The 276,166-nt window shown below is 55.6% G+C and overlaps 8 protein-coding genes across 24 annotated transcripts; 3 read left to right on the top strand and 5 right to left on the bottom strand.

Annotated features, from left to right (window-relative positions):
• Window positions 1-36,423: 36,423 nt before the first annotated feature.
• LOC142052012 (erythroblast NAD(P)(+)--arginine ADP-ribosyltransferase-like) lies at window positions 36,424-38,651 on the bottom strand. Its single transcript, XM_075081866.1, has 5 exons — window positions 38,486-38,651; window positions 37,432-37,746; window positions 37,017-37,312; window positions 36,592-36,628; window positions 36,424-36,506 (listed from the first exon to the last, which is right to left on the bottom strand). Exons 1-5 carry the CDS (start codon window positions 38,649-38,651, stop codon window positions 36,424-36,426), a joined length of 897 nt encoding a protein of 298 aa, XP_074937967.1.
• A 3,732-nt stretch (window positions 38,652-42,383) lies between these two features.
• CHRNA10 (cholinergic receptor nicotinic alpha 10 subunit) lies at window positions 42,384-44,993 on the bottom strand. The gene is made up of 5 exons (XM_075081883.1): window positions 44,933-44,993; window positions 44,483-44,628; window positions 43,938-44,092; window positions 43,024-43,556; window positions 42,384-42,868 (listed from the first exon to the last, which is right to left on the bottom strand). The coding sequence occupies exons 1-5, from the start codon at window positions 44,991-44,993 to the stop codon at window positions 42,384-42,386; spliced, it is 1,380 nt and encodes a 459-aa protein (XP_074937984.1).
• A 2,124-nt stretch (window positions 44,994-47,117) lies between these two features.
• On the bottom strand, window positions 47,118-87,791 carry NUP98 (nucleoporin 98 and 96 precursor). Of its 3 annotated transcripts, none has more exons than XM_075100458.1 (33): window positions 87,651-87,791; window positions 83,688-83,791; window positions 82,799-82,900; window positions 82,413-82,592; window positions 81,577-81,716; window positions 80,387-80,494; window positions 79,570-79,753; window positions 77,786-77,949; window positions 76,887-77,024; window positions 76,151-76,289; window positions 74,335-74,427; window positions 73,835-73,975; window positions 71,210-71,343; window positions 69,434-69,621; window positions 68,116-68,232; window positions 66,764-67,068; window positions 65,515-65,628; window positions 64,667-64,805; window positions 64,204-64,381; window positions 63,712-63,876; window positions 59,382-59,558; window positions 58,451-58,604; window positions 56,790-57,210; window positions 55,740-55,969; window positions 55,159-55,428; window positions 54,401-54,558; window positions 54,031-54,174; window positions 52,360-52,502; window positions 51,582-51,803; window positions 50,441-50,682; window positions 49,803-49,957; window positions 49,224-49,335; window positions 47,118-48,643 (listed from the first exon to the last, which is right to left on the bottom strand). In XM_075100458.1, exons 2-33 carry the CDS (start codon window positions 83,758-83,760, stop codon window positions 48,426-48,428), a joined length of 5,448 nt encoding a protein of 1,815 aa, XP_074956559.1. In that variant the 5' UTR covers window positions 83,761-83,791; window positions 87,651-87,791; the 3' UTR covers window positions 47,118-48,425. The 3 variants fall into 3 exon arrangements, with proteins under 3 accessions (XP_074956559.1, XP_074956734.1, XP_074956643.1); XM_075100633.1 differs by having other exon boundaries at window positions 76,202-76,289; XM_075100542.1 differs by lacking the exon at window positions 87,651-87,791 and adding an exon at window positions 86,517-86,625.
• Window positions 87,792-88,062: 271 nt separating this feature from the next.
• PGAP2 (post-GPI attachment to proteins 2) lies at window positions 88,063-107,233 on the top strand. 6 transcript variants are annotated; one of them, XM_075101040.1, is made up of 6 exons: window positions 88,063-88,203; window positions 90,558-90,732; window positions 92,449-92,701; window positions 95,870-95,976; window positions 105,013-105,121; window positions 105,397-107,233. In XM_075101040.1, exons 2-6 carry the CDS (start codon window positions 90,568-90,570, stop codon window positions 105,525-105,527), a joined length of 765 nt encoding a protein of 254 aa, XP_074957141.1. In that variant the 5' UTR covers window positions 88,063-88,203; window positions 90,558-90,567; the 3' UTR covers window positions 105,528-107,233. The 6 variants fall into 6 exon arrangements, with proteins under 6 accessions (XP_074957141.1, XP_074957068.1, XP_074956851.1 ...); XM_075100967.1 differs by having other exon boundaries at window positions 88,094-88,203; window positions 95,870-95,964; XM_075100750.1 differs by lacking the exon at window positions 88,063-88,203 and adding an exon at window positions 88,392-88,482.
• Window positions 107,234-109,542: 2,309 nt separating this feature from the next.
• On the bottom strand, window positions 109,543-119,702 carry RHOG (ras homolog family member G). 3 transcript variants are annotated; one of them, XM_075100331.1, is made up of 2 exons: window positions 119,573-119,702; window positions 109,543-110,913 (listed from the first exon to the last, which is right to left on the bottom strand). In XM_075100331.1, the coding sequence occupies exon 2, from the start codon at window positions 110,872-110,874 to the stop codon at window positions 110,299-110,301; it is 576 nt and encodes a 191-aa protein (XP_074956432.1). In that variant the 5' UTR covers window positions 110,875-110,913; window positions 119,573-119,702; the 3' UTR covers window positions 109,543-110,298. The 3 variants fall into 3 exon arrangements, with proteins under 3 accessions (XP_074956432.1, XP_074956342.1, XP_074956247.1); XM_075100241.1 differs by lacking the exon at window positions 119,573-119,702 and adding an exon at window positions 117,645-117,665; XM_075100146.1 differs by lacking the exon at window positions 119,573-119,702 and adding an exon at window positions 111,796-113,684.
• A 2,283-nt stretch (window positions 119,703-121,985) lies between these two features.
• STIM1 (stromal interaction molecule 1) lies at window positions 121,986-222,779 on the top strand. Of its 8 annotated transcripts, none has more exons than XM_075099746.1 (13): window positions 121,986-122,226; window positions 159,635-159,768; window positions 171,236-171,350; window positions 175,749-175,860; window positions 177,044-177,159; window positions 195,202-195,379; window positions 200,716-200,893; window positions 205,168-205,335; window positions 206,467-206,567; window positions 206,969-207,204; window positions 209,142-209,222; window positions 212,111-212,177; window positions 214,967-215,145. In XM_075099746.1, the coding sequence occupies exons 1-13, from the start codon at window positions 122,118-122,120 to the stop codon at window positions 215,040-215,042; spliced, it is 1,671 nt and encodes a 556-aa protein (XP_074955847.1). In that variant the 5' UTR covers window positions 121,986-122,117; the 3' UTR covers window positions 215,043-215,145. The 8 variants fall into 8 exon arrangements, with proteins under 8 accessions (XP_074955847.1, XP_074955923.1, XP_074956013.1 ...); XM_075099822.1 differs by lacking the exon at window positions 214,967-215,145 and adding an exon at window positions 213,904-214,014; XM_075099487.1 differs by lacking the exon at window positions 214,967-215,145 and adding an exon at window positions 221,786-222,779 and having other exon boundaries at window positions 121,987-122,226; window positions 159,638-159,768.
• Window positions 222,780-225,304: 2,525 nt separating this feature from the next.
• Window positions 225,305-239,165, bottom strand: LOC142052010 (sodium-dependent proline transporter-like). Its single transcript, XM_075081865.1, has 15 exons — window positions 238,991-239,165; window positions 234,272-234,479; window positions 229,974-230,105; window positions 229,576-229,724; window positions 229,312-229,361; window positions 228,953-229,091; window positions 228,737-228,871; window positions 228,519-228,622; window positions 228,229-228,353; window positions 227,975-228,087; window positions 227,487-227,621; window positions 227,204-227,285; window positions 226,848-226,966; window positions 226,408-226,581; window positions 225,305-226,155 (listed from the first exon to the last, which is right to left on the bottom strand). The coding sequence occupies exons 1-15, from the start codon at window positions 239,054-239,056 to the stop codon at window positions 226,012-226,014; spliced, it is 1,875 nt and encodes a 624-aa protein (XP_074937966.1). The 5' UTR covers window positions 239,057-239,165; the 3' UTR covers window positions 225,305-226,011.
• A 4,555-nt stretch (window positions 239,166-243,720) lies between these two features.
• On the top strand, window positions 243,721-264,513 carry RRM1 (ribonucleotide reductase catalytic subunit M1). The gene is made up of 19 exons (XM_075099258.1): window positions 243,721-244,057; window positions 245,328-245,416; window positions 248,634-248,811; window positions 249,283-249,383; window positions 250,025-250,084; window positions 251,391-251,430; window positions 252,325-252,487; window positions 253,072-253,213; window positions 253,857-253,940; window positions 254,582-254,743; window positions 255,325-255,404; window positions 255,876-256,077; window positions 257,143-257,292; window positions 258,887-259,108; window positions 259,521-259,597; window positions 260,444-260,579; window positions 261,849-261,944; window positions 262,712-262,900; window positions 263,226-264,513. The coding sequence occupies exons 1-19, from the start codon at window positions 244,039-244,041 to the stop codon at window positions 263,412-263,414; spliced, it is 2,379 nt and encodes a 792-aa protein (XP_074955359.1). The 5' UTR covers window positions 243,721-244,038; the 3' UTR covers window positions 263,415-264,513.
• The last annotated feature ends 11,653 nt before the right edge of the window (window positions 264,514-276,166 follow it).

Here is a 276,166-nt window from a genome sequence, read left to right as displayed (position 1 = left end):
TCATGGTTGAGCCAAGGGGGCCTCTGGCTCAGCTTACTTCCCTTTCCTTTATAGGGGATAAACTGGTTTTGTGCTTCCAATAGAGAGTTCTTGAAGAACTCCCAGCACTCACTAGCTCCTTTGTCTTCCATGGAAGTGTCCCACGGGATCTGTCCCAGCTGAGCCCTGAGTGAACTAAAGTTTGCTCTTCTAAAATCCAGAACCCTTGTCTTAGAGCTGACCTTCAGCACACTCAGCAGGATCCCAAACTCCACAGTATTGTGGTCGCTGCAGCCAAGGCTGTCACTAACCGAGATATTACAAAGCAGGTTTTCTAGGTTTGTGAATAGCAAGCCCGGCAGCGCCTCCTTCCTGGTTGGCACTTCTGACATTTGTATCAGGAAACAGCCCTCTATGCATTCCAGGAACTTGGTGGATGACGTGCGAGCTGCTGTATTGCTCTTCCAGCAGATGTCTGGGTAGTTGAAGTCCCCCATTCGGGACCAGGTTCTGTTGGCCGGAAGCTTGCTTTAGTGCCCCAGGCACCTCTTCATCGGCATTGTCATCATGGTTAGAAGGTCGGTAGCAGATGCCCACCCTGAGGTCCTGCTTGGAGACGACCCCTCTGACCTCAACCGAGATGCATTCAATGGAGCAGTCGCACTCACCATAGTTGACTTCGATACATTTGAGGTTTTCTTTAAGGTAGAGCATGACTCCTCCACCTCTTCTACCCAGCCTGTCCTTACAAAAGAGCCTATAACCATCCATTGCGATCTCCCAGTCCTTTGAGTTGTCCCACCGTGTGTTTCAGTTAGTCCTATGATGTCATAACCTTCTGAGTGGGCACGGAGCTGCAGATCCTCCTGTTTGTTTCCTAGACTGTGTGCATTCGTGTAGATACACTTGAGGTGATTACTCTTCTGTCTCGCATCTTGGGAGACAGTGAAGGGAAATTTGTCTCTGCACTGGTTGGCCTGACTTACCCCCCCATTGGACATGCTGCTATGAGCATTTCTGCAACAGATCCTCCCCCCCAAGTCCTTCAGTTTAAAGCCCACCTCACCAAGTTAGCCAGCCTACTGCTGGAGATTCCCTTACCCCTGTTAGTCAGGTGGATTCCATCCCTCCCTTGCATGTTGTCGTCATTGAAGAACACCCCATTGCCACAAAAGCCAAACCCCCGCACGGTGGCACCAGCCACGTAGCCAGGAGTTGATATACATTATGCGCCTGTTTCTGGCTGCTCCCTTCCCTCGAACTGGCAAAATGGAAGAGAAGATCACTTGGGCGCCAATGTTTTTCACTTGCTCCCCCAGGGCCCGAAAGTATTCCTTGATTTTAACCACGTAACGGCTCTTGGTGTCATTCATGCCTACATGAAATAGTAGCAGTGGACAGTAGTCCATTCTCTTGAGGAGTTGTGGCACCCTCTCGGCCAAATCTAGAACCTTGGCTCCTGGGAGGCAGCACACCTCTTGTGACTCCCTGTTTGGGTCGGCAGGTGGGTGCCTCAGTACCCTTCAACTGAGAATCACCCACCACGAGCATGTGTTGTTTCTTTTTATGATGTCCACTCTATGTTGCTGGTACAGTTTCCCCTTGCAGGGGACTTTGCAGACCTTGCTCATGGGTGTTCTCAGTCCTTAAGGCTTCCTATCTGTTTCTGATTGTGATGGTGGAGGGTGCAGGCTGATGTGGAATCCTGCTTCTGAGAGTCACCAGGGCCCATGGTGCCTCATTCTCGGTGGTGTCTGCCACAGGAATAAGGTCAAGTGCTTCTGGGTAAGGATGAGGGGGAAGGCCAAGAAGGCAGTGTCACGATCCACTGTTGGGTTGAACAGTTTGGCAACGGTTCAACCCCCTTGCTTTCCAACCGACCTCAGATAATTCTGGGAGGTTGGGAGCCGGGCAGGACTCTCTTGTCCTTGTCTCCTTCTATGGTAAGGTGACCCGCTTCGCGGATGGGGGGGAAGGCTGTGGACGTTGTCTACTTTGACTTTAGTAAGGCCTTTGACACTGTCTCCCACAGCATTCTCCTGGAGAAGTTGGCCACTCACGGCTTGGACAAGTGCACTCTGTGCTGGGTTAAAAACTGCCTGGCTGGCCGAGACCAGAGAGTGGTGGTGAATGAGGTAAATCCAGTTGGCGGCCTACATGAGTGGTGTTCCCCAGGGCTCAGTGTTGGGGTCAGTCCTGTTCAATATCTTCTCTGATGATCTGGACGAGGGGGTCGAGGGCACCCTCAGTGACTTTGCAGATGACACCAAGCTGGGCAGGAGTGTCGATCTGCTCGAGGGCAGGAAGGCTCTGCAGAGGGACCTGGACAGGCTGGATCATGGGCCGAGGCCAGTTGTGTGAGGTTTAACAAGGCCAAGTGCCAGGTCCTGCCCTTGGGTCGCACCAACCCCAGGCAACGCCCCAGGCCTGGGGCAGAGGGGCTGGGAAGTGCCCGGCGGAGAAGGCCCTGGGGGTGCTGGCTGACAGCCGGCTGGGCATGAGCCAGCAGTGCCCAGGTGGCCAAGGAGGCCACCAGCCCCCGGGCTTGTGTCAGCCCTGGTGTGGCCAGCAGGAGCCGGGCAGGGATGGGGCCCCTGTGCTCGGCCCTGGGGAGGCCCCACCTCGAATGCTGGGCTCAGGTTTGGGCCCCTCGGGACAAGAAGGGCCTTGAGGGGCTGGAGCGTGTCCAGAGAAGGGCAGCGGGGCTGGGGCAGGGTCTGGAGCACAAGTGTGCTGGGGGGCGGCTGAGGGGGCTGGGGGGGTTTAGCCTGGAGAAGGGGGGGCTGAGGGGAGCCCTTCTCGCTCTCTGCAGCTGGCTGAGAGGGGCTGGAGTGAGGGGGGGGGGCTGGTCTCTGCTCCCAAGTCACCAGTGACAGGGCGAGAGGGAACGGCCTCAAGCTGCGTCAGGGGAGGGTTAGGTTGGGTGTGAGGGAAAATGCCTTCCCTGCCAGAGCGGTCAGGCCCTGGCACAGGCCGCCCAGGATGGTGGGGGAGTTGCCATCCCTGGGGATATTTAAAAGAAGGGCAGATGTGGTGCTGGAGGATCTGGTTCAGTGGTGGACTTGGCAGTGATAGGTTAGCAGTTGGACTTGATGATCTTAAGGATCTTTTCCAACCTTAACGATTCCATGATTCTATGAAGAGGGGTCAGCAGAAACACTGCATCCGCTTCTGCAGGCCACCGTGATGGCAGCGCTGGTCCCCCAACAGCAATGGGTGCGCCTGCTACTGCAGGTCCTAGCAGTGCGGGGCCCAGAACCCCCATGGGCAGCCACCCCATCTGAAATGTTAAAATTTAAATGTTTTCTTTATTCCTGGTACTGTGGTTCATTCACCAATCCCACGGCTGGGGGTGCAAGACACATCCTGTAAAGGAGCCCCACAGGGGGCAAAATCCCAAGGGTTGTGGACCCCCAAAAGCCAGCAGGAGCCAAAGACCCAGCAGGGAGCAGAGAAGCCTGGGGCAGAGGAAATGTAGCATCTATCTGAGACAGCAATTGTGCCCCCATGTTCTCCTCCATGGGGGGTCCTGCTGCCTCCCCTGTGGCCCCCACAGGTGGGCTGGCCATGGCCCAGGGGAGACTAACAAAAATCAGTGACTAACAACAAATACTCTGATGAGTGGTTACTTCTTCAACCCTTAGGAAAAAACCACTGACCAAGTCTAAGACTAAGACTGGGCTTAGCCACGCCTAACTCCTCTTGGAGGAGTTTAGAAAGCAAAGGGGTCCTGTGTGAACCTCGTGACTCAACGGTAGGGTCTCCCCCCAGCCACTCCTCAGACTCTTACTATTATCACAACACTGGGGTCACGCAGCCGGGGGCTGGGCCGAGCAGGGAGGGACCCGCGCCGGGTTCGGGCACCATCTGGGCTCAGCATCCAGGGGATCTTCTGCGACTTCAAAGCTCTGGCCCCTGCTGCTCTTGGCTGGAGGGCCAGCGGTGGCGGGCCTTCTCCTCCTCCTCTTCCTCCTTGTCCCCCCCGGGAAGGCCCCCCAGGGTCCCTCGTCCTGCAGAGTGTGGGCTTCCACCAGCTGTCACCCCTGATCTGCAGGGGGACGTCCCGGCCCCTCCTTAGCCCCTCGCATCTGCCCACACCAGCCGAGGAAGGGTGCGGGGGGCAGCAGGTGTGGCAGATGATGCTCTGCCAGCCCATGCTGTCACAAAGGGGTCTCTGCCTGCCCACGCTGTCACAAAGGGGGCTCTGCCCACCTGCCGGACTATAAAAGGGGGGGGGGGGGGTGGGGCCCCGCCGGAGCAGGCAGCAGGCAGTGGGCACCGCAGTCTGGCATCGTCTCGGCAGACTGCAGCCTCAGCCTCTGCCACACCGGCAGTGTTGGGGTTCTGTCCCTGGGGCCCCAGGAGGTCACTGGGGATCTGCATCGCAGGCTTGTGCTGGTGACTCGCAGAGTCACGACTGCACCGGAGCCGGTGCCATGGGGCGCTCCAACGGCCCCATCCCGGCTGAGCTGCTCCCGATCCTGATGCTGGTGCTGCAGCTCAGCACGGTCTCGGCATTGCTGTGGGCCAAGCGGCAATGGGTAGGTGACCGCTGCGCTGTGCCGTGCCGTGGGGTGGGGTGGGGTGGGGCGGCCTGTTGTGACCTCATGTGGCACGGAGAGGCATGGGGGGCTGCAGCGTGGGGCCGGGAGCTGCTCCCATCTCACCCAGCTTCTGCGTATCCTGCAGAGATCCTGGAAGAATTCGATGCGCCGGAGGAGCGCGGCAAGAGCCCAGCCGCAGGAAGAGAGCGGTGAGCGGCCCCGGCACCGAGCGCCCTGCAAACGGCCGACACCCCACGGCAGCCCTGACCCGCGGCTGTGCCGGGGACTGCCGGCCACTCACTCCATCTCCTCCCTCGGCAGGTGCTTCTTGGGAACATGGCGGAGTGGAGAATCCCACATTGACCCCAGAGATGTGGTGAGTGCTGGGGGAGACCCTCAGACCCTGACCCACACCCCCACCCCATGCCCTGCCCCTGCCCGTGCTGGGGAGCCCTGCTCGCCGGCCGAGGAGGGGGTGATGCCCGTGGGTCCTGCGGGAGGGGCCGGGCTGCAGCAGGGTCTCTTCCCTCTCCTCCTCTGCAGGGCGAGAGCGGACGCCTGGAGCAGGGAGCGCCTGTCCCCGTGTGCCCCGCTGGCCTCCATGGACTCCCTGGGCTCCCTGGCCTCCCACTCGTGGGGCAGCTCCATTTCCATGGGCTCCCTCTACTCCTTCCCGGAGCCCTGGCCCGGTGCGATGGCGGAGCTGGCAGCGCCCACCCGCTCAAGATTCCCCTGGTCTCCGAAGGCTGTCAAGGGGCCGGTGAGGGAGCCGGGGCCAGCCCCTCGCCAGGAGCCTCCAGTGGAGGTGCCAGCGGTGACCGAGCAAGAGCAGGCTCCCAAGGACAGTGGGGACAGGGCACAGAGTGACGTGGAGCCGCCCCCCAGCAGCCCCCCAGCCACGGCCCCGCTCAGTGAAGAGCTTGTCCTGGAGCTCATCCGAGCCATCCGGGACACCACGGCAGCGACCGAGCAGCGCTGTGAGCTGCTGCGGGAAGTACTGACCCAGTGGCAAGGGATGGCGGAGGACAGCAGGGGGTCCTGCGGTGGGACCCCTCCCGGGGAGCCCTGCCAGCCCCACGCCAGCATGGAGGTGCAAGACCAGCTGGGGCTTCTGGAGGCCAGAGCGTGGCCCCAGTGCGCTGGGGAGGAGCTGCCGGGGGTGGACGTGGACACGGACACGAACAACGCTGTGGATGGGGACACGGACAAGGCCGAGAGGAGCAGCCCCATGGAGCTGGGAAGGAGCAGCCCCACAGAGTCAGGCACGAGCAGCCGTGTGGGGCTGGGCAGCAGGACCACGGGAGAAGTGAAGAGGAGCAGCTCCATGGAGATGGACAGTGGCATCTGCACGGGACTCAAAAGGACCCACTCTATGGAGCAGGAAAGGAGCAGCCCCACAGGGTCGGGCATGAGCAGCCCCACGGGGCTGGGCAGCAGGACCACGGGAGAAGTGAAGAGCAGCAGCTCCATGACACTGGGCAGACACAGCCCCAAGGCTCTGGGCAGGAGCACGGTGGAACTGGACAGGAGTAGCCCCAAGGGGCTGCATGTTGCCGGCTCCACGGGGCCAGGAAGGAGAAGCTCCATGGGGCTGCGCAGAAGGAGCCACAGGGAGCCAGAAAGAGTGGGCCCAGTGGAATGGAGGGGGAGCAGCTCCATGCGGCCAGGCAGGAGCAGCTCCACAGGCCTGGACAGGAGCACCCCCACTGCTCAGGACAGGAGCCCCCCTGCGGAGCCCAGTCCCTGGCGGCAATGGGTGCCCACAGGCAGGGCGCACGGTCAAGCTTCCCCACGGCTGTGCCCGGTAGCGCAGTGCCTTCGGGAGGGCTGTACCCGGCTCTGGCGCTCCCTGAAGGCCTGGTGGAGACGCCACTTCGAGCCCCATTACACCCGCATCCGCAAGCCCTCGTGGTGGCAGAGCTGGTACTCCAGCAGCAGCGACAGCACCGACTAATGAGGGTCCGAGCAGTGCGGGGCCCGGAACCCCCCGGGGGCCGCCACCCCATCTGAAATATTAAAAATTAAATGTTTCCGCTACTCCTGGTGCTGTGGTTCATTCACCAATCCTGCAGCTGCGGGTGCGAGATGCATGCTGCAAGGGAGCCCCCCCACAGGGGCAAAATCCCCGGAATGCAGACCCCCCAGAAGCCAGCAGGAGCCCCAAAGCCCCAGCAGGGAGCAGAGAAGCCTGAGGCAGAGGGGACACGGTGTGTATCCGAGTCAGCCACTTCGCTCCCACGTTCTCCTCCATGGGGGGTCCTGCTGCCTCCCCCGGGGCCCCCTCAGGTGGGCTGGCGTGGCCAGGGATGGGGGGCACAGCTGACCGTGCCTGGCCCAGGGGACGCTGCAGCCCAACTGGCATCGCTCTGCCTGCTCAGATGGGGGGGCTTTTCCAACGCAGCCGTTGGTCAGGCCCTGCCTGGGCATCGCCTGGCTCCGCTGCTGGCGCCGGCCACTCGGGCTCCTCATGGGCTTTGGTGCTTTAGTTCCCATCACTAATGAAACTCTCTTTGTCTCAAGCCAAGAGGTTCCTTTATCACTCGCATTTGCCCTCCCGATTCTGCCCCCATCCCGCGGCGGGGTCGAGCGGCTGACAGGGGCTGGGCTGCTGCCCGGGGTCACGCAGCCGGGGGCTGGGCCGAGCAGGGAGGGACCCGCGCCGGGTTCGGGCACCATCTGGGCTCAGCATCCAGGGGATCTTCTGCGACTTCAAAGCTCTGGCCACTGCTGCTCTTGGCTGGAGGGCCAGCGGTGGCGGGCCTTCTCCTCCTCCTCTTCCTCCTTGTCCCCCCCGGGAAGGCCCCCCAGGGTCCCTCGTCCTGTAGAGTGTGGGCTTCCACCAGCTGTCACCCCTGATCTGCAGGGGGACGTCCTGGCCCCTCCTGAGCCCCTCGCATCTGCCCACACCAGCCGAGGAAGGGTGCGGGGGGCAGCAGGTGTGGCAGATGATGCTCTGCCAGCCCATGCTGTCACAAAGGGGTCTCTGCCTGCCCACGCTGTCACAAAGGGGTCTCTGCCTGCCCACGCTGTCACAAAGGGGGCTCTGCCCACCTGCCGGACTATAAAAGGGGGGGGGTGGGGCCCCGCCGGAGCAGGCAGCAGGCGGTGGGCACCGCAGTCTGGCATCGTCTCGGCAGACTGCAGCCTCAGCCTCTGCCACACCGGCAGTGTTGGGGTTCTGTCCCTGGGGCCCCAGGAGGTCACTGGGGATCTGCATCGCAGGCTTGTGCTGGTGACTCGCAGAGTCACGACTGCACCGGAGCCGGTGCCATGGGGCGCTCCAACGGCCCCATCCCGGCTGAGCTGCTCCCGATCCTGATGCTGGTGCTGCAGCTCAGCACGGTCTCGGCATTGCTGTGGGCCAAGCGGCAATGGGTAGGTGACCGCTGCGCTGTGCCGTGCCGTGGGGTGGGGTGGGGTGGGGCGGCCTGTTGTGACCTCATGTGGCACGGAGAGGCATGGGGGGCTGCAGCGTGGGGCCGGGAGCTGCTCCCATCTCACCCAGCTTCTGCGTATCCTGCAGAGATCCTGGAAGAATTCGATGCGCCGGAGGAGCGCGGCAAGAGCCCAGCCGCAGGAAGAGAGCGGTGAGCGGCCCCGGCACCGAGCGCCCTGCAAACGGCCGACACCCCACGGCAGCCCTGACCCGTGGCTGTGCCGGGGGCTGCCGGCCACTCACTCCATCTCCTCCCTCGGCAGGTGCTTCTTGGGAACATGGCGGAGTGGAGAATCCCACATTGACCCCAGAGATGTGGTGAGTGCTGGGGGAGACCCTCAGACCCTGACCCACACCCCCACCCCATGCCCTGCCCCTGCCCGTGCTGGGGAGCCCTGCTCGCCGGCCGAGGAGGGGGTGATGCCCGTGGGTCCTGCGGGAGGGGCCGGGCTGCAGCAGGGTCTCTTCCCTCTCCTCCTCTGCAGGGCGAGAGCGGACGCCTGGAGCAGGGAGCGCCTGTCCCCGTGTGCCCCGCTGGCCTCCATGGACTCCCTGGGCTCCCTGGCCTCCCACTCGTGGGGCAGCTCCATTTCCATGGGCTCCCTCTACTCCTTCCCGGAGCCCTGGCCCGGTGCGATGGCGGAGCTGGCAGCGCCCACCCGCTCAAGATTCCCCTGGTCTCCGAAGGCTGTCAAGGGGCCGGTGAGGGAGCCGGGGCCAGCCCCTCGCCAGGAGCCTCCAGTGGAGGTGCCAGCGGTGACCGAGCAAGAGCAGGCTCCCAAGGACAGTGGGGACAGGGCACAGAGTGACGTGGAGCCGCCCCCCAGCAGCCCCCCAGCCACGGCCCCACTCAGTGAAGAGCTTGTCCTGGAGCTCATCCGAGCCATCCGGGACACCACGGCAGCGACCGAGCAGCGCTGTGAGCTGCTGCGGGAAGTACTGACCCAGTGGCAAGGGATGGCGGAGGACAGCAGGGGGTCCTGCGGTGGGACCCCTCCCGGGGAGCCCTGCCAGCCCCACGCCAGCATGGAGGTGCAAGACCAGCTGGGGCTTCTGGAGGCCAGAGCGTGGCCCCAGTGCGCTGGGGAGGAGCTGCCGGGGGTGGACGTGGACACGGACACGAACAACGCTGTGGATGGGGACACGGACAAGGCCGAGAGGAGCAGCCCCATGGAGCTGGGAAGGAGCAGCCCCACAGAGTCGGGCACGAGCAGCCGTGTGGGGCTGGGCAGCAGGACCACGGGAGAAGTGAAGAGGAGCAGCTCCATGGAGATGGACAGTGGCATCTGCACGGGACTCAAAAGGACCCACTCTATGGAGCAGGAAAGGAGCAGCCCCACAGAGTCGGGCATGAGCAGCCCCACGGGGCTGGGCAGCAGGACCACGGGAGAAGTGAAGAGCAGCAGCTCCATGACACTGGGCAGACACAGCCCCAAGGCTCTGGGCAGGAGCACGGTGGAACTGGACAGGAGTAGCCCCAAGGGGCTGCATGTTGCCGGCTCCACGGGGCCAGGAAGGAGAAGCTCCATGGGGCTGCGCAGAAGGAGCCACAGGGAGCCAGAAAGAGTGGGCCCAGTGGAATGGAGGGGGAGCAGCTCCATGCGGCCAGGCAGGAGCAGCTCCACAGGCCTGGACAGGAGCACCCCCACTGCTCAGGACAGGAGCCCCCCTGCGGAGCCCAGTCCCTGGCGGCAATGGGTGCCCACAGGCAGGGCGCACGGTCAAGCTTCCCCACGGCTGTGCCCGGTAGCGCGGTGCCTTCGGGAGGGCTGTACCCGGCTCTGGCGCTCCCTGAAGGCCTGGTGGAGACGCCACTTCGAGCCCCATTACACCCGCATCCGCAAGCCCTCGTGGTGGCAGAGCTGGTACTCCAGCAGCAGCGACAGCACCGACTAATGAGGGTCCGAGCAGTGCGGGGCCCGGAACCCCCCGGGGGCCGCCACCCCATCTGAAATATTAAAAATTAAATGTTTCCGCTACTCCTGGTGCTGTGGTTCATTCACCAATCCTGCAGCTGCGGGTGCGAGATGCATGCTGCAAGGGAGCCCCCCCACAGGGGCAAAATCCCCGGAATGCAGACCCCCCAGAAGCCAGCAGGAGCCCCAAAGCCCCAGCAGGGAGCAGAGAAGCCTGAGGCAGAGGGGACACGGTGTGTATCCGAGTCAGCCACTTCGCTCCCACGTTCTCCTCCATGGGGGGTCCTGCTGCCTCCCCCGGGGCCCCCTCAGGTGGGCTGGCGTGGCCAGGGATGGGGGGCACAGCTGACCGCGCCTGGCCCAGGGGACGCTGCAGCCCAACTGGCATCGCTCTGCCTGCTCAGATGGGGGGGCTTTTCCAACGCAGCCGTTGGTCAGGCCCTGCCTGGGCATCGCCTGGCTCCGCTGCTGGCGCCGGCCACTCGGGCTCCTCATGGGCTTTGGTGCTTTAGTTCCCATCACTAATGAAACTCTCTTTGTCTCAAGCCAAGAGGTTCCTTTATCACTCGCATTTGCCCTCCCGATTCTGCCCCCATCCCGCGGCGGGGTCGAGCGGCTGACAGGGGCTGGGCTGCTGCCCGGGGTCACGCAGCCGGGGGCTGGGCCGAGCAGGGAGGGACCCGCGCCGGGTTCGGGCACCATCTGGGCTCAGCATCCAGGGGATCTTCTGCGACTTCAAAGCTCTGGCCACTGCTGCTCTTGGCTGGAGGGCCAGCGGTGGCGGGCCTTCTCCTCCTCCTCTTCCTCCTTGTCCCCCCCGGGAAGGCCCCCCAGGGTCCCTCGTCCTGTAGAGTGTGGGCTTCCACCAGCTGTCACCCCTGATCTGCAGGGGGACGTCCTGGCCCCTCCTGAGCCCCTCGCATCTGCCCACACCAGCCGAGGAAGGGTGCGGGGGGCAGCAGGTGTGGCAGATGATGCTCTGCCAGCCCATGCTGTCACAAAGGGGTCTCTGCCTGCCCACGCTGTCACAAAGGGGGCTCTGCCCACCTGCCGGACTATAAAAGGGGGGGGGTGGGGCCCCGCCGGAGCAGGCAGCAGGCGGTGGGCACCGCAGTCTGGCATCGTCTCGGCAGACTGCAGCCTCAGCCTCTGCCACACCGGCAGTGTTGGGGTTCTGTCCCTGGGGCCCCAGGAGGTCACTGGGGATCTGCATCGCAGGCTTGTGCTGGTGACTCGCAGAGTCACGACTGCACCGGAGCCGGTGCCATGGGGCGCTCCAACGGCCCCATCCCGGCTGAGCTGCTCCCGATCCTGATGCTGGTGCTGCAGCTCAGCACGGTCTCGGCATTGCTGTGGGCCAAGCGGCAATGGGTAGGTGACCGCTGCGCTGTGCCGTGCCGTGGGGTGGGGTGGGGTGGGGCGGCCTGTTGTGACCTCATGTGGCACGGAGAGGCATGGGGGGCTGCAGCGTGGGGCCGGGAGCTGCTCCCATCTCACCCAGCTTCTGCGTATCCTGCAGAGATCCTGGAAGAATTCGATGCGCCGGAGGAGCGCGGCAAGAGCCCAGCCGCAGGAAGAGAGCGGTGAGCGGCCCCGGCACCGAGCGCCCTGCAAACGGCCGACACCCCACGGCAGCCCTGACCCGTGGCTGTGCCGGGGGCTGCCGGCCACTCACTCCATCTCCTCCCTCGGCAGGTGCTTCTTGGGAACATGGCGGAGTGGAGAATCCCACATTGACCCCAGAGATGTGGTGAGTGCTGGGGGAGACCCTCAGACCCTGACCCACACCCCCACCCCATGCCCTGCCCCTGCCCGTGCTGGGGAACCCTGCTCGCCGGCCGAGGAGGGGGTGATGCCCGTGGGTCCTGCGGGAGGGGCCGGGCTGCAGCAGGGTCTCTTCCCTCTCCTCCTCTGCAGGGCGAGAGCGGACGCCTGGAGCAGGGAGCGCCTGTCCCCGTGTGCCCCGCTGGCCTCCATGGACTCCCTGGGCTCCCTGGCCTCCCACTCGTGGGGCAGCTCCATTTCCATGGGCTCCCTCTACTCCTTCCCGGAGCCCTGGCCCGGTGCGATGGCGGAGCTGGCAGCGCCCACCCGCTCAAGATTCCCCTGGTCTCCGAAGGCTGTCAAGGGGCCGGTGAGGGAGCCGGGGCCAGCCCCTCGCCAGGAGCCTCCAGTGGAGGTGCCAGCGGTGACCGAGCAAGAGCAGGCTCCCAAGGACAGTGGGGACAGGGCACAGAGTGACGTGGAGCCGCCCCCCAGCAGCCCCCCAGCCACGGCCCCACTCAGTGAAGAGCTTGTCCTGGAGCTCATCCGAGCCATCCGGGACACCACGGCAGCGACCGAGCAGCGCTGTGAGCTGCTGCGGGAAGTACTGACCCAGCGGCAAGGGATGGCGGAGGACAGCAGGGGGTCCTGCGGTGGGACCCCTCCCGGGGAGCCCTGCCAGCCCCACGCCAGCATGGAGGTGCAAGACCAGCTGGGGCTTCTGGAGGCCAGAGCGTGGCCCCAGTGCGCTGGGGAGGAGCTGCCGGGGGTGGACGTGGACACGGACACGAACAACGCTGTGGATGGGGACACGGACAAGGCCGAGAGGAGCAGCCCCATGGAGCTGGGAAGGAGCAGCCCCACAGAGTCGGGCACGAGCAGCCGTGTGGGGCTGGGCAGCAGGACCACGGGAGAAGTGAAGAGGAGCAGCTCCATGGAGATGGACAGTGGCATCTGCACGGGACTCAAAAGGACCCACTCTATGGAGCAGGAAAGGAGCAGCCCCACAGAGTCGGGCATGAGCAGCCCCACGGGGCTGGGCAGCAGGACCACGGGAGAAGTGAAGAGCAGCAGCTCCATGACACTGGGCAGACACAGCCCCAAGGCTCTGGGCAGGAGCACGGTGGAACTGGACAGGAGTAGCCCCAAGGGGCTGCATGTTGCCGGCTCCACGGGGCCAGGAAGGAGAAGCTCCATGGGGCTGCGCAGAAGGAGCCACAGGGAGCCAGAAAGAGTGGGCCCAGTGGAATGGAGGGGGAGCAGCTCCATGCGGCCAGGCAGGAGCAGCTCCACAGGCCTGGACAGGAGCACCCCCACTGCTCAGGACAGGAGCCCCCCTGCGGAGCCCAGTCCCTGGCGGCAATGGGTGCCCACAGGCAGGGCGCACGGCCAAGCTTCCCCACGGCTGTGCCCGGTAGCGCGGTGCCTTCGGGAGGGCTGTACCCGGCTCTGGCGCTCCCTGAAGGCCTGGTGGAGACGCCACTTCGAGCCCCATTACACCCGCATCCGCAAGCCCTCGTGGTGGCAGAGCTGGTACTCCAGCAGCAGCGACAGCACCGACTAATGAGGGTCCGAGCAGTGCGGGGCCCGGAACCCCCCGGGGGCCGCCACCCCATCTGAAATATTAAAAATTAAATGTTTCCGCTACTCCTGGTGCTGTGGTTCATTCACCAATCCTGCAGCTGCGGGTGCGAGATGCATGCTGCAAGGGAGCCCCCCCACAGGGGCAAAATCCCCGGAATGCAGACCCCCCAGAAGCCAGCAGGAGCCCCAAAGCCCCAGCAGGGAGCAGAGAAGCCTGAGGCAGAGGGGACACGGTGTGTATCCGAGTCAGCCACTTCGCTCCCACGTTCTCCTCCATGGGGGGTCCTGCTGCCTCCCCCGGGGCCCCCTCAGGTGGGCTGGCGTGGCCAGGGATGGGGGGCACAGCTGACCGCGCCTGGCCCAGGGGACGCTGCAGCCCAACTGGCATCGCTCTGCCTGCTCAGATGGGGGGGCTTTTCCAACGCAGCCGTTGGTCAGGCCCTGCCTGGGCATCGCCTGGCTCCGCTGCTGGCGCCGGCCACTCGGGCTCCTCATGGGCTTTGGTGCTTTAGTTCCCATCACTAATGAAACTCTCTTTGTCTCAAGCCAAGAGGTTCCTTTATCACTCGCATTTGCCCTCCCGATTCTGCCCCCATCCCGCGGCGGGGTCGAGCGGCTGACAGGGGCTGGGCTGCTGCCCGGGGTCACGCAGCCGGGGGCTGGGCCGAGCAGGGAGGGACCCGCGCCGGGTTCAGGCACCATCTGGGCTCAGCATCCAGGGGATCTTCTGCGACTTCAAAGCTCTGGCCACTGCTGCTCTTGGCTGGAGGGCAGCACTCTGGGCACCCACCCCATCTGAAATGTTAGAAATTAGATTTGCTATATTTCTCGTGCTCTGGTTCATACATTAATCCCGCAGCTGAGGGTGTGGCCCTCTCAGTCATCTGTGTGTATTAGGGTCGTGCTGCAGATCCTGCCCCAGCCCCGCTGCCCTTCTCTGGACATGCTCCAGCCCCTCAAGGCCCTTCTTGTCCCGAGGGGCCCAAACCTGAGCCCAGCATTCGAGGTGGGGCCTCCCCAGGGCCGAGCACAGGGGCCCCATCCCTGCCCGGCTCCTGCTGGCCACACCAGTGCTGACACAAGCCCGGGGGCTGGTGGCCTCCTTGGCCACCTGGGCACTGCTGGCTCATGCCCAGCCGGCTGTCAGCCAGCACCCCCAGGGCCTTCTCCGCCGGGCACTTCCCAGCCCCTCTGCCCCAGGCCTGGGGCGTTGCCTGGGGTTGGTGTGACCCGAGGGCAGGACCCGGCACTGGGCCTTGTTAAACCTCACACAACTGGCCTCGGCCCATGATCCAGCCTGTCCAGGTCCCTCTGCAGAGCCTTCCTGCCCTCGAGCAGATCGACACTCCTGCCCAGCTTGGTGTCATCTGCAAAGTCACTGAGGGTGCCCTCGACCCCCTCGTCCAGATCATCAGAGAAGATATTGAACAGGACTGACCCCAACACTGAGCCCTGGGGAACACCACTCGTGACCGGCGGCCAACTGGATGTGACTCCATTCACCACCACTCTCTCGGCTCAGCCACCAGCCAGTTTTTAACCAGCAAAGAGTACACCCATCCAAGCCATGAGCCACCAGCTTCTCTGGGAGGATGCTGTGGGAGACAGTGTCAGAGGCTTTGCTGAAGCCCAGGTGAACAACATCCACAGCCTTTCCCTCACCCACTAGGTGGGTCACCTGGTCATAGGAGATCAGGCTGGTTAGGCAGGACCTGCCTTTCATGAAGCCATGCTGGCTGGGCCTGATCCCCTGGCTGTCCTGCACCTCCCTAGTGAGCTCACTCAAGATGAGCTGCTCCATGACCTTCCCCGGTACTGAGGTCAGGCTGACAGGTCTGTAGTTCCCCAGATCCTCCTTCTGGCCCTTCTTGTAGATGGGTGTCACATCCGCAAGCCTCCAGGCATCTGGGACCTCCCCTGTTAACCAGAGCTGCTGATAAATGATGGACAGGCTTGGCGAGCTCCTCTGCCAGCTCCCTCAGTACTCCTGGGTGGGTCCCATCTGGCCTCATCGACTTGTGAGTGTCCAGGTGGAGCAGCAGGTTGTAAACTGCTTCCTCCTGGATTATGGGGGGTTTGTTCTGCTCCTCGTCCCTGCCTTCCAGCTCCGGGGGCTGAATACCTTGGGGATACTGGTCTGGCATTTAAAGACTGAATCAAAGAATGTATTTAGTACCTCAGACTTTTCCTCATCCTCTGCATCCAATAAAGGATGGAGATTCTCTTTGGTTCTCTTTTTGTTGTTAATAGATTTGTAAAAACATTTTTTGTTACCCCTTACAGCAGTGGTCAGGTGGAGCTCTACTGGGCTTTTGCCTTTCTCATTTTCTCTCTGCAAGACCTTACGAGGCCTCTGTACTCTTCGGGAGTTGCCTGACCCTTCTTCCAAAAGCGGTAGACTCTCCTTTTTTCCCTGAATGCCAGCAAAAGCTCTCTGTTCAGCCAGGGCGGTCAGCTTCCCTGTCGGTTCGTCTTGCAGCACTTGGGGACACCTGCTCCGGCACCTGCAAGACTTTCTTCTTGAAGAATGCCCAGCCTTCCTGGACCCCTTTGCCCTTCAGTACCACCTCCCAAGGGACTCTCCCAACCAATGCCCTCAATAGGCCAAAGCCTGCCCTCAGGAAGCCCATGGTAGTGGTTCTGCTGACCGCCCTTCTTACTTCACCAAGGATTGAGGACTCAATCAGATCATGGTCACTAAGCCCAAGACGGCCTCCAACCACCGCATCTCCCACCAGTCCTTCTCTGTGTGCAGACAGCAGGGCAAGCAAGGCACCTCCACTGGTAGGCTCACTGACCACCTGTGTCAGGAAGGTCTCTTGCACATACTCCAGGAACCTCCTGGGCTGTTTCTTCTCTGCTGTGTTGTATTTCAAGACATCTGGTAACTTGAAGTCCCCCACTAGAACAAGGGCAACCGATTGTGATATTTCCGCCAGCTGCTTGTAGAACACTTCATCTACCTCTTCATCCTAGTTGGGTGGTCTATAACAGACTCCCAGCAGCATGGCTGCCTTCTGGCCCTTCCCACTCATCCTTACCCAGAAGCACTCGACCTTATCATCACAATCGCTAAGCTCTATGCAACTGAAGCACTCCCTAACATACAGAGCCACCCAACTACCTCTCCTTCCTTGCCTATCCCTTCTGAAGAGCTAATAGCCACCCATTGCAGCACTGCGGTCGTAAGAGTCATCCCACCATGTCTCTGTGATGGCAACTAAGTCATCACTATCCTGCTGCCCAATGGCTTCCAGCTCCTCCTGTTTGTTGCCCATGCTGCATGCATTGGTGTAGATGCACTTGAGCTGGGCTATCGGTTTCACCCCCAACCCTGGCATGCCACCTCTAGGCTCCTCTCTGGTAGGCCTGGTTGTATCCTCTTCCCCCTTTGAACCTAGTTTAAAGCCCTCTTGATGAGCCCCACCAACTCATGAGCAAGAATTGTTCTCCCCCTTTGAGACAGCTGAACTCCATCTGCCGCCAGCAGGCCCGGTGCCATGTAAACCTCGCCATGATCAGAAAAACCAAAATTCTACCGATGGCACCAGCCTCTGAGCCACGTGTTAATCAGATTAGTTTTCCTGTTCCTGTCAGTATTATTCTTCCCTGCCACTGATGGGATTGAGGAAAACAGTACCTGCGCCCCCAATCCTTCAGCTAGTTGCCCCAGCGCCCTGAAGTCCCTTTTGATTTCTCTTCAGCTTCTCTCTGCAACCTCATCACTGCCCACCTGCATAACCAGTACTGGGTAATAATCTGAGGGCCGAACCAGACCAGGGAGCTTCCTAGTAACATCTCTAATCCTGGTCCCAGGGAGGCAGCAGACTTCCCTGTGGGATGGGTCTGGTCAGCATGCTGGGCCCTCTGTCCCCCTCAGAAGGAAATCATCTACAACAATTACCCTCCTTTTCTTCTTAACATGGGCAGCCATAATGCACGGGGCTGACTGACTCTCCCTAGGAACCCCCAGGACGGACCTTCACCTACATCCTCATTTGCCTGGCCCTCAAGTTCCAGAGCCCCATATCTGTTGTGCAGGGGCAGCTGGGAAGGTGAGGGAGGCCAGGAGGGGATTCGCCTGCCGCCCCGAGCAGGGACCTGTTTCCATTCCTGATTTTTCCCTCCTGATGCTTGGTGGCAGGATGGAAGGGGATTCTCTGCTTCCTGTGGAGCTTCTTGTGGAGCCTTAGCCCCAGGGATGGTAGAGTGCGGCTCCACCAATCTATCTCCCTCTCACACTCCCTGATGCTCCTTAACCTTTCCACTTCTTCCTTCAGCTCTGCCACCAGGCTGACCAGATCACGCCCCTGGTCACACTGCAAGCAGCTGCTGTCTCTGCTGCCCTCTGATGCGAATGCCAGGTTCAGGCACTGCCTTCAGCCAGACCCTGACAGCTGTGTGTTTGTGCGGGGGCTCCATCTGAGTCGCCACATTCCTTCTGGCAGCGGTTCTCAGGCGAGTGGAGACCATGGCCGGGGGCCTCTCCTGGGCGGGCGATGACCACTACCTCAGTGACTTGTCAGAGCCCTTAGAGCCGGGAAGGGGACTGCGCCCCGCCCGCTCGAACCGCCGCGCTGCGGCCTACTCGCTCGCGCTCTCTGCGGGCCGTGCGGGGGCGTTTTCCCGCCTTCGCTCCTGTCCCCGCCCACGCTGAGGCAGAGCTGCCTCACCTCAGGCGTTCCCGCCTTCCCGCTCTGAGGGGAGGTTGCGCTACCCTCGCTCTCCTGCGCTTTTGTTTTTGCCTTCGCGCTTTTTGCTGCGGTTTTGCCGCTTTCGGAAGGATCCTCCGGCGCGACCCTCCGCTCCGGAACCCTTCGTCTCAGTACACTGGGTTTTAAACTGCCACCTTCACTCTTGTCCCCACCCACGCTGAGGCAGAGCTGCCTCACCTCAGCCTTGGCACCGTGACTGCCTCCCTGGGGAGCCTGTGTCAGGTCTCCACCACCCTCTGGGGGAAGAGCCTTCTCCTAATGCCCAGCCTAACCCTCCCCGGCACATCTCCCTGCCATTCCCTCGGGGCCTGGCGTTGGTCACCAGAGAGCAGAGACCAGCCCTGCCCCTCCCACTCCCCTTGGGAGGGAGCTGCAGAGCGCCATGGGGCTGCCCTCGGCCTCCTCTGCTCCAGCTGAACAAACCAAGGGGCTTCAGCCGCTCCTCGTACCATTTCCCTTCTAAACCCTTCCCCAGCTCCGTGGCCTCCTCTGGACACTCTCCAGTAGCTTTATACCCTCCATGTCCTGCGGCGCCCAACGCTGCCCACAGCACTCGGGGTGAGGCCGCCCCAGCGCGGAGCAGAGCGGGACAATCCCCCCCCTCGCCCGGCTGCGATGCAGGGCTCGATGCCCCCCAGGGCACGGCTGGCCCTCTGGGCTGCCAGGGCACGCTGTTCCACCTGCCGTCGGCCAGAGCCCCCCAGGTCCCTCTGCAGAGCTGCTCCCCAGCCCCTCGTGCCCCCGTCTGTCTGTATCCCCAGGGCTGCCATGCCCCAGGGGCAAAACCTGGCACTTGCGCTTGTTAAACTCCATACGGTTGGTGGTTGCCCAGCTCTCCAGCCTGCCCAGATCCCTCTGCAGGGCCTCCCTGCCCTTGAGAGTGTCAACAGCTCCTCCCAATTTTGTGCCATCCGGAAAGTTAATTAATATTCCTTCCAGTCCCGTGTCCAAGTCATTTACAAACAGATTAAAGAGTGCTGGCCCCAAGATGGATCCCTGTGGAACCCCACTAGTGACTGGCTGCCAGCCCGATGTAACCCCCATTTACTATGACCCTTTGAGCCCGACCCATCAGCCAATTGCTCACCTGCTGCGTTATGTGTTTATCCAGCTGCGTGCTGGACATTTTGTCCAGGAGGAGACTGTGAGAGACAGTATCAAAAGCTTTACTGAAATCCAAAAAGGTCACATTGACTGGCTTCCCTTGGCCAGCTGAGTGGGTGACCTTGTCATAGAAGGAAATCAAGTTTGTTAAACAGGACTTTCCCATCGTGAACCCGTGCTGGCTGGGACCAATGACTGTTGTCTCTTAGTGCTTTTCAATAACTCCCAGAATAATCTCCATAATTTTGCCAAGCACAGCAGTGAGACTGACGGCCCTGGAGTTACCAGGCTCATCCCAGTTGCCCTTCTTGAAGACTGGGACAACATTTGCCAGCTTCCCGTCAACTGGGACCTCTCCAGATTCCCAAGAGCGCTGAAAAGTCATTGAGAGAGGTCTTGCTATGACATCAGCCAGTTCTTTAAGTACCCTTGGATGAATCCCATCAGACTCCATCAATTTACAGGGATCCAGCTGGAGGAGCAAGTCCTGCACAAGTTCAGGGTTGGTTAGTTTATCATTCCCACAGTCATGGTTCTCTAGCCCAGGGCTCTGGGGCTCCCTGAGCCCACCATTGTGTTGAAGACCGAGGCGAAGAAAGCATTAAATGTTTCCCTTGTCTATGGCCCTGCTTGTGAGGTGACCGTTCTCATCAAGAAATGGGCCAATGTTATTTCTGGCCTGCCTTTTGCCATTAATGTATTTAAAAAAGCCATTCTTATCGTCCCTCAGAGTACTGGCCACCTTCAACTCTAAGAGAGCTTTGGCCGCACGTGTTTTCTCCCTGCAGTGGAGAACAGCATCCCTAGAGTCCTCCCATGTTGCCTGACATTGCTTCAACTGGACATATAGTTTCTTTGTTCTCCTATTTCTAGAAGATCCTTGCTTAGCCAAGCAGCCTTCTGCCTTGCCTGCTTGACTCCATACACTTAGGGATTGCCTGCTCCTGTGCTTTTAGGAGGTGGTCATTAAAAAGCAACCAGTGCTGATGGACCCCAGCACCTTCAAAAGATTTTCCCCAGGGGACCTTACTAAGTAGTTGCCAGAGTGACCTGAAGTCTGCTCGCCTCATGTCCAGAGCTGAGGTCTCCGTCACATCCTGAGCAAGATGTGCCAGGGCTTGGGCAGCCTCACAAAGTCAAGTGTTCCCCAATGTGCACAGGACTCCTACTGTCTGGCTCCCTGCGGCTCCTTCTGTGCAGCCCCATGGAGCTTCTCCTTCCTGGCCCCATGCAGCTGCCAACATGCAGCCCCTTGGGGCTACTCCTGTCCAGTTCCACCGTGCTCCTGCCCAGAGCCTTGGGGCTGTGTCTGCCCAGTGTCATGGAGGCAGCAGGACCCCCCATGGAGGAGAACGTGGGAGTGAAGTGGCTGACTCGGATACACACCGTGTCCCCTCTGCCCCAGGCTTCTCTGCTCCCTGCTGGGGCTCTGGGCTCCTGCTGGCTTCTGGGGGGTCTGCATTCCGGGGATTTTGCCCCTGTGGGGGGGCTCCCTTGCAGCATGCATCTCGCACCCGCAGCTGCAGGATTGGTGAATGAACCACAGCACCAGGAGTAGCGGAAACATTTAATTTTTAATATTTCAGATGGGGTGGCAGCCCCCGGGGGGTTCTGGGCCCCGCACTGCTCGGACCCTCATTAGTCGGTGCTGTCGCTGCTGCTGGAGTACCAGCTCTGCCACCACGAGGGCTTGCGGATGCGGGTGTAATGGGGCTCGAAGTGGCGTCTCCACCAGGCCTTCAGGGAGCGCCAGAGCCGGGTACAGCCCTCCCGAAGGCACCGCGCTACCGGGCACAGCCGTGGGGAAGCTTGACCGTGCGCCCTGCCTGTGGGCACCCATTGCCGCCAGGGACTGGGCTCCGCAGGGGGGCTCCTGTCCTGAGCAGTGGGGGTGCTCCTGTCCAGGCCTGTGGAGCTGCTCCTGCCTGGCCGCATGGAGCTGCTCCCCTTCCATTCCACTGGGCTCACTCTTTCTGGCTCCCTGTGGCTCCTTCTGCGCAGCCCCATGGAGCTTCTCCTTCCTGGCCCCGTGGAGCCGGCAACATGCAGCCCCTTGGGGCTACTCCTGTCCAGTTCCACCGTGCTCCTGCCCAGAGCCTTGGGGCTGTGTCTGCCCAGTGTCATGGAGCTGCTGCTCTTCACTTCTCCCGTGGTCCTGCTGCCCAGCCCCGTGGGGCTGCTCATGCCCGACCCTGTGGGGCTGCTCCTTTCCTGCTCCATAGAGTGGGTCCTTTTGAGTCCCGTGCAGATGCCACTGTCCATCTCCATGGAGCTGCTCCTCTTCACTTCTCCCGTGGTCCTGCTGCCCAGCCCCACACGGCTGCTCGTGCCCGACTCTGTGGGGCTGCTCCTTCCCAGCTCCATGGGGCTGCTCCTCTCGGCCTTGTCCGTGTCCCCATCCACAGCGTTGTTCGTGTCCGTGTCCACGTCCACCCCCGGCAGCTCCTCCCCAGCGCACTGGGGCCACGCTCTGGCCTCCAGAAGCCCCAGCTGGTCTTGCACCTCCATGCTGGCGTGGGGCTGGCAGGGCTCCCCGGGAGGGGTCCCACCGCAGGACCCCCTGCTGTCCTCCGCCATCCCTTGCCACTGGGTCAGTACTTCCCGCAGCAGCTCACAGCGCTGCTCGGTCGCTGCCGTGGTGTCCCGGATGGCTCGGATGAGCTCCAGGACAAGCTCTTCACTGAGCGGGGCCGTGGCTGGGGGGCTGCTGGGGGGCGGCTCCACGTCACTCTGTGCCCTGTCCCCACTGTCCTTGGGAGCCTGCTCTTGCTCGGTCACCGCTGGCACCTCCACTGGAGGCTCCTGGCAAGGGGCTGGCCCCGGCTCCCTCACCGGCCCCTTGACAGCCTTCGGAGACCAGGGGAATCTTGAGCGGGTGGGCGCTGCCAGCTCCGCCATCGCACCGGGCCAGGGCTCCGGGAAGGAGTAGAGGGAGCCCATGGAAATGGAGCTGCCCCACGAGTGGGAGGCCAGGGAGCCCAGGGAGTCCATGGAGGCCAGCGGGGCACACGGGGACAGGCGCTCCCTGCTCCAGGCGTCCGCTCTCGCCCTGCAGAGGAGGAGAGGGAAGAGACCCTGCTGCAGCCCGGCCCCTCCCGCAGGACCCACGGGCATCACCCCCTCCTCGGCCGGCGAGCAGGGCTCCCCAGCACGGGCAGGGGCAGGGCATGGGGTGGGGGTGTGGGTCAGGGTCTGAGGGTCTCCCCCAGCACTCACCACATCTCTGGGGTCAATGTGGGATTCTCCACTCCGCCATGTTCCCAAGAAGCACCTGCCGAGGGAGGAGATGGAGTGAGTGGCCGGCAGCCCCCGGCACAGCCACGGGTCAGGGCTGCCGTGGGGTGTCGGCCGTTTGCAGGGCGCTCGGTGCCGGGGCCGCTCACCGCTCTCTTCCTGCGGCTGGGCTCTTGCCGCGCTCCTCCGGCGCATCGAATTCTTCCAGGATCTCTGCAGGATACGCAGAAGCTGGGTGAGATGGGAGCAGCTCCCGGCCCCACGCTGCAGCCCCCCATGCCTCTCCGTGCCACATGAGGTCACAACAGGCCGCCCCACCCCACCCCACCCCACGGCACGGCACAGCGCAGCGGTCACCTACCCATTGCCGCTTGGCCCACAGCAATGCCGAGACCGTGCTGAGCTGCAGCACCAGCATCAGGATCGGGAGCAGCTCAGCCGGGATGGGGCCGTTGGAGCGCCCCATGGCACCGGCTCCGGTGCAGTCGTGACTCTGCGAGTCACCAGCACAAGCCTGCGATGCAGATCCCCAGTGACCTCCTGGGGCCCCAGGGACAGAACCCCAACACTGCCGGTGTGGCAGAGGCTGAGGCTGCAGTCTGCCGAGACGATGCCAGACTGCGGTGCCCACTGCCTGCTGCCTGCTCCGGCGGGGCCCCACCCCCCCCCCCCTTTTATAGTCCGGCAGGTGGGCAGAGCCCCCTTTGTGACAGCGTGGGCAGGCAGAGACCCCTTTGTGACAGCATGGGCTGGCAGAGCATCATCTGCCACACCTGCTGCCCCCCGCACCCTTCCTCGGCTGGTGTGGGCAGATGCGAGGGGCTCAGGAGGGGCCGGGACGTCCCCCTGCAGATCAGGGGTGACAGCTGGTGGAAGCCCACACTCTGCAGGACGAGGGACCCTGGGGGGCCTTCCCGGGGGGTACAAGGAGGAAGAGGAGGAGGAGAAGGCCCGCCACCGCTGGCCCTCCAGCCAAGAGCAGCAGTGGCCAGAGCTTTGAAGTCGCAGAAGATCCCCTGGATGCTGAGCCCAGATGGTGCCCGAACCCGGCGCGGGTCCCTCCCTGCTCGGCCCAGCCCCCGGCTGCGTGACCCCAGTGTTGTGATAATAGTAAGAGTCTGAGGAGTGGCTGGGGGGAGACCCTACCGTTGAGTCACGAGGTTCACACAGGACCCCTTTGCTTTCTAAACTCCTCCAAGAGGAGTTAGGCGTGGCTAAGCCCAGTCTTAGTCTTAGACTTGGTCAGTGGTTTTTTCCTAAGGGTTGAAGAAGTAGTTGTTGTTAGTCACTAATCTGGCAGATGCGCAGGCCAGTTGTGGTCAATGAGACCCATTAAGTCTAGATTAATGAATAGTGCAATTCATTAATGCAACAAATACACAGGTTCTTTGTATTACTGGTGATAAATCTGATGGTTATAAAACACACATAAATAGCAAAGATACGCATAACACTGCTAGGCTATAAGTGTGCTAAACAAATATGAGGCGACTCTGCATTGGAGATTTACAGGATGACTCCAATGCCTTAGAGATTTACGTGAAACAAACATGAAGAAGTGACTCAGGGTGGTACACAATGGCATCTTCCCCAACACCCTCTTTCTCTTTACAAATTTTATACTAATTTTTACCTTTCAGGTGGACTTGACTGACTATAGTCATACACACCGTTATTATGATTGGTGAAATATTTCATCGCTTTGCTTTTAAAGGTGTAGACTAGAAAAATTCAAAGTGCGTGCCCTGTAAGGGGCGCTCACACCTTACAGACAGGTATGTTTTGGGATGTAGGTGTGTTTTGGCCCCGGGGGAGGGAGTAGGAAGCCCATGGAGGAGAACCTGGGGGTGCCATTGTAACCAGGGTGATGAAGTTAACCAAACACGGGTGCTGCTCTATCATCCAACTGAACATTAAGTCTGGGGACAAACAGTGTATTCTTTAATCATTAATGCAATAGATAATGTGTTTCTGTCAGAATCCCTCTCCTATCAGACTCAAAGCCTAATTTTTAGATCCCAAAACCCTCACTCCCAGTGCTCGGGCTCCAAACCTCTGTTTTAAGGATTAAAGTACAGCCTCACGTTTAGGCAGCAATGGTTCAGGGTATAAATGGTTGGGAGTTACTAATACAGTCTAGTGTAGCTCAACTAAGGCTGGGACCCAGAGCCGAAACTTAGCCAGGATAAGGAGGCAGCCGAAACAAGAACAGCCTGCACGATGACTAAAGCTTGTTGCTTTAGGGAGTCAGAGAGGCCTCGAGATTCGAAGTACCTAAACAAAGTCACGGTGACGTTTGGCCTTAAGAAAAGCAGCCGTACAGAGCCACAAAGGTGAGGAACTGCAGAGCACAGACTAAACCAGAACAGAGCAGCCCTCGCGGGCAGCACGGGCATCATCTCAGAAGCGAGTTTGCGGGAACACAAGGGTTAACTAGCGGACACAGGGAGGAAGAGTATGTCCTTCATCCAGAGCCCCCTGAGGAGCACCCGGAGACACCAATAGACATGCACAAATAACATCTGAATATGTATATATTTTATCAGAAAGCTAATGAATATGTCTATGAAGCGTGTACTTAACGGGCACAAAGACATCTGAGAGGTGCACGGTAGGAGGAGCGATCCCCTGTGCATCCGGCGCCGCAAATAAAGAATGCCTGCCTTCTAACACTACATTGGTGTTACGGGGTTTATTCCTGGTTTTGGTGACACCATGGCTGCCTCATCTGACACTGACTCCTTCCAGGAGCTCTGCGGGGCCCTCAGGAGCTGGGTGGGACAGGGGCAGCTCCCGGCCCCACGCCGCTGTCACGGAGCTACGCTAGAACTAACCCAGACCAAGGACAAGCTGGAACATCCAAAAGCACACCAAAACCCCATGAGAAACAGGGGCCAACTGCAACCAGTCCACCCTCCGCTGACATTTCACACGTGACAGGCTCGAGCTGTCGGTCGGGGTATTGTCACTCCACGTTTCCAGCCAAGGACGATGGCCCACAGCGCGCCCCCCGTCCCTCCCCAAGGGGAGCTCTCTCCCTCTCCCGGGGACCCCGAAGGTACAGGCGCTCGCGGGGGTCCGAGGGCTCCCTCGAGGGTGTTTCCAGGAGGAATCGCTCACCCAAAGGAAGGCGAGGGCTCTCAGTCCCGGGGAGGTTCCTCAGGCGCCGGCCCAGCCCCGGGCAGAGGCTGCCAGCGCAGCCCCCGCTCCGAGGGGGGCTCTGGCGGCGCCCCCCCCCCCGTTGATCCCTCGGGCCGGACCTGGGCTGCGCCATCCCTGGCCATGATCCAGAAGCCCCTCTGAGCCCCGGTGCCGCCCTGGCTGCGGAGCCTGCGTGGGCCGAGCGGGGCCGCCTCTCCCCGCCCTCCCAGGGCTGGACGTGCCCGGGGCCCGGCGGAGCTCGGAGGGCGCGCAGGCGGGGCGCCGAAAGCCGGCCGAAAGCCCCACTATGCGGGGGGCGCGGGGGGCGTCCCTGCCCCAGCCGCAGCCCGGGCTGCAGCCGCCCTGCACCAGAGCCGGGCCCGGCCCTCCCGCAGCACCGTCCGGCCCGGCCCGGCCCGGCCCGAGGAGCCGGTACCGTGCGGCCTCGGGGGCTGCTCCCGCCCGGCTCCCTGGGGCTGCTCCTCTCGGCCTTGTCCGTGTCCCCATCCACAGCGTTGTTCGTGTCCGTGTCCACGTCCACCCCTGGCAGCTCCTCCCCAGCGCACTGGGGCCATGCTCTGGCCTCCAGCAGCCCCGGCTGGTGTCGCACCTCCATGCTGGCGTGGGGCTGGCAGGGCTCCCCGGGAGGGGTCCCACCGCAGGACCCCCGATCTGCCTAAGAAAATGGAACTTTTGGAACTGCCTGCTAAAGACCCAACAATGAACGATGTGAGCCCGGCAAAACAGTTGTGGGCCAGAGGTGGAAAATGAGAGCTAGGGAAGCACTTGGCTAACGAGTCTCTCCTTGAGGAGAGCTGAGAGGCTGATCAAAGCAAACATCCCACCTCAGAAGCCGCTGAGAACGGGGTGATAAAGTGTGTAGTCAGGGAGAGCAACTAACTGGGGCGTAGATAAGAACTAAACCAAAGTGCCCAGTGGGGGAACTATCCTCGTGATAATGCTAAAATTCAGGCCCATAGGCCAGGAACCGCCCCCCTCTAGTAGGTCTCTCAGCCTGTGAGCATGTGTGGTAAATTCAAGTGAGCTGTACCGTTACATCCAAGCGAGAAGAAAATCAACCGATTATTGGCTGGGTGTGTGAATGTTAGCTGTGGTTGGCACATTTCACTGTACAAATGCCTTGTAGTTTCTCGGCGTGGGGTGCTAGCTTTGTGGGCTACCACCCAGCACCCATCTTTACACAAAAATGACTTGAAAAAAATGCCTCCGCTCTGTGTGTTTTTTGGTGTTTTGCACACCAGGCAAACGAACCCGCTTTTTGGGATGACACTGGGAGACCTGAGGGGGTCCCGAGTGGGTGGGCACTGGCGGCTCCGCCACTGCACTGGGCCAGGGACTAGGGGGTGGCATGCCAGGGTTGGGGGTGAAACCGATAGCCCAGCTCAAGTGCATCTACACCAATGCATGCAGCATGGGCAACAAACAGGAGGAGCTGGAAGCCACTGTGCGGCGGGATAGCTACAACTTAGTTGCCATCACAGAGACATGGTGGGATGACTCTTACGACCGCAGTGCTGCAATGGGTGGCTATTAGCTCTTCAGAAGGGATAGGTGAGGAAGGAGCGGTGGTTGGGTGGCTCTATATGTTAGGGAGTGCTTCGATTGTGTAGAGTTTAGCGATTGTGATGATAATCACAGAATCCCAGAATGCCAGGTTGGAAGGGACCTCAGGGATCATCTAGTCCAACCTTTCTGGGCAGAGCACAGCCTAGACAAGATGGCCCAGCACCCTGTCCATACGACTCTTAAGGTGTCCAACATGGCCAACCCCTTCCCTGGGGAGATTATTCCAGTGGTGACTGTCCTCACTGTGAAAAATATCCCTTTCGTATCCAACCGGAATCTCCCCAAGAGCAACTTGTGTCCATCCCCCCTTGTCCTCTCCATGGCACTCTGTGTAAAAAGGGAGTCTCCATCTTCTTTGTAGCTGCCCCTAAGTACTGGTACATGGTGATGAGATCCCCTCTGAGCCTCCTTTTCTCAAGGCTGAACAAACCCAGCTCTCCCAGCCTGTCCTCGTATGGCAGCTTCCCAGTCCTTTGATCATCCTGGTGGCCCTTCTCTGGACCCCTTCTAGCCTGTCCACATCCTTCTTGTATAGCGGGGACCAGAACTGTACACAGCACTCCAGGTGTGGCCTGACCAGCGCTGAGTAGAGCGGGATGATGACTTCTTTCTCTCTGCTGGCGATGCCCTTTTTGATGCAGCCCAGCATCCACAGCAGCCACTATTGGCTCATGTTGAGCTTCCCCCCACCAGAACCCCCAGGTCCCTTCCCACAGAGCTGCTCTCCAGCCAGGTGGATCCCAGTCTGTGCTGCACTCCCGGATTGTATTTTCCCAGGTGCATGATCTTACACTTGTCCTTGTTGAACTTCATAAGGTTCTTGCTGGCCCACTCCTCCAGCCTATCCAGATCTCCCTGCAGAGCAGCTCTCCCTTCTGGAGTGTCTACTTCCCTGCTCAGTTTGGTGTCATCAGCAAACTTCATCGGACTATACCTGATCCCATTATACAGATCACTTATGAAGATGTTGAACAACATTGGGCCCGATATTGATCCCTGGGGGATCCCACTTCTGAGAGGTCACCACTTTGAGAAAGAGCTCTTTACCACCACCCTTTGGGTGCAGCCTGTCAGCCAGTTCCCCACCCACTGCACAGGCTACTTGTCTAGGCCATAACGCATCAATTTCTCCAGGAGGAGGCTGTGGGGGACCTTCTCAAAGGCCTTGGAGATGTCCAGGTAGACAATGTCCACTGCCCGCCCCATGTCAACCAGGCAGGTCAATTTGTCATAGAAGGCCACCAGGTTAGTCAAGCACGATCTGCCTTTAGTGAAGCCATGTTGGCTTTTCCCAATCACGTGCTGCAATTGACTTGTGATGGCCCCCAGGAGGATTCGTTCCATAACTTTCCCAGGGATTGAAGTAAGGCTGATGGGCCTATAGTTACCCAGATGCTCCCTCGAGCCCTTCTTGCAGATAGGGGTAACGTTCGCCTTCCTCCAGTCCTCAGGGACATCCCCCGTTCTCCATGATTTCTCAAAGATTATGGAGAGTGGCCTTGCAATGACATCAGCCAGCTCTCTCAACACCCTTGGGTGGATGGCGTCAGGGCCCTTCGATTTGTAGGGGTCAAGCTCCTGTAATAATTCATGTGCTGACTCTTCCTTCACTGATGGTGGGTCAGTGTTTGGATCAACCGGGAATTTCATTCCCAAAGCCTGGGACCTGATAATGTTGGTAAAGACAGAGGTGAAGAAAGCATTGAGGACCTCTGCCTTTTCAGCATCGTTGGTGATTGAGTCTGCTTTTCTGTTTAACAGTGGGCCTGTGTTTGTTTACCTTCTGTTTCTGCTTGTGGTTGACATACCTGAAGGAACCTTTCTTGTTGTTTTTGACATCTACAGCCAGTTTCAATTTGAGCTGGGCTTTTGCTTTTCTAACTGCATCTCTGCACCCTCTGGCAATGCCCTTGTAGTTCTCGATGGATAATCCTCCACTTCTCCGTCTCTGGTGTGCTTCCCTTTTGGATTTGAGTAGACCCAGGAGGTCATGGTTGAGCCAAGGGGGCCTCTGGCTCAGCTTACTTCCCTTTCCTTTATAGGGGATAAACTGGTTTTGTGCTTCCAATAGAGAGTTCTTGAAGAACTCCCAGCACTCACTAGCTCCTTTGTCTTCCATGGAAGTGTCCCACGGGATCTGTCCCAGCTGAGCCCTGAGTGAACTAAAGTTTGCTCTTCTAAAATCCAGAACCCTTGTCTTAGAGCTGACCTTCAGCACACTCAGCAGGATCCCAAACTCCACAGTATTGTGGTCGCTGCAGCCAAGGCTGTCACTAACCGAGATATTACAAAGCAGGTTTTCTAGGTTTGTGAATAGCAAGCCCGGCAGCGCCTCCTTCCTGGTTGGCACTTCTGACATTTGTATCAGGAAACAGCCCTCTATGCATTCCAGGAACTTGGTGGATGACGTGCGAGCTGCTGTATTGCTCTTCCAGCAGATGTCTGGGTAGTTGAAGTCCCCCATTCGGGACCAGGTTCTGTTGGCCGGAAGCTTGCTTTAGTGCCCCAGGCACCTCTTCATCGGCATTGTCATCATGGTTAGAAGGTCGGTAGCAGATGCCCACCCTGAGGTCCTGCTTGGAGACGACCCCTCTGACCTCAACCGAGATGCATTCAATGGAGCAGTCGCACTCACCATAGTTGACTTCGATACATTTGAGGTTTTCTTTAAGGTAGAGCATGACTCCTCCACCTCTTCTACCCAGCCTGTCCTTACAAAAGAGCCTATAACCATCCATTGCGATCTCCCAGTCCTTTGAGTTGTCCCACCGTGTGTTTCAGTTAGTCCTATGATGTCATAACCTTCTGAGTGGGCACGGAGCTGCAGATCCTCCTGTTTGTTTCCTAGACTGTGTGCATTCGTGTAGATACACTTGAGGTGATTACTCTTCTGTCTCGCATCTTGGGAGACAGTGAAGGGAAATTTGTCTCTGCACTGGTTGGCCTGACTTACCCCCCCATTGGACATGCTGCTATGAGCATTTCTGCAACAGATCCTCCCCCCCAAGTCCTTCAGTTTAAAGCCCACCTCACCAAGTTAGCCAGCCTACTGCTGGAGATTCCCTTACCCCTGTTAGTCAGGTGGATTCCATCCCTCCCTTGCATGTTGTCGTCATTGAAGAACACCCCATTGCCACAAAAGCCAAACCCCCGCACGGTGGCACCAGCCACGTAGCCAGGAGTTGATATACATTATGCGCCTGTTTCTGGCTGCTCCCTTCCCTCGAACTGGCAAAATGGAAGAGAAGATCACTTGGGCGCCAATGTTTTTCACTTGCTCCCCCAGGGCCCGAAAGTATTCCTTGATTTTAACCACGTAACGGCTCTTGGTGTCATTCATGCCTACATGAAATAGTAGCAGTGGACAGTAGTCCATTCTCTTGAGGAGTTGTGGCACCCTCTCGGCCAAATCTAGAACCTTGGCTCCTGGGAGGCAGCACACCTCTTGTGACTCCCTGTTTGGGTCGGCAGGTGGGTGCCTCAGTACCCTTCAACTGAGAATCACCCACCACGAGCATGTGTTGTTTCTTTTTATGATGTCCACTCTATGTTGCTGGTACAGTTTCCCCTTGCAGGGGACTTTGCAGACCTTGCTCATGGGTGTTCTCAGTCCTTAAGGCTTCCTATCTGTTTCTGATTGTGATGGTGGAGGGTGCAGGCTGATGTGGAATCCTGCTTCTGAGAGTCACCAGGGCCCATGGTGCCTCATTCTCGGTGGTGTCTGCCACAGGAATAAGGTCAAGTGCTTCTGGGTAAGGATGAGGGGGAAGGCCAAGAAGGCAGTGTCACGATCCACTGTTGGGTTGAACAGTTTGGCAACGGTTCAACCCCCTTGCTTTCCAACCGACCTCAGATAATTCTGGGAGGTTGGGAGCCGGGCAGGACTCTCTTGTCCTTGTCTCCTTCTATGGTAAGGTGACCCACTTCGCGGATGGGGGGGAAGGCTGTGGACGTTGTCTACTTTGACTTTAGTAAGGCCTTTGACACTGTCTCCCACAGCATTCTCCTGGAGAAGTTGGCCACTCACGGCTTGGACAAGTGCACTCTGTGCTGGGTTAAAAACTGCCTGGCTGGCCGAGACCAGAGAGTGGTGGTGAATGAGGTAAATCCAGTTGGCGGCCTACATGAGTGGTGTTCCCCAGGGCTCAGTGTTGGGGTCAGTCCTGTTCAATATCTTCTCTGATGATCTGGACGAGGGGGTCGAGGGCACCCTCAGTGACTTTGCAGATGACACCAAGCTGGGCAGGAGTGTCGATCTGCTCGAGGGCAGGAAGGCTCTGCAGAGGGACCTGGACAGGCTGGATCATGGGCCGAGGCCAGTTGTGTGAGGTTTAACAAGGCCAAGTGCCAGGTCCTGCCCTTGGGTCGCACCAACCCCAGGCAACGCCCCAGGCCTGGGGCAGAGGGGCTGGGAAGTGCCCGGCGGAGAAGGCCCTGGGGGTGCTGGCTGACAGCCGGCTGGGCATGAGCCAGCAGTGCCCAGGTGGCCAAGGAGGCCACCAGCCCCCGGGCTTGTGTCAGCCCTGGTGTGGCCAGCAGGAGCCGGGCAGGGATGGGGCCCCTGTGCTCGGCCCTGGGGAGGCCCCACCTCGAATGCTGGGCTCAGGTTTGGGCCCCTCGGGACAAGAAGGGCCTTGAGGGGCTGGAGCGTGTCCAGAGAAGGGCAGCGGGGCTGGGGCAGGGTCTGGAGCACAAGTGTGCTGGGGGGCGGCTGAGGGGGCTGGGGGGGTTTAGCCTGGAGAAGGGGGGGCTGAGGGGAGCCCTTCTCGCTCTCTGCAGCTGGCTGAGAGGGGCTGGAGTGAGGGGGGGGGGCTGGTCTCTGCTCCCAAGTCACCAGTGACAGGGCGAGAGGGAACGGCCTCAAGCTGCGTCAGGGGAGGGTTAGGTTGGGTGTGAGGGAAAATGCCTTCCCTGCCAGAGCGGTCAGGCCCTGGCACAGGCCGCCCAGGATGGTGGGGGAGTTGCCATCCCTGGGGATATTTAAAAGAAGGGCAGACGTGGTGCTGGAGGATCTGGTTCAGTGGTGGACTTGGCAGTGATAGGTTAGCAGTTGGACTTGATGATCTTAAGGATCTTTTCCAACCTTAACGATTCTATGATTCTATGAAGAGGGGTCAGCAGAAACACTGCATCCGCTTCTGCAGGCCACCGTGATGGCAGCGCTGGTCCCCCAACAGCAATGGGTGCGCCTGCTACTGCAGGTCCTAGCAGTGCGGGGCCCAGAACCCCCATGGGCAGCCACCCCATCTGAAATGTTAAAATTTAAATGTTTTCTTTATTCCTGGTACTGTGGTTCATTCACCAATCCCACGGCTGGGGGTGCAAGACACATCCTGTAAAGGAGCCCCACAGGGGGCAAAATCCCAAGGGTTGTGGACCCCCAAAAGCCAGCAGGAGCCAAAGACCCAGCAGGGAGCAGAGAAGCCTGGGGCAGAGGAAATGTAGCATCTATCTGAGACAGCAATTGTGCCCCCATGTTCTCCTCCATGGGGGGTCCTGCTGCCTCCCCTGTGGCCCCCACAGGTGGGCTGGCCATGGCCCAGGGGAGACTAACAAAAATCAGTGACTAACAACAAATACTCTGATGAGTGGTTACTTCTTCAACCCTTAGGAAAAAACCACTGACCAAGTCTAAGACTAAGACTGGGCTTAGCCACGCCTAACTCCTCTTGGAGGAGTTTAGAAAGCAAAGGGGTCCTGTGTGAACCTCGTGACTCAACGGTAGGGTCTCCCCCCAGCCACTCCTCAGACTCTTACTATTATCACAACACTGGGGTCACGCAGCCGGGGGCTGGGCCGAGCAGGGAGGGACCCGCGCCGGGTTCGGGCACCATCTGGGCTCAGCATCCAGGGGATCTTCTGCGACTTCAAAGCTCTGGCCCCTGCTGCTCTTGGCTGGAGGGCCAGCGGTGGCGGGCCTTCTCCTCCTCCTCTTCCTCCTTGTCCCCCCCGGGAAGGCCCCCCAGGGTCCCTCGTCCTGCAGAGTGTGGGCTTCCACCAGCTGTCACCCCTGATCTGCAGGGGGACGTCCCGGCCCCTCCTGAGCCCCTCGCATCTGCCCACACCAGCCGAGGAAGGGTGCGGGGGGCAGCAGGTGTGGCAGATGATGCTCTGCCAGCCCATGCTGTCACAAAGGGGTCTCTGCCTGCCCACGCTGTCACAAAGGGGGCTCTGCCCACCTGCCGGACTATAAAAGGGGGGGGGGGGGTGGGGCCCCGCCGGAGCAGGCAGCAGGCAGTGGGCACCGCAGTCTGGCATCGTCTCGGCAGACTGCAGCCTCAGCCTCTGCCACACCGGCAGTGTTGGGGTTCTGTCCCTGGGGCCCCAGGAGGTCACTGGGGATCTGCATCGCAGGCTTGTGCTGGTGACTCGCAGAGTCACGACTGCACCGGAGCCGGTGCCATGGGGTGCTCCAACGGCCCCATCCCGGCTGAGCTGCTCCCGATCCTGATGCTGGTGCTGCAGCTCAGCACGGTCTCGGCATTGCTGTGGGCCAAGCGGCAATGGGTAGGTGACCGCTGCGCTGTGCCGTGCCGTGGGGTGGGGTGGGGTGGGGCGGCCTGTTGTGACCTCATGTGGCACGGAGAGGCATGGGGGGCTGCAGCGTGGGGCCGGGAGCTGCTCCCATCTCACCCAGCTTCTGCGTATCCTGCAGAGATCCTGGAAGAATTCGATGCGCCGGAGGAGCGCGGCAAGAGCCCAGCCGCAGGAAGAGAGCGGTGAGCGGCCCCGGCACCGAGCGCCCTGCAAACGGCCGACACCCCACGGCAGCCCTGACCCGCGGCTGTGCCGGGGACTGCCGGCCACTCACTCCATCTCCTCCCTCGGCAGGTGCTTCTTGGGAACATGGCGGAGTGGAGAATCCCACATTGACCCCAGAGATGTGGTGAGTGCTGGGGGAGACCCTCAGACCCTGACCCACACCCCCACCCCATGCCCTGCCCCTGCCCGTGCTGGGGAGCCCTGCTCGCCGGCCGAGGAGGGGGTGATGCCCGTGGGTCCTGCGGGAGGGGCCGGGCTGCAGCAGGGTCTCTTCCCTCTCCTCCTCTGCAGGGCGAGAGCGGACGCCTGGAGCAGGGAGCGCCTGTCCCCGTGTGCCCCGCTGGCCTCCATGGACTCCCTGGGCTCCCTGGCCTCCCACTCGTGGGGCAGCTCCATTTCCATGGGCTCCCTCTACTCCTTCCCGGAGCCCTGGCCCGGTGCGATGGCGGAGCTGGCAGCGCCCACCCGCTCAAGATTCCCCTGGTCTCCGAAGGCTGTCAAGGGGCCGGTGAGGGAGCCGGGGCCAGCCCCTCGCCAGGAGCCTCCAGTGGAGGTGCCAGCGGTGACCGAGCAAGAGCAGGCTCCCAAGGACAGTGGGGACAGGGCACAGAGTGACGTGGAGCCGCCCCCCAGCAGCCCCCCAGCCACGGCCCCGCTCAGTGAAGAGCTTGTCCTGGAGCTCATCCGAGCCGTCCGGGACACCACGGCAGCGACCGAGCAGCGCTGTGAGCTGCTGCGGGAAGTACTGACCCAGTGGCAAGGGATGGCGGAGGACAGCAGGGGGTCCTGCGGTGGGACCCCTCCCGGGGAGCCCTGCCAGCCCCACGCCAGCATGGAGGTGCAAGACCAGCTGGGGCTTCTGGAGGCCAGAGCGTGGCCCCAGTGCGCTGGGGAGGAGCTGCCGGGGGTGGACGTGGACACGGGCACGAACAACGCTGTGGATGGGGACACGGACAAGGCCGAGAGGAGCAGCCCCATGGAGCTGGGAAGGAGCAGCCCCACAGAGTCAGGCACGAGCAGCCGTGTGGGGCTGGGCAGCAGGACCACGGGAGAAGTGAAGAGGAGCAGCTCCATGGAGATGGACAGTGGCATCTGCACGGGACTCAAAAGGACCCACTCTATGGAGCAGGAAAGGAGCAGCCCCACAGGGTCGGGCATGAGCAGCCCCACGGGGCTGGGCAGCAGGACCACGGGAGAAGTGAAGAGCAGCAGCTCCATGACACTGGGCAGACACAGCCCCAAGGCTCTGGGCAGGAGCACGGTGGAACTGGACAGGAGTAGCCCCAAGGGGCTGCATGTTGCCGGCTCCACGGGGCCAGGAAGGAGAAGCTCCATGGGGCTGCGCAGAAGGAGCCACAGGGAGCCAGAAAGAGTGGGCCCAGTGGAATGGAGGGGGAGCAGCTCCATGCGGCCAGGCAGGAGCAGCTCCACAGGCCTGGACAGGAGCACCCCCACTGCTCAGGACAGGAGCCCCCCTGCGGAGCCCAGTCCCTGGCGGCAATGGGTGCCCACAGGCAGGGCGCACGGTCAAGCTTCCCCACGGCTGTGCCCGGTAGCGCAGTGCCTTCGGGGAGGGCTGTACCCGGCTCTGGCGCTCCCTGAAGGCCTGGTGGAGACGCCACTTCGAGCCCCATTACACCCGCATCCGCAAGCCCTCGTGGTGGCAGAGCTGGTACTCCAGCAGCAGCGACAGCACCGACTAATGAGGGTCCGAGCAGTGCGGGGCCCGGAACCCCCCGGGGGCCGCCACCCCATCTGAAATATTAAAAATTAAATGTTTCCGCTACTCCTGGTGCTGTGGTTCATTCACCAATCCTGCAGCTGCGGGTGCGAGATGCATGCTGCAAGGGAGCCCCCCCACAGGGGCAAAATCCCCGGAATGCAGACCCCCCAGAAGCCAGCAGGAGCCCAGAGCCCCAGCAGGGAGCAGAGAAGCCTGAGGCAGAGGGGATGCGGTGTCTAAAATGGGGTGGCCATGGCACCCCCGTGTGAAGCTGGTGAAGAGTTTTGTCGTGGTTTAATCCTGGCCTGCACGTGAGCACTACACAGCCGCCCACTACCACAGGGTAGGGTAACAGTGAGAAAGAATATCTTGGGTTGAGATAAAAACAGTTTAATAATAAAAGGACAATTTAAAAAATTTTGGAAGGGAATAAAACTGAGAAGAAAATAATCGCTAAGAAATAAAAGTGATGCGAAAGAAAACAACTGCTCACCACCAACCTCCCAACCACTCCATGCCCACCAGTCCCCAGCACCGTCCACCCCCCACCCCACCAACTGCCCCCCAATTTTATTGCTGAACACAATGTGATATGGTCTGCTAGATCCCTTAGGTCAGTTGGGGTCAGCTGTCCCAGCACTGTCCCCTCCCAACTCCAACTGACTGCCACGCTCAGCTGCCTCCAAAAGCCCCGGCTGCGGCTCATCCAGACTCCACTGGTGTCCCGGGGCTGCCGGCACGGCCCGGGGCCGGTGGCACCGTGGCAGGGCGAGCTGGGCACAGGCGGCCGCCACGCGGGGCCCTGCAGCGGGGCCGTGCCCATGGCCCCAGCCCCTCCTGCTGCCCCGTCCTATCCCGCCATCTCCATCAAGCTGCTGGCTCCCATTCCCGACCCCTTCTTGCCGGCGTGCAGTGGCAGCAGTGGCGTCGCAGCTCAGGGGGCCCCGGCGGCCGCCAGGGCCGTGGCTGCCAGGAGGAGCCCCCAGAGGTGTGGGTGGTCCCCAGGGATGCTCCAGCCTGGGGGTGCTGGAGAGGGGGAGAGTCAGGGAAAGCGGGGGGCCCAGGGGGACCCTGACTGGGGTGGTCCTCCCAGGCAGATCACCTGCGTTGAAGGCACAGGGCCAGCTCTTGAATCTCGTCTTTGGTGGTGGTGGGTTGGCGGTTGGACTTGATGATCTTAGAGGCCTTTTCCAATCTTAATGATTTAATGATTCTCTGCCAAAGAAACCAACTCTGTCTGCTCCTCGTCTGACCCAACCATGCCGTGCCATGGTGTGCGAAGCTGTGCTGCGCCATGCCACGCCGTGCTGTGCTGTGCCACGCCGTGCCATGCTGCCAAGGGTCCCCATTGCAAACCCCAGGGCAGAGCAGCTGAGAGACCCCCAGGGATGCACACCCAAAGGCAGGCTCCCCCCGTTGCCCTCCCCGCGATCAAGAACCCCCTTTCCCGGCAGAGCTGGTGGGATGGGGTCACCCCGGCCCCAGCCCCTGCACCCCACCAGTGGGGAGGGACCGTCCCGCAGGGACCCCGCCTTTCACCAACTCGCAGTTGTAGGTGCTGAGCACGTCCTGGGAGCGGAGGTGGATGAGGGCTCTGTCCCCATCATGGGCGACGTCGGTGACCTCGAAGTGCTCGAAGGGTGGGATGAGGACCTCCTCCTCCTCGGGGAAGAAGGAGAAGTCCCTGATGGGGACGCCGTAGCAGGTCTCAACCGAGAAGAAGGTGTCCCGGCCAAAGGGGAGTGTGCTCTCGTTCCGGAGGGAGGCGGAGGTGAAGTGGCCGAAGCAGATGGTCTGGTTGTGCCGGGCGGCGAAGCCGATACCTCAGACATCCCGGCAGACAGGCAGTGGCAGCTGTTGGGCCCCCAGGCTTTCAACGCAGCCTTGTACGATGCTGGGCGCTCCCACGGGGAATACTCGGGTGCCTTCCACTTCAAGGCACTGCGTTTCCTCCTGAGTGACACCCTGCAGGACGCCCGGTCCCATGGCTGCATCCAGGCGTACACCCAGCAGGGTCCCCTGCACCAGGCGACCGCCTGCTCTGGCCACAGCACCAGCATCCGGGGGATGCAGCTCTGCCGGCTCCTCCGTTCGGTGGCAGCCTGGGTCCAGGCCTCAGCATAGACGCTGTTGTTGGCAAAATTGGTGCAGTTGATCTCCAGCACCTCCTCCTCCATCATGTGGCTGCAGCCCCGGTACTGGTCGTCGAAGGAGTTGGGGGCCATGTCCAGTGCCAGCTCCTTGAGAGGGTCGAGGTCTCACCGGCGCCACGATCCACTGACAATCCCACACTCTGCAGGACGAGGGACCCTGGGGGGCCTTCCCGGGGGGACAAGGAGGAGGAGGAGGAGGAGAAGGCCCGCCACCGCTGGCCCTCCAGCCAAGAGCAGCAGTGGCCAGAGCTTTGAAGTCGCAGAAGATCCCCTGGATGCTGAGCCCAGATGGTGCCCGAACCCGGCGCGGGTCCCTCCCTGCTCGGCCCAGCCCCCGGCTGCGTGACCCCGGGCAGCAGCCCAGCCCCTGTCAGCCGCTCGACCCCGCCGCGGGATGGGGGCAGAATCGGGAGGGCAAATGCGAGTGATGAAGGAACCTCTTGGCTTGAGACAAAGAGAGTTTCATTAGTGATGGGAACTAAAGCACCAAAGCCCATGAGGAGCCCGAGTGGCCGGCGCCAGCAGCGGAGCCAGGCGATGCCCAGGCAGGGCCTGACCAACGGCTGCGTTGGAAAAGCCCCCCCATCTGAGCGGGCAGAGCGATGCCAGTTGGGCTGCAGCGTCCCCTGGGCCAGGCGCGGTCAGCTGTGCCCCCCATCCCTGGCCACGCCAGCCCACCTGAGGGGGCCCCGGGGGAGGCAGCAGGACCCCCCATGGAGGAGAACGTGGGAGCGAAGTGGCTGACTCGGATACACACCGTGTCCCCTCTGCCCCAGGCTTCTCTGCTCCCTGCTGGGGCTCAGGGCTTCACTTCTCCCGTGGTCCTGCTGCCCAGCCCCACACGGCTGCTCGTGCCCGACTCTGTGGGGCTGCTCCTCTCGGCCTTGTCCGTGTCCCCATCCACAGCGTTGTTCGTGTCCGTGTCCACGTCCACCCCCGGCAGCTCCTCCCCAGCGCACTGGGGCCATGCTCTGGCCTCCAGCAGCCCCGGCTGGTGTCGCACCTCCATGCTGGCGTGGGGCTGGCAGGGCTCCCCGGGAGGGGTCCCACCGCAGGACCCCCGATCTGCCTAAGAAAATGGAACTTTTGGAACTGCCTGCTAAAGACCCAACAATGAACGATGTGAGCCCGGCAAAACAGTTGTGGGCCAGAGGTGGAAAATGAGAGCTAGGGAAGCACTTGGCTAACGAGTCTCTCCTTGAGGAGAGCTGAGAGGCTGATCAAAGCAAACATCCCACCTCAGAAGCCGCTGAGAACGGGGTGATAAAGTGTGTAGTCAGGGAGAGCAACTAACTGGGGCGTAGATAAGAACTAAACCAAAGTGCCCAGTGGGGGAACTATCCTCGTGATAATGCTAAAATTCAGGCCCATAGGCCAGGAACCGCCCCCCTCTAGTAGGTCTCTCAGCCTGTGAGCATGTGTGGTAAATTCAAGTGAGCTGTACCGTTACATCCAAGCGAGAAGAAAATCAACCGATTATTGGCTGGGTGTGTGAATGTTAGCTGTGGTTGGCACATTTCACTGTACAAATGCCTTGTAGTTTCTCGGCGTGGGGTGCTAGCTTTGTGGGCTACCACCCAGCACCCATCTTTACACAAAAATGACTTGAAAAAAATGCCTCCGCTCTGTGTGTTTTTTGGTGTTTTGCACACCAGGCAAACGAACCCGCTTTTTGGGATGACACTGGGAGACCTCCGGCGCATCGAATTCTTCCAGGATCTCTGCAGGATACGCAGAAGCTGGGTGAGATGGGAGCAGCTCCCGGCCCCACGCTGCAGCCCCCCATGCCTCTCCGTGCCACATGAGGTCACATCAGGCCGCCCCACCCCACCCCACCCCACGGCACGGCACAGCGCAGCGGTCACCTACCCATTGCCGCTTGGCCCACAGCAATGCCGAGACCGTGCTGAGCTGCAGCACCAGCGTCAGGATCGGGAGCAGCTCAGCCGGGATGGGGCCGTTGGAGCGCTCGAGTCAAAGGGCCTGTGACCTGCGGATGACTCCCCGTGGGAGCAGGGCACCCCAAAGCGCCTGTGGCTGTGGATGAGCCCATGCCGGAGCTGGTATATCTCTAAGTGTCTGTGGCCTGGGTTATCTCTGTGCCGCAGCAGGTGCACCTCTGAAAGCCCTGTGGCCCAAGGGCAAGCCTGTGCTGCAGCAGGTGCACCTTGAAGCATCAGTGGCTCTGCATGAAGTCATGCTGGAGCACCTCAAAGCGTGTGGCTGTGGATAAGCCCTCAACACATCAGGTACACCCCTGGAGGGACTGTGGCACATAGATAAGCCTCTACTTGGAGCAGGTACAACCCTAAGGGGCTGCAGTCGGTGGATAAATCCAAGCCAGAGCAGGGGCAAGGGGAGGATTTCATTGCAATGTTAAAACCTACAACCTGGGCCAAAGGGGCCAGGGGTGGATATTTTAATGGTTCTACCTTTAAACTGTTGTAACCTGTGATTTGAGTTGCGTGTTGTAGGCGTTACTACAGCAGGAGCCACCTGACCCAACGGAGAACGAGCCTTTCAAGCAGCAGCGACCCGCCCTGAGCTGGCTTTGGTGCCCAGTAACTGCACGCAACACCCCACCTCTCCTGCCCTGAGTGAGCACTGGAACAGACGGAGCCCAACGTCGCGGGCTGAATGAACTCCGTGGGCATTTGTGGACATTTTACAGTGCTGGTCCATAGATTAAGGGAATGATATCGGCGTATTATATGAAAGGCTGGGAAGGGGGTGGTGGTTGGTGAGGCTGTATTGGATGGTGTGGGACCTGAGCATGACATAAATGATATGGAGTAAGGGGTGGAGAACATGCTGGCTTTGGCTGGAGCTAATTAAGTGGCTAGTGTTAATTTTCTCCATAGTAACTAGTATGGAGCTGTGTTTGGATTTGTGCTGGAAACAGTGCTGATAACCCAGGGGTGTTTCTGTTCCTGCTGAGCAGGGCTTACAGAGCACCAAGGCCTTTCCTGCCCCTCACCCCACCCCAGCAGCGAGGGGTGGAGGGGCACAAGGAGCTGGGAGGGGACACAGCCGGGACAGTGACCGAAACTGACCCCAGGGATATTCCAGAACATATGACGTCACGCTCAGTATATAAACTGGGGGAAAAAGAAGGAATATTCACCTTCCCAAGATATTTGTCTTCTCAAGTCACCGTTAAGTGTGATGGAGCCCGGCTTCCCTGGGGATGGCTGAACACCCGCCTGCCCAGGGGAAGGAGGGAATGAATTCCTTGTTTTGCTTCCCTTGCAAGCGCAGCTTTTGCTTTACCGATTAAACTAGCTTTATCTCAACCCATGAGTTTCCTCACTTTTGCTCTTTTGATTCTCTCCCCCTTCCCGCCGGCAGGGAGTGAGCGAGTGGCTGCGTGGTGCTGAGCTGCCGGCTGGGTTAAACCACGACAGGGTCCTCCACGCAGCGGCCAGGGAGTGGGGAGGGAAGGGGGCCGGGGGCGCGGTGGCACCGGTGCTGCTCAGGGTGGGAGCGAGTGCCGTACCCGGCCGCTTTGGTGGGTTCCTGCACTGCTGTGATGAGGTTTTTGGGATTTCACTTCTGCTCAGCAATGAGGCCGGGGGCCCGTTGGCGGGCTGCCTCCCCCAGTGCCACCCAGTTGCTGCCTTGGCTCCGTGGTTCCACCTGCTTTGGCTCTGAACCTCAAAGCGTGCCGTGCTGAGCCGTGCCGTGCCCTGCCATGCTGACACGGGGCTCCCTGGGGAGGGACAGTGCTGTGGGGGTCCCCACCGTGGGATGGTGGCTGCTGGGCTGGGCTGTGTGGCCACTGATGGACCCGGAGACCGACCTGCCCTGCTGGGGGTGGGCAGCAGCTCCAGAGCCCCTGCCAGGCCCTGCACCCCTTCCCGCAAGGAGCCCTGCGAGTTCATCATCGAAGGCGTCGAGGGCCAGATCCCTCCATCCCTTCAGGCACCATCCTCGATCCAGCAAGTACCCAGAGGGGAAGGGACAGGGGCTTTCCTGATCCCTCGGGACCCTCATCAGGGCTGCCAGATGCTGGAGGGGCATCCTGGGGGCTGCATCGGACCTGGCTTCTGGCTGGGCAGGGCGGCAGATGCTGCAGGGTTTCATGGGCGGTTTTGGGGTGATGCGAGACCCTCGAGGTGCACCGATAAGTGGGGGCTGGGAGGGCTGGGGGAGCAGGGCCAGCGGTGCCCACACAGCGGAATGCGTGGGTGCCTGTATACATCTGTACATCTATAGACATGCGCACAGGGAAGGGCTCTGCCCAGCCCTCCCTCCTCTGCGGCGCTCGAGATGGGGCTGCAAGGACTGGGCATGGCCCCACAGAGAGAAGGGTCCCCGAGGGCCCCTCACCTCTTTGCTGCCCACCCCGTGCACACACCTCCCCCCCCCCGCGCTGGCTGATGCCGGTGCTGCAGCTCCGCCCCCCCACCGGGCAGTGAGGCCCCAGGACCCCCTCCCAGTCCCCAGGCAGGAGAGGGACGACACACGCTCCAGGTTTTATTTCCAGTCTGTTGGATTTCTTGGGTGCAGGAGGCAATGGGGATGCATGGACACAGACCCTGGTGCAGCCACCCAGGGGGCTGGGACCTCTCAGCCCTGCGGCCAGGGTGGGTGTCCCACTGCTATTCTCCAGTGCTGCAGCTTCTTGGGGGAGCGGGGGGTGCTCAGGATGAGCCCCCTTCATGGGACACCCGCAGCCACCACCATCCCTGGGGGGGGTCATGGGCAGGGGGTGCATCAGGGTGGTGGGTCCGTGGGGCCATTAGGCAGCTTTGCCCAGGACTAGCATGCTCATGAGGAAAACCATGAGGAAGAAGACCCACATAAAGAAGCGGTCCATCACCTTGGCCACCTTCTTCCACTCTCCGGTCCAGCGCTGGGCAGCTCGGTGGCGGCGGAAGCAGCCGGCGATGTAGCCAACGTTCCTCAGCAGGCCATTGTGGTGGCACAGGCAGCGGTCCCGCGGGCAGCCCCCCGCCTCACCACCCGCCTCCCCTTCCCCAAGGCTCTCCCCGACCACACCAGCATCCCCACTGCCCACCCGCCTGCCCGGCGCCCGCTGGGGGCTCTTGCAGCTCTCGCCCACCTCGTAGACGCAGCAGAGCCGGGCCATGTGGTGGAGGATGAGCCGCCTGGCCCAGGGGGGCACCGGCCGGGCCCCCGGGCCGCAGTGGTGGACATTCATGATGAAGATGGTCAGCGCAGTGGAGGCCGTGATCATGGTCATGGTGGCAATGTAGTACTTCCCTACGTGGGCAATGGGTGGTGACGCCATGGTGGAAGGGGGTAGACATCTTCACCCCCATCCCCGCGCCGCAGCCCCCCTGGCGTAGGTGCTGCCCATCACCCTGGCACAGACACCCTGGTCCCACGGGAGGGTTCTGGGTGCCACTGAGGCTCACCGATGAGCGGGACACTCTCCGAGGGCGGCATGCTCTCCGCCACCAGCAGCTGGAAGACGGTGAGGGCGAGTAACACCGTCACCCCCAGCGAGACCTTCTCCCCTGAGTCGGCTGGCAGGTAGAAGCCGAGGGGCGCCAGGAAGGAGACCATGATGCAGGGCAGGAGCAGGTTGAAGATGTAGAAGGAGGCGCGGCGGCGCAAGAGCAAGGTGTAGGTGACATCAGGGTAGGGCTCGGAGCAGCAGCCATAGGTTACGACATTCCTCGTGGCCGGCATGCCCAGCACCTCCCACTCCACGTTCTCCACGAAGTCTGTCAGGTCCCCGGTGTCCAGCTGGTTGCGGAGGTCGATCTGGTTCCCGTTGTAGGTCCAGGAGCCAAAGGTGAGGCGGCACCGCTGCCCGTCGAAGGGGAAGTAGGAGACGTCCACCTTGCAGGAGCTCTTGGTGATGGCGGGCGAGTCCCACATGATGTGCCCATCGGAGCGCAGCACCACGTTGGTCTCCATCGAGCCGCCGAAGCGGTCGTCGGCGCTGGAGGAGGGACAGCTGTGGGGCTGGGATGGCCCCGAGCCTCATGCAGGGCGAGGGTCTGAGGGGCCAGGGCCAAGCGCCTGCCCCTAACGCTGTGTCCCCTCCCCATGTCACCCTGCTGCCCCAAAAAGGGGGCTCTGTGCCCTCGGCTGCCCCTGCGGTGGCACGTCCCCACTGGCAGGTCAATGCCAGGCACACCTAGCTGCTGCCAGCCCCCCCTCCACCCCCCTTGTCACTCAGTTGGGGTGACCCTCTCCCACGCCAGGACCGCCCTGCTTGTGCAGCCACGAGGTTGGCAGTACCCCATGCAGCCCCCTCAGCCCCAGCCTGAGCCCCCCCGGGCTCCGGGAGCAGCGTGGCGGGGGGCTGAGCACAACCCACTTGTTGTAGAGGATGATGTCCGGCCGCCAGACGTAGCTGCTGGGGACGCGGATGCTGTCGATGCCGTCGTAGGCGTCCTTGTCCCAGGTGAGGTGGGCATCCAGCCAGGCCTGGCGGACCCACAGGTAGGAGGTGAGGACCTGGTTCCTCTCGTCCTGCCAAGGGGAGAGGGTGGGTGCGGGGGACGGACCCCAGCGCCATCCGCTGCCCCCCTCAGCCCCCAGCTCGCCGGTGTCTGCAAGGGTGCCAAGGGGCTGGGCTGCCTTCAAGGGGGTTGTGCTGGTTTTGGGAGGTTGGAGGTCTGAGCTGTCTCCAAGTGGTCTGAGCTCATTGGGGGAGGGGGCAGTTGTGTCTGCCGAGCTGTCTTCAAGTGGTCTGAGCTGACTTGGGGCAGCTGGGCTGGTTTTGAGGGCCTGGGCTGGTTTAAGGGATGAGCACCAGCTCTGGGGGAGAGCAGAGCCTGGCTAAGTGGTGGCCAGGGGTGTGAGGAGGACGGTCTCGTTCGGGCTGGGCTGCTGGCACCGGTGCCATGGCCGGCCACTCACCATGTCGATGATCTGGGAGAGGGTGACCTGGAGGGTGACATTGAGCGCCCAGTCCGTGTCCTCCACGGGGCGCAGGGCGCTGGAGTAGTTGGCAAAGAGGTCGTGGAGCAGCTTGTAAGCAAACCTGCCCTGCGAGCCCCGGCAGCCTGCGGGGACCCAGACCTGGGCTGGAGGGGCCTCGGCGGCGAGTGCTGGGGGTGCAGCCAGACCCCTCCCCAGGGACCGCCAGGACCTGGCATGGGGACCTACTGGCAGCTGAGCGGGGTGGGGGAGCCTGCCGGGACCCCCAACTCCACCCCCCCACCAGCACCCCGTCCCACTGACCCCATTCCCCACCTGGGGATGCCCAATGTGTAGGGGTGCCATTGCTCGCAGGGTCTGGGGGACTCTCTCCCCCCACTCAGGGCCGGGTGGGGGTCAGCATCCCTCCCCACCCCCTCCACCGCTTACCTGGGGCCAGGAGGCAGCCGGCGAGGCAGAGGGCGAGCAGCGGGCGAGCTCCGGGCTCCATCCTGCCACGCTCCCGCCCCGCGCAGGTCCCGGGGGACACGGGGGGGCCGTGCCACCTGCGAGCGCTGGGGTGACGTCAGGGCTGGGACAGGGCGGGGGGGCACAGCTACCTGGGGAGCAAGTCTGTGCAGCAAGCCCTGTGGTGGGGGACAACAGAAAGCGACGACCGGCTGGGACCTGGCAGGGGACTGGGATGGGGTTTGGGTGCAGCTGAGCCCCTTTGGGCCAGGTTTGGGTGCTGAGCCCCCGCCAGCAGTGACACGCTGCCCAAGCCTGGGGAAGGCTCTGCCTGCCAGCAGTCACGCACACCCTGAACCGTCGCTCCCACGAGACCCTCCCGGTGACGCCGGTGGTGGACAATCTCTTCTCTGCCTGCTCCAGGCAGCTCAGGACCAGGACCATGGTGACAAAGACCATGCAGAGGGCTGGAGCTGGCAGGGACGAGGTTGATCCTCACTGTGTTGCCTGGCACTGGGCGCACCCGCCTGGCCTCAGCTTTGCTCCTGGCTGGCAGCTTCGTGCACTGGGAACTGCCCCCTCAAGGCACCTCTGACCCTGGGGGCTGCAGGGAGGGGGGGGCCCTCCCCACAATCCCAGCCCAGAACAAGCTGGAAAAGGAAACCCTGGGGCTGAAAGGGAGACGTTGCCTCGCCTGTGGCCGGGTCCCAGCCAGGTACGGGGCCTGAAGCCCACTGAGGCCATGGCAGTGGACAGTGGGAAGAGCTGAGGGCAGATGTTGCAGACCCTTCGGTGGAGGGACTGCCGTGCACGGCAAGGGACATCCCGTGCCTCCACTTCTCTGGTCTCGGGAAAAGAGTGAGGAAGGGGAAAAGGAAGATTATTCCCAGTTGGTAAGAACAAAATCCGGGAGGCTAAGGGACATGACCCAGGACACAAAGCAGCAAGTGGCAGAGAGGTCCCTGCCGCAGGGGTGCCGGAGCATCTTCCAGCCGACGACTGCTCCCCCGGCACCTCCCTGGCACCTTTCCCACGCTGAGCCCCGGCAGCAGATGCCAAGCAGTGCTGATCGGTTTTAAGGCTGGAGGTTTTATTTCCAGGCAGTGAATTATTCATTCCCGGCCTGACATCCCGGCGGTGCTGCTCCTCTGCCCGGGGCAGCAGCTGGGTTTGCAATTACGATAATGGAAGGAGGCGAGGCTGGGCTGGCCTGGCTCCCTGCACGGCGCGGCGCAGCCGGTGTCACGTTTAGCGTGGGGTGATGCCGGCACGGCAGGACAGCTGCCCCGCGTGGGCGAGGAGGCGCAAATCGCCGCTGCTTTTATTGCGTTTCGTGCTGGCACTGGGGAGCGGGTCCCCCCAGCCCCGTCTCCAGAAGAGGCCACCAACCCTTCCCCACTTTTCAGCCTCAAACAAGCCCATTCTGTGCTGTGTGGAAAAGCACTTCCTGGGGTACCATAAAGCTGTAACCTGGCTCATACCTCGCCGCTTTCCAGAAATCCCCCTTCCAAGGACAGACGCTTCCCTGCCGCGCACCCTCCCTGCTCTCACAGCCTCCTGCTCCGCGCCTCCGCACACGGGACCCGGGAGGACGAGCTCCATCCTCCCGCTGGGGACCGAGCTGGGAAGCTCCGAGCTCACCAGCCTGGAGCTCCCCACACCCTCCTCGAAGACAGGGGTGACGTATTCCCACTTTCTTCCAAGGCTCTGAGGGAACCTCCCGACCACCACGACCTTTCGAAGGTACAAGTGCCCTTGTGGCGACACGGGCGTTACGGGTGCACCCGGCCAGGCCCCAGCGACCTCGGTTGCTAGTTTATTGAAGTGCTCTGCAGCCTCACCTCAACCCAGGCAAGTCTTCCCTGCTCTGACCCTTCCCACTGGTCGCAGGGACCTGAGGCTGATGAAGGCCAGTCTTCCAGTGAAGACCAAGGTGAAGATGACACCCAGTACCTTCTCCACATCCTTCGTGACCAGGTCCCTGTTCCCGTTCCACGGCGACTCCTCTTCCCCCGTCCGTGCTGATGTACCTGTGAAAGCTGCCCCCGTCCCCCTTCACAGCCCCAGCTCAGGGGGACGGCGGCTTCCCCCGGCCACCCCGGGCCCCGTGCCACCCCCTCGACGAGCCCGGGGACACGCAGCGACAAAGCAAAGCAAACAGCGTGAATACTATAAACATTTTATTTATTGTTTTCAAAAAGACAGGAAAATAATCTAGATCCTTTATTTATAATTATTACTTTTTTTTAATAAAAACCTTTACATAACCCTCATGCATAACGACCTTCAAGGAGCCAGCGCGCAGCAGCGCCAGGCAGGCTGGAAGCCGCTGCGAGCGGGGGCTGGCTGGCTGGGGCAGGAGGCCCCGTGCCGTAACCCTGAGCTCAGAGCACAGCGGGAGAGAGTTTTTTTTCTTTTCTTTTTTTTTTCCTTCTTCCAAAAATAGTCAGTTTCTAAACACAGTAAGAGTAAAGACTGCACACACCAGAGCATGGCAGCAGGGGCAGCTGCTCGCTTGCAGGACGTTCTTACGCTGGACGGGGGCTCTGCTCCACGTACCGGGGGGGCGGCGACGGGGCCAGGTGCAGCCGGGGGGCTGCCGGGGCAGGTGGGCGCTCGGCGGCGCGGTCGCGTGTCCGGGGCAGCCTGGCTGTGCCGCTCCTCTGGCAGCGGGCGAGCGCCGGGGGCAGTTTGGCTTTTCCCCCTGGCCAGCGGAGCCGCGGAACGTGGCAACCCTCAGGACAAGCTCCTGTGTCTTACCGCGTGCGGGACGGAGGAGGTGTTGTCCGGAGGCCTGCGCTGCCCAGAGCCTGCCGTAAAGGCACGCGCACGGGTGTCACCTCCCCTTCTCCCGAGCCAGGGAAGCAGCTTGCTTTGCTTTTGGATATGGAGGATGGAGAAATGAGAGAAACGAGAGAAACACGTTCACAGGTCTCCCAATTAGCAAGAGGATGCAGGAAAAGACCCTTCTGAACTTAGTTTCTTCTCCCCTCGCCCCCCACAGAGCAAACTTTTAACACAAAGCCCCACTTAAATCTCATCCGTGGTCAGTTCAGGGGCCAAAGGTTCATAGGTTTACAAGCACAGTCCCAAAAAGCAGGACCCTGCCACAGAAAACTGTCCCAGAACTTGCTTCGCCATTCTCTGCACTGCAACAGGAGTGAAAAGGATCTGCCAGGAGACAAAGCCCACACCGTGCCCCCTGAACAGGTAGAGTCTCACCTGCAGACAGGTTCGGCAAGAGGCGCTTTATTAATTCTAGGAAAATGCTGTGTGGTTTGAGGGTGCCGGCCAGCAAGGTTCAACGAGTCGCAACGCTCCCCCAGGTTACAAAAATTCCTGCGTCTGCCCACATACTAAAGCTGTTTTACACCTCTATGGAAAAACCTGCGTGGCTAGAGAGGTTGTTCGCCCTCAGAGCAAGGGTAAGGGTCAAATGGTCCATTCCACTGTCCACGGTGGAAGGGATTCTCCCTCAGTGAGTCACTAGCGTCAGCTCCCGTAGGTAGGACTGGGTGAGGCTGCGGAGCTCCTCCAAGGCATAGTCCTCCGGCATGGGCAGCCGGCCGATGTGGGGAGCGAGCAGGCGCAGCGGGACGCGCTGCACGTCGGGCGCCGAGTCCGAGATGGGCTCCGGGGCGTGCTGCAGGCTCAGGACCACCCGCAGCAGGTTCGCAATGCGCTTGGCCATATCTGGAAAGAAGAGCAGGGAGAGGGGTGTTTCCGCATGCTCGGCGGCACGGGAGCACCTCGGCGCTCACCCTGCGGAGGGGGGACCTGAACAGCGATTCAGCAGGAAATTTGGGAGCAACGGCAGTTGGCTGGGTCGGTGGAGCCCTGCCCCAGCGTGACCTGGCCTTTTCCCAGCTCCAGCAGTGAATCTCCTCTCTCCACAGACTTCCTCCATGAGTATAATACAAAATCGGCCTTATCCTTTAGGCCAGACTGTTTCCTGCAAGCATGCTCATGCTTTATTTGGCGCTGTAAAACTAAGGATGGACAAGACACTTCACAGCTTATCCAGAGACAGCTCTAAGAGACCAGGCACCGGACGCCCCATCAACCAGGCAACAAAACTGCCTGAAATGACAAGCGATAGCTGCAGGTACGGCAGCTACGGGAGCAACGCGCGGCTCACCTCACCAGCCACAGCCGCCCTCCTCAGCCCATGCAAAGGGACAGGCACGGCAGCCCAGGCGACAGCCAGTATTAGCTGGGCTTGGCTCTAAAACTGGCTTTCCCAAGGGGCTGCTGGAGACCGACGTCACTGTACCTGACTGAGCCAGGCGGTCCTTCGCGTTGTGGCACTGGATCTGCTCTATCCTGTTGCACAGCGACGTCACTTTGGTATGCAACCGCTCCAGCTCGTACGCGGAACAATCCAGCTGGAAGCAAACAAGAGCGACAACCTGCGGGTCACGCAAAGCCTTTCAGCAGAATCGCTCACGGCCTGCCCGAGTTTGCTCTAGGCCAAATCTATCCAACGGGAGACAATCTACACTAAAACCTGTTTGAAGTTAACACCTGAAGTAGTGGAAAGGGGAAGCCTGGAACTAAGTTAGAGGGGACTGACATGCAGGCTCCCCACTTATTGCTCGTTTTATCCCTTCTCTTTCACTTGTCTCGCTGTCACACTACACAGAGTGTGCTTGCAGGGCAGAACCCACCTCTTATTTTGACAGTGTCTACCGAATCTCTCCGTGTTTTCAGAGATGCGCCATATTCTCTTTGCTAGTGTCCACCAAAGGGGAACACTAACAGCGCTGAACAGCGAGTAACAGGTTGTTCTAAAAGTGAGACTATGAGCTGCCAAACTGTAGGAAAAACAACTTCACTCCTGTGTGTTTGTTACCTGCTGAATCCTATCGAGCATCTCAATAACACGGATGTAATCTAGGTAGACCAGCCCTGCCATCTCCCAGTCCTGGATGAGCGCACTGCGCTCCGGAGGGGCAAGATCTTCCAGGAATCCTTTCAGGTACTTGTAGTTTTCATTAATAATAGCATCTAAAGAGAACAACATTGTTAGTAACAGAGCAAAAGGGTTTCTTAAACTCATGAACTAAAGCAGCAACTAATGAACTGTCCTCTCAGGCAGTTTTGTAATTCCTTGACACCATCGGCCATGGCCAGGAACGCTTACTTGATTGATGACCTACAAAAGGCAAGTCTAAGGCCATCCCATTTCCAAGAGCAGGGACACCCATGGGATGGGGGCTCTGGGAATGCTACCGCTGCCCGTGCTCCCTGAGGCGCCTCCGGCACAGGAGGGCGGATGGGCAGAAGGTTAAGCCCTGCCCTTCTCACGTGTCTGCAAGTGAAGAATCATCACGCCAGGTTATCAAGCGAGTGCTATGCTGAGACAGCCGGCCACTCTCTAGAAACACAGCCCTACCCGTTCATATTGCTGACCACCCAATGACTTCTGCTCCCGCTCATCTGTGTGCTCTTCAGAAGACAGAATGAAAGAAGCTCGGAGAGCAGGCTCACCTGAGGCCAAGTGCCTGACAACCAGCTTGTGACACTGGTTCCAGTGCCCAGCCTTAAACAAGAAGAGGGCTTCTTTATGCTTGTCGCCCTCCATCCTCGCTCGAACTGCCTTCGCTTCGTGAATCCACTCCGCGGGGACACAGAGCCTCTGCGTCAGAAAAGTCTCCTTAGCCCAAGACTCCGGTGTCTCGGAGAGAACGCAGTGCCGACCGAGGAGCTCCCGCACTGCCTTCTCCCGTATGCTGGGGGAAGAGAGGACAAGGCGTTACTCCAACAAGCAATCCCTCAGGTCGCTCCGTCAGAAGACACGCTTCAATGCGAGCAGTCAGGGCTGAATGAGGCAGCAGTGAACCGCACTACGCTGCTGGCGACGGCAGAGCCACGGGCGGACACATGGCAAAAGCCTCGCTGGGCCTTGAGCAGTTTTACTGTACAGCATTACGAAGAGCTCCAAAATCAGCTGAATTCCTTCAGTACAGGCTAGCCACTACGAAAGGAGCCATTGCCAGTGTTTTGCTTAAAAACACTTAAGTATGACCCAGGCCCCTAAAAGCAACGTATGGGCTCTATTTGAAGTTATCAGTTGGAAAAAAATTCTACTGCCGCGTCTGTACACATTAACCGCAAGAGATAAACTTGTAAATAATCCGCCCTTTCTGGAAGGGTAAGACAATTTTTTTAAGTACATATTTCACAACAGAAGCAGAACATGTGATTCCCGAGCTTTCCCTTCCAACACACTTGCTTCTGTTCAGCTCCAATGGGAACAGCTGCAATATTTCCCACTAATGATGTTTTCAGGGCAAGTTATTGAACACAGTACGCTTGCTGAGCCACAGACAAGACGCACAGCCCCAGGATATCACAATGACTGCGAGATCTGCTTCTGTAGCACAGTTCAGGAGTTACAGTCGTTACAATACAATACTATTTATCACCTAGCAAGACATTTAACTGAGCAGAATTACTCATGCCACTTCGTAATCCCGGCACACAACCTTTACAAGTGGCATGAAGTGCTCCAGCTGCGCAGTTGCAGCTTAACGTGACAGAAGCCATGACGATCACAGCACACACGGCAGGTCTGTCAAACAGACAACATGGTATTTTCAAGGCAAAAAAAACCTGAACTTCTACTCACTGCCTATCAGGCTCATGCAGCAGTATAAAAACAGCCCACTCCCAAAGCCCTTCGCTTTCAAGCTGGGCAGCGTAGCTGGCATTCAGCACTCCTTGGCCCTGCTTGAATAGATGGGTGTAGTTCAGGGCTCTGAGCACTTCCCAGAGGTGCCAACTGAGACGATAGTCCAGAGGGTCAGATGTTACGCTCCGGGGGTCCAGGAGCTGGTCAAGATCATAGTGCCTGTAAGGGAAACAGTATTTGCAATGTGTATAGCTAACTGTGTCCACACAAAGACAGAAATTGGTGCTACTTATGTTCCTTCCCTTCTCCCACCTCCAATTATTCCATATATGTGATTTACATGGGTGTGCGGTTCTGGTTTTATTTTAAAAAAGTAAAAAGAAAAAACAAGATAGGAGCAACTGTTAAAATCCTTTGGCTCTTCTTCTGAGCCTGCATTTGGACTGTCACCACCTTTTCTTTTGTATGTGCTCCTCCCGCAGATTTGTTAGTGCCTTCAAAAAAGGCAACTATGGTGAAGCACGATTATGGTGCTCTTCAGACACAGAAATCACACAAGAAAAAAACCCCAAACCGTGCTCCAAAGCTTAAGTTCCATCATTTTCACCAGCAGTGACAGTGCCACCACATTCTGTGAGGATGCACATGCAAGGCAGATTTTTGACTACTGGAAGTGGTTCAGTAAACACTGAAGCTGATTTCATACCCCTGGTTTGGGAATTCAAGAAGTCACTGACTGATCCAGGTTTTTCTGAACAGTTTCTGAACTGTTTACCTGTCACTGTAGAGCTTTAACAAATGGAAGCAGACATCTCTCAGAGGTCTTCCTGCATTATCGTCGTCTTCAATTATACAACCAGAATCTTCTAGGTAGGGAGGCAGAGGACAGCAGGCGTATTTTTCACACTCTGGTGTGTTCTAAAGAAATGGTTTTATCAGTAAGTTTAAAGACAGTACTCTCGACAGAACCGCACTCTGAATTCCACACAGCTCAGCAAGCTCACGAGCACGCTTTCTGCTCCAAAGCAGACGGTGCACCCTGCGGCACCTGCAGTTAACACTTACACAGCAACTACGTACTCACATGATGCTAAAAAGGAAAAACCTAAACCCAGAATGCTTTGGCAGGCTTAATTTCACCTCATACTGAGCTCTTAAAAGCCATGGTGTGGAGGGATAGCAGCTCTTACACACACACACAACTTGTATTATTCCTGAATGACTTTTATAGCTGGAAAAACCACATACGACTTGATGGAATGAAAGACGGGGCACCCCTGCAAGCGTCCTCCCCCTCCGTAGCTAAGCAGAGACCAGTCAGCTGCGCGAGCGGCACGGAACGCACTGGGTCAACAAGAACCATTTCACAGGGCTCTGAACTGCAAGAGGACTGTTGTCTCTCATACCATCTCACCAGTCCCGGTCACCAAAATCCTCTTGACATTTTCGCTGCTGGTAAGAACACTAGATCTGGGTTTGGGAGCACATTCCACCTCCTGCTGCTTTCCAGTTATTAGCCCTCCCACGTGAAGGTTGGAAATGAGCTGTATCCACTTCTCCACATCATGGGGCTGCGGTGAGACCACCCCCACATTCTAACCTAGCAGCATTATCTTAAGTTCAAGTCATGACAAAATTGGTATTTTGAAGCGATGAACGCATTACACTGACATACTATGGACTAAGGTAACACGAGGTGCCCCTGCAGCATTAAGCATGCGTCGACTGGAAGTTACTAGACTTGATGCCGTGCTTGGGCGATCGTTAGGCGTACAGATCAAGGGCTGAACTATCTTTAGTTAAATGATTAAACACTTTTTCTAACGAACCCTTTGTCTTTCTGTACACAGAGGCCGACAGCTCTACATCAACAAACAAGGCTCTGCATAATGCACGCAGCCACGCACTGCCTGCGGGACAGCTTCCACGTTTGCTGGAGAACCAGCGAGTGTAACAAAGAGGGCGTATGGTTCGGCACAGGCTATTTTAGAAGTCAGGCAGCTGACTATTAATCATCACGTTGGGAAGACTGACTGGCTACCTAGCTCAAACAGCCTTCCTGCTGCTGGCCAATATCCACCTTCCTAGTTTTGTCTAGCTGTCAAACACCTGGAAACGCTCAGCGGGAGATGTGCTGCAAGTCAGTCACTACCAGCATAACCCTGAAGGGCAGGTCCTAAGCTTCCCCAGTCACAAGAATTACCAGCAGATTCAACCCCAGTGCTTTATTCCCATTCCAGTGGGGGAAGGAACATTCCTATCAAAGTGAACTGCAGCAAAAACTCATCATTAAAGCTGGTGAAGGAATCTGATGCCGTGACAACTGAAATAACGAACCCATATGCAATTCCACCTCCGCAGCGATACTTGACTGCTCACAGAAGTCTCAGTGCAGCATCAATGGTACCGAGCAAGATCTCCTCCTACCCAGGCATGACTGACCTACCTGAAACGCTGACTCGTACATGGCAAGTGCCTTGGAAATAGAAGCAGTTGGAGGAAGCAGGTACCAGAGGTGGACAGCCACGCAACGCTTCCAGTCCAGCAGCGAGCACACATTGATACTTATTCTCTCCGATAACTGCCACACCTAAAAGAAACAAATCACAAAGTTCAGTCAAACTTTTCCTACTATGGTTGGTACATACCAAGCATGCAACAGTAAGAGGTTACATCAGTAAAAAAACCACGTTGCCACCTTGTACACCCTTCCTGCTGCGTACCACACGCCGTGGCTGAGCGCTACAGCCTAAACACGCCGCTGGCGAGAAGTGGGTGTGGAGCCAGTGACAAAACAGCAGAGTAACACAACTCACAGGCTTTCCCGCAAGCAGGGCAAAGATCCGCAGTCTCTCTTCCTGGATGAAGCAGTCTGCCTGCAGCCTGTGCCAGTCCACCAGCTGCATGGTGAGGAGGTCCCGAACAGGCTGGCTACCCGCCAGCTGCGAGAGGAGCAGAGCAAGCCTGTGGTCGCCTGGAACAGGAGACAAGAGAACATCAGGCAAATCCTCCCGCCTACCAGGGCCACAGCTACCTGCTCCCGAGGTGTGGGGCACTTCAACCAGGCTGCAACTGTTTTTTAAGCACAATATCTTATGAAATAAACCACTCCATAAACACCTATTGGAATGGGGGCAGAGGGGAGAAGACAAAGGACTGGGAAGGACAGAAACCCCAAAGGAGGCAGATGAACTGGAAAGTTAAGGTTTGAGCTGACATTAGAGACCAAGATGAAACTGGCCATTAGGCTCTGAAATATACTTTTTTTAAAAACAAATATGAAGCGCTTAATAGAAGGTTAGTTAAAAATAACAGTAATTTAAAAACCTTTCAGAGGAGACACTATGCAAAAAACCAGTCCACATGCAATACAGCATCACTTGCTAACTCTACGAGAGCTGACATGCCAGCATAAGTATGACCAGGTACTCAAGGAGTGACAGCCTTCATCACTGTCTGACACGGGGAACCCTGTACTCAGAGCGGCCGGTTATTATCAGCTCCCAAAGTTTAAATTCTCTTTATGTGTCTCCCTTTCTCCTCCACCCAAAAGCTGAAGATTTAAGCATCTTACCTGACTGCTGTGCCAGCCTGCAAGCTTCACCAATTCTCTTCCCAGTAAGGCAGCTGAACACAGCCTCTACGTGATTACCGTGTCGGGACAGAGAGACTTCCTCCTCAATTCGTCCTGCAGCAGTCTCTGACAGCCAGCGAGAGAAGGCTTTCCTGCGCTCCAGGGCTAGGATGTATTCGCTGGGTTCCTCCAAGCTGGCCTCTAACTCTTTCAGATTCCCCCAAATCGCTTCACATAAAGTCCATGTCAAGCACCAGTGCTTCACAACAGCTGTCAGGACAGAGTTGTTCAGTCATACGGAGTAACACCATACAGAAGAATATTTAGAGAGGACTCCTATAATAAGCACAACTTTGTAGAACAACTTAAAGGCATCCTACTGTTAGGAGTCGATGCAGGAAGTCTGTTAGCTCCCCAAATGCGACCAACCATATTTATGCTTTCAGAAAGAATGCTAAAGTACAGCTGATTTTTCTGTTTTATTCACACTTCACTGCTCTGACACAACCTGAAATTAATCTGAACTGCACAGTTTTCCAGATTCACTACTGCCACTGTGAAAAGAATTATTCCGTACTCACTTTCTGTTACAGCAGGATCCTCGGATGCCTTCCTAACCCAGTTGGCATAGTCGTGAATAGCAGAAACTCCCGGGTTGGGCGCTAGAAGAGGACAGCGTTCATCCATATGGACAGTGCTGTGTTTCAGCTTTATCTCCAGAGGGATGAGATACAGCTGGTTGTCTCTGCCCATCTTCCGCTGTTCCAAGCTCAGCTTCTCCACATGAACCTTGAAGGAGGATTCTGAGAGTCTGAAGGAAGAGAAGAAGATAAAAAACCAGGTAGTAATGTTCTGAACTGCTCTCCATGGAAGCGAGCTGCACCATCACGGAGCAGCTGTGTTGTGCAGTCTGTCCTAATTTTAACATGAAGACAGTACGGCGTACGATCCAAGGTGAACAGCTAGGTATGAAGAACCTGGTTACACAGCCTAGGATTCAGAGCCAGACTTTGGCAAATAAAACCGGGTGCTTCTGGCTCTCAAAAGGCAATTAGCACACCTTATACCCCAGTGCATTTTGTGAGAGCACCTCACTCTGTTGGCAAATCAGGTGTGCTGAGGAACATCCACCGAGCAAGCTTTTTGGAAGACTGAAATGGTAGAACATCTAGCTCTATTCCAGTCAAGTTTAGGTATGGAGTTACACAGCCCAGGGGAGGTCTGTACACTGCTTTATCTACAAGCAGAAGTGAAGGCATGTGAATTCAGAAGCTAAACAAGAAATATCTTAGGTAGTGCAGATATCCTCAGGGGGATTCAACAGCAGATTAGAAGCTTCCTGGACAACAATTTTGAACTCTCTCCCTTTATCCTTCTGCTGGATGACAGTGCTATTTACTTGTTAAAAAATATAACTACTTTTACTACAATATTCCAGTTCTCTGAGATACAGATTCTTGTCAAGTAGCAACCCGAAGGAAATCTCCGCGGCTAACATCATCTTGCACCACTTCTGCCTATCAGATGGAATATGAATCTGAATTTCAAAAAGCTATCTACCTACAATCAAGATTCTTTCAAACATGAAGAGAGAACATGTCGGAACCATCCTGAAGGAAACGACTACTCACGATTTTGGAGCAACAGGAGTCGGCAGGAATCCGTATTCCACGGATTCACTCTGAAGATCTTCCATTTCACTTGATCCACTCAGCTGATCTCCACAGTTGACAAGTGTCCAGTTGGGTCCCCAGCCAACACGAAATGAGCGCCCCATGAAGAGTGCCATATCCATCAGTAGCTTCCCTTTTCCGTACGTGATGGACTTTTCCAGAGGTACAAAGCCCTGCTGCCTGCGGACACCAACTGTTTTCATCTGTACCTCAGGGACTGACGGCGGTACAGAGAACGCAGATGCTAACGGAGAAGTCGCTGACCAAAGGGCAACAGAAGGGGGACTGCTCAAAGTCCTTGGTCCCTTCAAATCTTGCGGAGCAGCACTCGGTGGTTGGAAAACTACGTTAGCAAATTTTGACTGCAGCAGCCCACCAACTAGAGGGAAGAAGCAGCAAGAACGGGGCACTCACTTTTCAAGGCAGTACATTTCTGATATTTTAAAGGTATTCTAGTACTTGAGCAGCCAGTGAGAACATTTGCTGTGGCTTGTGACGGTAACGCATAGCTGAGCATGATTGTTTGCAGCAGCGAGAATGGCTAAACGCACCATGCGTGGCCCGATTTGCATTATCCAAACAAAATACGCATGTATTACACCAAGAACAGTACATACACAGCCTCACCCCAAAGTTGTTGTAGTTAGACCGTTCGAACAGAAGCATCTCACAGAGAAAGTAGAAGCTGACTGATATTAATAAAGAACAGGGCTGAGACCGTCCCCACAGAAACATCTCAGGTCTACCCACTTAATTCAGGAAACAACTCCATCCTTGTTATCAGAGGTATTATTCCCAATGAAATCACCAGTTAGTGGATGTGCTGGGTGTAAAGAGCAAGGTTTTGGTAGCGGAGGGGGGCTGCAACGGTGGTCTTTGGGAGAAGAGGCCAGGGGCTGCCCTGTGCTGGACACAGCTGAGCCCATCGGGGAGTCTGCTCCATCTCTGAGCAATCAGCAAAGGTGAGAGCTTAAAAAAGGGGCAGAAAATGCCACACAGGCAGAAAAGTGAACACAGCAGTGTGAGCACCAAGTCAAGAGAAAGAGGAGGGGATGGAGGTGCTCCAGCACCAGAGGAGGTATTTCCCCACAGCCCTGGGGAGATGACTCACACTGGAGCAGAGGAAAAGTGTGAGGAAGAAGAGACAAAGTCTTTGTGGACAGAGACAGACTGCTGTGGACTGACCACAGCCCCCCATTCCCCATCCCCGCTGGGGCAGGGAGGAGGCAGAAGGGTCAGGAATGAAGGAGGGAAGTTAAGCCTGGGAAAGCAGGGGCAGGGTAAGAAAGTGTTGTTTTGATTTGTCTTTGTTTCTCACTATGCAAACCTGTTTCAACTGGCAATAAATTTACTGAAGTCAAGTTTGCTTACCAGTTACCATCATAAGCAAAACAATCTCCCTGTTTTTATCTCAACCTGTTTTTCATGCGATTCTCTCCCCTCATCCTGTTGAGGAAGGGGAGTGAGCGGGGCTGGGTGGGCGTCTGGCTGCGGGCCAAACCTAACCCCCCACAGCACAGCACGCAGCTGTTCTGCCATATGTTAACCCAGTGATAGGATTTTGCCTATTAATATTAGAATTAAACTCTCTTCATGCAATCTGTGGTTTCTCACAATACCTGAGTGTCTTTTCTGTCCTTGTGATTTTGAAATAGGGAGCCTCGGAGAACAGATCTCTTGAGAAGTATCCGTTTTTACAGGTTGCTTCCCAGGATAATGATCCAGGATCAAATCTAGGTCATCTTCATCAGCAAGCAAGGAAGCTTTCATGATCTAAGAAAGTGATAAGTCAGGCCTGCAGATTAGCAGCCACTCACAGCAGCAGCTAGCTGATCTAATCAGCTCCTTCCCCAACCAAGATAACTTCTTCGTGCTGCACATGACCCAACAATACACTCACGCCACAAATATTTCAAGTAACAGTGAAGGCACGTAGTTCAGGAGAACCGAAAGCAAGTTTGTCAGTTGGCAATAAACTTCTACAAACTACTAGTTAAATCAGTGTCACAGTACTTGTTAGGATAGGTGTGGACTTCTAAAATAGAGCTAAGATCTAAGAAAGCATGATTATCTACTTGTTTTTCAGCTTAAGTGATAACTCCAGAACTATTTTTTCCTTATAAATTAAGAACAGTTTGAAGCCCACAAGTGTTCAAGGTACTATCCTTTCACCAAACAAATAAAAACATCAATACCAAACCCCAAGTCAAGACCAGTTATCCTATTACCTCGTTTTCCACAAACCAGGCCCAAGGCAGGCCTGTCTAGGTGTTAGTTTAGCTTATCACATTGCCCACGCTTCAAAATTTGGAAATCCGATTTCTAGCCTGAAGATGATTTTCATTTCTGCACTAAAGCTTTTTGTGTCTATAAAGATTTACCACAGAAACATGTAAGTCTAATGCATAAGGTAAGTTTTAATCATAATCAGGGGTGATGTATAGTATATTACAAGCTGGTGTACAAGCAGCCCTGGGGAGGCAGACTGTAGTAACTCACTAACTTCTCAAAGCCCTCTCTTTCAGAGAGGGGAAATGGCAAGACACCCACCTGCAAGACATGGGGGTTAATACCCAGGGTTGACACGATGTGAGTCGAAGCAGGCACTGCCTCCTGCTCTTCTACCATGTTATCTTCTACAACGGACTCCTGAGGAGGCTCCTGGGTGATGTCTGCCATATCGCTGTCCAGTTCCACAACCCTGCCCAGCTGCTCCACTTCTGGGGTCTGCGGACACATGCAGAGGCCACGTCAGACAGCTACAGATTGCAACAGTTTGCCCAGAAAGAGTATTTAATAGTTTCAACAATCACCTGCAAATGAAGCGGAGTACTCCCTTGCTCGTGTCAAGGCTCCACATTAAGTTTAGAGATGAATACACACAACCTATTCCTGATTTCTTCAGAGTTGTAACGTTACAGCGCAAGTTAAAGTGAAGGAGAAGTCACGGTTTAGTGATGCCCTCCTGAAGTTTACCAAGTTCTGCCATTCCATTTAAGCAACTATTCTTCGGCCTTCCATTTTTCACGTGACCAACAAAAAGGAAGACAGTTTTCTGCATCCTGCCTTCCTCCCCTTCTCCCTCAAAATGCTATCACACAAAGGAAAGTTTCCTGTGCCTAAGTTCAGCCTGGGACATTTAAAACAACTGAGCAACCAGTTCAAAAAGTAGTGGTTCACCAGTGTTAATGCGTGGTACCACGGGTGGCTCATTAGCAGATGAGTCACTAATACCTGCTTCATTTCCCCAGCTAAGATGTAGTACAAACTAAAAACACTGAGTCTATATTCTAAAGAACTTAATAGAAGTTTTAAGTGGACATCAGCCCCTTCCAGAATCATACAGGACTGCATCGCAGGGTGTGTGCGCGCACATGCATGTGTAAAATTATTTTTTATTTATTTTAAATGAGGACACAACTGTCATTGGACTTGAAAGCTGGGGTTTTTTTCCAGTTATATTCTATCACTAGCACATTGGCAGTTAGGAAGTTAAATACAGTAGCTCTCTTCAATCTGCAGCTAAATGGCTCATCTCTACTGCTAGTCCAAGGTAGGAGGAAGAATTAATGTTATGATTTTTCTGATGGCGATCACAAGGCATCGCCTTTGCGATGAGCCTGAGGTGACCTCTACACACCTTCAATCGCTTAAGACAACTTGGACTCACGCTCCAGGCAGAGCCAGAGAATGTTCAGTCAGGAGAAACAACAAGCAGATATGAGAAATTAACTCTGCTGCCGTCGCCTCTAGCTCTGCCCAGCTCGCCCACTGTGGTGAGGCAGCGAGCCCCCGAGCCGGCACTGAACGGCAGAGCGTGACAGAGCACCGCAAGCCATTCAACTGCGTGTCACCCTGCAGCCAGGAGCTGTTTGACAGGACAAGAGCCCCTGGAGAACGCCATTCGCTGCTGGTATTGCACAGGAACAGGCCAAGCCCACTGAAGCGCCTGGCCCAGGAGCAGCTGGCCTGTGCCGCAGTAGCTCACTGGCCTTCAGGTTCTAACCAGATGACCCTCCGGTCCCTGAGGGGCTCTAACCCAAACCTGGGCTCCCGCACACTGGTTTTGCTCCAGTCTAACCACTCCTGTTGCTTACATCTGAGCATGCTGTGAAAGAGTCGTGCTTACGGCTCACTTGGTTCCGGCAGCAGCGACGTGCGGACGGCTGAAGCAATGCTCTGCAGCAATGCATATATATGAGCAAGGAAACCAGGGCAGATAGCACACTGGAAATCATTCTAAGGAATCCAAGAGCATATTCAAATGGTTGCTTCTTAGCTCATTAGAATCAGCCAAGAAATGTGATGAAGGTTATCAAATGAGGCAGATAAAATTAGACCAGGGGGGCTGTAAGGATAGAACTTAACAGCTGACATGGGAAGAGCCTTAGCTGGCGGTATCCGAGTATGCCACAGTACGTGGAGGAGATTTACAAGTCAAAATATGGTTACAAACACACAAAAGTTTCACTGCTCCCTTCATTGTGCTTTAATGCAGCCAGGTCCCCGTGTAACTCTTTCCTGTGGACCTTGAAACTTTAATAAATTCATTAATATTCATGTTAGTGAGGGAAGAAAAAAACCCAGTCTAGATCCTAAATGCTTCCTACAGACCAAAGAATACTATTTTTGGACACTTTACACACCAGGAGTTTGGCAAGTTTTTAAGCCATGCTATGTTGTTTCTCAGAGGTTTGGGAAACAAAGCTAGATGCTCTTTCTATTTTCAGAAATGAAAACCTTAGTTAAAGGTATGCAAAAGTCAAGGAGGTTAATTAACCCAGACAAGTTTCTGCTAAGTACATTCAGACCTGTCTCATATATTCAAATAAGTCACACATATTCCCAATATTTTTGACTGCTTAAAAGCTCAGCTCCAGTCCCTGCTAACCTGAACAAGAAGCAAGAAGGGTAACTGAAGGGTGGCACACGCAGGCAAGTCTGTTAAGACAGCCATGTGTTCGTCTCGAACAGCAAATACTTAAGGAACTGACCAAGAGCAGGATGAACTAGCAGGTTTTATTAGCCACTGAGCCAGGAGGAGCGCTAAAGCAGCAGCTGTACGCTACTCGGATCCGCCAAAGCCAGGATCCACAGAAGAGGTGGCAGCTCACCTAATCTGCCACTGCAATATTACGTTCTGCTCAAGGAGCAGACTGCGCTCTTACAGGCTTTCTGTTTGCACGGCGATCAGGACTCCGACCGCTGCGATCCTGAAACGCACCAGCGCCGGCTGTGCTGGAAGGCACCTTGGGGAACTGCTGCCACCAGACCTTACGTTCTGGGCTCCTCTAACCTGCGTGGAGACCTAAAGCAGCACAGACGGAATGGCTCATGCACTTCTACAGACATTACAACTAGACCACAGTCTATTAAAAGCAATTCCCACTTGAATTAATGTTTTCCTACCACAACAGTAAATAAATTGTTCTTTTGCACAAGCAATTGTAAGTGTGATTTGTTGTATCTCCTGACATGATGAACAGACCCTTGTCCAGAAGGGGCTCTAAGTTACCCAAAGCCAGCGGCCAATCAAGAGAAATGCTGCTAGGATGTCTCATGGTTCAAAAGGGCTAGACCCAGTACAAGAGAAAAAACCAAAACCTCAAAGAAAAAAGGTGTTCGACCTATTTGACAGTACTGCCTCTTAAGCTGTTTTTCACCTTCAGAGGTACAGAAATAAAGCCCTCCTCCTCTGCCTCCCCACGACGACACACCACGAACAGTGGCCACGTGCAGTGCCGTGGCACGTGATCCATGCCTCAGCGAGCTGCAAGCCTGGAGGCCGCCTTTCACTGCGGTCTCACACTGCTAAGGGTAAAACAGAAAGGCTGCTACTGCACGGCAACAAAAGCCTCCCAGCAGCTCCTGTCCAGCTGCCAACTACCCTCTGCTCAGCCTTCCTGCACACCCGAACTGCTGAAGCCTTACTTACACGAGGAGGCAACCGAGAACCTAGTTTTGGGGGAAGAAAAAACAAAATCTGCTCTCTGCACTTGCTTTCTGTTTAACGAGTTACTTCAAGAAGCTACAGGTAGCTCACGAACATTTACCATTAACACCTGGCACAAAGAGTATATTCTACCCCACCAATGGCAGGATGCATTCCAAATAGGCTGGTTTTTCACCCACAATGGAGCAGCTCCTAATTTAGCTTCACAATATCCATACTAATCACATTTGGAAAATGCAAGTGTATCAGCTGCAATTACGCTTGCCTTTAAACCCACATAAAAGGATTTTTTAAAAAATTAAGTTAATGTTAGACCACAAGGGTTTACCAAGGAACTGGATAAAATGCTACCTTCCCTATTTAAGACAGGCATACCACAGAGGATGTTTTACAAAGCTTTAGAAGCAGTCACATCCAACCCAAATACAGTTAAAAATCCAGCATATAACCAGCCTTAAAAAATTAATTTTTAATAAAAATAGAGCACATTCTTAAAATATAAAGCATACAGTCTTGCATACTAAATGATGGTCAAGTCAAAATAATGCACAAGTTCATTCTCAAGGCAGGCAGCACGAGGCATTATAATTATATAGCATATATTCAATATTCACAAAAACAAGTTGTCTTCCATAAGTGGTGCAAATACGCCAAACTCAATCTAGACCAGAATTTAAATAGGAAACAAGGGTTTAAAGCCTTCCCACCCCACACATCCTCAGTATGAAACATCAAGTATCTTCACAAGAAAGAACATGCAAACACTCAGCAAGAGGTCAGAAGAGCTACTGAGTTTGTGCAAGTTTGTGTAAGGTTTTGCTCTTCAGTTTCCAGGCTACTTGTTACTTCAACAACCCCTCCCTCGGCACCAGCTATTCTTCAAATTTCATTGTATGAATTCCCTTTTAGTCACTGTCCTCCTTCTACCTGAGCTGGAGGCGTCGGCTTGCCATTTAGGGTCATTTGCTGAGGTGGCAGATGCCCTGGGGGTGGCACAGGAGTAGTTTTTAACTTCTTTGTGTCCACTTTTGAAGGATGCTCTTCCTCTTCCTCATCTGAATCTTGCAAGCCGTACTTGGAAAAGTGTGCCACCTGTGTAATGAGAATGGTAACCATATCACCCCTTGGAAGGAACATTTCAGGCACCTATTTCCAGAAGGCCTGAACGATGAGCTGGCAGAACTGTCTGCCTTACACAGCAGTTCAGCTTTCGTACAGACCCAGACCACCTGCTGCATGCAGGCCTTCGGCCGTTCACAGAGTTGTGGTCGGTTTGGGCAGGACAGTTTGCGCTACAGCTGAAGGACTGTTTACAGAAGTTTGGAAAAGGTTTTGAATGATAAGTTCTAAGGAGATTCTAGAGTCAGGCTACTTTTAATATTCTTGTAAGTCACTTCACAACTAGAACAAAAATGTTACCTTGAACACCCAGGATCCAGTCTCTGGGCGGTATTCCTTGAATCGAGCGCCCTGCTTCCGGGATACAGACTCCAGTCTACCTTCGTAATTCATCTCTGCCAGTCGTTCAGGGCTTTTTATCAGGCAACGAGATGTTTTGTCTGTAGGCCAGACTCCATCTAAGGTAACTTCAGCTCGTCTGTTAAAGACAGACACACGTGTAAGAGACCTACAAGGTTCTGAGGCAAAGCTACTACAGTACACACAGAGGAGCCAAGAATAGAACGTGTGAGCCCAAACCAGCTTTTAAACCCTATTTCTGGTTCAGAAACTTGTAGGTATCTAGTAACTGCATAATGCTGCAATCTGATTGCACCCCTCAGACTTCGAGTTCTTGGTAGCTGCTGGTAAACACAGAACGTTGTCAATATAAAACCGATCCCTACAAGCCCCTGCTCCCACAGAGTACATATTTTAAAATTACCTATTTAAACCTTCACCAATGGGTGGCTTTCTTTCATCATCAGGGTAGACAATAACTTCTTTTCTACGGATATGTACGATGTCATCCAGATTTAAGTTGGTTAGGTTTACTTCTCCTTCAAAGTAAATTGATCCATAACCTGTGAAACCAACCAAAACATCACAATTTGTCCATGAAGAATCACACACCGGGGAGCCTACGTTCCTGCGGCACCGCCCCTTTCCCCACCATACCAGCTGGCTCTCTCCTACTGCCAGACCAACGTGACTCCTCCTTCCCCATGTGAAAATGCTGGCGATGTGTTCCTAACTTTTTGTAGCCAGTTCTTCTGCACAGAAAGCTTTTTGCCATCACTTGGCTATTCATATTGCCAACACCAATACTAAGCGTGCCCTTACGGCATATTTAGATTAAGTGTTCTAAAAACCAGTATACACTATACGATTTTTTTCTTTTTTAAATGAAAGCAGTAAAGAATACAGTCTGGGCTGAAGGCTCTTCACTAGAGCTCAGTCACCACCAGCGTAGGCAGCAACAATGATCAGCGTTACATCAATGCTCCAGCAAGCCTGGATTTTACAACCTTTCCGTTCAAGGACGGTGTCTTAAAAGCTACAGGCGCTTTTGTTCTTTTCCTTCTCAAGCTTCGCAAGTCACCCCGTAACACAGGTTGCTTGTGCTACCAGTCTGAAAGATTACACGCCATTGATGCAGGTTGTTCAGATGCAAGGGCACTGTTCTTGCTCCTACTGAGTGCTCCTACCGAGGGCATGGAACTCAGGTTCAGGTTCCACTGTTTAAAATGACTGGTTCAACTTCAAGGAACTAGAATAGCTGTGCAGGCTTACCTTTGCGGCCTATGGTGAAGTCTGTCACGATACATTCATTTCTGTCATTGGTAAATCTCGCGAGCTCCTCCATGGATGGGATGGTGTAATAGCCAGCTCTTGTTAGAACAATTCCTGCAACAGAAAACTCGCTGAGAACTGGGTTGACAGCAAGCTCCCAACTTCAGCATTCCCAGAGTTTCATTCCATTTCTTTTGCAAGCCTGGACAACTGAACTTCCCAAACGAACTGAGAATCAGCGCAACAAAAGCGTCCAGAGAAATCAAAATGCCTTATTTCCACAGCCTTCATAGCACATTTAAGACAACTGCTACGCCATATTCTTCCAGCCTAGCCACCTGTCAGATCAGTAGATGTGTAGGTAAAAGGAAGAATGGCAACACCTACAGCAACACTTGACAGAAACACTCTCCCAGCTTTAATACCTGGGGGGCTCAGGCACCTGCTGACCAAGATGCAGCATCTTTTACATTTAACAGTCTCCATTGCTTTTTCGTTTATTATTTTGTCTAGTGATCTTTAAAAATACACAAAAGCTTTTTCCATCTACAACTTCTCATCACTGGGGCTTCTGAAGACATTTCTTTTGAATTCATCACCTGCTAGTTTCATTAGATGCCACATTGATTGGATCTTTCCCTCTTTACCTCTCCAGATCACTCATGAGTTTAAAAAAAACCCTAACACACCCCCCCATCTCTTCACCAGCTACCAAGTCTTAGTTAAGGGAAAGGCACTCAAGACTTAAATAGTATTTTCACTTCTCTGTTTTCCAGTTTTACTACTCTCAATGCTGGTCTCAGGGTTTACTGAAAACACGCGCACGATGGGTCCACAGAGACAGAGCCACGTTCGACGGCCCGTTCCTTTCCTGGCCAACCCTACAATGCAGTCTGCTTGTTGGTAACTGCCCAGCATTAGAATTTTAACTCTAAGATCTTGCTCCTGAACGACAGTCAACTCAGTCTGTTACTGCAGAACAATTACAGATTGGGTCCTCCTCCTCCCTCTCAGGCATCTCGCCGCCTCACTCCAATATAAAACTGGGTGATGAAATTTAATTGCTCATTGCCTCAGCAGAAATAATTTCTGCATTAGATAAGAGACTGAAAAGCAAGATCTGTATTCTGAAGAGAAGAGGGAAAAGAGAAAAAGCTGAGGGTCTAAAACAGCGGAAGAGCGCTTTAGGGAAGCGTGCGTGAAGCGCTGTCAGGAGCGACACACCTACTGCCCCCACGCACGGTCTAACCTGCAGGATGCAGATGATGCACGGTTTCAGGCTCCTCTTCGCGCTCATCCTGGAGGGAATCGTCATGAAACGAGGCATCTTCACTGCTCCCTTCCAGACCATTCCGCAAGGCCACCCGCATATTCAGAGCCACAATGGTGTCATCCACACTGTTCTGGTGTTTGTGCGCAGTGTTCTCTGGGGTCTGTGGGATGGGCTTGGCAATGGGGTTAGTGTAAAACCTAGTCACTTCATGATGATCCTCCTCCTCATCTCTCTCACCATCTTGTCTGTGGTTTTCATCAGGAGGTACCGACAAAAAAAATCTGAAGAAATGAAGAATAAAGTTGAATTATTTAGTTCTAAAGGATTTGTATCAACATTAAAATTCTGGTGTCTTTTATATAAAAAAAAGGAAACAGAACCACCGAGTCAGCAGACTGAGGGAAGCCATTATTCCCCATCACTCTGCCCTTGTTAGACAACCTCTGCCATTCTGCACCTCCTCTGCGGCTCCCACTACAAGAAAGAGCGATAAGACCACGAGAGGGGTACCACAATGGTTGTGGGACCAAAGCACATGCCCCGTGAGGAGGCTTGCAAGGCGGGGTGCCATAGCAGCCTTCCAACACCAAAGATGAGATTCAGGCTCTCTGCAGATACACATGGCAGAAGGATGAGAAATGACAGTCAAGTTAAAGCCTCTGCCCCATTCCGAACTGCCTAGGTCAGGACTAAGGTGATCAGAAACAAGTTTTCACGCTCCCATAATCAGTTCTTACTTCTAGTAGCTTTAAATAAAATCAAAAAGTTGAGCTGGTCAGGAATTTTTCCAGCCTCTGATGAAAAAAAGGGTTCATCTGAAATACGGTCACAGAATTTTAGAGGAAGCAGGTATTCAGGCTTTTGTGGGAGGGAAGAGAGGGTCTTAGAGATTCCTCGTTTTAATATGTAGAAAATACATTTTTATTGTGAGGGATTTGGGTCAGTGGAGCTTCCTTGCAACTCCCACATTACTGAGGAGGACTAAGCAGAAGGAAAAGTTCTTCTCACCTCCGGGTCAGGTTTATCACCTCCCTCAAAAAATGGCCTAGTATCCCACTACAGGAATGAAGAGAGACATTCCAGAAAATAAGTCATTCCTCTCTGAACTCCCGATTTTGGGTGGAATTAATTGGTATGTGACCACACAGGAAGAACAAGTGGTTAGTTTAAGAGGAAATGAATCTCACAACAGGCCAACTTGCTGCAACAAGCGGCTAAGACAACATCCCCCAAAATAACTACCTGTTTTATTAATAATAACTTAGAGACAGGCATAACCAGTTTGCATTTCTCGTAAGCATTAACACCTGCATGACTAATCAACATACCGATCTCCATTCTCTGGGTACTCTGATGGAGAAGCCAGGTCTTCGTTTTCACGATTGACAGGTGAGAACAGATTGCTACTGTTGAGATTCTTCAAAACCAGCTTTTTGATGCTCTTCCTGAAAAAAAAAGAACCACCAAAGAGAGATTTGCATATATCCACTGCATAAATATATGTTTCATGCTTAATTCCTGTGTTCCAGGGACCAGGAACGAGCTGTACAAGACCTGTTCCCACGCTCAGGACATGTCTTCTGTAACAAGACTGCGGTAGCTGAGATACTAAAACTCCTTTAGCAATTCCATTCAAGGCTTTGGTTTGTGAGCGAGTGTAAAAATCACAAGTCATTGAGAGCTTCAAAACCCGAGTTCAGTAAACCACAGTATTCTCTGTTTTACAAAACTGAGCTTTCCCAGCGGAAGCACAGAAAGTCTGGCCCACAGATGCAGGTGGTTCTTCACTACAGGGTCCCTTCAGGAGCAGATCAATGGCCAGGCTAGGGTTCACTGCCTGCAACCTGAATATCTCTGAGCATCTATGCCAATTACACTCATAGAGGTCTAAGCCCCCCTTTGTTCTGATCTTTTGTTAATTTGGCATTTTTCAATAAGACACTGAGTAATTCTATACTCTGCTCTCTCCCTGGAAAGTGAACAGGTGGTTCAGGTTAAATTAGACAAACCAAGTTCACAAAAATTACGACACTTTTAAAAACCCTGTGCTTAGGGGGACTTTCAACGACCAATGCATCTTTCTCCAAAGTTTTTTGTTAGTTGTTAACTAAACTCCAAAGCTTCCCAAACCCCCTTTCAATTTGCCACTGATGCTCTTCAAGACTGAGCTCAAAAGCTCAGTAGGGTGGATCCACAGCACCATTATTAATTTCTCACAGAAACATCTGTGTATCTGAAACAGAACCAGTGCCAAGCTATGAAAATGTCAGAAAGCTGTCTTCACACCGACTGCATTAGCAAACCTAAAGACACTTGCATTTCTGAAGCGGGAAGTATTACACTGCACAAGCTTTCCTTGTAACGTTGCGGACTTTATAGGAGCTTTGCTCCAGTCATGGGATGACCTCATGTTAAGGCTTATCTGGCCTTAACAGTTTAAGCTGAACATTTTTCATTTTTCCCTCCTCCACAGAAATCAGTTCTATTCAAGTCTTACAGAAAATTTGTTATTACAATCCATATTTGAACCAGGTCACAAAACAGTCATGAAATTTAGGACACTATACAGGTTTACCGAATCTGATCAGAAGATTCTTGCACCACCTCCTCCCTCCAACACACACACACAAAAAAAACCCAACTAACTTTGGCATGAATGCACCATTGGATAGGGATGGCTCGTCATCGTCAAGACCGTCAAAGAGATGAGATTTAGCAGAGCCAGCCGACTGCAAAGCCTTTGGTCGCACTCTGGTCGCGGGACGCGGAGTCAGTTTGTAGTGGGTGGGTGTTGTTAAGGCCTTCTGAGCTGCTGGGTTAGTTGGTTTCAGCCTCTGAAACAAAAAGATGTAGAACTGGAATTTTCATACCACTTGCTGTAAGGGTCTGTGGACAGTGAGAGTGCCTGCTGCCGTTAAGGCTGCCTGCTCAAGGACCTTGAGCAAAGTCGTAAGTAAAGGGGGAAGTAATAAACAAAACCAGAGATACAGAGGTGGCTGACGACAGGTAACAGAAACAACGCTAAGACCAGAAGTCTCCAGTCACTCACTAATGGGCCACTAAGAAACTACAGGCATAGCTTCGGGGAGGGACAACAGGAGCTCCAGCCCAGGCTGAGTGAATCTGGGGACAGCTACTGCAGTCAGACCGGGGTGTGGGCACCCTGTGGTGCCAGGGGAAGCCCCGGTGCCTGGAGCAGGCAAGAGAGCCTCTGCTCCAGCCCCTGGGATGGGACCAGCATGTCCCCCAAGCATAGCTACTGCAGGGGCACCAAGGTGAATGAAAGTCTCAGCGCTGTCCACTGGAACAAGACCAGAGCTCGCTGGCCCCGGTGCCTGGGTGACAGCTGCTGGCAGCGGTGGACAGGAGAAGCGCCTGCATCATCCCCAAACCTCACGTGTGTGTGGGTGTGCATGGGTAACTCACTGGCAAGCGTCAGGCTGGACTAGCCTGCAAGTAGGAGGCCGGGATGTTGGAGAGGCAGAGGGCTTGGGCTGATATTGAGGGGTCCATGAAATGAGCATGTCAGTGTGTGCATCTTTTTGCAGCAAGCATCAAGCAGTACTACCCTGCTCTGCGGAGCAGGGAAGAGGGCTCAAGACCTGGGCATGGCTATCGGATAGACAGAGGGGCCACACTAATGCTGCAGGGATCCACAAATGCGAAGGGGAGTCTAGAGAGTGTGAGTATGCATGCCTTCACCGGGGTACTTCAACCCCTACTCGCCAAAGAGAAGGAAGGGGACTTTGCTGTATAAGCTTAGGTTTTATGGGAGTCCTGGCAGGACTGCTGAACCCTGCTGAGGGCCGTGCCTTCGCTGCAGCTGTGCAGCCAGCTAGCCAGCTGTGCTGGTGCACCCTGCACATGTGCACCTGGGACACGTGCTCAGCCCCACAACGGACTGTGCCTGCAAATGGGAAAGCAACAGCCACATCCATCAGCCTGGGAGGAGACCCCTGGGGTCTCTGGGCGTACTGCGCTGGAGGAATCCCCAGCACCTGGAATTTGCTGGGGTCAGCAGCTTTTATAACATCCCTTAACACAAAGTTGGAAAAGTATTTGTTTTGGTTTTTTTAAACAAATCAACAGGGCAAAGACTGTCACAAGCAAAACTCAAGGTAAACACTAAAAATACACCAAGCATAGACAATTACCCATCTTTGTTTTCAACTAGCAGCAGCGAGCTTAACAAGACCTCCAAAGCCAAGGCTCCGATGCCTTCAAAAGCAGTAAACAAAGCCACAGTATAAGCAGTTTGCATCCTGGAGAGCATAAAAAGCCACTGCACCAGCATGAGTATACAGATGGCAACTAACTTTGCTGCTCACTGCATACTTAAGTGTTTGGTGCTAACTATCTTCACAAATTGAAGTAATTTCAAATCTTACCCAGAAAGCGAGTTTAATGTTTACAAGCACTTACCTCTTCTTTCTTCTTGGGGTCTGACATGGGGTTTCTGAAGAGCGGAGAATCTCCAAAGGGTGAATAAGTCAAGCTATTGAGATGCTGCTGAAGGACTGCTTGCTGGGCAGCCGATGCATTTGGGTCTGTCAGTGCTATAAAAAAACAGTTATTTAGCATTTAACAGTTTTACTAATAGAACCAACGTAGGTAGGAGAGACATCCTTCTGCTCAGAGGATCTCCTCATAGGCATTCAAATTTCCAAACAAGCTTCAGCATTTCTTTCCCTGCCTCTTCAGTCACCATTGCTGCAGCAGTCTGAAGGAAGAAATCAGATTCTATTCCTTCATTAGAATTTGCAACCACACCGTGAAAAGCCAAGGGCATGGAGAGCTACGCATCAGCAGAATGAGCCTGGCCAGCCAAAACCTTTAACTAATATATTTGACTTCTGAAGCATCTTCTAAGGAAGGAAAAAATCTGTGATGCGAAGTTTTGATATTCTTGCTACAGCCATCAAGCTGAAAGGTCTAGAATCCTCTCTGCAACAATGGAATCTTAATTTCGTCTCTCCATATTCTAGCATCTAATTGTAACTCCCATTAAAATATTTAAGTGTTGACACTATCAAGCATTTTGAGCAACCTAAAGCAGCTTAATTCTAATTTCAAGAAAACCAAACTGAATCTGTGATTTCCCAAGAACAAAACCACTCAGAAACAACAGCCTGCTGTCAGACAAAGTCTGCAAGGATGTTAAAAGGGGAGTTTGAGACAACTGGTTCTTCCCAGATCAAAAGCTGGTTTAACTGAGCGGACGTTTACCAGTGAAACCCTTCCATGCTGCTCTGCTGCAGGCGTTGCCTACAAAAGAGAATACTTGGATCATCTGTAGGGTTACATCAAGGGTAAGGTACACCAAGCATAAGAAATACAGAACTATGATGGAAGCAAGACAAATATGTAAAATCTGACTGCAACGCACTGAGAGTATTTCATCATGATGAGCACACAGCTCCCCTCAACTACATTCTGCCTGTCGTAACTAGTACATGAAGCGACTTTGGGGGGTGCTCACAGGGTCACAGAACAGTGCAGTTGGAGGCACCTCTGAAGGTCACCTTTTTCCCTGCTCCAGCAGGGCCACCTGTGCCAGTGCTTTGTCAACCTCATAGCAAAAACATGTTTCCCAATGTTCAGAGGGACCCTCCTGTGCTGCAGCGTGTGCCATGGGGCTCTGCTCCTGGCACTGGGCACCACTGGGAAAAGCCTGGCTCCGGCCACCCGGCACCCTCCCTGCAGGTGTTGATGTAGGTGGACGAGATGCCCGAGCCCTCCCCGCTCCAGACTGAGCAGCCCAGCTCTCTCAGGCTTTCCTCATAGTACATGCTCCAGCATCTTTGTGGCCCTTCACTGGACTCTCCCCAGTATGTCCACATGTCTCATACTGGAGAGCCCAGCACCAGACCCAGCACTCTGGGTGGAGCCTCACCAGCGCTGAGCAGAGGGTAAGGATCACCTCCCAGAGCAGCCCAGGACTCCACTGGCCGCCTTTGCCTCAAGGGCACTGTTGGCTTATGGTGAACCTGGTGCTCGCCAGGCTGCCCCAGCCCCCTCTGCCAGGCTGCTTTCCAGCAAGGTTGGCTTGTTCCTCCCCAGGGGCAAGGCTTTGCAACTCTTCGTGAGGCTCCTGCCACCCTCCCACGTCCACCTGGCTGGCAGCATGACCCTCAGGTGAATCAGCCACCCCTGCTCTTCCCTTTGTCACCTAAACACTTATTGTTGCCTTTGACATCCCTGGCCAGATTCAGTTCTGGTTGGGCTGTGCTTTTCCTAAACCCATCCCGCACACTCAGATAACGACTCCATGTTCTTCCCAGCCTGCCTGTCCCTGCTTCCACCTCCTGTACACTTCCCTTCCGCATTTGAGCCTTGCCAGGAGCTCCTCATTCATCTACACAGGCCTTCCACCATTTTGCCTGGCTTCCTGCACGTGGGGATGGATGCCTCCAGAGCTTGGAGATGATCCCTCAATACCAACCACCTTTCTTAGGCCTGTCTTCCCACAAAGCGGGGTGTGCCATGTGTGTCATTGTCCCCCCACACCAAGTTTAAAATAATTTTCCTGAAATCATAGCCTCAGGTATGTACGCCATTTGTTTCAAGTGCTCAAATCTGCCATAGAGGGTGAACACTGCTGGAAGCCATAGACATTTTGACTTACAAAGTGGCATGCAAGTGCCTGAAGGTAGCACCCCATACCTGCTAATTAAGTCCCTCTAGCTCTCCTACTTGAGGTTACTGAAGAACCTAACTCTACATTTCCCTCAGTTTTTTTGTAAGCTCCTACTGTTGCTGCCCCAAATTCAGGGATGGGAAATATGTTAGTGATCTTGAAGACAAAGCTCTGAAATAACTGCAATTATTAGTAAGTACCTGAATTACTTTAAAATACATATATCCATAATTAGCACCAAAAAATATCATTAACACAGTCTCCACCGCTACCAGGAACAGAAGTGGCCTCTATTAGGTGCTCAAACATTTCTTCCCTCCGAAGCATTTGGGTGGGATGTACTCCTAGGTTTAGGCACATCTGAAACAAGGCGGGAAGCAGCAATTAAGCTTGGGTTAATGTACACTCACCTACAGCAGGCTGAGGGGCCCCAAAGCCCAGAGTAGCTGTCGATGTATTGAATCCTGGTGCTCCAAACGCTCCTGTTCCTAGTGTTCCACCAAGTTTAGGCTGGGTGTTTCCAAACAGAGAAGTCTGTCCTGCTCCAAGAGCTGTGGCAGGAGAAGTGACTGCTGTTTACTACAAGACTGTGACAAAGTTACGCGCCAATTTATCCCAAAGAATCGATTATTTATTAAATTGCAAGAAACATTCAACATTGGCCGTTGATGCTCCAGACACTCAAGACTCATTGATCAGACCAGAGGCTTCGAACACAGAGGACGCCACCAGTTTTCTGAGCCATTATCCACCACTGTAAGCAATGCTGCCCATAGTTTCCCACAGGTTACTTAGCACCGTGTTAGCAAGCTACACTTGGTTCTGATCTGAGACTGAGATTCATGGCTTTACTGGCCATGTTTGGGGACTATGCTTACGCTGACATGAGATAACCTTGTAAACTGTTTACCTGTTCCAAATCCTGTTCCAAGCCCAGTTCCCAGAGTCCCAGTTGCAGGCTTATTTCCAAACAAACTATTTCCAGCAGTGTTGGCACCAAAACCTTGAAGAACAGAAGCAATAGCTCGTCAACCTAACACTGATATGAAATTAAAAGCGGATATTTAAACAAATAAGCATCACTGGCTCAAAGACAGCCCTACCACAGTAAAAGTCAGATTTCACAGACCGTTTCCAACAACGCAAGTTAAACTGACAAGCAGCAAGAAGGGACTCCAATGGCAAAAAACGTATTTGAGTTATGAACATAATACCGAAAACACCAGTACAGAAAAATCCTGTTTTGCCTTCTTGAGCTTTTCAATCTTTTATAAACTTTGAAGTTTTACTGAAAGCCACAATGGACATGATGATGCTGTATCTGGCAACAGAATAAAACATATTAAGTTTTTTCAACTGCCTGGAGGGAACAAATCCCATTTTATACTGTTTATACCACACACGCACTTCTCTGATTCTTACTGACAAAGCAGGCAACAACCCAGACTCGTACAAGCACACAGTTCAAAGACACGTCTCTGACTGTAACTAAGTACAACCCAGACCTAACATTAGACAGGTTAGTTCTTAAACAGAGGATTGTGAAACCCTCCTAAGGTTCGTTAGTTTGCAAAGACAGAACTGAGCTACAAAACTACAGTCAGGACCAACCTCAGAAACACCTTAGAACCAAACTCCATTTTTCCTATAAACTGTACCACTGCAAGTAATGCAGGGAAATTAAAAACACATACACAACCAGTATTTCTCACCACTAAACAGTGTCAACACACAAACTAATGCGGCTATGAAGATGCTGGAGAAAGCAGAACAAGGGACCTGGAAGCAACTTTCACAAATACTGTGACAACAGTCTGCCCAAGGCTGGTCACCACAACGAAACTGTGCTTGTCAAGGTGCTGCCCCGGCAGTCTGAGGCCTTGGCAATTTCCTCCCTCTGTCTTGTTCTGGCAGGCTGGTAGGGCAGGCTAGCTGCATTTTAGACTTCATTGCTGATATTAAAACAATAATAATAAGAGATGTCAGGATCGAAACCTGCTCTTGCTCACTTTCAGGAACGCAGTTTTGTTGCTCTGAGAGTCAAGAAACGGAACCGAAACAGACTTCGACATGAGTCCCATGAAGCAAGCCTGCCATTTACTCGAACCATCACCACATGTTTCTCCTGCTTGATCACAGGCTTGCTCAACACCAATTCTCTAGCATTAATATCAGAGACCAGCATTAACAGAAGACCCAGTTCTTCAGGACTTTGATCCTTCACACCATGAAAGACAGTTAAACAGTAGCAGTTAAACTGGAACTGTTTCATTCCACCCTCACTCCAGGACAAGATTTCCTTACCCCTGCTACCAAGCTACAGATATCACTGTTTTGACTGTATTTCCCTCAGTACTCCTTTGCAACCACAGTGGATTTACAATCTCTTAAACCTCTAAGTTGTACGAATCCTTTGATTTCAAGACTTTGCAACTACAGGTTACACCTTCTCTTAAGCACTCATTAAAGAGTGCTTAACTGTCTCAAGTTAGATACTTAAGATAGTTAGATCCTTAACTATCTACCTTCCTGAGACAGGGAGTACCACCGAGAGGAAAGGTACACAACAGCAGCCAAGATGTTGCCCTGCAGCAACACGCATCAGAAGCATGGCTTACCTGAGAATTTTAACACTCAATCATTTAGCATGCGAGATTCAGCAGCCAGGTGTGTGGTATATGCAGTATAGTTTTAAGTGATTGAAATCCCACTTTTTTTATATGTACCAAAATTGGAAGTGTTTGTATTGGTTCCTAAAGTCAGGGTTGGTTTGTTACCAAAGAGCCCGCCGCCAGTGGTTGTACCAAACGAGGGAGCACTGGTCGTGGTGGTTCCAAATCCAGCAGGCTTGTTACCAAACAGGGTCTGAAAGGAAGAAAACATGAATTTGGAAACCTGACAGGCTGATACGGAAAGAGCTGCATCAGTGTTTCGCTGCAGGCCAGAAAGCAGAAGTAACGCCAAGCCCTACTTCGACCACACAACCCAGGTTCCCAACAGCGACACGTTATTTGCAAGCCACATGCACTAGCGCACAGCAAGCACCATCTGGAAACAAGTTTTTTCTCTCCATTAACACCAAAACGAATCAATATCAAGAATCAGGTTAACTGCAGTTAAGTCACCCTCACAATTTAGACGCCTGTGTTTTCAACAGTACGCTGAGGCACCCCTAGCAATACATAGGCAGTGAGACTTTAAGGCCCTCTTGCTGTCTTTTCTCACTCAACACATCGTTTGTTAAAGAATGTACCTCTGCAACACTAGCTCTGTTACACACATTTATACAGTATCCTTTGGTTTACACAAAACACACTGTTTTTGCATCTCAGGCATCTTAACTCTCAAGACAACACTACTTTCATGGAGGTCACCACCCAGGAACAGGACTCTAAGCCGTTTGGGTTATTGTCTTTTTATTTTATTATTTTTATTTTTTTTATTATTAAGGCACAGACATACCGAACCGCCAACACCAAATCCCGTGTTAGTTTGTCCAAAGAGACCAGTTCCAGTTCCAAATCCAGTACCAGCATTTGTGTTGGCAGCTGTTCCAAAAAGGCCTCCGGGCTGCGAGGGCTGGGTTACCCCGAAGAGACCCTACGAACGGGAACTAGGTTAAGATAACGCTGCAAGGCTTTTCCAAGTCTAGCACTGATGGTAACAGAACCAGAGTCAGTTAATTAAACGATGCTAAATCACCCCTTTTCCTGGGGGAAGATGATGGGTGAAAAGCATTTCAGAGCTTTAGTTATTCTTCAAGAAATTAGACATAAAAAGGAAGTTTAAAAAAAAAGGATTTACACTTCAAGCTTAAAAGGGTATCAGAACTTCCTCATCACTTTGAGTGAAGGAGAAGGAAAAGAAACATTTCAGTGTCTGCTGGGAGAAGTCACAATATATTCAGAAAGAATACAGTATATTTGGAGCCAAAGCCCCTAGCTGCGCAACAGGTTACAGCTATGTAGCATCCTTCTATCAGAAAAGCCTCTGAACTCTGCTCGTTGGCCACCAGAAAGTAAAGAACTGTGAATGAATTCCCACAGGACGTTGGTAACGGGATTACAGTATCTGTTTGAACACAATCAGAAATACCTGAATTGATAGAGCACACTGCTTAATGGGAATGGGAAAAGTTCTTTGTAAAAGCTGGATTGCTGTCCAGTTATCATGAGTGAAAAATTTTGACTGGCAGGAAGATGCCGTCTCATACAGCAGCGTTCAAAGCTGTGCATCCTACGTTTATGAAGCTATACTACAATTTGAGGAAGATCAGAAGCACTATATCGCAGCCTCCTCTGTCTGGCTGGAGTAGCTATACCACAACTTAAATCTTTAAGGGTTCAGACAATTCATCTTACCATTGTGTTCGTGTTCGGCTGCCCGAGAGTGCTGGTATTGCCAAGAGAAAAGCCGGTGTTCTGCGTTGTCGTGGCTTGACCAAATGGTTTGTTAAACAGACTTGTGGTTTGAGACGGCTGACCAAAAAGACCCCCTGTGGTTCCTGTCCCAAAGCCAGTCATACCTACGACATATGAGCACATTGGTTAAAAACCCCTCAAGTATTTATCCAACCCCACTACATTTCCACACTAACACAGAGGGAGAGAAATAGGCTTCAGTTCAATGGAACAGCAAATCAACCAGTGTCATCCATATAGCACGGCATCTGCGTTTGGATGGAAGTAGTTCATATTACATATTTCACCAGGTTCTCCTTGTCCTCAAGTCAGCGTGAGCGTAACACCCAAGAACACCAGCAGACAGAACACTCAGGAATACCCCACAGACAGATCTGACCACAGAGATACCAGCTTTAAGATGGTGTATTTGTTCTCCAGTGTAAGAACCATACCACGAGCGCCTGGAACGAGCTCACTGGGCAAGAGGTGGGCAGGCAGCCAGCGAGCACCCTGCCCACCGGTTCTGTTCTACAACCCACACAACCACCACTGCAGAAACTTCTACCCGAGTTTCAAACACCTGCTCCCTTTTTCTCCCCAAAAAGAAAAGGGCTGTTTACATGTGATGTGGTAAAAACGGTATCTGCATAGGCAAGAGCTTTTGCTCCTTCTCACAACTGCCCTTGCGACCCCTGCAGAACCAGGGGCTTCAAAGCTGACTGCACGAGAAACACACGAAGCCCAGCAAGGCTGCCAGGCTGGCGGCCCCTGTATTTTAGTGAACCGTACCTTCACGAGGTGCAGAGGAACATGGCCCCTGTGTGCTGATCTTTCTCAAGGACAGCAGCTCAGCTCAACCCGCACAGGCCTCAAGCAAGCCCACAGAATAAGCCCAGCAGTGCCTGCCATGAAGGACAGACAATCCTAACCCAAGGCAGCAGAGCCTATCTCACAGCAGATAATCGCTTCTATTTCTACAGATCATAGGATTTTGATCTTTGTTTCCACTCCAATTCCACAAATACAAGTACCTACTTACATTTAGGTTTGCAGCAGAAATTAATAAAAACAGAACTTGTGTTTGAACTTTTCAGCACTATTTGTTTTTATGCTAAATCCAGAAAGGTCCACTAACCGGTTAGCCCGACTGACCTGCAACTACCAGGCACGCAAGCATTTCTGTGAATTAGTTACTTCATACTGGCTTTTACTTTTTGACCAAGAATGCCAAAATGGACAGCGTGAAACCAGGGTGGCACATCCTAACCCTGCTCTACAGTGGGGAGAAGCTCCTGGCAACATCTAGTTCGGCTACTATAAATTAACTTGTCCACTGCCAGGGAATTCACATTCACTCATTAGCAGAAGTAGAATATTGACCTCACCAGGAACTGTCTGATGCCGTCACCCTACCCAGCATCAGCAATATCCTGGCGGTTTTACTTCAAATCGCTCCACTTGCCCACATGAACTAGCTGACTTTCTCGTAAAGCCAGGTGCTCTCATCAATTGTTTTCCAGAAAAACTTGGGGGATGCAGAGGACGTTTGCCAACCCTGAAGAGTAAGGAAATGGATATTTCCATGGCAAAGAACCTGATTATTGAACGCTGCTGATATGACTAGTAAAATTCTGAGCTCACATCAGTGCCTCCTCATCTTTTTTGATTACAGAATTTTAAATAGCTTAACAGAACATTTGCACATCCAGTCGCAGTGATGACACCGGACAGGCAGTACTTACTGGTTCCAAAAGCAGTTTTATTCTGTCCGTATGAAAAGCCCGTGTTAGTAGTGGAAGAGCCAAAAAGTCCCGTGGCTGTACTTGATGTAGCAGTAGAAGAACCAAACAAGCCTGCAGCTGCTCCGGCTCCTACAGGATTGGAGGGCCCTTTCCTATTTGCCTGGTAGTCTTCTAAACGGAGTTCCTAATAAAGGAAAATCCAGTTCTCTTTACACATTCTTTTTACGCAGGATAAGGCTGGAACAGTGTCATTAGCATGCTCACACAGCATTCAGGCCTACGCCAAGATGAAGGTATCAAGAAAAGCTATAACACCTGTATTTTAAAAGAGGACACCATAAACAGGACCTAAACTTAGATTCGTGTTTGGGCTTCAGTTTTACTTCCCAGAACTTTTTCAGATCTTTTGAGTAGAAGACCTGTTTCGCAGTGTCAAATCAGTCAACTTGAATGGAAAGGCTTCAGGTTAAATCCTCAGGAACACTTGTTTATACTAAACAAGTTTTGTCCGAGATTCTGCCACTACCTGAGCAGCGCAGGATTGCTCCCAACAGGATCTCTCGCCCTTCTGGTATATGGTGAGATGGAATTTCAGCTCTTCAGAGGTTTAAGTTTAAGCGTTTAAAAGCAGACACAATTAATACCGCGACGCATTAAGTGTTTTACTTGAGGATACCTCTCTTCCGTGAGTGATGCAGATACTGAAGGTTGTACTCATATTAATGAGCACGGAAGACACTTATTACAGTCAGAAAAAGCTGTACAAACCCAACACTAGTGAAGAGCCAAACAAGAGTCTGAACACTCATTGACTGACCTCTAGAGATTTGCTTTCATACTCTTTCATAGCAGTGATGCACTGGTGCTTGGTGTTGATACTGGTGCTAACTCCAGATTTTACCATGGTATCTGTACCAGTTGGTGGCTGCAAGAGAAGTGTAAGAAGTTTAAAATCCAGATAGACTCCCATTAATACAGTTAGTACTCTCTTGGCAGATGTTGTTAAAACCTAAATTTAGCACAGGACCCGAGTTAGATACCCTAAAGAGCAGTGTATTACTGCTATCTGTACACCTGTGGCCTCACCCAGCGACGAGGCATGCTCGGTAGCGGAATTTACCAAGCAACACTCAAAACGACACAGTGCAATGCATTTTTCAGTTTCACTTTCAAAGCAGTTTACCCAAACCTGTGATACACATCCTCTAGCTATCCATGGATTTCATTATCCCCCATTTTTTTAATCGCACTGTGAAAGTACACGTCAACACCACTCAGACTGCTCAAGCTGATCATCACTGTTCTGTCTCCATCCAGAAACAACAAAGAAAGCCTCAGTCTGTTCAGCCTAGAGATGAAGAGGGCCGAGATTTGCATGAGCGAAAATTCAGGAGGAAGAATGCCTCTCCCCAGCAGCTGTCAGTTACCCCACTTCCATGATAGCTGGCTTTCCAAGCCACCCTCCATTTTCAACTGCCACAGAACTTTCAAGACGTTATTCCACCCTCTCTTAAAGGGAACTCATCCAGAAGGTGCAGGGGGTCAGGCTTCACATTTCAGTTTGCGTTTGGAAAGCCACGCTGACTTGCAGAACTGCATTCATTTTGAGCCATTTAACCCTTGTTGCTGTTAGCGTTTAGCACCGACCACCCTCAATTCAGTGGCACTTCCCACCTTCCCGAGAGGCTTAATTTTAAGAGCTGGTTCACCTCTTCAGCTTTAACACAGCTGTAAACCTAGCAAGTCTAGACAGGGCTTTACTCCACAGTGCTTGGGAAGTTTGTCAAATTAATAATAAAAAGCCTGGTTCTTTGGAATGAATTACACCCCCTATTCCCACTGCAACAGTTCCACTGAAGGGGATGTTTTCAAATCATCTCGAACACTGCGTACTTGTATATGAACTACTTGCTTCTGAATTTCAGCTCAGTGGCTAAGACAGTAACAGCAAAATGTAACACTTCCTACAATAAACAGGCTTGATTAAGACGGAAAAGCAGAACTTACGTTAAACTTAATAGTCGTGCCAGTTGGAGCTGCAGTAAAACTAGTTGGGCCAAAAAGAGAGCCAGATGTACTCCCAAAGGGATTGGAAGTAGTGTTAGTGGTTCCAAAGAGACCTCCGCTGCTGGTACTGGTTCCAAAGTCTTAAAAAAAAAATATTAAGATCAGTACTACAAGAAACCTGAATTTTAAAACTTAAACCCAAATATTTTATTCAAATTACAAAATAGCTTTGAAATGGAAGAAACCGCTAGGAAAAAAAATGACAGCAGTGCTGGAAACCTCTAGTCTGCGAATGCAATGTCCTGCTGCAGATGTCTGCCCCTAACCCACCACCCTAAATAACCACAGCAGCCAGTTTTGTTCTTCCTGACAATGCTAAGAAAATTACATGTATAAAGGGAATCAGTGAGGTTTCATTTCTCTTCTCAGAAGGGTCTGCAAGCAGTTGCTTCTGCTTCAGGGAATTACAGTAGAGTTTAAGAGGCATTTCAAGCATTCTAGTACCAGAAGCAAAACCAACGATAACTGCTCTATGGCAGCAGAATAAAAACCTAAAAAACCAGCAGCACCAGACGATATTTAAGAACAGAAAATGCCAGCTGACCAACTTATTTGAAAACTCATGGCTAGAATTGCAGCTACAGACTTTGCAGCTTATCAGGCTCACTCTTGGCTACTGGGGAGCACAACAATGTCACTGTATCCTTCAGGGAGAAAAAAACCCACCAGAACCCCACATTAACCGCGCTTGTGGCAGACCCCCATGTAGATCCAGTGTTCTGTGCTCTTCAAAGAATATAAGCAACGCTCAAGAGAGATGCAGCGGTTTTACTCACTTCCAAACCCAGCTGGCTTATTCTGCGCAAAGGCATTATTCTGGGATGAGAAGAGGCCTCCGCCGGTGCTGGTAGTTCCAAACAGGCTATTTGATGTCCCAGTTGACGTTCCAAACCCAAAGCCGGTGCTTGTGGAGGAGGTGGCTGGCTGATTAAATGTAGTCGAACCAAATAATCCTCCTGAAGACAGAAACAGACTTAATCACCAGCAATTATCAGTTCCTTGGGGTTTTTTTGTGTGTTTTTTTTTTTTTAATTATTTTTTTGTTGTTGCTTCTGTTGATGGTTCATCAGGGGTTTTATCTCCTTCCCTTTTTCTCCCTGCCGCACCTTTTTTAACAACCACCTGCTTTCAGGACTGCACTCCACTACGGCCGTAACAATACCTGGTTTTGTCTGTGTACTCCCAAAGAGGCTTCCGGTATTATTGTTCGACCCGAAGGCTGACGTTCCAAACGCTCCTCCACTTGTCGTGCCAAAGCCAGCATCTGAAAATCAGCATTACAGTTTAGGTGAAACCATATTCAAAACACACGTACTAGAAACTAAACGTTGTCACTGCCTTTTTAACCTTCCAAAAGAAGTTCGTGCACGTCACATCAGTGTCTGGGATGTGTGAAGTGGTACAATTAATACTTCTGCACAGTTCTCGAAGCAAAAGGCTATAGACTATATTGGAGTCAGGCACTTCTATAGACTGTGACAATGCTCCTCTGCAAGGCCTCTACCCCCTTTTATGGCACCTGGAAGTTGCTCTTCTCATACCTTGAGTTTAGGAGCAATATAAACAGAATTACCGTGTTTTCTTCCTAACAAACAGGGCACACATACCAGCTTATCGTCTGCTTTAACAGCTAAAAGCTCACTCTCTGTGGTATTTACAATGTGTATCTCCAGAAGACACTCCTCACATTCCAGGCTTTTCCCCTCCAAGTCTTCCTAACAAATCCAGTCCTGACTGAAAGAATTTCTGGCCCCCCCACCCCTCTGGCAAGGTGGTCTTCATCCAAGCATTTGAGTCTCCGCTCCTTTTATAAAAGGAAAGTTCAAGGCCTGTATGTGGAATCCTGGTATCTACCCAAATTAAAAGGTCAGTTAGCAGAGAAGCCTCAGGCTCCCTAACCCGATTCACCGCAAAGGGAGTGAGCTGGACAGCCTAGCATCGCTCCAGTTCCATCGCACACAGAATCGCCGCCTCCGCCTGATCCTCTAAACTGCACCTCCAGGAGAGAAATACCTGCAGTGCTGACAAGTCAGCCTAGATGCATTACTTACTTTGTCCAAAAGTTGAAGTTGTCCCAAAGCCAGTGCTGCCTCCAAATGGAGTTCCAAAGGATTTGTTAAACATTTTCAGGATGTATCAGGTTTTTCCCTTAAACCTGCGAAGAAGAATTCAGCTTTTATTTACAGCTTAGCTTGAAAAGCCATTTTTCATCTTCCTCATTCTTGAGGTAAGCCACCCGAGTACTTACGTCATAAAATACATGACAACATGTTTAAGTCACACTAAGCAATTTAAAACACAGTCAGAACCCTGAAAGGCACAAGAACACTAATACTTTAGTGACATCACAAGCTGCCTTCCACTCTTAATTATGGCAAGAGTTTCTGTATGTCTTCCGGACTGAAAAACTAATGAAACCACTCCCCCCGACCCACGTGTTCTCAACAACATCCTCCAGAACATCTAACACTAATGGCGCTTCCCACATCTATTTCTACCACTTTTGGTCCACACCAGGCAACACAAACTCGATTTTGTGCAGCCGTCTCAGCTCCTGAACGCTTTGCCGAGAACATACACGGGATTCGCGCCGCGCTACGGCTGCTTCTGTGACACTCCCAGGGTTTTCCACAATTGATTTTCTGTTAAACCCTATTTGCCAGTCTACTTCAAACACAACAAGTGGAAACGCACTGAACGAGAATTACAGGAAAACCCCTCCCATCTGCTTCCCATTTATCGCTCACCGGATTTGTACCAGGATTTTCTTAACTTTCTAGAAGCTGTTGGTTTTAAATACTCGTTCAGGGGAGTTTTATCCCGTTTAGGCAGGGCCCTGTTCACCCTCACAACACCCGTGGGTTTTATTTACAGGTACGTTTAGTAACTGTAACTCACTCCAATCTCTTCTTCGAGTACAAACACAACATTACAGTTTTTCAACAAAACCAACGAAGCTAAAATAAAATCACAAGAGCGCCTCAGCCCTGCTCCAGTCAGGGAAACTTGTACTCTTTCTGTGTCGCAGCTAACAGCTGTCAGCTCCACTGCTGAAAATGATGATATTATCTGGGTGGGAAAAAAAAAAAATTCCACTGTTGGCAGCACTAGCTAATCCACAGCAGCGCGGAACTAATAAGTTTAAAAAACTAAGACTCAGCCCATACCAAGCATATTTACAAAGCGTGACTTACCATCACATTCGGGTAACACTGCTCTATGTTACGACACACTAACTTTTAGCATTCCGGCATCTCTTTAAACTCCCTTTACACCTTCCAGGAGGCTCAACATCCAGCACAGCAATAAACTCCTACCAAATATACTCCACATGGACGCCAACAATTTAGGTAAAACCCAAACCCTACGCGTTTACCTCCGCCCAGTTCTGACAGCCTCTCTATAGCTCCCCAACTCCAACTCCTTTCACATCCTTCTCCCCAAGAGGAAGCACGCACCCCACAGTGCTCAGTGGACAGCCCAGCATGGCTACTCCAGAGTGAGCTCACTACATCTATCTGCCCAGCCCCGAAACAATTTGTTTTCCCCAAAACCCCACACCACCTTCCGAGAACAGACAAATCTAGGTTTTGAGCAGTCGTAGATACCCACTGTACCTCCACAGCCCTCCCAGCGCTGCTGGAGACTAAAACAGGCAAAAGCAAATCAGTATCTGACATTTATATTAAATAGTACCTAAAAAGATGTTTTGGGTAATCTTCAGCTATTCAGAACACCAGTAAACCCAGCAGAATGCCACAATTTTGTGGTGTTAAGAGTCATCCCACTCACAAGCGAGTCCTTATGGACTTCCCTGTGCACATTAAGAGTATTTTAAACAACATGATTCTGGTAGAAGAAAGAAAAAGCCCATCTGACAAACTATCAGAGCACCCCGAGCCAAGAGCTGCCTCCAGGAGGAGGGCACTGCTGCCACACAGGAGGACCCTTCAGGGCGCTGCAGGGTAACGCTGCAGCCCACAACGCATCACAACCCCCACACCACGTACACTCCCCAGCTGTGCCTCCCACTCCTCCGTAAGCGCGTCGCCTTCCCCGGGCGTCAAGGAGGCTTTTTGTTTTCCAGCAGAACCTGGCTTGGGAACACAGGACAAAACACGGAGCCACCTCCCACTCGCCTCCTCAAGAGCCAACCTTTGCGCTCCAGCTCGACTGTACATGGCACCCAAGAGCACCCATCACCCCCACCCACCCTCCCAGTACCCCAAACTTCACAGTTTGCCCCCTTACACTACACCACCTACCAGGATGCCTTAAAAAAACCCCACCTATTTATTTTTTACACCTGCAAGATAAATTTCCTCCTGATGCCCAATGGAAGTATGCTCCTGGGACTCTGCACACCCACCTCGGCTACATTCTTCTCCATTTCTAAAGCCTATTTTTGGTCATCTCACTTTATCCCCAAGCAGGTCTCACTGAAGGCCAGATAAAAAGCATCCACACAGTTTTCAGTTGTTGGTCAACCTTGTTACTCTCAACCTTATTTCCAACTCACGAACCCCCTCTTCTTTCAGCATTCCCTTTTTTATGACAGTGCTTTGCCAAAGTCAGCGTACTGAGGATCGTTAAATGACAAATTCTGTTTCAGAACAAATCTGAAGCATAACTTTCTGAAATGCAAACAAGCTATTAGAGGATTCCACCCTCCTGTGGTGTTTGGAGCTTCGCTTTCTTTTGACACCCACTCTTCCTTACCCACCCGCCTTGGGTTCAGCCAAAACAGACCTCAGGCTTTATGAAGTTGTGGACACGTCAGAGGCCCTTTAACACAGGTCAGCAGCGGGGGGACACCGCACACGACAACAGGCTCACAACTGCACGTGTAAAACGTTGGCTAATCAAATGTGAAAACACACCTGGAGCCACCGACTGCGGCAACGCCGGCAGCTACGAACCGGCAAAGGGCTGGGGCAGGACCCAGAAGTTGGGGGTTTTTATGCAGCACTGCTCTCCTGCCTGCTGGGCACCATCCCCAGCTGAAGGGGAGCCATCCCCTCACTCCTGAGGAAAAGCCCTGTAAGTATAGCTTTACAGTAACACTACACAAACCTCCAGCCACATCCAAAGAAATTAAATTCTTTAATTAACACAAATAACTCTCCTGATAGCAGGCTGGCGCTTACATCCCCACCACAACCAGGACCCTAAGACAAACCCACCATTATCCCCGGATTCTATCACAGACAACATGCTGTTCCCGTGCGCTCCCCCAGTTGGACCCCAACAAATCCCCCCCATCCCGCCCCCCAACTCCAGAGGACCAGCCCCGTTCCCAGCCCCTCCACTGGAACCAGGGATGAGAAACCGAAAGGGCAGAAAGCTCCCAAACACAGGGGGTGGGGGGAGTGTCTGGGGAGGCCCCAGTTCCCCAAACACGGGGGAAGCTGGCAGGGGGAGTGTCTGGGGAGGCCCCAGTTCCCCAAACACGGGGGAAGCTGGCAGGGGAGATATGGGGGTGGTATCTGTGGAGGCCCCAGCTCCCCAAACACGGGGGTGTCCGGGGAGGGGTATCTGTGGAGGCCCCAGCTCCCCAAAACAAAGGGGGAAGGGGATAGGGATGTCTGGGGAGGCCCTAGCTCCCCAAACACGGGGGGAAGGAGGGAGGACCCAGCTCCCTAACACACATTTGGGAGAGGGGAGAAGAGTAAGGTGGGAGGGTCTGGGGAGGCCCCAGCTTCGCAAACACGGAAGGAGTGGCGGGGCGGAATCTGGGTAGGCCCCAGCTTCCCAAACACGAGAGGAGTGTGTGGGGGGGTGACTGGGTAGGCCCCAGCTCCCCAAACATGGGCGGGGGTGCAGGTCCCAGCTCCCCACGCATCCGCGGGACACCCGCGGCCCCTTCCCCCGCCTCGCCCCTGCCAAATGCTCAGCCCGCCCCGGGCCCCTCGCAGCCCGCCCCGCTCTCCCGGACAAAGGCCGCCCGGTGCCCCCGCGGCCGACGCGCCGCCCCGGCGGGCGGGGAGGACACCCCCCGCCGCCCCGCTGCTCACCGCCGGCGCCCGGGGAAGGAAGGTAAGGAGGGAGCGCGGGCCGGGCCTCGCCGGGCCGGGCCTCACCGCGCCGCTCCCGCCGCGCCGCCGCCGCCGCCGCCGCCTCACAGGGGGAGGGAAACTGCGTCACAGACCTCTGCGTCACGGCGCGCTCCGCGCGCCTCCCAGCTGCCCCTGCGCGCCGCCACCGCCCGCCCCATTGGCTGGCCCCGCCTCCTCCCGCCCGCCGCTCATTGGCTGCTGCCCTTTGAAAGCGAGGCAACTTCCCCCCCGCCCCCCTCAGGGAACGGAGAGGGTTTCTCACTGATTGGCTGAAGTAGCGCCTGACGTCCGCCGCGCCCTGAGCGCCGATTGACTTACCGCGGCAGAGAGGGGTGGGGCTGAGGCTGCGGAAGGGTCCAGAATGCCGTACCGCAACCCCGCCCGACATCCGGGGCGTTGAGGGCGGGACTTCTCCCCACCGGCCCAATCCGAAAGCGCTTGGGCGCCAAGATATCGCGACTCAGAGAGGCGGGGCCGAGAGTCTTAAAGGGACAGTAAAGAGGAGCGGGCGGTGAGGGGGTTCAGTCGGTAGGGGGCGCCCTTTGGGGGGGGGGGGGGGGGGGGGGGGGTGTGTCGGTAAGGCCGGGCCCCCGGTCCAGGGTCCCGGGTTCCCGGGGAGCCGGCAGGCCCCGGGCGGGGAGCGGGGGGGCCTGGCTGCAGCGGCAGGAAGGGGCGGGGGGGTGGGGAGGAGGAGGGAGGAGGAGGAGGAAGAAAAAGAAGAAGGGGAGGGGGAGGAGGTGTGGTGGCTGTGCTGGGCCGGGGCATGGAGCAGTGCCGAGGAAGCTGAGCGGTGCGGGGCTGGGGGGGTGATGGGGGGTGGGGCAGCTCTGGGGGTCTGGGGGGGCAGTGGGGTGCCGGGGGGTTACTCAGCACTGTGAGGTCCTGGCGGTCTTTAGGGGGGGTACCCGGCGGGGTCTCTGGGAATGTGGTGTGTCGGGGGGGGCATTGAGGGGATCTGGGGGGCTACAGGGTACTGGGGGGTTCACTCACAGCACTGTCAGGTTCTGGGGGGTCTCTGAGGGGGGGTAGGGGGTACCCGGAGGGGTCGCTGCAGTTGTGGGGTGGAGGGGGGTAGTGTGTGTGTGTGTGAATGGGAGGGTACGGGGGGGCGGGTCTCGGGGGGCAGTGGGGTGCAGAGGGTCTTTGGGGGGGTACCCGGGAGGGTTTCTGGGAATGTGGGGTACTGTCAGATCTCTCGGTGGGGTTGGGGTGCCCGGGGAGGGTCTCAGGAGGGGCCTGGGGTGCCCGGGGGGGTCCCTAGGGAGTGGGGGTGCTCGGGGCTCTGGTGCAGGGCAGGCTCCGGGCTGTTCAGTGCATTCACACAAAATATTAGCTTTTTTAATTTGCCCACTTTGGGCAAGGCCCTCATGAGAGGGGGGTGAGGGCTAATCTGGGGCTCCCTTTTTGGGGACGGCGGGGACACCGTGTCCCCCACAGGGCGGACGTGTCCTGGCCGCGGCGCAGTGTGCGGTGTCAGCGCCGGCAGCTGAGCCCCCCCACCCCATCGCCGTACCCCTGCCGGCGGTGGTCCCGGGGGACCGAGCCTGGGCTGGCCGGGGGATCCCCCCGCCACCTGCTCCTCGGTCTGGCTTGCTGCAGTCCCGGCCCCAAAGGGCTCTGGCAGAGCCTCGGTCGAGCTGCCCTTTCGCTTCGCTTTCATCCTGCAAATAAATCCGCACCCTGCAGCGGCCCGTAAAGCAGCGGCACAGCCCAGGGGAAGGGCCTGAGCTGGGTTTTCTACAGCCCTTTGCTGCCAGGGTGGGCACAGCACCGGTGCGGACCATTGCTGCTGCATGGGGGCTTCAGGCACAGGGGGAGGGGGGCGGCTGTGCTGCCCTGGGGCAGCTGCCCAGACGCCTGCCCTCACTTATAACTGGCTTCTGCGGGATTGTCTGTAAATCGGATTTGTCCCAGAGCCCGAGCGGTGGGTGAGGTGAGGCAGGAGCTTGTCACAGCCCCCCGTTTTGGCTGCTGGGTGGCCCTTGTCCCCAGGCAGGGGGGAGCCTGCGGGGACAGGCGAGGTCGGGGCCAGGCGCAGCGGGAGGAGAGCTCGAAGGAAGATGCGTGTGATGATCGGGACTGATTTAACGTGGTTTTGACCCCAGCGGTCTGAGGGCAGCTGGGCTGCGGCCAGGGGCACGTGAGAAGGTTAAAGGATGAACGGCAGTGGCCGAGGGCAAGAGAGCAGCCAGGGAGTGCTGGGACAGAGCTGATGGAGAGCCCTGAGCCAGACAGGGGCTGCCAGGCTTGATAAACCACTTGTCCCGGCTTGCCCCACCTAATGAGCAATAGCTTTATCATTGTGCAAGGTACAGGGCTTGCAAGGTCCTGATCCTGCAGCTGGAGTCTTGCCCGTAAAGGTGCTGAGTGTTCGGCTGGGAGGGTGCTGGACGTGGGGCTGCGGTGCGCTCGCAGCGTGGTGGCAGCGGAGCGAGGACGGTGCCGCGGGTGGTTGGGGATGGGCTGGAGGGGCGGCAGCAGGCAGCACCCTGGCTGCGTCAGCGCTGTCCTGCACGGCAGCTCTGAGCACAGCCCGAGAACGGTCTGGATGGACGTACCCCGCCGAAAAGAACTCACGTGCCTTTCCAGCCAGATCGGTCTCGTGGTCCAGAGCGGGACGGGCGTCCTGCTGCCCGCTCCTCCCCACTGTGTGCAGGCTGCTGCTCTGGGCCAGGTGCTGTCGTACGTGAGTCTCGGGCTTCCTGCATCTCCAGGACGGTGCTTTCAGCTGCCCGCCGAAGGGCTGTGCAGCTGCTGAACACGGGTGTTTCTGCCAGCTGTATGTGTGCATCCCTGCCCAGGGCTGTTTGGGGCTGAGAGGACGGGGAACCCCCACCAAACGTTTGCTTTTTTGTTTGTTTTCAGGTCATTCAAGATGTTACAGGTACCACTGCCCCTGGATCGAGATGGGATCCTCTTCCGACTCCGTTTTACCACGCTGGCCGTTGGGACTGTGTTTTGTCCGCTCTTCGGTTTCCTTTTCTGTGTGATCTGGTCTCTGCTGTTCCATTTCCAGGAGACGACAGCGACCCACTGCAGAGTAAGTGACACTCAATGCAAAATGCAAAGCCCTCCAAGGTTGTGGCTGCTCGGCTGGGGCAGCCGGCAAGGTGGCAGGGATCCTCTCTTCTTCCAGGCTTTTCCACCAGATGTGTTACAGGATCTTGAATGAGCTGCTTTATTTTATTGTACTTGTGATGCCTCGGGACTGTCGACTGAGGTTTTGTCTTTTTAAAAAGGACCTAGGGAAGTACAGACTGGCCAGGCTGATGTCTGTACTGAGCACACCAGTGGTGATTATAATAAGGAATAAACCTGGTGAAGCTGTAGATAAATATAGTGTCTGGTGGATGAGTTAGCCCAGCTTTTATAAAAGGAGTTGCTGCCCCTCGGATCTACTGGAGTTCTTCAGAGGCGTCGCAAGCACGTGCCTGGGGAGCTTGGGTTGAGAGGGACTGCCTGGATTCCAAAAGGATGAGATCGGGTTCCTCCCCAGGGCTTTCAAGCAGCCATGGCACAAGCGTGGATAAGGAGCTGGTTACAAGCTGGGAACAGAGGGCAGGAGCAGGCGGTCGTTCTCCCACCAGTGGGAGATGACCCCAGGGATCTGTGGGGTGTGTGTTGTTCCTTGTGCCCGTACGCAGTGGGGTGATGCCAAGATCCGGGAGCAGGGAGGGCGAGGCAGGCTGCTGAGGTGGGTGACAGAGCAATGAAATGCCAGGGAAGTTTGAGCTAGGGAAATAAGTAATGTGTGCACGCAGTGTGCTGTTCTGCCCCCTCCTCACGACGCGGGTGTATGGGGCAGGGCAGCGAGGACATTCAGAGGTGTCACAGTGCTGTGACAGGTGTCCAGGGTGTCCAGGAACAGTGCCTGTTCCTGGGGTGGTGAAGTGAGGGCTCTTCAGCTGCAGGTGGGAAGAGACAGTGGGCTGAGAGCAGGGAGAGGCGGAACAGAGACCTCTGAAGTTGTGGCTAGCCTGGGGAGGGCAGGCAGGGATCCACTGCTTGCTCTCTGCCAGTATGAGGAGTAGGGGACGTCTTACAGAGGTGGCAGGTTCAAGGCAACCGCAAAGGAGCTGGTTCCTCAGGCGGAGTAGCCGACCTGGGGAACGCCTCTCGGTGGGTCACTGGGGACATGCAGTTCGGCGTGGGCTCCCGGGCAGACCAAGCGGGATCGTGGAAGAGTGGGTTACCTGGTGCATAGCAATTGAGCCTGGCTCGGGGAGTCCCTGAACTGGGAAACTCTGGGGGTTGGGAGTTTATTCCGGGGCTGCATTTATGTTTTTCCTGCTTTTATGTTCCTCCCTGAATGCTGCCTTTGCCTGCTGTCGCTGTCACTTCTCTCCATTAGCGTTGGGCTAACAAAGCTGTGCACTGTCCTCTCCTCTCTCCCCAAACCTGGGGGCAGAGAACACATGGGGGACCATGACTGAGTAAAGGGAAGGAATGAAAGTCAAAAGTATAAAGCTAAGAAACCTGAGCAGGGCACCCCAGCGCCCAGGGACTGTCCTGGCAGGGCTGGGAGCAGCGTGCTGGGGGCTGTGTGGTCCTGGGGGGATGAACCAGGGTTGCTGCCACATTACATCCCCTGGCTTTTGAAATAGGAATAAACTGATTTAGGAAAACACAAAACAGACTACACCTACTGCCCCCCCCAACCAAACACAAAACAACTTTAGCATCTTGGAGAGCTCTAAGTCTGACAATATGATGCATTCCCTATGCCTTTCCCCACAAGCTGCTGTCTCTCTTCCAGGTCCCTAACTACCTCCCCTCCATCAGCGCTGCTATCGGAGGTGAGACCCCCCAGCGCTACGTCTGGCGCCTCTGCATCGGCCTCCACTCGGCTCCCCGGTTCCTGGTGGCGGTCGCCTACTGGAACCACTACCAGAGCTGCCACTGCTCGCACCCTCGCTACCTGCGCTTGTGCCACTTCAACCTGCTGCTCAACCTGCTCGAAAACTTCGCTCTCCTTATTCTGACATACGTGTCCTCATCTGAAAACTATGGTAGGTGTGTCCTCCTGCGCTCCGTGCTGACCGTCGCTGGCCTTGCTTGCAGCTGCTGAGGCTTTGCAGAGCTCTGCTTCATGCCAGAGTTTTGGAAGTAGTTAGTTTGGAAGGAAAAAGCAGTAAAAATGAAGAGGTTCTATTAAAACCGGCATTTATAGAGCAAAGTTATGTCCGTAATGTGCAAATAGCCGTGTTCTTCCCAAAATTCTTGGCTGCTGATAATTGGCCGAAACTGTAGGCTGAATTTTTATATCAAGCCTAGGGTCAGGCTTTAGCGCTTGGTTCCCACCTGTGTGCAAGGCCGTGCTTAACACGTCTCACCACAGCTGAGCAAAGGCGGGTTAGTGCTCGTCCCTGCTATCTGCTCTGTCTCTGCTGCTGGGCTTTGGCTTTGGCGCTGAGCTGGCTTCCAGCCCACGCTCTGTTCCAGCTGTGTTTTAAATACCCTCCTACAAAATTTTCTGGGTAAAATTTCATGTGTTGACCTGAAAACAAATTAAGAATTTTTCAGGTTAAATCAGTGTGTGCAAAACAGTCACGATAGGCTGGGAAACGCTCTTCTCCTACGTGGTTGGTTGATACCCAGCTGCTGTTTAACCCTGAGGTCTGGAGGAGGCACCAGGGTTGACGTGGGAGGACTCAAAATCCATGAGCCAGCAAGGTCGTGCTGTTGCAGAGGAAACAAACCCAGCTCTGGGAGCTGTCAGCAAGAGAGTCGTGTGTCAGCTGTCCCTGCGCACAGTTTGAGGGTGGCGATGATGGATATGGTGTCCGGCTGTGGGACCACGCTGGAGGATGCAGTCAAAGTCTTGCAGAGAGAGAGAGAGGCCAGGCCAGAGCTTGACAGAAGAGGGTTTGTGTCCTCACAGCAAGGGAGATGAGATGGGGGCAGGGATGCAGCTGATTTTGTGCGGAGAGTGTCTTCCTACTCGCAAGGGGTGAGGAAAACAAGCTCTCAAAAGGCAGTGGGGGTCAGGAAGCTTTACGGCTGCAAAGCAGCGAACCAGAAATGGACCACGGCCACCGGAGCCCTCCAAGAAGGCTGGGAAGGCACCTGTGGGGTTGAGGTGTCCAGCCCCGGTGCAGAGGATCAGGTGGATGATTTCTGAGGCTCCCTCCAGCCCACTGCTGCCATCGGAGCAGGGTGTCTCACTGGAAGTGCAGAGCACTGCAGGCACTGTCCTGATTCCCTGTCAAAGCGGGTATTTAGAGACATTGCACCTTGCACACCAAAACAGCAGGCTGCCCAGGAAAAACAGCTAGCAAGTGCGTGAGCCCCAACAGCTGACAGCTCCCTGCCCACGCTGCTTATTTTCCCACTCACAGATGCCTCTGTCTTTCGCAGTGCAGTGGTTATTGCCTTTCTGCTCACCTGCTCATCGCCCAGGAGCTGTGCCCGGAGCAGTCTGTGCCAGGGCCTGTCGCTGGCACAACAGCTGTCGGTCCGGTGAAGTTTCCCACCATGTGGGTGCTCACTGGTTTCCACTGGGTCTTCACCAGTAAGCCTGGTGGCTTCAGGGCTGTGGTGTCGCAGAGTCCAAGGACCTCCTGAGCCTTTTGGGTGAGGAGGTAGATCCTCCAAAGCATGCCTGTCTCAGCTGAACCCCCAGACCATGCCAGGGTTTAAAGTTTTTCCCCAAGTCCTGTTAGATGAGTGTTGTGGAACCATTTGCTCTTCAGGAGGGAGCACAGCGTGCGGTAACCCCTAGCTGCAGGGCTGGAGCAGGTTTGGAAGCCACAGCTCTGTATGCCGCAGAGTTCAGTGAGCTGGGGCTGCTGGACATGAATCTCTGTGACGAGGCCTTTGGTCTAGGGGATGTTTGGGTCCTGCTCACCTTCCTCGTCTGCTGCCGGCACTCCCTGTCCCCCACAGTGAGGCATCCCGTTGCCACCCCACCTACCTCTGCCGGTGTCCCCAGCTGCCCCCACCATGGCGGGGACTGCAGACCACCCGCTGGCAGGGCTTCTCCAACCTGTCAGGACTGGGAGCATGCTCTTAGGAATTCAGGTGTGGTTTGGGGGCTTGGATACCTCAGAGTGCATTGTCATCCAAATGGCTCTGCCTGCGCCTCGTTTCGTGGCCGATGGCTCTGCCTGGCTTGGGCAGAGCTTTGCGAGGGGGAGGCCAAGGTGCGGTGTTGTGGCTGGGCAAAAGCCATACTGAGAGGTGAGGCTAACCCAGTTTTCTCAGATCCTTATTACAGACTAATCTCGGGTTTGTGGGGAAAGTTTCGGACCTTAGCTGCCATGCTGAGATGAGAACGGGCTTAGGTTAATCATCTCTGCAGGGCACTGCTCAGGTCTTCGCCTCTACAGCTGCCTTTACCATCACTCCTTCCCTTCCCCTGCAATTGAGAGGGAGAGCAGGGAAGATAATTTCTTAGGTTCAGGTGTTTGGGAATTCAGCCTGTGGTTCAGTTCCTGGAGAAGGGGCTGGGAAACTCTTAAATAGATGCACTCATCTGAAAATAACTCTTCTGAAGTTGCATGGGCTTTGTGCGTGGCTTTGGGATTTTGTGAGCTGCTCTGGCTTAGTGTCGCTCCAGCCATGTTTCCAGCCTAAATCTGTGCTAGTTCAGTGACACACGAGACAGCCTTCGTGCTGGGGATGAGGCTGATGACAGCTGTTAACTGGCAGGTAGATAACGCAGGAGGCCGGAAGATGGCCCTTTCTGGATCTTGGGCTGGCTCACTCCGCACACCCCATGCCTCGGTTTCCCTGTCCCAAGAACAGTATTGGTGGTGCTGAGCTGCTCTCAAGGGTGCCCGAGGTTCACAGCCATGTGAAGCAACAGACTCTTGGACCAGGTGCCAGAGCACATAAATACCCTCCTGGCACCTTTGGAATAAGTCTTCCAGCAACTCGCATCTCCCCCAGCCCCGGGCTTACTGGGGACCGTGAGGCACACACGAGCAGCTGTGTCGCTAGATCCCCCTTCCCCTTTTCTGCGTGGGCGCAGGGGGTGTGGAGCCACGCTGTGCCCCAAAGACCCTGGTCCTCAGCCCGCTGCTTGTGCTGGGGGCACAGCACCTCCTGGGTGCTGGGACTCCCAGCAGGACCACATACTGCAGAAAGCAGTCGTTCACCTTCCCATAGCCTGCCCTGCGTTCCCCCTGTGCTCTTGGTTCAGATTTAACAGGGAACCTGTTGTCTTGTTGATTCAGCAATCCACGAAAATGCCTTCATCGTCTTTATCACGTCGGCTCTGGGCCACATGCTCCTGACGTGCATTCTCTGGAGAATGACTAAGAAACACACAGTAAGTCCCGAGGTACAGAAACTTTCCTTTCTTCTCTCTGTGCAGTGCTGGGGAGGGGGCTCTGGGCTGGCGGTGGAGGGCTTCGGCTGTCGCTCGCTTGTGAAATACTCTTAACTGGGTGCTAAAGGAGTTAACACCGCCAGGTGAAACTGGAAAACATGGTCACCAAAATTCATGGTTTACCAAAACAAAGTGGGGAGGAATCTGTCAATTTTTATTGTCTGGTTTTCAATTAGAGCTGACGTTTGAAAACCACCCATTAGTGCCCCCTTGGGTCAGGTTTGCTGACCCCTTCTCCTTGCCTGAGGATGCCTGTTTCTGAGCTGAAATTGGCTTCTCTCTGCTGGGGAACTGGAAACCCGCTGGTCCTGCAAACTGGGAACAGCTGCCAGCAGCAGGTGTTGTGTTAGCCCTTTCCTCCAGGAATCGCTGCGCTGAGCAGGCCGGCTGTGGGTCTTGTTCCCTGTGAGGGGGCCGGTGGGCTCAGGGACTCACGGGTCGGGCAGAGGATCCAGCCAGGGGCTTCTGGCTCCATCGCCTGGGTGCAGCTTTGGTGCTGTGCTGGTTTGTGGCGCGAGTCCCAGACCGTGGGCAGGGCGGGACGTTCAGCTTTGAAACTCTGTATGAGAAAGCTGCTTCTCTGCCTGTGTGCTGGGCTTTGCCTGGGTCTCTGGGCTCCCTGGACATGTCCTTTACTCCTCGGGGATGCGTCTCACCCAGCTGATCCCCACTTGAACCCTCGCAGTCCCAGTACTAAATGGGGAAGGGCTCCCTGGACTGTGCTGCCCCAGGAAGGCGATTGCTTTGCAAAGCAGAGACCTTCAGGGTAAACTGTTGGAGGTGTGCGCCCTTATCGCAGGGCTGGGAGCAAGTCTCTCTGCAGGGACTGCATGCAGGGATGGAGGGCAGGGTGGGTGCTGTGCTCGGGGTCTGCTGGGACACGCCGCCTGCGTACGAGCAGGATGAGTGCCGTGCGTGGGGCCTGCTCGGGCAGTGACAGTGAGCGCCTTGCTAAGGCTCGTGCTCCATCACGTTTGATTATCATCCCCTTCTGGCAATTCACCAAGCCTGCCCCCTTGCTGGCTTGTTTCAGAGACCTGGAAAAGAAGCTTCCAGCAGTTGTTTGCCTGCAAGATGCCCTATGAAGGGGGCCTTTGAAAATCCCAGGGCTCCCGTCTCTGGGTAGTGATCCCTTATCTCTGGTGATACGGGGATAACGGAAGCTCAGCAATCACTCCTTGGTGGCTCTCCTGTGGCTTCTTTTATTTATTTCATCTTTTTTGGCTTGTCTTTGGAGTTCTTGGAAAAAAAAACAAAACCCTGCATCTCCTCCCCCCAGCACTGCACCTCAGACAGTTCCCCGAGCAGCACTCACCCCCGGGGAGCGCCTGTCTGCAGGCGTTGCGCCTTTGCAAGACTGTAGCATTGCAGCAAGCCCATGGGTTTTGGTTGCAGCGCGGTAGCGGCCGCGCTAGGCCGGCTGTTAGCTCGCTGGAGCAAAAATCCAGGTGCTGGCTGTGAGCTGGGCACGCTGGCTGTTCCCCGCGCTGAGCTCTGAGCCTGCACGCCCTGATGGTGATGGATACACGTCGCTGCGTGTAGCAGGGACTGCAGGCAGAGAGCTCTGCTGTAACGTGCCCCTGGCCCATCACAGCATCGGGGCTGGAGTGATTGGGTCAGGGAGGAGAGCAGCCTGCCTCTAAATGTCTGGTAATTCAGGTGGGTTTCTCTCAAGTTCATGTTAGGGAACACCATGAGCAGAGTCCCGCTGGCGGTGTTTTGACCCGGTGAGCCCTGCTGCCACCTGGCAACACTTCTGCCTGCAGGTTGCCCTCCTCTGCCACGTCACCCACCGGGGCTGGTTCGTTAACCCGCTCCCAGGGGGCTGAGGGAAGCAGGCAGGAGGTGCAGGCATGGCTGTCCGGAGCCCGTCCCGTGTGTCTGCACGTCCACGGCCAGTCTGTGAAGCTGCTGTGTGAAGGTGACCTTGATGGGGGAGCAGCCTGCACCCACAAAGCCTACGGGCTTGGTGTCGCTGGGTGCTGTCACCTGGGCTCTTCTGCACCCGCTGGCGCTGGAGGGGCCTGTGCAACTCCTGCTTCGGTGCTGCTGGGTGGCTTGTTTTGGTCATGGGCCGAGGGGTGCAGCAAACCTGCCCCCCCGACCCGCAGGACTCACTTGGGCTGGGGGCTGCTGCCAAGCTGCAGCGTCTCCGGCTGTGTGCCGCAGCGGGCGAGGTGGCACCTTGTCCTTGTCACGCTCTCCTTGCTGCTGCAGGGTCAAGCTGTGCTGTGTCAAGCTCCTGTGTCTTGGTGCGCGTCCCCAAGCCCAGCAAAGGAGCATTTGCCCACTCTGAGGATGCGTCGACCACGGCACGTCCCTGGTCACGGAAGCGCAGGGGGGCACGGTGATGCCCTAGCTGAATGTGCCACCACCTGGCACAGCTTCCTCCTCCTGTCTTGGAAAGGCCCTGCCGATGGAGGGGAGCTGCCCGCAGGGGTGCATGGACCCCCCCAAAGCTGGGTGTCTCCCCACGGAGAGAGAACCCCTTTGGGGCCAGCCCTGAGCTGGAGCCAGGGCGAGCTCCGTCGGTGGAGCTGGTCCCCTGCACCAGCTCCCTGCAGGGCTGTGTGTCGGCAGATGGAGCTGTCGCCCGGGGAGCGAGGGCGACAGGCTAGTTCCTCCGAAAAGGAAAGCACTGGGTGGTGGAGGTGCGGCTGCGTGGTTGGATGTGTCTAGACAAAGCGGGACAAGGGCTTGACACGCTGCCGGGCACACAGCCGTGGGCAGCATCCTTTGATAAGTGGGCCCTCGCCCTTATAATCGCTCTGCAGACCTGCCTTGTCGCTCCATCCCTGCCCCACGATGTGCGGGTTGGGCTCCTGCTGCGAAGGACTCCTACGGGGCCGCGGCTCCTCTGGCACGGGCAAGGTCTCCTGGGGCTTATCCCGCTGTTTGGGTTCCTGGGGCCGCGGGCTTGCTTCCCAAGGCCGGCGGCAGCAGGGCGGCTTGGCCCGGCTCCTGCGACACCCGTGGCGTGCTTGGCTCGGCAGCAGAGGGGCGGCGGAGCTGCACGAGGCCACGGCGAGCGCGGGGCCACCGCCACATCCTCCTCGCCCCGAGCCGAGCGGCTGCCAGGAACTGCCGGCCTCAGCAGGAGCAGGGAGAAGTTGGGCAGCGCCTGCTGAGCTGGCCAGGCCGGGGGTTCACGGGGCTGTTTTAGGGCAGAGTGCAAATGATCTCTTCTTGCGGATCACAGCATCTCGGGGCCAGATTCTGGCTCCATTCGTGTCGGGTTTTTTTGTTCACATTTGCTACCCCTGGAGACGGCGGTGGCAGGGGGGAATGGGTGAGGGGGACAACTCTGGTCCCACGGTGTACCATCTTTCCCTCGTCTTCAGCAGAGGAAACTACTGAGCGGCCCCAGGGGGGTTCAGGTCCTCCGGGGCCAAACCTGGGACGATCTCTGGGACAAACCCCATGCGAGGAGCTGGAAGGCTGGGCCCAGCCTTCCTCCAGCTTGGTCTGGAGGAGGGAGCAGGGGATTTGTGCACGGCCCCCTCGGGGAGCCGAGCTGGGGCTGGGGAGGGAGGAAGGGGCCTGCAGAGCCCTTCTCAGGCCCCGTGTCTGGCACCGCTTTTTAGCGCTGCCGGAGGGGGTTAAGCTCCCCAGGTTTGTGGAGTTTCAGTGTGCAAGTGACAGGAATTGGTCTTGCAAAAGCCTTGTGTTCGTCAGGGCTCGTGTTGCAACTGCCTTTCTGCAAGGGCAGGAAGGTGCTGAGGAACTTGTTTGTAATGGGGAAGTACAGACGGTTTCCAGTTGCAAGGTGGCAAATAGTGAGAGAAAGGAAAATAAAGCCCTGCAGGAGGGAAGAAAAGAGAAAGCAGGCTGAAAGGAGGAGGGGAAGGGGCAAAGCAGAGAGCTCTCAGGGGAAAAAGGGAAATGGAGCCCGAGGTCTCCAGCTAAGGACTGATCATAGCGGACTAGAGGCAGCGCACCCAGTCCTTGGTGCTTGGCCATGACTGGCATGGCATTACCCTCCCCGGCTGGCATCTCTGCAGTCACTCTCTGCTCCTGGCCAGCTGCACGCCCTTTAAAACCCTCCTTCCGCAGCTGGCTCTGCCACAGTGAAGATGATGAGCAGTGCAGTAGAGCAGAGCAGTTTCACTTCTTGTTTGCAAACATATTTCCTCCCTGCCCCAGCGGCTGGTGTCACTAGCGGCTACGTTTCGGCCAGGAGACGTGCGTTCACGTGCGCAGCGGCCACCGGGCCGGCTGCTTCGGGCCCATTGGAGCCAGCTCCCGCTGTGTCGCTGGGGCTCGGCCCCGCAGCACCCAGGCTGCCGTCAGCCCGCTCCGCAGGGCGTGCAGGCTGAGCCCAGCCCTAGGCAGGCAGCTTCTGGAAAGCATCTCATGCAGCAAGTGCGAAGGCGGAGGTGCTGCTCAGGTGCAAACCCTGGCTGCGTGAGCACGGGGGGACCGACCGGTGCCTGGCTGGCAGGTGCTCTACTCGTTCCGCTGCCGCTCTGTCCCCTTCAGCGCTGGTTAAGCCATTTCTGCTCGTGCTCCCAGAGCAGGACAGCTGAGCTGAGCTTCCAGCTGCTGCTGGAGCCGTGCAGAGGGTACCGCAAACACAGTCAGTGAGCACGCGTGGTTTCAGCTTGACTCCTCGGTACCACTGTCAGCTTGCCGGCAGCCTAGTGACAGCAGCTCACGGGGGTGTTGGCGGTAGCTCACACAAGCCCTCTATAAATATCCCAGCGCTAAGCTCTCAGTGCTAGGGCAGCTTGTCTTTGGGTTCGCTGCAGGGGAGGCAGAAATGCTCGAAGGGGAGCTGGCATGAGTGTGCAGCCCGTAGCCTCGAGGATGCCGCTTGTCCCCCAGGAAGGGTCGGCTTCAGCAGCAAGCCAGTGCTTGGGAGGTCCCAGGAGAGCGTAGCTGTTGCATTTTGATAATGTCACTTTGCCATTTGATTCCCTTTCCCCATCAGGAACTGGGGTGCGAACTCTTCAGGGTCCCTCTTCTTCCTCTCCGGAGGGAATGAAAGAAGCAGGAGTCTCTATCCCTCCTTGCTGCCGTTTGCTACCTGCCCGCTCCCAGCAGCCATCCTCCAGCCCTTGGAGCTGGGTTTGCAGGGCTGGGGGCTTGCCCGGGATGGGGGAAGGAGACACCGGGCGCATTCCGTGGGCTCAGAGGCGCACGGGGCAGCGTCCCAGGCTGGGGCTGCAGGGCTGTCCCCGCCAGGCTGGGTTGGCGCAGCCAGTCTCTTCTCTCCTCCATCATCTGGCCTCCTGCTCCTGACTCACCTTCGTGTGCATGGTGAATGTGCCTCAGCTCAAAGCCTGCAAGATGCTGGACTAAATATAATTTGCCTGTGGTTTTTCTGGGCCAGACACACATCCAGCCACGGAGGGCTGGCTTGGAGAGGGGGGAGCTGTGTGAAACTGAAGTGACTTGCAGGGGACACTGGGTGCTCCAGTCTGTCTTGCCAGGAGGAAATTGCGAAGCCAGGGTTGGCAGCTGAGCGTTGCCAGCTGCAGCTGTGCCAGCCCGGCAGCCCCAGCAAGGGCCCAGGGGGAGCCTGAAGCCAGCTGAGCTTGGAGCACCCCATCCCTGGGCAGCCAATGCCTGCTGCCCGTGCCAGGCATCCCTCTGCCCTGGCAGCATCCCTCTGCCCCAGCCCTGCAGGGGAGCAGGTTCTGTACTGCACCGTGCTGGGTTAGGCTTAGGGTCAGGGTAAGGGTTCTTCCTTCCTGGGGAGGAAAGGGTGCACCATTCTCACTCCAGGTTTGCCAGGCTGTAAAACCATCCTCCCTGTCTCAGTGTGTGTCCTGAGCAGTTCACGGCTACTCATCCTTGGGATTTTCTTATCCTTCTTTTTCCTCACAGGGAGCTGGAGTGTGGAGGCTTCAGCCTCCTGCCAGGCTGCTTAGAGCTGCCAGCTCCCCTCCTGGGCACTAACCTGCGTGTCTCCTGCCCCTGTGCTGCCCCTTGTCCTGCTGCCGGACCCCTGAGCATGTCCCATAGGAGCTGCCACCCCAGGCTCGTGCTGCAGCGCCCTGACCCTGTGCCTCTGGGGCCTCGTGGGTGCTCTTTGAGCTCAGCTTCCACATCTCCCTGGAGGGTGAGTCCCTGAGCCGAGCCTAGCCTCACCAGACTTAGAGGCGAGTGGACAATTAGGTGTTAATCCATAATGCCTGGTGCCCTGCGGGATTGTGTCTGCAGGGTGCTTGCTGCCAGCAGCGGGTCCCCAGGGGTGCGCTGGGGCTGTGAGGCAGCACAAGTCGCGATAGATGCCCCCGTTGCTGAACAGAGGTTTCTCAGCAGCCGCCGGCTTGAAATCTGGCACCGTTTGCTGCTCGTCAGGCACGGACCGTGCAGCAGCGTGGGCAGCCCGGGCACAACACCCAGCTGCAGCAGGGAGGGGCGCAGGGGGATGGGGACCATGGGGAAGGTGTGGGAGCTGGAGCGTTACCCCCTGCCCTGGTGCAGGAGGAGGAAGGGGAGGCAGAAACTGGCCTGCCTGTGCTTCAGGCAGCATGATGGGAGCTCCGGTAGCTGCTGGTGCCTGATGGCGATGGGCCACCTGTCTGCTTGCCAGCATGGACCGTACCCACCGCCTCGCCTGTGGCCTGTCACCACTTCCCACAGTCCTGGCTTTGCTGGGGATCCCCCTCCCGTGGCCCCATATGGTGCTCCCTGGGGATGTCGTGGGAGGTTCAGCTGCCTGGTACCCCCCACCAGGTCGCTGGGGGCCCCTCATGAGGAATCTGGGGGTGCCTTAAGTCCGCTGCAAGCAGGAGCCTCCTGCAAGGCATGGACTGGGGGGGCCGTGCAGCGTGGTGCGATGCTGTGCAGCGCAGTGAGGTGCTGCACGGTACCGTACAGCGGTGGGGTGCAGCACGGCGCAGTTTGGAGCTGTACGGTGCAGCGCAGCCCACCGCAGCGCCGTACGACGCGGTGCAGCGTGGTGCGGCGCGACACGATGCAAGTGCAGCACAGCGGGGTGCCCTGCGGCGCGGTGGGGAGCACAGCGGGGAGCTGCCGCTCACCTTGCTGCGACGAGCGGGACGCTGCTGCCGTTTCATAGCGCAACCGTTTCCGCTGCCGTGGAACCTGGATGAAAACAAGGCTGTTTTGTGACCCGTTTTTCCGGTGTGAAACTTTATATAACGCCTCGGCCCTGGCTGCTTATTGTTATTTAACTCCTGGGTTGGCACCGCTGCTCGCCCCACCCCGCGCTGCTGGCCCTGCACCTTCACGGCTGAGCACCAGCCGCCTCCTGCTTCCTGGTGGGCTGCAGGCAGGGCTGCCTGCTCCTGCCTGCGGGAAGCCCTGCTCCAGAGGGTCCCGGGAGCTGCTGGGGAGAAGGACCCTCATCAGCCCGAGTGGGAAAGGACCTGCCCGGGCCCCGTGGGGCGGAGGTGGCATCGTCCCCGTGCCCCCAGATGGCGAAGGCGACCGCGAGGCTGCCCTTCCTCTCTGGGTTTTCCTCCCTGCTGTGACCTGTTTGTGCTCGCAGGGCGGCTGGCTGAGCCTGCCGGTGTGTTTTCTTGGGGGGGGGGGGGGGGGTAATGGAAAGTGTGATGGGGCAATTTAAATTTTCCTTATTCTCAACAGTCCCTGAAAATGGATTTTTTTTTTGTCTCACGAGAAACGTCAGATGAGGGGGAAATTCCCCTCCCACCAGGGATGGGAATAACAGCCTGTGTCTGGGCCGTCTGTGGCATCCCCAGCCCCCTCTTTCCAGCCCCCCTGCTCCAGGGCTTGGTGTGTCGGTGGCCTGTGCTGCCATAGAGATGCTGGGCTCTCCCCTGCATCCTCCTTGGTGTCCGGTTGTGGTGGGAGGTTCCTCTGCCACAGGGGCTCCCTGCTCACCCCAGGGCTTTAGGTTTCTTTATCCATGATGCTCAGTGTGATGAGAGAGGAGAGGAAGAGGGCTGGAGCTGTTACCCACCGCAGCCCTGCGGCTCCTGGGGGGGCTGCTGCACCTGCAGCCCCCAGCTTCGGGGGGCACTGGGTAGCCTGCAGACGGGGTGGTGCGTTGTGGGGGAGGGCTGGCCCCTGGGCTGCCCCCTTTGCGGGGGAGGATGGACTCTTCCAGCACAGAAGCAGCAAGCCGTGCGTTGATGGGGGTGCGGGGGGCTGCTGGCAGCAGCCCTGTGCTCTGCTCCTGCCCATTGCGCTGTCGAAGGTGGTGCTGGGGGCCAGGATGGGGCCCCCCGGTGCCAGGGCGGCTCGTGCGATGTCTCCAGCACGGCGCTTGCCCCAGCTGCCGCCCCTTCATGTGGTTTCCTCCTCCCCGGCACAGTTGCGAGCGAGGGGGTGCAGCGCCGGCTGCCGCCGCCTGCACACGCCGGTGAATTCCCCGTGCCGGGGCGGTTGGGCAGCGCCCAGGGGACCCGGGGCCACCTGCAGCCGCCCTGGCCACAGCCAGAGGATCTACCGTCTGGTAGAGCCGTTGGCCCATCTTTGGGGAGCTGCGAGGGCCCCCTGTGCCATGTGCAGCCCCGCGCCACCGCGGGCAGCTGGGTGTTTCTGCCTCCGGGGTCGCCCGCGTTTGCCGGGGGCCGCGTGGCTTGTTGGCGTCACACGGTGCCGGAGGCCCCCGTGGCTCCCATCGCCCCTCGGCTGCGGCAGCGAGTCCTGGGGGGAATAGCCGGGTTGGGAGCTGGTGGCACACCGCAGCCCCCCACGGCAGCCTGCCCTCGGGGCTGCCTCACGCCCCGGCGCGGGGAGCCCGGGCAGCAGCTCGGTTTATCTGTGCGCAGGAGCGATCCCCCGGCGTGTGCCCAGGTCACAGCCCTGCCAAAGCAGCTGGTGCGGCCCGTGGTCCCTACCTGGCGGCTGTGCCCAAGGAGCCAGGGTGCAGAGGGGCTCCCGGGGCCAGGGCAGAGCTTCCCTGGGGATGGGGGTGGCATCTCCGTGTCCACAGGGGAGGGCTGAGCTGCTTGCGGCCTCGGAGGGTCCCTGCTGTGCCGGGCAGGAGGGATGGAGCAGGCACCAGGCATTGGCCGGGGCTGTGACCCAACTCTTGGCCTCTTCCAGGAGCGCAAGTCGTACAAGTGGAAGCAGCTGCTCTTCTTCTTCACCTTCATCACGTTTGCGTTTGCCGTGTGCGTTTACTTCCACCACAACTGGTACTGTGGCCCTGGAGGTAAGGGGGCTGGAGCAGGGCTGGGGTCGGTCCCCCCACTGCTCGGCCATGCCTGGGGGATGCGCGTGGGGAAGGAGCCAGGGTGACTCCTTGCCTGCCAAACCCCGGCCAGAGGCCAGGAGAGCTCCCCTGGGAGGGGCGAGGGACAAGGGATGGTGCCTGGCTGCCCTTCTGCTCCCACCTGGGTTCAAGCAGGGGATGAGCCCCCCGCCCCATGCCCTGCTGCCCTGGTAGGTGCCCCAGGTTCCCCTCACCCGCTGTGTTTTCTCCACCAGTGTACACCATCTTTGCCTTCCTGGAGTACCTGGTTGTCCTCTCCAACATGGCCTTCCACATGACTGCCTTCTGGGACTTCGGCAACAAGGAGCTGGTGGTGAGCTCGCTGCTGGAGGACAAGCACTTCTAGCCAGCCACGTGTCCGCCGCGGTGCCGGTGCCAGGCAGGGACTGCTCTTCCCCTGGGGGAGGCAGGGAGCCCCTTCCCTCTCCTGCTGCCCCCAGGGCTGGTGCCAGGATGTTCGCTGTGGAGCTGCCGCAAGCATTGTCCCGGGGTCCTGGGCCCCGCAAGTGTCTGAGTGTGGTACCCGGCTGCACCTGGAGCTCTCTTACGGGGGAGCTGGTGGCTCTTTCTAGAGACCCTCGAGGCCAGTATCCCCTGCCGTGGCTCCCTGCTGGCTACTGGGATGGGCAGGAGGACAGAGGAGGGGGGCAGGTTCCTGCTGCCTGTTTCTTCGGAGGATGCTCTGAGCGGAGCAGGATGCACGGAGGGCCAGCCTAGCCCTGGCCCTGCTTCGCCTGGTTCCTCCTCCAGGCTGGGGTTCCTTGGCCAAGGTCCTCAAAAAGGACTGGTGGCCTTTCAGGCCTTGAAGCTTAAGGGAGCCTCGGGAGAAGGAGCACTTGCTGCCCCTGCATCTCTCTGGTTGCACCCCCAAAGCAGAGCAGCCCAGAGCCTTGACTTCTTGGAAAGCCTTTGCTGCAGCACCTGGGGCTGGGTCCAGGCACCTCCTGAGCCCGGGGTGAGCCCGGGAGCTGCAGCCGGGGGCTGCCACTGGGCCCTGCTCTCCCCTCTGGAGCTGGGGCAGGGTCCCGGCCTGTCCACACCTGTGTGGCCTGGAGGGGAGCGTCTTCAAAGGTGCCAATCCGTGCACAGACTGCATGGGAGCAAGGTGCATGGGACGTGCTGGACTGTGTGCACAGGGCACAGCAGATGCCGAGAGCATCCACAGTCTCCTGCTCTGCGTTTCCCAGAAGCCCCCTCCAGCAAGCAAAGGGTGCTTGCAGGGGCGCTGAGCTCGGGTTCAAGCCCGGCTTGGGGAGGAGGGGTGAGTGGGCTGGTGCTGGAGGTCCTCGCTCTGACATCCGCATGGCTTCTGTGCCGTAGGGCTTGAGCTGGGAGCTGCTGGGGTTCAGCAGTGCTGCTGCTGCCCCGGGAGGAGGGCGCTGGCTGCCAGGGTGCAGGGGGCTGGCATGGCGGTGGGGCTGTCTGGGTGGGAGCTGGGTGCTGGCAGCACCCCCAGGCTCCCCAGCTCCTCCGCGTGCATGGCCAGGCTGGGCAGCGCTAGTGGAAGGGGGCTGCCGTTGCTCTGGCTCGCAGGGGCCATGGCCCAGGAGGGCTCGGGGAGCTGGTGCTGTGCTTGGAGAGGTAGCACAGGCTCGCCCCTGGGGGCTCTCTGGAAGAGGAATGGGCAGGGACTGCAGGCAGAGGTTGCAGGCAGGGGGAGAGGGCCGAGCCTGTCAGCACCAGGAACTGTCTTGAATGTGGGGAGCTCTGCTTGCCAGGGCTCACCCCATCCCACGCTCGGCCGTCAAGGACCATCGTAGGTCCCTGCAACTGCCCTTCATGTGAAAGCAGCCACCACCAACAGTCCCCTGGGATGTCCCAGCTCCCGGGCCTTGGGCAGAGACTCCAGCAGGAGCTGCGGCGCCTTGGCTGGTGGCCCTGGCTGACCCTCGAGCGGGTCCTGCTGTGCAACGTGTCCATCGTGAGTGTCCCCACCGCGCCGTGCCGGGCTCCATCCATCTCCCCTGTCTGCATGCGTGTGGCATGCTGCCCCCCCGGCAGCATCGGCCCCTTGGTTTTGAAGTTGAAATAAAGCACTGGATATTTTTGTGAGCCTTCAGCAAACTCTATGCCACTTCCACCCAGCCCAGCCAGTGCACGGCCCCGGCCCAACCAGGGGGCCCATCTCTTCCCGGGACTCCGGCCCAGGTGGGGTTTGGGCTGGGGTGCAGGATGTGGACCCCAGGTGCTGGGACTGGGGTGTGGAGGGCCAGGGCTGGGGTGTGGGATGCAGATCCCAAGTATTGAAGCTGGGGTGCAGAACATGCACCCAGGGTGCTGGGGCGTGGGGTGTGGATCCGGGTGCTGGGGCTGGGCTGCAGGGTGCAGATCTCTGGGGCTGGGGTGCAGGATGTGGATCGCTGGGGTGTGGGATGTGGACCCTGAGTGCTGGGGCTGGGCTGTGAGATGTGAGTCCCGGGTGCTGGGGTGCGGGACATGGACTCGCGGGTGCTGAGCGAGGCTGGCCCAGGCTCAGCGGAGCTGGAGGAGGCTGGGAGCCGGCCAGGGAGCTGGGCTGGAGGCACAGTGCTCCCACGCTGAGTCCACCCCGCAGCTGGCGGCTCCGCTCCCCACCCAGCCCCGGGGGCCGCTGACGATGCTGCGGATGCTGCGGGGCCAGCGGGGCCGGCGACCAGCGCAAGGCGGGGTGCGGAGCCCAGTGCCAGGAGGGCTGAGGTGGGCGCAGCTGGGGTACGGGGCACGGTGCTGGGCAGGGGAGCTGCCCGCGCCTCAGTTTCCCTCTGCCCCGTGCAGGGCGGTGGGGCCGTGGCGGGGCCCTGACCTCATTGCAGCCGGGCCAGGGAGCAGCTGGGAGGGGAACAGCCATGAGCTCATCTCGCTGTTCCGGGACCAGGGCAGGGCCGCATCCCGCTGCCTCTCCCAGCATCCCACCCCAGGGCCCCTGCCTCGTCCCAGCACCCACTCCTCCGCCGTACCCCACTAGGGTGGTATCTCGCCCCCCCCCCCCCGGGGGGTGCAGCACCCTGCCAGTCCTGGGGATGGGGCTCTGCGTTGGTGCCTGGGCAGGAGACCTCCAGCCAGCTCCTGCCCCAGGCATGGGAACGTCCCTGCTGTGGCACCCCGGGGCATCCCGAGGGTCCTCCCAAGAGCACGTCCCAGCTCCACCCTGTGCAGCCCCACGCCGTGGCTCCCACGGCTGTGCCGTCAGCCCTGCCCACGGGAGCTTGTGGGGTGCCACAGCCCCTCGGGTGCCGGTAACCCCTCCTACAGCCCTGGCCCCAAAGTAGGGACCCTCCCAGCAGCACAGCCCCCGATAGTGGGGATGAAGGCCAGATCCTGCTGCTGCAGTGGGAGCGGGATACAACCCTCACGGGACCGTGCAGTGGGAGCAGGATGTGCCCGTGGGGATCCCCCACGGAAGGAGCAGGGTTCGGTGCAGAGGGACCTGCAAGCCCACTGGCGTGCAGCCCCCCCAGGGATGAGCCAGGGCCACATCCCAGCGTTGTGGGGTCCGGGGGGGGTGCCCACGCTTTGCACCAGTCCCTGGGATGCTGTACCAAGGCATGGCCCTGGGAGAGGGACGGGGACGGGACGTGGCCGGAGCCACCCTGCCTCGCGGCACCGTTGCCCACGCCAGCCCCCAGCGGCCCCCGGCTCTGGCCGGGAAATGGCAGCAGGGAACAAAGGCGGCTTGTGGCAGGCGCCGGGTCTGCCCTTCCTGCAGGAAGGCTCCGGGGCCAGACAAGGGGCCCGTGTGCTGCGCGGCAGCGGGGGCCCTGCCAGGCCTCGCCGGATCCGGCCACCGGCCAGCACGTGCCGGCGGCCCACGGGGGCTGGCGAGCGCGGCCGAGCATCCAGGAGTGCTGCCGGTCCCTCGCTGCCGCCATCGTCAGCCTCAGCGCTCGGCTGCGGTGTCCCCCCAGGACACCCCGGGCGCAGGGACACGGGGCTCTGGCCTCTGCCTGCAGCTCTGGAGTGGAGCAGGACAGGGCAGAGCCGGAGCTGGGATGGCCGGGGGGGGGGGGCTCCCAGGGAGCGGACCTCACTCCTGCAGCCCCCTGTGCCCACCCCAGCAATGTCCCCATTCCTATCCCTTGCAGTGTCCACAAGCCCCCCGCAGGGGAGCTCAGCGCAGGCCCCGAGTGGTCATGGGGTTGGCCGGGGTTTGGGGCTGGCATGGCAGGGGCACCCTGGGCTTACCCCAACCACAGGCCCCTGCCCCTGGCCGAGACCCCCAGCAGGCAGCGGTGCTGCGACCAGCGCTCCCGGCTCAGCCCTGGCAGGGCGAGGGGTCCTGGCCCAGCTCAGGATGGGGGCACCCGTGTACCCCCAGGTGGCTGCAGGGGTGTCCCCGTGCTCAGGGAAGGCAGGGGCGCGTGGGAGAGCACAGGAGACGGGCAGCCTGGGCAGGTCTCTTTATTTAAGAAAAAGCAACTCAGGGAGTGGCTGGTTACAGGCAAGTCCCACTGCCCTGCAGAGCCCCGGCACCGGCCGGCGCGGGAACACGCGCCTCTGGCAGAGCCGGCTCCACTCTCACCACGGCCCCGGGGAGCCGGCGATGCTGCACCAGGCTGGGCTCACCCCAAGCAACCCCCCCAGGAGACCCCCAGTGTGGCTGCCGGGACCCCATGGCAGGATGGGGCCGTGCCAGCGCCGGGGTAGGGGGATGCTCGGGGGTGGCTGAGCGCCAGGGCTGGCACAGGGGGGCTGAGGGCCTCCCCCCATGCCTTGTGCAGCCGTGCTGGTGCAGGGGGTGGGGGTGGCAGGTCCCCATGGAGTGCTCAGGGTGGGGGGGGCAGGTCTCTGTGGGGTGCTCAGGTCAGGAGACGGGGGTTCAGCCACCCTGGGTATCCCCTTCTCAGGAAGCGTTGCTCTGCGCCGGGACCAGAGAGGCTCGCCCAAAAGCAAACGCTGACAGCCAGGGCCGGGGTGGGGGTCCCACGGGGCTAGGGGAGCCCGGCTGCCCCCGGGGCAGACGGCCAGTTAGTGCAAATCAGGTCTGTATTATTAAAGCTGGCAGCTTCAGGCTGGCGGCCCCGGACCCGCCGTCCCCGGGTGGGCAGCGAAGCTCTGGGAGGCACTGGCGTGGGCAGGGGGGCTCTGGGGGGCACCGGGGCAGGGGCAGGATAGTCTCTCGCTGGTCACCAGCAGCCCCATCACAAGAGGACACAGGGCTTCTTGGGCTTGGCCGGGACGGGGTTGAGCACGGCCCTCACCGCCTCGGTGAAGACATCCTTGATGCCCTCCTGGTTGAGCGCCGAGCACTCCAGGTACTTGACGGCGCGGATCTGCTTGGAGAGGCTGATGCCTTGCTGGGTGGTGATGGGCGCCTGGTTCTGCTCCTTGAGCCGCTTCATGGTCTCGGGGTTGTTTCTCAGATCCTTCTTGGTGCCAACGAGGAGGATGGGCACGCTGGGGCAGTGGTGGCACACCTCCGGGTACCACTTGTGCTTGACGTTCTCATAGGAGGGCGGGCTGGCGATGGAGAAGCAGATGATGAAGACGTTGGTCTGGGGGTAGGAAAGCGTCCGGAGGCGGTCGTACTCCTCCTGGCCGGCCGTGTCCCACAGGTTTAAGTTAATAGTCCTTCCATCCACCGTGTTCTGGGCGCTGTAGTTGTCGAAGACGGTGGGGATGTACTCCTTGGGGAAGGCGTTGGTGGTGTAGCAAATGAGCAGGCAAGTCTTCCCCACTGCCCCGTCGCCCACCACCACGCACTTGATGCTCTGCATCCCCGCGGCTTGGCGTCCCTCGCGTCCCCTTTCAGCAGCCTGCAGGGAGGGGAGAAGGTCAGGGGAGGGGGACGTGCCAGGGCTGGGGTCACCGCGGTCCCCCCTCCTCGGACACATGGAGGGTGCAGAGGGGCAGCTCACACTCGGTTCACCCTCCATCCCGCAGTCTGGGTGAGCTTCCCGGCCAGGCGTGCCCCCCTGACAGCCCCCACGGTGCGCAGCAGCACGGAGACCCCCCCCCCAACGGGGAACTTCAATCCCTGATCCAGGGCAAACATGTGTGCCACCGTGACTGGCGTGCACGGGGACAGCATCGTCCCCAGGACTGCGCTCCCAGGGTAGCCAGGCTGCCGCAGCGCCCCGTGCCACGCCATGCCGTGCCATGCCATGCCCTCCCGTGCCATGCCATGGTGTGCCATGCCGTGCCTCGAGCCCGGTGCAGGATGGAGGGCAGCAGGGCACGCAGCCAGGGGCAGATCTGGGCTGTGGGAGCGTGTGGGCTGCTGCCACATGCCCAGCCCTGGTGCTGCACACACAGAGCAGGGCTGGTGCCGGCCCCGATGGGGCAGAGGCCGGGCTGGTGCCGCAGCCGGGCCGGAGAGCAGCGGCTGGCGTGGCCCCTCGGGGCTGACGTCCGCTCCAGCAGCTGTGTTTATCCCTGAGCCCGGCGCGCTTTTCCCTGTTTGCCTTCCTCAGGTTCCCTCTGCAATTGCCATTAAGGGCCGCATCCTGCTCCCCTTCCTGCTGCAGGCTGGAGCCAGGCGCTGCCGAGCCGAGCCGAGGCGCGGGGGCACCGCACGGTGCCGGCGTGGGAGGGTGCCCACCCATGGGGGGCTCCGGCCACTGGTGCAGCAGCTGCCTGGCAGGATTTATTGCAGCAGGAGGGTTGCCTCGGCCGGGGCAGCGGCTCACGCAGCTCACCTGCCGCAGCGATGGGGAGGGAGCGGAGGTGCCGGGGATGCCGCATCGGCTCAGAGCCCCGGGCTGGGGGGGAATGCTCTTCCCCAGAGTCCCCCGGGGCTACATGGCCAAGGCAGCGTGCCTGGGAAGGGCGAAGGGGCCATGCCCCCCACCCTGAGCCCCCGCTGGGCCGGACCCTGCCCCCTCGGATGGGGAAGTCGCTCTTCCTCTTCCCGCCCTGACACCCGGCTTCCTGCCCATGGCGGGGCCGGGTGCGCCGTGACCCCCGCCCTGCCTGGCTGCCTGCCTGCACCGCTGCACCCCCAGGTACAGGCAGGACGAGCCGGGGGCTCGGCCCGAACGCTGCCGAAGCCGCCCCGCAGTGCCGTGCCTCAGTTTCCCCACTGCAAAAGTGCTTCTACGGCGGGGGGTTGGGGGGCAATCCCCAGGTCTCCAGCCTGTGAACGGGGCCACAGCGTCGGGGAGCAGCGGGGCCATGGCAGGCAGCGCCTGCCCGCAGCAGGAAGCCGGCCGCTGCAGCGCCGGGGCTGCTCGCACGGCGTGGGATGCCAGGCGGGTCACAAACGAACACCAGGCCTTCAGCCTCCAGCTTTTTCTCCCCGCTTTGGCCGCAAATGCAGCCCAGAGGGTTTCCTCACGCCAAGCCGCAGCGGCTGGGGTGCCCCAGGGTGTGGGGGGGCTCAGCGACGGTGCAGGCAGCAGCAGGCAGCGGGACCCCCGACGGGGTCTGCGGGGCTTGGAGCAAGCGGCGTGAGGTTGGGGAGGCGGGAGAGGGGTGGGAGCAGGATCAGGGCGATGGGAGCAGGGGGAGAAGGAGCAGGATGATGGGGACAGGAGCAGGGCGGTGGGAGCAGGAGCAGGGCGGTGGGAGAAGGAACTGGATGAGGGTGATGGGAGACCGAGCTCCCTCCATGGGATGGTCACCCTCGACGGGGGCTGTAACTGCCGCCCCGCTGCCCCACCCATCACTGCATGGACACGAGGGGTCCGTGGGCCGCGGGGACACGAGGGAGCCACAGTGCTGGGGAGGGAACCCCCGGGGAGACCCCGGCGTCTTGGCCCCCACCAAGGGGTCCCACCGGCTCGTGGGGGCTGCCCCGCTCAGGCCAAGCACTAACTGCCTGCGATGCCCAACGCATCCTCGTTTCTCATCGGGTGCTGCCGCTGGCTCCTCGCCCGCCACCCCCCCAGCGCCGGGTGGCCGCAGCCAGCACCCCCGGCCCCTGCCCGGCCAAACCGCCCCGGTGCCGGTGCCCAGCCCTGGCCGCCCTGCTTGCCCCCAGCTGCCGGGGACTGGCGGGACTGGCAGGACCCACAGAAGCAGTGGGGCCACGGGACGCGGCACCCCGTGGCCCCCATGCCCTCTCTGTCCTGCAGCCACACTGTCTCTTTGGCCAGGGTTCCTGGGGCTGGGGGGGGGACCCCAGGCCAGCCCCCCAGAGCAGGACGCAGCCGCCCTCGTTGCATCATGGCAGGAATCTGTCTGCGGCCTGACTGAGCTAGCTGAGACCTTGCTGACCCAGTTTGCACCTATCTGACCTGGTTTCAACCTGTTTCCCCCCATCATCTGCGAGGCTTGGGGGGCATGGGCACCCACCCCACTTGCCCTGCTCTTCCTCAGCCCCTCTGGGACAGCTGGCGGTCCTGCAGCAGATTTTTTTTTCCTTTCCTGATGAGATCAGGTTGAAGAAGAGATGGCAAAAATAAGAATTTTCTTGGAAAGCCATTTTGGTTCCTATTTTAGATTTATATTCTCTCTCTTCCCAAGCCAAATGCCGGCGGGCGCTGGGTCGCCGGGAGCCGGAGCCAGCCGCTCCCTGGCCGAAATAAACCCAAACTGGGCTTTACTTTGTGAAAAAAGAAAAAGAACAACCCAAAACCAAAAGGTTATTTCTAAATCCCAGTCTTGCGTTTTCTTTGCAAAACAGTCCCCCCCGCAGGGCCCTGGGGAGCAGCCGTGTCCCCGGGGACCCCACGGGGCAGGGCGGGAGGTGCGCTGAGTGGCACCGGGCTCAGCTGGGTGTGGGGAGCATGCGGCGGGTTTAAAACCACCCAAACCCAGAGGTGCTGGAGCTGCAACCGGCAGAGGTGGCGTCCCCGCTGCAGGGACATTGCTGGGGGGGGGACCTGGCCGGGGGTGCCAGGGGGCGCAGGGGTGCAGGATGCAATAGGTGGCGAGGGCCAGGAGTGGAAGGGGTGCCAGGGGGGCGAGGGGCAGCACCCCAAAGCAGGAGCCACATCAAGGCACTGCAGTGCCCGAGGATGCCCTGTGAACCCCCAACAAGACATGCAGCCCCCTAGCACCCCCAGGCTTCTGCTGCCCCCAGCACCTGTGGGCACCCCAAGGTCCCTTCAGCTGTGTGCATGCTGGGCAGCCATCCTGCAGCACACGGCGGGGCTCGGCGGAGGGTCCCCGGTGCCCCCCAGGCTGGGGTCCCTCGGCTGTCAGGACTGGCTGGCTGGTGGCGTGACACCGGGGGATCCCCCTGGGCTGGGGCAGCGGGTCCCGGGTGCCAGCCAAGGGTCACCCAGCTGAGGTGGGAGTGAGAGGGGTCCTGCAGCAGCCCCAGACCCCAGGTTAGGGGGGCGTGGGGGCAGCATGTTGCCCTGAGAGGCTGCCGGGCACCCCAGCACCCCAGGGAGTACTGGGGTCCTGGGGACACCCCATCGGCAGAGCAGCCGGGGGAGATGCAGCCAGAGTCCGGCGCTGTCTATAAATATCCAGGGAAGGACACGGGTGGGAAGAGCCGCTGGAGCCAAGGACAATGTTGGCAGCAGAACAGATGGGCAGGAGCCGGCCCCGGCGGGGGACACGGGGAAGCTGCTGCAGCCAGAAGCGGGGTGCGAGGGGCGGCTCTCCCGGGACACAGGGATGAAGTGATGCCCCACTGCACTTGCAGCTCCCTATCCATCGGGGTGCAGGGTGGTCCCTGAGCACTAGCCACAGACCCACGGTGGGACATGGTGTGCGTCGGTCACTCTGAGTTCAAACCCCACACCCCCAAACTGGCCATGGGGCCGTGACACCCCGGGGTGAGCTGGCACCCAGCAGGCATCTATCCCAGGAAACACCCGGCCTGAGTCAGCGGGTCTGCTAATGAAGGGGATGGGGCACAAGTGGAAACGCTCGTGCCCATGAGAGCATCACTGCTACGGGGAAAAGGAGGAGAGGAGGCGGAGGCGGCGGGCAGGGGGCCACTTCCCCATGACCCAGGGCCCCTGGGGCTGTGAAACCCCAGCGTGGGCTGAGGCTTGCCACTGGCAAGCAGCAAACGTGGGGGCACACGCTGCCCATGGAGGGGCTGTGGTGGGATCTGGGTGCTCGCACAGGCCTGTTTTTGCTCTCGCCGTCGCTGGCACCACGGGCACTGCCGGCTCCAGTGGCACGGCGAGGGCACCCACAGGCACGGCTGTGCTACCTGCATGCACAGGGCGAACTGCTCACCAGCAGCCAAAACCCCGAATCCCTCCCTGGGAGCCAGGGAAGGGGGCAAGTTGTGGGCGGCAGGAGGGCTTTGGCTCCAGCCCCCCTTGGAGCTTCCCCTCTGCCACACCAACGCTTCCAGCTGCAGCCCCTGGGGCTCTGACCCCCGGGTCATGCTCCCGACCCATCCCCAGAGCCCCTGCCAAAGCCCCAGCCTCCCTCGGCAGCCTGGGAAGGATGAGGGGTGCTGCGGGGACCTGCAGCCACGTGGGCTCCGGCCCCGCTGGCCCGCCTGCCCCCCACGACAGGAAGGGAGGTGGGAGCCGTGCTGGACAGGGGCCAGGACCCCCAGCCAGGACGGGGCTGGGGGATGCACAGCGGCATCCCTGCAGTGCCAGGCTGGGGCCAGAGGTAGCCTGTGGTCCCCGAAGCATCCTGACACCATGAGAAGAGAGGGTCCTGCAGCCCCCAGCCACTGGCCTGCGGCGCCAGGGGACATGGGGCAAGCACAGCCCTGTCCCTAGTGTGCTGCCTGCCTGCCTGCCCTGCCCGCTGCCAGCACCCCTGCCCACACAAGGGCAGCTCTGTTCTCCCGGGAAGTCTGTGGCCAGCAGCACCCTTAACCCCTTCTGCCCACTCCCAGAGGTGCCGGGGCACAGGCAGCCTTGTGGGGCCAAGGGGCACAGCCCGCATGGGGCACCAGAGGTGCCTACCCCTTCCCCAGCCCTACGCCCTGGCCCCACAGGAGGGGAACCGGAGGAGGAAGAGGAAGAGTCAGAGCACGGGGTGGAGGTTCTGCACAGTTCAGCACCCCCCACCGCAGCGGGACCCCAGCCACCCTCTGTGCCACTGGGGTGCTCGGCAAGAATTTGGGGTGCTGGGGAGAGGGCACGGGCAGGCGAGCGGGGCTGTGGATGATGCACCATAACCTCCCTCCGCCCCATCGCTACCCCCCGGGACGGGAAAAGCGACTCATCTCTTCAGCAGAAAAGGGAAGCAAAACCCTATCGCCGTCTCTCACAGCCAGGGCATCCCCCCACTGGGTTTTTCCGCCAAGGGAGCAGCCGCCCCTGCAGCACCCAAACCTGACCCGACCTGACCAAAGCAAAGCCAAGCGTGCCGCGCGGCCTGCGCTCTGCGCACCCTGCACCCCACACCACGTACTCTGCACCACACGCGGCGCACCCTGCGCCCCACGCCGTGCTCCGCAAACCACGCACGGCGCGCGGTGCGCAGCAGCCCCAGCATCCCCCACCGCGGCCCGCGCTGCGCCCCACACCGTGCCCCCCAGTCACCCCATCCCCAACAGACGGGCTGGCGCAGACCAACGCGGGGCTGGGGATCGGCAGCCGCGATGGCCGAGGTCGCTCCTGCTCTGCCGGGGAGAGCGGCACAGCGTGGCCCCCCCAGCAATGCCGCCGGCTCAGCAGCAGAAAGAGGAAACTTATAGAATCTATAAATACTGTGCAGGGACCCCGTGGGGCCGAGCGCGCTGGCCCGGCACCAGACACCAGTGGGAGCGGGACGGGGGTGGTTTCTGCCACAGCCGCAGCAGGGACCTGGTGCCGGCGTGGCCGAGATGGGGTCCCGGCTCTGTGGGACACGCCCCGAGGTGCACTGTCACCGGTACCCCTGGGTCCTGCTGTCACAGCTAAAATAACTTCCATGCTGAGTTGGAGGATTTTGATTTTCCTCATTTTCCAGCTGCAGGCTTGTTGTGACTAATTTCCTCATTTTATTTCCCTCCCGGGCTGGTGAGCTCCGCCGCCAGGTCCCGCTCTGCCCCTCGGCACGTCCGTGGCTGCTCCCGACCCTCGGCCTCCTGCTCGAGGCGCTGCCAAAGTCAGGGCTGGAGCAGGCGCCAGACCCCCGCGGGGTGATGCTGCAGCAGCAGCCCCTGAGCCGGGGCCAGCCCTGGCCAGCGAACCCCCTCCCCATGCCAGCGGTGGGATGGGGCCGGCATCGGCCAGGGCTGCTCCCAGTCAGACACGGTTGCCAGCGTCGGGGGGGATCCTGGGACAGACGGAGGGATGGTGGGTGGGTGGGTGGAGGGATGATGGATGGATAGGGGGAGGGAAGGAGGGATGGATGGGGCCAGCCAGGCCACTCTCCATGGCCTCGGGGTGAGAAAACAGCCCGGCACAGCTCACGCTGACAGGCGGCCATGCCAGCACCAGGCCCATTGGCACCTCTCAAGGCCACGGTCAAAGCAAAGCTCCGGGCGCAGGACGCCCGACCCCAGCCCCCAGCCCACGCAGGGCACGCACCACACCTGCGCCTGCTGGCCGGCCCCACTGCTGCCATGAGGTGTGCCGGCCTCGGGCGCCTCCCAGCATCACCAGCAGTCCCCCCGCACCCGCAGATGCTTGCGGCCACCCACACCCGCAGCGCCAGCCCTGCTGCCCACCCGAGCCACAACACCCACCGCATCTCAGCCCCGGCAGCGGGGGCTGGATGGTGCCCCCGCAAGCCACCATCGGCCCTTCGGCAGCTGCTTCTTCCACCAAGAGAAGAGGAGGGAGCCCAGCGGGACCCCAGCCCATGCACCCACCCACGGCACCATGGCCACACCGTGCCCCTCCCAGGGCCGACGTCTCCCCCAGGCACCCGGGGACCCACGTGTGCCCCTGCTCTGCAGTGAGCCGGCGGCGAGACGGCACAGAGAGGTGGCACAAGCCAAATCGGGAGCTGGTGTTTGACCAACACACGGCGCATCCCCCCGCTGCCCCCCAGCACATCTCCCCACCACCCCGCACCAGGAGGGGAGGGAAGGGCTCCCCGAAGCCTCTCCAGAGGTGACCCCAAGCTCACAAAAGGAGAGTTGCGGGGCTGCAGCACAGACTCACCATCCGCCCGGCAGGGGGGGCCTGGGGTGGCCCCGGGGGTGGCCCAGCAACAAGCGCCCGCCACAGCCTGCCACCCACCCCAGGGACAGCCCCGTCACACAGCAGGGCTGGTGTTGCTCCCCTGCTGCACCGTGCCACCCCCGCAGCTCCGAGCACGCTGTGGTGTGTGAGCGCACGGCGACGCGAGCGCCGCAGCGTGCACCACAGCATGCAATGGGCACGGCGGTGCCTGAGCCATGTCTGCTGAACACGTGCTGCAGCACTTCTGTTGCAGCGTGTTGCAGCGTTGCACCCTGTGTTGCAGCGCGTGATGGCGTGCGCAAGCGATGCGTGTGCTGCAGTGCGCACAGCATTGCAACGAGCGTTGCAGCGTGTACGGGACGTGCAGCGTGTGTTGCAAGGGGCATGTTGCAAGGTGTATGCAGCGTGGTGCCACGCATGGGTGCTGCAGCGGGCGCAGCGGGCACGTGTCTGCAATGACATGCAGTGCAGCATGCGCGCAGTGCCCCGCAGAGTGCGGCGCCGAACCTTTCTTTCAGTGGGTGCAGCACACGGTGCAGAACCCTGCGGTGTGTGTGCTGCGTGGTGCAGTGGGGTACCTGGTGTGCAGCAGGGGCAGCGGGCAGGGCAGTGGGCACAGGGGCAGGGCAGTGGGCAGCGCAGCGGGCACGGGGGGCAGCGCAGTGCCCTCTGGCGTGCAGTGCAGCCCGTGCAGTGGCAGGCGCGGTGTGCAGTGCCCTTCCGCTCATGCAGTGAGCAGTGTTGCATGTGCAGTGCCGGTAGTGTGACCGCTGCATGGCGGGGGTGCAGTGGGTGCGGTGCCGGGGCTGCAGCTCTAGTGGGTGCGGTGCCGGGGGGTGCAGTGCTGGTGGGTACAGAGCCGGGGGATGCAGTGCTGGTGGGTGCTTAGCCGGGGGATGCAGTGGGTGCCGAGCCGGGGGATGCAGTGGGTACAGAGCCGGGGGATGCAGTGCTGGTGGGTGCTTAGCCAGGGGATGCAGTGGGTACAGAGCCGGGGGATGCAGTGCTGGTGGGTGCTTAGCCAGGGGATGCAGCGGGTACAGAGCCGGGGGATGCAGTGCTGGTGGGTGCTGAGCCGGGGGGTGCCGCGACCCCGCAGGGTGGGGGGTGGGGGTCGGGCTGTGCCGGGCCGCTTCTGCCCCCGCCCCGTCCCGCAGCCGCCGGCCCCGCCGGCGTCCGCAGCTCCTCTCCCGGGGCCGCTCCCCGGGCGGGCGGCTGGAGCGGCACCCCCCGCAGCCCGTTAGCCCCGAGCCCCCGTCAGCATGTGTGTCCCCCCGCCCCGGGCCGGTCCCGCTGCCGGCGCCCCCGCCCTGGCCCCGCGGGCGGCTCCTCCCGCCGCCCCCACCCGGACCCGGCACCCCCCGGCAGCGGGACCCGGCATCCCGCGGCAGCGAGACCGCCGGGAACGGGACCCCCCCCCCCCCGCCGGGTGCCCCCATCCCGGCAGCGGGGCCCGGCCCCCGCCCGGCGGAGACCCCGCACTCACCCCGGGGCATGGCGCGGCGGCGGGCGCGGGGCCGGAGCGGCAGGAGGAGGAGGAGGAGGAGGACGAGGGAGGACGAGGAGGAGGAGGGAGGAGGAGCAGGAGGAAGTCTGCGGCCGCCTCCTCCTGCCGCCCCGGGCGGTCCCACGGAGAAACTTCCCTCCGCCGCGCCCGGCCCCGCCCGTCCCGCCGCTTCCTTCCTCGGCCCTGCCCGGGGCCGGGGGCTGCCCTCGGGAGCGTGGGACGGGGTGCGGGGGATCCCGGGGGAGCGCGGCCCCCTGCGCCCCTCGGCATCGCCCCGGGGCCGCCCCGCCCGGAGCGGGACGGGGGGGGCTCGGGGGTCGCGGGGGGCGGGGGTGGGGGTGGGGCAGGCTGGGGTAGCCCCCTGCCAGCCCGGGCGGGCGGGAGCTCTGGGGAAGCCTTACCGCAGGGGTAGGGGCTGAACTGAGGGGAGGGGGATCCCACCGCCCACAGCCGGGGCTCCCTGGGGACACGGGGGGTGGGGGGGCAGACAGAGGAGATGGCAGCCCCCACCCGAGGGCTGCCCTCGGGGTCCGGGTAGGGACAGATGGGGATGAGGTGAGGGGAAAGTGGGAACCAGCTGCCCCGGGGGAGGGGGGCGCATCCGGGGCCACCCTGCTGCACCCCAAGGGGAACAGCAGGGTCCCGGGGCTGCTGCAGGGGCAGAGCGCCCCGAGCACAGCCTTGTCCTGCTGGGTCAGGGACAGAGGAGACGCGGGTGCCGTGAGGGTCTCTGTAAGGGCCAGGTCCCCCCAGCAGCACCCACAGCCCAGGGGGGTCCCTGGGGCAGGAGGGTCTTGTGGGGGAGACGCGGCTGCCCGGAGATGGAGGCAAGGCTGTTCTTCGGGGAGCGAGCACGCCTGTCCCTGTCCTCATCCTGGGGCGTGCCAGAGCCACGGAGGGGTCTGCAGGTGCGGGACCCCCCTGCCCACACCCAACATCTTCCCCCACGCCAGCATGGGGGGCTGGGGCTGGGACCCAATCAGGGACCGTCTGCCTGGAAATGAGTCTGGCAGCTGCCTGCGGCTCGGGGTGCTGCCCGCTCACCTCACTGGGCAGCCCCTGTTTTTCCTTCCTGGCACCCGCCGCCTGGTGCCCCCCATCCTGCATCCCCAGGGCGGCGGCGTGGGGTCCTGCCTGGCTGGCAGGCACTGGCTCCAGGGGCAAGGGTGATGCTCCTCGGAGCACCAGGGCCAGAGCGGGATGGGATTTTGCTTCCGGCCAAAATCTATTTTGTGGAGCTATTCTGGGGCCGGATCCGATCCCTGCAGGGAGCTTTGTTTTCAGCCCCGGTGCCGAGGGAAAAGGACACGTGAAACCTCAGCCTGTGGCCTTCCTGTACCCCCGCTGCAGGCTCTGGGCGCTTGTGGCCTCGGGCCCCCATGGCTCAGGTCCAGAGCTGATGAGTGATGATGCTGCTGGGAGCACGTGGCCCCGGCGGGGCATTGCAGCCCTTGGGGGTGTCAAATCATGGTGGCCTGGGCCTGGCTGTGAGCAACCGCACGATCAGGTGTCAAGACGGCTCTGTCCTGACGAGCCAGGGTGCTCCGATAAGCCAGGATGCTCCAGTGGGCTGGGGTGCTCTAATGAGCCAGGGTGCTCTAAGAAGCCAGGATGTGCTACCTAATGAGCTGGGGTGCTCTGCCAAGCCGGAGTGCTCTAAGAAGCTGGGGTGCTCCGATGAGCCGGGGTGCTCTGACAAGCCTTCCCCGGGGCTGGAGGAGACCGGTACACAGTTTGGTCACCCATCCAGGCACCATCCACGGCCGCCCCTGCTTAGCTTCCGCGCCGCGCCGGCGGCCCGCGCCCAGCCTGGGCATTGCTCCGCTGTGCCCGCCAGGGGTCGCTGCGGCTCAGCGGCGGGCGCGGGGAGCCCGGCGGAGGCCGGGGGGGAAGCGGGAGGGGCGTGGCCATCTCCCCGCCGCTGGCTGGCCTGTGGGCGTGGAGTCCCCGCCCCGCGGAAGGTCTCGCACGGCGGCGGTTGGCTCCGCCCCCTGTCACCGAGCGTGCGGCGGCGGTGCAGGGCCCGGTGCGCAGCGGGGCGCGTGCTTGGAAGAGACCACCGCTACGGGCGGCGGGGGGGGTGGGTGTCCCGGGAGAGGCCGCGTCGGGGGAGGAGGGGGTGTCCAGGGAGAGACAGCTACCGGAGAGGGCGGGGGGGAAGGAGCGGAGCGGGGGGAGGCTGGGAAGTGGGGGTGTCCCGGTAGAGAGCACCGCTGAGGAGAAGGGGGGGGGCAGGGTTGTCCCGGGAGGGACCACTGCGGGGGGAAGGGGGGGCAGGGCTCTCCCGGGAGAGACCACTGCGGGGGGGGAGGAGGAGGAGGCTCTCCCGGGAGAGACCACTGCGGGGGGCCGAGGGGGTGCCCGGTGCGGCGGGAAGCGGGCGGGAGCAGCGGGGGTTAACGCGCCGTCCCGCAGCCGGCAGCGCGGAGCGGAGCGGGCCGCGGGGCAGGGCGGAGCGGAGCGGCTGGGCCCGGCGGCGGCGCCGATGCCGAGGAGGAGCTGACAGCGGCGGGGGAAGCGGAGGATGGATTTACGGTCGGGGCTGCTCGTGTGGGTCCTGTGCGGCTTCCTCCTGCAGCAGGGCCGGGGGGAGCGGCCCCCCGGCTCCCACCTGGACGAGACCGCCATCGCAGGTGAGACCGGCCGGGACACCCCCCCACCCTCCCCCCAAACCCCGGGTGCCCCAGGCGAGGGGTCCCAGGACCCCAAATAACCCCCGTCTGTTTGCGCGGCGGCCTCCAGCTCTTTGCTCCTGAGAGGGTTTTGCCGTGAGGTTTGGTTTTTGGTTTTATTTTTTCCTTTGCATCGCGACTCGGTGTGTCCAGAAAACGCCAGCGCCGAATATTTTATTTATTTCCTTTTTAAGGCCAGGTGGGCTGGGGGCGAGGGATCCCCAGGGTCCCGCAGCCCTGGCGCGCCTCCAGCCACCCTCACCCCGCTCCGGGGCTCAGCCCCGAAAGGGAGACGTAGCAAAGCCCCGACGAACAACCGTCCTGCTTCCCCCTTATTTCCCTCCCCTCCGCCCCAAAAACCCAGCAAAAAAGAAAGGAGGAGCCCAAGTCCCTCCGGACTCGGGTGGATTCTCACACCCACCCCCCCCCCCCACCCCCCCCCCCCCCCCCGGGGAAAAGCCAGGCTTTAGAGGCACGGCGCTGCCAGAGCCGGGCTCGGCGGAGGGCTGGGAACTGGTGAAACCACGGTGGGCACTGGTGTCTGCTGGGTGTCCTTGTGGCAGCCCCCGAGGTCAGGGCTGGGAGCCCGCTCGATAAAACGTGCTTTTAATGGTCGGCCGCGGAGCAGGAATCCTCGGCCCCGCGGCTTCTGGCGCGCGGAGGGCGAACCCCAGCGCGGCGCGTCCTGGGACGCTGCGGGGCAAGAAATACGTCGGTTTCGGAAGTTTCAGGCTTCTCGGCGAAGCGAGTTTTGGGAAAACTGCCGCCGAGGCTGAAGCGCTGCCGGCCCAGGTGCGTGCCGGTGCGGTCTCTGCGGGGCAGCGAGCAGAGCTGGCGGCGCATGGGTGCCGCCGCCCGCAGCCCAGATCCGCCCCGCAGGGTGCCACCCGGCGCAGGCTTCCACGCGGGAAAACCTGCCGGTTCAGGGCGGTAAAAAAAAAAAAAGAGGCGTTGAGCAGCTTTGCACCCCAATCGCGGCGGGGAGGCGCTGCCTTCGGCGCGGCGTGGGTGCCCGGCTGCTCCCCGGCCCGGCTGTCCGGGCCGATGTGTCGGCAGAGGGCCCGGGGAGCGGAGCTCCCGGGGGGTCTGTGCTTCGGGTGGAAGGGGCGGGTGCGGGCCGTGGCCCTAATACACACGAGGGTTGCGGCAGCGGCGTCGCTACGAAGGCGTTCGGCGTTGTGCGCTGAGCTGGCCGGTGGGAGCAGGGCAAGTCCCTGGAGCCGCAGTATCAGCCGAGCGATCGGGAACTCGGCGTCTGATTCCCGCAGGCGGGTTGTCTCATCTCGGTGACGTGATGATTTATATGACTTTTTTTTTTTTTCTTAATACCAACCGCACGCTTAGCTGTTCCGCAAGGAGTTGCCTTCTACATTCTTTTCACGCGATCCTAAATCCTTAGGCCAGTTCACATCCAGTCTGCTCCATTAGGGAAACTGGATCTCTGCAGTCCTGATGAAGCAAGGTTTATGCCTCCAAGGAATTTCCAGATGAGTTATTTTTGGAGGCCCTGCAGAAGTGTGGCAGCCCTGGTGATTCAGCTGCTGACTTGCTCTTCTCTCTGAGCAGAGGCAGAGCAGCGCAGGGCAGGCAGGGAGCAGCCCAGAGACCTGGTCTCTGTAATAAAATCACCTACAGGTGGGCTTTTCCTGCAAAAGAGGTACTCTGCATTACTCTTGGTCTTTTACAACTGGTATGGCCTAGTTACTCCTGGGTTTAAAAGCCCGCAGAGCAGCACGTGGCACGTGGCACGTTGCGAGGGAATAGCTGGTTACAGGTTGAAACCCAAAGTGCGCAGGTGAACACGGTCAGTAAGGGTTTTTTTTTGCTCCGAACACGGGTAACTCGCAGCATCGCCGCACCGTGTCCGTTGCTGGGGTAGCTGGGAGGTTCGCTGGTGCTCGCTGCACTCTGCTAACGCAGCTTCAAGTTAACGCACCCGCTGAGATCGCTTGGCCGTTTGCTTTTTAGCTCTTGGAGCGGTTGCTCGCAGTTCGGTGCAGCGAATGTCCTCAGATAGCACATGACACTCTTCCTTGCGCATTCCCTGGAAGCAGAAAATGAGGGTTGCGTTGGTTGCGCACGGGTCTGCAGCAGCACAGGCTCTTACTGTGAAGCAGAGGTGGGTGTTTGATGGATTTTTGGAAGTGAAAGGGGTCATTTTTGGTGGATTTTTGAAAGTTAAAGGGTTTTTTGGGTTTATTTTGCATGTGTTTTTCTTTTCACATGGCATGATTTTAATGATAAAAAAGACCGACAGCACCAGTCATTTCTCCCTGGAACAGTGAGATTTTTCAGGAGATGCAGGGAAGTGTTTGTAGAGGGCAGAAGCGCGAGTTTTAGCAGTGTTTGCTTGTTAGGCTCGGTTGCTTAGATTCCTGTGCACACTCAAGGGATGCATCGGCATGCTTTATCAAGAATTAGTGTATCTTTCTGATTCCTAAGGTTTTTTTTTCTAAAGCGAGAGTTTGAAATGGATAGTTTTACCTGCTGAGGAATGTTAGAGTTGGTAACTGAACTCCAGGGAAAATCAGATTTTCTCCTGGCTTTGACTTGTTCAAAGGCAAGCGTTGCTACCGAGTGCTTCGTCTCTAGTCCTTTCCTGCCTATATCGGGTTCAGGTTCAGTTATGCTCAAAAGCGCAGGAGCCATTTCGCAGGGCACAGAAAGCGAGGCGGAGGTGGTGTGTGTTTCCCAGCCCGGACGGACAGACGGCCCGCAGCCTGACCCCCGGAGTAGCGCAGACCCCTAAAGGTGCTCGACCTCCTGACTCTCCCAGCAGCCTGTTTGTGTGCTAGAGCACATGTTTCAGGAAAACACGGTGTCGCGAAGGAGGCCACTGCGCAGGATGTGCTGACAGTCACCCTGCCATTATTGTTTTCACCCGCTGGCGGTTATTTTTAGCATGAATTTGTCTAGCCGCAGCGTCCAGCCCTGGGATCTTCCGTACACCCCCCCCCTAAAAGGGGCAAGAGAGGCTCCTCGTGGGCATCGCTGCGAACGTTGCCGTCGGGTGGTAGGTTTTTTTAATCTTCCAAGTTACTTGCTGTGATCTGTCGGCCTAACCTATTTAATGCAGGTTTTGTTCACTTCTCTGTTGGCAACAGGCTTTATCAGTGTCGTCTGGGGTTAAGCCATGTTTTATGAAGGTGTTATGTGCACCGCCAACTGTCTCGGTCAAGAGCTTTTAAGTTTTTTCTCAATAACAATAGTAAGCTTGCTCGATAGCCTGTTTTTCATTAAATCATGTTAACTGGTATCAATGAGGCTGCTCTTCTTAATTTTTCACGTGATTGCCTCCTGTGCAGGCCAGGGCCTGGTCGGTGAAGTGTCATTGCTGCTGCTTACGCTGGGGACCTTCAGGTTGGGCTTCAGGTGTGTTTGTAGGAGACCCAAGGAAAGCTGGCCGTGAAGGGGCTGGGCTTTGGATGGCTGGGATTCATTCCTGGTTCCCTTCATGGTGGTGGTACCTTTCACCTACGGCTCTCTGCTCTGCTAGACTCATACCTGCGCTGTCTCCGCATGGTAATATGGAAGTAGCACAAGTCTCAGTTCCCCTGAGCCTCATTTCATTTTATATTGAGATCGCTTTCTGCGATCGTACATCCGTAGGGATGCGGGGCCGTATCTGCCAGGCTCGGCCTGTGCTAGAGGAGGTCGGGGGTCTCGTTTGGGTCCCTGTTCTGGCATTATTTAGGCAGATTTGGGATCCTGGTGCGAGTTTTCCCTGTCTCTCTTTCCTGCAGCAGTTAAAAGACAGGCTCTGGGTAGCGTGATAAGATTGCGTCGCCCAGAAAATGAGTCAAACCTCGTGTGGGGGGCCGGTGAGGGGCTGGGCCCTCTGGTGCCATGGTGGCGCAGGGCAGGGTTTGGCAGTTACTCGTGCCATGGCACAGCGGCTCCTCTTTCCCTTCCTTCCGTGTTCTCGCTGTGCCCGTCTCCCGCTTCCCTGTCTCAATTCCTCAATCGCAAGGTTTCTGGAGTCATCTTTGCTCTTGTTTGAGTTGGGATTCTTACCCGAGCCAGGGGGGTTCGGTGTGTTACCAGAACACAAGTTATTAAAATATTAAGATGGTATCAAAAGAAAACTTGAATGCATGTTGTCAGAGTTACGATGTAAGCCTGTAGCGCCCTGAGCTACGCATACAAGCAAGGGACATCGATGCTTAACAAAAGTGTGAAGGGGGGCTACAGCCGTCAGCTTTTAACTAGTGATTGATTTATTTGGGGCGGGAGGGAGGGAAAAATATATTTCTGGATTAGGATGCTGTGTCTAAGCGCTGCAGTTGAGAGCTCCTATACTTGTCATTCTAAAATGCAGGGTTTATTGAAAATTAATCCTTTGCTACAAAATCTCTCGATGGGAAGGCGACCGTTTTTTGGACTTTGAAATTGCAGTGGGGTCTTGTGACATGCGAAGAGGATGAGGAGTTAAGTGGTGTCCTTTGAAAGCTTGATGCAGTAATCTTGCAAGGTGATTACTTCTTATCTACCAAGTTATTTTGTCAATGAAACATTGTGTTAGTGCAGTTTGGTGAAGTTTGTCCCCCACCATCACGCCAAAATCTACGTTTGTCTTCTATTCCTTTGCCAGAGCCTCTGGTTTCATCCACTGCAGCAAGTAAGATGCTTCTATGGGTTGCCTCTAGAAAAAGTCTTATAATTTGAAGTCAGGAGATCAGTGTAAACTCGGTGTTGAGGTACAGGCAGCTGATTGAGTTACCGTGGATCCGGCTGCTCTCTGATGTTCCTTAACCTCTCGGTGCCGTGTAAGCAGAACCACGGCAGGACTGCGTCCACCCTGTTGGTGTGCCGGAAACCTCCGACCGCTGCTGTAGCCTGCCCGGGACCGCAGCCTCGCGGAGGTGCACGACCCGGCTCGTCGGGACGCACCTTCCCTGCTGTAAGGCTTGCAGCCCCGGAGGGGTTTGTGAAATACAATGGCTTGTTATGCGTCTCTTGCTTTACGATGAAATGCTTTTTAAAGGAGTCCTTGTCTCCAGGACTAGAAGGATTTTGCTACTGTGCCTTTAGCTTTAGCTGCAGTAAATTCTTTCTACGTGTGCACTTCCACTGGGTAGAAGTTGCACACGCGAGTAGCAGCTACAGGCTGGGCCAGGGAGAAGTAGTAGTTTTGGAGAATACTTGGAAGGCTTTGCCAGGAAATAGTCAATGTTCTTCACTAGCTTGATTGGAAACCTCTGGATTGCAGAGCCTTTACTTCATTTAGGAATGAAACTCGTCTCGAGGAATCACCGTGCTGAGAGATGGAGAAATTGTCATCTTTTGGCATCGGAGCGCAGCCTCGTGTGGAAGAGGAGCGGGGCTGGATGGGCACGCGTTGCGGCTGGTAGCGCTGCTGGGGAGCTCCTGGCTCCTGCCTCCTGATTCCGTTCCCTGTGTTGGCCCAGAAACTTGGAGCGGTGCTCAGCTGGATCAGAGTGCGAGGTGGTTTTTTTTTTTGGTGGTTTTTTTTACTTGTTTATTTATTTATGACTTTGAACAGCAACTTTCTTCATGCCCGACGTGCCTCCCAGGTAGTGTTTTCATGCGGGTAGCGTTGCTGGTGGAGCTCGCAGTGCCGCTGCCGGGATGCCGCCGGCTGTCGTGGGGCTGGAGCGAAGCGGTGGCGTTGAGCTCTCTGGGGTGTTCATTTTCTTAGGAGTCGTGCCGACAGAAGCACATATGAAGCTCATGTTCAGACTTTCCAGGCTACTTGTGGCCTTTGTCCTCGCTGCATCCCAGTGGGAGAGAAAAACCTGACTTGAACACTGACCGCCTGGAAAGCGTCGGCAGCGGAGGCTGAGCTGTCGGGGCACAGAGCAGGGATCCAGGTAACCCCGCATCGTGCCTGACCCTGACGGCCCGGAGGTGCCTGGGGCTGGAGACAGAGCCTCAATGAGGTTGTTGAGCCTTTTCTGGTGTCTTCATCGCCGAATCCTCTTTTCTCTGGGCCGCACCTTGCAAAGCCCTCGCTCTGGTCTCGCTGTCCCCTGCGGTCTGCGGCAGCATGGTTATGTGCCCTCACACACGGCGCGGAGCAAGGTGTAACTCGGTTCCTCCCGAAATGTGCATTCCTGGAATGAACCCCCACAGGAAAAAAAAGATAAGACCATGGCAGACTTTCTTTATATCCTGCTTCAAACTGTGTCTTTTGGCTTGGACTTTCCTAGGGTGAGGCAGGGATACGTGTGTGCACGCATGGGAAGTCCAAAGCAGCAGTCCTCCTGTCCATGCTTTCCTCTCAGGAGGGAACAAAGCAATGTGTGTGATGTGTGATGAAGCCTCCTGACGTCCCTTACGGTGTGGCCGGCAGGGTCTGTGATGCTTTGATATGGTCATGGTGAAATGCAGCGTGCCTCCTCTGAAAGGGAGTAAGAAAGGAAGAAAAAACAAACCAAAACCAAACAACCCTGCTTTTCTGTTGCCTGCTCAGTTTGTGTTTGGCTCATGGGCTGCTTGGTGTATGTTTGTACATGGTATTTCTCTTCTTGCTGAGTGCCCTCACCTCCTCTCCCTCCGGGCAAGGGGCAGGTGTCTGTCGGCGCATGCTGTGCTTTAGGCCAACACTGCAGGGGGAACTGCGTTATCGTGCAGTGAGTTTTATTTCAAGGTCTGTCTGGCTTTCGGTGCGGGAAGGGAAGTAAAAGGGCATCCTGGTATAGTTCCGCATGGGTCTGGTTGTTAAAAGGAAGGTGTATGAGCAGGTGATTGAAAAGCAATGGTTTTCTGTGAGGTTATCCCTCTGCTTCTCAAAATTCTCCTTCTGCTTATTCAACTCGGAGGCTGCGCTGATCACAGGAAGGCGCCGGCGGTGGCACTTGTCCCGCTGTATTCTCCGAGCCCACATGCAGTGCCGAGCTTGGCTGCCTTCAGCTGCTTGAATGTAACCGGCCTCGTGTTTGTTTTTGGAAGTCCTAACTGCACAGTCTATAGTGTTGAAAAGCTGTTTGCTTCATTAATTAGCTTCACTTTGAAAACAAAGCTTAAACTGCTAAGTGGGCGGAGCAGGCTGGAGGCTGGGGGGACCTCGTGGTTCTTAACTGGGGCAGCTCTGGGATTCCCGCTGGAATCGACCCCTTGGTGCCTGGTGTGTTTTCCCTGGGCGGCCCGTGCTGCGGATACCTGCTGGGGCAGGACTGGGCTGGAAATGGGAGACAGGACTCTGCTGAGCTGCTGTTTGGGTGAAGGTCTGCAGTGCGAGCTGGGAACCCCTCCGGCCCACGGATGGGGGAGATCTGAGCACCCTTCGTTGTATCATAGTCAGGTGCTATTAATAACGTAGCTTCTTGGCCTCTTTGCTCTCCCCCCATTACAGAGTACAGCCTTCGGGACCTTCTGTTTCCCCACCTCCCTCCCCCAGGACTTTAATTTGCTTCTGGAGTTGGAGAGATATTTTATGCGTGTGTAGGCAACGGCCGTCTTGCTGACCCGCCTGCCTTTGCCTGTGCGCTCTGATCCACGTGGGTCTCTCTGGCAGACTTCAATTTCCCCCTTACCTTCATTTTAATCAGCCCCTGTGGTCCTGCATGATTAATTTTCTGGTACCTCCATAACTCCGGTTCATCTTTTAGCAGTTGGCGCTGGCCCTCAGGCAGGCGTAGACGACAGACTCTAATTAAAGCTGTTGCTCTGTTACTGCTGCAGCCCATGTGAGCCTTGAGAAGCTTCTGCCTCAAACCCCGAGCCTGTGTGTTAAAACCCAGCGTTCTGCCAGCACGGCTCACCTGGCAGCTGAGTGTTGGGCACGGGGTGGAAGCCTTACCCGTGAATTACTCTTTTAACTTACTAAAACTAGATAAATATCACCCTCCTAGCTGCCAGAGTGGGGTCGGTGCAGCTGTGTGTCGAGGTGAGCTTTTCTGTGCCGTCCCTGCTGCGGGGCTGGGGAGCCAGGTGATAAAGGGAGCGACGGCATGGCTGTGCGCAGGTGAAATACTTGTTCTTAGTGGCAGTTACAGGACGAAGTACTCTACAGTCGACACGAAAATCATCAGAGGAACATAAGGAAGTAATTAAGATAACTGCACGTGGTTTTGTACGTGAATTGTCTATGCCTGCTTGTTTTATCTTTATGAAATCGTATTGGGATGCTTGTTTGTTTGGATTGTGGACCTATTTTTAAGTAACCTATTTTTTCCGCTTTGGAAAATGCATTAGCTCGCTGTGCCTCGCGGACATCTGTGCGGGCTGACTTTGGGAACCGCCGAGCGTTCCCTGAAGCCGCTCTCACCAGCGTGCGCGGCGGCCTCTTCGTCTGGCGAGCATATACGGTGCTACCCTTTGCTGTAAGAGCTGTCCGCAGGATCCACAGAGGCGAACACGGTGCTTCTAAGTGCACTTTGTCCCACCAGGGAGCTCTACGTCCTCTTAATCGCGGTGTCCCGTCACCTCCTCCAGGGCCTGGAGATTACAGGCGGCTTTACTGATCCCAGCCAGCCTTCAGAAAAGGGAAGCAGTAGCAGTCTGATAGGAACGGCAATGTTTGGTAACAACACACACTTGTGCCACGTGTTTTGCATGAAAAAACACTCTTTTTGTAGTATTCCTCACATCTTTTTCCCCGAAGGGTAGAGTTTTAAGGTCGGTTTGTTTCATTCCTTCAGGTTTTGAGCTCTGGTACCTGAAATTCTGTTATTCTTGGAGGGTAGAAACATAATAAACACGAGAACGTTAAGAATGTTCTGAATTACAAATGAACAGCTTGCTTGTTTGAACAGCCTGCCCCTTTGCTAGTCAAGTTAAGCTCTGTGTTGCAGGAAGGGGATAAATAATTCAGGATTAAAGCTGCTAAGCAATGCGTATCTTTAGATTTGTAAGAGTGCCAGGACATAATTAATGTGTGAGTAAGCCAAAGAAAAAAAAGCTGTTGTTTTCCTTGATATAGACAGACAGATGCAGGATAAACCCTAATTTTTTTCCGGGGGGTTGAGAAATAATTTCTGAAAATATTTTCTGAGAGCTGCTACTATTAATGCTGCCCAAGTGTTTTTTGTTCCAGCTGCTTTGCAATTTTAAGGCAAAAATCAAAATATGTCGTCTCGTGCCGGCCTGGAGGACTTGTGCCTGTTATTGAAAAGCTCCAGGATTTCCAGTGTGGTTGAGGATAACCTCCAGAGCAGTCAGCCTGGTGAAGTATTATCCCTTCTTACTCTTGCATGCGATGGCTCTTCCTCCCCGCTGAGGATGTGGGTTAGCGCCGAGGCCTGATGGTGGTTGCTACAGCTTCTTGCTGAAGGGGTTATTTTCCAGTGAAGGTATCGGTAAAGTTACCATTGCTGATGGTGCTAACAGGCTGTGCAGGTCCCCGTGGAGCCCTCAAGCTTTCCCGTCGATATCTCTACAGCCAGATCAGAGTCTGACCCACCAACAGTGGCATTAAGCTTGTAGGAATTAACAAGAAATAAATCAGGAATAAAGCATTTCTGTGAAAATGGTTGATTAAAGATCACCTCTGAGCGTTTCAGACAGGAGGCAGTGGTTTGGTGTTCCCTGCTGTTTGTTTCATGGTGTATCTGTTCATCAAACTACAAAATGAGGAGTAGAAATCCTTTTCTTTTAAAAACTGTGGAAAGGATCAGAAAAGAGCAACTTGTCTATGCCCATGCTTTTAGCTGTGTGATTTGTGAACCCTTGCACATCTAGCTACAGCCCTCCGCACAGGAGGGCATGGTTCCTCCCCGGGGCGAGCCCCAGCTCCTTAAACTGCGGCTGAGGCACAAAAATATCGCAGCTCAGTGAAACTCCACAGGGATTTGGTGGTGCAGGATCGTGCTGGGCTCTGCCAGAGCAGCCCCCATCTCCGCTCTGTAGCAGATGCCTGTGGTCTCCTGGAGCGAGAGTGGCTTTTTAGGTTCCCAGCTCCCCCCCGGAGCTGACCCATAGCGGGATGCCACTGGCAGCGATTGCACGCCTCGAGGCAAAAGGCGTTGGGAAGCCTTTCTGCCAGCTGGACCGCATGGCGGGGAGCCCCCAGGCTGGCTTTGGCCACGGGTGTCCCGAGAGGTGTGAGCTGCAACCCTCTGCCGCCCTGCTGGGAAAACAAAGAGGTTCCTCAGCCTCCATCAGGGCTGGCAGCTTGAAATGGCACTCCTGCAGCTTGGCTCGCTTTCGGAACAGTCATTTAATTAAGCTGTGTCCTGGAGGCCCTCTGAATAAAGGAGAAACTCCGGGAGGTGTGAAACTGGGGAGCGTGAAAACTAACTCACAAGATGCTGATGCATTTGTGGGAGTGGTGACGGCAACACGCCGGCAGCCCCGCGGGCAGAGGGACCTCTCGGTGGGGCAGTGCTGGATGCTGTCCTCATCCCACCTCGGGTGCTGTCCTCCTGGCAGAGCACAGGGGTGCCGGGGTCACCTGGCCGCGGCCACGATGGCTGGAAACCAGAGGAGTGCTTCCAGTGCTGCGGAGCCTCGGTGCGCCTGGGAGCCGTGGGAGCACTGCCCTGCTGGTGGCTTCCTTCCGCGCTTGCTGAACCTGCTCCCGGAGGCTTGTGTCTGTGCTGGAGCGGACCAATTTGCTTGTTATCATCATGCAAACCTCCGGAAATCGCTCGGCCATCCAAAAAGCTTTTGGCAGCAGCTGAGAGAGCAGTGGGGCTTCTGCGGTTGGGAAATGCGCGGCCCTGGCCGGAGCAGCAGGCTGGCGGTCTCTTCCAGCAGCCGGGGGAGAGGCAGGGCTGTGTCGATGTCCCGTGGCGTGGCGTACCTCGGATCGTGCTGCTCTCAGTGGTTCCTCTAGGGCCACGCCGTGTCCTGAAGACTTGCACTCTGCGTTTTGTAGATTAACGGGTTTTCCTGTTTCTCATTTAATTTGTTGTGTCATTACAAAAGAAAAGAGGTGGAAAGGGATATTTGGGGGCGCTCAGTGCACCTCTCCCACGCTGCAGGCAGCAGGATGAATTCTGCAAACGTTTTGCTTGCAGCTGTTGGTATGAAAAGTGGGAGGTGGGGTCACTTGTTATTTTTTTTCTCCCACCTCTTCCCCCCACCTTGGAAAAGGAGGAAAAATGTTGGTTGTGTGACTTAGTAAGGGTGAGCTTGTCATTTAGAAGTTGTATCTTAATCTAAACGTCTAGTATCCCTGTGCCATCACTGCGGAGATGGGTATCTTCATACGGTTTTTTCATCTGCTGGTGTTAGGTTTAGGAGTTGCTCTCCGGAGACGCCTGTTCCTTCCCATGGGTTGCAGAGGGAGCTTAAGCAGCCAGCGCGAGATGAGCCGAGTCCCTGTTGCGGTGACGAGCGGCCCTGCCTTCTGACACCGCTCCCGAGCTCCATGCACCGGGAGCTCAGGTCAGAAGGCAGCTCAGTCTTCGTCCTGCACCCTGCCTCCCGCTTGCTGCTCTGTGTTTGCTTTAGCATTACGGTTTGGATTAGTTGTCCAACTGGTTTGTTTTTCATCTTGTGGCTATTTTCAGCCACTCAGCCTAACAAGGTGAAATGTCTGAGATGCTTTTCTGTTCCCTGTGCTATAAGGAGGCATACCGCTTCCCCCGGCAGGCTCCCCGGTGGGGAGTGCTCACCCCAGCCTTTCCTCTTTTCGTTAGCCTTTGGCTCTTTTCTGGCCCGGCCCTTTTGCACCGCGTGGTCAGGTCTTTAGTAAGAACAACGGTCAGTCTCCGCACGGATACCCTCACCCCCAAATCCCAGCATTATGATTGCCTTGTCACCCTCCGGAGGGACTGAGGCTGGGAGTGTGGGGGGAGCTCGAACGGACTTCGCCAGGCTCTGCGTAGGAGAAGCAGCAGCGAAGCCAGCAAGCAGCGCAGCCTCATGTGGCTGCGGGGGCGTGGGCCGTACCGCTCTTGGTCCGTGCTGAGAGCATCTGTACTGGGGTGGAGGTTGCCCGAGATGCGAGGGGAGGGTGACGTTTCACCCCACCTCTTCCTTCTTCCAATTGTCTTTGTCCAATTTGTTCACTCTTGCAATTGTACTTGTGATTCCTCTGGTGGTGGGAGAAACTCAAACTGCCGTTTGCTCAGGTAGGGTTAATTTTTAAAACCAACCCAACTCTTGCTCCTTGGTTAAAGACCAGAGGGGACCTGTGAGCAAAGGTGGGTTCTATCCAGGTCTGCTGAACGACTGCACTGGGAACATCACTTCAAACTCCTCAGAGTTCCTCACGGTCTCTGGTATATTTAACCTCATAATACTGTAGGATGTGGAAGCGCTAGTCTTCCTATTTCAAATGAAAGATTAAAGTACAGAGATATCTTTGTCATGCACGAAGTCATCTGGCAGAGCAGGGACTCGAACCCCCTCACGAATGTCAGCTTGGTGGCCCGGCATGTGGGACATCCATCATTCCCTGGGCACAGCTAAGATGCGATTCGTAGTGCGGGATTTCACTCAAATCTGTGCTGGCTTGTGAAGTAAATTTAGCACCTTGACGCGAATCTGTTCACCTGCTGGGGCAGCTACCTTCACAGAGTCTCTCCCAGACCTTCAGAAATGTGTCCAGATGGAGAAGCAGCAGGTAGTTGTGAAGAAACCGCTTTTCCCAGGCTGTGCTCATGGTGGGAAGTGATGTGCTGTGCTCTGCTCATCGCTCTGCACTCAGATTTCATGGTGGGGCCAGGCGATGTGCTACGTCTCGTTCTGGAAGCTGTTGCTATGGTTATGGGTGTCTCAAACCCCCTATATTTATGCTAATCTAGAAACAGAATACAGATTCTGTATTTGGACCTTAATAGCCAAAAGTAGGCTTCTTGTCCATGATACTTGAGCAACTCCCTTTGTTTGTAAAGGCAGAGGAAAGCTTTGGTTTGGGGCGTGAAGTGTTCATTACCCAGCAAGGCATGTTCCGAGAAGAACAGTTTCCCTTAGTTTTGATAACTTTTCATAGCTGTTTTTGTGCTCCTTCATATGAAAAGGGTTTGGGGAAAACTGCGTCGTGGGTTTGAGCTCTGCAGGGCCGGGCAGCCTTTGAAACGTGCATCCGACGGTCAGCGTGCTTGAGACCAGTGTGTGGCCTCCTGAGGAGGTACAGCCCTGCTGCCGTGCCCAAGGAGGGAAATCCAGCCAATACTGGTATTGGTTTTTTATCTAAATTCTCATCTGAAATAGTTTGAGCTGGCGTGTCTATGGATGAGAACCAAGGAAAAGCCAACAGGTGTTTGTTCATAGAATCACTCAGGTTTGAAAAGACCCTTAAGATCATTGAGTCCAACTGCTAACCTATCACTGCCAAGTCCGCCACTAAACCATATCCTCAAGCACCATGTCTACCCTTCTTTTAAATACCCCCAGGCACGGTGACTCCCCCACCTCCCTGGGCAGCCTGTGCCAGGGCCTGACCCCTCTGGCAGGGAAGGCATTTTCCCTCACATCCAACCTAAACCTCCCCTGACGCAGCTTGAGGCCGTTCCCTCTCGCCCTGTCACTGGTGACTTGGGAGCAGAGACCAACCCCCCCCTCACTCCAGCCCCTCTCAGGCAGCTGCAGAGAGCGAGAAGGGCTCCCCTCAGCCCCCCCTTCTCCAGGCTAAACCCCCCCAGCTCCCCCAGCCGCCCCCAGCACACTTGTGCTCCAGACCCTGCCCCAGCCCCGCTGCCCTTCTCTGGACACGCTCCAGCCCCTCCAGGGCCTTCTTGTCCCGAGGGGCCCAAACCTGAGCCCAGCATTCGAGGTGGGGCCTCCCCAGGGCCGAGCACAGGGGCCCCATCCCTGCCCGGCCCCTGCTGGCCACACCAGAGCTGACACAAGCCCGGGGGCTGGTGGCCTCCTTGGCCACCCGGGCACTGCTGGCTCATGCCCAGCCGGCTGTCAGCCAGCACCCCCAGGGCCTTCTCCGCCGGGCACTTCCCAGCCCCTCTGCCCCAGGCCTGGGGCCTTGCCTGGGGTTGGTGTGACCATACCCGCGGCCGAGGCTGCCCCCCCGCCGGTACGGCACCGGGATGCTCCTCACTCACGGCATGCGGGCGCCCGCCTCTGAATGTACATGGGCTGTCGATGGCGTGGGTCGGGAGGTCCCTGCAGCTCCAGAGAAAGTTCTTGTTTCTCGCTTGTCTAGACCTGTCTCCTGCAATTAGGTTTGAGAGCTGGCTGGTGGCAATACCATTAAAGATTAAAAAAAACCCAATTCCAAAGAATTGTAGCTAATGGTAGAGAGTGCATCCTCTTCAATTGTGTTACTTTTAATACTTTTAATTGCAGGCTTCTTGCAGTAGCTTGCCATTATTTATTCAAAACGTAAATGAACAATAGTTACTGCCATTGTAAACCCATTTTACAGCCACCTCGTCTCCACGCTTGTGTCTATGTAGCATTTGCATGGGCACAGTGTTGGCATGAGGCCTTTTTTTTATTTATTTTTTTTTTATATTTGCTAAATTCTTTTGAAATTACCAAGTACTTAATGAAGGTTTGCTTAGTTGTGGCAGACCAGGTATATACCGCAAATACAATTAGGTGCTTTCTTGGGCATTGCACCAGGATACAACTGCCTTAATAAAAAGAGAAAATTTGCATCGGAAGGAAGGAAGGGAAAGGATTTATTTTTCAAGAGTCTCTATATGTACGTATTGGTAAAAGGGCACGTGAAGGCTTCAGTGCAGAACGTGGGTAAGGAGGACGGTTTTAGTGGAGAGGAATGTTGATACAGGATCAGGAAACTGCAGGGAGGTCACCCAGTTCGAAGCAGAGGAGAGAAGCTCACGATGTCTTTTGCCCTTTATGCTGATGTTGGAAGTACTATTTTCTGCCTAAAGAGTTGGAGACCAGGCTATGTCTTTTCCTATTTCCCTGGAAGTATTTAAAAGATGTGTAGCCGTGGCAGTTCGGGGCATGGTTTAGGAGGCCTGGGGGTGTTGGGCTGACGGTTGGACTTGATGATTCCAGAGGTCTTTTCCAACCTTAATGATTTTATGATTCTATTTAATGAGGTACTAAAAAAGATTCGGAGAGGTCTGGACTTGTGTTCCTGCAACACCTATGAATTTGTGTTAGGATTTGGCAGAGAGTTTTACTTGTAGGCAAAGTTACGCCTTTAGTAAACACAACCCTTTAACTTGAATGTACCGATGGTGAATAATGAATCAATGTAACCCTGATCCGGTACGGCAGAGCAGAAATAACCCAGAATTTTAAGCACTTGGCAGACTTCTTTTTAGCCTGTTATACCCGAGTGTTACTGCTCAGACCCTGGTGCTGCGGCTCCTCCGGTCCCTGCAGAGATGGTGTCTGCCCAGGAGAGCTGCAAGGAATTACTGCTCACTGGTGCTGACTTTAAATAAATAAATAAATAAAAATCAGATATGGGGTAAAAGTATAGTTCTTTGTAGGTCATTGTAAAGCGACCAGTCTTTTTCCAGAGCTCCTATCATCAAATAGAACCACTTAATACAAAAAGAAGCTCCATTTCATCAGCCAGAGGGAGGGAACAGCAGCTCAGCCTGCTGAGAGCAGGGCATCGCCCCATCAAGGACCGTTTCAGGCTGGAGGCCGCACAGAGGGAGCGCAGCCGAGCCGAAGATGCTCCGTCTCCCTCAGCGTGCTCACGTAACGAGGCGGATGAGTCGTGCGTGCGATGCAGTCGCCTGAAGAGGAGCACAGCAACTCTCCTCTGCTCCTGGGGATGCCATAATAGCTGGTAAAAAGCCCAGAGAGTAAAAGCTGCTAAAACTAAAGAGTTTTGCTGTGCTGGTGCTTCCAAGTGAGAGGCTTAATGATCTGCTGCCTTCGAGGTACGGCTCTAGAAGGTGAAAGGGACTTAGAAGAGATTTATCAGTAGCCTAATGACTGCTAAACTTAGTCGCTTGTTTCCTGGCTCGAGGTGTGCGGAAATGCTGTGGAGGTGATAGTTCTGCTCTTGGGAAATAAATAACTACCAGCACGTCCAGTGGCAATGGTCTTGTGCCTGTAGTGGCGCAAAGGCTTTGGCGGGACAGAGTTTGTAGGGAGAGACACGGTACGTCATGGTGTTTTGCTTATCAGCTGATGTAGCCTGAAAAAATAAGACCTTTTCAGCACAAATGAGGTCTTTTTTCCTGAGTGAGGGCGCCGAAAGCTTGGCAAATGGCACCTCCTGGTTACAGCACCAGCCCGGTCAGCCCCGCGGCCGGTGAGCTGGGGCGGCTCGGAGGGACTCGGCTCTTGTTCAGACAGAAACACTGCCCGACGAGCGGCGGCTTTCCCCAAAGGAGAGGGAAATGGGTGCCTGCGCAGGTGCCCGCCTCGGTTGTTCACCTCTGGCAGCGAATTTGGGAAGGCAGACGAGGGCCGTGAGCTCTCCCTCGGCGGGCACCTGCCATCTGCACAGCCGGGGGCGTTGCCGGCCCAAACTGAACAGGTTTGCCCAGAGGTTTTTGGGAGCAGTATCCGTGCGGAGCAGCGCCAGCTGCTGCAGCCTGGCGTTACCAGAGCTGGGGTCCGGGTGCCATGCGTGCTGCCTAGCACACAGGTGCTGCCGAGCCTGAAATCGTTGTTTCAATAGGACCAGGAGCCGGTTTTGCTGCAGCCCCCCCCGAACTCTTTAAGCCCAGTGGGTGCATTTTCCACTGAATCGTCCAGCCCCGTATCCATAAAATCTTCATTCTTTGCTGACGAGAGCCAGGCAGTCTCTCTCTCTATTCCCCGTGCCGTTATAACGACCTTCTTTGTGCCTTTCAAGAAGAGACCAGGTGCATGTTTCTTTTAGGATTTAACTATTTTTAAGCTGTCGATGACAATAGTGTCGTTCTTTTAGCATCTTAGCATTTGTGCAGTTATTGCAAGGTATTTATTTTTAATTTGGATAATTAAAGCTACTGTCTTTCTCAAGTTTGGTGTTGTATGTCATACAGAAAGTTATGGTCCCTCTATATGTGTTTTGAAATAATTTTTTTAAATAAATTGAGACTTTTTTCTTATTTAGAAGTACATAGCGTAGATAGTCTCCTATTGTTGGAAGCTGGTAGTCTATAATTAACTTAGACATAAATTAACGCCTCGGTTTCTAAATACAGTTAACGGACACTTAAGTTGATTACTCATGTTGGTCATAAACTATTATAGGCTGCTGTTTGATTCAACTTGAAATTTATATTCTGATGTCCGTCTCTTCAACACTTAAGTGCTTTGCAGGGACTTTAAAGAAATCTTGATAAGAATATCGCTGTTCTGAGGAGATTGCTCTAATACAGGATATTCCACTAAAGCGTATCCTGCCCTGGGTGCGTGCTGGGCAGCCCGCGGGGCGCGGGCGCTGGCGAGGAGCGGGGTCACGCCGCCGAGCGCATCTCGCCGTGGCAGCGAGCTGGCCTTGGTGGCCACGTCCGTCTCTTCCATTTCTAATTTCTGATTCAGCACCCTGCCAGCTGTAGGCTGCGCTGCAGGCATCCGCACATGTGGGAAGGTATGTGAGGGGGTGGGAAAATAATTTCTCTAATCCCAAACCAAATATAAAGTTCTGCTGGGAGTCATTCTTTACCCAGAGGCTGGCTCGCGCTTGGCGATGCAGGGGTGTCTGCTTGCAGAGCTCCTGCGTGGTGCTCGTACCTGAATTGTAAACCCGTCTGCCTGGAGGATTTATGGAGTGCTGAAGAACAAGTCTGCTTAATTTATTTTTTTGCCCTCCTTGTGCGACTCTGCACGCCCAAGCACCTGCTGTGCCGTGGAAGCACGCCCGGGCCGCTCGCTTCGGGGACCGAAGCTCGGGTGCTTCTCAAATCAGGCACTCCTGTTCCCTTCTCGAGTCGTACGTGATTTATCCTTCTCATTGAAACTCGGTGGGGTGACTTTCTCCCCGAATAAATAGTTATGGAAAAGATATTGTTTGTTCAGCTGAAATAATGACGGACGGGGTCAAACTAAACTCCAGTCTTCTGGCTTTGTGCCTGGGGTGGCTTTGAATGGCGCTTTCCATCCTTGGCACTTGGAAATAACGAAGAGAGATTGATCATGTCGTTTCTGTTGTGAAGCTAGCTGAGAGCTCGGGAGCTAGTAATTAAATTAACCATTGTGCAGGTTTAAATAGCACATCTAATGCATGTCATACAGCACGTGTGTGGTAGGGGTTCACTTTGCCACGGTGCAGTAAAATGTATACGGGTAGGTACTGCAAAGCTGTAACATTGAGAAAGCGTGTTGGTAATGCTCAGCCCCTTGGGCAGGTGAAAAGAGGGTTTCTCTGCGATAGGCAGCATTCGCTCTGACGGTCTGCGTTACCTGTGAGCCATAAGACTTGTGGAGAAAACTAAAGATGAATAACGATTGCTGCGTGGGTTGCTTGAGCCCCGGAGGATGGCGACGGTGGTGGCGGGGTGCTGTCTGTCCTGGGGGCTTCAAGCCAGCTTCGTGGAACGCCCTGGCTGCAGTGTTCAGTTAAGGCATCTCTTGCTTCCCCCGGCATTTCCTTAGCCCGTGCATCCTCTCCAAATTACAGCTGGTGGACTCAAGTGTGGAGTTCCGTGGTCGAAGGCAATGGCTTTTGGGCTGTGCTGTGCCGCGTAAGCCAGAGGGAGCCTTGGTCTGGACTAAGAGCCCCCGAGCACTGCGTTAACAGTGGCTGTGCCGTGGCAGTCCGCTGCCCCAGCTGACTGCTGCTTGGAAAACTGCCCCCTCACTTTTCTGCTTTAATTTACCTTAAAACTGCGCCCTGTCCGCACACCTCTGCGGGAGCGTGGCCGCGCTGGGGGTGACAGCGTGCTGTAAAACCTGTGGTGTTGCCTCTCCGGTCTGCTGAGCGGGAAGCAGCGGGGCAGCTAAATCATGGCTTAAAAATGATGGGGAAAAGGCGAGCTGGCGTACTGTGGGTGAGCCCTGATATCTGCCCAAAGGAACAAGGATGGGTTGTATTTTCAGCAGCTTCTGCACTGCCAGGTGCAGTGAAAACACACGCAGGGTCGGCTTTGGGGAGCCTCAGGAAGGATTAAACACCGTAATTTAACAGTCAGTGGAGCAACAGCCGCGATAGGGACAGAGCTGTTCTAAGGAAAAAAAAAATCAGCTGCTTCTGGTCTCTTCCTTGGTTTTTTTTTACTTATACAACAATGTTGCTTTAAAATGCTGAGCATTAACACAGATTGCATCATGCTGAAACTCTTCCCTGCGTGTGGGAGATGAGGACCACGTTGTCCAATGAGTTGTCAGCTTGCCTTTTAAAGCCATTTTATTACTGCAAATACCCTTGAAGATTTTTGAAAGACCGTCTTCGGGGAAGGAGCAGAAGTGGTTTGCGATCGCTCTGAAATTGCTGCTGTTCCGGAAAGCGCTAATGGCCGTGCCGTCCTCTCATCTGCAGGCAAGCCAGGCTTGGGAGCTTGCCCCTTGGAGTTTCAGTGCAGTGTTTTTTCCAGCTAAGGGCGAGGTTTCAAAAGATGCTGAGCTGATTGAATAACAGCTTGCTGAAAAGTGTTTCCTCCTTCCCTCCTGGCCTTGGCAGCTTCTGCTCCCGCACCCCCGGCACTTTCGTGCTCAGCAGAAGCAGCCGGTCTTGCCCGGCCCCGGGGCCAGGGGAGGTCTCGGCGTGGTGGCAGTGGGTCTGGGAGCAGGCTGCCCCTGTAATGCCGATGAGGCTCGCTCAGAACAGCCCTCTGAGGCCTGCGTGTTTGGTGTGGACGCTGATCAGGGCGGGCAGATGGACAGACAGCCTTGCAGTGCTCTTGTTTGATAACTTACAGAGGCAGCGCCGGCATCCTGTGGGTTGTGTGTCGCCTTCTGCCCCGGGCTGAGTGCGGTCAGCACTGCTGGGACCCCTGCGGAACGCGGAGCCTCGTGGTTTCGGTGCTCTTGCTGGTCAGCATCCTCTTCTATAAAGCTCCTCTTGGTGGTCACCTACAGAAAAAAGTTACTGTATTAAATGTAGTATTTATCAAAGTATTTTTGCAGGCATGAATCTCCCCACTCTGTCCTCTAAGAGCAGCATTTCCATTTTCCAACGTAGCAAAACAGGGCATGATATACCAGATTTAACCTGTGTTCCACAGTGAGTCATTTCAAGACGTCTTTTTTTTTTTTTTTTTTTTTTTTTTTTTTGCTTGAACTGGGATGACTTTTTAATTTTATTTTTTTTTTTTTAGTAACAACCTTTATTAGTGAGGTGGCATCAGCTCGGCTTCCAGCCGGGCCGGCCAGATTTACTGACAGCGTGGTGCCCGCGCTCCGCGGCGTTGTGCCAACACAACACATGCCTTCCCGCACCTATGCGTCAGTACCGCTCAAAGGGGGACTTGAATTTTTGGGGCAGGAGAATTATAATTTGGGGACGCCCGCCTTGTAACAGCACGCTCAGAATTGCTGCTGTTCGCAGCTCCCGTCCAACAAATGCTTTTCTCCGGGGTCTTGCAGCACGCCAGGGCTACTTGCACGTCGTCATTGCTGTGTGCATTTTCGTTGCCAGCGACTGGGTTTTTAAGGGGGGGAGCACACCCCGGGACAGGGAAGCACGGCTCTGCCTCCTCCCGAGCGTGTTTCCTGCCAGGCACCAGCGCCGTGCTTTCCAGCGGTGGATCGCTGTCGGCCGGAGGCCGGGCTGGCAGTCGGCTTCCTCTCTCCCTGCGTTGCTTCCTCTGGGCGAGCGCTGTTTGGGTTTATGGGGAAGCCGGCCTCGGAGCTGATGTAACCCGAAGTGCTCCTTCTTTGCTCAAGCAACATGTTTGTTTCCCTAATGTGAATAATCTTTACCTACTAATAAAGGGATTTATTCTAATTTTTGCCCCTGTTGCTCCTCCTAATTGCTGCTTTTTATGCTCTGCTGCGCTGTGTGCTGAGCAGCGTCACCTGGCAGTAACTAGTCACAGGGCAAGTGAACTGGGGATTAGGTTAAACTTTTATAGTTACAATTAGTGGAAAAAAGATGAGCTGGGTTTTCCGGGAAGAGTCTTTCCCCTAAGCTGCAGGGCTGCCACAGGGGGGTCGGATCCTCCCTCTCGCGGGAGGGGAGCTTGGTGAATGCTCTCCCGCAGCTTTTCGTGCAGAGTGGTGTTGCTTTCTTCTACACTTGCCTTTATCCCTTGCTCCTTTCGTAACCGTTTAACATGTTAAATGTGAAATCTGGCAGAATTACATTGCTAAGAGCACTTCCTAAGTAGTGCCTGGTGCATCCAGGATCCCGTTCTGGTGCCGGCGTTCCTGACAGTTGCCATCACGGGCGTAAAACCAAACAGGTCTGGGAGCACCAAGAATAACGAAACTTGGGGTTTCTGTAGATTTGTGTCCTCCACTGACGCGCTGCTTCCTTCTCCTCCTGCTTTCCTCTCCCCACCCCGTGCCATCGGCTTTCTCCTCGTGTGCCTGCCGGCCTCGGGTCCCCTCCTCACCAATGTCCTGATCCTCGTGGAAAGAGTCAGAGAACAGCATGAGAGATGTTTCTTTGGTTGAGTTTGGGGAAGTAGGAGGATAACAGGATGAGCGGGAAGGGTTTGTTCCCTGAAGAAGTCAAGCTAACAGCTGCCTGCTGTTCTCGAGGTCTAATAATTTGTGGTTTTGCATGACGGTGTTTCCCTGCCAGGTCTGCTTGCAGGCGCTGGGATGGCGGGCAGCATCTCGCCTTAGCATGGCCTTGCTCTATGAAATAGTTGTGTTCTTAAATAGGAAAGACATTGCTAGTTTCAGGGGAAAAAAACAAGTCTTGTAAATGAAAAAAACTGTTTTAAACCATAGGAATATGTTTCCAGTGATCTTGCTGGATGCAGCAGTGCAGTTGTCCCACATGATGGTTTACTTGCGAGCAGCAGCTGATCCCTTCTCGCTGTGGGAAAGGCATGGAGTGTATGTCACTTCTGAAAGGGCACCGAGCAAAGGCTGTTGTCACTGTGTTTTCTGCTCTCTAGAGCCTCTGTGAAAATCTAAATCATCGGTTCTTGGTAAGACACATAAGGGATAAATAAGGTTAAAATTGGGAGAAGCTGCCCTTGTATGGCAGCATGGGCATGGTGCTGCTTTCCTTGAATTGATTATCCAGAAGCCAGTCTGTGAAGGGACTATGGGGAGGCCTCGATTCCCCGGCTGTCACCAGAGGAGGAGGATGGGCAACGCATGCAAGAGGTCCTTCTGCCGCGTCCGCTCGCGAAGCTCGTCCTCCTGGGGCAGCGTGCTCCTGCAGCTGCCCTCTGGGTGCGGGAAGGCGAGGCAGGCGGGATTTCGGCTCAGGGGTTCTGGAAAGAAGAGCAGAAGGAAAGGACGCCTCTGAAAAAGCCCCTATAAAGCAGCGGTTCTGGAACCTTTGCTTTGGTCCAGGTATTGAGTATTGCTGAGACTTGGCTGAGCAGGAGACCTGGGGTGTAAGCCTGGCCTTTGGGTCAGCTCTGTGCTGTCCATCTCGTAAATGTATGGAGGTAATTTCAGAAACCCTGTACCCCCACGCTAATCTTATTGGAAATCTCTTTTTAAATTCCTGAGGACACTCCACAAAGTAATGAATTGAAAATTCAACACGGCGTAATGGGAATGTATTAGTATTAGCACGAACCAGCTCTGGCGAGAAGAGCCGTCTGGGTCTGAAGTGTTTCACCATCGAGATGTCAAATCTTTGCCGCGATCGAACTTTGAAAGGAAGGACGGCTTGGTTGGAGCATTAGAGCTGCTGCCCGTACTTCTGCTGGCTAGCTGTCCCAGAATAACCTGAATTAAAGGGTTTAGTCCTCCAGTTATAATAAGTAGGCTCACCTTTTCCTATCCTTTCCTTTCTCTGCAGCGGGAGATGTGAGGCAGCTGTGCTGGGGACTGGCAGCAGCCTGTCGGCTGCACGGTGTGTGTGCACCCGCTGTGGGCTGCGTGCGATAAGGCTTAATCCAGCGAGGGGTTAGCTCATCTCTGAAGCAAATGCATTTTACTTAAAGTCGCTTTAAATCTTCCTCAGCCCCTTTAGTTTGCGCTACCTGCACGGACAGGCACGCTTGGCTTTCAGGAGCAATCCGTGGCAATTTTTCCTCTTCCCGGCGTTGCCGCCTTCCTGGCTGACGTGTGTCCAGCTGCGCAGGCTGCTCGCGGCGCTGTTGGGAGAGCGGGCATCCGCTCGCAGGTGTGTAAAGCTAAGATGCTGCTTCCCTTATCTCTCTTCATATCCTGTGAAAAATAAGCAAGAGATAAGAGAGGAAGAATAGAAAGATAGTTTCTATGGAGCAGGTGATTTAACTGCTTCCTTCCAGCGTTATGAACGTGACTTATTCCTCTGCTAGGCTGGGAGCTGCCTGGCCGAGTTAACTGCGCCGGCTGAATGAAATACTAATAAGCAAGAATCCAGTTCAGCCTTGAGGTACAACTCCTTCCGAGTTGTAAGCTGTAAGTTTGCAAGAAAGCTCTTGCAAAAAAGGGTGGCCTTTTTCCTGTTAGAAGTAACTTTAATTTTGACGGGGTAAGATGAAATATTTTAAATCATAAAAGCAGGTCCCTGATTTGCGCAGCGTGAGGATACAGAGAAGGTGGAGCGAGACTCTTCTCGGGTTTGCAAGGATAGGCTGAGAGGCAGTGAACGCCGACTGCAGCAGGGGAAATTCTGTTTAGATATTAAGGATGTGCCTTCATAACGCAGGTGGTCAGTACATTGAGGCTGGGGCTCGAGGAGGTGGCTGAACCTCCGGCCTTGGGGATGCCAGCACTCCGCTGGCCCAGGGCCAGGAGCGGTCTGATCTAAGCTGGCGCCTTGGTTGTGGATAAAGGACGAGAACAGTAGGAGTTCTGCGCGTGAAGATACAAGGGAGTCACACACCCTTCAATATTCAAATAGTAAAATTATCCGAGTATCAGAAATACAAGTAGCTGCAACACAAAAGCTGCTTTTTGTGCCTAAGCTTGCTGCTGCTTGCAACTGCTTTTCCTGGTTTGGCTGCTGTTTGTCTACAAGGAAGTGAACGTTTTCTCCTCTCAACCCAATCAGAATGAATAAAAAGCCTCCAAACTGTGCCGATAACTTTCTGAAGCAGTCTTAATATCAGTAATAAAGATCACATTTAAGAAAACCCAACCAACCAAACAAGAAAGCCAAAACACTGCTCTCATAGCTAGCTATAAGCAAAAAATCATGGGGCAAAATGCATTTTACTCCTGATTTACTTGTGCAGTTTTGTACTTCAACGTCAGCTGATATAATCAGTCGGGTTCCATTGCCGTGAGGGTGACATAATTCAGGAGACAACGATCAGCCCTGGCACAGCCTCTTTGAAGGAGAAGAAAATGGAGTTAGGATTGCGAGTGATAGGAGAAAAGGGTTAATTTGGGAAAAAATGGTGTTTGGAGCAGGCTGGCTGCAGGAGGGCGCGTGGTCCTCGTGATGTGAGCCACCGCCCGTCCCAGCCCCGGCCTTGCCGGGCCCCATAGATGCTCTTTACTGAGTGTCCCACGGGGCCTGAAGCCTTTACTTTGAAGGAAAAAAGGGCAGTGGTGAGAAAGGAGAGCCCGTGCGCGATCAAGGATCGCTTTGCCATCGGGGGTTATGGAAGCGTGTGCGTGAAGCGATGCTGCACCTGGCGCTTCGCCCTTGGTGCGCAGTCCGCAGCGTAACGCAGAGCGCGGGTGCGTTCCGCAGCCCTCGGGAGCGGCGTCGCGGCCGCCGCAGCCAGGCGGCCCCGTGCCAGCTCCCTCGCGCGTCTCCGAAGGTGCCGATGAGTTGTAGGGCTCCGCGGGAGGCTGCAAAGCTGGCGGGGGTCGCCCCAGGGAGCGGAGCCGGCTGCTGACCCCCTCAGAGTACCTGGAGTGGCTGCACGGGCTGGTCCGTGCCGTGGCAGCAAGGGCAGGGCAACACCTGCAGGAAACCCTCTGCAGGTACCCACGCTGCTTCCCTGCCTAGAGCCCGTTTGGTCGCTGTAAGTCTGCACGTTCTTCTGTCAGACGCTTTTATTTGACCGTTTGGAGGTAGCGGGAGCTGTGCTGACTTGTGTTGAGGTGGGTAGTGGTGGTACAAGTTCATTTAGACGGGGGATAAAGGAGTCCCACCTCCACGCTGCGCAGAAGCCGAACGGCTCGGCTTCGAGCTGGTCTGGCATATTCTCTGCTTTCGGAGGCAGAGCCACAGCATTGCCGAGCTTCTCCCCAGCCTGCAGAATACTTTCGACATATTTAAGCTCTCCTTAATTTTGTAGGTTCTTTGAAGTGTTGTATCTCCTTTGATCCTAGGCTTGGCCTCCAGAAGAGAGCTGTGGTCGGGGTGGATGGAGCCAGAGCTGCTCTCAGCTTTGTTTGAGGCTCACAGGTGTGCGGTCCTGTCCCCCCGTGCCTCCAGTGTTACTCGGCGCTTTCGGGCAGCAGCACAGTTCAACCTGGGAAACAGCCGAATGCAGATTGCTGTAGTTCATGCGGGTCACATCAAATCACGGAGCGTTGGAGGGCAGGGGTGTCCCTTGGAAGGACCTGGGCTGGCAGGAGCCTGTGTTAAACCTGAAGTTCAGCAAAAATAAATGCAAAGTCTTGCATCTGGGATGGAATAACCCTGCTCAATGATACGGGCTGGGGACTGACTCTGGGAAGCAGCTTTGCAGAAGAGGGTCTGGAGAAGTGGCGCGTGGGCAGAGTGCCCTTGGGCGTGGGCAGCAGGAGGGGGTCTGTCAGGTCCAAGGAGGAGGTCCTCCCCTTTATCGGGCAGTTGTGATGCTGCACTTGCAGTACTGTGTCCCCTTTGGGGCTCCCCAGCACAGAAGAGGTGCAGACATGCTGGTGCGAGTCCTGAAGAGCCACCACGGCGGTTGGGGGGACCGGGGTGGTTCAGCCTGGGGCAGAGGCGGGCACAGGGAGAGCTCACTGCTGTCCGCAGCCACCCCATCGCAGCGCCCAGAGATGGAGCCAGACCCTTCCCAGAGGTGCTCGGTGCTGGTAGGAGAGCAGCGCACGCGGGCAGCACCACGGGGAGCCCCAACCAGGTGTGGGGAGGGAAATAAATTACCGTAAGAGTGGCTGAATACTGGATGGGCCCAGAGGGGATGTGTGGTGTCTGTCCTGAGCGACCTGATCTGCTTAGAGCTGCTTTGGGCAGGAGGATGAGCCTGGATGAGCTCCAGAGGTCCCTTCTGACCTACGACATTCCAGGACTGTGATTTTTATGATTCTATGATTCTGCAATTTTAATTGACATCTTTACTGCACAGTGCATTGCTCTGGGGGCAACTTCGACTAGCCGTGAGGTAAATGCTGATCTATTCTGGTCTTGCCCGAGTAATGAAATTAAAAACGTGTTTGCATTAGGTGTTAGGCATTTATCAACAAATACCCTCTGAGAGCAAGAGGGGAATATGTATTACTCTGCCACCTTGTGAAAGCTACCAAGCTTTTTGCTTCTGTTTGCAACATGAAATTATGGGTCTTGAGCTCTTCTTGCTCCCAGTATCTTTTCGTGTCGTGTATCGCGTACCGAAGTGCCAAGGACCGGGAACCCCTGGCTTTGGGCAGACACTGCTGCAGTAACGGCTTGTGTGCGTCAAGGAGGATGAGATGGGACAGCAGAAAGATCGTGGGTTTTTCTTTGTTCTCTTCTTAGCCTTCTTTGGCATCTCAAGTTTTTCAGGCAAGAATGACTCACTCGTCCATTTTGTGGTTTCCTGACTTTTTAGCAATTTTTTCTTTCACTTAAATAATTATTATTAGCTTTGCATCACCGTGCGCAGCAGCCGGCGTTCAGAGCCGCGTACCCTGGGCTGCGGCTGGCTGGAGCGGCTGACTCCTGTCTGTTACAGGTTTTCAGACTGACGTTGATTTCTTCCCACCCCTCACTGAGTTTGTCTTTCAAAATATCCGTAAGGCTGGTTTTGGCCACGCTGTGACCTCCTTGTCTCTTTACGGAGCGGGAGTGTTGATCCTGGGTCCTGGAGAACAGGAGCAGGTGCTGCAGGGCTAGCCAGCCCCCTCGATTCCCTCCTGCGCAGCTCCCCAGCTGCACCCCTCGGCGCCTGGGCGCTGCCTTTTAACGGTAGCGAGAGTGGCTTTCTGCCTATCATTCCCCAAAATATGAAAGGATGGTGCTACAAAACGAGGTGCACGTCAAGGAGCGACCCCTGGATTCTGCCGCAACCGTGGTGGTTTTTCAGCTTGCAGACCCCCGCGCTCCGGTCCCTGGCTTTGCCCGTGAAGGTGTGGGGTGTCCTGAAGAAGCAAGTTCCCGTAACCTCCGAGAGCACTGCTGTTTGTGGCGTACCGATAAGGCATTTGAGAGAGAGATATCTTAGAAGGAATATTTACCACTCAAATATTTTATGTCCGTTGGACAGCCCTGGGCGCAGCAGGGTTGGGTGCGGGTGTGGAGCGCTGCCTGGCTCAGCGATGTGCTTACGGGAGCTGCGGGGAAGCCGGCGACCTCCCGCTCGATGCAAGCGCAGGACTGCTCCGCCGGAGGGTTTTCAGCTGGGAGTGAAAAAAAGGGTTTTTAGACTTTCAGGCTATATTTCTAAAATAATTCCCCGTTGTGGTGGCATGCTTAGGATCTACGTGGCCCAGGGGTGCTGCGGGTCCCAGTGGGTGCCGAGGGTGGGTTCAGAGGAGGGCTGGTGGTGCACAGCCGCTCCCCTGCCCAGCTTGGGGTGCTAGCACCAGCCCAGCACCCCGTCAGCCCGGTGCGGGGTGTCAGCGTCCCTCCTGATGCTCCCCTCTGGGCGTCTGTTCCAGCGCCGCCGAGTCACGGCCGGTTCTAAGGAAGCCAGGGCAGAAATGAGCCGCGGTGCTGGGGACAGGCGACACCTGTCAAGCTCAGGATGCATCAGCAGAAGGCCATGGGCTTTGTCCCACAACCTGGGAGAGGAGAGCTGTTCTGGCAGCACCTGGAGAGCATCCGGCGTGGTGGGTCGCGGTCCCAGGTCCTCACGCAGCTTCGCCTGCGCTGCCGGGGACCGGGAGGGGGTTGGATCTGGCTGGAAAAGGGCTGGAGCTCCCTGCTCTGGGAACGGGGATGGGGGGCGCAGTGGGCAAGGGGGAAGCTCAGTCGGGTCTCTGGGTGCACGGCCGACGCTGTGAGTCTGGGGAATGACTTCAGAAAAGTGGCTGTTCCAGAGCACTGGTGCAGAATTGCTCATGAGAAATATGAGGAATTTCTAAAATATTTTTATAGTGAGAAATATTTACACCTCAGCGTTAATAAACATCCGTTATATCTGAAAATAAGTAACCCTATACCAAAGTTAAAGTGAAGGCGGTCCACGTTCCTGTGAATGTCCCCTGAATTCTGCACGGGTTGTTTCTCTGAACACTGGTTTTAGAGGGTTTGTGAACGTTTTTAGTGGGACCTTCCTGCAGAGTCACCCAAGGGCGTTGTTACTTTCTTTAAAAGTATATCGGAGATCAAATGATCTAATCTCTGGCTGTATTTACATTTTTCCTAGACTATTTAATTTGAGTCAGGTACAGGGTTTTTTTTTTTTTATCGTGCAAGCTGTTTCATTAAAGGGAAGAAGTATATCTTTGAACTCCTGCTAATGATGTACTTAACAGTTGAAGGTTTCCTAGTAAGACTCGCGGGGTGGGTTACTTGTGCGCCGGTGAGGAACCGGGGGTCTGTGCCACAAAAGTGGTTTGCAGCGATCTGTATTAAGTGGAGTGGAAAACTGGGTGACTCTGGTGTATTTCTATTTAACTGAATGGTGCAGACCCCACTGGTTCAGAGGTGATGATAATGTAACACAGCAGCAAGAGGATGTGAATAATTTAGTGGTGTTGAGCAAGACGCTTGAATGCTGTCCTTCGTCTGCTCCTCCGGAAACTCCCGTCAGCTGGAACCTTCTACCTACAAAAAACCGCTATGAAAGTAACCGGCTGGAGTGCCCAGGCTCTCCGGGAGGATGGATGAGGTCCGTGTTTCAATGCTGGTGAATTGTGTGCAACTCCGTGATATGACACACGTTCTGGAGCAAGACGTTGTGCCCTGCTTCTGCGCCTCCCAGGGAAGGAGTTTTACTGCCGTGGGAGCTGGTTCGAACAGAACAGGGAGACGGGAATGTGTTGAAATCCCAATTCTGTGTGACAAATTCACCTTTAAAAAAAAAAGAAAAAAAGGTTTTGTGTGTGCATTTTCACATGCGTTTGTGGACAAGTATTACATGTTAAACACGGAGTAGTGGCTGACAGTTCCTTATATAGTAAATAATATCCAGCTGTATAGTGTAAACTTGTAGTATAAAAACACTTTGAGTACGTTTATGACAGTGGAAGTGGTTGTATACTCTCACAACTTTGTTGTGCCCTATTGCTTGGTAATTAGAGCTTGAAAACTATGATTACTCTGCCCTTTTTTGCCTTGCTTGCAGTGTTGCTGCTCTGAGCCTTGCAAGATACCTCGGTTCCCTTTCATTTTCCTTGCCCCTCCAGGGTCTCCGGATACATTCCTTACAAAACCATGTGATGCTCTTGCTAAAATTTATTAAGTTGTCATTGGCTTTTTTTTTTTTAAATTGAAAACCAGAGTCTTAGGGGAAGAACCCTGACCAAGGAAATTAAGCTGAGTCCTTGTTTCTGTTAGTAAAAATATGTAAACAGTTCTTGTTCCCCAAATGTAAGACACTTTTTTTGGCTGCCATTCCAGTGTTTTATAAAAGCGAGTTATGGAAATGACGGTTTTTATAATTAAACTGCTAGCTAATCCTATCCCGGTGGCTGCTCTTGCTGTAAAGCTCGGTGCTACCGGGGCAATCGGCTGCGATGGCATTAATGCAGCTTTTCAGTGTTATTAAAGGTAATGGGACCTTGTGGAAAAAAAAAAATTGAGAAAGCCTGAAATTAAACAAACAGAATTCTCATTGAGAGAATCTCCCAAGAGAAAGGAAAGATCTGGAATAAAATAGTTGAATGTTAGAGTCACTGAGCCTGGCAGGGACTTCTGGAGATGGTCCTCTCCGACGCTGCTCAAGCAGAGTCACCCAGAGCTGGTTGGCCCTGGTTGGCCAGGGTCGTGTCCAGCTGAGTTTCGACTGTCGCCATGGATGGAGACTCCCCATCCTCTCTGGGCAGCTTGTGCCGGTGCTTGAGCACCCTAAATGAAATAAAGTAAAAGTTAAAAATGCCTTTTCTGATGTTTAAGTCAGATTTCGTGTGTGGCAGTTCGTTGCCTCTTGCCCTTTCAGAGTGGGCTGGGGCTGACAAGGCGGTTGCAGCAGAAGGGAGAAGACTGGGAAGTACCATTTCTCAAGACGTTTTGTGGGACGTGTCTTTCGGATCTGTTCATAAAACCAGCCCAAACTGTTTTCATGGCAGATGTCTCTCCAGCTCTGCCTAGTCTACTCTATCTCGTCTGCCTAGGGGTCTGTTGATGATCTCCTGGGTGGTGGCACCCAGGTGGATGACCCCGGGCAGCCTGCTCCTAGGAGATTGCAGAATACCTTTAGTGGGGGTGAAGGTGGGTGGGAGCCCAGAACAATGGCAGGAGAAGGGACATCAAGATGGCATGTGTTGATAGTGCCCAGGCCTGGGGCCACCATTGCCAGACACCTGTTGGGGGAAAAGGGACTTTTTCTTCTGAAAGGAAAGACTATTAAGAGGTGATAGTGGGTAGATAACGAACAGGGCATAAAACAATGAAGAAACAAAAGGCTCCTGATGACTCAGAGAGGTGGGGTGGGAGGGTCGAGTAAAGATGGTGATGTCAGTTCCTGAGGGGTCCAGAAGTCACCCCTAAATCCTGGTGGGGCCTGCCACCTAGGAACAAGCTGGGACCAGTGGTGAGGGCCAGACAGCCAGTCGCTCTGTAGAGGCTGCTCTAGCAAAAATCAGTGCTGGGCCTTCTGGAAGAGGAAGATGTTATTTAAACAAAACCAATTTCTCACTCATTTCAAGGCTTTTACTCACTGAAGGTGCCAGGCGCCATAGCTGAGTGGCCTGACATGGAGTGTCATTGCATGTGACACGGAGGGCAAGGTGTGGCCTCATTTACGTTATCAATGGGTCAGGAGGAACCCAAGAGATGATGTGGCTTTTGGATAGGTCTTTTTTTTTTTTTTTTTTGTCTTCCGTTATGAGACAAGGGATATTTTCTGATTAATCTTCCATAAACCTTAGGCAAGGTTGCTGCCCCTGGTCTTGGTTTCTGCGTTTTGGGTATTTTTACAGCTGCAGCTTGTCCTTGCCTTGAGATAACAGGGTGGGGGAGAATGGCCCACGCTGTCTGGTGAAACCTCATGACCATACTGTTATCAGTGCATGGTCTTCTGCTGATTAAATTACTTGTGCCCTTATTCAGGCTTTTTCTGGCCTTGATGCAAACAACAAGTTCCTCCTCGAGATTTACTAGCTTGATTACTGTTGATGGTGTTTTGGTTATCAACAGGGGCCATTCTCGCAACTGCAGTTGTGCCTAGTTCTTAGCATTTGTGTTACAAATACTCCCTGGGTTGTCCTTGTGGTTGTGAGAAACCTGGGCAAGATCACTTCAATACATGTCTTGTTGCCTGACTGCTGGATGGGCCACTTGGACCGACGTGGTGTGGGGCTCAAGAGTTATGTGGCTATCATGGTGTTAATAAGAATAAACCCACTCTTGTTTTATAATAACATGACCTTTCCTTCCTATAATTTGAACTTTGCCTTAGTGTTGCTACATTCATTGCTACGATAATAAGCACAGGCTCCGAACAAGATGATCTCGTAATATTTTGGGAGATATCTTTTAGCCTGATTTCATTTTTCCATCTGAAGTCATGTCCAAAGGCAGTATAAATACAATGACCATCCTGTGTTCTTGTTCTCTGTCACTGAGGTCAGCATGATAAATCATTGCAGAAAAGGCCCAGCCCAAAGTTCTGAGCTAATTTTGCAGTAGCTAAGGAGAAAACTCTTGCAGGGTAGGTGGAGGAGAGGAAAACCAAATCTGTGCAAATCAGTGTTACGGCATCCAATAATATTTAAAATAATTCTGCCAAGTTCCTCTCTCTTGCCAACTAAAATCAACCAAAATTACACAGACAAAAAAATCACTTCACCCTGGTTGCTGTGAGATACTCGGGCAATACCAATATCGTGGCCGCGCTACGCAGTGCCGTTAGTCGCCCTTCCATCTCCTGCTGCCGGCCAAGGTGTAACGGAAGAACGGAGGCTTCCTGGCACACCCGAGCAGGGAAACACTGACTTCACCTCCTGAACTGCCGCGACGTTGTCCCTGGCTGCCGCTGCGGTTGCCATGTGTTGCCGTACCAGAGGTTTTTCCCAGGTCCAAGCGCAGGCTCCATGAGCTCACGGGTCCCTCATCTCCACCGGCTTCCTACGGCAGCTGGCCGTCAGCAACGCGGGGCGAGGAGGCCCATGCCCCCGCTGGGCCGGGGAGGGGAGAGCTTTCTCAGCTCACTCACTGGTTTTGGTCACCGCTTTATTGGGCTGATGGACTTCCCTGGCCATATGGGTGGCCACGAGCTAGTGTAGGGTAAACTGCCCGAGGTTTGTGAAGCAGCAGGACACCAGCCCTGCCTCTTGGGGAACGCCCAAGTAGTCTCCATCACTGCCCAAGTCGTCTTGTCATATCTGTTAGGAGGAGCAGCACATTCCAGTGCTTGTTTTCTTCAGCTGATGAATGCAGAAACCCAAACCTTCAGATGGAGCATCCTGACAGGTGCCCCACCCAGTATTTGCCCTGCTGGACCGAAAGGGAGGGGTCTTGTTTAGACTCTGGTTTGGTTGTGGGAGCCGGTGGGGGGACGCAGCTCCATGTCCCACAGCTGGGCACGGCGACTTGTCAGCGGAGGGAGGAATTCCTCCTTCTATGAATTTTTTTTCTGTTTCTTACAAACATTTTGTGTGGGGTTTTCATAGGTGAGCTTGAAAAAATCTGATCTACTCAGTTCTAGATAAATTTTGGTGGTGGTTGTTTTTTTTTTTAACTGAAGTTAGCAAAGGATGAAAGGACAGCAATAGGTGTGTGAGGTAATTTGGACTGGAGAGAGAGGAAATGGCTGTTAATGTAAAGTAATCTGGTAGAGGCTGGTGAATCTTTGCATTTGGTTTGCATTTTGCCTTGGTGCTGTTTTGCATGCGGCCTCTTGGAGTGCCCCGCTCAGGGAGGCGCGGTGGGCCTGGTTCTTCCGGAGCTGAACTGTTTCATATTTTCTCCTGCTTTTTCAACAACTATACAAGGTAGGAGGAGGAGATGGTGCCGAGAATAATAATAATAATAATAATAATAATAATAATAATAATAATAATAATAATAGTCATCATCATCATCTTTGTAGATAATCAAACCAAACCTATAAATTCAGCCCAAATTGTGCCGGTTCCAGGCAATACTTGCAACTCACAGAAGTGCTCTGATACAAAACGCTTTGTCATTGATCACAGGGTCCTAAAAAGAAGTCACTGAAGAAGATGCAACCCCAGGCCCCGAGTGGCTGGATACTGGGGTGGGTGGACAAGCAGGGTGCTGGGGGGGCTGTTACACCCAAGGGAGAGGAGCACAGCCTGGGGCTTTGTTCTGGCTGTGATGGGCACCCTCACGTCAGCCCAGCGGGTGAAGGCTTGGCTGTTAATGTGGGCTTCTGCTCAGGCAGCTTTACACAAGCGGGACTTCCTTCTGATAAGATTCACGTTAAAGCATCAATGTACGTTGGTGAAGTTGGGGCGAAGCCAGCCGAGAGCCGCTGCGGTGGTGCTACCTCCGCCACCCATACTCCCTGATGCGCGCCTGTGCACACCTATGGTCTGAGTCCTCGCTGGGGCTGTTTTGCAGCAGGAGATTGTACCGCATGTCTTCTCCCAGCATTAAATCACGAGATAAATCCATCGGGTTCTTCATGCCAGAGAGCCCCTTTTTAAAAACCTGCTTTTCTGACAAAAACGGGTGCCTCCCCTTGATAAACACGGTTCGTCTGTGGGTTAGCAGAGGCCACCTTAGCGGAGAGTAGCGTGTCCGAAGGGCCGTGGTGTCTGACGCCCTGTGCCTGTTGGCGGCAGGGCTTGCTGTGCTGCTCTAGAGCAGGGCTGAGGCTGTACGTGCGGGGCACACGCGGCGGCGTGGGCTGCCGGCCGCTCTGCCTGCAGCGGCACTGCGTCACCGAGCCGGAGAACCCATTGGGACGGTTTACCCACCAGCCTTGAGTAAGAGAGACTTTTAGGGACCAACAAAACCTGCTCTGACCTGCTCTGTGTGTGATCAGGGTGAAGCCATATAAGAAACAGGGCTGCGCCAGTACAGCCGCCTGCTGCGCCCGCCTTTGAGGTCTCAAGGGCTTCTCTTACCCATTTTTACCCCAGCGTTGGAGATTAGAAGCCCATTCTTCTTAAAAAGCTGTAAAGGATAGACCAGATGTGGAATTTTTAGGGCAATTCTAGTTTTTAAGATTTTTTTTGGTTTGTGGTTTTGAGGGCTTTTGGTCTTTCCTGGAGTGGGGATGATGCCCGCCTCGGGGGCGGGGGGGGGCAGCGGGGCATGGGGCAGGGGTGTGTGGCAATGACAGCCATCCATACTTAATCGTTGCCATTAGCAAAGTGTAAATGGATTTGGGTATTTAATGATGGCAATTTTTAGCACATGTGCATGGGGCGCAGTTGTTTACCTAATGTACAGATAGATTTCCTGGAGATGGTTCATCACGAGGATATCGCTGTTCTCTGGAGCGCTGAAGGATGATCGGCTGTGAGGGTTTCCTGCACGTAACACACAAGCTTGGTCATCTGAGCAGGGCACCTTATCTGGAAAAACAAACAAAACCCCACAAAACCACTTTCAGTTTATAATGTACGATCTTATGCAGCATCATACGAAATTAGTTCAGTATTTGAAACATGCTTGTGCAAAATCCATAGCTAAGATCTTGAGAATACATTGGGGGTGTGTGTGTGTATATATAAACACACCAGAAATAATGGTTACAAGTGTGATAAAGGGCTTGGTCAGGTTTGAATAACGCTCTGGTATCCATCTAAGTGGATGGGTGACTTTGTTTAAGGAGTATATGACTTTGAAGAACACAATTTATTCTGCTGCAGGTAAGTAAAGTTAAAATTAAATTCCTGATCATTGGCTTATGTTCCTCAAAATTAAACCTGGGATATGTTATTCAGTCTCCTGATTAGGGATACATATGCAATAAAGCTCGTTGTGAGCCACGTATTTAGTGTGGGGACACAAGATGAGGAAAAGCAACAGATTTACATGGCATTCTCGTTGCTTGTTTGCTGTTTGGTTGTTTGCTTCTGGGTTTTTTGGAGGGGTTTCTTTGAGTGGGCTTTTTCTTTTTTTTTTTTTCCCTTCCAGTTTTTGTTTTTTGTTTTTTTCTTTTTTTGTTTTGGGTTTTTTTTTTTCCCCCACAGTGAGTTCTTACAAATATTTAAGAATAAGTAGCGTATGGCTGAAGCTGCACTGAGCTCGGAAACTTTGCTAGCTGATACCACCTGCGTTTGCACGTGAGCAAAACGCGCGCCTGCAAGAGCTGCGTGCACCGTGGCTGCGTGTGTGATTCGCTGAGCTTAAGTTCGCGGCGGTGTTTAGGGTTTGGCTGGTTGTTTTTCACCCAGTCCAGAAGGGCTGGGGGGTGGGTTTGCACTGTGAAATCTGGAAATGCACACGCGACCAGCCGGTGTCGGTGCGGTTTCCCCCCGTGCGGGGGGCTCTGTGCTTGCGTATGGGGATCCGCGCTGTTCCAGAAGCCCAGGCTGGCTGAGGTGGGTCCCTCTGGTCCAACCCCCCGCTCACCCAGGGCTGGTGGCCCACGACCGTGTCCACACGGCTACGGAGTATCTCCCATATGAGACTCCACCACCTCCCTGGGCAAGCTGTGCCGGGCCTCGGGCAGCCTCACGGGGACAAGTGTTTCCCGATGTTCAGAGGGACCCTCCTGTGCTGCAGCGTGTGCCATGGGGCTCTGCTCCTGGCAGTGGGCACCACTGGGAAGAGCCTGGCTCCGGCCGCCCGGCACCCTCCCTGCAGGTGTTGATGCAGGTGGACGAGATGCCCGAGCCCTCGCCGCTCCAGGCTGAGCAGCCCCAGGCCTCTCGGCTGAGGATCCCCTCCCTCGCCCTGCTGGCCACGCTCCCCCCGACGCGGCCCAGGACACCCTTGGCCACCACTGCCCGTGGCCAGCTTGGTGCCCAGCAGGACCTTCTCTGCCAAGCTGCTTTCCAGCCGGGTGGCCCCAGCCCATGCTGGTGCTGGGCTTGTTCCTCCCCAGGGCAGGGCCAAAGCGGGGCTATTGGCAGCCAGGTCTGGTGGGGTGAGCCCTCAGCTTCACAAGCAAATTGACTTGAGTGGATTTCTAAATAACGTATATTCTGTCAGAGCCTCTGTGTAAGAGGGTTTTGGACTTCCTCTTGAAATTTTTTTTTCCATAGGGATTGTGTAGTGTGTGTGAAAATAATTAAAATAATTTTTAAAACTTCTGTGCCTTTAATGTTCAGAAGTCTTTTGTATTGATAGTGAATCCAAGTACTTGCTAGATGTGACGGAGAGGTGGATAGCCCAAATGCTCCTCTTTGGCTAGCAAGGCGAGCGCGTGCCCAGCTATTCCCGGCAGGTACGGCGCGTATAGCAGCAGCAGGAGAAAATCCATCTACGTTTCCTGTAAATAAGCTTGTCTTATCTTGAGAGGATCATCTTAGAGTTTGGTTTGAGCTCATACGTGATTTGGACTTTTCTGCTTAAATTCACAGAAGTCCAGTCTGAATTCTCTTAGATTTTTTTTTGAACATGAGGCCTTTCTAATGGGAACGGGGCCAGGAGCTGTTAAACTGGTTTCACAGCAGTCGCGCTGGATGATTCTTAATCATCACCTGCTTACAGTGAATCTGACACAGCCTCTATGTCAGGGTTTTTCTTAATGGGTGTGATACAAAGAGCTCACCTTTGGGGGATGTTTTTAGAGCCTGGCATCTGTGCTTTTGTCTCGGGCGCCGCAGCGTTGGTCTGCGGTTGTCGCCGTGAGTCACGCATCGCACGCGGCAGCGCTGTGGAAGGGATGGATCGGCCACGTTTGCTGCTCACAAGGACTCAGGCATGCAGCGAAATGTAAAGCGTTAATCTTGAAGTGTAGAAAAATATGTGAAAGCAAGCCAGAAAAGTCAATTTCATAATCGGGAAGAAGGCTAACTTTTTTTAATTGACATGTTGTATAAACATACAGCTCTTACTCTCCAAATGGCCTAGCTAGAGGCTGCGCCAACACTAACAATCTCCAAGGGAGAAATAAAGCTTGTGAAGTAGGAGGTAGGATATAGCTGCAGCCCTGCGCCTCCCCTGCCAGCGGGGCGTCGGCGGACACCGTGCGGGCAGGAGAAAGCCCCAGCTGTGTGACCTGCCCTAGGAGGCACGCCGGGAGCCCCGGGGCGGAGGAAACGCTGAAGCAGTTGACGTGGAGAAGAGCAGCCTCGTCGAGGCCATGACCTACCCTTTGCTGTTAGGGATTTCGCAGGACCCTGGCTGTGGCACGTACCCCTGCTGTGAATGACGGCACTGGGATGCTGTTTCTAGTGCTCAGCGAGGGCTTTTCAAACACAAGAAGCTGAGTGAGAGGACATGGTGGCAATATTTTTGGTACGGGCTGCCTAACATTGGTGTTTTCTTCCTCAGCAGAATTCTGCCGCATTGACAAGCCCCTGTGCCACGATGAAGACGAGCAGCTCAGCTTCGAAGCCGTCCGCAACATCCACAAGCAGATGGATGATGATGCCAACGGCAACGTGGACGTAGAGGAGAGCGACGAGGTTAGTGCTCGGCTGCTTTGCCGTCCTTCTCCCACACAGTGGGCTGTTCTGTTCTGGGTAATGCTGTTGTGGCGGGGTGCCTGAAATTCAGGTGTGCAAACTCTTACGCCGTTGGCTGCCTATCTCCTCGTCTGGCAGAGGAAGCAATGTGCCGCCCTGAGCCAAATTTCTGATCCAAACGGTGTATTACGGTACTGTAATCTTCAGTGTCTATGGCTTTTCCTCTGTTCTGGGGGTTTCTAGCCACTTAATCTTTTTCTGCACACAAGGATTATCCATTTATTCCAACACTGAAAGACATGGAGATTGGTTTACATGATTGTTGTAATTTCATTCCTTTTTTTAATCGTGGGGTTGGGAAACAGCTCTCTGAGCCTCTCTGTCGCTGTTGAGCAAATACACTGGCTGCTGTCTCCTTCACATAGCAGTGTTTACTATGTTCTTCCACCAACCCAGCTAGAACAGTTCAGTGCACGTGTGCACGCTGCTGGGAAAAAGGAACGTTTTTTTGTTGTCTTGGCCGTGGAGATTTTAGCTGATAACTTTACTGAAGAGAAATAAAGTTGTTTTCTTATGTAAGCACCAATAGGAATAAGTGACTAGTAGAAAAGGGGAAGCTGTTTGCTTATGATGTTGCCTCAGCTGCAGTAGGTGCTCTTTTCAAGGCGCTGTGCAAGGTGGGGGATTCTGTCTGATAAGGAGACTGGCATCTGAATAAGTAAGTCAAGGTGTTGGAGGCTAAAAGAAGGCAGACTGGTGAAGGGATCTGCTTCCAGTAACAGACAGTTCTCCAGTCCCAGTCGATAGATTCATGGAATAGTTTGGGTCAGAAGGGGCCTTTAGAGTTCACCTAGTCCAGCCCCCTGCCATGGGCAGGGACATCCCCAACTCGATCAGGTCGCTCAGAGCCCTGTCCAGCCTCACCTGGGATGTGTCCAGGGATGGGGCATCGACCACCTCTCGGGGCAACCTGGGCCAGTGTCTCACCACCCGCAGCGTAAAACATTTCTCCCTTAGATCCAGTCTGAATCTCCCCTCCTTTAGTTTAAAACCATCCCCCCTTGGCCTGTCACAGCAGGCCTTGCTAAAGAGGTCGCCCCCACCCTTCCTACAGCCCCCCTTTAAGCCCTGGGGGGCCGCAATAAGGTCTCCCTGCAGCCTTCTCTTCCCCGGGCTGAACAACCCCAGCTCTCCCAGCCCGGCCTCGCAGCAGAGGGGCTCCAGCCCTCGGAGCATTTCTGTGCCCCCTCTGGCCCCGCTCCAACAGCCCCGTGTCTGTCCCGTGCTGAGGAGCCCCGAGCTGGAGGCGGCGCTGCAGGGGGGTCTCCCAGAGCGGGGCAGGGGGGCAGTTCTCCCAGTCCCTCAATCCATGGCAAAACCACTGCCCGGCTAGGGATGTGCTGCTGCTCCTGGCCTTGCCGCGGGGCTCAGGAGGGCGATGCACGGCTCTAGAGCTACACAAGTTGCTTGAAGGGTGGAGGCGTAGGTCTTGTGCCAAGTCCCCGTCCTGCGGCTGAGGCTGGGCTGTGCTGGGAGCAAGGGCTGTTGAATGGTCGGAATTCTTGGCCCTGGAAGGAGGTGAGCCAGGGGCTGCTGAGGCTGCTGCTGGTGGTGACCCAGCGCCCAGCGTGCGCCTGGCCGGAGGCGGCTGGTGGGGCTGGCAGCCGCGTGTGCCGCGCTGCGGAGCTCTGCTGAAAGCGCCCTCCGTGCCGCGGGCCTTTGGTGAGGGGGTCGGTATGTGTTTTGTAGGCTCAGGACAGATGGTTTGCAGGGGATATAATCTGACATAATCTTTGTGTGGGGATGGGAGTTTACAAAATCGTGACCTGCTGCGTCTGGACCAAAAAGCATCTCTTCTTTGTTTTATTTCCCCCCCGTTCTGGTGCAGACGACAAACTGAACGCGTGTGACAGCACGCACAGCGCTGCCCTCTGAGCAACAACCAGTCCTTCACGAGCCCTTCTCCTGGGTGCTTTATTCCCATTGCTCAGATAAAGAAACCGCAGTCCAGGGGAGGTTAAATCTCCCACTCGGACTAGCGCAGCTGTTTGGTTTATTGGGTAAATCCAGCCATCACAAGGGCTCTTCCGTGTCCTGGGAGGTGACAGTCTCCAGGGACATGGCACGGCAGCCTGGAGCTGAGCCCCCTGTTTATGAGGAGCCAGCGGTGTTGGTTGGCTGTTCCCACGTTGCCGCGCTGTTCCCGCTGCCTAAGTCCTGCTTCACGGCATAATTAAAACAAATTAAAAGCTTTCAATTGCATTTCCTAAAATTTGGTGTTCTCCCTGGAGGCAGTTCTCTGCCCAGTGTTGCTTTGGAGCTGCAGCTCTGCCTCTCCCACTGACTCCTGGGGTAGCCTTAGGGAGATGGATTCACTTGGTCCATCCTACTTGCCTGTTATTAAATTGAGGATAAGCCTCATCTTGTCAGGGCTGGGCATTAACTAGCAATTTTTATGTCTCCCTGAGCAAATCTTGCCCTCTGTCTCAGTGGACTAGTTGAGAGCTTATTGTACAAGCACTAACAGTTTCAGATTCAACTAACTGTTGAAAGCCTTTGTACTGTCGGTTCGTTTTACAGTACAGAAGTTGCCATTTTATGAGTAATAACAATTATTTTTCTAAAAGGCTTCAGAATCACCGCCTTGCTATGATTACTAGTCAGTCTTCAAACCCCTCACAGCTGGATCAGACCGATGCCCGAGGCCCTCGCATCGCTTGTCTGGGCCCCAGCATAGAATCACAGAATCATTAAGGTTGGAAAAGACCTCTTGGATCATCAAGGCCAACCCCCAACCCAACACCCCCAGGCCTCCTAAACCACGGCCCCAAGTCCCACGGCTACACGGTGGTTGAACCCCCCCAGGGACGGTGACTCCCCCACCTCTCTGGGCAGCCTGTGCCAGGGCCTGACCGCTCTGGCAGGGAAGGCATTTTCCCTCACATCCAACCTAAACCTCCCCTGACGCAGCTTGAGGCCGTTCCCTCTCGCCCTGTCACTGGTGACTTGGGAGCAGAGACCAGCCCCCCCCTCACTCCAGCCCCTCTCAGGCAGCTGCAGAGAGCGAGAAGGGCTCCCCTCAGCCTCCCCTTCTCAGGAGGGGAAGAGCAGCTCTGCTCCGGCTTCTGGTGTGTGCATTATCCCTTCCTGCGCCTTAGAGCTGCCGGGATGGTGTTGCTGAGCTTCGTGATCAGACTGTTGCATGTCCCTGCTGGGGGGACAAACCAAAAACAAAATGTGTTTTGGCTAATTGAGGCAGCCTGTATTAATTGATTTCCTTCCTGTAATTTGCCCATGCATTAAAATGCCACTGTGAGGCTGTGACAAATTGATAATCCTCAGGAAACCCATCCTTCTCCCTCCAACCCCAAGTGCGGCCCAGCGCCGGGCTCTGCCATGAGAACCGCGCTCTGGCTGTCGGTGCGTGCCGCGATGTGGGGTTTTGCCGGCGGGAGGAGGAAACCCAGAGGCTGGCAAAGGCAGCAGTTAAACCGAGCCCGGTGGATGCCGAAACCCCGAGGACTGGCGACTCTGGTGAGCCAGGCGCAGCTGGGGTGGCCGGGTGGCATGTGGGATGTGTCCCAGAGCGGCTGCCGCCGCTCGTGGGGGCTCGCGGGAAGCGTGCGTCGCAGCGACCGGGAGCGTCCCCGTGGTGGCTGTGATGGCTCTCTTCCTCCCGCTAGCCCGCTGCTTCCCACAAGTGACCTGTGACAGCCGCCTTTGGGTTCAAGACGGAAGAAGATTAGCAAAATAAAATACAAACCACAGTTTGCAGCATAGCCTAGTCAATATTTTAAATATACATCTTTTCTGAGAATTGAAGATACTTTTCTGTGGTTTTCCTTTTATACTCCACGAGCGTGCTACACATTTTACATGCAAATACTGCTCTCTACGGAAAATACGTGTGTGCACGTGTAGGTCTCTGTGGCTGGCAGAGAATTAATTTTTATATCTCTTTACCTATTGACAAAATGAAGTATTGTAGTGACCCCGGGTTATATCTGGTGGAGTTGGCTGTGTTAGGTTTACAGTTGGACTCGATGACCCTAAAGGTCTTTTCCAACCTAACTGATTCTGTGAGTCTATAAATAGTTGCAGGCTTTACCTCTGCTAAGCTTGAAACTGTAATTAAAGTTGCATTGAATTAAACTCTCAAAAAAAGGCTTTGAAGCCACCGAAAAAGGTATTTCAAGAATTTTCCTTGGTGAGCCAGCTACTGTGTGAGCGCTCGGTTTCTCTGCTTTCAAGGTTACCAGCTCCAACCCACCACGTGTACCCTGTAATTGTGCTTTAACTCCCTGTCTTCGGTGGTGGGACAGCTGCCGGAGATACTATTTGAAAGAATGAGAGAGGCTCAAATTTAAGCCTTTTACGGCTTTTACATTTAATCTTCGTACACTTTTTTTTCCGCGTGCGAAGCTCCCACCTCGGGAGTGGGCAGAGGGTGGCATGGCATGCTCCATTTCCATCAGCTTTTTAGCAGGCGATGCAGACAGTGACCCGGGAGGGAGTGTGTTACGGCAAAGTGCTCGTGCCCCCCGGCAGCAGGGACCGGGCTGTGCGGGGCACGGCCAGAGAGGCTGCGAGCAGCTCCCTGCCCGGGCACCCGATGGGACCCACGGGCAGCCTTGCCACGGGGCGAGGGTGGGCTCTGGGCGGGGCTGGGGAGCCTCTCTGGGTCACGGGTGAACTCTGGGGAGGCTCTCCAGGGTCAAGGGTGGGCTCTGGGGGAGGCTGGGAACCCTCTCCGGGGTCAAGGGTGGCCTCTGTGGGAGGCTGGGGAGGCTCTCCGGGGTGAAGGGTGGCCTCTGGGGGAGGCCGGGGAGCCTCTCCGGGGTCACAGGGTAGTTTGGGTGGGACAGGACCTCGGGAGGCTGCACTGCGAGGGTGCTGACTAGGGGTGGAAGCTCTTGTAATACCATGCCGCAAACAGTTCCCCTGAGTTAGGTCTCCCTTTAGTGTAGGTTTATATATTTGGGATTTATTTTTTTAAGTGGATTTGCAGCAGAAAAAAGTGAGCTAACTGATGTGTCAGCGTAGTTTCAGAACAGAACACGTGGATGACTGGTCAGCCTTGCACAAAGATTGAGCTGAGTGGGATGAGCTGCCTGGTAAACCACAGTTCTCGGCTCTTCGCCTTTCTGTTAACTCATATTAATTCCTTTTAATTAAAAAAAAAAACCCCAGAAGCTTCCTCTGTTGAGGATAAGGCCAAGGTAATTTTGAAGCTCGGGTTAATCACCTCTTCTCGAGGAGCGTTTGCAAGCTTCAGCAGAGACCGCGGGTCTCGCAGACGTCGGTCGTGGAAGCCCATGGTGGGACTCCTGCTCGGGGGTGCTCGGCTGCGGGAGAGCAAGCTCTGTGCTCCCATGCCAGTCTTTCCCTTGCTGGTTGAGAACTTTGTGTTTGCATTTACTGTTTCAGCCCCGTCTCTTCGGGGTTAAGTTACGGGTACGTTTTGTTTGGATTAAAAGGCTTTACTGGGCAGAAAGGGAGAGTCAGACAGATAACTGTAACTTTAAAATATTCTAATTATAGGTGAAATTTTGTCCCAACAACTTCATGCTGTCCTTAAATCATCACTGCATTTTTCCTTTCTGGAAGTGAATTTTCAATGAAGTTTAAGATGACATCGGTGACCTCAATTAAAATGAAAGAACCTTCCCTCATGGGGAAATCTTCTAATTAGCGATCTATTTCTGCTCTTCGCGCTCACTCTGAAGGCAGCTCCAGCTGTTTAGGGGCAGCTCTGATGGAGCTTCACCCCGACGAGTCTCTCGGATGCTGTTAGCCTGGTTTCCGAGGGAAACAAGGTTTATGTTAGTGCTCGACCGGTCCCTGGCTCCTCCCAACCTCTGATCCTACTGCCCGGGGTCAGGCGTCTTAGCAGGAAAGAGGGCTTGAAGACAAGCGTTTTCTGCAACTTTTGTGAAAACAGATAACGGAGAAAAGGCGTTAGAGTTGGTGAGCTGAGCGAGGGAAGCGCTGCGCGGCCCTGGCCCCTCCGCACGTGCAGAGCGGCGGGTCCGTGCACGCGAGCACCTCTGGCCCGGGTGGTGCTTGTTGTTCAGAGGGAGGGCGGCACTTGGGGAGCAGAAACAGGGGTTTGTGGGGAAATGCAGAGGTTGCGCGTGTAGTTGGAGTTTCTGTGGATTAAAAAACACAAGGGAAAAAAGCTCCAGAAAAATCGCACTTCATGGGATCCGCTCGTTTTTGAGCATGATTTCAGCCACCGAGGCAGCGGGTTTGTCTTAACCGAGGAACGCGTGCAACTCCAACTCCTCACCCCTTTTGGAGTGGGGAAGAGCTTGCTGGTCACGGGATTTGGCAGGTGGAGAATTAAAATGTAGGTCCCTGTGTTTAACGAGGTTATATAATCCAGAAATGGTTCTGTAATTGTTTTTTTTTTCTGGAGGGGGTGCGTACCCCTGCTTCGGAGCACGCAGGCTTCGGCCAGAGCCTCCAGCTCTGGGGCCAGAGCGGCCGTCAGTGGAGGGCACTGAGAAAAAGTAATTTTGTCTTAAAACAGAGGTAATTTTCTGCCGCAGGCTGCTGTGGAGGTCAGAACTGAGGGTGGCCTCAGCAGGGGTTGGGTGTATTCCCTCCCCGAAGTACTGCAGATCCCGTCGGTGTCTGTGCAGGGAGCTGCTCCTCGCTGCCCTCGCAGAGGTGCTCTCCCACGGGTGGGTGTTTCTGGAGGGCGTGCAGCCGCCAGCTGCTGCGTGCCTCGGGTTCTGCTCCTTCCCATTTTATCCAGGAACCTGTTAAACCAGGCATCTTGACATCAAGCAGCGCTCACAGGCTTCCCACAGCGATCTCAGCTCCTGTTGGTTGTTGCTCGTAGCGCTGGTTCCGCTCCCATCTCTTTCAGATGGGACGGGACCTCCAGAGGTGGTCTGGTCCCACCCCTGCCCCGGGCAGGACCACCCAGAGCCGCTGCCCAGGGCTCCTGAGTTTTGGGGGTCTCCAGGGATGGGATCAGCAGGGTCTTTAAGACTTTGAAGTGCTGCTTCTTAATGGTTTGCAATTTCTGTGTGCTGGTTCCTGTGCCTGGTGTTCTGAACATGCGGGAGACCTGTGGCTACTTATATATATATATATGAAAAAGCATATACATAATGTGCATGCTCAGTACAGTTCCCTACGGATGTGAAATCTGTGGGGATTCTCTCCAACGGGGAAAAAAAGAGAGCTAGAGAGCTATACGGCCTGAAAATTGTTCGTGCAGTAGATGCGCCAATGTAGGCTCTGAAAGCGACCTGAGCGCCGCTGGCGTCGGCGACGTGGGCGCGTTACGGTCCGCGCGACAGGAATTCCCGTCGGTTCGTGCTGGTTGGCAGCACGCGGCGGCTGGGGACAGCGTGGTTAGCGGTAGTACGTGCCTGACGGTACCAGATGCGGAGCTAGCAGGTCTGCAGTCAGCTGAAAAGCATCTCTATTTTCTCGCTTGGGTCGGAGGAACAGGGCTGGATGCCCCACAGCACCAGCAACCCGGCAGAAGCCTTCACCTCCAAAGACCATGCCAGGCAGAGTTTGGCTAACTTGCTCTATTTCCACTATTCTTTTTTTGTCTTTTCCCCAGAAGATACAAAGGGAAAACCTGCTTTTAAGGTTTCCGTGGGCTTTGGTGCGTGCAGCCCAGCTCCTCGGCCCGTCGGGCTGCGCCGCACATGAGCAGCCCCTCAGGGGAGGGGACGGCCCCGTCCTGCATCCTCCTCCCCGCTTGTTTATAGAGGTGTTCTCACCGCAGCCAGCACCGTCCCCTCCGGAGAGTCCTTGGGGGTTTGTTGTGGTGATCGTGTGCTGAAGGAAAGCTGCAAGAGATCACTTTTCCGTTCTGTGCTCCCCGAGCTAAATATACCGAGCAGCAGCTGATCCCCCCGGTCCCGGCGGGAGCTGGCAGCCACGCGGCGCGCGGTGCTGGGTGACATTGCCGTTGCCACGTTCCCTCTCGGTCACGAGTTGAAGAGCCGGAGGCCGACGACTTCGCCGCTGCCTGCCGGCGTCTCGCTGCTGCCTGCGGCGGGGCGCGCGGGCAGGGCACCCCGACGGCAGCGGGATGCCCCGCTGGAGCTGCCCGAGTTTTCCGCGTTTGTCTGCAAGTTGGGAGGAGCGGCCGCAGGTTTCGGTGGGCGAGAGAGCGGGGAGGCCCCGGGCTCAAGCCATGCGCGCCTGGTGGTGGCCTCGGTAGCATCTGCAGAGGGCTTGGGAAGAGCCTGGAAAGCGAAAACTTTGACAGATATTTTTCGTGCCCTGTCTGATACTGAAATACCATCTCCTTATCTAGACGTGACTTTTTTTTTTAATTCTGTTGTTCTTAAAAGCCCTGATATAAAGAATGCTGCACGGTAATCATGCACCGGATGGTGCGTGCAGGGATGTAAATGTGAAATCATCTTTGGTTTTGTTGCGTGTGTGAGGTGCTGGAATGTGAGCCCCGTGCTTTGCTTGCCTCCCGCCTCGTGAATCCCTCCTGTGTACAGGGTACTCTCAGATCTCGGTAGTCTTTCTCACACTCTCCCTTAATTTTTTCTCCCCCCGATACAATTTTCTTCACTTTTCTTTGGTGTCTTCTGTTTCTGGCCCATCTTCTCCCGAGATGGGAGGCGGGTGGAACACACCAGCGCACATTACGACGGCAGATGTGTTCCCCGAGTGAATTGCGATGTATCTGCAGACAGTACTGACAATATATATATTTTTCATTAGTGGCTCAGCCCACAGCGAAAACACTTTGCCTCCTGTCGCTGGCATTTGTTGCAGCTTTGATTTGAAGGTGCAGCTCAAATCTAACAAGAATTTTTTTGGATTCTAACTCCATTGACATGAAGTTGGTTCCATTGTGCCGTTTAGTTGAATTTTTAGTGATATTATAAATCAGAGAAAAGCTTGGAGTGCCAAAAGCCCAGGTTATATTAATTTATTATACTCTGTCTTAAAACTAATTTCACATAAAATCTTACTGAATATTTCCTGGCTTGCCTTACCAGGAACAGAAATCTTCAGATGTACTGCAGAGAATGTTACTGATCGGTTTGATCTGTCAGTTTTGTGCAGCAACTAAAAATGCTTAGCTAGTGATTTTGTTATATATATATAAAAATATATATTAATATATTAGATACAGTACCTTTGTATTATATATATACCAATTTTGTATATAAATATAGAGAAAATGAAAGCACATATATATTCTTTTATATATATTCTAATCTCTAACTATATAGTTCTTTATAGTTTTCTGTCTGTCTGTCTGCCTATCTAGTCATTCTCAGTCCCCTGAAGGCCGCTGGCTCGGACACCTTCTGGGCTGCCCGAAGGGCGCAGCGCGGGCAGGGCAGCGCCCTTCGTTTGCGGCCGCACTCTGGGCCGATTCTAGCTGTTACCGAAGGCGAGCTTCCACCACCGCGCCTGGCGCGTGAACTCCGTAAAGTAACCCCTGGTAGGACTTGCACTGGTGCAAAAACTCCTGCATTTTGCAGAGGCTGTTGTTCACAGCCCTGGGTGATTTTGGTGACCTGCATTTTGGTGCAAATACAAGGCCTTACAGAACCCAAAAAGTGCCTTTCAGCTGCCCAACCTGCCACTGCTTCCCGGGGAGTCTGCAAGCTGAGGGTTTGCCGAAGCCCCGGCAACGTGATTTTGAGCTTTGACTTGTCTTTGAGCAGGGAGCAGCTTGTGATGTTTATCTGGTCGTGTAGTGTCGGCTTTGTAACAAAAAAGCTGAAAAGAGAACGCCTACCTGAAAGCGCATATTTGCAATAACGGAGCAAAGCTACAAAATGCTAAAATAATAATTTTTTTAAAAAGTGTTACTGTGATTATGCGTCTTACTGTGATTGTACGTAGCAGTTTATATCCTCCCTTATTTTCCGAGAGTCTGAAGCAGCTTTTGTGTTTCACCTTTGACTGTCGCCGGGTGATTGCAGGACTCCGGGGTGAATCCTGCGCTGAAGGCGGTCGCTGTTCTCTCTGCCCCAGCCCGGCTGCCCGCCCTCCCTCCCCGGAGACCCCCCTGGAGATGCCAGCACCTCGCTGCTCTGCCGCCGCCTGCCCCGACTCCCTCCTCCAAAAACTATTTTCCGTGTTCCCTGGGGCTGCTCTCTTGTGCCCCATCTCTCCCCAGAGCACTGGGGCAGCGCCGACCCCGTCATTTGGCTTTTCGTCTCTGTCTTTGCAGCGTTCTGGGGTTAACGCTTCCGTCGCACATCCCGTTTACTGCTCCCCGCCCGCAGGCGTCCTCCGGCACAGTCTCGCGGTGAGCTTTGGGGCGTTCGCTGCTTCTCACAGCAGGACGTATCCTCTTACTTCTAGGTTTACAGCTTGTGTCAGCCCATTGGTATCAGGGATGGGGAGATTCCTACGGGGAGCGCTCGTTTTCTGAAATACTCCCTTGTTCCTCCGAGAGATGCTCTTGGGGTTGTGGGGTCCCTCCAGGGGGAGGCCACGTGAGATTTGATTTCTGTGCTAAGAGGGAGGGAGTAGCGGGAGAGAAGGATCCTTGCGGCCATACGTGTGTGCGCGCCTTGTGGAACTGCTGTGACCTCTTACGCCGATGTGTCAGAAAGGCAGTTGGTGGGAGAAGGACGAGCGGAGTGGTTTGAAGTCTGGAAAGATTGGTTTTCCGACCAGGGGGCCGGCTTGCTTGTTGTCAGCACGGCCCCGGGCAGAAATCTGCTGCAAAGGGCTACTTAGCAAAAAGGCAGCAGAATAAAATACTGAAACTGTAAGTAGAGAAAAACGCGTTTAGCCAGAGGTAAGGTGCAGGTCTGTAACAGACGGTGGTATGAATTAGAGCAGCTCAGCCACTCTGGGGAGACCCCCCCTGCAGCGCGGGGCTCCTCAGCATGGGACAGACACGGGGCTGTTGGAGCGGGGCCAGAGGGGGCACAGAAATGCTCCGAGGGCTGGAGCCCCTCTGCTGCGAGGCCGGGCTGGGAGAGCTGGGGTTGTTCAGCCTGGGGAAGAGAAGGCTGCGGGGAGACTTTATTGCGGCCTCCCAGCGCTTGAAAGGGGGTCTATGAACAAGCTTAAAGAAAAGGGAGAAATTTCTTACGATGAAGAAGGTGAGACGCTGGAGCTGGTTGCCCAGAGAAGCTGGGGGTGCCCCGTCATTGGTGGTGTTCAAGGTCAGGCTGGACGGGGCTCTGAGTGACCCGATCGAGTTGAAGATGTCCCTGCTTATGGCCAGAGGGTTGGACTAGATGGGCTTTAAATGTCCCTTCCCACCCAAACCCTTCTGTGATTCTATCAACTGGGGAGATGATATAGTTTTGATCAGAGATTAAAAGACCAGAGATGCTGCATATCAGCTGTAGTAGGGCTTTGCCGTATAAATTATTGTGTGACAACCTGTGGATGTAATAATAAGGGCAACAGGTGGAAGATTTTTTTTTTTTAGAATGCCCCTCTTATCTGTAAAAGATGAATCAAAGAATAATCCTGCTGTTTATTCTTCTTCTAGTTCTTGAGGGAAGACTTGAATTATCACGACCCAACAGTCAAGCACAGTACCTTCCATGGAGAAGACAAGCTCATTAGCGTGGAAGATCTCTGGAAGGCCTGGAAGACATCTGAAGGTAAAAAAAGACAAACGAGCAAAACGAAACCATGCCCGCTCCACCCCCCCCGTGCTGTGAAAGTGCTGAACGCTGTGGATTTCGTATAACCTTGGCAGCAGCGCGTGCACCTCCCAGGAATAACGTGCCGATTCTGCTTTTGCTGCCCTGTACAACCTTCCAGCTTCCTTTTTTTGGGGGGACCTTTCAGGATTTCGCTGGTCCTGGTACTTCCCAAGTGTTAATGCTGGCGTACGAGTATGCCCATAGAAGTATAAATACTTGTTTCATTTCTCTGCCACTATAAATGTGTATTAAAATAGAGCCAAATACTGTCCTATTCCAGGTTCTCCTTCAAATATCCAGTTTCAGCTTGTATATTTACGGAGTAATGGCATCCTAAATATTCAATAGAGCTGCGTGGGAGTTCTCCTACAGATTGTGTTTTCCTTAGAAGAAATTTGCTGAACCCGAAAAAAGCTCCTTAATCTAGTGAAAAGAAGGTAGAATAAAGTCCTGAAACTGGAAGTGTACATAAACACATCTGACGTAGAAGTGAGCTGCAGGCTGTTAGGGAATGGTATTACTTACTCATCACGGCAAGTTAACCCGGGGGGTGGTGGAAGCTCAGTCACTGGTAGGAAACGTCCTGAAACTTCTCAATCTTGGAAGAACCTCTTAAGTTCGCTAGAGCTTCCCTGGCTGCTGCGTGCAGGGTGCCCACGCCCCGGGGCTTTACAGGCATCGGGGGGGTGTCCGAGGTGGCCAGGAAAAGGTGCTTCAACATCTTCCCTGACCAGAATTTTGGAATGTGTTTTTCTGAGAGATCTTAAAACTGATTTTTCTTTTTTGTTTCTAGTTAAGAAACTTCATATTCTCAAATTTCGGGCTTCATTACAGAAGGGCATTTTATCTGAAGGCCAGGAGGACTAATAAGAAAAATCCTCAGTGCCTTGAAAATGCAAATGTGGGGGAGGGTATAGAGCAAGTTATGGGTGTAGTGTTGACTGTACGATGCATTTTGATTTACTTACCGCATTGAGTGGCGTTGCGATGCAGATTGCGTTGGTGTATCAGGGCTTTTTGGGATCCAGGTCATGGACCCTTTCTGCCAACGGCTGCCCTTTTGCGCCTCCTTTTGTGCTTTTCCTTCTCCCTCACTACGCTAGTCGTTATGTTGCTCTCAAGACATGGAACATCTGTTTTTCCCGATACTTTTAATTGCTGCTCTTATCTTCACTTACAGTCTTTTTCCTCCCCTCTGCCCCCCAAGATCAGGTAACCTTATCAACCCCTTTCACTTGAAAAATTGGATTTTACTCTTCCAATCAATTCATCAACCGCAAAGATTTCAATTTCTCATTTGTGCCCTGTTCTGTTTGTATTTGATTTTTCTGTCTTGGCCTTTAAATTACTTGGGGGTAGGGAGTGCTCGGTGTTGTCAAAGCACTGTGTAGCTATAGCTGTAAGTGATGTTAGAGTCCCTCACAATCCTGGCAGGCCTAATGAATACTTAGGTGCAGCATTTGAAAGGTGGTTTGCAATGGCTCTGCGCACGATCCTGGAGCTGTTTGTCCAGGGCCAGACCCTCCGTCCTGTGGAGATGGGCAGCCACGTGCTGAAAATCCTTGTCCAAACCACACAAGTCGGGATGATGCTACCGAGTTGCTTCGCCTCCCGTTTTCAAGGAAAGCCTCATGTAAGAAATATTTATTCTATTGTACGGCTGTTTACAGATGGCTTTGCCTGAAGTATATTTTAATGTCGGCTGGGAAAGGGTAGAAATCATTAAGGGATGGAGGAGAACATCCCATGATACTCCTCAGGTCCCTTAATTGCCGAGCTGCTATTGCTCTCTCCCTGCTTCTGGCACACGCGGGACCTGCCACGTCTCTGGGTAGAGCTGCTGCGGCACAGCGGTTTTCCTTGTGTTGGATTTAGTTACCACCCTTGCTTTCCCTTCCCAGCATTCTGTATATATAGCTGCTAAAATAAATTATTGGTTCCTAACGGACGGTCTCATATGGAGCCACATCTTGGCCTTTGAACGGGAGTCATTAAACTACTGCCCGTTTCATCTGTTTTCAAGCCGAGTGCTTTTCCTACCTGCCGTTGCTGCTGTTCCCAGTCACACGTGTAAAATAAAAAGTTGCTTCTGCCCCCTAATTATTCAAAAATATAAAGGTTGTGATGTTCTTACAGGGTGTTGGATTTGATAGACAAAGCCCTGGGGAAGCATGGCTCTGCCAGAGCCACCGAAGTAGCAGGTCAGGTCATCGCAGCAAGGGTGCAGGGCAGGGGGACCTGCTCATCTTTGCCCTTGAGCGTGCTGCCTGACACTGCCAGCTTGTTTCTCGGGGATTTCTTCCCAAAATAAAGACTTCTAGATACATAAGGCCAAAAAGAAAGAGGAGGCGCAGGCTTTGGAGGAACCCGAGGCCTGGCGGGGCCGGGCTATGTGTGGGCTGCCTCGCGAGGCCGAGAGGTGGCTGTTGGCGTGGGGGGCACGGCTGGTGGCGTGGGGATGCCCGCCGCTCCTCCTGCGCAGGCAGGCCCCCCCCGCGTCGCCCTCCAAGGGCCAGCTCGCCGTCCCTCCGCCGCTCCACGCCGGGCTCTTGGGAGCGTGCGTCGGGGTCCTGCCCGCCGCCGGCGCTCGGTGGCCCGCGATGGCCGGGCTGTCTGGCCCCGTGCCCTGCAGCGCCGCCGCGCCTGGGCGCTGCCAGAGCCCCCACCCGTGGAACCGGGCTTCCCCTGCCCGCTTCAGCTTCCACGTCTTGCTTGTGGCCACAGAAATTGGTTTTTAATGTCTCGCTTGTGGCCACAGAAATTGGTTTCCCACGATTTGTGGGCCAGCGACCATTAACCGTAGGGAGTTCCCTGAAGCGAGGGCGGTTTGCTGGCTTGGCGCTTGCTGACCTGCACCTGTGAGTCATCGTGCAAGCCTACGTGGGGATGACACCTTCTCTTCAAGCCTTGCTCTCCTTTGCTCAGCGCTTGGCTCTCATCCCGTCCGCTCTGTCATCTTTCCGTCGAAGGCGTTTAGCTCGCTGGAGCAAGCTGGGAAGTGTTTCTCATATTTGTGGGAGAAGTCATTGTTGACATTTAAGAAGTGGCTGTGCAGCTCTGAACTCGGCAGCAATGCAGCCCTCGGAGCCAGCAGTGAACAGGCCTTTTCTCCCCTGGGCTGCTGGAAAGGGCGTGTGGGAGAGGGACCGGCGGACGTTGGGCCAGAAGCGCGCGAGGCGGTGACCGTCGGCAGTGAGTCATGTGCGGCACAGCGCTCTGGGTTGCCGGAGGCTGGGCAAATGCTGCAAGAGCTCAGCCCATGCTCAGCAAAGACACAAGTCGATAAATTAAAGCGTAGCAGACCCCGCTCTGTCCAATGAAAAAAAAACAACTATTGCACGATCTTCTTTGCTTTCACGCTGTTGCTATAAGGGTGACAAACTAAGGGGCAAAGGCAGAAGCTTGGTTTCCAAAGGTTTCCTTACCTGTGGCTTTGGAGCTGAGTGTCAGCTCCAAAAATAACCCACAAAGCCACGGGTGAGGCAGGTAAAGAGGAAAGTGCACCTGGTTCGCTTGGGCTGCTGCGCCGGCGCCACCTCCTCCCACAAATCGCTCTCTCAAGCTGTTCACAACCATTCTTACAGCGTTTCTCCACTGCGCTTTTTTTTGACTCACGCGCGGTGCACAGGTCTGGAGGAGGGGGTGAGGCTTTCAGAGCGGGTTGCCAGATACGTTAGCTCAATTTGGTTTTTATGGGGTTTGGGCACGTGGTGAGGATGAGCGTGCTTGGTTGGGAGTTTTACCTTCTGCCAGCACTTTGGGTGTGACCCCTCGGAGGATCTTGTGGTGACATCGCAAAAGGCTGCCAGCGAAGCATCGCCTGCCCCGGCGCTGTCTGAGCCTGCTCCTTCGTCTCATGGCCTTGTTGCAGGGGGTGGTTTTTTTCGTGAGCTGGAAGCACAGCGTAAAAATCAACCACCGTGAAATGTTTGTGGTCAGAGGCTGCTGTTGGAAAAGCACCAGTCCTTACGCGTGGTGCGGTGGTGTCCGTTAAGGCTGAAAGCGTGGCAGTCCGTCATGGCTACGCCGAATCTGGAGCAGCCCATCGTGCGTAGGACAGACCAGCAAACATAATGACAGAAGTGATGAAGAGGTAGAGGCTGAGGACCCACAGGATTGCCTGGAGTATCCCAGGGGGGTTATTTCTTGTCTAATAGGCCACAGGATTTAATGCCCCCACCCCAGCTCACTGCATACTTAATAGTGTGTTTAAATTTTGCAGGTATTTTTCCTTTGCTGAAGGTGATAGGATGGGCTGCGTCTGGTGAAGTTACGCTGTTGTTGCTGGCTTGATGATTTCGGTTGCTTAGTAAAAATATTAAGCTGCTTGCTTGTTTTCTGCCTCTCCTACAGTGTATAACTGGACAGTTGACGAGGTGGTTCAGTGGCTCATTACCTACGTAGAGCTGCCACAGTACGAAGAGACCTTCAGAAAGTTGCAGCTGAGCGGACATGCCATGCCCAGGTCAGTGCTCACTGCATTGTCTTGTGTTCCTCTGGGACGTGTGCCAGGGAGAAAACCAGATCTGAGGCGGCTTAAAACATCACGTGCAATTCCTCGGCGTGCGCAGAGCCAGGTCTAAGTCCTGTTCCGCTTCGGTTATGCTTAGAGGCTTCGGCTTTGCTGTAGCCCTCCCTGCAGGGAGCGTGCATCTGCTGTGGGCGAAAGGCTGCAGTCTGAACTGTGTGGTTGTGAATACTCTCCTCGCTGGTTTGTGCGCTAGACTTCACCTGCCCGTGCCTGAACCTACACATTTAGAGCTAAAACCCTGGCCTGGAGCGAAGCAGACCTAGGCTACATCCTGGCTCTGCCACAACCTTCCTTCATAACCCCAACCCGGTCGTGGAGCTTCTCTGGTCATTGTTCGTCATCCTCAGCAAAATGTCAGCTCTGCTTTCCCGGTCGCACCTAAGCAGCGTTTGAGTTGCCAGTTCAAGGGCTGCTGGTCACGTATCTCTGCACCACCCAGCACCGGCATGTGCTGATGTTAATTCACGCCCCGTGACGCTCCAGCCAAGGGGACTTGTAAGCCGTGCGTTCCTCAAGAGAAACACTGGCTGGGAGTTGGCCTAAACTGGTAACGCGTTTGAAAAAAACTCAGTGTGGCTTTTTGGGTAAAGGTTATTGCTGCTGAACAGGGGCCAGCGAACGGGCTGGGAAGGAGGGAGTAACTGGGAGTAACATAAGGTTTCCGGGCAGCGCATGGTGTGCCCGCATTTCTTCCAGGGGAGAAGTATGGTCTTGTGGCCTGTGAAATAGGATGTCGAAGGCTAACAATATAGGTTTGATTAAAAAAAAAAAGTTAGTGATTGGTAGGACATCAAAAGATCAGTTTTGATAGGAAATCAGTAACTTAGGTTGTCAAGTTTAATGAAATAGGCGTGGCCTCGGTTTTTCCTTCTCTCCCCAAGTAAAGCCAAAGACACTGCTGCTTAACTCTTTCACAGAGATGTCCTATGTCAGAGATGACAAGAATTGAGGGGTTTCTGGTGTCCAGGTAGCCTGTGAAGGGAGCTTTTCGGTCCTGCTCATTGCACTTCTCCCCCTGTAGTCTCCATGTTACTAATTTTTGGTCAGTAATTAATCCAGGTGGATATGACCATGCCGACTTCTCTTTTTTAAAAAAAAATATTTTTTTTTTTTACAGGCTAGCAGTGAACAACGCTACCATGATGGGAAGCGTTCTCAAAATGACAGATCGAAGCCACAGGCAGAAGCTGCAGCTGAAAGCTCTGGACACGGTGCTGTTCGGGCCTCCTCTCTGTAAGTACCAAAATTCAAAGCCCTTTGGCTGCTCATCGAGAGGGTCTGTGTCCGCTCAGTATCGAACAGCAAAGATAGATCTGCGTGAAGCAAACTCTGTCCTACGCAGCCTCACCGAGGTAGATTGTTCCTGGTGTAATTCCCCTGAAACAGGGAGGGGTTGCCTCTGGGTTCATGGGAGCAGCTCTGCAGCCCGGAGGCATCCTCTGACACTGTCCCACTGGGATCTCCCGTGTCCGTAGGGTAAAACCGTCCCGCCCTTCGTGCTCGTGGTGGTGCTGACCGTGAGGTGCGGTTGGCAGCTGCCCCGCGGGGGACCTGCTGGAGGGCAGCCACCCTGCCTGCTCCGAGGGGAGCTGCTGGGGCTCCCGTGGTGACTCAGGCTGCAGATGACCCGCCTTTGGATGAGGGAAATAGCAACCTGGGCTGGATGGGAAGGCATTTAGGGTGGCTGAGAACAAGGGACTGAGTTCCTTTGATGCTGATGATAGGCGTCTGTTGGCGCAATCTCGAAGCCCTCTGATGCTTATCTCGGCGCTGCTCAGGGTGTTCCTTTTGCATTTCCGTCTGGCTCATGTCTACTGTCTCTTTATTAAAGGTACTTTTGTCTCTCTCCCTCTTACTTATGTCTTTCTCATGAGCTTTAGATGCTTTTATGAGGTGAACAGAAACCTTGCTCGATCAGGGCCTGTTTCTGCTTGGCATCGTGCAGACGAGATGGATTTTTAAGGCAGGCTGTGGTGCCTGTGCAGGATTTGAGCCCTCTTACGCAGCGCTCCTCTTTCCCCTTTAGCTGTCTTGTGTCCCCTGTGCGGGAGGTTTAAAACGGATGCGAAGGGGTACTTCTTACCGTGGCGCAAATCACAGAAATGCAATACTCTGGGCACAAATTCTGGCCCAGGAGCTCCCACAGCTTTGACAGCTGGAGGTTTGTACCATCGAAAATAACATTTTGTGCTTTCTTTAAGTGGTTTTTTTAAGCATCTGCACTGTCTGCTGCTGGAATAGCAGATAGGATGTACCTTTACTCTGCGGGACACGGGTGTGCTAATGTTGTAATGGAGAAGCTGAGCTTTTTTGCTTTCTTCCAGCCTGCCCTCCCTGGGCTGCCCAGCGCTTGGCCGGTGATAAGGCGCTTCCATTATTTCTTCAGTTTTAAATTTTTTTTTTTCCTAAGTCCAAATTGTTCATGCAGCCTTTCCTTGTTTTCAATCTGTGTCCAAATTCCTGAGAAAAGGTGCAACGAGGCAAATCCTGGGAAAACTGGCTGCGCAGAGTAATTGGTTTATTTATGGTGAAATTTATGAGGCTTGGCAGAGATATAAGGTGAGCGAGTTAAAAATTTGGGTTATGCAATCAGCCATTTTTGCTTCCAATTATTAAAAAGCATACATTCGTTCAGGCACAGTTTGCCTTCTTTTTTCTTTTTTTTTTTTTTTTTGCATTTATACCTGGCCTGTGTTACAGCAAAACTTTTCGGTCGGTCCATGGCATTGCTGAGGGGCGGCGGAGACACCACGGGTGAGCGGCTGCTACCGCAGCTCAGCCGGCAAAGGCTCGAGCCCCGTCACTCCCGTGCTTGCAGGGGGAGTTTTCCAGGCCGTTCTTGGATGCTCTGTAAATGGCAAAGTAAATTACTTGTAATGATTTGAGATTAATGGCCTTTCCCCGTGTTTGAGGTGCTCCGTGCGCTGTCGTGGCACTGGACGCGAACCTCCTCCGGTCGCGCAGATGAAAGCGTGCAGTGAACCGTCCTGATCGGGTTGTTTCAGATCAGTGAGGGTTTGTTGCAGATTTTGCGATCTGCATTCATGCCGGGTACGCAAACAGAGGAAACGCGCCTTAAATTTGTGGCTGAAGGAGATTTAACGCTTTTTAGAAGGCAATATTTGCTCTTTCCTGGTTAACTGGAGATTTGTCTCCAGTTCATACAGTGGCGTACGGTGAGAAGTTGTTTATCTAAAACTACAATCCTTAAGGAACAATTGCGAAACGGCAGCTTTCAACAGCCACTAGCGCTCAGCAGTGGTGGGGAGCCCTCGGCGACCTTTCCAGCTGCAGAAGCAGCGCTGGCGCAGTGATGGCTTCAGTGGTTTCAGATGTGTTCCTGTGACGGTTTTCAGGTGGTCGGCGGAGGTGGTCTCCTGTGATCTCTGATGCTGAGAGAGTGAAGCTGCCGGCAGTGGGACGTGGCTCACAGGTGCAGGATTTCAAGGGTTCGTCGTCTCTCTTGGCAAGGGTTTTTCTTCTCTCTTGAGGATATTTTCTGTTCACTGCAGGTATAAAAGCATTAAAACCAGCCTAGGTTGAGGCACCATGACGGCCTCCTGCAGGCTCTCGAGACCAGAGCCGCCTCGGTGTCGTGGGCTTACAGCACGCGTACCAAGGCACGGCTCCCCGCTGCCGCATGGAGCTGGGCGAAGCTTGCTCCCACGCCGGGGCTAGCGAGCTCATTCTCTCACACCTCCTGTAATTTGTTGCAGAGGCTCCAGCAAGCATCGGGTAGGCGAGTGGGGCACCTGGCCGGTTTCCTTGCTGACCAGTAGGCTCCTGTAGTCCCACGAGGTCCGATTTCCTACCCAGGCTCCAGATGTGCCATTTCCTTCTTCAGACAGGTCTGCCCACTCGCAGGGCTGCAGCTCTAATTCATCCAAGTGCGAAGGCGTGCGGTAAAATTACAGTCTAAGCAAGGCGAAGCAATTGCTTCTCTGTGTCTGTGTCCCGTTGGTGTCCTGTTCCTGTGGTTCAGGAACTCATCCAGCACAAAATACCACAGCTTCAGGCGAGGCGGGAGAGGGGGATTTAAGAAAGCAAGCAGCAAAATTCGAAACAATAGATTTTTTTTTTTTGGTGAAAAGTGAATTTAAATTTTTATTCTCTGTAACTCTCAAGTGGTGGAGACTGAGATATGTCCTCGCAGATAGTTCAAGGCACCACTGTGGCACCGTTTGGGGTTAAAAGATGGAGAGAATGCCATGCAGTGAGCCATCGCCCCGGTGGCTTCTCCTGGCCACCTTTCCAAAGGCCGGCGAAGGGGGACCCGTACGGTGCCTGTGCGATCTGAGGAGAGGTTTCTGTAGCTCCACTTCCCAGGACACAAGTCCACCAGACTCAATCTGTTTCACAGCTGGGCACGAGCCACAGCGGTTTGCCGCGCCGCTGCCCGACCAGTACCTGCCCTGGGCTCTGCGGGGGGGAGCTTGCCTGGCACTGGGGAGCGCTGCACCCCCAGCCGCAGCCCCCCGGGACCAGCCGAGCACCCTGGCACCCATCGCCCTGGCTTGGGTGCGCCCCAGTGCCTCCCGAGCGGTACCGCGCTGTCTGCGTGGGTCCCGCAGCGCTTGGGACGGGGTCTCGGCCGCTGCCCAGCCCTTCTCGTTTGCGGTCATCGTTAGCTGTCGCCTGTATTTATTGAACGTCTGTGCGTGGCTCAGCAGAAGCGCGAGCACCAGGTGCCTGGGAAAGGAGATGTTTCCCAGACGGGAGGTGGCGCTTTCGGAGGTTTCTCGAACTGACCTTTTTTGCTTTTCATTAAGTGTTTATTCCTTCTCGCCCACTCTCAGGCGTGGGCGAAGCCAGGTTTCCTTCGGTATAGCTCCCAGTGCAGCCGACTTGTTTCCCTTTGTTATAATTAAAAGTGTGTCTGACAAGTACTTTGAGATCCACTGAATCATTATTTGTTTAAAGCAACAGAATTTCTTAACCAAATACCAGATTAATTTATCGCTGTGAGATTTACCATCCACTTTAAATATTTACGGTTAACTGGATTGTGTTTGGATTACCTGCATCTGGGCAGAAAAGCAGCTCTGTCCATTAATAGGCTTCACAAGGTCCGTTAGCATTGTCGTATGGTTTTCTCAGCCCGTGAGCCGGTAAGATGGGGCTCTAGGTTTGGGTGCTCCTTAGGGAGCAACAGCTCTGAACCTGAAATAGCAGAGAAGTCTGGCCGGCCTATTGCCGCTGAAAATCAGCACGTTTATAAAAATTCCTTTACGTAATTATCTTGTGGGTCCTAGCAAACGAGAAAGAGTGTTCAAGTCCTGAAGAAAGGGCTGAGACTTGGTAGAGAGAGAAAAATTACAGTCACTATGGGGGGAATTTATCGAGCTGTTAGCTTGGTTTGGGTTTTTTGAGACGGAGTGTGTTTGTATTCTGTTTTACGCTCTCACACTTAGGGCGGCTGCCACCGGGCCGGCTCTAGAGGGCTCGGGGCCTGCCCCACACGTGTGCCCAGAGGTGATTCCCCTCCCCTGGCTTGTCTGAAAACGTCTGCTACTAAACAAGGAAGGCGGCATCGCTGGGCCAACTAATTCACACAGGGAAATTAGAGAGTTGGTAATTCCTCTGTGCGTCTTTTCTGATATTTCGGCTTTAAGATAAACAGCTGGTATAGAGTTCACTGAGTATGTAGGTTTTTTTCTTACTTTACAAATGCTTCTGTAAGTGGCTGTAAAATTGCTGATTTTCTAATAATCCATGCTGCTTTTATTCCCAAAGCAAAACTTTGAAACTTTTTGTTTACAAATTTGAGGCTTTGAATTTGCATCTTTCATGGCGGGACTCTCTTGCTTAGGATGCCTGAGGTTACGGTTAAGTTTTTGCTGTTGTACGGCTTTTTACCTTGCTTCTTTAGAACATAAACCAGCAGCAGTGCTGCAAACCTGACGTGACATTAGCAGCCTCGCAGTCAACGCGTAACAACTACTGTCTGCGGCAAAATTGTGTCCGTTCTTCCTGCTTTCCCCTGAAAAGAAAAGAAAGAAGCAGGGGGATGGGTTTCCCGCAGTGTACGTTGCTTTTTTCCCACAGCTTTTGCCAGCGGAGCCCGTGCCCAGGTCGGCCCGGTCGCGGTGGCTGGTGCTGGGAGCGAAGGGGTGAAGCGGGGCAGGAGCAGCAGAGCCGAAGAGGCCACACGTGAGCAGAGAGAACAGGCTGTGCCAGCCCGTGTGCAGGCGAGGGAGAAATGCAGCATGATTTAAGTTGCAATAAACTGGGCGCAAACAATCCGAGCTACGGCTATAAAACCTCTGCTCCAGAGCCTCGCTGTACAGTTGGCCCCTGTCACAGAGGCTAAGTAGCTAAAATAACATGAAGTTCTGGTATGACAAGTTAAAAAGCAGGAAGAAAATGGAGAGTACAGAGATTATCTTGTGTTGCCTTGGTGATACAACACCCTGAAGGGTCACCCCGCCGGCAGCCGGTACGTGCTGTAGGAGCACAAGCCTTGGCAGGAGGTCAGAGGCAGAAAGCGATGCCAGCCGTGACGGGAGGGACCGATCCCGTCCCTCCTTGCGCAGCCAGTAGTGATGGGGGGATGTTACACATGAAAAACGCCGTCTTTTTCTGCTTGACGTAGGCCTTTGGACAGTGATTGCAGCAGCGAGTCACAGAGCTGAACGGCCCTGGCTCTTCTGACCCGCACCGTGCGTGGAGCCCAGGGCTGGTGAGAATAACTGCTGCGGGGCAGGGCAGCCCACGTTAGCTCTTCCATGGGTGGCCGGTGCTTAACAAGAACTATCGCAGAAAAAGGTATTCTATGCCAGAACGCCTCTCCTGTCATCATGTGCAGTCCTTCACGGTATTCTGCCTTGGAGAGGCACTCGTTACCCCGGAGAAGGGTGACTTACAGAATCACTAAGGTTGGAAAAGACCTCTCAGATCATCAAGGCCAACCCCCAACCCAACACCCCCAGGCCTCCTAAACCACGGCCCCAAGTCCCACGGCTACACGGTGGTTGAACCCCCCCAGGGACGGTGACTCCCCCACCTCTCTGGGCAGCCTGTGCCAGGGCCTGACCGCTCTGGCAGGGAAGGCATTTTCCCTCACATCCAACCTAAACCTCCCCTGACGCAGCTTGAGGCCGTTCCCTCTCGCCCTGTCACTGGTGACTTGGGAGCAGAGACCAGCCCCCCCCTCACTCCAGCCCCTCTCAGGCAGCTGCAGAGAGCGAGAAGGGCTCCCCTCAGCCTCCCTTTCTCCAGACCGAACAACCTTGTCCTGCCGCAGTTATTCTCACCGGCTCCAGGACACAGAAGCAATAGTTCTGCCCGCTTCCTCATACTGTGACAAATCCTGTGGGATTTACAGTGGTTTACAGCCTTCCCATGTCTTCTGTGGACATGTATGCTGGCAGCGCCTGTCAGACATGCGTGGTGGTGCGTGGCAGTGATGTACGCCACGTAGGCCAAGCCAAGTGCGACCCCTGCACCGTGCCCGTGGTCCACGGTATGCCTAGGCTGGCTGTTGGGAAGGTGATCTTTGGGTTGGGTGTCTCGGGCCGGGAGTGTGCAGCGGGCTCACGCGTGTGACTGTGGGTGCGTCACGCTGCTACGGCCTCATTTCCCAGCCTGTGAAGCGGACGCAGTAACCAGGATTTTGAATGAATCCCTTCCGTTGTGTTGGCGCTTGGAAGGAGATCACAGAATCCCAGGTGGGAAGGGACCTCAGGGATCATCTAGTCCAACCTTTCTGGGCAGAGCCCAGTCTAGACAAGATGGCCCAGCACCCTGTCCAGGCGACTCTTGAAGGTGTCCAACGTGGCCGAGCCAACCCCTTCCCTGGGGAGATTATTCCAACGGTGACTGTCCTCAGTGTGAAAAATCTCCCTCTCGTGTCCAACTGGAACCTCCCGAAGGGCAACTTGTGTCCATTCCCCCTTGTCCTCTCCATGGGACTCCGTGTAAAAAGGGAGTCTCCATCTCCTTTGTAGCTGCCCCTTAAGTACTGGTACATGGGGATGAGATCCCCTCTGAGCCTCCTTTTCTCAAGGCTGAACAAACCCAGCTCTCCCAGCCTATCCTCATATGGCAGCTTCCCAGTTCTCTGATCATCCTGGTGGCCCTTCTCTGGGCCCCTTCCAGCCTGGCCACACCCTTCTTGTATAGCGGGGACCAGAACTGTACACAGCACTCCAGGTGTGGCCTGGGAAGTGCTGAGTAGAGCGGGATGATGACTTCTTTCTCTCTGCTGGTGATGCCCTTTTTGATGCAACCCAGCATCCTGTTGGCCTTCTTGGCCGCAGCAGCCACTGTTGGCTCATGTTGAGCTTTTCCCCCACCAGGACCCCCAGGTCCCTTCCCACAGAGCTGCTCTCCAGCCAGGTGGGTCCCAGGCTGTGCTGCATTCCCAGATTATGTTTTCCCAGGTGCATGACCTTACACTTCTCCTTGTTGAACTCCATAAGGTTCTTGCTGGCCCACTCCTCCAGCCTATCCAGATCTCCCGACCTGGGTATCCAGATCAGAGGCGTCGAGCGCGGGAGACGCGTTGCGTCCGGCTGTAAACGGTTGTGCCGCGGCAGCGTTGATGTGTGAGACGGCTGGTGCCAAGACAGCGCCGTCCTTGCACGCTCCTCGGCGTGCGAGCGGTCACCTCGCTCTGCGCGTGCCGCTGCCTCTCCCAGCGGACGCGGACGGGACCCCTCCGAGGTTTTCAGTAAAACGCGATGGAAGCTGTTTTGGAACTGTAACCGTTCATTTGCCAAATCCCAGACGCTTCTATTAGCAATTTCAGAAATACGGGGTGGGCTGGTTGGTTTGGTGTGGGGTGGCTGGCGTCCATGGGGGGTGTCACTGTGCACAGCGAAATAGGACGTGGTCTTGAAAGGGACTTTGCGAAACGCCTCCCGGGGAAACCCCCCGTCCTTGCTGACGAGCATGCTTTATGCTGGTCATTTTTGAGTACATCAGTAGTACCGAGGGCTACATCTGCGGAAAAATAGTCGGTAGTTTGTGGCAAATACTGGGTTGTTTGGTTTTTTTTGGGGGGGCAGGGTGAAGTTTAGTATAAAATATAACAGCTGTACTTCTTCTTTCGTCCTTTTCCCCTCTCCTCTTTATCTTTGCAAAGTCCATTTGGAAAGTGCAGGACTTCATCCTGCTGCCTGCCTGCTCTGCCAGGCGACCTGCTCGGCACTGTGGGCTGAATCCGAACTACCCCGAGAGCTTTCCCGGCGTAGGAAAGCCTGCAAACAGTGGGTAGAATAATTAGGTTTCAGATTAATTGGATTTTTATTTACCATTCTTTGAATCACTTAGAGGGAGCGGCCGAGGTGTAGGGTAGAGACGGGAGCCCTGGCGCTGGTTGCAGGTGGCGGGAAGAGGCAAGTTCCTTGCTCAAAGCAGCCAAATCGCCCCCGTAATTGAGGAAAGAGAAACGGGGAGCCCTTCGCCTCTCTTTGGAGAAGAGCTGCAGAGGAAAGCCTTTGTGACCCATACGTTTCTTCCCAGGGATGAGGGCTCGAATTCTTCTGGTCAACCTGTACCTCACAAAGAAAAGCTCTAGGAAGCGAGAAGGTCCCGTGCACACCCAAGCGGCGTTTTCCTTGTGGTTTCCTTATCTGCCTGTCTTGCGCGAAAGCTGCTGAGGAGGAAGGATGTTTGTCGAGTGCGTGTGCGGCGCAGCTAAGAACGGTTGGCGCTGGAGGGGGAGCGGGGTATGAATCAGCTCGAGGTGGGGCTGCAGGTATTTCTCTGCAGCACCTAAGCGTGCCTGAGCTTAGGGCACGGTGCTGCGTGGCTGGGGAGGCGGCTGCGCTGGCAGCGTGCTGGGCAAAGCAGGTAATGGCAATGCTGGAGGAAGCTGTAAAGGCGAGAAAAAGCTGTATAGCTGTGGGTGGGTGGCAAACAAACCATCTGAACGAGTCAGCCTGGCAGTCTTCTCAAGACACGCAATAAAAGGGATTCAGAATTACATATCTGCAGCAACTTGCCAGAATCTGCTCCTTAGGAAGAGGATGTTGTGATAATCCGTCCGGAATGGGAAACGGGGCCAGTGTTAATCTTGTCCATTTCTTTAGTGTTGAATTTACGACTGAATGTTTTCAAAGAGTGATTGAACTCTTCTGTGGCGCATTAGATGATGGGTCCCAAGGCGGTGCTTGCAAAGATGAGGGGAGAAGGTGCTTGGACGTCTGCTGAACGTTTGGAGAAGGGTCCTGTCCCTCTTCCCCCTGTGGGGGAAAGCCCCTCCACAGCAGTCAGGGGAACAGCATCGCTGTCCCTTCTCGGTGCCAATCCGGTGTGGGGCTGCTGGGCAGCCCCCCAGCCACCCCGTCCCACCCTTACCTTTACCTTACATCTTTAGGCTGTCACCTCCCACGTGAACAGCCTCCCACCAGGTGCCCTTCCCTGTTGGCCCCAGCTCTGCCGAGGGGACACACCCATTTTGGCTCTGATCGTAGAATCACAGAAGGGTTTGGGACGGAAAGGACCTTAAAGCTCATCCAGTCCAACCCCCTGCCACGAGCAGGGGCATCTTCCACTGGATCAGGTTGCTCAAAGCCCTGTCCAACCTGGCCTCGAACGCTCCCAGGGAGGAGGCATCCACAGCTTCCCTGGCAACCTGTGCCAATGCCTCACCACCCTCACAGTAAAGAATTTCTTCCCAATACCTAATCTAAATCTCCCCTTTTTCAGTTTAAAACAGTTACCCGTCATCCTATCATGAGCAGTGACCCTGGAGAGCCTCGCCCCCCCATGTGTCACCCCTGTGGTCATCCCTCATGCAGGGGAGCTCCCTGTACTCCCTGTATTCCATCTGTCTGTCCAGCAGGGCCTCCCAATACTGGCGTTGCCAGTTTGGCTCCAGGCCGGGTGGGCAGGCTGGGTTGCCCTGGTGCTGCGGGAGGGAGGGAGGACAGGACGCTGCCGGTCTCCGGTCCTGCCCCAGCTGCCCCCCAGCTTGCTGCAGAGCCGCCGCGGGGCGCAGAGCTCCTGGCCTGGGCTGCTGCGCGTCCGGGCTGGCCGCAGGACCTGCCTCTGCTGGGAAAACGCTGCCAAGTCGCAGCAAAAGCGTTCCCTGAAAGGGCTGAGATGGGAATGGCCAGCTGATGGAGGGGAGAGGTGCTACCTGGATTTTAGCCGGAGCAGCTTGCCTCACTGAGAAACAGTCAGGGTCGGGTTATGAGATGGTGTTAAGCTGTTTCATCTGCTTCTGGGAAAAAAAAACGTAGCCCCTGGCAAAGCTTGCTTGCTCCAGTGCCTGTGAGTTTGCAGGAGAGCTTATCTTATCTTCCACAAGGACGCTGTTTCTCTTCCTTCTTACGTTTGTGCATCTAAGAAAGAGGCTGCTGCAGTATTTGTGCTTTGGCAGCGCAAACAGCCGTTCCGTCCCCCGCGCACACGCAGGGTTTCCTCCCCAGCTGGGGTTACAGGCTCGCACTGTTTGTGTACGTTAAAGCTATTAATGCAGCAATCCAGTGCGGGCAGGCTGGGAAGAGCAATAGCCGAGGTGCATCGCTGCTTATTGATTAAACTCTTCAAGTGACAGATGGCATTGATTGTTTTTCAGCAGTAGATTATGTTCACACTGTAAAATTCCAGAGGAAAATGTCACACTTAAAAAAAAAAAAAATCTTTATTGTCCTAAGGTAAAAAAAAAAATCACACGCTTCTTCATAAGCCGTAGCAGTATTGATAAGCCATGATTTTTATTTAGTTGATTTCTGCTGAAACCTCTGTTTCTGACAAACGGGAGGTAATTCCTTAGCTTCAAGAGCTAAAGGTTCAATTGCGGGGTTTTCCCCGGCAGCCACAGGGCTGCCCCTGTGCCGCTCCTGGAGGGCAGGAGCAGGTCCCTCACCCGGCCGCAGCCTGAGCCCCGCCAGCAATACCTGCTGCCGCAGCTTCGCACCAGCTGCGCGCGGCCCAGCCTTGCGACGATGTGCTGTTCATCGTCAGTCCGAAGCTTAATGAGGCCTAAAAAGTTGGTCAGGAAGAAGAAAATGGAGCAAAACGGCATGAGGCTGGGGAGAGGTGGCATAAGCAATGCGAGAAACGTAGTTTAATGAGTTATTGCTGCTGCTGCCGGAGCTGGGCTGGGGTGACCAGCCGCGTTCACCCCCGAGCCCGGTGCAGGGACAGGGTTGAGCAGCAGGTTAAGCTGCCTTCATAGGAAATTCGTGAGTGTTTTACCTTTCATGTGCAACACGCCTGCTTGCGAGCGCTGGTTTGCCGGTAGTAACGTGAGCACTTCCAGCCTGGGAAGGAGACTGCTGTGGGGAGACCTTATTGCAGCCCCCCAGGGCTTAAAGGGGGGCTGTAGGAAGGGTGGGGGCGACCTCTTTAGCAAGGCCTGCTGTGACAGGCCAAGGGGGGGATGGTTTGAAACTAAAGGAGGGGAGATTCAGACTGGATCGAAGGGAGAAATGTTTTACATTGAGGGTGGTGAGACACTGGCCCAGGCTGCCCCGAGAGGTGGTCGATGCCCCATCCCTGGACACATCCCAGGTGAGGCTGGACGGGGCTCTGAGCGACCTGATCGAGTTGGGGATGTCCCTGCCCATGGCAGGGGGTTGGACTGGATGAGCTTGGAAGGTCCCTTCCAACCCAAACCATTCCGTGATTCTATGATTCATTTTTATTGATCCGTCCACACCCAGGGAGAAAAACACAGGCAGAGGGAGGATAGTGGGAGGCTTGTGCAGGAGGACGTGCCGAGATGCCAGCCTGCTTCAGCTGGAGGCTCCAGTCAGAAGTACGTGGCGAGCAGTGAAGCGGGGTGTCATCTAACCGGCCAGCCTGCGGCACCAAGGAGTCCCCGGGCTTTCTCGTTGTGCTGGTTTTGGCTGAGAAGGGGTTAATTCTCCTCACTGTGGGGGTCAGCTACCTTTCCAGCTTCCCGCGCTCTGCCGCGTGGCGTGGCAGGGGGGGCTGGGAGGGGCAGGGCCATGGTGGGGGCGGCTGACCCCGACTGGCCAATGGCAGGTTCATTCCATACCATGTCACACCATGACCAGTATATTGAGGGGGGGCAGTGGCAGCGGGGAGGTGGTGCGGCATCGGGTCGGTGGGCGGCGAGCGGCTGCGGCGCGTGCGGTTTGTTCCGGCGGTTCGTTCCCCCTCTCCCCTCCCTTCCCCCCTCCCCCCGGGCCTTTGCGCCTCTCGTTGTTCTCCTTTACATTGCATTTCTACTGTTGTTTCTTTTAATTTTAATTATTAAACTGTTCTTATCCCAACCCACGAGCGTTACCCTTCTGATTCTCTCCCCCATCTACCGGTGGGGAGTGAGCGAGCGGCTGTGTGGGGCTGAGCTGCCGCTAAACCACGACACTTGTGTTTCTCCCCGGTGGCACCTCTTTTCACAGCCAGGCTTTGTACTGGGAGCAGGGGAAGCTGTGCAGCATCATCCAGGGTTTGTACGTCCGTCATACGTTAGCTGGCGAACATCTCTCAGACGTAGTTGGGGAACTCTGGTTCTGCCCCGTCTCGGCAGCCGTGATGCTCTCGGGGTGAATGCTCCGGGCGGCTCCGCTCCCCGCCTGCCGCCACCTCGGGTACCGCGCTGGCTGCTCGGGCGCAGCCTTTCGCCGAAAGGCAGCTGCAGAAAGAAGCCAGCCTCCCCGAGGAAGTGTCTCGTCTTTGTGGGTTTTCCTCGTGTTCTTCGGGCAGTCTGTCTGCTCCGGAAGATCTCGGATTTCTGACTGCAGAATGCCCATCATATCGCGTCGGTGTGTTTCTGTTAAGCTAGGATGCTGTGCTGCTTTACCTCTGTTCCTTGTGCTGGCTTAAGTGTGTTCCTCATTTCTGGCTCTCAGTCAAGCAGAGCCATTTCTACCGGGCACAGCCAGCACCAGACCACTTGAATCAGTCCAGAAATCATCTTTCTGCTGGCGAGGGTGGCCCCGTTAGACCAACGCGCTTCCAGGCTGATTTCGCCCGCAGCGGAGTGAGAGCGAGAGGAACCAAAGATGGGCTGTGACCAGAAAGAGTAGCGGGATGGAGTCTGGTGCCATAACCAGGGTCAGACCCCGGCACCTTGGCACGGTAAAGATGAGCTTGGTGCGATGTGTCCCGTACGATGCAGTCAGAGGAGTCGGAGCATACGCATCCGTCGTCTGCTGCTCAGGGGGAACTGGCCCTGAAAAGCCTCATCTACTCCCAGTTATGGAACATGTTGGCTGTTCTCTGCTTAAAAATAAATAAATGCAAAACCCAAGATCTAACACCAGGCTTTTTCCTAATCGCAGGTTTAACGTCCCTGCTATTGTCACATGTCTATTCTATCTCTACGTTTTTAATCTCACTTAGTGTGGTCTCTGCTTTGCTCTGCTGCGTTTTGCAGGCTTGAGTCTTCTCCAGCTCATGTCTGCCCATGAGGCATGGGGCAACGTATTCCTTGGATCAAGGCTCCACGTGCCTTTTCGCGATGCTTCATCTAAAGCCTTCAACTAGGGGTGATTGATCTTGGCCAAATCTTTATATTTCCTTGTGTGCGTTTGCGTTGTTCTTGATGGTACCAGCATATTCCGTCTGTGGCTTGTAACCGAACTGTTATGGAATCCCCGTGTCGGTTATGTGGCAGCTTCAGTATGTGAAAAAGAAAATGTTGATGTAACCTATTGTCTGTGCCTGATGGAGATACTCTTACAGTCCCCGCTTCCATCCTCCCTTTGCTAGGAAATCCCAAGCAGATCTTTCGTTGAAGACATGTGAGAATGTAAAAACGCATTTCCAGCCCACCTTCCCCAAATACTGAATTGTATCAAATCCAGCAATCTTCTTCTGCCAATTAAAACATGTCAGCATCCTCCTTTACCGCTCCTTCATCTTCGCTTCATCACACTTGGCACACCCGCCGTGACCTCTAGTTTCTGCATCTTATGTCTTGACTGAAATAGAGATTCATGGGAGTGATTTGGGGATGAGTTAAGGCAAATGTCTGTGTCCCTGCACTTGATTTCTCTAGGGCATAAAGAGGTTTGGGGGTACAACAAATATTGTTCCTGCCTCAGCTATGAAAGTCCTCATCCCCCCAGATGATGGAAGTAAATTTTTTTTAACTTTTTCTTAGAGGTTTTGACAGGAGACCTGACACCAATTATTCCTCTACAGCCTGAGAACTGTCTGTACGCCTCCTCTTACAAGGTGAAGTCTCTGTTCCTCTTGTAGTTTGCCTGGTTCTTGAGCTTCCTGGGGAAAGAGGTCGGATTCTTACGCTGTTCTGTGCACCCTTCATGTTTCACGTCTTGGGATTTGTCACAAAATTGAGAGAACAGGGGGGCTGGGTGGAGCAGGGTGTGTATCCAAGTCAGAAATGAACGTATTTATTGTCGGGGAGCGGAATGGTTGTATCTTAATCCCTTCCGCTCAAAGGAACCTCCACTGTGCCCTTACGTACTCGTTCCTCTCTGTACTGCCTGTTGGGGATTTCACCATAGCTCGCCATACCCGGCGAGAGCCCTCAGACTGGTCCTTCGGAGCCTTACCTTCGCTGGGATGTCTAAATGCAAAACTCAAACTGAAAAGGCCGGTTGGGCAATTCTGTCTTGGCGTTGTGCAAAGCTGGTGCTTAGACCTAGGCACCGCTGGAAGCCTGCATCTTAAGGTGTTGGAAAAGCCTTTAAATGCTTGCACAAATTGAAAGGAAGGGAAGCGAAAGCCGTAATTTTGCTCTGCGTATGTCGTTTTGTCGGAAGGGTTTTTTTTCCCCCCAAAAAAGAATGTTTGTTATTTAAATTTTAAGGTAGCAAAGGTGAATTTGAGGCCCTGAGGGGCTTTTGATCTGTATTATAATGCTGGGAAGGCAATAATATTTCTTACTAAAATTATTCAAATAGTGTCAAAATTCTGTTGGTAGAGATCCATTTCGAATTTGGTATGATCAGCAACTTTTTAAAGTCAAAAGCTTCAAATCAGATGGAAAGGCCTTTCGGAGAAGCTCCTTGCAGTGAGAGCACCACCGTCATCTGGTTGCTTTCAGTCGTGAGGCAGCAGCCAGCGCGTCGTCGTACCTGGAAACCAGGAGCTGCAGGATTTTGCATGAAGTGAAGGAGCCGGTTTCTCAGGGACGTGACAGAAACCAGCCGGCAAGTGCGGCGTAGCCGTGCCCTGCATAAATGTTCACAAGTCCCCTGCCAGTCCTGAAACGACGGTGATGGGAAACCTGCAGCCCGAGTGGGCTTTTATGCTTAATCCACCTACGGAAGCTCATCCGCGGGGCGCAGAACGGAGGGGACCCAAGCGGCGATGGCCGTCGAGCTCTCCCTACCTGGGAGCTTGCTGACCTGTGCAGGGTCCCCCCCCAGACCCGTGGGCTCTGCCTCGTCACCTTCAAGCACAAACCCATGCGTGTGAATCGAGGATGTTGTGGTTCAGCCCCTGTTGGCAACTCAGCACCGGGCAGCCGCTCGCTCGCTGCCCCCAGCCCCGTGGGACGGGGGAGAGAATCAGAAGAGCAAAAGAAAAAAAAAAACCAAACCACAAACGCCACCCCCCACCCCCCCAAAAAGAAAAAAAACCCCATGTGGGTTGAGGTAAGAACAATTTAATAATTAAAAAAAAAGAATTATGATGATTATGATAATAGTAACAATAATGATAATATTAAAAGGAAAGGGGAAAAAGAGAAAAGGGAAAAAAAAAACCAGAAACACAAGCGACACAGCCGCTCACCACCCGCCGACCGACGCTGCTGGTCCCCGAGCCGCGATCACTGCCTCCCACCCCCGGCCAGCGCCTCCCAGTAACACACTGGGCATGACGTTACATGGTATGGAACATCCCTTTGGCCAGTTTGATCAGCTCTCTCGGCTGTGCCCCCTCCCCTCCCAGCTGCTCGTGCCCCCGGCAGAGCCCGGGGAGCTGGAAAAGCCCTTGGCTAGTACAAGCCCTGCCCAGCAACAGCCAAACATCGGTGTGTTATCAGCAGTTTTCATCCTCAGCCCAAAGCACAGCACTGGGCCAGCTGCAGGGAAGAAAATTAACTCTATCCCAGCTAAAACCATGGCAGAGGGGTACATGAAAGATCTGGAAACAGAGCACGGCCACGTAGGCTGCTGCCTCCAGTGTCAGCAGCAGCTTCTCCCCCAGGAAAGCTGCTCCAGCCCTGCGCCGAAGCTGCCAGGTTGCCGTGGAGGGGAGAGACCCAGTCCCTGCACAGCATCTCTTGCTTCTGGGCTTCAGTCCGCTCCCCTGCAAAATGCATCCGGTATTTGCCTGCGGTGGGTTACGGCATTTCATTTGTCTTAAGGTATTTTAAAACTCCTAGATGAAAGAAGTACATTTCTTTTGTCACCATTAAATGGCCTGGTCGTTGGCTTTTCCACATCGCTCATTTTGGGCAACGGCAGGGTTCAATTCCCCTCTGTTTCAAACTCCCCGGAGCCAGGACCCCGTGCCGTGCTCGTCGTGACCCTGGCGCGTGAGCGCGAAGCTCATTTCTGGGAGTCCTGCTGGTGCTCGCCGCGTCGCTGCGGCCCGCTTGCCCCGTGGGCAGGCAGGTGTTGCTGCGAGGATCGGGCAGCCGGGACTCGCCTCGCTAAACCGTTTTTCTGGTGAAAGTGGGTGCTGCTTTGGGTGCGGCCCATCTCACGTGCTGAGTTGAGCTGTTCTCCAGACCAGGTGCAGGGCAGAGGAAGGGATATTGCATTGATCTGGGGAAAATAGCATTTCTGACTCCTTCAGAGTAGCTGTGAGATTCCGTTACAGCACATCATTGGCAATTCCCCTAAGAAAGGGTCTTTCCGTGGCCGTAGCCTGTTGGCTGCTCTCGGCTCTGAATCCAGGGATGACCTGGTGGCCCCAGCCCGCCGAGGCGGCTCTGTGCTGGCAGCCAGGGGAGGGGGCAGGTTGCGTACGTACATTTCTGTCCCCCTGCTCCTGCGTCAGGTGAAGCAAAGAGCTTTTCTGGTTGTGCCTGCAATGGCTCTCTCGCTCCCCTGTAGCTGCCAACCGAAATTCTCCCGTCGGTCTTGTCCCTCCGAGTACCGTCGCACGGAGCCGGTCAGGTGGAAGAGCTCGGGGCTGCTGGAGCTGGCACAGCATTTGCTTTCGGATAAGCACCCCTTCACACGTCCTCGCGCCTCTCTTTGTGCATGTACATGAACCTCACGCGGAGGCCTCTGGACTTGGGTGTGTTTCAGAGGAGCCCGTGCTGGGAAGCGGTGTTGGGTCGCTGGTGGTGCGAGGGTTGGATGGAGCGGCTGAGTGCGCCCCGCGCTGCTCGGGGTGCCGTGTTCCCTCTGATGCGCGTAGACCTCGATAAGGGGTCGGCGTGCCCGGGATAAATCCTGCAGCAAAAAGAAATCGGTGCTGCGTGAAGTGCAGGCGGAGGGTTGTGCTTGGGGGTTCGCAACATGCGGGGTCGTAGAATCGTAGGATGGTTTGGGTGGGAAGGGACTTCCCAAGCTCATCCAGTCCAACCCCCTGCCATGGGCAGGGACACCTTCAGCTCCATCAGGTCGCTCAGAGCCCCGTCCAGCCTCACCTGGGATGTGTCCAGGGATGGGTCATCGACCACCTCTCGGGGCAGCCTGGGCCAGTGTCTCACCACCCTCGGCGTAAAACATTTCTCCCTTCGATCCAGTTTAAATCTCCCCTCCCTTAGTTTAAAACCAGTAGGTACCGAATGTTCAGTCGCAGCGAGCTTGTCTCAGTGGCTCTTTCTCATTTTTAGCTTTCTCGGTACATATGTGTTTTAAGGATCTGATAATAAGTAAACAGTAAAAAAATTCTGCTTGAATCATGGTTTTGGTTTTTGTTTAGCACTTAAACCCCCACTTATTTGCTTTCGTTCTCTCACATGTGTCCACACTTACACTGTCAAAGGGGGGTTTCCACGTCGAGTTGTAATTCTGATGGAAAGCTTTGCAACTTGACAATTTGATACTTGAGCCGCCCCATCTCTGTGATCACAGTCGTAGTTTTTTCAACAAAGTTATTTTCTTCTTAGCTCTTACATCTTCGTGGTCAATGCTATCTGTATTGTCCTAAAAGGGCACAGCTGTTCTGGGGTTCCGATGGGGAGGCTCTCCTGTAGCGTGTGTTGCCAGGCAAATCATATCGATAAGATTTTGAATTTCATCCTCCTTTTTTTTTTTTCCTTCCCCATTCAAATTGCATAAATGTTCTCCAGCTTCTTTTTTTTTTTCAACCCCCTTAAATATGGATGTAGCACATCTTCTCCCTTTGTGAAGCCGGGGCCACAATCCCTTTTAGCATTATCTTAAGTTCTCCTGTCGAGCTCTGGTGCAGGCGAAACGCCGCAGAGTTAGTTCACGTGTTCTTTTGAATTCAGCAGTACCTCTGGTTCCCTTCCAGTAACTCGTCACAACCACCTGAAGGATTTCATGCTGGTGGTGTCCATCGTCATCGGCGTGGGCGGCTGCTGGTTCGCCTACATCCAGAATCGCTATTCAAAGGAGCACATGAAGAAGATGATGAAAGACCTCGAGGGACTCCACAGAGCTGAGCAGTCTCTCCACGACCTTCAAGAGAGGTAGGTTTTATGCATCCGCCAGGTTGGAGCATTCAGCTGTTGAACTTGCCTTCAAGGTTGTTCCTCATTTAGATTTCAGGAAAGATTTTCTTTTTAGCGGTTGTGCTTCTGTGCAGCCGTCACCTGGCGCTGCGTACCAGCGTCAGTGCCTTCCTGAGCGACCCCAGCAAACCTCTCCTCGCAGCTCAGCTGGGCGCCTGGCTCGTTACCAGGCTACTCGTAAAGATGCGCGTGCTCACTTGACCCGCTCTTTGGCGGTGACGTGCTAATTATTTGTACTTGCGCTGTGGCACATGAAGGCCTGGGCGGTAAAAACTCCCTCGCCTTGCTGCGATCCTCAAACGTGGCAGCGAAGCCACTCGAGCAAAGCGGCGGCGCCCGGCGTCTCCCGCGCCGGGTGGGCTCTGGGGCACGCTGGCGCGTAGCCGAGCGCAGCCGTACGTGCTCCCGTGCAGTTTTGTTTCCTTCCCATGCTGTTTTTGGTGTTGCGTTCTGTCTGTTTCATTCAAGTTCTGCTCTGATGGTCGTTACTGGTTCCAAAAAATCGTTTCTGAATTTCTGGGAAGGCTTGACTCCGTTTGGTTTTGCTGCTGGTGGTGCGCGAGAGCTCTCCTCCCTGCGCTCCTGAAAGCCTACTTTGCAGCTTTAAGGAGCAAAATGTCCAACTGAGCAAAATGGATGGGGGCTTCTGTGCTCAACAGCGGTCACTCTTCGTTTTGAGTGCGTTGCCTTATTCCAAATAGGTGCTTCCTACTTATTTACCACATTTAATTATATAGGAGCACTTAAAGGTACAGTGGTTTCTACTCCCAGTCTGACTCGTACTGAAAGTATATCAGGATCCCCACCCGCCGAAATTAGAGTGTAAATCCGGTACCTGGAGGGGAGGAGGAGCCTCTTACAGCAGTGTAAGGTAATCCAGCTCGCTTAACTTCGTCATCCAGGCTGGTCAGGTTGTTTCACCCTGGCTTTTGATGGAGAAAAGCGTGCCGAAACGGTGGAAGCGATCACAGGGATTTCAACCCTCTTGAATTCTTCGAGCTACATGTGGAAGTCCGTGCTTCCCTGCCTGCGCAGCGATACCTGCACCCAGGAGTGTTGCCTGGGAAGAGCGAAAAAAAAAATTTTTGGAGTGTTACATACGAATAGTTGAACTCCAGGCACTTGGACAACACACCGTAGCTTCAGGAACGTGACCTCTACTCACAGAAGAGATTGTCACGGTTCCAGTAAAACTACTCGTCGGAGAACGGGCTGCAGAAGAGGCCCTCTATAGGCACAGGAGCCTTCTAGGAAAGGAAAGAGCATTCAAGACCGTTGATGACAAACCAGTGGGCTTTGCTGGCAATAAGATTTTTTTAAGGGCAGATTTCGCAAATGTATCAGTACTTAAGGGGCAGCTACAAAGGAGATGGAGACTCCCTTTTCACAAGGAGTCCCATGGAGAGGACAAGGGGGGATGGACACAAGTTGCTCTTGGGGAGATTCCGATTGGACACGAGAGGGAAATTTTTCACAGTGAGGACAGTCACCACTGGAATAATCTCCCCAGGGAAGGGGTTGGCTCAGCCACGTTGGGCACCTTCAAGAGTTGACTGGACAGGGTGCTGGGCCTTCTTGTCTAGACTGGGCTCTTCCCAGAAAGGTTGGACTAGATGATCTCTGAGCTCCCTTCCCACCTGGGATTCTGGGATTCTGTGATAGCAAACAACAGAGCATGGTAGTCTTGGACCATAACTATTTTTCATTAGTTTTAAGTCTAATTTTGGAGGATAAACCTTAATTTGGCTGCCATATCAGCTGATGGCCACATTCCTGGTGGCTTCTCTGAAAGCAGAGCCCGGCCCCAGGTACACATGTGGCCGCTCACGGGTGGTGTAACGAGCAACCTGTGCAAACACCAGGATCCCGGGGAGATCCGGCCGCCGTGGAGCCTTTGCAAGCAGCCGAGCCTTTGGAAACCGTACGACGTACCCACAAGGCTGCAGCCTGAGTCCTTGCCTACCTGCTCCTAACAGCCTTCGGGGAACGGTCCTGCACGTGAGCGGTGCTCGAAAGCCTTTCTTCTTCAAGTGTGGTCGCATCAGTTGGTGTCTACGTGGAGACAGTACCGAGGTGACGGTGCCAAACGGGGCACGTTCCCCTGGCAGTAATGCGGATGCACGACCTGCTTTCTTTCTGGCATAGAGATAGGATAAAGTGCATTTCCCCTCTGCCTACCGTGGAGCTGGCTCCAATCCACAGCTGGTTTCACAGAGCTGTGTGTAATTTCACTTTACAGGTTGGAAATACGCCAAAGAAAAAGATAAATTTTTTTTTTCTGCAGCCGGAAGGACACAGGAATTCCTTCTCAGCGTCCATCTCTTGGAGCAGCAGGGGCATGTCCAGGGCGGGAGGTCTCTGCTGGGTGTCACTGAAGAGCAGGTCACCCCAGAGGCCCCAGTGCCGGCTGCTGTGAATGTGCAGTGTGGGGGACGACCTTGGGATCTGCTGCCGAGGGCAGAGCCACGTAAACAAGTAGATGTGCCTGGGAAGTTTAACTAATGCTCTAAAGCCAGATAGGAAGAAACACAAAACCGTATATACTAAGCATAGCTTGAGTCTTAAGCCAGAGCAGCTTGTGATGTTCCTGCGGGGTGTGCGGCTTGTCCTCTGCGGAGGGCACTGAGCTGGAGCTCAAGAAGTGGGAGGTTGCCCTTGTGGGGCTTCTTGGCAGAGGATTGATCTAGTCCTTCTCTGGAGAGGGGAATACGCCTCTGCGTCTTCGTCCTTGTGCCCCAACAAGGTTCGGCGGTGGTCCTCGGCCGCTGTAGAAATGGCAAAAGCTACCAACAGCACGTTCCCATGGACTTGTTCTGAAATTCTGCTCAGAAACTGCTTTTCTAGAGCTTGAAGTAACCTCCTTTGCTGGCTCACTGAAATTCAGTGCTGGACAGACCCCCGGAAGGCACGTGATGCCTTTCCGGTTGCCCACCGGCTGCTGGCGCCGTTACTTGGTGAACAGCTCTGACATGCTCTTGAAGAGTCGGGAAGGGAAGATTGATAGAAAAGAACATTTTTTGTTCATCTTCAAAATACCTTTTGAGAACATCCCTCAACAGTGACACTTCCCAGTCAATTAAATGACCCATCGAGATAAAAAAGTTCATGTCGTAGCACATCCTACGGATGATTGAACATCTGAATTGAAGATCTGATTGTACTGAAAATCTGCTCCTGAACTGTGAAGCCCCCAGACGGGCCTCCGTGTCTTGCCCTTGTTACGAGTGCGGCGCTGAAGGCACTTCGCTGTCCTGTGGAGCTCAGTGCACGCGAAACAGTGAGGCGCAGTCAGCTGGGTTTGAGCGGGATGCACAGATAAAACTCGGTTTTGTCCATAACCAACACAAGAAAATACTGGCTCTGCTGTCTGTCAGAAAACGGTAGTAAGGGAAAATACGGCGTTAGAGTGCCTTTGAGAGTTATCTTAAGGATAAAATTCCTTCCCATTCTGCATCAGAGTATAGGGGAATTTCTCCTTTAAACAGAGATATTTTGGTGGTTTAGGATTCTTACGGCCCTAGTATGGAAGAGCTTCAGCACTGATGAACAGGGCAGAGAGCGTGGGTTTATCTAAAAACTTGGAATGTCTTGGCCAAGTGCCTTTTAAAATTGGGAAGAAAAACACTTGAGTTTCTTAACAGAGCTGTAAATTGAAAATGAGCCTTTTCCAAGAAGAGAGCCGACATCACGGCTGATGAGAGTCCAGCCTGTCCAGCCTGTTTTAAGCGGCCATCTGCACGCCAAGGAGGAGTCTGAGGAAGAGGAGTCCTTGGCTGGGACAGCGAGCGGCTTCGCCCACGGCCCAAAAGGTAGTGCCGGGACCCTGCTGTTAGTCCCCAGCTGGTCGAGGGCGAGCAGGAGCCGCTGGGGGAGCCCAGGAGTGCCCTCCCAAGGTGTGCGATTTGTCACTTGCAGGACCGGTGTGGCACGCCCGGAGCCACGCCTCGCTGTCCCCTCTCGTCTGTCTCCCTGCCCATCGCCCCGTCGGTTTGCTCTCCAGTTTGAATGCTGAAGATCTTGAGCGGGAGAAGATTTTATGACCTTGAAATACTTTTTCCTGGCTAAGATGTTTCCATCTGGGGTTTTAGGATGTTTTCTTTTGTTTCCTATCCATTGTATGGACAGTTTTACTTGGTTATTGAAAAATCCATCTGCTACAAGCCACTGCTGGTTTTGCTGGTTGGGCTGACACCTTGCCATCCTCACAAACGTTGCTGGTAGCTTCAGCGTAGATGATCTTTACCCAAGATCCCACCGGCCCATGGGAAGCTGCCCAGGCAGGGCAAGAGGTGCATGCAGGGGGAAGGGGTGGGTGTGGGCGGGGAGCAGGGCTTTGCTTCTCGCGGCAGAAAAAAGGGGTTCCCTCAGTCTGGTCTGAGTTAAAAATAGCGTTGCCTCCGCTGCTCCTACAGTATGGTTTTGTCCAACTTTTATCGATTTGTCTCAGACTGTGATAACTGAGGTTTCTGAGAGAGAGGTTCATGTTGGGAAGGTGGGACTGTTAGATGGGTTCTCACGGAGTGAGACACAACACGTCATTGTGTTCGATCCAGTAGCTGAAGTACCCGTTCTGGAAACTCATCACATCTTGATTTGGAGTTATCTGGAGATGGACGTACCACATTCCTCAGAAATTTGATCCCGGATTTAACTGTTGCCATCATTAAAAAAAATATTTTTTGAATCATTTGGCTGGACCTCACAAAGGAAGGAGCCCTTTAATACGCTTACTTCTTTCATTGGTAGTACTTGTTCAACCTGATTTTTCAGAACCTTCATTATGAAGCAAACCTCTTAATTTCATTTCAACCGACTGTTTCTGGGCAAGGTGAAGACGTGTCTAAATATGAAGGCTCTTGCAAGGGGAACACAGAGACGTCCCATCTGGGTGGTCGTACCAGCTCAGGCAGATCTTCCCCTCCTTTTTTTTTATTAAAGGCATTGTCTTAACTTTTGTAAAAACACTGGAAATGCAAATTAATTTGAGGCTTATTAAAGGGAATCTTGATGTGATTATTAAAGAGAATCTTGATGTGCTTTGGAAAATTAAGAAAACACACACTGAGTATTTAATAAATGAAGTAAAGTTGAGGCTGTGGAGTAGACAATTCAGTTTCCTCCTGGGCATGGTGAACTTTCTCCTTGACTATCCAAAGACAGATCTCTGTTGGCATCAGCACAGAGTAAATAAGAGCAGGGTTGGTCGAGGCTGTGGCTGGCCAGCCCGTCGCGGTGGCCGCGCGCAGGCAGCCCGCCACGCACGGCACTGGGCTCTTGGTCTCTGTGTGTTGCAGGCTGCAGAAGGCTCAGGAGGAGCATCGCTCTGTGGAGGTGGAAAAGGTGCACCTGGAGAAGAAGCTGCAAGATGAGATCAGCATCGCCAAGCAGGAGGCGCACCGGCTCCGAGAACTGCGGGAGGGCACGGAGAACGAACTGAGCAGGCAGAAATACGCCGAACAAGAACTGGAGCAGGTAAGGGTTCAGCCAGGGGGATGCACTTACAGGCGAGACGTGCCAGCAAGAGCGGTAGGCAGTTCATCCTCCCGTGAATCCAGTGATGTTCTGCTTGTAACGCTCTTACGCATTTGCTTTTCCCCTCCCTCTGTGGAGGGAAAGATCCAAGTATTTCTTCCACGGCTCCACGTTACGCGTCCCCTATGCTCTATAGCCGTGCGTGCGTGTGTTGGGTAGCAGGGAGTGGGCGGGCGCTGTCTCGAGAGCGATGTGCTGCTGCCGCACGCCGTCCTAGCTTGCCCTGCAGAAGGAGAGGTGTTGAACTTGACCTGTAGCTGCACCCCTCTGATGACTTCTAACTCCCACTCCAAACCATAAGTTCATTCTTTACTTTTTCCTTTTGTACCTACTCATGGTTTTAGGAGAGATTTAGAGTGAGGTCGGTTGTGCTTACCGTGTTTTCTTGTGGATCAGAGAGGTGTACGATAGAAATATCCATCCAAGGAAATTTAGCACTAGGTTAGAATCTTTATAGCAAGGTTAGGGATCATATGCAAGTCTCAAAATTGTTAGTTTTAAGTTTAAACTAGCAGGAAAATATGTCCCCAAGCTACATATCGTAATGTAGGGCTAGACAGAATATTCCGTCTAATGCTGCTGCTGGCAAAAATGAAACCTGTTGGGTCCAGGACACACAGAGCATTTGTAAAATAATTTGCCATAGGTCAGAAAAAGCATTCCCAATCCTACATCTAAAAACCCTGAGACCTGTAACAAAAGGCATAGGGAATAACAGGGCAATGAGCGAGCATCTGGGAATTTTACCTGCAGAGGAAGTTCAAGTTGCTGCTTCCTATTTCACCTGAGGGGCAGTTCTTATCTGACTTTAATGTAAAGATCAGTTCAAACTGAGTTGTGTGAGCCAGAATTGCATGAGCCAAGCCAGTACCTTGGATGTTCTGAGGCCATCAGCGTATCCTCCCAACCTGACCGTGCCCGGTCTTTTATGCCACCATGGAGAACGGGGAAGGCAACGAGACAAGAATCAAGGCTTTCCACTGGTAAGGGAGAAACAAATGTCCTGGCCCATCGGGTAACCAGGGAGGCACGGGGCGCTGCAGCCTCGGTATGCAAATAGTCAGCAAACAGCAAATTTCCTTCCTGCTTGGTATAGCAACAGCCCAGGCAGCTGCAGGCGCCCGTTACCGGCTTTGCTCTCGTGATCCAACATCATTCCTGCCAACCGGCCATCCAGCCCCTCCAGAGAGTCGCTGAGCTCAGAGACGGGACGGGACGTGCGTTGGGGCATCTGTATTCACGCACGCACAAGTTTGGTCATGTCGTATTGCAGGTCATTAAATAAGGACGTGTAGCCTTCCTCTTGTAACCCCAGGCCCCCGTACCCGACCTGCTCCTGGCTTTTGGAGAAGGCAGGGGCTCGTCCGTTCCGCTTCCCCCTCCACTTTACGTTTGTTAAGAAATCTGAAAAGCCAGAGGTGACTTAACCGCTCTGTTGTTTCTTAGAGGCCTTCGGGAGGGATGCGTTGACAGGGTGAGTATTGGTTTTATCCACCTGACCCACACTGTGTGATTATAACCTGGTCACCGTCCCAGCGAGCTGTAGACCACAGATAACATTAACCAGTCACTCCTGCTGACCGTAAAACTCATCCGATTTTAAGATATTCTTGGGTCCCAGGGAATATAAAAACAAGACCTTCTTTTGCACCAGTTGATTCTTACCACTGAAAGGACAGTGGAGGGTTTGGAAGCTCCTGCTGGAGCCGGGCGGATGAGATGGAGAAGCAGTGTATTTCTGGGATGGGGCTCTCCCGTACCGGGTTGTTCGTACCGACCCGCTCCCCTCGCTAGGTCATCCTCCCCCAGACCACGGACCCCGCCAGGGCTGCAGACCCAGAGGGCGTTCCTCGCTCCATAAATTTTTGCTCTTAGTTGTCAAAATGAGATCTTGGAGATCTTCACAGGAGAACCTAGACACACGAAGTGACTCCTGTTTGTGCTGGCTCCCCTGCAGATCCAAGAGGGTTTGTGTTTTGGACACTGCTGTATGATGGCTCATCTCAACCACTGGTCCTTGGCTGTTGTTCTGCACTGCTTCCCTTTTCCACCATTCCATAAAAGTGTTCCTCTAAATATTTTGAGCACTCCTCTACCCCAAATACCTGGTGGCAGGTTTCCTTCCCGCTCATCCCCCGTATTCCTAAATCCCAGACGCTTGCGGATCGTGCTCAGGGTTCTGCCTGGGGCGGGAGCAGCGCCTGGTGCCGCTGGTGTCAGAGGGGAAAAACCAGACCTTCCTGGGGTCTGTGATTCTGAATTTGTAACTTTTTGAAGGATTTGGGTGATGTTATGTTCAACACAGGACTAAATCACCCGTAAGAGGTATAAGTAGTTGACCTCTTCTGTGCAGTGCCTCCCGGGTACTTCTAGATGGACGTACTCCAGGATAAAATATGGGTTTTCAAATATCTGTGTGTAACCTGGTGCTTTTGGCTCGCTACAAGTTACGCCTATGCCAGACTTGGTGAGACGTGACTGAGTTAAATAACGCATTAAGGGAAAAGATCCAAGTTTGAGCAGTCTCTTAAAAAAAAATATGCTCGCCTTCAGTCCGCTTGTGGCTGTGGCTCTGTGGGAGACGAAGAGGCACCGGCATCGGGCGAGGGCGGGTGTAAGCACGGCTGTGGGAGGCGCGCGGTGGGCATTGGAAGGGTCTGGTGCAGAGCCCGAGCAGGCTGCTGGATGCTCCCGGTGCCCCTGTGCCTCTTAGACCTGGGCCCTGAAAGAGCAAACGGGACAGGCGTTATCCAGGCATTGTCGCGGTGAGCCACGCGTGGCCCTGACGGCGTGTGGCAGTGCCGTAGCTGGACCCTTCCTCCCAGCTCCACCTCCGTTAGGAGAAGGCCTGCCTTGGTGGGCCAGGGCTGGCTGGGGCAGCAAACGCTCTTGAAGGTGCTTAGGGTTGGCTTTTATTTTAACAGCAACAAGATCTGTTGTAGAGTATGTAACCACGCATTCCCCTCCTGAGCTTGGAGGAGCTGTGGTTGAAGGGTAGTCCAGTCCCACCACCGCTGTGCTGCCCCGGCATCGCAGCAGCTCCGAGCTGCGGTCGCCATCGGTTTCTCCAGTACAGAACACGTTAACTTCTTGCAGGGCTTGTGTCAGGCTTCAGGTTTATCAAAGTCCCTCCACATCGTGTGTAATGGAAGAGAAGCGTTAATTCTTGATGGTCTCTAGCACCCAATGCTTTTACGTAAGGCTTTAGTATCTTCAACTTGCTTGACACCCACTTTCTTCTAATTCTGTAATCGCTCCCATCTCCAGCAGGATAAGTGAGTGTGTGGAGGAGACCAGACCGATGGCGTGTGAGCTGGGATGGAAGGCGAGTCCCCCAGAAAGCTACAGAAACTGCCAATTCCAGACGTGTTATTTCTTTTCCTGACCAAGCAGCACATGTTTTGTGTCTAAATATTTTTATCATCTTGCTCCAGTGTGAAAGTTGTCTCTTGACAAGCTCCCTCTGTTTGGCTCAGTAGCTGCAGAGAAAAAAGGCGATTGCCTGCACAGTCTTGTCAGCAGTTCTGCCTCAGGAGGAGAATCTGTGCGTTTTGCAGACCCGCAGGCAGGCAGCAAACTTTGCAGAGATCTCTAGAGGCTAAGATGAGCACCCTGAATATCCTTACCTTGTCTTAGGAGACATGGTAGTGTTGGGCTGGTGGTCGGACGTCACGATCCTAGAGGTCTTTTCCAACCTTAATGATTCTATGGTTCTGTTCTGCCTAACATCAAGTTCTAACTTGTGCATCGTGCTGTCAGCTCCGGAGGGTTTGCATGCGGCTCATGCCGTCGTGAGGCACAGGAGCTGATGTGAAGAGGTAGACCAGGTCAGCTGTGCCTTCCCTTCCTGCGAGCTGAGGTGCTGAGGCAGGACAGCACCGCCGTGGCTGGAAATTTCTGAGGAAGGAGCTCACCTTTAGGGCCAAAGGAGAGCACTGTAGGGTGTTCTGGTCACCCGAGCAGCAGCCTTGTCTGTCAGATGGCTGCCCTGCCGCGCTCCTCGCTCCCACTAGCCCGCAGTACCAGGATGCCACCTCTCCTAACGCTCTTGTCATGAGTAAGGTTCAGTTGCACGGAGTCGTCCTTGTCCTTTTTTTACTATTTTCTGGTGCCTTAAAGGCGCCGGGTTGGCAGCCAGCGGCTGGGGTGACCCTGCAGGAGGGCAGGCTGTCCCCGCCGCTGCTGCAACGCCGCGCCGGCTGCTTCTCCCCCAGGTGCGGATGGCGCTCAAGAACGCCGAGAAGGAGCTGGAGTCCCACTGCAGCTGGGCTGCGCCCGAGGCCCTGCAGAAGTGGCTCCAGCTGACGCACGAGGTGGAGGTCCAGTACTACAACATCAAGAAACAGAACGCGGAGAAGCAGCTGCTGGTGGCCAAGGAAGGGGTGAGAATTCCAGCGTCCTGTCCCGGGCCCTCCCCTCCCACCCACGGGAAAAGCTTTGGGGATTGAAACCCACACGGTTGGTTTCTCTGCACCTAATTTCCCTTTTAACACCTTATATTTGCGTTTGTGCTGCGCAGACGTTGGCAGAGGTGTAAGTTGGGGCTGGAAGGGATACGGAGCCGTCGCCTCTGAGGGCGCAGCAGCCCATCCGCGGCGTTAGCCTGCCTTCAGCGGGCTGGAGCCCGGGGAAGGTGCAGCGTATGAGCTGCTGCCTGCGCGGCAGCACTGGGAGAGGCAGCGAGCAGGAGGGTTTGCACCTGTTAAGCATCATCCCTGCTCTCCGTGATTTACGTGCACGGGCCACAACACTTCTAACACGTGCACGCGATCTGCAGCGATGAACCATTTCTGTATTCCCGGGTGTTTAAAATTTTCTGTGCCAACCAAAAAGCGATGAGCTGCAGGGAAGCTGTTGTAGCACGCGGATGTCTCTGTGGACGTGCACAGCGGTCAGAGCTGGCAGCGCGGAAAAATTTGTCTGCCTTAATATGCTTTTGCTCTGAACGTTTTAACATTTCAGTGGTTTTCCTTTCGCTGTGTCAGTTCTCAGGTCCACATCCGTGGTTTGTCTTTTGCAAGCGTCAGGTTAATGCCACTGGATCTGTGAACCAGAGCGCTGCGTGTGGCGACTTTGATTTTGAATATACACTGTGCCGCAGAGGGGAGGCAAAAAAACCCAGCCCCAAAACAAAAAACCTCCCCAAACCAACAACCCTGGGGCATTAACAGTGTTTCTCTGAAGGTTTACTCGCGGGAAAGACAAAACAAGGCTCTATGAGAGAGCCATTTGCTGTATGAAGTAGCTGGTTCAGTTCCCTCAACTCTTGGGTGATCAGGAGAAGGGCCAAGGAGGAACATGAAACCCACAACCTGCTTACTCGCTGCTGGCAAATTCCTCACCCACCGTGTTAGGAAGAATAACATCCTTCAGTAAAATCCCAATTCACACTATTTACGTGTGTGCAAACAGCTGCTGGGGCTATTTCTGTCTCGGCTCATCCAGGATGTTCTTGTCCTGGAGGAGACATAAGGTTGTCTTCTTCCTCTGACCTTTTTCTGTTGATGTTCCAGGCTGAAAAAATTAAAAAGAAGCGAAACACCCTGTTTGGAACATTTCATGTTGCTCACAGCTCATCTCTAGATGATGTTGATCATAAAATCTTAACTGCAAAGTGAGTATCTACGTAATACCTTCCCTTATTTCTGCCTGCCTCGGTCTCATTTTGCTGAACCTTTGCTCTGTTGACTTTAGCTAGCTGGGGTAGGGCTTGCTGCTTTTAATCAATAACCTTTTAATTTTATCTGTGTGACACAAGAAATCACAGTTATGTAGGGCAATTAAAATCCTGCCAAAATGAGGATTCAGGAGGCTGCAGTGTTGTTAAGCGATTATCCCCCGGCATTTCAGTCATTGCTGGCTTTTTTCTCATTCCTGCATTCCTGAAAATGGAGTGAAAGATGCCTCAAGTATCGGGGTACAAAGCTGAAGCACTAGGCTCCTTGTTTCAGACAGTTTATGGTGTGTTTTTCCTTCATTCCCTACATTTTTTCCATGTTTGAACCTTGCTTCCAGGCAAGCGCTGAGCGAAGTGACGGCTGCGCTGCGGGAGCGCCTGCATCGCTGGCAGCAGATAGAGCTGCTCTGCGGCTTCCAGATCGTCAACAACCCTGGCATCCACACCCTGGCGTCAGCCCTTAACATTGACCCCAGCTGGATGGGCACCCCACGGCCGAACCCCTCGCACTTCATCATGACCGATGACGTGGACGATTTGGATGAAGAGATCGTGTCTCCCATGTCCATACAATGTACGTAGTCCGTGTCAGGTGTGCGTGGTGAGCCTGCGTCGGCCGAGCTGCCGCGTGGGGCAGACCTGGAACCGTAGTTCAAGCGTGTTAGGGGGCACTGAGGTATCTAGGTTGGTTTTAAAATGACAAAAGGCAAATTGTTAGTTGTGAGGGGTAAGGAATGTCCGTAAGTGCCAGACCACCACTGCTGGGGTTGCTTCGAGCCTGTTAATTCCAGCAGAGCTAGAATTTGTAGATGATCATTTAATCATACGTATGCTGTTCTGTTGAACTCGCTGAATCTAAGTATTTTAAAAAAAAACAAAACAAAACCCAAACCCAAAGGTGTGGGCTAGACTCACAAAAGCGAGAAAGGAAAATGAAGTGCCCTGTCCTGATCTCCCCTTGGCTAGAGCCCTTGTTTTGGGATATAAAAGGACTTGAAGACATCCCCCTCCTCATGCACAGCTCTGGACTTGCACCTCGTGCCACTCTGCAGGGAGGAGCATCTGTTGTGGTGATGCTGCCTCCCCGTAACGACCTGTTAAAGGTTTCCGGGAGCAAAGGCTGAAGCCCCAGTGCCCGTCTCCCGTGCGCGTGTTGCGGTCGCCGAGGCGGGCGATCTCCCCCTCCCTGTCGGTGACGGTTCGTGCACAAAGTGCATCAACTCCCGCAGGCAGGAACGGGGCTGCTGGAGCGGGAGGGCGGGTGGTCCTGCTCTCATGAGCCCAGACCTCTCCGAGCAAGGGAGCGAACTTGGGTCACCCTGTGCCTGTTCCTCTCCCAAGTGCTGAGCTCTTGGATTAAGCGAAGGCTGTCTCCTTCTCTGGAAGAGGTTTTTGTGTCAGTCCTGACTACTTACTGTTCCCGTGTTCAGCTGACCCAGATTTGGCCTTGCTTTTCTCAAAAAGGCATTTCCCAAATACAGTTTCCTATCTCTAGCTATTGCACAAGAGAACGGGAGGCCTGGAGAGCAGCTCCAGCCGCTCAGCGACAGCGGTCTGGGAGCAGCACGTGGCTAGAGCACAGCTTTCCGAGCTCCAGCTGGGAGAGGGCAGCCGGTGCCGACAGCGTTAGCTGCGGCTGTGCTCTTGGTTGTGTCTGATTCGGGTCACTTTCTAGTGAGGACTTCATCAAAAGGCTACTTAACTGAGTAGGAGGTGGGGACGAGGAAGAGAAGAGTGTCGGGGTCAGCAGTGCGTGACAGGAGGTGCCTGTACGTGCCATCACCATCCCTCCCTCGTGGCTTCAGGCTCTGGTTAAATGCTGTGACGGTCTGGAGGCGAGTGCTGAGGTCGGGCTCAGGGCGATGGAGGCAGGGCACCAAGGATTTGAGTAGCTTGCAGGAGGAATGGGGTATTTGCGTGTTTCCAGGGCTGAGCAGGCGTGGGGGCTGGAGCTGGTGGTTTGCAGGGTTGGGTGTGCATAGGGAAAGTTTAAAGCATCAACCAGAAACGGTGTCCTACTTAGTAGCCTCTGTGATTATCAGTTACCCTTAGAAACCAAGCTAGACAGCTCTAATGAAAGACTTGCAACGACGCAAGCCGGGTTATTAGTGGGAGCGATGTCTGAAGTCCCTGAGGGTGAGCTGTGTAAGGCATGAGCCTTCACCCAAGATTTTAAGTCTCAGCTTCTTCATGCCTTGCTTGAGACACGTCGAGTGAGATTTTTGCGCTTGCAGCGATCGGGGGCGAGCCTGCCTGCCTCCGTGCTGATCTGCGCCCCGGCGGGCGAGAACTCCACGGAGCAAGCGCTGGGCACCCAGGTTCCCCAGGCAGGGAGCGCTTGCCTTGCCCTAGGGGATGTCCCTTTCTTTGTGTACAAAAAAAAATGCTTCAGAAAAGAAGGGCGGTTTTTCCTCCCCGGATGTCCTGGGGGTGTCGCTGACTGCCCGTGACGATTCTCCCGGTAAATCACGTTTTTCTCTCTCCTGTTCACACCCGCTTGGCCCATCCCAGACGCAGCCTGGCTTTTCGGGCGCAGGTTCAGTGACCGCTCGTCTCTGTCCTCGGAGGATCAGTCCCTCTGGAAATACCCTGGTTTGGTTCTCTTTGATTATATTTTAATTTTTTGGTCTACCCTCTGCCCTTTTTCTGGACTAAAATACATACACAAATTTTCCAACTTTCTGGCACGGAAAACTAATGAATTTACCTCTCTTCACTGAGTCATCAGCATCTTTACTAACCCCTGGGAAGAGCCTGGTGGGATGAAGAAGAATCACAGTTAGCTGTAGTTCTCACGTGCTCTTGGGTTTTGCTTCTTAAGAAAAAGCCAGTTATGAAATCTGGTGGGTTGGTTTTGCTTGTTTTTACCCCTGAGGTGGAGATTAAGGATTCAGGCTAGGCCAGGAGGAGGTGATAACATTCCCTTTCCCATCCCACCTCCTCCTCCAGGCAGGCTTTGCTCGCAGCCCCTCTGCTGCCAACCGAGGCTGACCCCGATCCCTCCCCATGGGGGCTGCTGCTGATTGCCGTGCCTTTCTTCCCTCAGTATCCTTAAATAAATCGAGCAATGCCACCTATTATGCTAATCTGTCCCCTGGTGCCAGGGCCATGGGGATGGCACGCTCAGCCTGAGCCTCCTGTTTTTGGCTGGAAGCCTTCCCTTCGCGGGGCGCTGCCGATGGAGGAGGACGAGCAGCAGGCCAGGCTGTGTGCTGGCGTTGGTTAGGGCTTGCGTGGTGGTGGTCTCCCTCGAGATGATGGGCAGGTTATTTGGCGAACGTTGGCATGTGCGTGTCTGGAGTGGAACGGTATTTGTGGGAAGCGAGGGTCCGCTGGGGCTCCGGCGAGGTCTCAGCCTTCGGTCCTGTGCTTGTCGCAGGGTAAACCACGCAAAAGGAGAACGCAAAGCTGTGAGGGGTCAAGCTGGTAAATGAGGAGTGGAACACCAGGTAAATAAATCCCCAAACCCCTCCAGGAGAAAAGCATGGCCCAGGAGAAAAAGAAACCTGAGCGGAAACCCGTAATCCCCTGGTCAGTTACTCTGCAGAGCTTGGATCCCTGGTGGGCCCCGAACTGAGACCCCTCTTCTAAACTGTAGCCCTGCCAGCAGCGGGCAAGGAGGGATCAGCTGTGCTATTCCTGTCCGTGCTGCCTTAGTTAGCAGCGCTGCTGCTGCAGAGGCACAGCAGGAGAGCTGGAACAGCCTCCGGTTTGACACTCTCCCCCTCACCTCCTCTGATCGGTTTTTTGCGCTCCCCGCCAAAGCAAGGGATTTTTTTTCCCCACCTTGACTGCGTGTGACTTGATTTCACTTAATTTTGGCTCTGGAGCTCTTAAGAGAGGAAAAAAAAATATCTTGAGCTATAAAGTGGACGGTATAAAGAGCTCCAGCGCAAGGTTCGCAGGCGGGCAGTGAGTAAAGCAAGAGGTAGCAAACCTGGGTGGTGGGACCCTGCGAGGGAAACGGTGATTAACCTTGGGGATGTGGAAGCAGCAAAGTTGCCTGAATTATTCCTGCTTGTTCCTTCTTCCACTGGAAATACGCCCCTGCGGTGATCCGTCAGTACCTGAGCTGTTGATGAGCTGCAGGAGGTCCTAATTTCCTAGTCGTATGGCTTTTATAGCAGTGATTTGCTGGTTCTTCGATTCCCGAAGGAGCTCTCCTTCTACTCCATCTCTTAGCTTTCCTCTCTGTCCACCTTTTTAACCATTTTTACATTTATTTCTTACGAATATAAGAAATCCTGAACAATCCTGAACACCTTATCTCCTGCAAAAGAAGGAACATCTTGTATGGAAATTACAGCTGGTGGATTAAATATCACCAGTCCGGTTGTCTGAGCCTTCTTCCATGCGTAACGCTCTGCCCACGGTAGCGAGCGTGCAGAGATCCCCGCGTGTGCCTCCGTCGCCTCTCCGAAGGCGACCCTCTGGCCCCGGCTCAGCGTGTAGGTGTGGGGCAGAGGTAGTGCAGGCTTCGTGCAGAGACAACTGGCTGAGCTCTCTGGCCTCCGTTACCTGACAGGTAAGGCTACGTGGCCAGAAGGATCATTACGATCTGTAAAAGCTGTTAATTAGCTGGTGACAGTGCACTGAAGGAGGCAGTCGGATTCGTTTCTCCAAACCAAGATGAATTTGCAATTAGAGAAAAGTATTTTTCAAGCTGAGCATCTCTCTGATCAGTGAGCTAATTATCAAACAGACTAAACAGATGATACCACTTTCGGACCAGAGCCGTAATTTCACGTGTGGACTGATGACGGAAGCCTGTGCCTACCCAATTAATATCATAGTTACCATACACGTGGCACGTGTCCCAGCCGCTCAGCCCTGCGGGAAGGTGCAAGGCGTTCCTGCACCTTGCTCCAGCAGCTGCACCGGCGCGACGGTGCTGGAAGAGGAGCAGAGCTGAGCTCCGGGAGCGGAGCTCGCCTCGCCAGCTTTAGGTGCCTACATCTGAACTGGTCACCGGAGGCTCCTTTTTTAGCCCGTGTAGGGAAATAGTACTACCAAGGCATGAAGCATCTGAGCGATTTGGGTGTCTGCATTAGGATGAAATGAATCATGCCCTGCGAGTACCGACTTCTTCACGTTTACTATAAAGGGAGCCTGGGTGGTAGCTCCGATGTCAGGTTGGGTAGGATGAATCATGCAGCCAGTTTCTGCTTCAAGCAAGATGATCAGATAAGGTGTTCAGAAAGCACCTCTATCAGGAACATCAGGTGTAATTTTTTCATGGGCTGGGCGTTAATCTAGCATGTTAAGCAATAGCACCAGCTTAGTGCTTCTGCATTAAACCCGAGTACTTACAGCACAAGGTGGGGTGGCTGCAGCGGCCCGAGCAAGCGGCCCGGCGAGAGGAGGCGTGTGGTGCGTCGCCCTGGCCGTGGGTGGCAGCTTTGTCGCGGTGCCTCCTCGCTGATTTGACGTGGAGTCTCTTTCCAGCTGCCTTCAGGGTTCTCCCCTTTCTCTCGTTACAGCTCCCGCCTTGCCCAGCACAGTTCGCCAGCGCCTGGTGGACCCACAGCACGCCCACGGATCTCAGAGGTTGGTAGAGAGTTATGTGCAAGGCCAGAATGAGTCGGGCCAACCTGCCCATTACCGGGCAGGCAGAGTCTCTCTCCGTCGAATGCACAGCCTCTCCTCTGGACAGTCTTTCAGTTGCGACCTTCCCGGCACCAGCCCGCCATCTGCCGCCACCACCGCCTCTTCCACCTCTTGCTCCTCATCCACCATCTCTGCATCTGCTCCTGCTTGCCATGTCCACCCTATCTGTTACCATCACACCACCTCCTCTTATTTCCTTCAGATGGACTCCATCCCTGATCTGCCCCCTCCTGATGTCACCTCTGGAGTTCGCTGTCGCACTGAGAGCTTTGGGTATATTGCTGTTTCTTTTCTAGCTCCCTCTTGCCTGCTGCGCCTCGAGCTGCTGCTTGCTCGGGTGCTCTTTCTCCTACAGTCCTTGTGCCCTTTCCTTTTCGGCCTTTGTTTCATTATTTATCCACATGTTTGTTTCTCCAACGGCTCTCCCGTGCCAGTGGACCCTCTAAGGAGTGCTCCGTGGTCCATTCCCATATCTGCGAACTCAGAGGGTGCATAACCCAAGGAGGTGCTGTTGTTTAACCGTAGCTAAGCAAATGAGAATTCCTGGGCGCTCAGTTGTCGCTGAATAAGTCAGTCTTTCGCTTGGGTGGCGCACCTGGGAGAACAAAGGTAACACAACTAACCAAACAAACGCTGACCTTATTTGAAGCCTTGACTTACCTGGGGTCTTCACAAGCGAATTGCAAAGGCAACACGATGGGTAGATACTGTGGGGTAGTAGTTGGTGCTGCCAGAGGGTTTTGAAAATGGTGCTTTAAGAGGTGGCAAAAAGCAGCATTCGGGAATTTCATGTCTCAGAGTGACTCTGTGCCTCCGTTCTGGCAGGGGATGAGGCAGGTTGTGTTTTGGCTAAGGAACGTCTGAATAACGAGGGAGTTGGAGCTTCTTAGTGCTGGATCGGTGGCTTTAACTTGGCCCCTTTCAGTGGTAACCGCCGGCAGGCGATGGCTCTGCGGAGATGCGTGCGCGATAGGACCCAAGGGACTGGTTGTCCCCCACATCCCTAAATCCCTGACCTCTCCTGATTCACCGCGCTGGTGTTAGAGGGCCGAAGGACTGGCTTGGGCCATAGATGCGGGAATCCCATCTGGTTGAACTGCGAGGGGGCCTCCAGCAGATCGCGTGCCTTGGGCAGCCGCGGGTGGCTTTCCTCCGAACGAGGCCCCCGGGCAGCAGCCGGCGGAGGCCCTCGCCCCACGCTCACGGATGCACCCGGCTCCAGGGCGCTGTTGGAGCCTGCGTCCGCTCAGAGGCTTGGTTTAGCCCCTCGGCTAAGGTGCGAGCGGGGTGCGTGGCTTGCGCGGTCTCTAGTTCAGGGGCGTTGCAGGCGCTCGGTGCCGAGGGGTCGGCGCTGAAGCAGCCGGTGGAAGGGCTGCGATGGGCCGTCAGGGAGCCGCGTCCTCCCGCCCTGCTGGGGAGCTGCCTGTGACCGTGGCCGAGTCACTTCAGCTCTCTGTTCTGCGCTTTCTCCTTGGTAAAATCAAAAATAGTCTCCTTATCCTCAGCGTCAGGGAACAGACTTCTGGGAAAAGGCTGGAAGTCTCTCAGAGAGGAAGCCATGAGGGGCAACGTCCTTTCATGTTTATTTATCCAGGCAGGACAACACTCCAGGTCGCCACATCTTCATTCGTCCCGGCACGTTGTACCATTATTCCTATATCTGTAGGTACCTCTGCCCTCGGGCCTCGGCTCTCCCCTGACGTCGTTTACGCAGCCTCTGTTTCGGATGCCTCCCCCCCCTCGCTAACGCGTGTGTGTCGGAGCCGCTGCCGGCGGGACCAGCGCACCCCCGCGCCCGGGCTGCGGAGGCAGCGCCTGTAACGCCCCGCGCAGATGATGGATTCTGGAGCATCGGAGGAGGAGGGGGGAAGTTGCCGCACCTGCTCCACAACAGACAATTAAAGAGCAACTTCTTGGTTAATTTAGTAATATTTGTTTTGGGGTTACGAGAAGCAGCATAATTAAAATGTAGATTAATTCCTGCCGATTTGAGTTCGGTTGCAGCTGTCCCAGTTTGACTGATAAAAGCTGGGGATGCTTCTGGTAACATCACACAGTCCCTGTTTACCATCGACCTTCCTGCCTCTGTAGAAAGGAGGGCTTGTCCTGCGAGCTCGAAGGCTGGTACTGTCTAAAATAGCTGCATAAAGAGGATTTTTCTTTTCCTCGGCTGAAGCCTGTGATGCACTTAATTGCTGACCAGGTTAAAGTCTCGATCCTGCAGGCTCCCCTGCGAGTGGCAGAGGGAAAGGTGGTGTGGCCTTGGCATCCCAGTTAGAAAAGGCAATGCTGCTGGGAGGTCGTTGGGAGAGAATAACTGAGGTCGTCTTATTCCCCCCGTGCACCTAGTAGCTTGTCAGAGCCGAACTGGTCACCGTTCGGTGAGGGTAGGGCTGCTTCCTCCCTGTTCCCATAGCAAGGACCACCTGTTGATGCAGGATAACTGATTTAGCAACGGAGTTTTTCAGGGTAAGAACTTCTCCCCTAAGATTTGCTTCAGCTACACAATAGCAGACGACTCCAAAATCCATGCTCATCCATTCTCTGTTCATTTCAGAAAACAGAAATGAAGAACTGGGTGCCCGAATGCGTTCTTATTTTGTTGCTTTTAATTCCTTGTCAGGCTGCATCGTTAGCAGATCCTGCTTAGACGGATCTCTAAAAATACCGCCACGAAGGCATGCCACAGCACAAGCCAATGTATTGCTCTTTCTTTTTTATGTAACCAGTCTCGGAGGCCTTTACATACATCCCTCGAGCTCCGCAGCCTCCCAAAGAGGCAAGCAGAACAGATGGGGAAGCTGAGGCTGAGAAAGCCCTGCCAGGGAGCCATTGCCAAGGACGAAAATGGAACCCAAAAAAAAGCCTGGCTCCCTCGGTAGGAGGGGAGTGCTACCTTGAGCGCGTTGGGCTGCTGGATCGCTTTAGCCTCTCTCGTATCCAGCAGACGCCAACGTTGGCGAGACCTCGCCAAAGAAATCGTCTCAAACAAGCCGTTCCCCCGGAGGAAGGCTCGGGGGTCGCTTTTCTCCGTGCAAGCTGTAGACGGTGCTAAAGTCTGCTGGGGGTTAACCTGGTAGGGACCTTCTCTCTGGGCAAGGCCAGCGCGTGGCCGGTGAATCGCTTTCATGAACTCCTCACTGTTTGCTTCTCTTTTGCAATTGGCTTCAGAGGATCCGGTGCAAATAAGGTCAGAGCTGTTCTGATTTCGAAGGCTGATGTGTGTTTTTTAATGTTAATGAAGGGGACTGGGTGTCCCCGGGGCGGGGGAGAGGGGTTGGAGGGTGCTGTGTTCACAGAGGTTTCTGCTGCCAGTGCCTGCTTCAAGTGGTACCCGTGGATAAACCTGACGGAGATGGGAGCGTAGGACCGAATCCCCACGCTGGTGGCCCTTTTCCAGCGGGGAAGGGAGGAGGCAGCCAAAGCAAAAGGAGAGTGGTAGTAATCCAGTGAAAAGAGTAATTCACAGCTCTTACAGGAGAGATTACGGTTGGGTTTGCGTTGTAGAGGCTGTGTCTAAGCCCCCGACCGTGCCGCACTGAGCCCAGCAGAATAACAAGCCATACAGCACGTTTGGTTCTGCCTGGGGGGAAGCCTTTGCTGCCCTGGTGCCATGTGCCAGCCAGGTATATAACGTCTAGTCTTGCAGCTACGGGTGCTCTCGGTAAAGGGCAGGGAGTGCTCGAGGCAGCAAGGTCTGTGTGAGGCCGGTAGACCAAGCCTTGCCTCAGTGTCAAACGCCCTTGAGCCGCTCCTAAGCTTTCCTACAGCCGGTGCGCTGGGCTGTGCGGACAGCAGGAGCCCACCAGGAGAGATCATTCAACGGGGTGCAGAGTGAGGAAAAACGAAGTTATTCTGTATCATCCTCCCTCACTCTCCTCTTCCTCCACCACTACCAGTGTTTCTTTACTCCATGCTTTGCTCTCTGCTTCTTTTGTTTGCCAAGTCAGCCCATTCCCATTTTCTCACCCTCTCGTTCACCGCGGTTGGTTCGGATTCTTGGAGCGGCACGGTAGGGAGCGCAGGTGAAAGCAGCGCACGTAGCTCCACACAGTCAGCTTCGGGCTTCGTAGGTTTTAAGTGTGCCCAGCTACCTCGAAAAAGCGCTGAACCCCACGGCGGTGCGGCTGGGATCGAGAAACACGCTGCCTTAAGTGAGGGTCCCAGGTATTTTCATGTTCAGTCGGTGGTCTGAGGTTTTCAGGAGGGATGAACGTTTGGGAGCTCCTGCTGCTCTGCAGAAGCGCTTTCTCTGAAGGCACCTTCCCGTGATACCATCGAGGCTGGCTGTGCCCTGGGCCAGCGTCTCCGCTTAAAAATGTGCTGTACCAATTCAGGGGCATAAACCTCGTGAAAATGAGCAGGGCTCAGGCCAGCCCTTTTCGTCTGAGCCTCATCCAAGACGACCAGCAACATCCGGGCAATGTTCTTTCCTCCCCTCTCGTCCCAGCCCTGGGCTGGGGAGCATCTCCTCCTCCTCACTCTCTGGCAAAGCCAGCTGCATCCAGGGAGTCGCGTCCCTGTGGACGCACGCTTCCCATGTTGTGCGCTTTCCTGTGGGAGCTGCCAGAAAGGATCATTTTGGGCTCTAGAAAGTCCCAGCAAAAGTTTCCAGCTGCGGATGTTCGGTTCTAAAAACCAGCCCCTGCCCTTGGGTGCCACAGCGGGGACCCAGGACCCGTGCGCCCGAACGCCCTGGTCCGTCGACTGTCGGGGTGCGATAGCGGCGCAGCCGGCCCCTTGGGCCGTCCCCTGCCGCTGCCCGGCGTGGCGAAGCGCTCCGGCACGTCACGCCTGCATCTCGCCTGCCGTGGGTCGAAGCGCAGCTTCGCCGAGCAGCGTGGGGGCCACCGCCGCTCAGCGTCTTCTCCGCTGCCCACCGCTGATGCACCTCTTGGCGTGCAGGTGTCAGCAGTCACGGTGTCTTGCCTCAGCCCTTCGGGAATATATTCCTGAGTTACGGCTGGGTAAATTATTAATAAAACGGATTAGCCTAGCACCCTTGGGGTATTTGAAAAGTGTGTGCTTGTAGGCTGTTTCCCCTCATCAGCTCCTTCAGTCCCACTCCGGACGGCAAGCCAGCAAGCCCAGGGAGAAAAAAACGTGATCCAACAAAGGTTGGATCGAGTGCAGCACCCGGCAATGGTGCCGGCCGGCCGCCCGCCCCGGGGCAGGGCATCACCAGGGAAGAGCAGCGACAGCCACGCCTGCAGTGGGGAGGTGGACCCCCCCCAAACCGACCCCTTGATGGGCAGGGACCCTCCGTTGCCACGAGAGCGGTGCCAGGAGGAGGCGCGGAGGCTTCGGCGAGCTCCGAGGGCCTGCTCCGAGCCGCTTGCGCCGGCGTCGGCCAGAGGCAGCGTTTCGCCTCCGTCTCCCCGGGGTGCAGGACCAGCTGTCCAAGGATCAGGTTCCCAGCGTCTGCGCTCAGGGGAAGAAAATCCTCCTGGAGCAGAGGATGTTTCTGCATCTGCTGTCGTCACTTTCTCTGCACGCTGCCATAGCCACGGGTTTGCTTTTGTCTCGTCTGGATTTAAAAACTGTGCGGGACCTTGTGAGAGAGGGGGAGAGGCTCGCCGGACGGCCCCTGAGCTAGTGGGCAGTTGCAGGTCTCAGCAGGGAGAAAACTCACTTTCACGAATAAGGCATTTTTTAAGTTGCCTCAGTTTAAAAAATTTTTTGCTCTATTTACTATTTTCTTGGGGGTTTTTTTAAAGGATTTCTTTTCACTGACCCCCACCCAGATACCTTTGTGATGACGGCAGCCAGCAGAGAGGTTGGGTTGATTTTTTTTTTTACCAGAAAATAATATTCCTCGGTGGAGTTACAATGTTGAATTTCAAGCAAGCCGGCCTTACTGTGTAAACCTGCTTTACTGGCCACGGCGCGCTGCGTCGCGCGGTGCTCGGCCTCTCCATCGGGTGAGCCTCAGCAGCAGCTGCTCTGCTCTGGCACCGTGGTCCCGACGGAGGTCACTCGGTGGCCACCGGCCGAGCTCAGCCGAGCCCCGTTCCCAGGCAAAGCTCCTGAGCCAAGGCGGCGACCCCGGGGAAGCAGTGGTCCGACCCCGCCACGGCGGCGCGCCGGCCTGATGGGATCGGCCGGCATGCGTCCGGGCGGGCGCTGCCTGGAGGTGATCCTGTCTGCCCGGAGTCCTGGCTCAGATCAGCGGCGTTTCCGGGCCAAGGCTTTGCCCTGCCGCCTTGCCGAGCTCCCTCACCCGTACGGTGAGGCTGAGCAGAGTCTGCACGGAGCCTTTTACCCTGAACTCGGCTCTGCCCGTCCCGGGCAGCCCGCAGGCTGTTCAGTTCCTGTTCTCCCCTGCCTGCTGCTAACCTTGAGGATGCGGCGCTCCGTCGCTCGGACGTCAGATGGGCTCGGCTGTGGGCGCGCGGAAGGCAAGGACTATTCCAGCAATGCCTGGGGCTATTTTCTTCTTGTTAAAATAAGAGATGAGACAGGCTCTGACAGCGGGTCTTGGGCCGCTCAGGAGATGCGGCTTCCGCAGCAGCCTCGCTGCCTCTCCTCGGTGTGCCGGGACCAAGCGCCGGCCGGGAGGACGCACCGGCTGCTGCCTCCCCTTGCCCCTGTCCGTCTGTAGGGCTGGTGCCAAACCACATGGCCGAAGTCTGCCTTGTTTTCCTGGAAAGGGGGGACTTTCCAGGTATTTCTGGAGGAAATAAACCTCTGAAAGCACGTGTTGAGTGCCGGCTCACCCTCGCAGCGTCTCTCGACAGCAGCTCAGCATGTGCACACGATGGCTTCTGCCCCCTTTCTGGAGAGAGGCGATGCAACGAGCGGCCTGGCGGAAATTCCCCAGCAGAAATTTCCCCTTTGCAGGCGTATTAAGCACCGATGTGGACAAGAAATGTTCGGGAAGAGCGTGAGACTGCTAACTTTCTTAAAGGAAAGGAGTCGAGGAGTTGTGATGGCGGTTATGTCTGCCTTCTGCATTTACTAGCAGCAGCCTGAGGTCTCGAGCCCCCCCCAGGTTGTGCAGGTGCCACTGGTGTCCACCTTTTCGAAGATGGCTCTGAAATACTCCCGTGCTCAGCCCCGTCAAGTTTTCTTGATGCTGCTGTTCCCGAAGCTGCCTGCCCACGGTCCAGCCCCAGTTATCCCAGCGAAAGCCGCGGGCCTCGAGCCGTGACGGTGACCTTCCGCGGAGCCACGGTATCTGCTGGGGCATCGGGAGCTCCTGTGGCCCCGTACGGTGCGCTTCATCACAGTTGTCTCACTTGGACGGCCTCCAAGATGCTCACTCAGAATAGCTGGGGATTTCACACCATCCGAATTGTTCAGTTCCTGTTCTCCCCTGCCTGCTGCTAACCTTGAGGATGCGGCGCTCCGTCGCTCGGACGTCAGATGGGCTCGGCTGTGGGCGCGCGGAAGGCAAGGACTATTCCAGCAATGCCTGGGGCTATTTTCTTCTTGTTAAAATAAGAGATGAGACAGGCTCTGACAGCGGGTCTTGGGCCGTATCCTAACTGTCAGCGAGGCTTTTAATACCCCTTTCCTCTGTATATTCCTATGGAGCTGTTAAACGAGGGCCCAAGTATATTCAGTGGGTTTTGTTAAAAAATGCCCGTTTCCATTACGGAGGGCAGCGACCTGAGGAGAATCTTTCCTGCCTTTTACAAGCACCTTGGAATCATAGAATGGTCTCAGGTACAGGCGTATTGGGTGACTTGGTGGTCTGCTGCTGCAGCCAATCTTCCTCAGCACCTACCCGATAGCTGGACGTCTCCTTGCGTGCCAGCTCTGTAGGGAGGGCGTCTTCTCTCGCCTCCCTCTTGTGCTGCCTCCAGGCTCCGATGTTACTGATGCTGGTATCGTAGAAGAGGAGCTTGGGGCTCCTCACGTGCTGTGCTGAGCGCGCAGGGCAGAGCGGGGCACAGCGACCCACGTCCTGGGGCTCGGCTGCATGGGGGGTCTGCGGCGGGAGCAGGGGGGCGGCAGGGCCCCAGGAGCTGGTGAGCACCTCCTGTCTCTTCTCACACCCTTTCGCTTTTCCTCCTCTTGGCCCCGTTTCCCTCCATCCGCCTTTCCCACTCTGTACTTCTTGCCTGCAGCTGCTGCAGACCCTGAGTAAGAGGCAAGCGCCGGGTCCCCTCGCAGCCCCCGTCCCTCCCCGTCCATGCCTGCCCTGTCGGGTGGGAGGGACGGCCGTGCGGCGCCCGAGTCTCGAGGCCAGCGTTAAAGCAGGTGGTAGCCAGAGCAGTGCAGCTCTTTGGCTGCACGGGCACGCCGACAGGATTCGGCAGGGGCCGCGGGGATGTCAGGCTGGGATGTGGCAGCGTTGCACCCGTACGGGTGATCCCGGCTGGAAGGACTAAGCCTTTCCATTTCTCCCTTCCTCCTACCTCCCACTCTCCGCTTCAGAAAGGATCTGGGAGCTGCTCAGGCTGGCGCAACAACGCTCTAACGCCTTTTGCAGTCACAAGTAGGCACCAGGCCGGGGGCACAAACCGCTGTGCAGCAGAGGGGCCGCAGGCTGCGGCCACGGACACCCACGTTGCGGGAGCGTGCTCGGGCATGGCTTCGCGCGGGAAAGCCGAACCTCTAATTCCTCCCTCCGGGATTAGAGGTTTGCACCAGCTGACCGAGGAAAAGGGGGCAGCGGTGGGTCCGGTGCGCTCCGTCCCAGGGCGCGGAGGGGCGAGGCGGGCGTGCGCACACGCGGATGCAAGCTGAGCAAGTGCAGAGGGGGCCTCTGATGAAGGTGTCCCCGGTCCTGTGGCTGGAAGGGCATCGGCTCCCACAGCTGCCGCGGTTCTGCGGGTGCCAGGGCACGCTGTGCAATGCTGTGAGCTCCCTGGCCCGGCTCTCACTGGGACCCATGGGAAAGAAGGGGCTGGCAGCGTGGTTTATCTGGGAGTGGGAGGGAGCCGCTGGCTCTGAGCAGAGCCCGGCGGTGGCCGGCCAGCCCTGCTGCGCCTGGTCGAGGGCCCCTGATGGCCACTGGAGCCGCGGCCGGTGCCTTTGGACCCACGAGCTCAGGGCTGAGCGCTTGCCGCTGCCTCCTGGATCGGGGCCTCGATCCCTCTGGTTCTGCCTCCATGTACAGTGCTTCCTTCCAGCTCCCCGCGGCGCTGAACCGAGCGGCTCATGCTGTGGGTCAGTGCTGGCAGTGAGCTCTCCTGCAGCCCGTGCTGGGGAGGGGGGCTGCGCTTGCAGGGGGCAGGCAGCGAGGGGGCTCGCCTTGCCCCGCGTGCTGGGTACCTGGCACCAGGTTGGGCGAGCCCCGCCCCCGTCCCCAGGGCTGCCCACCGCAGTCGTCCCGCTGGCACTCGTACGGAGGAGCAGAACCCGCAGGCGAGGGCGGGAGCAGGGCGGGCGTCTGCCCTGCTCCCGCTCCCCGGGGGGCTCGCCGCAAGCCGCTGCTGTGGGACGGGGCTGCCTTGAGGGGGTTCCCCTGCCCTGCCCACCCCACCGGCCCCACTCAGCTGCTGCATCCGTGTGTGCGCACGGGCTCGGGCGCGCGTCCCCGGGCCGCCGACCCAGCGGCGCTAACGGCCTTTCTCTCCCCTCCGCCCTCTCCACCCCAGAGACTTAACTCGCTGCGACTCCGACTCTTCCATCCCGCACCTGAGCGACCACCAGCGTATCCCCAGCTCTGCGCCCAAGCTGCTGGCTGCCCGGCCCAACCTGCTGACCAAGTCCATCGAGGAGGCTGCCCCCGGCCACCCTGCCGTCGGGGCGCCCACCCCCAACGGCGGCAGCAGGCACGCCGAAGCCTCCGCCCTGGGGGCTTTGCCAGAGCGGCTGTCCGAGAGCCCCATGGTGATGAAGAAGATGATGATGGTGAACCACGGCATGGAGAAGTCCTCCAGCCTGGGGGAGATCAGCCACCCGACAGCCGGCAAGCACAGCCACTCGGATTCCTCCCGGTCCCACAGCCCCAGCTCCACCGACCCCGACACCCCCTCCCCCATCTCTGACTGCCGGCCCAGCAGCTCCAAGAGCACCCGCATCCCGCAGCTGGCTGCCAAGAAGAGCCCGGGGGACGAGGACAGCAGCTTGACAGGCGATGAGGTTGACCTCGGCCAGAGCAAGAAAAAGTTCCCCCTAAAGATCTTCAAGAAGCCCAAGAAGTAGAGAGAGGAGGGGGAGAAGAGGAAACCCAGCCAGGAGCGCGACCCACGGGGACCGGGGGGGCGGCCGTGCATCGGGAACGCAGCGCACCCGCCTGTCCCAGACCCCGCGGGCTCGGGTGCTGGCCAGCACCCCCTGCCCTCCCCTCCGCACCCTCCGTTTCTGAGTCACCTCACCTAACACCGGCAGCGGGAGGAGCTATTTAAACTTATTTATTTCCTGATCTCTCAGAAAAAGAAAAAAAAAAGACGACGACTGCTCCCCCTGAAGAGAACAGCCGCCCTTTCTCCCCTCCCGACTGCTGCAGTCCCTGGCTTTGCTGCGCATGGCTTCCAGTTACTCCTGCCTCTGCTCAGCCACACGGCATTTGGGTTTGGTTTCAATGTGGTTTTATTTTTTTATTTTATTTTTTATTGTTGTTATTAATTTTTTTTGTTTTCCCCGGTTCTTCTGCCTCTCCCAACTTTTGCACAGGCTGTATGGGAGGTCGGGGTGGTGGGAGCCCGCGGGGGAGCGTGCGGAGCAGGGCCGGCTCTCTCGCCTCTCGGGGTGACTCGGGTGTGAGCGCTCGGGCGAGCTGCCTGGCGGACGTCGCAGCGGCTTTCTCCTCATTTCTATGAGTCACTTTTCCACACCCCGGCCCCCATCGCTACGACGGTTGGGAGGGGGAATCCCTGTCTGTGCGCTCTTGATAAGCAAGAGCGAGTAAAATGCCCTCGCAAGGGAGGGCTCGGCCCTTGCCGGTACTTGTGCATCCAGGAGCTCTGCCCGCAGCGCGCCCTTGACCCGCTTCCCCCACGTGCCGGAGGCGGCTGCAGCCCGCTGGGTGTCGGCGGTGGGACGGGGCTGCCCACCCAGCTGCTCGGCACGGCGCCGCCGGAGCAGGGCCGGGGGCTGGATGCGGTGCAGGGCTGGATGCTGGCGTGGTGGGATGCCAGCTCCTCCCAACCCAAACGTGCCCCAGCGGCTCGGTGGGGTGAGCAGGGGGGACCCCACTGATGGAGGAGCACCGAGGGAAGGGCAGTCCCCGAGGGGTGTTGGTGCAGAGTTGGGTCCGGCTGCCACGTCCACGCAAAGAGGAGGGGGCCCCAGGGTGCGGGGCCTGTCCCTTGTCCCCATGTCCTGGCTCGGCAGGGCCGGAGGGAGCCGGGCACGGTGCGGCTCTCCGTGGCCAGGGGCAGGCAGCCTGTGCGTGGGTGGTGGGAGCCTGAGAACATCCTCCCCTGTCCTGGCTCCATCCCCCTGAAGCAGGCGTGCCCTCGGGCTGGGTGCTGGGGGCTCTGCGCCCCCTCCGAGGGGCTGCAGGTGGGGTTGGCAGAGCCTCACCTGGGCACCCGCTGCCCTTAACAGCCATGCGGGCAGCATCCTCCTTGCCCTTGGGCCACGCTTGCTCCAGCCGGAGGCTGGGGTCTGCCTGGTTGTGCCACGGCCCGGGCCCCGCCGCTCCTCGGTGCCGGCACAACCTGCGGCAGGTCTCAGCCTGGCCCAAGCTGCTGCTGGGGCGCGGCGGCTCTCCCGTCCGGCCTCGGCAGGCTGCAGTTTGCATCCTGCTGCTCAGAGCCCTCGCCTCTGCGTGCTTCTCCCATCGCAGCCCGGGCAGCGACTCTGGGACGAGCCCTGCCCCATCCCGGGGTGCCCTTCCCCAGGGATGAGCCTGGCTCCATCCCAGGGCCGAGCCCTGCTCCCCCCGGCGCAGCTCCACAGCCCCTGCCCGCAGCACCCGGGCCCCCAGCCGCCCTCCCGGGTCCCTCGGGGCTGCTGCCTGGCATGACACGACCCGCCCCCAAGAGCCCTCTGCCAAGCCTGGGGTCCCTGCCCTGCCGCCCCCTCCGAACCAAGCCCCCCGTGCCACCATCCAGCACGTCCCCGGCACTGGGCTGCTGCCCGAGGCCACCCCGGCTGCTTCACCTGCTGAGGGCAGAGGAGGTCTGGCAGGGGAAGACAAGGAGGCAGGGCGGGATGCTGAGAGCCCCCGGAGCCTTGCTTTATGCCAGAGTAATATATATATGTATGTTGACAATACAGGAAGGGCTATAAAGGTGTTTTTTGTTTCGTAGGTGGTAGTTAGACAATTACACTGTTGCTTTGAGATAAGTGAAAAAATTCCTCTAAATGACTAAGTGCCTGCATTTCCCCGCGGCTGCTCTGAGGCGCGGGGAGGGGGGGGGACGCTGCGGGCACCCCACCGCCGCGGGCACCCCGCTCGGAGCGGCTCGGCCACCCCCGGGAGCGGGGCCGGCGGCGGTGGGAGCCTGCGGGTGCCCTGCGAGTGGGGGCTGCCCAGGCGGGAGCCGGGGGCCCAGCGGTGCTGCTTGTGGTGGCGGAGACCTGTCGATGCTTCTGGAGAAGGGGTTGGGGATCCACCAAAGGGCAACTGTTGACGCATCTGCCAACTCTTGATTTTTTTTTTTTTTTTGTCATTTCATAAAACTTTTAAATCCAATAAAGCATGTAGTCTATTTTACGAGCCGGTGTCTGTTGCCCTCTCCTTCCAGCCCTTCCCAGGCTGCAGCGTGGGGGTCCCATCTTGGGGGGGGGGGGTCAAGGCAGTGGGTGCCTGCCGGTGGAAGGAGGGACTCCTTGGAGCCTGTGCCCCCAGCCTGGCTACCCCAGCCTGTCCAATGGACAGCAGGGACAGACGGACGCCCCGGCTCTCCCCCACCTGCGCCGGGGCCGTGATCCCTGGGCCGTGAGCAGAGTCCTCTCCCGCGGGGTCTGGCTCGTGCGCTTCTGCTCACCTCGCTTCCCTGCGGCCCCCTCGGCTTCCGCGGCGAGGAGCCTGCTGCTGGCCCGGCCCAGGGCAGCCTCGGCCCCTGCCAAAGCCTCTCGCTGCTCCCGCCGCTCTGCTCCGGCAGCCGAAGCCAGCAGCACGGCCGCGGCACAGCCCAGGGTCGTGGTGGCACCCTGCGGCGCGGAGGCGAGCGGGGCACCCGGCACGCGTGGGCACGTCCCCGGCTCAGCCGAGCCCGGCCGGCGGCGCACAGCAACGTCGCGCTGGAAGACGGAGATTTAGTGCAGCAGCAGCAAATGCATCGTGCACCTGGCGCTGCCTGAGGCTGCAAACCCAGCCTGGGGCTGCTCCCAGGACAGGCGAGGGGGGACCTGCCCCGGGCTGGGGGCTCTGAGTTGGCTGCCGGGCCAGCCCAGCCCACCGGCACAGCGATACCAGCCGTGCCGGAGCTGCTGCCCACAAGCACCGCCTGGGAGGCAGCCGGCAGGGCCCGGAGCCCACCCAGGGGGTCAGCATGCCATTCCCACCGCCATGGTGGGCTCGGCCGGCCTGGCCCCTGCCCAAGGCAGCTGGCCCTGGCAGGGACGCTGCTGGCAGCCTGCCCTGCCAGGAGAGAGCTGGGTCGGGGACAGGGGTGCACGTAGCCACCCCCAGACTGCTCCGACGAGACGTGAGAACTGCCCAGGGCTGGAGTGCGGCCCCGGCAGCTGGTCCTGCTCACGGAGAGTCCTCTAGAAACACCTTTGGAGCGGGCAGAGCGGTTCCAGGAAGAAGAATTAAAATACGTGCTGGGATGGGTGGTTTCCATCCACCGGGATGGGTGATGGTGACGGCACAAGGGCAGCCACATGCGCCAGCAGCCAGCCCCAGGCGGGTGTCCCCATCGCCAGTGGGTCCCGTCTTCCCGGGGGGCTCTGAGTGAGGACGTGGGGTGCCCCGGAGCCGGCATCAGTCTTCACTGCCGTGGGGCGGCGCATTGAAGTCATTGCCGGTCAGGGTGATGGTGAAGGGCACGTCGATGACATCTCCGGCCACGTCCCGGGCAGTGGCCGTCCTCCAGGAGCACAGGGGCTGGGTGGCTTTCTGGAAGCGCTGGGGGTGGGCGAGCGTGAGCAGGGGCTGCCCCGAGCCCCCGCGGGGCAGAGGGCAGCGGCACTGCGGGAAGGGGCAGCAGCAGGCACGGCCGCAGAAGGGCTCAAACCCCACCTCTCACCCCAGCCCTTTTTCTCTCTTGGGGAAGGGACAGCATCGCCTCCATGCCGTCGCCGGCCTCTCCCGCCCCGTCCCCAGCACCGGGGCAGCCCGTGCCCTGCCCCCCTCCCCATCCCCACCCCTCGCACTCACGTCGCTCAGCGTCCCCGACTCGCGGCACAGGGCCACGGCGGCCCAGAGCGGGATCTGCAGGCAGGTGAGGGCACCCGTGCAGACACCCAGGCTCGTGCCCCAGGAGGGGTACTCGTAGGTGCCGTAGCGCAGGGGCACGCTGTACATGTCCAGGACGGTGTAGATGAGCGTGAACTGAAGGGCAGAGCAGGCAGGAGCGACGTGACGCCGCGGCACTGCCTGGCCCCAGGGGTCTTGGCCGGGCTGGGCACCGCAGGGACCCCCAGGGCCACCCTAAACTCCCTCCAGCAGCCACAGAGGGGCCCAGGAGGGTGCCGGGACCAGGGCAGCCCCGCTCCAAACCCATGGCAAGAGCTGCCCCTCAGAAGGGAGGGAGAGGTGGAGAGAGAGGAGCTCTTATCCCCTCGACCTCCAGCCCCAGGTGGGCGCTCGGTGCTCACCAGCAGCAGGCAGGGGGTAAAGAAGGCCCAGCACACCTTGAAGTAGCCCAGCATGTGGCTGCACCAGGGCGGGCACCAGCAGATCATGTCCACAATGTCCTGGCAGAACTGGTTCACGCCTGCAGGAACCCCGGGGGAGGGTCACGGCCGTGCCGGCTGCAGCCCCTCCGTGGCACCCACGCCACCCTGTGCTGGGGCTGAACCATGCCAGCCGTGGCAGTGCTGAACATCCACCACGCTTCGGTGGGTGGGGAGGAAATTGCATCCCCCATACATACACAGGGAAAATTGCACTTCTGCTTTGCGCCGTCGCCTTGCCGGGCTGAGCAGCGGCATGGGGGTAACTCCCTGCCCACCCCAGCTCCGAGCCGTCCACAGCTGCAGGTGCAGCGACAGAGCCTGGCCACGGTTTGCTGTGAGCCCCAGGAATGCCAAGCCCTGGTAGCGTGGCAGCCAGGGGCTGTCCCGTGCCGTAAACGCCCTGCGGCAGTGCCTGAGGGCTGGCAGCGCTGCACCCCTCACCGTAGCAGAAGGCGATCCACACAGTCCTCCGTCCTCCTGCCCCAGGGCTTGAGCAGAGACTGGAGGGGAGAGGAGGGTGCTGGGCGCTGCCAGATGGGGATACAGCGGATCCCATACCTGGGTGACCAGCGGGAGCCCCAGCAGGTAGAAGGAGGTGCAGAGCGCACCCAGCAGTATCATCTTCCTCCTCCAGTCACGCAGGGCTGGGAACTCGTCCAGGATGGCTGTGATGATGCCCTCGATGTTCCCAAACTGAGGGTCGGGAGAGATCAGTGGGGAGGACGTCCCCTGCTTCCCCTGGGCTGGTTGCAGGGGATGGTCCTCACAGGGGGACTTGCAGGGCACTGTCCCGGTGTGCATCCCCGTCCCTGTGACACCTGGGCACGCAGAGAACCCCACGTGCCAGTGGGATGTGGCTGCATCCCTGCCCCACCACCCAGGGCGCAGCCCCGCATGCCTGGGCCCCTGCGTCCCCCCACCCCAGCACTGTGCTCCTGCTCCTGGCCCATGCAAGTCATGCCGTCTGCATGCCCAAGACGGGGTGTACCTGGCACCCCAGGGCCAGGCACAGGGCAGGACATGGGGCTGCCGGAGGTGACAATCACCAAAGTGTCCACTCCCAGGGTGAAGAGCATCAGGAAGAAGAGGATGGACCAGAACGGGGAGCCGGGCAGCAGGGAGAGGGCTTCGGGGTACGCCACGAACGCCAGCCCGGGGCCTGCGGGGTGAGACGAGGCGAAGCATGAACGGACGTGCCGTGGTGAGATGGGCCAAGCCCAGCAAGCCAAGCTCATGCGAGCTCGGCTGCAGCCCTGCGCAGGGCATCAGGATGTCCCCTGGCACTGCACCAAGCCCATACCCGAGTCAGCAACCCTGCCCACGGGGATTTGTTTCCTCCAGGCCATGTGTCCCAGCACCGAGAAGATGGCAAAGCCGGTGAAGAAGCTGGTGCAGCAGTTCCCGATGGTGATGACCAGGGTGTCCCTGCCGGGGAGGGCGTCACAGCCCCACGCCCGTGGGGTAAGGGTGGAGAAGGGGTCATCCCGATGGGCTGCAAGGTCCCATGGGGCTTGGACCTCCCCATCACCACCCTGCTCCTCCCCAGCCGTGGCTGCACCCGCCGAGCCCCCGCGCCCCAGCCCTGCTCACCGGATGACGTTGTTGTCAAACTTGTTGTAGGAGGCCATGGAGAGCAGCCCCCCGAACCCGATGCCCAGGGAGTAGAAGATCTGCGAGGCCGCGTCGCTCCACACCTGGGGGATGATGGTGTGGGGGGCTGCAGGACTCCCCAGCCCAGCCTGCCCCGACGCCCCTGGCTCGGGGGGATCATGGCCATCGGGGACCCCCCAGCCCCGTTGCAGGGTTACCTGGGCACTCCGCAGCCTGCTCCAGTCCGAGGAGAGGTAGAAGCGGACGCCGTTGAGGGAGCCGTCGAGCGTGGCCCCCCGGGTGATGAGGATGAGGATGACCAGGTAGGGGAAGGTGGCTGTGAAGTACACCACCTGCGCGGGACATGGCTCGGATCAGCCCCCCCTCTGCCAGCATGGCAGCCCCCCTGCCGCCCCCACGGCACTGCCCCTCACCTTGCCCGAGCTGCGGATGCCCTTCAGCATGCAGAGGAAGACGAGGATCCAGGCTGCCAGCAGGCACAGGGCGAGGGGCCACTGCACGGGGCCAGGGTCCCTGAGGCCGGAGCTGTGCTTCACCCCCAGAACCTGCTCGCTGCGGTGTGGGGATGCAGGGCAGTGGGACGGGGGGGGGGGGGGGGCGCAGGGCACCCCTGTCACCTCTGCAATGTCCTCGCCCACCCCTCTGCCATTCACAAAGCCTCTGCTGCCTGTGGGGGTTCAGCCCCGGCGCCCCCGGACCAGGGGAGATGGAGCTGGACCCCTGGAGAAGGCCCAAGGGAGGCGCACATCAACGCTGCCTCACAAGGACTTACTTCCAGAAAACCTCACTGGCACTGGCCCAGCCGGCGCTCCCCGACGTGTTCTGCAAGACACAGCCCTGGCAGGTCATTGTCATGGCCACTGCCACCATCCCTGATGTCCTTCCTGGCCCCAGCCCCAGCCGTGGACCCCCACCCTCTTCTGCTGCAGGCAAAGCTTCTCCCAGCAGAAACAACCTCCCCGGTCCTCCCACAGCATCTGGCCCTGCGGCATCCCACCCTGGGACCCTGCCACGCTGCCAGCCCGGTGACCCCGACCTGGCAGAGGTGCGCGTTCCAGGGGGCATCGCAGGACCAGGGCAGGGGGCTCTGGAAGGAGGAGCCCAGGTAGTAGAAAGCCCAGGCGATGACGATGTTGTAGTAGAGGGACACCAGGGAGGACACGATCAGCATGGCTACGCCAACACCTGCGAGAGGAGAGGGGCTGCTGAGGGGGGGGCCGGCAGGGGCCCGCCTGCATCCCACAGACCCCTGGCCCTGAAATGGTCCCAGGGGATGGAGAGGTGGCAGACCTGCCCGGGGCTCAGGGTGCAGGCTGGGGCCTCACCAAGGGGTGCCCCAGCCCCGGTGCCCACCCTGCACCCCTTCCCACAGCCCCGCTGGCCCCAGCAGCTGCAGAGGTAGGAAGGAGAGGTGCCCCCAGCCCCCAGCCCCACCTTTCAGGATCGGGCAGCACTTCCAGACAGTGATGGGTCCCGTGGCCCCGTACTGGCCCAGGCTCAGCTCCATGAGGAAGAGGGGCAGCCCCACGACGAGTAGCATGATGAAGTAGGGGATGAGGAAGACACCTGGGAGGAGAGGGGCAGCAGGTTGGGGGGATGGCCAGCACCAGTCTGGGCTCCCCAAGGGACAGACACGCATGGTTTGGATTCGTGCCGGGGACATGTGTCCAGGCAGGATGCAGAGGAGCAGGGAAAGCTCCAGGGGGCTGCTGGCTCCATCCTGGGGACTGTCCCCAGCAGACAAATTCTGCAGCAGGGGCCTGAGCAGGGAGCTGGTGGGATCCCACTGGCTCTGGCTTGGCATGGGTGGTGGGAACAGTGCTGGGGTGCAGCCATGGGTGCTGCAGTGGTGCTCAGGGCCATGGGATGCTCAGGACCGTGGGATGCTCAGGGCTGCGGGACACTCAGGGCCGCGGGACGCTCAGGGCTGTGGGACTGTCAGGGCCGTGGGATGCTCAGGGCTGTGGGATGCTCAGGGCCACGGGATGTTCAGGGCCACGGGAGGCTCAGGGCCGCGGGAGGCTCAGGGCCGCGGGATGCTCAGGGCCGTGGGATGCTCAGGGCCAAGGGATGCTCAGGGCCAAGGGATGCTCAGGGCCGCGGGAGGCTCAGGGCCGCGGGATGCTCAGGGCCGCGGGAGGCTCAGGGCCGCGGGATGCTCAGGGCCGCGGGAGGCTCAGGGCTGTGGGATGCTCAGGGCCGTGGGATGCTCAGGACTGTGGGATGCTCAGGGCTGCGGGATGCTCAGGGCCAAGGGATGCTCAGGGCTGTGGGACTGTCAGGGCCGTGGGATGCTCAGGGCTGTGGGATGCTCAGGGCCACGGGATGCTCAGGGCCACGGGAGGCTCAGGGCCACGGGATGCTCAGGGCCACGGGATGTTCAGGGCCACGGGAGGCTCAGGGCCACGGGATGCTCAGGGCCGCGGGATGCTCAGGGCCACGGGAGGCTCAGGGCTGTGGGATGCTCAGGGCCACGGGATCCTCAGGGCCGTGGGCTGCTCAGGGCCACGGGATGCTCAGGGCCAAGGGATGCTCAGGGCCACGGGAGGCTCAGGGCCGCGGGATGCTCAGGGTCGTGGGAGGCTCAGGGCCGTGGGAGGCTCAGGGCCGCAGGATGCTCCGGGCTGTGGGATGCTCAGGGCTGTGGGATGCTCAGGACCGTGGGATGCTCAGGGCCATGGGATGCTCAGGGCCGCGGGATGCTCAGGGCTGTGGGATGCTCAGGGCCATGGGATGCTCAGTGCTGCAGGATGCTCAGGGCCGCGGGATGCTCAGGGCCATGGGATGCTCAGTGCTGCGGGAGGCTCAGGGCCGCGGGATGCTCAGGGCCACGGGATGCTCAGGGCTGTGGGATGCTCAGGACCGTGGGATGCTCAGGACCGTGAGATGGTCAGGGCCATGGGATGCTCAGGGCCGCGGGATGCTCAGGGCCGTGGGATGCTCAGGGCCGCGGGATGCTCAGGGCCGTGGGATGCTCAGGGCCAAGGGATGCTCAGGACCGTGGGCTGCTCAGGGCCGTGGGCTGCTCAGGGCCGTGGGATGCTCAGGGCTGTGGGATGTGCCCACAGCAGATCCTGGTGTTTGCTCTGGCGATACACTGACATCTCCATCTTTACACAGCTTGTCTCACCAATGCCCTTCTCTGTGGAGGAAATCCTGCTCCGTGCAGCCCCAGCCAGGCCAAATTAGTGCTTGAAAAGGACATTTTCCAGGGGAGGAATTGGCATTTCCCAGCTGCCAGCCAGTTGCAGCCCAAGCCCAGCCTGTCCCGGTGGCAAAGCTGTGGCGCAGCGATTGCAGGTCCCCGCAGTGGAGCAGCTCTCCAGCTATGATGCCATAGTCAAACCCCGCTCCCCCGCAGCCACGCTGACAGGCCAGACGCGGGGCTCACTGCTCGTGAGCCCGGCACTCATTAGCACAGCGCTGGGGGGGCACACTGCCTCTGCATCTGCTGCGGGGAACCATCAGCCAGCTCTGGCAGAGGCTTTGCAGGGCTCAGCCTGTGGGAGAGGGGACCACCGCGGGTTTAAAGCCCCATTGGGGCATTGGGAGCTCCTGCTTGGCTGTTGGCAGAGGCTGGGAGCGAGGGCCCATGGTGCCGCAGCCCCGCCGGCTCCCTGCAGCTGGAGGCACCGTCTGTGGGGCCGGGGGACCGGGCTGTGGGACCGAGGTCGTGCAGCGCGTCCCTGCTCTGCCCACAGCACTGGGAAATGGTGGCTCTGGGTGCTTTGCTGCCGGTCCAACATGTCCCACGGTGCTGGCAATGCAGGGGTCTTCCGCAAGATGTACCGCATGGGGAACAAAGCTCCCGACCTCCCCAGCTTCAGGATAAAACCCCCACGACTGCCTTTGCCCCCATCCCCATCCCTTGGGGCAGGGGTCAGGGGGGGTGGCATCTCCCTGTGCACCCCAATTTCTCCTGCTGGCCCCAAGCCCCTTTGGCTGATGCTGCTCGGAGGGTGGGCAGGGATGAGCCTTCCCGTCCCGCGCTGCCCACGGGCAGCGTGGGCCCTGCACGGCGGGCGGGCGGCAGTGACATCCAGTGGCGAGCACACCGATCGCTGCGCCCGCCCGAGGCTGCCCTGGCCTTGCTGGGATGAGGGGGTCCGCGGGGAGATGTGCCCCACAAGGCTCCCGCAGCACAGCCCGTCTCCTGCCCTCCCCGGCCCCGAGGGAGCACCCGGCCGTGGGTCCGGCTGTGCAGCCCCTCGGGAAGGGGGTGACTTTTCTGGAGGATTCGCAGCCAACCCTGCAGCCCAGCCCCAGCACGGGGCACGACCCAGCAGTGAGCCTTGCCCCAAGAGCCAAATTCCTCCCCAGTTAAGCAAAATGCAAAGCTCGGCAGAGCCCAGCCCTGGCACGTCCCACCAAGGCGCCGACGCTGCCCCAGACCTGCGCGGCATCGCAGGGATGGGTGCCAGCCCCGGCAGGGTGAGCGCACGCAGGGCAGGGTGTTTTGAAGCCAGACCTGCTCGCACCAGCTCAGCCAGGGACACCTCTGGTGTTGGGGGCAGCTGGAGCACGGGGCTGAGGTTTGGGGGACCATGGAGTGCCCGTCCCCCACTCCTGTGCCATGGGCTGCTGCCGCCGCATGAACACACCTGCCGCCCAGCCGTGCCCCGAACAAGTCGGTTGGCCCGTTAGCAAATGACTTCAGTCACAGTGATTTACAGAGCATCCGTGGGGTGAAGGGGAAACCACCAACGTAACTGGGCAGTTTGGAGCAAATGTAGAAAACAAGTGCAATAAAAGCGCCGCAGACTGCGCTGGGGAGCACCGGGGATCCCGAGGCAGCAGCAGAGTGGTGCAGACTTCTGCGATGCTCAGCGTGAGGGGAGGTGCCAGAGGGCAGAGCAACGTGGGTCAGAGGCACAGCAAAGGCGGCAAGGACTGGACGGGGAGAGGTGACCCCTCCAGCTGGGTGCAAGAGGAGACAACATCAGGACAGCAGAAGCAGCGAGGGACTCAGGAGTGACCTTTGGGGAGGTTTCTTCTATCCCACAGCCCAAAGACCTGGCACTGCATCCTGGGGCGTTGCCACCAAGCACCAGCTACATGCAGAGCTGCCTGCACTTTGTCCTGACCCAGAAGTGTGGCAGGTTATTGCCCCCGCTTGGCCGCCTTCCCGGGTGCTCCTGCCCAACAGAATCGGAATTTTTCAGTGGATGAGCTCCTCCGCACACCATGCACAACAGCCTGCAGCTGCGTGGCACCAGACAGTCCCTGCTGCTGCTGCAGAGGGGCTGACAGTGCTGCAGGGGGTTCACCGTCGTTGTGGCTGAGCTCCCTTCCCCAGGCAGGGACGGAGATGCTCTGCCTGGGGCAGAGATGCTCTGCAGAAGGGCTCTGCCTGGCAGCAGCTCTTTTTGGCCAAACCACCCTGAACGGCGTTGCAGGCTGCCCCAGGATCACCCCAGAGGCAGGGGCATCTCTGGGCTGTGCAGGGCAGCCCCAGCAGGAGCAGAAATCCCCTGGCAGACCCGCGGGGACATGCTTTGAACTCTTAAAGTGTCCTTCTCCCGTGGCCCTCATGGTGGGATTAAAGTGGTGGTGTCCAGGTGGGCAACACAAGACCCAGAATCCTGCCAGCACCCATGTTTGCTGGCCTGGAGAGCACAGCCCCCGTGCATGGTCACGCTGTCCCGCCCCAGCCCCCCGTGCTCCCAGCCCCCATCCAGGACAAGTGAGCAGTGCCTGGGGAGGGGACATGTGTGTCGGCAGCAGGCACCCACCTCCTCCGTTGCGGTAACATAGGTAGGGAAAGCGCCAGATGTTGCCCAGCCCCACGCAGTAGCCTAGGCAGGACAGCAGGAACTCATGCTTGCCAGCCCAGGTCTCCCGGGGTGGGCTGGAGGCCAGGGTCTCAGGCTGGGGCTGGGGTCCTGGCCAGGCATGGCTGGTGGGGTCGGCGGTTGGACCCTCCGCCTGGAAGATGTTGACCTGCGAAGGGGAGCAGAGTGTCAGGAACCGCTGGCTGCAGCCCGCAAACCCCGCAAGGATCCCCGGCTTGACTGCGCCCAGCCCTCCCTGAAAAAGCATCTGGTTCCCAAAGGAGCCTCGGGGCTCTCGCTGAAACCTGCCCAGCGGGAGCCTGTGGTGGCCCATGCCATGGGATGTGGGAGGCTCGGGCTAGCCCAGAGCTCCGTGCTCCTCCCCAGGCTCCAGGAGCCAGGCACAGGTCCAGGCAGACCCCAGCCCAAAAGCCCTGGGAGTGTTTGATCCAGCAGAGCCTCCCATAGCGTGGAAGTCAGCAGCTGGCATCCACCCGTGCTGGGTTTTCCTCTCTGCTCTGCCTTATGCACTATCTAACCACAGGCACTGCCAGGATTGGCACCCCAGCGTCCAGCTCTGTGCCAGGCAGATGAGGGTGGGTGCAGGGGTGCTTGCCCCTGCTCAGCACCTCCAAGGCCAGTGGGGCTATGCCCGGCTCCCACCTTTGCCAGGGTCCTGCCCGTGTGCCTGGCCAGGGTTGCTGTGAGCAAGGGTTGGAGACGTCGGCTCACGCTGCGCCGAGGCAAAGCGGTGCTGGATGCACAGAGGAGAGAGCCGGTGCTGCGCAGACCATCGCCTCGTGTGGGCAGAGGTGGAGGTCCAGCAGGGCGATGGGGGCTCGCACCTCTCACTAGCCCCAGACCCCGCACGCGGGCTTTGCCAGCACCTCTGCTGAAGGGGGCATACGCGGTGGGAAACGGGGATATTGTGCCTCGTTCTTTATGCTGCGTTACTGCCCCGATTACTCCTGCGGCCGGCCGGTGGCTCGGGGAGCCCCGGGGCCCATAGAGGCTGCGGGACAGCTGCTCTGCTCCCAGAGCACAGCCGGCAGCGCCACAGGGAGCTGCAAGGCCACGGCAGGGTTTGGGGCTGTGATCCCTTCCACTAGCACCAGCCTCCTTGGGCACAGGTCCTGCCACTCTGGGGAGCACGGAGGGATCCCCCAGATCAGCCCGCAGAGGCTGCTCCAGCCTCGCGGTCCTTCCCTGGAGGTCCCCTCTTGCCACCTGGGCTGCAGATCCCCGGCAAGGTGGGACTGCCAGGAGAGAAAGGGATCAGCTGGGGGAGGTTCTAGCAGCGTGATGGTACTTGGGAATGTTGTTGCATGGGGAAATTCTTGTAGTATCAGTGTTACAGCAGATGCGAACGGTTGTTCCCCGCCCAACTGCGCGCAGCCCGCAGGGGACGGAGCACAGGGCCTCGAGAGCATGTGGCTCCCATCCCAGCCCTGCCTCTGGCAAGCCCAGCGCTGCCGTGACTCAGTTTCCCCCACGTGCGGGACCCCGCGGGGGAAGCACCGCTCAAGGCAGAGGAGCGTCGCTCAGTGACGAAGCAGCGTTATGAATCACAGACCGCAAAGCTGAGATCAGGCCTGATCTCATGCACAACACAAGCCAAAGGCTGGACTGCCCAGGCTTCGCTCCCACTGGAGCATGAGGCTTTAATTTTAGAAAAGGATCTAGTTTTGAATTAAATAAAAAAAAAACACCTCCATGATGCAGTGTCCCTGCTCAGGCTTGAGGGGGCTGATCCAGTGTGTGCTTGTCCTGCATAGCACCCTTTTCCTCTGCTCACACCACCCCTTCCTAAGCAACGGGATGGGTCATCGGGAAAGCAACCTGCAAACCCCAGCGTGTGGAAAGTGCTCCTCCATCTCTACAGTCTCCAGAGGCTGCAGAAGCCCTGAAATCCAGCACATTCCCCACCCCACCGCTCTCTCCCGGGGCGGTGGGCAGCACAGCCCCGGCAGATGTGCCTTGCGGCAGGCAGCAGCACTGGCCAGGCTCGACAGAGCGCAGGGCGGCTCTCCCGGGCCAGTGCCAGAGGGTGGCCGAGACACGGGCATTTTGGGGCTTTCCAGAGCCAACAGTTTCTTGGCCACATGCAGCCGCGAGACACGAAGATGTCTGCTCTTGTGCAAAGTCCATAGGTGCAGCACAGCTCCCTCCAGGCACCTGATCCAAGGGGACAGCAGCCAGCACCCCCCTGACCTTGTGCACTCCAGAAACCAGGGCGAGCGTCACCATGCGCCTTCCTGCAAGGTACCAGGTGTCAGCTCTCGATTATCTGTGGGTGATTGAACCAAAGTGCAGACTGACTATGCCATCAGCCGAACCGGCACTGTGTCAAAGCTGTTTGTCCTCCCAGAACTGTCTGGGAAGCACGGTGCAGGGATGCCTGGTGTGGTTACAGGAGCCAGCCCGGGCACGGCAGGGCCAGTGCAGACCTAGCAAGCCCTGCTGAGCCCGCCAAGCTGTACAGGTGCCCTGTGCCCTGGCAGCATCTGCCGTCCCCACACCTCCTGGGGCTTCCCACTACCAGTGTCCTCATCCCCCATCGCCCAGCGCAATGGAAAGGTGGTTGTAACCGCTGTCAAAAAGCACCCACGCCGCTCTCCTCCCTGCTGCTTTGAACACAGGAGGTGATACATGTGCAGCACCTTCCCTGGGGAGGTCAGCGAGGGTGGAGGGGGAGTTAAAACGCTACCAGGGAATGCAAGAAACCTGCCACAGGACAACCAAGGGCCTCCTGGGCAAGTCTCCTGGCTCAGGGCGCTGCTCTTGCCCTTCTCCCGCAGGGCTGCCTTGTTCATGCACCCACAGTGCCCACATCCCAGCCGTGGGGCAATTAATGCAGCCCTACACATTTCCAGTCATCCGTTATAGGTACTGGAGCTGTGGAAGTTTCCTGAACAGCCTGTCTGGCCCCACTGGCTCAGCAGGACCCGCTCCCTGCCACCCTACCCACCCCAAATGCTGGCAAAGTGACGGGGGTGTCTCAGGAAGGAGGGGCAGGATGGGGCCGAGGAAGAGCGGTGCTCGGCAGCCTTTGGCGCAGCCGGCAGCAGGGCTGTGCAAGCACCCCGGCCCCTCTGCTTGCCACCCGCTCGCCACGGGGAGATGGCGCAGTGGGATGCGAGGGCTCCAGCCCAGCCAGTCTCAGCCCAGAGCATCCAGCGCTGTCACCGTGACCAAGCCCTGTCCCATCCCGAGCCCCCATGTCTTGCACAGCAGCAGGACCAGATGGCTGAAGCCCCGAGGGCAGCCTGCAGCCCCCCCAGGCCGGACCACAGGGGCTGCACACAGGGGACTGTGAGCAGCCCCATCTCCCCCACCACTCGTGTGTGTCACGGTTTAGACCCAGCCAGCAACTGAGCCCCATGCAGCCCCTCACTCACTTCCCCCACCCCATGGAATGAGGGAGAGAATTGCAAGGCCCAAAGTAAGAAAACTTGTGCATTGAGATAAGAACAGTTTAATAAATAAAATAAAGCAGTAATAATAATAACATATTGAAAAGGAAAATAACGAGAGAGAGGTGAAACCTTGGGAGGAGGAAAAAAACCTAAACAAGTGATGAAAACACTCACGACCCACCAACTGATGCTGCTGGTCCCCGAGCCACGATCGCTGCCTCCCTCCCCTGGCCAGCTCCCCCCAGGTAACACACTGGGCGTGATGTTACACGATATGGAATGTCCCTTTGGCCAGTGTGAATCCACTCTCTTGGCTGTGCCCCCTCCCCTCCCGGCTTCTTGTGCACCCGGCAGAGCCTGGGGAGCCGGAAATGTCCTTGACTAGTATAAACACTACTCAGCAACAACAAAAACATCGGTGTGTTATCAATATTATTCTCATACTAAGTCCAAAGCACAGCACTGGGCCATCTGCAGTGAAAAAAATTAACCCTATCCCAGCTAAAACCATGACAATGTGCTCACGCTGCCTGGGGCTACCCGGGAGCAGTGACCCCCTCAGCTTGCCTGTCCCACAATCTGTCCCCCAGAAGGAAATTTGCCTGCACAGACCCACAGGCAGCAGCCTGCACCCACACCCAACAGACCCCGCTTGCCCTTGGCCACCAAGTGCCGCAGCAGCACGAGCCATCAGGTGAGCGCCCTGACACAAGGGCGAGCAGGGGAGTCCCTTCAGCCCTTTAACAGAGATGCTCCGGAAAGCATCAGCCCCACGTGCCCTCGAGAGGAGAGCTGGCCTCGCCGGGCACAGCCTCCCCAGAGCCCTCCAGACCGGTGGGAGCCCTGCCTCGCACCCTGGGCTCCGGCTGCTTATGCACCCTGAGAAATCCTGGTGCCTCCACCAAACTGCAGCCATGGGGCAAATAGCAAGGGTGCGGCACGGGTGGGCGTGCAGAGGGGGCACTGCCCCACGGCGGAGGGATTGCAAGGGGAACTGAGCTGGGCTGAGACCCAAAGGCCGGCCGTCATCTTGGCACGTGGGTGGCTAAGGGATCTGCAGAAACCCCTCTAGGATCCAGACATCCCCGGTGCTGCTCCCACCACAACCGTGGCTCACTGGTGGGGTTCCTAGTGTGGCCAGCTGCAACACGGCTGTGGAGGGTGACCTGCACCCCGTGGGTCACCAGCACTGGGAGCAGGGGCTCCTGCAGCCCGGGGCAGCGCAGAGCAGGGCAGACACGTCCCCTCAGGGCCCCGGTCCTACCGTGGGCTCCGGCGGCGTGGCGGGGGCCGGGGGTCCCGGTGTGTCGAGGTGGCCGGTGCCCGGCATTTCCTGCTCGGCGGCAGGAGGGAGGGATGGCCGCGCTCGCTCACCTGCACCAGGTGCAGCTCCGCCCTGGCCCGCCCCAGCTCGGGGTGCAGGATCTGCTGCGACGGGGTGCCCATGAGCCCCCCCAGAGCCTACAGCCTGCACAGCCCCCCACAAACAGTTCATCCCACTTACTTTTGTAGCCAGGAGGGACCAGAGGCATCCCCGCCTGCTCAGGATGCGTTCTGGGGATGGGGCTGTGCTCAGCGGGGTGAGACAGGACCCGTTGCTTGTCCAGAGCTCGGTGCAGGGTGTGCACTAGGGTGGCCCCTCTCAGCACGGAGCCTCTGCTGGGATGTGGCCTCGTGCTGGGCTCCCCAGACACCCGTGGCTGAGCCACGCTGCAGGAGCCGCCCGGTGCCTTCGCCAGCCGCGGCCCTGCGCTGGAGGGGCACCGAGGCATGGGGCGGCAGCACTGCCAAGGCAGCCGACCCCGACCCCGCTGCAGAGCCGTGTGAGAAGGCAGGCGACAGCGCCCGGTGCTGCAGGCCAGTGGGAATGAAGGCATGGGGAAAAGGGGGGAGTGGTATGAAGGGACACGGAGGGGTCCGCTGTTCCCCTCCAAGCTGAACAATGTCCGCGTGGAAGGAAGGAGCAGTTTCAGGAACGGCTCCATCTCCCTTTACAGGTTATCTATGGTGGCCACATCCCCCAAAACACCCGTTATTGTCACCCTATCTTCACAGTTAGTGTCTGTGCTCTCCTGGCCTGTTTGCTGGGAAAACCAAGGCAGCCAAATAAGGAGCAGAAATAGTGGTGTGGGTTTTCTGGGAGACAGACTGCTGCTGCCTTTGCACAGGCTCAGCGTCAGCAGTAGTAGCAGCTGCCGGACGAGGAAAACTTAAAAACTGTGACATAACCGTGAAAGAATATTTCTCCTGCAGTTCCCCCATTCTAGTCACTGAGTCATCTTCTGCTCTTGCTTGCGTTTCTGCCTCCTTTCCTCTGCATCTTCCAGGGGACGCTGGGATAGATCCCTGAGCCTCTGCTGCATGTCAGCTTCCGTCTCTCTCAGTATTACGTGCATTTTTTTCATGGCTGAAGCACTGGCCCTGCCTGTCTTTGGCCATTGCTGTCACACTGCATCTGGAGCCAGCTGCTTCTAGCCTCTGAACAAGCAGGTTCCTCAAAGGAAATACCCCTTGAACCAGAACTATCCCTTACCACCGCAGCAGGGAGAGCGGAGAAAGGGACAGATTTCAAACACAGATTCAGCAGAATCAACTCTTTTCAACCGAGAACACTCTTGCAGGATGGGAATGGGTCGTCAATTGTCCAGTGATCCACTAAGCTGGTGACCCCCCTCTGAAAGACTGTATAAAGACTTTGTGGGGTGACTGCATGTGAATCTAAGTCAGGAGCAAAAAGGAAGCTCATCAAGGGAGGAAACCAGATGAAGAAAGAGTCATTCTGCGTAGTGACTGTGGTGGCCTTCATCTCACGCCATCTGCCAGAGCGCTGCTGTACTCCTGGGGCGGCGCGAAGTGTGCAAAGTCCTAGACCTTGCGAGAGAGACAGTCAAAATCAAGCAGCCTCTTCCAATAAACAGCATTTCTACAGATGCTTCTGGGTCAAGGAATTAACTGTAATACCACCCAAAAGAGGGAAATGGAAGAGGTATTTTTAACTTGGGTAGTTTTGGTGGTCTTGTTTATGGTAGAGCTTTGCACACAGTCGGCCTGGGGCAACTGAGAAACCAGTAATCAGAGTTGGGGAATTAGCATAGTGTGCTATGATGCACAAAACAACCAGGAGGCGGAGGATTAGACTTTCCCGTCTGTATTGTCTCCTCAAAGACTGGATCCCATAAGAAAGATGCTCACAGCTTCCACTGTAGCCTTGGGGCCCTCAGAGCCAGAGTCACAGAGCAGCCTAGGCCTTTGTCCCTGGCAGGACTAAGATACCTCTGCACAGCTCAGTCTATGACTCAAGGCCTTCACCTCATTCTCATGGTTTTCCCTGCTTTGGCCAGAGATCTTCCTCAAGCCCAACAGCCCGCCACTTGCACCAGGAGTGCTGCCAGCTGGGCAGCCTGACACTGCAGCACTGTCAATATCTTCAGGATGAGTCTTCTCAGGGCCCAGCCCAGTAGGTGACCTACAAGCACACAGCACAAGTCAGCAGGACTGGGAAAAGCAGAAGAACTCAACCAGGAAAACTGGAGAGAGCCTCCTTCCTGAGGAAGCCTGCAGCCTGCCAGGGACAGCGTTCCCTGGGTGATGGGGAGCACAAGTGTGAATCTCCTCCAAAGGGAAGATGTGAACTCAAGACTTGCCCAGCTTTACCAGCTACCTAGTCAGATACATGATCATCAGCATCACCAATGGCTGCTTTGGAAGAGAGGCCTGAACTCTGTTCCCCTGCTGAAAGGGAGGTTGGATCTTTTGGTCCAGAAGAGAGGTCGGCAACTCTCTGCAGAGCTCTGCTGGTCCAGCACCCTGGGTTCCCTGCAGAGCATGCCAGGGCAGTCGACTCACATGCAGGCTCCCAGCTCCCTTCATACTAGGTAAGACAGGAGCGCATGAGCAAGAGGTGTGAGTGAGGCTTTCCTTGGTATGGCTGTCCCCTTGATCCACTGCAGGATCAGATCCTTGGTTTTGTGGCTTCATATTGTGTGAATATAAGGTACTGAAGCAATCTTGGTTCGGTTCTGAGCGCTGTCCCAGCTCAGCGCTTGTTTCCTAGCTGGGAAAATGCCCTTGTGCAGCGGAGGTGCCAGCTGCATGTGCCTGTGGCTCTGAATGAAGCAGCCTGTTCAGATAACGGAAATTTCACTGTGGAAATCAGCAAAGGAGTAACAACAGGAACCTGCTAGCACAGATGCCCCACTCCAGCCACAGCTCTCTCAGAGATGGGGGGAGGTAAAGATTGTGCAGCCTCAGGAAGTTTGTTTTTCATTGCTACATTTCCTTCCAAAACTCACCTCTCTAGAGTTGAGTTTATCTTGGTCATTCTGATCTCACCACAGCCATGCTGGAGGGGAGGAGGCTGGTTTTCCTCTGCAGCAGTTTAACTCATGACATACAGTCACATCCTCATAAAATGAAACAACTGCTCCACCTACTACCATTTTTTCAAAAAGGAGTGAATAAAACACAAAGTAGAACAACTTGAGGGCAAAGACCTGTGAGCACAGCCCAGGCTTCAAAGGGATCAAAATGCCATGCTTTTTCCATCTATAGGCCTTTTTCCAGTAAAACAGAGAAACAACCCCAAACTTTTCGTAATTTCCTGTCAGTTCCAAAAATTTCCTGCGTCACATCTCTGAGATGAGGGTGATTTGGGCTGCCAGCCTCTGTGCAGTGCTCTTGCCTGGCTCGCTCAAGCTGAGCCGGATCAGGCTGACCTGCTGGTGTGCTGGGTAACTTCAAAGCAAACCTTGGTGCTGAGGAATCGGTAATTGCCATTTTTGCTCTGAGTCTGAATAGAATCAACACCCTCATGTCAGAAGTGACAATGGTCCGGCCAGAAGAAATAAATAATTGAATTTCCAGCCACTTCATGCCACCAAGGCTCCTGAGATCTCTTTCTGAGACTCCCAGGATTAGCCTCAGCTGAAGTGTAACTTGCACATTGGGTGATTTTACTCTCACGGTGCAAAACCCAAAGTTTCCGTTGCGGTGCTGTATTCGCCTCAGCTTCCTTTTTCCTACTCGCAGAGATGAGCCCGCATGTTGTTAAGGTGCTCAGCATCGTCCCCTGCAGGCAGGTGTGCTTCTGGGGGAGGGGAAGAGCCACTTCACAGGCTCTGTGCAGAAGAGGCTGTAAATGATAAACACAAGATATTATCATGCCATTTCAGACTCACAGGGCCACAGCTGCTGGTTGGCTGCTGATTTCCAAGATATTTGGAGCAGAGGAACTACGGACATTTTGGGTTGGATTATGTGCATAAACCCCAGCGGTGCTTTGGGTGCCACTGCCCGTGAGCCCTGCCTGGACTCCCAGACGTTCCCCCTGCCTCTGCAAGGAACAAGCGCTGCAGCAGGAGATGGTGGCTGCTCATGAGGGCAGGGAGGAGGCTCAATCCTCCTGAAGCGCAGAGGGAGGGTGCTCCCTTATCAACATTGTCAATCCTGAAGTTTTAAGGGTGGACATGGGCGTTTTTTTGAGATCTCAAAAGGCCTCTGTGGCAGGATGTGCAGCCTTCGTGTCACCCTCAGCTGGGGCACCGGCCACTTTGGCTGTGGGTGGCAGCTCGGTGTCCTCCGGCCCTGGCCTTCAGAGCCCTCCAGGGGCTGCGTGTCCCCTGGGGGCCTCTCCCTTGACGGGGTGCCAGCTCCCCTCCTGTCCCCTGCCGCAGCCCCCTCACGGGAGGGCCTGGGCTGGGTGCCATGCCAGTGCACTGGCTGCCGTGCCCCTGCAGGCCTCTGCCCCAGGGAAGTGGGATTCAGCGTAGGGCACGGGCAGAAAGGGATCCGTGGGACCACCTCTCGTTTGGAGGATCGCGTTAAATATTCGGTCCGGGTATGATTATAATTGCCATTGCTATTGTTGTAGTGCTTATCGCAGGACCAGGGCGTTTTGTCCCTTCGCGGGCCCCATACGTCCCCCCCCGGCGCTGGCGTGAACCGCCCTTTCCCGTCCCGACGCTTCCTTCCACGGGGAGGTGGGCTGTCGGCTGCCATCTTGGAAGCGGGCAAGCGGTGCGGTCTTCCCTGGCGGGGCGGTGTTTCCCGGGAGGAGCGGGGAGAGGAGGGGATGGGGGAAGGGACGAGGCTCTGCAAACGGTGAACGGCAGCGCTGGAGTCGTGGCGGTGGGGGAGGGAGGCGAAGAAGGAGGCAGTGCCCGGAGGCAAGATGTCGCCCGCAGCCTCAGCCAGACGGGTGGGACGCTACGGCGGCGCCGCGGGGTCAGGGCGGTTGGCGGGAGCGGGAAGCGCTTAGACCGCGCCTGGCGCTGAGGAGCCGTTGAGAGAGAACCGCGCGCCGGGACCGCCGCCATGCACGTCGTCAAGCGGGGTGAGGGACGGAGGAATGGAGGCTCCTCCGCCGTGGGGGCCACCGCCAGTCACGGGGGCTCCCCTCGGCGCCGGGGGTGTGTGTGGTGGTCCCCTCCCCCCTGCTTTGGGGGGTCCCCTCTCATGGCACCGGGTGTGGGCGGATGGGGTCACTCCCTCTGCTTTGGGGGTCCCTCTCATGGCGCCTGGTGCGAGGGAACGGGACCCCCTCTGCTTTGGGGGTCCCTCTCATGGCGCCTGGTGCGAGGGGACAGAACTCCCTCTGCTTTGGGGGTCCCTCTCATGGCGCCTGGTGCGAGGGAACGGGACCCCCTCTGCTTTGGGGGTCCCTCTCATGGCGCCTGGTGCGAGGGAACGGGACCCCCTCTGCTTTGGGGGTCCCTCTCATGGCGCCTGGTGCGAGGGAACGGGACCCCCTCTGCTTTGGGGGTCCTTCTCATGGCGCCTGGTGCGAGGGAACGGGACCCCCTCTGCTTTGGGGGTCCTTCTCATGGCGCCTGGTGCGAGGGGACAGAACTCCCTCTGCTTTGGGAGGGGACTCATGGCACCTAAAGTGAGTAGATGGGGACAACCCCCACCCCCTTTTTGGGAGTCCCTCATGGGCCGTGGAAGGATGGGATCCCCTCTGCTTTGGGGGAAGCTTGTGTGGCACTGAGTGTGAAGGGTTAGCACCCTGTCTGCACTGGGGAAGACCCTGGAACAAGGGAGTTCCCCCGTGACATCAAGAGTGAGGGATGAGACCCTTCAGTTTGCTTTGGGAGACATCCCCAACCCCCATGGCAATGATCTCTGGGCTTTGTCCCCACATCTTCGATCTAAGGAGAACACTTGGCCTACGGAGGGGTCCCCAGCCTTCAGGGGTCTGAGGTGGTCCTCAACTGGGTTCCCTGCCTCTGCAGCAGTGGTCCTGAGAATTGGGTTTATGCAAAGTTTGAGGTGTAGTGGGGAGGGAATTTCTTGGCCCTGGAGCAGGTACTAGCCCCCTCCTGAAGTGGTGTGAGCTCCCTATTCTTCATTCTATGGAGACCTGCGCCTCTGAGTGAGGGATCCCATGATCACCCGAAGCAAGGACACGCTGGGGTGGAGGGATAGCCTCTCTTCTTCTTGGGCCTGAACAGAGAACCTGAGCAGCTTGTCCATGGTGATTCCTACCCCAGGTTCCCCCAGAAGAGGGCTGGCTCCTGTGTGAGGTGCTGGGTGGGAGAATCCTGTGCTTAACTGGTTCTTTGTTGTAACGGGAGCTGTTGTGACAGTAACCTCTTCTCTGACAGATGGACGCCAAGAGCGTGTCATGTTTGACAAGATCACGTCGCGCATCCAGAAGCTCTGCTATGGGCTCAACGCTGACTTTGTCGATCCTGTGAGTCTGACCTTTTTCCTGCTGTCCCGTTCTCTGCCCCTTGTGGTGATCTCTGCTGAAAGCCAGCAGTGGGGAGTAGGTGTTACGTGGTTATTCTCCTTGGAAAAAGCTAAGTGTGGCAGCCTGCGCAGGAACTCCTGGCAAATGCGTTCATAAAGTGTTTCTTCTAATTGTTTTCTGAGCTTTTTTGGTTCACAGATACAGAGTCTGAGACTGTGGTGCGGGGAAAAAAGTCAGCTTACCTGTTGGAAATTGCTTTTACCTCAAATGTTGTTGAAGCAATTGAGCTTCTTGTGCTTAAAAAAAAAAAAAAAAAAAAAAAAAAAGAATTGATTGTTGCTCCAATTCACATACTTTGGTTTTGGTAGATTGCTCTCAATTTCAATCTGCAGAGCTTTAGCAATACTATGTGGAAAGTAGCTCTTGATCCTGTCTCAACAAAACAAGGTGCCCTTTCTGTCTGACAGAACCCCCATGCCATTATAATATCCCCACTTGTTTTTTTTGAGCTGTGTAGGATTTTGAGCGCATGTTGATCCCACTTGTGTAAGCTGCTTTTTCCAAAGCCTGTGTGGAGGGCGACTCGACTCCCTCGTGGATCTGTTGATCTCTGAGATCTTTATGCAGATGTGCAGACCCAGTATGTTCATTTGGAGTCACCAACTTAGGCTCTTCCCGCCTCCAAGATCTGAGAGTCTGTTTTCATGTCTTATATTGCATCTGTAAAATATTTGTCATTCATTCTGCACCAAAAGGTAGTGCTCTTCAGCCGTTGATAGAGAGCAGGAGGGGGAGCATTAGTGACTTGGTTACTGAAACACAAGGTGTGCTGACTCGATCTCAGTGACATGGGGAGTTGATGATGAGGCCAGAACCAAGGTTTCTAGTCCTCCTGACTCTTAATCCCAGACTGGTGGGGGTTGGAAGGGCCCTCTGGAGCTCACCCCGTCCCACCCCTGCTGGAGCAGGCACACCCAGAGCAGGGGCACAGGGCCGCGTCCAGGCGGGGTGTGAATGTCTCCAGGGAAGGGACCCCACAGCCTCTCTGGGCAGCCTGTGCCCCTGCTCTGGCACCCGCACAGGGAAGGGGTTTGTCCTCATGTTCAGGTGGAACTTCCCGTGTTCCAGCTTGTGCCCGTGGCCCCTTGGCCTGGCGTTGGGCACCACTGAAAAGAGTCCAGCCTCATCCTCCTGACACCCACCCTTCAGATATTTATAAACATCGATGAGACCCACCCCCCTCAGCCTTCTCTTCTCCAGGCTAACAAGCCCAGGTCTCTCAGCCTTTCTTCACAAGGGAGATGCTCCAGCCCCTGATCACCTTGGCAGCTCTGCACTGGACTTGCTTGAGCAGTTCCCTGCCCTTGAACTGGGGGCCCAGACCTGGCCGCAGCCCTGCAGATGTGGCCTCACTGGGGCAGAGCAGAGGGGGAGGAGAACCTCCCTCGCCCTGCTGGCCACACGCCTTTTCATGCACCCCAGGACACCGCTGGCGCCCTTGGCCCCAAGGGCCCGGTGCTGGCTCAGGGTCACCTCGCTGCCCCCCAGCACCCCTAGGGCCTTCTCAGCAGAGCCACTCTCCAGCAGGTCCCCCCCAGCCTGTGCTGGTGCGGGGGGTTGTTCCTCCCCAGGGCAGGACCTTGCACTTGCTCTTGCTGAATTCCCCGAGGTTCCCCTGGGCCCAGCCCTCCAGCCTGGCCAGGACTCGCTGGATGCCAGCACAGCCTTCTGGTGTATCAGCCGCTCCTCCCAGCTTGGTGTCATCAGCAAACTTGCTGAGGTTACGCTCTGTCCCATCATCCAGGTCACTGATGAATGTGTTGACCAGGACAGGACCCAGCACAGACCCCTGGGGAACACCACTAGTGACAGGCCTCCAGCCAGACTCTGCTGCATTTATCACGACCCTCTGAGCTCTGTTACTGAGCCAGTTCTGTGTCCACCTCACTGTCCACTCACCCAACCCACACTTCCTTAGCTTGCCTGTGAGGATGTTACGGTGAACACCTTGCTGAAGTCGAGGTAAGCATCCACTGCTCTCCCTTGGTTGACCCAGCCAGTCACGCCATCATAGAAGGCCATCAGGTTGGTCAAGCACGATCTTCCCTTGGTGAATCCGTGTTGACTATTTCTGATAACCTTCTTGTCCTCTACATGCCTGGAGATGACCTCCAGGATGAACTGCTCCATCACCTTTCCAGGGATGGAGGTGAGGCTGACGGGGCAATAGTTTCCCAGGTTGTTCTTCTTGCCCTTTTTGAAGACTGGAGTGACTCCAGTCCTTGGGCACCTCTCCTGTCCTCACCTGTCTTAATACCCCTGCCTTAGTAAGGAAGCTAATCTTACACGTAGCACTGCATTCTTATTTATTCTGCAGGAGAGTGTGACATCTCTCTTCCTGGGACTGAGTTTCTCCTTTTGGACTTGGACCGTCTTGTGCCGGGTGCTTTATAGGCCAATACTAAAAATGCCTTCCTTTCAGGGAGTAAGGTTTGAGAATTACGTGTCCAGGTTTTGTGAGGCTGTTGGCGCTTCAAGTATATTTGGCAGTTACCACGTTAGATCAGTCCTTTCTTCCCCAGTTTAGAAAATGGTCTTTGTTGCAGTGGTCAGTGCTAAGTGCTTGAGAGAAAAGCAGAAAATACTTTAGAGATGGTGGATGCAAAAGTCTTTTCCCATGAAAGCTCCCGACTGGCAGGTGAAGATTAGGCTATGTCATGAAGCAAAAGCCGTTGTACCCCTTCCAGGGTTGGGTTTTTTTTTTTTTCTTCCTCTTGTCAAGAAATGGTTTTAAGCGGAACAGTTCCATCTCTCATCAGGCACTTATAAAGTCAAGCTTCATTTGGAGTTTCAAAACTTTCTGTGATTCTGTGAATTTCCACGCAAGTACTCTTTAATCTGAGTTCTCTCCCTATGCACTTTGCTGCCACGCTATTCTAGCCTTTAGGAAAGTGTCTGCAGAGAAGAAACTGTTGATGATTCCGGATTGGCAGTTTCTGCTTTCTTCACTCTTTCCTCGCTCTCCTTTCTGCCCCTAAAATTTTAGGCGTCAGTACTTCACCAGGAGGGTTTGGTATTTTAATTTGCTGTTGTATTCAGACAAGAGTGAACGGTACCGCTTATAGCGAAGCACATCTTACATTTAAAATGGTTTAAACATGAGGATTTTTTGTCCCTCAACAACAGGTAGCTAACCTCCAGCATTTTCCCTTTTCAGGCCCAGATCACCATGAAAGTGATTCAGGGGCTGTACAGTGGTGTCACGACGGTGGAACTGGATACGCTGGCTGCTGAAACGGCTGCAACCCTGACCACCAAACACCCCGACTACGCTATCCTGGCAGCAAGGATTGCAGTGTCCAATTTGCACAAAGAAACTAAGAAAGTATTTAGTGGTAAGTCTCTTTGGGAGCACTTGGATAGAAGAAAGGGAGTAGGAGTTTTCGAGGATATAAATATGGAAATCTCTTTCTTAAGCAGAAGTTACTAAGTACCCAGGCTGACTAAAAATGCCATGGAGATGAAAAACATGAGTTTTAGGCATGTCACAAGGAAAATGAAATTGCCTGTTTTTTGAAAAGTATCTGTATAAATAGATGGATGAAAAATGTAACTGATTGAAATTAGCTTGCACCTGCTTTCTTTACCATTTATTATGTGTTGTAGATTCTGTAAAGAAGCATTGTATGAGAAGTGCGTTCTCAAGGTTATCAGATTGGTAATAATACTGAGCAGGTAGAAGAAAAGTTGTATGTTTGTGGAGCTGGAGGGAGTTATTTTAGAGGATGTTAGATCCTCAAAAACAAATGACAGGCGATGCATGTATAGGTCTGTGCACGTCCTTTTTAAATACCTTTCTCTTGTAGATGTGATGGATGATCTCTACAACTACATAAATCCTCACAATGGGAAGCACTCACCCATGATCTGCAAAGAAACTCTAGACATAGTTTTGGCCAACAAAGATGTACGTAACTTCTTTTCACTTCTAAGTTTTAAAAATTCAGTGAACTAGTTCAGATAAATTACTTCTTATTTTTAAGCAAGCCGTGTTTGAGGCAAAAAGCCAATGCAGAAACCAGTGCAGGTGATAACTGCTCTGTCCTGGAGAATTTAAAAGAGAGCATGTAGGAATTTCCTTCACATAAGGATGTTTCTGTAGTAGAATCTGTTTTCTCGGATGTACTCGTAGTCGTGATAAGCAAAACAAATTTGAGAAAAAATACCTTTTGCTGTAGCAATCTGTTTTGCCTGCACAGAAGGGAGAGGTGAGGTTTGGTTTCTGATTTCAGGTTGTTCCAGGTCTGTGTCCCTACGGGGAAGTTGTGTTCGTATTTTGATTCTGTCTTGTGTTTCTTAGTGTCTAGTTAGACTTCAGTAAAATGTAGCCAACAATTGAGCATTGTACGTGGGGAAAGAAATTGTTCAAACTGCATTTATTGTTTCAGGCTAAGTGCTCTTCCCTACTTTATTCCTCTGATCTGATACCTCTTTCACTAGAGCTTCGAGGCCAGAAATGCCGAACAATGATAGCATTGTTATACCTTAATGTGAGGCACAAAAAGCTGACTGTAAATGTAAGTTTTTCTCTGTATTATTTCCTCTCAGCGCCTGAATTCTGCCATTATCTATGACAGAGACTTCTCCTACAACTACTTTGGTTTTAAGGTAAAAAACATTATAACGAAGAGAGCTGTTTTGATATTGTTCTGGAGCTGAGTCTTGGGAAGGATGGGAATACTTGCAGACTCACCTGGATTTGGGCAAGGAGGGCACTGGAGTTGGTGGGACGTTAGTGGTTTTGTAAAGAGTCGAAGAGTAGCTGGACAAAGCAGTTGCCTAACTGGGTGAATCATGTACTTCTTGGCTTCGCTGTGTACCCTTGGCTGCTGTAATGTTTTAACTGTTGGGGTCTGACTGTTTCGCAGCAGATAGCACTGAATATTGTTGAAAACTTCCCAGCTCGTGCCAGTCCTCAAGGAAATAATCTGATTCTTAATAAACAAAAAAGGGATTTTTGGTTTTCCCCGTTGTTTTGTGTAACATTTGTTCTCAGTGTGTCATCCCACACATTTGTCGTCTTCCATGCTGCTGGAACATCTCCCCCACAACCAGTCCAGTCGACAGTGCCCCCACCATCTGCTCCTCCTGCTCCCCTCATAACGTGCTGTTCTTTGCTGAGTTGCTTTAGGGCTCTCCGGAGGGTCAGCTGGAGAGCATTTGGCTTTTCCATAGCACTGGGTACCTCAGAGAGTTCCTGTGAATCTCTGTAAGAATGGGGGTCTTTGCCTAGAGTTTCCATCAGCATGCCTGATATGGTGCCTTCTGGTTTGGGGGGAGTAGCTTGCAAGAAGGAAACAACTAGAGTGTGTAAAGAGCGGAGCAGCTGCGGAAACAGGGCAGGCAGGATAGAGAGAGGGGACCTTGAAGGAGGGGGTATGTTTCTCTGTGTGTACAGATATGCAATTCTTGACCCCCCGCCCCCCACCTGTAATTACTGCTGTAATCCATTAGGCACAAGCTTGAAAGGCATCTGCTTTAGCTGTAGCTTTGTCGTTTTGTGTGTTCAACACCCAGCATTGCAGACTATGATACAAGCTGTCTGGAAAGCGTTATCGTAGTACAACAGTACTTAAGGAGGAGTGGGGTTGTGGAGAAGAAACACTCCCTTGTCTTCTAGCCTTAATTCACTGTGGGTTGAGGGGTAGCGTTGAACCTTGCGGCTGCATGCTTCACCACCCCATAATCCAACGCAACAAGTCCTCAGTGTTGGAATGTTACAGTGGACTTCTGGGTTTTTTAGTCATTAGTTACCTAATATCCTCTGCCATTGACAAGAGGAGTGGAGTGCAGCGTTGGTGCTTCTGCTGAAGCCTAGGATGAGCATGAAGATGCTTGAGTTTGGAGTTAGTAGGATTTCTTTTTTTAAACTGAAATCTGCATGTCTACTAAAATGTATTCTCTCTTTCTAAAGACTCTAGAACGCTCCTACTTGCTGAAAATCAACTCAAAAGGTAAGAACTGTCTGTATCAGCTTAAAATGTTATTTAAAAGTCAAAACCAAGGCTCAGAGCAGGGGTCTTGAGGAGGCAAATAGGCTACCTCCTAGCTTTCCGTAAAGCATTCCGGCAAAAGCATTGAGTGGCACGCTGGTAGTAGGCATTCTCTGGGCATGTGCAAATTCTTTTCTTAGGCTAAGAGTCGAGCATCTGTGGTGGCAGTGGTATGCCTGCATGAAAAACAGTTGGTTGTTAAAGAGCAGCACCGTGGCAAGCTTACTTGGGTGTTCCAAATACCGGCAGTGTGACCCAGGCAACTGTGCTTTACCTGTCTGTTTTAAGGACCCTAGTGCTTTGAAAGCTGCACATTATCTAGGATTTAGAAGACAAAGTCGTTCCTGTCCAGCACTTTTAAATAAATTTAAGTTGAAAGAGCTACTGTGCTATCAGTGCCAGTTATTGCAGGCCCTTAGGACACCAGAAGGATGAGAAGTTATTTCTAACATAATAAACCTAGGGAGCAATTGGTTGGATATTTGACTGGATTTCAACCATTAATACAGGTGTGGGTTTTTTCCCCATAAGAACATCGAGCATTGGTGCAGAGTGTTGAGAGGGGTTATGCAGTCCCCGTCCTTGAGCTTTTCAGAAACTGACTGGATGAAGTCCTGAGCAAACTGGTCTGACTCTCATAGCTGGCTCTTCTTTGAGCAGGAGATTGGACTAGAGACCTCCACCTCCTGAGGTTCCTTCCAACCTGAATTATTCTGTCATTCTATGAAAACTATGGCTCTCGAGTGGCTTGTTACACATTGTTTGTAGCTTTTTCTTATGACCTCTACATCTGTCTGTACTGATCGTAAATGACATACTGACATTCTCTTTTCCCCTTTTCCTTTCTGTGTTTAGTTGCTGAGCGTCCACAGCATATGTTGATGAGGGTATCGGTGGGGATCCACAAAAATGACATTGATGCTGCAATTGAAACTTACAATCTTCTGTCTGAAAGGTGGTTCACCCACGCCTCCCCCACCTTGTTCAACGCAGGCACCAACCGGCCCCAGCTTTCCAGGTACCTCTGGCTTTCGAGTTTGCTTAACCGTGACTGGATGAAGGTACAGTTTTGGAGATCGGGTCTGTTCAAATGAAATGCTTTCCCAACTTCTAAAAATAGTAGTTGTGTTTCTGTGATTGTTCTACAAAGCTTTGAGGAGCTGCTGTCAAATTTAACTTGATCTCTAGTGTAGTCTTTGGGGACAAATACACAGGGGTCTCTAAGGTTGTAAAGCTAATGGAACGGTTCACATGGCTATGTTTTATTTAAAAGTTACTTATCTGTATAGTCTTCTGTACATTACAAAATTAATCCTGGTAATTGTTTTCTAAAATATGCTAAAAGTGGCAAGCATAATTGATATGATTTTTAAAATGTTTTGCTTTGCTAACACAGGCATCAGTGATAAAACTATTGCTCGTGACATTTTCTAAAATTGTCCTTTATTCCACTTTGCAACCTATGGTTTTGCTTCATTTATTTGCTTTGCGTAGCATGTTAAAGATTCAGCGTTTACCCTTGTTTTCTACAGCCCTGGTGAAATACTTCTTGACTTTTTTTTGTTTTAACCTCCGTATGCTAAAGCTGTTTATTTCCGTTAGTTGTTTCCTGCTGTGCATGAAGGATGACAGCATTGAGGGGATCTATGACACTCTCAAGCAGTGTGCGCTGATCTCAAAGTCTGCTGGTGGGATCGGCCTTGCTGTGAGCTGTATCCGAGCCACGGGCAGCTATATTGCTGGGGTAAGCGTGCAGATGGCGTTCCCAGCAGAGGTTAACCTTCTGGTTTCAGGAAATGTCTCTATTTCAGTTGCCAAATTGGTGGTGCTTCTGCTGAGTCAGTTTAACACAGCAGTCAGTCTAGCTTCATAGTCCTTCCCTTTTCAGTATGTTCTAAGGCAAAAAGGTTGGTTTTCCTTGGTGTTTTGGCTTCCTAGTAGATGTCCTTCCAAAAGGAGAGTATTATTCCGCTGTTTGATCAGACAATTCCAAGTTATTTATGTGTTAGCAACCTATAAATACGCGCAGAGACTTGTGCATTAGCCCTTCTCCTTTGTGTATGCTGAACTGCTCAAGATCACCCCTGGATGTGTTTGGGGGTTTTTTTGCCATAGTGTATGTAACCTCTGCAAGTCTTTACATAATGTGGAGGGAAGAAAGTAGGAGGTACATTTTATTAACTCTGGGACTAGTAGCTGATATATATGTTTTCGCCTATTTTAAGAAAAGGCAGGGGGATGGAGCTACCAAGTAACTGATTGGGGTGGTCAGTTCCTAGCTCTCTGCGTAAGAGTTCTGCAGGCTGCAGAGAGACATACAGAAAATGTAGGCCCATCTCTTCAGGCAGTTGCTTTTCAGTATTGATGGTTTTCCTGTGCCTCTGCAGACAAATGGAAATTCCAATGGGCTTGTTCCGATGCTGAGGGTCTACAACAACACTGCCCGTTACGTGGATCAAGGTGGAAACAAGGTACTGGCTTTCCATTAAATTAGGGTTAAGAAGGGAACCTCAGGTCAGAGGGAGAGGTTCCACGTCTGTGAAAGACTGACCCAGTAACATCAGCAAGGTGATAAAATGGTTGCAGGTCACATATAATTAAAATAGGGCATTTTCTCCCCTTCTTTTTGACATTCTGGTGTTCCCCTTCCACTAAGCATGTTATCATGCAGGTATATCTTGGTGTACATCTGCTGCGTGAAGTGCACGTGTTAGGTCAGCCATGTTAGGTCAGCCTCTTCCACTGACTGTAGTGAATTAAGGCGGATGACTGTAGAAAGCTTCTTGATCTGTATCCTTTGTCTTCACATAGTCCAGAGGTCAATGGAGACATGACACAGTAAGTAGATCTAAGGTTTGTCAAGCTCCTGTTTACACAGAGGAAATATATTTTTGGTACTAAAGCATTGTTATTGAGAATCTGAAACTAGTAACATGGCATAGTTCCAATAAGTAAGTGACAGTAATGCAAAAAAACGTATTGAAATTGCCTTAATGAGACTATAAAATGAAGCTCCAGTTAGTTTAGGGTATTGCGTGCACTCAGGAGCAGTGCAGGGGATTTTATTTTCAAGGGCAATTTGTTCTGATCTTGACTCTGTTTTACGTATCAGAGACCCGGGGCTTTTGCCATCTACCTGGAGCCATGGCATTTGGACATCTTTGAGTTTCTTGACTTAAAGAAGAACACTGGAAAAGAAGAGCAGCGAGCCAGAGACCTCTTCTTTGCCCTCTGGATTCCTGACCTCTTCATGAAGCGAGTTGAAACCAACCAGGTAAGAAGCTTGATTGGTGCAGAATAGGTCTGTTAATGGAGAAACAGGTGATCAGCCCTGGGCTGGAGTTCACGAAGGGCTGCAGAGCTCTCTTCCTAGCGGCAAAGGAACCTCCTGAAAGAGCTGCCTCACCTTACTTGAGAGCTAGGCTGTGCAGGTGGAGAATGGAGGTGGAGAACTCCAGTGGGATACTTTGCTTCAGTCCATGGCTCATGTGCTGGTGCTATTATACTAAATTTGTACTCTGGACTTTCCTTAAAGCATCAGAATATTCTTAGTAAATTGATCTTCATGTGACTGCTTGTATTTACTTTAAAATGGGCTGTAGCTTGGGAACCAGTCATTTCAAGGCTAAAAATGCCGTTTGGTCATAAATGTTCATATAATTAATTTTTACATAAACCTGAGTGATCTGATAAATACATTCCCCATGTCTGCTGGCAGAGTTGGTCCCTACTTTTTCAGGGTGGGAAGGGTAGTTTGCATATTTCTGTTTATAGCAGGATCTGCTGGTGAAGTTGAATGTTTTTAATGAACAGGGTGCCTAAAGATTTTTCTCTGAATATTTTTCTTTCTTACAGGACTGGTCCTTAATGTGTCCCAATGAGTGTCCTGGCCTAGATGAAGTTTGGGGAGAGGAATTTGAGAAACTATATGAGAGGTAAGAAAAGTGACTAGATTTTTCTAGCAGTGGTCATCCATTCACAGAACTGCCCTTGACGTGCGGTATCTGGGAGCCAAAGCACAGGCTCCTGGTGTTGGCTCATAAGTGGTCAGCGAGTTCCTTTATCAGACTGATAAAAAGGCAAAGATGGGGAACTCTGCTTACTGTTTGCTTCAAACTTTGACCTGCTCAAGATAGAACTAGGTATGAGTGATTGTTTTAGCTTGTTAGAGGGAAATTCTGAAGTGATCCCTGCTTAAAGCGGTCGATGGTTTTGTTTTGAAGGAGTTGTATAGGGTGTTGCAGTGAAAGATTTCTGTTTGCTTTGAACAATGACAGTTCAGAGTTCACACAGTTCAGAAGTGAATGGGGTCTTGCCTGCCTGGGAACCTGATGTTGTGTTAAAAATTATTGTCTTTCACTGCTGTTTCTGGGAATTACTAAGCAACAACACGTGCCCTGTTGCAGTTATGAGAAGCAAGGCCGTGTCCGCAGAGTGGTGAAGGCCCAGCAGCTCTGGTACGCTATCATCGAGTCTCAGACAGAGACCGGCACGCCGTACATGCTGTACAAAGACTCTTGCAACCGGAAGAGCAATCAGCAGAACTTGGGGACCATCAAATGCAGCAATCTGTGTACAGAAATAGTGGAGTATACCAGCAAAGACGAGGTAGGTGGAGAACAGGAGCTTATAGCATTTAGGAAAGCTCTCTAGAATACGTCTGACTGTTGGCTGGGGAAGTGAATGGGTAGCTGAGAAAATTGTGGGCATGTTTTGGCTCGGGATATATTGGCTAGGGTACTTACAGCGCTTGCCCTGACTCTGTGTGTGGGTTTCCCCTCCCTTACTACTCCCATAGAGGATTCGGTATAAAACAAGATACCCATCAAAGTGAACCTCTGAAAGCTTGGGGGAGAAGTGAGCTCTTTGGCTTGCTGGTAGCTGAAGTAAGCCTCTCTTTGGCTAGTGATTTAGTAAAACTCTACCTCTCTTACCCCAAGACTTACATTTCAGTGTCAATTCCCCCGAGTTCCCTGTGTACTACCCTAATCTTGGTGCTCTACGGACGTGCTATGTTTGTACCGCAGCATTGCTCACAAAGGCGAAGGAAGGGCACGGAATGAGTTAGTCCTAGTACAGCATGGGGAATTTCTAGTTCAGTAAAGCTCTTGAGGCTGTTGTAACTGAAAGTACCAGTTTCTACTGCCTGAGCCACTGGTTGTTCTTTAGCTCACGCTCTTTGGCATGTTCTTAACATCCCGAATAGTCTAGAAGAGATGAAGAGCTATCTTGCCTGCCTGCACTGCACAGGAAATTTTAGCTTGCTTGCTTCAATTCTCCTGGGGTTGGAAATAATATTAGTGTTAAAAATTGTTAAAAAGAATGCCCTAATATAGGCTGGATCTCATTGAGATCAGCTGCTGGTTCTGGCAAGACAAGAAATGGTTAGGCCTAGTTGCTGGAAGGATGGCTTACAGGCAACAGGATTGACCGAGCCAGAGAAATTTAATTTTTATGGTGATGTTGATATCTACTAAATCTTTTTGAATTGTTGTTACACTTTTGCAACCCATAAGATAGCAGAGAAATGAGGAGTGCATTTTTCCAGCCTTGTATGTTGCTTGGTGTTCTTTGTTTCCACGTAGTTTGGATACAGAGCGTGCTCTGGGACTGAGATTGTTTTTTGCATGGGGTGTTGGCTGGATGCCTGTTTTCACTATATTTTCTCTACAGGTTGCAGTGTGTAATTTGGCCTCTATAGCCCTGAACATGTACGTCACTTCAGAGCATACGTATGATTTCAAGAAGCTAGCTGAAGTCACTAAAGTGATTGTCCGAAACCTGAACAAAATCATCGATATCAACTACTACCCTGTGCCAGAGGTGAGTGCTGTGCTGCCGGCACGGGGCTGCCAGCATGCCGAGAGCCCGGTGACAGGGCCTGTTGTTCTGTGGCAGCCCCGCTCCAGCCTCGGGCAGAAGGCACTCGTGAGGCATCTTGTAAACCTGTTTGGGCTAATGGTTGGGAGTTGCATTAACTGCCTGTCTGCAGATGCGACCCGTCGTTAGTGACTTCTTAAGCTTCAACCCAGAACTGTTCCTTAGTGAAGCAGTTGTAGAAAAAGCCTCCCCTTGAGACGGTTCTGCCATTAGAATTTTTTTCATGCATGTGGATTTCCATAAGGCACAGAACAGCACTAGGGGTAGAGTGGAAGGTGGAACAGAGAGCAGGATCCTGGAAGGATCCCAGGAAGGTGTAACTCAGCCTTGAGTAGTTGGTTGTATGCATTTTTGGGGGGGTGCATTAGAGAGCTTTCCGGAAGGAAGGCGGGGAGAGGGTTGGTAACTGTTGAAGAGGAATGGGAGCAGGGTTTGTTGCGCTGCAGGAACATAGAAAGGCAAGCAGCAGAGCTGGGCGTTGGAGGGGAGGGAGTAAGCAAACACCCAAAGTGCAAAGCCAAACCCGATGAAGATCGGATTTTTCTAGTGTGTACAATTTGAGTGCATGAGTCTAAATGCCTTCATGGGCCTGGGGTTTTTTTTGGGTTTTTTTTAGTTTTTGTTTTTTTGTTCGAAAGTGCTTAGTTTTCACTTCTAAATCATGGCTTCCTCTGTGTGTCAGGCTGAGCAGTTAAAATCACTATTCGCTTCTAACAAACTTGATCTGGGTCCCCAAATTCCTGCCCCACTGCCATGGTTTTAGCTGGGATAGGGATAATTTTCTTCACTGCAGCTGGCCCAGTGCTGTGCTTTGGACTTAATATGAAAACAGTGCTGATAACACACCGATGTTTTGGTTGTTGCTGGGCAGTGCTTGTGCTAGTCAAGGACTTTTCCAGCTTCCCAGGCTCTGCCAGGTGCATGGGAGGCCGGGAGGGGAGGGGGCACAGCCAAGAGCACGGATCCAAACTGGCCAAAGGGATGTTCCATACCATGTAACATCACGCCTAGTGTGTTACCTGGGGGGAGCTGGCTGGGGGAGGGAGGCAGCGATTTTGGCTCGGGGACAGGCAGCGTCGGTCGGCGGGTGGTGAGCGGTTGTGTCGTTTGTGGTTTTGTTTTTTTTTCTTTTTCCCTTTTCCTTTTTATTATATGGTTATTATAATAATCATTATTATTATAATTATTATTTTATTTTAATTGTTAAACTGTTCTTATCTCAACCCACAAGGTTTTTTTTGTTTTTGCTTTTGCTCTTCCGATTCTCTCCCCCGTCCCACAGGGGTGGGGGCAGTGAGCAAGCGGCTGCCTGGGTGTTTAGCTGCCGACTGGGGCTGAACCACAGCAGTCCTTTTTTGGCAGCAAATAGTGGGGAACTGGGCAGAGGTGGAAGGTGGGTTGTCGCAGCAGAATGGAAGGCCTGTAAAAGTTAAAGCAGTGGCATGGATGAGAATTCCTCTCAGTGGTCCTAGTTTATTTTATGGTTCTATGTAGTTCTGCTAAAGGTAATTATTCTCTTTGCTTGAATGCTGTGCAGGCTGAACGCTCCAACAGACGCCATCGTCCCATTGGCATTGGTGTGCAGGGCCTGGCAGACGCTTTCATCTTGATGAGGTACCCCTTTGAAAGCCCTGAGGCCCAGCGCTTGAACCAGCAAATTTTTGAGACTATTTATTACGGTGCTTTGGAAGCCAGCTGTGAACTTGCCAAGGAGCAAGGACCGTACGAAACATATGAGGGTTCTCCTGTCAGCAAAGGAGTAAGTACCAGAAACTGTCCTGTGTCAGGGCCAAAGCTATGCAAAGCAGATAATGGGACTGTGCTGGTCTTTGGTACAGAAGGAGACGCACTGAAACACCGTAGGCTGATATTATCGCCACAATACAAATGTCCTTGAGTTTTCCTCCATCGTTTGGCTTCCTAAGTGCAGTGGGAAATGCATGAGTTAAACTGAGGTGCAGAGAGCAAGGAAAGCAAGTAAGACTTAGCCTGTGCTGGCTGTCCCCTTTAGACAAAGATTGAGTGCTCGTAAGATTATGATACAGGAACTTTGCCGAGGCTGAACTGTAGGGAATAGTTAATAGGAATAATGGGGTCAATTTACAATGTGATCTGTAAAACATGGAGAAAAGAGCGCCCTGTCTAATTTGGACTACACCTGTGTTCTTCAGATTCTTCAGTACGACATGTGGAATGTCACCCCGTCTGATCTTTGGGACTGGAAGGCTTTAAAGGAGAAGATTGCCAAGTGAGTAGTCTTGCACAGTTTGTATTAGAGGTAAAACACATTCGCTATGTTCTGACTGACTGAAAACAAAAGAGGGCGCAAGCGTAGAAATGGTCTTATGTGTTTCCCCCTGCCCCAGTAGATCTTTCTTCAGAACTGTTTTGTGAATGGTTTTCTTTCGTGTTTGCTCTTACAAGCCAGAGAGAGCCCACCGCCTAGACTCTGCTGTAGCTGAGCTTTTAATTCCTCTCGGATGCACCAGCAGAATGGTTTGCGTTCCGGTTAAACAAAAGTAGGGGTGATTGAGGCAGTCAGCCAGGCTTGGGAACTCTTTCCCACTGACGGACAAGCAGCTGAGCCTTGGACATCCTGAAGACGGGAATCGTTAAAGCGTGAAGTGCCTGTAATGTATTTATTCAATTTGTGTGGGCCTAATTTTTAAATTTAGTAGATCTTTCTACTGCCTCGTGTACGGAGAGGTCTCAGGCTCTTCATGGGCTGCTCGTTTTGGTTTTGCCTGAGTGCTGCGGAGTTGTGCCTGACAGATTTTTGTTCCTCTGCATCCTTTCTCATGACTAAATAGTTTGGGAAAGCCTCTGATTAAAGATGAAAATAGCAAAGACTTTAGTTATGCTTCCATGTTGAGCTACGTTATAAGTTTAGTGGAGCTTCCCTTTTCTTGCTGGAGGTAATCTGAGGGTTTGCAGGTTACCCTGAGAAGGTGAGATTCCTGAGTGTGTGAGCTGGGAGTTCCCTGTGCTCGCCCTCTTAGCTCTCTGCAGGCGGTATATAACTGTGCTGTTCTTGGGTCTTCTCTGCCTTGTCTCACTTGGTTGAAGCTTTCTAACCTTTGGCTGTTGTTACTAGATACGGTGTCAGAAACAGCCTTCTCCTTTCTCCCATGCCAACTGCTTCTACTGCTCAGATCTTGGGCAATAACGAATCCATCGAGCCCTATACCAGTAACATCTACACACGCAGAGTCCTCTCAGGAGAGTTTCAGGTAAGCGAGGCAGCTGTGGGAAAAGAGCTTTTCTCTTTTCATATCTTTGATGTCAAAGTCATTTCACTGACAAAGACCAGGTGGAGGCCTCACACTTGGTAACTCAGTTCAGTTAGATGTTTTACGCCGAAGGCTGAAAGCGCCAGGGGGAACATCTAGCCTGTACTATGTGCTGTAGTAGTACAGTTTTGCATGTTCCCCAACAATCATTGTGGAATAGGTGAAATTGTAAAGAAGTGCCGCTTTTGTCTGGAAAAGACCTTTATGAGGCCTCAGGATGGTCTGCAGGAGGACTTGCTAAATGAGTGATGATTAGTGAGATTATGGAAGGGACGTGCATGCTATGGGAAGAGTAACTGAGACCAGAGAGCTGTGTGTAAAGCACTGAACAAATCTGAAGAGATTGGGTAAAACCTTTACAGATCCACAGGGGTCTGTCATTTAGGAAAGAGTATGAAACAGTTTGAGTTCTGGAGGCTGGAGTTAGCAAAGAGCGCTTTGCTGAGGCAAGGGGACTGTCTTCACTGTTAGGGAGGTCTGGTCTGCCCTACATCCCCTCATCGCTGTTAGGGAAAGCACTCTGTTTCCCCCCACCTGCGGGATCAGATCAGACACGTGGTGAGGTTAGAACAAGGGGTTTATTAACCTGCTCCGCTGTGTAGGTCAGGTGCAGGGCAGCTGGACAGGTATCCCCAAACAGTGCCAGCAAGCAAATGTTCACTGGTTTTTTTCCTCCCAAATAAACAGCCTGCACCTGTTTTGTTCTTTCCCCTTCTGATCCCAGCCTTGATGACTGTTTACACCCTTATTTAGTAATTCAGGTTGTGGTCAGTGGCCCTGGTATAAGTCAAGATCTCTCCCTTTTACCTCTTCTGGCATTCCTCACGCAGGGGAGTTCCATACACCCCCCTTTCACATTTATAATGTCCAGTAATTTCTCCCGTTACTGTCCTACAGGTTTAGCCCCAGGTTGGTGTCAGCCAGGTGTCGCAGCCAGCCTTCTGTGTTTGCAACAGCCAGCAGCACCTCACATTTGTTACCCTCTTGTTTTAACCTTGGGCCTAGCCTGGCCATCTGCATGCGTACCTCAGTGCTGACTGAAGAGTGAAAGTTTGTCAGTGCTCTGCAAGGTCTTGTCTAATCACGTAAAAACCCGTGCACATCGGGTGGATTTGCCTCCTCTAGGGAGGTGTGTCTGTGCCATAAGGCAGGACCTGTAGCTGGGCAGAACATACAGCGCTTTCATTCTTTGGCCTTTGCCCCTTACAGGTTGTGAATCCGCACTTGTTGAAAGATCTCACAGAGAGGGGCCTGTGGAATGAGGAGATGAAAAACCAAATCATTGCCCACAACGGCTCTATCCAGGTGTGTGTGAAAATGGGGAGAATAATGGTGCAGGGATTCCTACCGGCCTGGGAAGTGATGGCTGCGTGGCTGCGGAGCTTATTTGCCACACAGTGTTTTTGAGGTCTTCTGTATGTGAGTGACTTGGGGAGGAAAAGCTCTAACATGTAGCATTTCCATTAGAAATATGAGGGGATGTGTCTGATCTCAGTGGTAATTTGTTCCTGCTGGAGCCTGCCCGTGTGCTGGAGAAGCCCAATGGAAATGTGCTACTAATTATTGCTAGAACAAATACCAGCCAGGCTGTGCTACTTTATACAAATTCTGCAAATGTTTGGATTCCCATTATCATAAAGATTATAAAGGGGTAATTTCATAGTAGGGAGTAGGCTCGAGACAGGAGTATATGGCATCCCGATCCAGAAGTTACCTATAGAAGAGTCTGTGTGGGATGAATCATTTGTGCTGTGGAGTTTGAAACGCTGTTGTGACTGTTGTGTGTGGAGTCATGCGTGCTTGCGAAGTGTTGGATTGCTTTTTGTAAGACCTCCCAACTGTTTAGGACAAAATAGTAATTGTCTGTTTGCAAACAGCTTTTTTCCTCTCAAATTCCCCCGAATAAGCTGTCCTGTTTCAGCAAGTAAGGTGATAAGAGTTCAGCTGCAAAAAGGCGTAGTTCTGGTCAGGATTGCTGAAGCCTCAGCAATTGAAGAATTTGGTTTATAAATATGAACGTTTGGGCAGTCACTGGTTACACCACACTGGAAAACTCTTCCTGTTCATTTTAGAATATACCTGAGATTCCTGATGACTTGAAGCAACTCTATAAGACAGTGTGGGAGATCTCCCAGAAAACTATCCTCAAGATGGCAGCAGACAGAGGCGCTTTCATCGATCAGAGCCAGTCTCTCAACATCCACATCGCAGAACCCAACTATGGCAAACTGACCAGCATGCACTTCTATGGGTGGAAGCAGGTATCGGGGAGGGGCGGCGTGGGGGGCTTGTTCAGAGCAGATAGCACAGGGGGCTGATAAGTTCTTTCATGAAAAGTTGGTCTCACTGATTCTTAGAAGGGTAAACTGTCGTTTCCTTCCAAGAATCCAGTCTTACTAGTGGAGTATCTCTCTAGAGCAGTAAAGCAGGGGGTGCTTGTGGCATTGCACCCGTTATTCCTGACTGCCAGACCTCGCCGTGAGGCCGGTGCGGTGCTACGGACTGAGGGGGGCTGGCCTCAGCGGCTCAGAATTCGGCTGTATTGCTTGCCTGACCACCAGCTGGTCCCATGCCTTTGCTCCGCAGGGTCTGAAGACTGGCATGTACTATCTAAGGACAAAACCAGCTGCTAACCCCATCCAGTTCACCCTGAACAAAGAGAAACTCAGAGAGCGGGAGAAGGCCTCCAAGGAAGAGGAGGAGAAGGAGAGGAATAAAGCAGCCATGGTGTGCTCCCTGGAGAACCGGGATGAGTGTATGATGTGTGGCTCCTAATGGATCTGCCCTGCGGTGCCAGCAAAGCCCTTCTACCTTGCTGGGGTCCTTCTAGGACAGAAGCATCTAGTGTAACTTCAGGATGTAGAGGCTTGCTGGAACTGTGGCAGGAGGGGTGATCATACTAGTGTATTGTAGGCTCCCCATCCAGCTGGGGGTTGGTGCACAGGTATGGATAGGGTGCATAAGAAGTTTGTATATTGCTTTAGTAGCTGGGCTTCCTGAAAACTTAAGTGCTCTTGCATGGTCTTACAATGAATCCTATAGGCAGGGCTTCATCTGGAAGGCAGGGAAGGTGTTAATGCCACTTACCTTAAAGATCTGCCCTGAGGGCTTCAGACAATTCTTTTCATTTCCTAAAGACTGTTACTCGTGTCTTCAGAGAAGGAAGCTGTCTTCAGAGAAGGAAGCGGACCTGACTGGTATCTCCTCCTTTGCTGTGATAGGACAGCAGGAAAACATCCCTAGGCTAGGCATGTCGCGTGCTAGCCATGCTGTCTATCGTGACAAAGGAGCAATTTCTGTTAAGCTTAGAAAGCCAGAGCATGTGCACACCTGCCGGTGAGACCTTTCTCCCACCAGTTCTTGCTCCCCTTGTCCCCTCCTCTTCCTTTTCCAAAAAGCTTTTTAAAAGTGCAGACTGGTGGTAGGTGCCTCGCTGCCTGGAGAGCTGCTCTTCTCCATCCAGCCTGACGGGGCAGAGCACTGTGCTTGGCAAAGGCTCCTTTTCAGTTCTGACCAGGAAAGGGCAGAGCTGCTGCAGCGTGGTTTATTCTGTATTAAAAACCCACTCTAATTTGTCACTCAGTTTGCTGGTAAGGGGCCTCCCTGCTGTCCTTGGCCAGAAAGCCCTCTGAAGTGCACATGCCATCTTTTTTTCAAGAGTTGCATTTATCCACCCTGGCTAGTTATTTGATCTTGAACTGCCTGCTCTAATGCGATGGGGTTTCATCACTCAGTTCTTAAATATTTATTGAATTCATGCACCACACAACTAACCCTTTAATCCAGCCAAACTCAATAAAATGTGGAATGTCAAAGGAATGAGCAGTGGTATCTTGGAACTTTTTCTTTTTTTGATTAAAAGTGGATTGTAGCAGCTGGAGGCTGGTGCCTTGTTTGTGAGCCCCGCACCCCCTGCGCACAGTCCCTTCCAGAGGACTGCGAAGGTTCTTGTGTAAAATGAGGCGCGTAAGTGGAACCCGGTATTTGCCGGGGCAGCCGTGCTTAACCCAGTAGGGCGTCTGTTTCTTTGTGTTGTTTTGAAGTTCTGGGCTGAAGGTGAACGGGAGGAGGGGGCTGAAGTAATGCCGAGTGTGCGTTTCAGTAGCGTGCAAAGGAGGTACCCTGGGTGCACAGTGCAAACCTGGGCCTACACTTGAACTCCTGCGTCTTGGTTTTTCAGTCCAGCCCTTGCCCTGTTTCTTCTCCCGGATTCTGTTCTAGGGCACCACCGCAAACGCCTTGGAAGCAGAGGGAGGAACTTCCCAAGGGAAGGCCGTTTTTCTAATCACGGCACTCCTGGCAGCCGTGCCACCCAAGAAATTTCACCAAAAAGGTTCTGAGGGGAGAGGGCCTTTAGAATAGGAAAATCCTCTTCTGGGCAGGTTTTGGGAAGTTCAGAAGCTGCAAGGGCTGGAGCAGGGCTGGTGGGGAAGCAGACTCCCTCCTGCAGAACATGCTAACCTCACCTGTTGGTGGGGCAGAGGGAGCTGAGTGAGAACTGAAAGGCGATGTGTTAGGCTGTCAACAGGTGCGCGGGAAGGCACGGGCTAGAGGCAAAGATCTGCCGAGGAGCGGCTGCTGAGGCTGCGATGGGTGGGTTTGGTGAGGTTATGACGACACTTGTGCCTGTCTGTCCTCACTTGTGTGCTGGAGAGCTTCAGTGGGAGGGATTGGGGGTCCTTTCCCCTCCGGTGCTGGCCCTTTGCTGTCTCGATGGTAGAGTGCAGGCCGGGCTGGCGACACTGTGGCTGCTCCGGACCAGCGTGGGATCTCGTGCAGCCGAGGGCAGGGCGGCCCAAAGCTGGGCACGTCTTCTGCGGCCAGGTCAGCAGTAAGCTGTTGCTCAGTCGAAGAACCCTTTGCTTCTCAAGCATCACAAGGAGGGTTTTTGGGGTTGGGTGTAACTGGATACCACACCGTTAACGTGTCCCTGTGTAAACAGGAGTAGATCCCAGAGCACCCTGCAGCCTAGACTCTCCCGTTCTCGCAGTTTGCTTTTGCTGCTGCCTCTCTTTGAGGCACTCCTGAACAGGAGTGCTGTTGAAATCAGCACTCCTGCCTGATCTGGTTTCCTGGGGGAAGCGTGAAGGCAGCTTATGCTTCCCGCTAGGCAGAAAGGAGAGGCGGTTAGAGAGGTGCTGGGGTGGGGAGCGGGAGTTGCGCTGAATGCTGATGCTCCTTTGGGGGGCGGAGGGAGGCCTCGGGAGCCGCTGTCTCTCTGCAGTGCGCAATTCGTCCTTAACCTCTGCCCTGGCTGCTGCTTGCCTGGCCTTTGGGCCGTCTCCTGCCGCCTGTGCTGTTCTGACAAACTCTTATTTCCTTACAGACCAACCAGACGTTCCTGCTGCTGTTTCCTCAATCCCCAACTGCCATCCCTAGCCAGGGAAGTGCTCTGTCATTGCTTGAGTAGGGTCAGTTTTGCTCCTTTTCTGAAACAGGTTTCTGTTACCTCTGCTGTGGTTGGGCTAAAGCAACCCTGAACAGATTGTTTCCCTCTTGAACATCTCCCCGCTTGACAGCAAGGTGCTGCTGCTCTCTAGGAAATGGCTCTGAGCTATGAGGAGGAGAAAAAAAACAAACACAAAAGGGATTTAAATGCTGGAGACCCAGACTGGTGGCTCCTTGGCTGTGTGTGGTTCCTGGAGCGGGGGGAGAATGAGGGAAGCTAATGGTTCATAGGGGTAACATGCTGAGCGTGGGCTGCCCGATGGGGTCAGGGGAGATCCTGAGCAAAGAGGCGGGCTGAGACCCTTCCCTTCAGCCTTGTGCACTCCATAGCCAGGGCCCTCTCCAGCCAGCCAGCGCTCGCTGCCCTTTTGTCCTTCTAAAGCTGAACTGGAGGTGTGAGACCGCCTGCACATCTCCCTCAGGCCACGAGGCAGGGATCGACGCCTGCCTTGGCCCAAGGTGCTCCTGGGGAGCGACTGTCCATGTCGCCTGGAAGAGGAGCCTGCCTCTTGCTGATAACAGGACATGGCAACCAAAAGGCTAAAATTCCTGTGATTCAGACCAAAAGTCAGTCTGAAGGACAGGGAGGACAGGACAGTCCAACCCCCTGCCATGGGCAGGGACATCTTCAGCTCCATCACGTTGCTCAGAGCCCCGTCCAGCCTCACCTGGGATGTGTCCAGGGATGGGGCATCGACCACCTCTCGGGGCAACCTGGGCCAGTGTCTCACCACCCGCAGCGTAAAACATTTCTCCCTTCGATCCAGTCTGAATCTCCTCTCCTTTAGGGTAAAACCATGCCCCCCTTGGCCTGTCAGGAAGGTGGGGGTTACCCCATCTCCGGCTGTGTGGGACACGCTCATGGCAGGTGTGGGCTTGGCCCATCTAGGTGAGCGTCACACCCAGACCCGCCACCTCCATGGTCATTTCTGTAAGTGTCCAGCTGTCCGTCCACAGCGGCAGCGCCTCTGATGCGCTGGGGGCGCAGGCGGCCCTGGCCCCTGTGCCTGGTGCTGGCGGTGGGTGCTGAGCCTGTCCTGCAGGCAAGGACAGGATTGGTGCTTCTCTGTGTTGGCTCTGGGGTGGCTGCCTGTGAGCTCTTGCCTTAGCAAAGCCCGGGCCTGTGACGAACTTTCTTGGTGAGAAACTTACCCAGGAGCTCTGTTGCTGCGGCTGAATCAATTTAAGTTCAGGAGGGTGCGGGTTTGCTGATTTAAGAGGGCCATCCCACCACCGTGCACGCTGCCGTCCCCGTGTAGCCGACATCCAGCTGTGCTCCTTGTCAGCCCAAGATGTAATTGCTTTTATTGCTGTGGACTGTGCTGCCTTGGGACCACTCGCGCCGACAGATGGGAGGTGGTGGGTTGGAGCAGCCGAGGAACGGACCATCCCCCGGCAACAGCCGGAGTTTGGACCGGCTTAAGCCGATTTTGGGGCTGCAGCTGTGGCCCTGCCCACAGGCGTGCGTATGAATGTGTGCCAGAGCAGCGCATGTGGGTCACACCTATCCCAGGCTGCTGCCCTCGCCACCCTCCGTTCCTCCTCCAGGATGTCTCTGTTCTCCCCAGCCGCCTTCTGCACAAAGGCTTTAGCGTTCATATTTTCAACCCTGACTTCTTTACCACACCAGCTGGAGAGGCTTTCTCAGGTTTTTCTCCCTAAATCTGGTAACTTTGAGCATCTTTGTTTCTCTGCTGCTCCTGACATGGGCTCTCTAATGTGTTCCAGCTTTAACTCATTCCTTGGTAAATTACCCCAGAGTTAGAAAACTCTGCTTAGTAAATTCACTTATCTGGTTTTCAGGATGCATCTAGAGCCTCGTCCCACCCCACACCTTCCGGGGGTGCTCTGCTGGCCCCTGTTCTGTGGTGCTCAGCAGCAGGAGGGGGTCGGCCGGAGGTTTGGTGATGCAGATGGTAAAGCTGGTGGGGTGTCTGGGAGATGCGGTGCCGTCCCCCGCAGTCACAGGGAGACCTGACCATGGCATGTGCCATCTTAAAGCTGCCTTTCTCTGCATTATTCTTGTCCTCCCTGCTTTCTCCGTCAGGCTGATCCCAGGCTCTTAGTGTCTAATAGATAGCCTGGAGACAAAAGGAGTATGTTTTACTCCCAGCAAACTTACTGGTGCTTCCCCCCCAGCCTGGTGCTCTGTTCAGGTGTCTATTTTGTCCCACAGCTTTTGATTGACGTCTCCTGGGCGGGATTTTGCTCGGAGAAGCCGAGCCGGTGCGGTGTGCCGCTGCGGTGCGTGACCATGCGCTCGAGGCAGGGTGCGTGCTCCCTGGCAGGGCACGACCCGCTCGCTGTTGAGCGTGTGCTGGGAGCCAGGGCCCAGGTTAGTTCTGAGAGCTGCTCATTCAACCTGCTCGTCAAAGCCCCTGGCGAAAGATGCTCTGTGACTTCCTTGCTTCTGGTGTTTCATTACTGTCACTCAGAGTTCCCCTAATTCCTGGCTGAATTAATGATGCTGCAAAATAAGCTCCTCATCCTTTGGTAGTCATGGAGAGAAACAAATCCCCGCTCTTCAGAAAAGCCTTTTGCACCTGACAGCAGCCGTGTGTTTACCCTTCCAGCTCCCTGCTTATGGAAGAAAACAAACCCAGTCTCCTCTTCGCACACGCCATTATTTTCTTACTGATCTGGTTCATATGGATCCTTCCCATTTCTCTCTGAGACCACAGTGCCTGAACCCTAGTGCGGTACGTGGCTGAGACCATATCAGTATCAAGCAGAGCTGAACAATCAGCTCGGGGGGGTTTAGCCTGGAGAAGGGGGGGCTGAGGGGAGCCCTTCTCGCTCTCTGCAGCTGCCTGAGAGGGGCTGGAGTGAGGCGGGGGCTGGTCTCTGCTCCCAAGTCACCAGTGACAGGGCGAGAGGGAACGGCCTCAAGCTGCGTCAGGGGAGGTTTAGGTTGGGTGTGAGGGAAAATGCCTTCCCTGCCAGAGCGGTCAGGCCCTGGCACAGGCTGCCCAGAGAGGTGGGGGAGTCACCGTCCCTGGGGGTATGTAAAAGCCACGTAGACTCAGCACTTCAGGGCATGGTTTAGGAGACACGGTAGCGTTCAGTTCATGGTTGGACTTGATCCTAGAGGTCTTTTCCAACCTTAATGATTCTATGGTTCTGTGATTCCATGAATAATACCCGAGTCGTGTGTGCGATGCTGCTGTTCTCGAGCTTCAGAACTGGACGGTCCGTTTCTGATCCTGGCACTGCATTGCTGGCTCGTCGGGGTCATGGTCCGCTCCCAGCCCAGCTCCATCCTTAACACCCCGCTGCTTACTCAGGGACTTCTCGCTCTGGAAACCACGCTCTGGTTTTCCCCGTGCAGTGTGGAACTTTCCTCTGGGCTTGGCCGAATTCACGTGGATTTTGGGCTCTGTCCCACTGCCATAGTCACCTGGGATCCCCTCCCGTTCTGGGGCGAGTGCAGCCCTCCTCGGCGGGCACTTGGCCCGGGTTTTACTCCGCTACATGAGTTGTTTTGGGCTCAGCCCGGGAAGACTGTAAGAGCTGACCGAGCCACTCAGAGCTGAAAGAGCTCTGATTTTTTTCCTTTTTGCCTCTGTGTGTGAGTTGATGGTTCTTAATTTATGGCAGTAAAGCATAGCTGAGATTCTTAACTCCGTAGCCGCAATGCAGCAGGAAACAGGGAGCTCGTCTTTCTCCCCAGGGCTCTTTCATATCTATTTTCCTATGTTAAAAATTACAATTTTTAATGTATCGCTTTCTTGCTGTAGAAAGTGTCCTCTGAACTTTTTGTAGACACTGTTGAGAAATATCAGCTGGCAAATACAGAGAAGTACTTGCAGGCTCCCCCCATTTCTGCCCAGAACTCGTTTGTGATCCATAACACCCGAGATATTTATGCTGAGGGAGGATGCTAATTCCCTGGAGTTCTGGCATTGCCTAGGATTTTTTTTTCCCACCAGTGCTGAAGTCAAACTCAGTAACAAGCATAAAGTATGGCTGTGCTCTGATTTCTGTTCAATATTAATTTTGCAGCTCAGCTCCTGTTCTCTGTTGCTTCCCGTACCAGCCTCATCCCCACAGTGAAGCAATACCATGCAGGTGTTTAGACATCTGGCCTCCCACTGGTTTCAGCCCAGGTTTAGGTGCCTAGCAGGAATGAAATGATGGAGGGGTCGTGATAGCTTTTATGAGACCAAGATAGCTGGGGGGAATGGGGAGAAACAGCAGCCGTGGGCGCAGCGTCCTTTTTTGGGTTGTTCCTGGGCTCTTCGTGAGTATCTCAATAAACCCTGGCTGCCGCGTACTGAATAGGCATAAACCCTGTCTGAACTGCTTCGCCATCTGAGACTCTGCCCAAGCTCCCGTGCATCCCCAAGTCCGAGTCCAGCAGTCTGAGCCCAGAGGTCTGCGGTGGCGGAGGAGAGCACTTTGCTGGGAGCGAGGCTCAGTCCTCACCCAAAACTGTGCTGCGGTGGAAGGACAGCGGAGGGGCTGGGTGGTACTTGCCAGTTTTGAATCCAGGACTCGCAGAAAATAGGACTGGGTGGAACCTGGAGAGACCAACTAGTCCCTGCCCTCCCCAAGGCAGGATCTTCTCACCCTGAGCAATTTCAGATGGGTGCCAGCCTGACCTGATTTGAAATCCTTCAGTGATGTAGGACCCCCAAGCACAGTACTCGAATGCTGTCTTACTGCTAGGAAGTTTTTCCCAAAGCCTAAGCTAAAAAACCTCCCTCGGGAGTGGTGAGCAGAGGCTTGTTTTCAAGGAGACCACGGGTTCCTTGCTGTCTCACAGAGATCTCAGGACACGCTGCCTCATTTCCTTGGCCAATGCCCTGTAAAAGACAGGGTTGAGGGTTGGTGGGTGGGTGGAAGGGATAGCTGGCACTCGGCGGGCTGTGTGTCCTGCGAGGCTGCGCGCGGTGCAGTGCATGATGGAGACGGCAGAGCAGGAGGTACAAGGGAGAAACGTTTTATGCTGAGGGTGGTGAGACACTGGCCCAGGTTGCCCCGAGAGGTGGTCGATGCCCCATCCCTGGACACATCCTAACTCAGGCTGGACGGGACTTTGAGTGACCCAGCTGAGTTGAAGATGTCCCTGCTCATGGCAGGGTGTTGGACTAGGTGAGCTTTAAAGGTCCCTTCTGTGATTCTGTACGTGGTGAGGACTGCCAGCAGCTGGGGGCTGCAGGTGTGGGAAGCTTTGCTGCCTGGGCTGCTGGAGCCAGGGCTGCATGGCTGAAGCCAGTGCACAAGGCTGGGATGCAGGCGGCATCCAGCGTGATGAAGAAAGCCCCCAGTCCCGTGCCCTTCTGGGATGTGCTGTCCCAGGCCAGGCGTGGCAGGGCACTGGCACAAAGCCGGGTCGCACCGGAGTGGCGGAGGGAGTCTGTGACAGAGTGGACGTGACGTCCCCGTGGTGCGGTGGTTTGCAGATTGCCCCGTCCCAGCCCATTGCAGAATGGAGGAAACTGGGATGAGCATCAGGGAGGTGAGCAGCGTCTGTGCCAGGCAGCGGGACGAGAATCAGACACTGGCGTGGGAGCAAGAACCTGGCAGCACCTGGGGCAGAGCAGCGTCGGTCCCACGAAGTCCCAGGGCAGAGGGGAGCGGAGCTGGAACACCCATGGGGGAGCACAGGTCTTTCCCCATCCCAATGGCATGGATAACCGCTAGGCACATAAAGGAGAGAAGCGCAGAGCTTGAGGTTCCTGAAGCATGGGAGTCCCAGGGGATGAATCCGGGGTTGGAGGGTCCCTGCCTGGCTTTGCAGCCCTCCCGTGTGCTGGCCCCACAGCCCGGCGCTGTGCAGGGACCCGGGGACTTCGCCTCAACAGCCAAAGTGCTGCGCCAAGACAGCATGGCTGCAAAATGAGGGGCGGCTGAAACAGCCAGGTCTGATGGAGGCTTTGTCTCTGTGGGTAGATTGAGCAGCTACTGCTGTGGACTGAGAGCACGCTCTCCCTGCAGGACCAAACGCCCCAATCCGAGGTCACAGCAGCCCGTTAGCTGTTGGTTCATAGAATCATAGAACTGTTAAGGTTGGAAAAGACCTGTAAGATCATCAAGTCCAACCGCTAACCTGTCACTGCCAAGTCAACCACTGAACCATATCCTCCAGCACCACGTCTGCCCTTCTTTTGAATACCTCCAGGGATGGAGACTCCCCCACCTCCCTGGGTGACCTGTTCCAATGCCTGACAACCCTTTCGGTGAAGAAGTTTTTCCTAATGTCCAACCTAAACTTCCCCCGGCGCAGCTTGAGGCCATTTCCTCTCGTCCTAACGTTCCTTGAGTGACGGGCAGAGTGTGAGGCGTTCTCCCCGCACACCCGGCCGCAGCAGGCGGGACGACTGCCGAGATGGGCGCCGCACTGCCTGGGATTTGTGCCTTTCTCCAAGCACAACCCGCGGGGCTGACCTCAGAGCACCCGAATCACGGGGCGACGACTCTGAGCCTGTGCTGAGAGCAGATTTCTGCCCCGCGCTCTGCCTCCACAGCTTGTACTGGCGTCCTGTGCGATAAGGACGTCTGCTCGCTGCTGTCACAGGGCGCTGGCTCTGCTTCCGTACACCGCATTATGCTGTAGGGGGTGGTGGCGTTTGGCTTTGGCATTTTTTTTGTGGTTTTTTTTTGCAGAGGTTGTTGTCCCAATTGGACAGATGCCCTATGGCCCTGTGGGTGACTGAGGCTGTGTGTTACCTTGTGAGTGTAGGTGAGGTTTTTTGTAACACTGATTTTTAACTTTTTTAGACTAAAAATATGAAAGTTGTTTTTTTTTTTTCAAAAGGAAAAACAGTGCGCCAAGAATTCAATGGTTTTCACAGTTGTAAACAAAGCCGTGCATCGGCGGCCAGATCCTATCGCTGCCTTCCAGCCTGAGGCACCCCTTGCCCTGCAGGGCTGGGGCTGCGGCAGTGAGGTGGTCCCCAACATGGATAACTGCGGAGCGTGATCCTGAAGCACTGGCCTGTCCGAGACTCCGTGATGTGTCACCCAAGAAGCCCAGCAAGGCTGCGAGGGCAGCTGGGTCGCTACAGTGGGACATTTCAGAGAGATGAAACACCTAATAGTGGAGCAGATACAGCCCATTTCTGGGCTGAACCACCCAGCTCTCTGTAATCCCCCAAGGGTTCCTCTGAGCACCCTGAGCCCCTGCCTGGCAGATGCTCTCGTGCTCCTCGGCCCTGCTCCCCCCCTTCCCGGGTGCTGGCGGCCTGACGAGCCGGTGTGGCTGCTTTTGCACGGTTCCCTTCAGAGGTGGTCTGGTGCAGGAGAGAGAAATGGTTTCTCTTCTCTGACGGCTGCCTACGGGGACTGACTTCCAGAGGCACACGTGTGAATATTTCAGTCCACTTTTCCGAAAAACAAAGGAAGACGAGAAACCGGGTCTGATCCGAGACTGGAGCAGAGATCTAGGGTAGATCCAGGACCTTGCAGAGATCTCCCTCTTGGCCAGCTGCGCTGGGCAAAAGTACGTCCTTTTGGCTTTGAACTGCACCGAGTGCTTGTATATTTAGCACCAATTCAAACCTTGGATGCGTTATGTGAGTAAGGAGAACTCGGCACTAACAACACCACGCGTTTTGTTCTTTGCCTGCTGCAGGTTTTTGCAGGAATTACCACTGAGACTCAAGTTATTTCTGCAGCACTTCTTATCTGATGGTCACTTAAGAGAACGAAGCAATGCCTGGGGAAGAGGGGTAAGATGGTCTGCTGCAGCCATGGATACAGTAAACCCACGAGCTGGTGACTGCCAGGACCTGGGAGGGATGGAGTGGGACAGAGGCATGCGGCGTCTCGCACCCTTATCTCTTTTTCCCCTGTGCGTTTGCTGCTGTCCGCTCCCGGAGCTGAGGCACTGGCCGGACCTTTGCTCTGACCTGGTTGGGTGTTTTCAGAAGACAGGAAGATGCAGCCACACTGGGGCGAGGGGGGGGGTCCCCCAGAAAGGGTCCCTGCACCCCATGGACGTGCCTGCAGCTGCCGGCCGAGGGAAGGGCGCTGACAGCAGCCGAGGGGCATTGGGTGCTGTCTGGTTGGGCCTCTCACTCGCTGTCTCTGCACCTCCCAGCCTCTTTCTAATTTGCCTGGGCAAGGAAACTTGAGAGAAGAGCTTGCCGGTGGGATTCCCCCCTTGACACGACAGCAATATTTTTATGCTGTATGTCTGGAAGGAGCTTTAGCACCGTGCACTGCTGGTGATCTTCTCGCTCTTGTGCATGGAGCGGCTTGGGATGGGGTGCGTGGGGGTCAGACGCTTAGATCTACCAACCTGGAGAGCACCTACGAGCAGGATATAGTCCCTCCACATATCAGGTGCAGAAGGGCCTTCGCAAGCAAGGCAGGTCAGTCTTGCTGGTCTCTCGCATGCTTGGGTCAACTGGCAAGATCTCCGGCAGGGAAACTGGGAAGAGAGAGGCTCTCTTAACTGCAGCAGGGACTGTTAACTAGTACGGAGCACTGGGACACAGAAAAGCTACAAGACACAGCATCCAAAGCCCACGGTGCCCAGATGCTGTGTCACATCTGTCAGGCTGATTTCAGGGGGCTTATTCTGGACCATATCCTCTTGTCCCACAGTCTGTGAAGGGAGCGTGGGGTTTGGCAGCCTGAATCTCTCATCTTAAGCTCGTGTGCCACAGGTAGTGATGACCATTAAATGCTCGTAGGAGGCAGTTCGAGTGTGGAGGGGAAATTCTGAAGCTTTACGGTGCCTGGTCCAGAGAAGCTGGAAATTGATGGTTTGGCCACAATACAGTCTCTTTTTAATGCTTTCCTTTTCATTTGACTTGCCCTGGTAATTAACTCTTGCCGTGTGTCATCAGATTCTCTTCTCCTGCCTGACAGAGGGTGTTCAGAGCTCCATTTCCATGGTGATGTGCAGGATGTTGTGTGTCTGCAGAGACGTGGTGACTCCACTTGCTCGTGGCTGCTGCCTTAAAGGGGATCGGCACCAAACCTCTTTTTTCAGGCATTTTAGGAGGCGCTCCCTGATCGCTTTGGTCCTTACACCGCAGAGGATAGGGTTGACGCCACACGGGAGTTGCAAGTATGTCACACGGAGCAGGTTGTGCACGTCCTCGGGGACAGGCTTCCCCATGTGGTTGACTATTGAGGAGGGCAAGTAAGTCACCAGGACGACCGTGAGGTGAGTAGCACCTGTGTGGCTAGCTTTGTGCTGTCCCAGAAGCAGTTTTCAGGGCTGTGCGGATTACCCTGCAGCAGGATGCCCGGAGGAAGCCTAAATCAAAGGCGACTGCAATGGTGCTCATGGCCAGTTGTACCATCTTGTTCCTGGCGGTGCCCGCACAGGACAGGCTCACCAGGGCCGTCTGCTCACAGACGAAGCTCTTGACCGCACTGGAGAGGCACAAGTGCACCTTGGATGCCAGGATCACCACGGGACTGACAAGAGGTGCTCCTCACCGCGGCAGCCAGGGATAACCAGGACAGGTAATTCCTGCTCGTCATGTCTGTGTAGAGCAGTGGGTTGCAAATGGCCACACACCTGCGACCGTGCGAAGGAGGGCGTTGCAATCCGACGTGATGGACAAGTATGGGAAGAAGATGTGGGCCACGCAGCCCCCGCGACAAGATGTGGCTGCGATGAAAGAGGAAACCCAGCAGCATCTTGGGCACAAATGTGCTGGAGCTGCAGAGACTGACTGGCAGGAGCAGAGCGATCAGCGAGTATATGGGGGAATGGATGTCTTCCGTCCAGGTGGCTGTAGGTGAGGACGGAGGTTGCTGTGACGATCGGAAGGTACAGGAGGGATGAGCAGCAGCAGTCTGTCCTCATGGACCCCAAGGAGTCCAACCAGGAGGGATTCAGCCTGGGGCGTGCTGGCTGACCCTGCCTGGTTCCCGCCGGCCATCCCGGAGTCGCAGCCTGATGGAAGGGCTCAGCTTCCGTGGCCTGAAAGGAGAAAGCACAGTTTCTCCTGCTGCAGATGCAAATCTTCTCCCTATGATAGAAAGCTTTTTGCACTGGACAGGCCCATGGGAGCTGCGAACTACAAGCAGTGAGAACGAGAGCAGGCCTGATGGCTGGTGAGGGGCTGTGCTCACACGACAAGTGTAGCACTGACCCCCGCTGCCCCTATTTT

This window comes from Phalacrocorax aristotelis, chromosome 1 (assembly GCF_949628215.1).
Source record: "Phalacrocorax aristotelis chromosome 1, bGulAri2.1, whole genome shotgun sequence".
Classification (NCBI taxonomy): Eukaryota; Metazoa; Chordata; class Aves; order Suliformes; family Phalacrocoracidae; genus Phalacrocorax; species Phalacrocorax aristotelis.
This window is presented reverse-complemented; position numbering and strand designations above follow the sequence as displayed.

Excerpts from the sequence above, each read along its gene's own strand:
- LOC142052012 (XM_075081866.1), bottom strand. The coding sequence starts at position 38,651 with ATGGAGGTGCGACACCAGCCGGGGCTGCTGGAGGCCAGAGCATGGCCC. Across the intron at positions 37,747-38,485 it reads AGAGTCGGGCACGAGCAGCC|ACCTCGACCCTCTCAAGGAG; the intron begins GTGTGGGGCTGG and ends GGCGCCGGTGAG. Across the intron at positions 36,507-36,591 it reads GCCCTGTGCCTTCAACGCAG|GCTGGAGCATCCCTGGGGAC; the intron begins GTGATCTGCCTG and ends CAGCACCCCCAG.
- CHRNA10 (XM_075081883.1), bottom strand. The coding sequence starts at position 44,993 with ATGGAGCCCGGAGCTCGCCCGCTGCTCGCCCTCTGCCTCGCCGGCTGC. Across the intron at positions 44,629-44,932 it reads CGGCTGCCTCCTGGCCCCAG|GCTGCCGGGGCTCGCAGGGC; the intron begins GTAAGCGGTGGA and ends GGGTCCCCGCAG. Across the intron at positions 42,869-43,023 it reads GGAGAGTGTCCCGCTCATCG|GGAAGTACTACATTGCCACC; the intron begins GTGAGCCTCAGT and ends TTGCCCACGTAG.
- NUP98 (XM_075100458.1), bottom strand. The coding sequence starts at position 83,760 with ATGTTTAACAAATCCTTTGGAACTCCATTTGGAGGCAGCACTGGCTTT. Across the intron at positions 82,901-83,687 it reads AACTTCAACTTTTGGACAAA|ATGCTGGCTTTGGCACGACA; the intron begins GTAAGTAATGCA and ends GCTGATTTTCAG. Across the intron at positions 71,344-73,834 it reads GGCCCCTCAGCCTGCTGTAG|CACTGACAGACCCAAATGCA; the intron begins GTGAGTGTACAT and ends GTTTTTTTATAG.
- PGAP2 (XM_075101040.1), top strand. The coding sequence starts at position 90,568 with ATGTTACAGGTACCACTGCCCCTGGATCGAGATGGGATCCTCTTCCGA. Across the intron at positions 92,702-95,869 it reads GTCCTCATCTGAAAACTATG|CAATCCACGAAAATGCCTTC; the intron begins GTAGGTGTGTCC and ends TTGTTGATTCAG. Across the intron at positions 105,122-105,396 it reads CTGGTACTGTGGCCCTGGAG|TGTACACCATCTTTGCCTTC; the intron begins GTAAGGGGGCTG and ends TTTCTCCACCAG.
- RHOG (XM_075100331.1), bottom strand. The coding sequence starts at position 110,874 with ATGCAGAGCATCAAGTGCGTGGTGGTGGGCGACGGGGCAGTGGGGAAG.
- STIM1 (XM_075099391.1), top strand. The coding sequence starts at position 122,118 with ATGGATTTACGGTCGGGGCTGCTCGTGTGGGTCCTGTGCGGCTTCCTC. Across the intron at positions 175,861-177,043 it reads AGCGGACATGCCATGCCCAG|GCTAGCAGTGAACAACGCTA; the intron begins GTCAGTGCTCAC and ends TTTTTTTTACAG. Across the intron at positions 212,178-221,785 it reads CACGCCCACGGATCTCAGAG|AGACTTAACTCGCTGCGACT; the intron begins GTTGGTAGAGAG and ends TCTCCACCCCAG.
- LOC142052010 (XM_075081865.1), bottom strand. The coding sequence starts at position 239,056 with ATGCCGGGCACCGGCCACCTCGACACACCGGGACCCCCGGCCCCCGCC. Across the intron at positions 229,362-229,575 it reads GGAACGCGCACCTCTGCCAG|AACACGTCGGGGAGCGCCGG; the intron begins GTCGGGGTCACC and ends TGTGTCTTGCAG. Across the intron at positions 227,622-227,974 it reads CCCTGGGAGTGGACACTTTG|TTTGGGAACATCGAGGGCAT; the intron begins GTGATTGTCACC and ends CCCGACCCTCAG.
- RRM1 (XM_075099258.1), top strand. Across the intron at positions 248,812-249,282 it reads AACTAAGAAAGTATTTAGTG|ATGTGATGGATGATCTCTAC; the intron begins GTAAGTCTCTTT and ends TTTCTCTTGTAG. Across the intron at positions 260,580-261,848 it reads TCCTCTCAGGAGAGTTTCAG|GTTGTGAATCCGCACTTGTT; the intron begins GTAAGCGAGGCA and ends TGCCCCTTACAG.